The 288358-nt window shown below is 32.1% G+C and overlaps 24 protein-coding genes, 4 long non-coding RNA genes, 1 other non-coding gene and 2 pseudogenes across 39 annotated transcripts; 14 read left to right on the forward strand and 17 right to left on the reverse strand.

Moving 5' to 3' along the window:
- Positions 1 to 9041: 9041 nt before the first annotated feature.
- LOC127266250 (uncharacterized) lies at positions 9042 to 10367 on the reverse strand. The gene has a single exon (XM_051296436.1). It carries the CDS (start codon positions 10365 to 10367, stop codon positions 9126 to 9128), a length of 1242 nt encoding a protein of 413 aa, XP_051152393.1. The 3' UTR covers positions 9042 to 9125.
- Positions 10368 to 25246: 14879 nt separating this feature from the next.
- On the reverse strand, positions 25247 to 26357 carry LOC127266371 (uncharacterized). Its single transcript, XM_051296591.1, has one exon. The coding sequence runs from the start codon at positions 26354 to 26356 to the stop codon at positions 25295 to 25297; it is 1062 nt and encodes a 353-aa protein (XP_051152548.1). The 5' UTR covers position 26357; the 3' UTR covers positions 25247 to 25294.
- An 8754-nt stretch (positions 26358 to 35111) lies between these two features.
- On the forward strand, positions 35112 to 36363 carry LOC127266316 (ribosomal RNA-processing protein 14-C-like). Its single transcript, XM_051296528.1, has one exon. The coding sequence runs from the start codon at positions 35160 to 35162 to the stop codon at positions 36183 to 36185; it is 1026 nt and encodes a 341-aa protein (XP_051152485.1). The 5' UTR covers positions 35112 to 35159; the 3' UTR covers positions 36186 to 36363.
- A 3979-nt stretch (positions 36364 to 40342) lies between these two features.
- LOC127266317 (uncharacterized) lies at positions 40343 to 42086 on the forward strand. Its single transcript, XR_007842124.1, has 4 exons — positions 40343 to 40501; positions 40594 to 40767; positions 40853 to 41040; positions 41121 to 42086. It is a non-coding gene; the product is annotated as an uncharacterized LOC127266317 (long non-coding RNA).
- Positions 42087 to 52841: 10755 nt separating this feature from the next.
- Positions 52842 to 53354, reverse strand: LOC127266251 (agamous-like MADS-box protein AGL80). Its single transcript, XM_051296437.1, has one exon. It carries the CDS (start codon positions 53352 to 53354, stop codon positions 52842 to 52844), a length of 513 nt encoding a protein of 170 aa, XP_051152394.1.
- An 11246-nt stretch (positions 53355 to 64600) lies between these two features.
- Positions 64601 to 65278, reverse strand: LOC127266252 (agamous-like MADS-box protein AGL80). The gene has a single exon (XM_051296438.1). It carries the CDS (start codon positions 65276 to 65278, stop codon positions 64601 to 64603), a length of 678 nt encoding a protein of 225 aa, XP_051152395.1.
- A 13986-nt stretch (positions 65279 to 79264) lies between these two features.
- On the forward strand, positions 79265 to 80326 carry LOC127266253 (glycine-rich cell wall structural protein 1-like). Its single transcript, XM_051296439.1, has one exon. The coding sequence runs from the start codon at positions 79265 to 79267 to the stop codon at positions 80324 to 80326; it is 1062 nt and encodes a 353-aa protein (XP_051152396.1).
- A 3747-nt stretch (positions 80327 to 84073) lies between these two features.
- On the reverse strand, positions 84074 to 85514 carry LOC127266350 (zinc finger BED domain-containing protein RICESLEEPER 1-like). The gene is made up of 4 exons (XM_051296568.1): positions 84827 to 85514; positions 84674 to 84737; positions 84335 to 84408; positions 84074 to 84209 (listed from the first exon to the last, which is right to left on the reverse strand). Exons 1-2 carry the CDS (start codon positions 85475 to 85477, stop codon positions 84705 to 84707), a joined length of 684 nt encoding a protein of 227 aa, XP_051152525.1. The 5' UTR covers positions 85478 to 85514; the 3' UTR covers positions 84074 to 84209; positions 84335 to 84408; positions 84674 to 84704.
- Positions 85515 to 85525: 11 nt separating this feature from the next.
- On the reverse strand, positions 85526 to 86542 carry LOC127266254 (zinc finger BED domain-containing protein RICESLEEPER 2-like). The gene has a single exon (XM_051296440.1). The coding sequence runs from the start codon at positions 86540 to 86542 to the stop codon at positions 85526 to 85528; it is 1017 nt and encodes a 338-aa protein (XP_051152397.1).
- A 1507-nt stretch (positions 86543 to 88049) lies between these two features.
- On the reverse strand, positions 88050 to 91963 carry LOC127266223 (uncharacterized; annotated as a pseudogene).
- A 3030-nt stretch (positions 91964 to 94993) lies between these two features.
- Positions 94994 to 98853, forward strand: LOC127266289 (uncharacterized). Of its 2 annotated transcripts, none has more exons than XM_051296481.1 (6): positions 94994 to 95380; positions 95570 to 95833; positions 96181 to 96284; positions 96375 to 96551; positions 96740 to 98370; positions 98485 to 98853. In XM_051296481.1, the coding sequence occupies exons 2-6, from the start codon at positions 95658 to 95660 to the stop codon at positions 98611 to 98613; spliced, it is 2217 nt and encodes a 738-aa protein (XP_051152438.1). In that variant the 5' UTR covers positions 94994 to 95380; positions 95570 to 95657; the 3' UTR covers positions 98614 to 98853. The 2 variants fall into 2 exon arrangements, with proteins under 2 accessions (XP_051152438.1, XP_051152437.1); XM_051296480.1 differs by having other exon boundaries at positions 94994 to 95337.
- Positions 98854 to 99536: 683 nt separating this feature from the next.
- On the forward strand, positions 99537 to 101997 carry LOC127266291 (uncharacterized). The gene is made up of 3 exons (XR_007842122.1): positions 99537 to 99657; positions 99846 to 101636; positions 101734 to 101997. It is a non-coding gene; the product is annotated as an uncharacterized LOC127266291 (long non-coding RNA).
- LOC127266290 (putative clathrin assembly protein At5g57200) lies at positions 99556 to 103027 on the reverse strand. The gene is made up of 15 exons (XM_051296482.1): positions 102804 to 103027; positions 102559 to 102628; positions 102336 to 102433; positions 101991 to 102132; positions 101786 to 101907; positions 101596 to 101688; positions 101465 to 101515; positions 101313 to 101378; positions 101152 to 101217; positions 100983 to 101063; positions 100797 to 100859; positions 100508 to 100693; positions 100291 to 100369; positions 100090 to 100220; positions 99556 to 99987 (listed from the first exon to the last, which is right to left on the reverse strand). The coding sequence occupies exons 1-15, from the start codon at positions 102900 to 102902 to the stop codon at positions 99556 to 99558; spliced, it is 1779 nt and encodes a 592-aa protein (XP_051152439.1). The 5' UTR covers positions 102903 to 103027.
- A 797-nt stretch (positions 103028 to 103824) lies between these two features.
- On the reverse strand, positions 103825 to 114167 carry LOC127266384 (uncharacterized). Of its 2 annotated transcripts, none has more exons than XM_051296610.1 (7): positions 113987 to 114167; positions 109829 to 110887; positions 108285 to 108345; positions 108091 to 108197; positions 104702 to 104792; positions 104318 to 104365; positions 103825 to 104216 (listed from the first exon to the last, which is right to left on the reverse strand). In XM_051296610.1, exons 2-7 carry the CDS (start codon positions 110842 to 110844, stop codon positions 104148 to 104150), a joined length of 1392 nt encoding a protein of 463 aa, XP_051152567.1. In that variant the 5' UTR covers positions 110845 to 110887; positions 113987 to 114167; the 3' UTR covers positions 103825 to 104147. The 2 variants fall into 2 exon arrangements, with proteins under 2 accessions (XP_051152567.1, XP_051152568.1); XM_051296611.1 differs by lacking the exon at positions 113987 to 114167 and adding an exon at positions 111801 to 113885.
- Positions 114168 to 114953: 786 nt separating this feature from the next.
- On the reverse strand, positions 114954 to 123377 carry LOC127266239 (uncharacterized). The gene is made up of 3 exons (XR_007842118.1): positions 123117 to 123377; positions 115424 to 115539; positions 114954 to 115304 (listed from the first exon to the last, which is right to left on the reverse strand). It is a non-coding gene; the product is annotated as an uncharacterized LOC127266239 (long non-coding RNA).
- Positions 123378 to 123817: 440 nt separating this feature from the next.
- LOC127266240 (uncharacterized membrane protein At1g16860-like) lies at positions 123818 to 128235 on the reverse strand. 5 transcript variants are annotated; one of them, XM_051296422.1, is made up of 6 exons: positions 128032 to 128235; positions 127019 to 127034; positions 125991 to 126914; positions 125417 to 125572; positions 124748 to 124959; positions 123818 to 124547 (listed from the first exon to the last, which is right to left on the reverse strand). In XM_051296422.1, the coding sequence occupies exons 3-6, from the start codon at positions 126831 to 126833 to the stop codon at positions 124355 to 124357; spliced, it is 1404 nt and encodes a 467-aa protein (XP_051152379.1). In that variant the 5' UTR covers positions 126834 to 126914; positions 127019 to 127034; positions 128032 to 128235; the 3' UTR covers positions 123818 to 124354. The 5 variants fall into 5 exon arrangements, with proteins under 5 accessions (XP_051152379.1, XP_051152378.1, XP_051152377.1 ...); XM_051296421.1 differs by having other exon boundaries at positions 127002 to 127034; XM_051296420.1 differs by lacking the exon at positions 127019 to 127034 and having other exon boundaries at positions 125991 to 126961.
- A 15878-nt stretch (positions 128236 to 144113) lies between these two features.
- Positions 144114 to 146655, forward strand: LOC127266363 (protein CHLOROPLAST IMPORT APPARATUS 2-like). 2 transcript variants are annotated; one of them, XR_007842129.1, is made up of 4 exons: positions 144114 to 145819; positions 145905 to 146075; positions 146221 to 146328; positions 146415 to 146655. XR_007842129.1 is itself a non-coding variant. In XM_051296581.1 (3 exons), exons 1-3 carry the CDS (start codon positions 144917 to 144919, stop codon positions 146260 to 146262), a joined length of 1116 nt encoding a protein of 371 aa, XP_051152538.1. In that variant the 5' UTR covers positions 144114 to 144916; the 3' UTR covers positions 146263 to 146655. The 2 variants fall into 2 exon arrangements, 1 of the variants encoding a protein (XP_051152538.1); XM_051296581.1 differs by having other exon boundaries at positions 146221 to 146655.
- Positions 146656 to 158071: 11416 nt separating this feature from the next.
- Positions 158072 to 159558, forward strand: LOC127266336 (uncharacterized). The gene is made up of 2 exons (XR_007842126.1): positions 158072 to 158573; positions 159412 to 159558. It is a non-coding gene; the product is annotated as an uncharacterized LOC127266336 (long non-coding RNA).
- A 3445-nt stretch (positions 159559 to 163003) lies between these two features.
- LOC127266312 (protein MANNAN SYNTHESIS-RELATED 2-like) lies at positions 163004 to 169481 on the reverse strand. 2 transcript variants are annotated; one of them, XM_051296520.1, is made up of 7 exons: positions 169342 to 169481; positions 165681 to 165944; positions 164564 to 164708; positions 164404 to 164474; positions 164238 to 164323; positions 163562 to 164147; positions 163004 to 163482 (listed from the first exon to the last, which is right to left on the reverse strand). In XM_051296520.1, exons 2-7 carry the CDS (start codon positions 165780 to 165782, stop codon positions 163210 to 163212), a joined length of 1263 nt encoding a protein of 420 aa, XP_051152477.1. In that variant the 5' UTR covers positions 165783 to 165944; positions 169342 to 169481; the 3' UTR covers positions 163004 to 163209. The 2 variants fall into 2 exon arrangements, with proteins under 2 accessions (XP_051152477.1, XP_051152478.1); XM_051296521.1 differs by lacking the exon at positions 165681 to 165944.
- A 1402-nt stretch (positions 169482 to 170883) lies between these two features.
- Positions 170884 to 173193, reverse strand: LOC127266313 (membrin-11). Its single transcript, XM_051296522.1, has 4 exons — positions 172825 to 173193; positions 171654 to 171774; positions 171401 to 171547; positions 170884 to 171253 (listed from the first exon to the last, which is right to left on the reverse strand). Exons 1-4 carry the CDS (start codon positions 173103 to 173105, stop codon positions 171089 to 171091), a joined length of 714 nt encoding a protein of 237 aa, XP_051152479.1. The 5' UTR covers positions 173106 to 173193; the 3' UTR covers positions 170884 to 171088.
- A 2518-nt stretch (positions 173194 to 175711) lies between these two features.
- On the forward strand, positions 175712 to 178498 carry LOC127266330 (co-chaperone protein p23-2). Its single transcript, XM_051296542.1, has 6 exons — positions 175712 to 175817; positions 175903 to 176086; positions 176726 to 176885; positions 177561 to 177589; positions 177678 to 177723; positions 178309 to 178498. Exons 1-6 carry the CDS (start codon positions 175813 to 175815, stop codon positions 178341 to 178343), a joined length of 459 nt encoding a protein of 152 aa, XP_051152499.1. The 5' UTR covers positions 175712 to 175812; the 3' UTR covers positions 178344 to 178498.
- Positions 178499 to 179544: 1046 nt separating this feature from the next.
- On the forward strand, positions 179545 to 185473 carry LOC127266295 (FH protein interacting protein FIP2). Of its 3 annotated transcripts, none has more exons than XM_051296488.1 (11): positions 179546 to 179754; positions 180823 to 180932; positions 181420 to 181554; positions 182324 to 182431; positions 182974 to 183057; positions 183805 to 183851; positions 183932 to 184005; positions 184503 to 184561; positions 184744 to 184803; positions 185020 to 185100; positions 185245 to 185473. In XM_051296488.1, exons 1-11 carry the CDS (start codon positions 179571 to 179573, stop codon positions 185296 to 185298), a joined length of 996 nt encoding a protein of 331 aa, XP_051152445.1. In that variant the 5' UTR covers positions 179546 to 179570; the 3' UTR covers positions 185299 to 185473. The 3 variants fall into 3 exon arrangements, with proteins under 3 accessions (XP_051152446.1, XP_051152445.1, XP_051152444.1); XM_051296487.1 differs by having other exon boundaries at positions 179552 to 179754; positions 182324 to 182479; XM_051296489.1 differs by lacking the exon at positions 181420 to 181554 and having other exon boundaries at positions 179545 to 179754; positions 182324 to 182479.
- A 3727-nt stretch (positions 185474 to 189200) lies between these two features.
- On the forward strand, positions 189201 to 193500 carry LOC127266292 (5-methyltetrahydropteroyltriglutamate--homocysteine methyltransferase). The gene is made up of 11 exons (XM_051296483.1): positions 189201 to 189284; positions 189971 to 190323; positions 190420 to 190507; positions 190636 to 190763; positions 190829 to 191220; positions 191300 to 191463; positions 191576 to 191656; positions 191745 to 191911; positions 192009 to 192114; positions 192197 to 192447; positions 192534 to 193500. Exons 2-11 carry the CDS (start codon positions 189974 to 189976, stop codon positions 193102 to 193104), a joined length of 2298 nt encoding a protein of 765 aa, XP_051152440.1. The 5' UTR covers positions 189201 to 189284; positions 189971 to 189973; the 3' UTR covers positions 193105 to 193500.
- A 36599-nt stretch (positions 193501 to 230099) lies between these two features.
- LOC127266293 (uncharacterized) lies at positions 230100 to 233278 on the forward strand. The gene is made up of 10 exons (XM_051296484.1): positions 230100 to 230155; positions 230513 to 230757; positions 230846 to 231050; positions 231141 to 231231; positions 231310 to 231452; positions 231552 to 231795; positions 231872 to 231976; positions 232058 to 232240; positions 232313 to 232514; positions 232595 to 233278. Exons 2-10 carry the CDS (start codon positions 230538 to 230540, stop codon positions 233080 to 233082), a joined length of 1881 nt encoding a protein of 626 aa, XP_051152441.1. The 5' UTR covers positions 230100 to 230155; positions 230513 to 230537; the 3' UTR covers positions 233083 to 233278.
- A 1841-nt stretch (positions 233279 to 235119) lies between these two features.
- LOC127266296 (syntaxin-132-like) lies at positions 235120 to 239634 on the forward strand (annotated as a pseudogene).
- A 337-nt stretch (positions 239635 to 239971) lies between these two features.
- LOC127266255 (probable glycosyltransferase At5g03795) lies at positions 239972 to 241715 on the reverse strand. Its single transcript, XM_051296442.1, has 3 exons — positions 241370 to 241715; positions 240711 to 241281; positions 239972 to 240464 (listed from the first exon to the last, which is right to left on the reverse strand). Exons 1-3 carry the CDS (start codon positions 241713 to 241715, stop codon positions 239972 to 239974), a joined length of 1410 nt encoding a protein of 469 aa, XP_051152399.1.
- A 2396-nt stretch (positions 241716 to 244111) lies between these two features.
- Positions 244112 to 248774, reverse strand: LOC127266294 (uncharacterized). The gene is made up of 7 exons (XM_051296486.1): positions 248498 to 248774; positions 246349 to 246465; positions 246136 to 246267; positions 245675 to 245836; positions 245154 to 245270; positions 244869 to 245057; positions 244112 to 244754 (listed from the first exon to the last, which is right to left on the reverse strand). Exons 1-7 carry the CDS (start codon positions 248510 to 248512, stop codon positions 244287 to 244289), a joined length of 1200 nt encoding a protein of 399 aa, XP_051152443.1. The 5' UTR covers positions 248513 to 248774; the 3' UTR covers positions 244112 to 244286.
- Positions 248775 to 251833: 3059 nt separating this feature from the next.
- TRNAR-CCU (transfer RNA arginine (anticodon CCU)) lies at positions 251834 to 251906 on the forward strand. The gene has a single exon. It is a non-coding gene; the product is annotated as a tRNA-Arg (tRNA).
- Positions 251907 to 252019: 113 nt separating this feature from the next.
- On the reverse strand, positions 252020 to 255957 carry LOC127266399 (probable glutamate carboxypeptidase AMP1). The gene is made up of 10 exons (XM_051296636.1): positions 255001 to 255957; positions 254530 to 254772; positions 254200 to 254352; positions 254058 to 254123; positions 253817 to 253907; positions 253627 to 253710; positions 253381 to 253469; positions 252676 to 252789; positions 252458 to 252592; positions 252020 to 252385 (listed from the first exon to the last, which is right to left on the reverse strand). The coding sequence occupies exons 1-10, from the start codon at positions 255889 to 255891 to the stop codon at positions 252206 to 252208; spliced, it is 2046 nt and encodes a 681-aa protein (XP_051152593.1). The 5' UTR covers positions 255892 to 255957; the 3' UTR covers positions 252020 to 252205.
- Positions 255958 to 262689: 6732 nt separating this feature from the next.
- Positions 262690 to 266599, forward strand: LOC127266338 (probable E3 ubiquitin-protein ligase BAH1-like). Its single transcript, XM_051296551.1, has 8 exons — positions 262690 to 262787; positions 262910 to 263131; positions 264798 to 265042; positions 265131 to 265376; positions 265495 to 265632; positions 265768 to 265826; positions 265907 to 266040; positions 266398 to 266599. Exons 2-7 carry the CDS (start codon positions 262933 to 262935, stop codon positions 266010 to 266012), a joined length of 993 nt encoding a protein of 330 aa, XP_051152508.1. The 5' UTR covers positions 262690 to 262787; positions 262910 to 262932; the 3' UTR covers positions 266013 to 266040; positions 266398 to 266599.
- A 708-nt stretch (positions 266600 to 267307) lies between these two features.
- Positions 267308 to 270879, reverse strand: LOC127266229 (uncharacterized). The gene is made up of 4 exons (XM_051296402.1): positions 270045 to 270879; positions 269250 to 269405; positions 268506 to 269156; positions 267308 to 268409 (listed from the first exon to the last, which is right to left on the reverse strand). The coding sequence occupies exons 1-4, from the start codon at positions 270375 to 270377 to the stop codon at positions 267432 to 267434; spliced, it is 2118 nt and encodes a 705-aa protein (XP_051152359.1). The 5' UTR covers positions 270378 to 270879; the 3' UTR covers positions 267308 to 267431.
- Positions 270880 to 288358: the final 17479 nt, after the last annotated feature.

The raw sequence follows: 288358 nt of genomic DNA on the forward strand, positions 1-288358 counted from the left end.
CCGCCATCTTGGGCACAAAGCGGAGGCTTGTTTACGCAGATCTTCTTCGCAGCCGGTACCAGCAACCGTATCAGCTGCGCAGGATCCTCCTGCTGCGCCTTCTGGTCGCCATGACTCCGTGCATGGCCCTTCTGAGATCTCTGCAGCCCCTGCCTCTGGTGATATCATGGAATCCCGGCCACCCACTGCTCGACGCCGTCGTCGGCGCCGCAATCGAAATCGGGGTACGCCTTCTACTGGTATTACTAATGATTCTGGCTCCTTGCAGGCTCCTTCTCAGCTCCTCCGACGGGACCCCCAGCCTTCTACCCGGCGACCTTCTGATGACATCCCGGAGTTGAATGGCTCCAGACGTCTTCGCTCTGGTGTGCGGGTGACCTTTGGGGCGACACAGGTGGCCCCAACTCCATCACAGACGGCCGAGAAGTCACTGCAGCTCACACCGGCGCATCTCAGCGGCCCTGCGGAGGCTCATCGCCCCCACGCTCCTCCTCGGGTGACCTTTGCCCACTCACGGGGGGATGCCTCTGCGATGCTGCTTACTTCTGGTGTTCGAGTTACCTTTGGGGACTTTCTGACGCCTTCGGAAACCTCTCCGGCCCGCCCTCTGGCCGGTCAGACTACAGCTGCGCCTCTGATTGACAGTCCTGCCTCCCCTCTGGATGACAGTCGGCTGAGTCCCACTCCAGCGACTCCTGCCACCGCCTCAGCCCTTGGTCTCCTTCCGCAGCCCATATTGGCCACTCAGGTACCCTCGTCGCCTTTGCCACTGCTTGCTGATGATATGCAGGTGCCTCCGGAGCCTGTGTCGCTTCCTCCTGCTCAATCTTTGGCAATTTGGGGACTCCCCTCTGGTCATGGCCTGGATAAGGGGAAGGCAGTGCTGCTCTCTGAACCTCCTGCATCCCCTATCCGCGATCGACGTGATCTTTCAGTGGACACATGCCTATCGGCTACTGGTTCTCCTTCCTCGGACACCCAGCGGGAGGAGGACTCTGCACTACAAGCCACTTTCGCCGAGGACTCGGATGGTGACTCGCCCCTCATTAAGGATGGCCAACCGCCCCTCCTCGATTCACTATCTCTTTCCCCGAGAGGTACCACTGATTTTCACTCTGGTGATCTACCTGCTGATGCAACTACAGGGACAGAGCTCCTCCCTGAATCTGGTCCGAACCCACCCCTCCTGCGGACTTCATCGGAACCGCTCCCTGTTGTCGCTCTGTCGACGGAGTCGCATCCGAGCAGGGGGGTGTGCGTTTTGAATCAGGCTGCTGAACCTCCGTCTCTCAGCGGATCTTTGGAGACAGTGTCAGATGACCGGCCACAGACTCTGCCGCCGACCTTCTCTAGACCGATTACCCGCAGCATCTCTCGTCAGCAAGTAAGTTCCTCTCGTCGCCCTTCTGCCAGTTCCCGATGACAGACACCTCCCTCTTGGTTTGGAATGTGCGCGGAGTTGGCAACCCCCGAGCTCAACGAGAGGTACATTGGCTCTGCAAGCAGCACCGTATCCGCATTCTTATTCTTCTGGAGCCTATGGTTTTTGCGGATGTTGCTTTCTTTTGCCGGCGTTTTGGCTTCTCCCAGATGCTTACCAACGCGGTCAATTCTATCTGGATTCTTGCTGATGACTCCTATAAACTGGAGCCTATTTCGGAGATCGATCAGTGTCTTCATGTGCAGGTTTCGTCTCCGCAGCACCGCCGGCCCTTTTTCCTATCTGGGATCTATGCGCGATGTTCTGTCACCCAGCGCCGTGCCCTCTGGTCTTTCCTACAGGACACAGCGGCCTCGTCATTGGGGTCTCCTTGGCTTATCGGTGGCGACTTTAATGCCATCGCCGACATATCTGAACGGAAGGGCCCAGGTCGCCCTAAGTTGCGCTCTATTCAGGATTTCTCAGCGGCTATCCTTGATGCGAATCTTATTGATGCCGGTTTTGAAGGCTCCCCCCATACATGGACAAATCGACGAGTTTGGGAGCGCCTGGACCGCATTCTCTACAACACTGCCTGGGAGGATTTCGCTGAGACGACTCGTGTCAGACACCTCCCGCGGATGCATTCGGACCACGCCCCGCTTTTGGTCCGATTCTCGCATGAAAGACACCGCCTTGCCTCTGCATTCCGGTTTCAGAACATGTGGACCAGACACCACACTTTTCAGGACCACGTCCGCCAGAGTTGGGTTGTCCCGACGGGCACCACCGGTCTCCTCAACCTGCGACTGAAACTTGGACGACTCAAACAGGCTCTGAAGTGGTGGAACAAACAGGTATTTGGGAATGTTTTTCAGGTATTGGCAGCAGCAGAAAAAGACGCAGAGGAGTGTGAAGCGGAGTTCGATCGGGATCCCTCTGACGCCAACCTCCTCCGCCGTCAGCGTAGCGCTGCGGCTTTGACGCATGCGATTGCACTAGAGGAGGCTTACTGGAAACAGAAAGCAGCCTGTCGGTGGGCGGTCGAGGGAGAACGGAACTCCCGTATGTTCCATTCCATGGTGAAGGAACGACGCCGGCGGGCGACAATCTTCTCGATGGCTGACGGTGCTCGTACCCTCACTGATCACTCAGATATTAAGCAGTCAGCCATTACCTATTTCTCTGGGATGTTGGGACAGCCTGATGATGCCGACACATCGGAAATGGATGCCTTGGCAGACCCACCGCCCCAGGTTCCGCCGGCCGAGTGCACTCGGTTGCTTGAACCGCCTACACTTGCGGAGATTCGTGCTGTGGTCTTCTCGATTGATCAAGATAGTGCGGCTGGCCCCGATGGCTTCTCTGCCGCCTTCTACCAGAAATGTTGGGAGATCATCCGGGAGGATGTGTTTGCTGCTGTTCTGGATTTCTTTTCGGGAGCCCCCCTCCTGAAGTTTTATACAGCGACGACTCTTGTACTTATCCCCAAGAAGGAGGGGCCACTTGCATGGGCTGATTATCGGCCTATCAGCCTCTGTAATGTCAGCAGTAAGATCTTCACAAAGCTACTCACCACGCGCCTTAGCCCTCTACTGCCGCAGCTTCTATCGCCGCATCAGAGCGGCTTTGTCAAAGGCCGCGCGATTGCGGACAATATCCTGTTAGCGTCAGAGATGGTCCATGATCTTAATCTGAGAGGAGACTCGCACAATTTATTGCTGAAACTGGACCTTAACAAGGCGTACGATCGGGTGTCATGGCGGTTCTTACGGCACGCCCTTTCCAGGTTCGGTTTCCCGGCTCACTTCATCACTTTGATTATGCACTGTGTTGAGCATGCGTGGTACTCGATCCTTGTGAATGGGGACTTGGGTGGCTTCTTCCCCTCCTCGCGGGGCCTTAGGCAGGGAGACCCCTTGTCCCCGACCCTTTTTGTCTTGGCTGCAGATCTCTTATCACGCGGCTTGGAGCGCCTCTACAGCCGTTTTCCGGATCTGTACTATCGGTGTCGTGGTCGGTTCCGGCTGACGCACCTTGCTTATGCGGATGATGTCCTCATATTCGCTAATACCTGTGGCAATCGCATCAGCCGTCTGACCGACTTTCTGACGACTTACGCACGGATTACTGGCCAGAAGGTGAACTGTCAGAAAAGCCAGCTTGTTTTCAGCCGCCAGTGCCCGGAGAATGTTCAACGACAGCTCCAATCGGTGACTGGTTTTGGCGCAGCTGAACTCCCTCTCACATATCTTGGCGCACCCCTCTATGTGGGCAATCGGCGCAATATTCTTTATGAGGAACTCCTTGGAAAACTCCGTCGTTATCTGCAGCGCTGGGATCGCTCGGTTCTATCTCACGGGGGTCGATTACAGTTAATCAGGAGCACTTTGTTCTCGCTCCCCCTATATCTGCTGCAGGTACTTTGCCCCCCCCAGGCGGTACTTCACTCTGTGGAGCAACTTTTTGCTCGTTTTTTCTGGGGTTCTTATCACGGGCACCGACGCCGCCATTGGATCTCCTGGGCGGATATTGCACGGCCACAGGAGGAGGGTGGGCTTGGCATTCGACGCCTGGCCGATACGGTTCGGGCCTTCTCGTTTAAACTGTGGTGGCGACTCAGAGATGGCTCCTCCCTTTGGGCTCGCGCGCTTCAACAGAAATATTTTCGGAATTCCTTTCCAGGATTTGCACCCTGCAGGAGCTACGACAGCCCGGTTTGGAAGCGCCTCTGCCAGGTTCGAGATGAGGCACAGACTCAGATCACTTGGAATTTGGGGCGTGGGGACTGCTTCTTCTGGTATGATAATTGGTGTGGAGATCGTCCGCTATGCGCTGACCGCCAGGACCGCCCTCCGCCGATACGGGTGAAAGAGATGTGGGTTAACGGGACGTGGGACTTGCCGCGCCTCCGAGCTTATCTCCCTGGAACCCTTGTTCAGCAGGTCTCGGCGATTCCTTCTGATCTCCAGATTGCGGATCAGCCGATCTGGAAGGCCTCGACCACAGGTACTTTCTCTACATCCTCAGCATGGGAGATGAGCCGAACTGCTGGAGCACGGAGCTGGCTCTCTTGCAGCTTGTGGTCGCCGCTTCTTACTCCTACCATGTCGGTTTTCCTATGGCGTTTATTTCGCCGTCGGATACCCGTCGATGAGGCCTTACGGAAGATGGGCCTCCCTATTGTCTCTTGCTGCCAGTGCTGCCGGGAGTCTGAGACGATCGAGCACTTATTCTTCTCGTCGGCGGTTGCCCAGCGCGTGTGGCGCCATCTTGCTGATCTATTTCATATCCAAATCCCGCGGACACATGCGCCCCACCTGATGGTTTCCGCTTGGCGTCTGTCCTCCCCACACGCGCGGAGTATCCGTACTTATATACCGCTCCTGGCCTTCTGGTTTCTTTGGACGGCACGGAATGACGCCAAACACCGAGGTATCCAGATTTCATCTGACCGGATTATTTGGCGTATTCACTGTCATTTGCAGGTCTTAGGCCGTGCTGGCCTCCTTCAGCGTCAGCACTGGCCTGGGGAGGTGCACCTAGCCTCTAGTCTCGGTCTTCGACTCCCACCTCCGGTTCTTCGGCCGCCGGTCATGGTACGCTGGGAAGCCCCGTCTCCAGGCTGGTTCAAACTCAACACTGATGGGGCATCGCTCGGGAATCCAGGCGCCGCTGGAGCCGCGGGCGTCATTCGGGATGCCACCGGCGCCCCAATTGTGGCATTCCAAGTTCCCCTTTTGAATACGACGAACACTTTGGCCGAACTGCAGGCGATTCGATCTGGAGTGGACCTGGCGGTTGCCCGCGGCCTCCTCCCTCTCTGGATCGAGACGGACTCGGCCAGCAGTATCTCTCTCATCTCCTCCTCGACGGGACACTGGACTCTCCAGCCTTGTCTCCACCACCTGCGCCTACAGCTTCGCAGCATCGAGTGGAGGATCTCTCATATTTTCCGCGAGGGCAATAAAGTGGCGGACAACCTGGCGAACATCTCTGTTGCCCTTCCTCACACGCGGATCCTTGAGCCGGCGGACATCCCTGCGAGGACCCGTGGCCTCATCCATGCTGACGCGGCGGGCCTCCCGTGCTTTCGCTTCCGTTAGCTTTTAGTTGCTTACAATCTTTATTTACATTTACAGCACTTGTACCGAACTTTGCAGAACTACGTATGGCTTGATCCCGTTGGGGTACGTAGGCAGCTCTTTGAGCCCAGCCAAAAAAAAAAAAAAAAAAAAAAAAAAAACCCTAAACCCTAAACCCTAAACCCTAAAACCCTAAACCCTAAACCCTAAACCCCAAACCCCAAACCCCAAACCCTAAACCCTGAAACTCACCAAGGTAAACTCAAGACTCTCATTAATGCAAAGTTTGTGCATGATCTTTGATATAACTTGTTGAGCTTTAGACAACTAATGGATAGTAGGCATTTTATCTTGGTTGATAACTGTATTTGTAAGGTCAAAGATTAATAAATATGTCAAAACTGTAGCGAAAGTCAATATGACCCAATGAAAATGTTACAATTTAAAGTACTCTTTCCATGCCAAATTTTTTCTCATTCTTTTTGTAATTTACAAAGAGAATGGAAACGTAATTGGACGACGGAGTTAGTAACAAATATGGGAAATTTTGTCCTTACCTTACTGTTGTAGAAAAAAATGACTTGAAGCTATGGCATTTCCATTGTTAAATAAGAGAAGTATGATTCTTGGAATACTAAAAACTTGTGTCATTGATTTGTGTGAATGGCGTAATTATGGAAACAAATCCAAAAGTCTTTTTCCTATTGAGAAGGCTTTGAAAGTCTCTAATAAGAATCTTTAGTTAGTTCACACTTATTTGTGCAGACCAATGCAAACAAAGTATTTTTTTGGGAGTCATTGTTTCTTACTTTTTATTGACAATTATAACGGCCAATATGATTAGGGTCGATACCCCTAGGGTGTGTTTGTTTGGGGGATTAGATTTTAAATATATTATTCTTTCTATTTTTTTTTTCAATAACATTAAATCAAACACCTATTTTTTATTTTTTATATTATATTAAAAATCAATTTTACATTCAAAACATCACATCAATACCTATTTATATCACATCATACAACTATTCAAATTCAAAATTTTTACTATTCAAATTCTAACTCAAAATCCAAACCCCCAAACAAACACACCCTAGAAAGAAAGTTGGAGACTTTTGAGAGTTTAGGCACTTTCAAATGATGGCAAGAAGCCTTATGTAAGATAAAGAGCTTCCGAATTAGTTCTAGGTAGAGGCATGTTAGTGATTTTAGTGTAATCGGATTTATTTGAGACCAATGAATGTTAGGATTAAATGAATTCTGGGATGGAATGCGTAAAGTGCGCATTCAAAGAAGTTAGTTTTGACATGATTTTTACAAGTAATACAAATTGACAAACTGTTAATACAATGTTAGTCATAAGCGTGACTAAGTCCACCGTATATAAGTTTGAAAATTCTGTAATTGAATTTATGGAACAAAATATAATGGCCAACTTAGTTATGGGCATGACTAAGTGGTATGGGTTGTTCTAGAATTTTTTCTAGAATTTTAATTTCATAAATCAAAGACATGGTACAAACAACTTCACCTTCTTCTTTCTTTCTTTTGCCAGAAAGCTCCATTAGGTAGTGATGGCGTCTTCTCTAACGTCTTCAGTTTTCATCCATGGAATCAATCGTCAACCATGAATAGAAAATCCGGACAATGGCTGCTCTGCAAAAGAAGAAGATGAAACAAAGAATAAATAAACAAAAAAGAAAAGAAATGAAGAAGAAGAGGCCAAGAAAGAAGAAGAAAACAAGAAAAGGAGGAAGAGGAGAAAGAATAAAAGATTGGAAAAGAAGAAGAAAAAAGAGAAAGAAAAAGAGGAAAAAGAAAAGTATGGGAGGAAGAAAGAAATTGACCGGCGGTGTTAAAGTTTGGTTTTTAAATTATGTTTGATTTTATTTTTATTTTAAATTTAAAATAATATTAATTAGAAAAAATTGAAGATATTTTAATTATTTTTACCAATTAATTCATAATTAACAATGAAATTATAAAAATAATAAATAAAATATTTTTAGTCTGTAATATTCAAATTTTGTAATTAAATGATAAATTTAAAATAATTGTATACAATTTTTTTTATTTATGATTATAATAAATTTTTTGTTACGACGGATTCAATTTGCAACACATACAAATATATATGACTGACATTTCGTGATATACATAATTGTTACAAATAAATTATCGAAACAAATTTGTTTATATTTTTAAAAATAATTATATATAATCTATAAATATATATATTGAAAATTTTAATCTTGACTTATTTGTTATAACTTGAATTAAGTAACAAATTAATATTTATATATACAGAGGATGGCATCCGTCCGAAATGTAATTGTTACGGATAAATTGTCAAAATAAATATATTTTTATTTTAAAATAATTTTATATAGATTTTCTTAAATATACAAGAAAATTTAATATTTACCTATTTGTTACGGTTTGAATTGTGTAACAAATATATATATATATGAAGACATCCCGTCCAAAATATAATTGTTACGGATAAATTACCGAAACGAAATAAAAAATAAAAAATAAAAAAATAATTTTATATATATATTTTTAAATATTTTAAAAAAAAAATTAATACTTACCTATTTTTTACGATTTTGTTCAAAATGTAGTTATTACGGATAAATTATCGAAACACAAAAAAAAAGAGCTGACCAACCATTAAAATTTTTGTCTCGACAAATTTCGTAACAAAAGCAACTTTTTGTAATAGACTTATTTTCTACAGATAACATACTTTTGTAGTGGTCTGATGAAATTAACTATTGTTTGTGTTGTTAGTTCATCTGTTGTATTTGTATTATATGAATTCGGTGTGTTATTTATAGTAATACGGTGTATTGTCCAACCGCCGCGATATATATATATATAAAAGACACTATGTGTTTGAAATTTGTATGAATAAATTCAACATTTATAATTTGCAGTACTATTGGCCCTTATATATATTTTTTAATCCTTGATTCTACGGTTACGTTTAACCTATTTGTATATTTATGCATTGAATTAAATTCCATAATCCGTGTGCTTATAGAAGGAAGGTGCAAAGTTTAAATAGGTGTAACTTTTGCAAAACTTTTAAACGACTTGAAATATGTTCGCATACGATTTAATATACATTATTTTTTATTCTTATATTTTCTGTTCTTTTAATATCATTAGAATCAAAATAATTGTTGAATACTGCTTTGTCTAAAAATACAAAAGTATGATGTGTTTAGTGATGTAACAACAAATTGAATAATAATAATAATAATTTAAAAACTCAAGAGACTACAATCTCATTTGTAATTTTGAAATGTGTGTAATTTTTATAATATAAAACTCAAATGATAAGTTTCGAATATGATATTCTAAACTTAATAATGTAGATATATAGTATTATATGAAATATTTTATTTTTTTGACATAATATATTAAATATAAAACACTGACAATAAATTACTCCGAAGAACATTTTGTGACAGTAATGAATGATTGAGTATTATTCTTTCATAAAAAAGATGATTGTTTAACTTATCACATATAACTGTAAAAATCAATACTGGTAAAATAATAACAATCATATATATTACTGCCAACCAATCATATATGCTGCAACCCAATACCTATTAAATATTTCCACCGGAAGATCCGCCAACGCCACCGGAGAAGCCACCATCGACACCAGAGAAACCTCCAAAACCACTGGAGGAAGCGCCGGAGGCATCATCGGCATCGCCATCAAAAAACCTTTCCAAATCACTGGAAGACTCGAAATCATCAGCATTGATACTGGAAAATCCTCCAAAACCACCGGAGGAACCCCCAGCAGCAGCGGCATTGGAAAATCCTCCAAAACCAGAAGAACTACCACCACCACCAGTGGTGCCACCAGAAAACCCTCCAAATCCAGAAGAACTACCTCCAACAACGGCGCCACCAGAGAACCCCGCAAATCTAGAAGAAGAACTGCCAGCAAAAGCATCACCGGAAAATCCTGCATAAACAGAAGAAGAACCTCCAGCAGCACCAGCACTGAAAAATCCCCCAAAACCAGTAGATGAACCACCAACGGCAGCAATGCCAGTACAAAACCTTGCAAAACTAGAAGAAGATCCGGCAGCAACAGTGGCACCAGAAAATCCTCCAACACCAGAAGAGGAACCACCAATAGCAGTGGCGCCACCAGGAAACCCTACAAAACTAGAAGAAGAACCGCTGGCAGCAGTGGCACTTGAGAAACCTCCAAACCCAAGAGAAGAACCACCGGTGCCATCACTGCTGCCTCCAGGGCTGTTAGAGAACCACTTATCGGCCCCCACCGCGACAATCGCCCTCATCAGGCCCTGATCTTCAGCCTCCGTTGCTGGCGCTGCCCCTGTCCTGGCCCTAGAATCTGCCGGCGTCGGCAGCCCAACTTCTGCAGCCCTCACTTTCAGATTCTTAAGCATCTCCGCCACCATCTCCTCCACCAAATCCAGCTCCAGCATCTGCATCATGTCCACCGGCTTTTTGGCCAGCAAGTGATGGCCCTCCTTCACTTCCGTGGCCCTCTTTAACTTAGCCATGTTCTCCCTTTCACTGTTGACATTTTGCTCGACATACTTTTCATGAGTTACCATTTTTTTATTTCTTTCAATTGTCGGAAACTCCATGAATTTATTCACCCGCTCAGCCACAGCCTCTGGTGATGGCCAAAGAATGGCATTGCTTTCGCCCGTCTGCCGGTGGCCAATGATGGCAATGTCAACGCCACAAAGAATCTGCAATTGCTCAGCCTTCTTGACCAGCCCTTCGGCTCTTTTGGAGAGGATAGAGTTTCGCTTATTTTCATTAGGGAGTTGCTCATGTTTTATTCTCTTCCGAGTCATTTTGCTTGTATGTGATGTTTTTTTAGAGACAAAAATAGCGTGTGTATATACACAAGAGGATTGGATTTTTAAGGAAAATTGCAATAAATATAAATTTATCTCAATTTCTCTATGTTTTGGTATGATAATTATTTTCTCAAATGAATTGAGAAAATAAATGGTTACTGTATGATTCATTAAGATAATTACAGTCAAAGTTAATTAATGCTTATTTATAATTCTTTTAATACCTTTAGATTTTTGTTGTAATTGTTGGATGTATTTGAATGTTTGAAACAAAAATATAATACTATTAAGTTTATATCTTACTTTATAGAAATATATTATTTTTTTCACAAAATATTATCTTAAAATATCATATAAATCAAATGAGCTTATTGTATTCCAATGGGTGAATTGAGGATTAAAATGCAATATTTTATGTATAATTTTGATAGTGGAATTATTTGTCAATTTTCATAGGTATAAAATATTATTTTTTTTACCATTATATTATACCACAAATTCAAGATATATATTTGTTTGTCAATACATTATTTACTTTTATCATATATAAATTATTTTAGAACATGGAATCTAATTATTTATATCTAATAGAAAAATATTTTTTTTGTCGTAACACGCACAAATACACCAATATAACGATTTATATAAAGTATGGATCTAGTTATTTGTATTTAATAGAGATGAAGTGTATGTACACTTGATTACAAAAGTATAAACTTATTTCCCGTACAAAATTTAATGTTTACATTTAGTATAAATATTTATTTGTCTCGATCGTAATTCACTTACAAAAATTGAGATTTCTTGTTAAATATAAATAACGTATATAGTGAAAATAAATGTGTAGCATAACATGTGTCCTAATAATATAAATTTGTATTTAATATAAAAAAATATATATCACAACACATATACTTACAAAATTATAATTCTTAATGTATAAAATTATATATATTTACTAAATACAAGTATTTGATGGTCGTCATAGTGTACTTAAAAACACAGAATTATTTAACAAACTTACTGTATAGATTTTTATTCATTACTCGTATACTTATTTGACTCTTTAAAAATTTATAAAATCTAATAATTTATATTTCATAATGAATGTATGACAACACTAGAATATATACTTAAGTATATATACATATATATTATTTTTCTTTAATATACACATTTAGTAAGATAAATATTTCACAATCAAAATTCATGTACTTAGAAACATGTAGAATTATATAATAATCTTATCAATTTTCCTTCATTTCTTGCTTATTCGTGAAACCTTTAAATATAAACTTTTGGAGTGTGTAAGAAAGATCTTGAAATTTATATTTAACAACGATATATTACATGTGTTTGTTGTTATGCATATACTCAATACTTTGTATTAGTGAAAATAAATATTTGTTGTAAGTTCTAACAGTGTTTTTAAAAACACATAATTATCGAGCAACATTGTTATTTCGATCTTCATCAATTTCTATCCACTTGTCAATCTTGTAAATTATTGTCTATATATACACTTCCATCATAAGTATAAATCATCTTCTTCTTCTTCTAAATGTTCTTTTATATATATATATATATATATATCTTAATTCTAGCTTAAATAATAGTTTGATGCAATATTTATACTAAAAAAAAATTACCTCCTCGGTCCCAACTGAAAGTATTCTATTTATTATTTTCTTTTTTCTACTCAAAAGTAGTTATTTTTACTATAATAAAAATAATTACACACTAATATCAAGTATCTTTAACATTTCTTATAAATTATAAACATATTATTGCATATATACATAAAGTAAGAAGGCAAAAACATCAAAATCATTTTACACACTTCTACTACTAATAAAATATTACTCCCTCTGTCCCAATACAAAGTCTTGTTTACTATTTTTGTCCGTTCCAAAACAATAGTCTTATTTTTATAAATAATTATATCACTGTAAAATTACCTTTACTTTTTCATTATTATTACACAATTGCTTCTACTTTTTACACTAATACACTAACAAGGGCAAAAAAGTCTTTTACCCGTACCTTTTATCTACTACCAATATAATATCAATATTCCTTAAATCCCACGCCAAATACAACCCAGACTATAGTTTTTAGACGGAGGGAGTATTATTTTTTAATTTACTAGTATAAAGAATTATAACAATTGTATTGTGTGTATATATATATGGTCTACTTTATCAAAATTTAAGTCCGAAATATAATTAATTAAAATGGACATAGATAAATTATACTTCTTTCGTACAACTAAAAAATATACATATTTCTATTTTGAGACGTTCAATTATAAAGTAACTATTTTATTAAATACTCCATTTTTTTCCACAAATCTCCTACTTTATATCAAATCATTGTTTTTATACCAAAAAGTAAGGACAAAAATATCATTACAGTACTATTACCAATCCATTATAATTAAAATAATATTATTTTTTAAACTCCACGCCAAGAGTAAATATATATTTTTTACTTGGACGGTGGATAAAAAATCATTACATTTTTTTTATATTGTACAATGTAACTAATTTTCATGGAATGACTATTTCATTATGAAATACATTATTAAAAAACATTCAAAGTTAACAGAATGACTTGTATCAATTTTAAATTTTCAATTAGTTCATCACTTTTATCACTGAATTAATTTTGTACTTATAAACGGTGAAAAGTAATGTCTTCACTTCCATTCCAATTTTTTTATTATTCAATCACTATAAATTTTTTTATATATAAAGTACAATATTCAACCTCATAAAATACCATATCAAAATATTATATAACTTAAATATGAAATTCAAAATTTAAAATAAAACACAAAAAGAACCCATATAATATCCGGAGTTCGGGTTTGTTTGGATTTGCACCCAAACTCAAGTTTTTTAATATGCAGTTTTAACGATTATCATTAAAAATAATTATTTATTTATATGAAATATTATACAAGTAAATTCAAATAAAAAAAATTAATTCTAAATACAAGATTTGTTATATTTAATTTTGAATTACTGATAATTTCTTGATAAGTTTATTATATACTTGTGCAGGGAGGGTCAATTATATATTACTGATTTAAAAATATATGTTAGTAGGAGGGGTTATTAAAAACAAATTAAAATTTTTTTACTCGTGTGATTTTATCATGGCTTTATTTTATTTATTTATTTTTCAAAAATATCAATTCAAATGCCTATTTTTTTATTTATTATATTTCATTAAAATTGATTTTTATATTAAAAAATAACATCAATACATATTTATATCGCATTAAATAAATATTTTCAATTCAAAACGAAAACCAAAAATCAAAATTTCATAAATAAATACACTCTTTTGTAAAACTAATTATTTTCTGTAGTAACAATAAATTCAGCATGCATGAATAAAAGGATGGTATAATAAATTTGTAAATAATTATCCGGACATTTACTAAATTATATTAGAATTAAATAAACATGAAAAATACATGGTAACTAATTAATTTAATTTTCAATACTATTTGTTTGTTAATACCATTATTTTTTTCAATTTTTAGGTAACTTTTGGTTTTTGATTGTGGGATTCAAATTTGAAAATTAGAAGTTTTGTTCCCCGGACATTTTTTTTTTGTATTGTTAATTTAAATTTTAGTATTGCCATTTTGTTTGAAAAACACCATTAAAATACTAATTTTCTTTAAAAACATATCTTTAGTTAGCAAGTTTAAAATAATTATTCAATTCTCATAAATGTTTTTTCATAAAAATAGATTATTTTATTAAAAAAATCACATCCATATATTTTTCACAGCATATACCAAAATTAAAATAAAAAATATCAACTAAATACATTTAATCTCGAAACATCAAATATATATAATAAAGATTTTAAATAACTACAATGGAAGGGAATCGAACTCGAGACCTAAGATTCTAATAGCATCTTAGATAATGTAATGACGATATCACTAACAAATATGCATCATTTATTTATTTATTTATTTACCGTCCACAAACAAACAAACCAAAACAATAAATAAAAAACTTATAAGTTACAAATGATTTATTAATATATTTTTATTATCCAAACTACTCCCTCCGTCCTAGTTAATTAGTATGTAATTAAGGAGTTTATTAATAAAAATAATTATGATTTAATAAAAATAATTATAGATTAAAATTAAAAATGTGATTAAAGTGTATAATTATATTTTCAAAAAAAGAAATGACAAATTATGTGGAACAAACGGAAATAGAAAGAAATGACAAATTAAGTGGGACAAAAGGCATACTATTTTTCTTAAAAATATATATATATACACTACAAAAATAATGTTTATTTCTAGCGGAATTAAATCCGTTACAAATGCTTATTTTTCATGAAAAAACTATTTGTGACGATTTTGTTGCGGATTTTGGTTTGTATGTCTACTCGAGTAACAAAACGTTGGTGTCGCAACAAATGTTGTAACAAAAGAGTAATGGTAAACGCTAGTGGGAGGACTTTTTGTTACACTTTTTTGTATGCGACAAAAAGTAGAATCGTTTTTTTAACAATTCATTGTCGTAACAAATGATGTGGTATAAAGGTTTTATGACAGTTGCAACATCTTTTCGTATCAATTTTTGTTACGGGTACTTGTTCGTGACAAAAATTAAAAGTCTATTTGTAACAAAGCTAGTCGAATATTTTTCTGATATGCACAACATCTTTTCGCGATAAAAAATTGATCACATGTCCGTTAAAATAATATTTTGTTACAACCTGACGAGACAATTATAACAATTTTGTAACATCTATTTCGTGACAATTAACATACAACCTTTTGTTTCATATTCTCTACAAAATCCATCACAAATTAAAACCTAATATAAATATCCCACAATCAGTTACACTGACAATCGGGCCAACTATGCACGGCAGGACTACATAAAGAGACAAACTAAAATTACAAACTTATGAGCAAAATGATCATCTAGGAAGCCCAAGATAAATCATAATTATACCCAAAATGTTCAATCCATTATAGTAAAATATATAAGGCATCAATCCATGTTCAACACCTAAGCATGGTGTGTGGATGCTCATGCAATGACAAAAGTACAACGGAGGAACTCAGATGTGGCGAACCAACTGCAATTAATAAGTAGGTTTGTACATCCACTTAATGGGATCGATATTGACCACCTCACCGCGGGTACATACTCCAACAATTGTTGGCAGAATAAGTGGGGTCTCCAGAACCGTGACAGCTATTACAAAGACCTTTAACTATTGCTAATATATCACTTATATACATATAATATATATATATATGTAATCATATAAGTAACTATCATTTCAACAACTGTAGATAGTATTTCACACGTAACAAAGATGGTGGGTTATGTTCACAAATGGCGGAAAAGGGGAAGAATTTCCCTATACTTAACAAGTACTACAAGTCAATAATATGAAAGCATATACAATAATAAGCTATACCAAATTTATGTCCATATCATCTACAAGTATGCATATAATTGACAATGTAACAAAACCAAAACAAAACATTCCACAGTAATCAATCCTAAACTTTTCTAATAATAAAATATCTAGTAATAGTCCAAGACTAACCTAAATCTCAACTCTTTAGAATAATAATATTGAAATCATGACACATTTGTGTAATATATATAATTTAAATAAACATGCATTCACAAACACATGCATATGCTTTATTAATATTTTTTTACCATTAAAACTACTATTTTTTTATTTTAAAAAAAAAAATAGGTAAAATTGCTCATAACTCTCTTGTAGTTTCGAATTTCGGCTTAACATTTTCCTATACTTTAAAAATCACATGACGTCCCCTTATACTTTAAAAAATGTTGGATGAAACTTCACCGCTATAAAACCTCCCTTGTGTGATGAGAAGATGACTATCTATATTTTTTGTACGGCGGAGGGGTTCATGTAAAAAATTTTAAAGTATAAAGGGGCGTCATGCAATTTTTGAAATAAAGTGGGGATTTACGTTAACTTTCGAAACCACAGAGGAGTTTCATGCAATATTTTTTAAAATATACGGGAGCGCCATGTAATTTAAAACCAAATATGACAAACTAATCAAAAGTATCAAAATTTAAAGTATTTAAACATGACTCAAATTTCGCAACAGACAGGGACTTGGATCCTATATCAGCCGTATTAAAGTTAGAACGAATTTTCTCCAACTTTACAAGACCTTTAGCAAATACATCATGAATAAAATGAAACCTAACATCTATATGTTTAGTTCGATCTTGAAAAATAAGATTCTTACAAAGTTGAATACCATATTGACTATCCGAATACATTAAACATCACCCGATAACACACCAATTTCATATAACAACCTCTTTAACCACAACGCATCTTTCAAGGCTTTAATAATATCAATATATTAATATTCAATTGTAGATAATGCAATAATGTATTATAATTGCAATTTCCATCTAATAACATATCCACACAATCTATACACACAGGATTTAGAGTATTTCAAACTCAAATTCATTGTACCACAAAAATATTTCAAAAGCCACTTTAAAGCACACGAATGGTCCACACCGAGATTTGATATAAATCGACTTAAACAGCTCATAGGATATGCAATATCAGCTTACTGCTTACCATAAAGTACATAACCGAACCTATTTCATTAGAACATGAGTACATGACACATTTTTCATATATTCAAAATCAGTTTGCGTTTTAGGTGATTGATTTTTACTTAAAGAAATATGTGATGTTAATGGTACTCTAACAACTTTGGAATCAACCATATTAAACCACTTAATCACATTTTTTCACATAAAATTATTGATTTAAAAACAAAACAATTTTTTTCCTATTTCTCTCTATATGCATGTCTAAAATAACTTTTACATCACCTAAAAATTTCATATCAAATTGATCACTCAAACATTTATTAATCTGATTAATTATACTTAAATCAGAACTAATTAACAACATATCATCTACATAAATCAGAAAGAAAACAAGCTTATCACTTACTGATTTAAAGTACAAACAATGATCAAATTGACTTCTATTAAAATTTAACGATTTCATACAATTATCAAACTTTAAATTCCATTGCCTAGGTGATTGTTTTAGGCCATAAAGAGACTTCTTCAACAAACACACAAAAACATGTGTTTTTTTATCAATAAAACTATTGGGTTATTTCATATAAATCATTTCATCCAAGTCACCACGCAAAAAATATAGTTTTAACATCTGACTGTTTTAGATTTCAATTAAAATGAGCAACCAAATCTAGCATGACTCGAATGGTAGAAAATTTCACAACCGAAGGAAAATTTTCATTATAATTGATACCCTCTTTTTGGATAAAAATCCTTAGCTACTAGTCTAGCTTTAAATCTAATATTATTTTCCTCATTTTTCACTTCGAAAATTCACTTACAATCCACCAAAGAACAACTTTCAGATTTGGTAACTAAAACCCAAGTGTTATTATCATTTAAGGACTTTATTTCACCATTCATCGTTTTAATCCACTCATTTTTATATTTTGAATTGATTGTTTATTCATATAACTTGGTTCATTACCATCATGTGTATCAAAAAACACTAAAAGCATATTAAATCAAATCAAAATCATTAAATCTAACAAGCTATTTAATAGTTCTTTTGGGTATCTTCGAAATATTTTGATTTAAATTATCACTTAAAGGATCATACGCATTTTCTTATTGAAAATCAGCACATTAGTTATTAAATACAGCAAAATCAGAACTGGAACTCATATTCTCATATTGTAAAAATGTTTCAGGTTGGTTAAAATTTGTTTGAAAATTCTCAAAATTTTCTAAACCACCTTTTTCATCATTTTTCAATAAATAACCATCAAACTCCACCTTATTTTGAATACTACCAATTTCAAAAGTTCAAACAGATAACACATTATTCAAACAAGGCATCTCAAGTTCATTAAATATAACATTACCACTTACATTTATTTTGGAACCTGGATTATTTTTAATCCATAATCTATAGTCTTTAACACATTCGGGATAACAAAAAAAACACATTTTTCTACCCTAAGTTCTAATTTATCAGTTATAATATGAGCAAACGCAACACAATAAAAAAACCCTTAAATTTGAAAATTCTATAGGTTTCATAACTACACGGATTCGGGACAATTCCCATTCAAGGGAACTGATGGAGACCTATTCACTAAATATGCTACTGTTATAACAACCTCTCCCCAAAACATCTTAGGCAAACACAAAGAAGCCAACATGCTTCTAACTCTTTCTAAAATAGTTCGATTCATCCTTTCAACTACCCCATTTTGTTAGGGTGTATAAAGGATTGTTGTGTGCCTAATAATACCATGCTCAACACACAAAAATCTAACCATTGATTATAAAATTCAAGACCGTTATCAGTCATTAGAAACTTATTTTTCTGTCCGGTTTGATTTTCAATCAAAACTTTCAATTTTTTGAATATTTTAAAAAAAAACATATTTGTTTTCCATAAAAATACCCAAATTTTTCTTGAAAAGTTATCAATTATGAAAAGAAAATACCAAATTTTTCTTGAAAATTCACATTGCAATAATCAGTTTGCCGGGCCTAAAATGCTAGGCCCGAGCACAACCCGTTTTGAAATCGGGCTGACCCAATAATGAAAGTGAGAATCAAATCCACAACCAAATATAAATAAGATAACAACTTTACCATCAAGTCATAGTTCAATTTTTGTCATAAATTTAGTAGTTAATAGATATATAAATATATTAATGTTAATAAGCCCGAGCACAGCCCGGTTCATTAGTATTCCGGGCCAAGCTCGGCCCAAAAATTTTTGGGCCTATTTTTTTAGGCCCAAGCATAGTTTTCTGTGCCGGTTTTGGATTGAATTTTTGGGCCGTGTCTATTTATGTCAGCTCATCTACATAATGTCCAACTTTTCCACAACCAATAAACTTCCTTTCGGGGTTTCTAGACTTAAATATAGACTTACCCCTAGAATTCTTCTTCCATATATTATTATTATTGTTGTTGTTATTTTGAGAATTCTTATTGTTATCTTTTTTTATTTGCATTACTTTTCTTATGAGGTGACCTACCTCTCTGTACATTACTTCACTGGATGAAGACTTTTGTATTTTATTAATATCTAAATCTAATTCTTTATTTTTCAAATTATTTGTAACAATATCCAAAGTTATATTATCTCTACCATATGTTATAGAAAATTTTACATCTGAATAAGAATTAGGTATAACATTTAACAAGACAATAGTATCCCCCGTCAACTTTATGTCTTGTAAAAAATTCTGAAAAATTTCTAAGTTTTAATCAATACTCTTTTTCAAATCAAGTTTATAACTAAAATATCTTTCCAACAAATGTAATTTACTTGCAAAAGAATTTTCGGTATACAGTCTAATCTATCCCACAAGTCTTTTGCACTTTTATCCATTCTAATTTTTCTAATCACATAATTAGCAAGATTCATGATTATAAAGGAATGTACTTGCACATCTATTTCTGTTTTTACGTTCATCTGAAACACTTGCAGCATAATATTCACCAATTGCCTTTAAAAAAAAATTTGAGTAACAAAAGAACCATTCATCTTTTGTTTCCATATAGAAAAATATGTTTTCCCATCAAAACGAATCAAACTTAAAAGATGATTTTTAGCCATTTTGAAAAAAAAAAAAAAAAAAAAACATATTTTAAAAAATATTCAGATTTTTGGAAAAACACTTAGAAAAATAAAAGCAAACAAGCAAGTTTTTGCACTCAAGAATTGTTTACGTAACAATCAAACTGAAAATCAAGAAGGATTACACACAAATAATCACTGCACAAATAAAAGAGACCAACTATTTTTCCCAAAAAAAATTGAAATCACAACAAACAAATCACAATAGGAATATTCACACAAGAATCAACCTATGGCTACAATCAACGGCCCACTATAGCAGTAAACTAAATCACATGAATCACATTTATCACACAATCAAGATTTCTATAACTGCAATTAGCAATGACTAAACCACACCGGGTTTCAAAATTCACTTAAAGGCACAAATATCAAATAAGAATATAAGGTTTAGGCTTTTACCGGAAGGTTTTTCAATTTTATGAAAAGCTTTGTGTGAAATTCCGATTAGTTCACCATCCAATTCAATTCTTGGAGTCCTATCTAATGTGTGCACAATAAAACCACAAATGTTAGTTAAAAAAAAAAAAAAAAACCAAGTCTTATAAAACAAAAAAACCTTTATGTAAAAAATATGTTTCTCAAAGAAAACTACTACATTGCTTATTTTAAAAAAGAAAATTGGATCAGATCCTTTTTTTACTTTCTATTATTATAAAAAAGAATCTGCTTCAGAGATATCTTAAAAAATAATATGTTCCCAAAACTAAGAGATACGAATAGAGAAGAACTTTAATCTAAGCCTTGAACACCCAATTCTTTTAAAAACATATTATAAAAATAAATTGGAACTGAAAAATCAGATTTAAATTTGAGCCTGGAAACATATTATAAAAATAAATTGGAACTATAAAATCATATTTAAATTGAGCCTGAACACAGAACCAAAACCAAAGAACACACTAAGGGTGTGTTTGTTTGGGGGTTTGAATTTTGAGTTGGGATTTGAATAGTAAAAATTTTGAATTTGAATAGTTGTATGATGTGATATAAATAGGTGATGATGTGATGTTTTGAATGTAAAATTGATTTTTAGTATAATATAAAAAATGAAAAATAGGTGTTTGATTTGATGTTTTTGGGGGGGAAATTTTGGATGAATAGTGAAATTTAATCCAAATCCATCAAACGAACACACCCTAAATAGAAAACTCATTTTTGATTCAAAACCAAATGCTCTTATACCACTTTTATGTTTAGGATTGAAAAACTAAACCGAGAACTATATTAAAGAAACTAAATAACGATTTTATTTATTGTAAAATAAAAACACATAACAGTAAACAAGAAACTAACAAATACAGATTTGTGGCTTAGATTTTAGGGATCAACTCTTATAGAAGAAGAGAGATCAAAAATAGCAACAAGCAAACGATGACGGCCAACAACACCCGCTGGCAACCTAGTCTACTACCCCAAGAAGAAACCTCAACACTCTATATGGGAATCACTCAATTTTAGAGAAATCGAACCGTAGGAACCTTACCAAAACCTTCCTAGATCACACAGTAGAAATGATCTCTCAAATTCACAGGGGAAATCTCCAGAAAAATCTCATCGTCGAACGCACAGCAACTTGGCGAATGAAGGAACACAAGAGAGAATTCTGGTAGTGTGAGAAAAACACAGGTGGCACACACCCTATCTGTCTGATTTAGGAGAGGCATATATATATATATATAGATGGAATGTCACAATTTAGACTGAGGGAGACACAGGTCACCATGGCGGGTCGGGCCATCCATCAAAACCGGTTCGGAAACGGATATGGGCTGGACTCATCGAAAATAATCCAACACATTTCAAAATTGAAGTGGTGTATCAAGAAACAATTTAAGATTGCCAAGAGAGATTGGATGTGACATAGCCAGAATCGTCCACTGAGTCCATAAGGTAAATATTTAAAAGATTTCAATATCCCATTCAAGTTCAAGTGGTGTAGAAAGAAATAATTTGAATTAGCCAAGAGAGATTGGATGTGAAAAGGCTAGAATCGTCCATTGAGTCATAATTGGAAATATGGTTCTCAATGCGGTTAAAATTAGAAGAAGCGCTCTCAACTCTATAGTCAAAGTATGAAACCGGCAACTTAATGCAGTTAGAGTCGGAAGCAAGGCGGAATCAAAACAGACAATTGAATGTTGTATATAAGGCTTTATTAAAATCATAAACAAATTTGACAGGAAATATGCAGCGGTAATAATTTCAAATTGAGGAAGCCTCCAATTTATTCTGGGTTAAGTATACCAGAGAAAAGGTTACTCTTTATATTTTGCAAAATTTAAAAATTTCACAGTAATAATAATAATAAATGAAAGCCTATAATCTAATATATGATAATAAAAATCTAATTTAAACCATAAAACAAATATTTCAATATTTATGTTGATACAACTAATATTTCTACTTGAAAGTATCCAAAATAGAAGTGTATACAACTTTTCCATAACTTTTAATTTGCTTGATATGTATTTGTTTACGCTGGAACTATGTATTTATAATTAAAAGTATTTGATTTTTCGTTAGGAGCAACATTTTGTGAACTTTGATATGGCTTGATATTTATTTTGATTGCAACTTAAAATTGTAAAAAATCATTATGTTGCAACAACTTTTGTGAAGTTTTGAACACTATCAATGTTTATGTTGATACAAATATTAAATTATTCAAAAGTGTTCAAAATTGAAGTATGGACAACTTTTGCACAACATTTAAATTATGTGATATTTATTTATTTATTTGTATCTTTTTCGGAAATTCACTCTTTTAAATATCAATGTGTTGTAAATTTTGTAAATATTGAAATTTTTTTTTTTAATATATGTTAGCAAAATCCTAGTTTAAATTTTACACAGAGCGTATCTATAAGAAATCGTATTTTGTTACTGTAGATAAAAATTGCGTTATTTTTAATAAACATAAAAATTTGTACAAATTATATTTAATTTGGATTTAAAGCGAGTCTTATTCTCTAAATTGGTCATTTGATTTTCTTTCCGGGTCGATTCATTTTCCAACTTGGTTTTGAATAGCTTCTTTGATACAAAGAGATTTGATCTTCGGTTTTGCTTTGCTGGACGTGGAGGGATTAGGTCTCCGTGCGGGCGATTTGATCGTCGACTTTGAATTTGATGTCCTTTTGGTCGATCCGAAGGAATTTGGTCTTCAGTTTGACTTTGTCGGACTTTGGAGGGCTTTGGTCTCCGTGCGAGCAATTTGATCATCGACTTTGGATTTGATCCGATGTTTTGATCTTTTATTTGACTTTGCCAGATTTTTTAGGGCTTTGGTATCCGTGCGGACAAATTGATCATCGGCTTTGGATTTGATGTCTTCTTTGTACGATCCAAGGCTTTGATCTTTTATTTGACTTTGCCGGATTTTGGAGGGCTTTGGTCTCCGAGTGGGCTATTTGATCGTCGGCTTTGAATTTGATGTCTTCTTTGAACGATCCGAGGTTTTGATCTTAGGTTTAGTCTTGCCAGGTTTTGGGGGCCTTTGATCTCTGAGTTGGCGATTTGATCGTCGGCTTTGGATTTGAAGCCTTCGTTGGACGATCCGAGGCTTTGATCTTTGGTTTGGCTTTGTTGACTTTTGGAGGACTTTGGTCTCCGTGCGTGCAGTTTGATCGTCGGCTTTGGATTTGATATCTTTTTTGATCGATCCGAGGCTTTGATCTTTGAGGAGGTGAATTTGATATTCGATAACGCTTTTGCCAGCGTATCCCTTTGACGTTTGGATCGAAGAGGGACAGGTTGATGCTTTTAATAAAGAACGCGATGAACGCCTTTAAGCTTTGAGATGGATAGTGGAGGCTCTTCCTTGGCTTTGATGAATTCTTCAACGGCTTTGAAACCTTTGATCCTTCCTCTAGTTCGGGCATACGACGAAGAAAGCTAACTTCATCAATTTGTCAACCAATATTGGATCGTTTATCCAAATCGGTGACTTTTCGACGAAGAACGCTTTTAAGGACACGAAAAAATGAAAAACATTACAAAGAGAATAAAAAAACTTACCATTTACATGAATCATCGATATATAATTTAGATATTTCATAGGAATTGGCCCATCAAACATAAATGTATTTTCTTTAAATTACTGACGTATATTTGAAATCCAAAATAAGTATTTGGAAAATAAGGCAAAATTATAGATAATTCATTTGTGGTTTGAAAAGTCTGCATCATTTTTAATGTGATTTAGCAACTACATGACGCACTATTATATTTTAGAAAATATTGCATAAAATTTCTTAAAAATTGTACGAAACTCTTTTGTGTTTTGAAAAATATTATACAAAAACTCCTAAAAATGAAAGTTTGTGCAATATATATATATATATATATTTTTAACACGAGAGAGTTTCAAGCAATTTCTAAATTATAAGGCAGAATAGTACAAACTTTTTAAAATTTCGGTAGATTATGAATAATTTTGACGAAAAATAATATACGGGTATAATTCGACGTTTTATGTTGATAAAATTATATATAATTAAAAAATCAAACTCCGAAGAAATTATAATAATCCAAGGAAATGCAAGTTTCTGCATAACTTATAATTACTTGGAATATATATGCTTCCAATTTTTGGATACAAAATATGCATTGTTGAGTATTCTTATTTTTATTTATTTCGTTGAAATAAAAAATAATTGCTAAATGTAAAAAAACTAATGTGTGATGTGATGTGTTTCGCAGAGTTAATAAATAAAGTGGATAATTAAGAAAATTAAAAATGAAAATAAAAAATAATACACTTTGATTTGTAATTTTGTAACCCTGTGTAGTATTTATAATAGCAAATTCAAATAATAAGTTTTGAATATGGTATTTAAAATTTAATGTAAATATCTAGTATTATGTATGAAATATGTGCAATTTTGATTTTGATTTTACTATTTTAATATTTTTTTTAAAAAAAAATCAAATCAAACACTTAATTTTATTATTTATCTGATGTCACTTCGAACAAATATTTTAATTCAAAACAAAAATTCAAAATCAAAATATCACAGTATAATTAAACATATCCAAAGACATGTTATGCCTGTAATTAATTATTGAGTATTATTAATTCCATCATAAGAAGTTCATTACAGACAATGGTAAAAATCAAACACAGGTAAAATCTCAACAATCATTCATCACTTCCACTGCCAGCCACGCACGCACGCTGCAAACGCCTAGTTATTTCCACCAGAAAATCCACCAACGCCGCCACCGGAGGAACCGGCGCCGCCAGCCTCAGAAAGCCCTCCGAAACCACTGGAGGAACCATCGCCAAAAAGCCTCCCAATCTCGAGACCAGAACCGGAGGACACAAAGTCGTCGACGTCGGTGCCGGAGAATCCTCCAAAACTAGAAGAACTACCGCCAGCAGCAGCGCCGTCACCTGCAAAGCTAGAAGAAGAACCGCCCATGGAAGCAGGACCGGAAAATCCTCTGAAACTAGGAGAAGAACGACCAACAGCAGCCGCACCACTAGAAAAACCTGCAAAACCAGAAGAGGAACCGCCAGCAGCAGAAAATCCTCCAGATCCAGAAGCAGAGCCGCCGCCAGCCGCAAAGGCATAACCCATGAAGCCACCAATCCCAAGAGAACCGTCACCGCTGCCTTTAGGGACATTGGAAAACCATTTATCAGCCCCCACTGCAGCAATCCCCCGCATCAGGCCTTGATCTTCAGCCACCGTCGCCGCCGCCGCTCCAAGAGGAGCTGCCCCAACCAGCTGGTCCAATAAAATCTCTCCATCGCCCTCCGCCGGGCCAGCCCCCTGCGCCGGCAACCCGACTTCTGCTCCCCTCGCGCTCAGCTTCTTGAGCATCTCCGCCGCCATAACCTTCACCATTTGCAGCTCCGTCGTCTCCATCATGTCCAACGGCTTCTTCGCCAGCAATTGATTTCCCTCCTTCACTGCCATCGCCTTCTGCATCTTAGCCAAGCTCTCCCTCTCACTATTCACATTCTGTTCAATATAGCTTTCATGAGTTACCATTTTTTTGTTCCTTTCAATCACCGGAAACTCCATGAATTTGTTCACCCGGTCTTCCACCGCCTCCGGCGACGGCCAAAGAATGGCATTGTTTTCGCCGTCCTGCTGGTGGCCGATGATGGCGATCTCGGCACCGCAAAGAATCTGCAATTGCTCAGCCTTCTTCACCAGCCCTTCAGTTCTATTGGCAAAGATAGAGTTTCGCCTATTTTCATTAGCGAGTTGCTCATGTCTAATCCTCTTTCTAGTCATTTTGCTTGCTTGCTTGCATGTGATGTTTTTTCAAAGAAAAAAATATGCCTGTATTTATATTAGAAGATTGGGCCTTTTAAGGAAAATTGTAATAAACTTGAGCTTATCACATTTGGTTAAAAAAATTGGTGTAATTATTATTTTTTAAATGATTTGGGTAAATAAATGGTTAGTGGTTGATTTATTATGATAATTACAGGTAATGTTAATTAATGCATACGTATAATTCTTTTAATTCTTTTAGATTTTGTTATTTGTTATAATTATTACTATTATTTTTTTATCGGATTGTTGTAATTATTATTATTATTATTACTATTATTATTATTATTATTTTTTATGAAAGGATTGTTTTAATTTTTTTTTTATATTATTATTATTGTATTGGTGGTTGGTGGGTTGAGGATTAAAATACAATATTGTGTGTATAATTTTTTAGGGTTTTGGTGCATATTGTAAGTACATTTTGAGGTTGCATATGTAAAATATAAAAATTGTAGTGGAATTATTTGTAAAATTTTAAAGAAGTAATCTCATTTTTTTTTAATATAATTATGCAAAAATCTATATATGTATATATATATTTCCGTAGCAACATCTTACTTTTGCAGCAAATAAACTTTGTTAATGTATGGAATCTATTGATTTCTATTTAATATAAAAAGTGTTGTTTTGTCGTTAAGTACGTAAATGTACTAATATATTGACATAGTTAATGTAAGAGATCTAATTAATAGTATTTAATAGAGATGGAGTGTAGTATGTCACATATTTTGTCGTTAAGTACCTAAATGTACTAATATATGGGATCAAGTGTGATAGTTAGAAATCGCATGCGTTTTATATTCATATCATATGCGATAATTGGGTGATTTTGATTGGATTCTACCTAATTTATATGCGAATTGTTTATTTGCTGTGTGCAGAGGGCAAATATTAAATTTGGCATAATTGACAAAAAAAAATAAAATAAAATAAAATTAATTAAAGACCCAAAAGCCCATCTACAAAATAATTAGGGCAAACATTAAATAAAATGAAGGATCACACGTTTCAAAAGTGGGGAGGACGGCTAGGGCAGAAACGCACAGGAGAAGGAGACTGACAGATTCCTAGATCGCGCAGGAGCAAATCGACAGAGAAGATTTCCCCCTCCCACTATGACTTCATCTTTCTCTTTTGTTCTTTGTTATTTAATTATGGAGTAGATACTTTTCTGGTTTGAGGGGTGATAATGTTTTGGCTCTTTTGTTTTGGTGGAGATTCTTGATTTTCTTTATAAAAGTTCTTTTTGATTATCAATATTCGTCTAATTCTGATAATAGCGTTTGTGATTGTTAGATTGATTGAATATTTTGGTACCGATATTTAAATTAGTCTGATAATCTAAAGTCAATTCAAGTAGGATATCCGTAATTGTATTCGCACTTGAATAGGTGACAACCGGGTTGAATAGTTCCTTCCTGGGGTTAGACAATCAAATCTAATTGCTCCTCTTAGGTAGTAATTATTTTGAATTGGGTTTTTCTAGATTGGAATGCGGTTAGGCAATATTTTTATGGGCACACCTAGGTTTATTTGCTTAATTAGGGGTAGTTAACGGTCGTACCTTAATTACCTACACCGTAAGAAAAAATTGGTTGTCAGAGCTTGTTGATAATTATAACCAATTTATTGATACTTTAATAAGAATTAATTTAATTGAATTAATGATAGAACACAAGTGCCATAACTGCATCATCCCTTGAGCCAGACATCCCCTTGATAGTCAGTTCCCCTTTAATTTAATTGCTTTGTTATTTTATTTTAATTAGATAATAAAAGAAAATTTCCCCTTTATTTACTGCATTAGAACACGAAAGAGTGAATCACACAATTCCGAGACGATCCCTTCCCCTATATTACATTAAACTGTGATCACGGAGTAGGTGAAATATTTGATTGACCGCGCGACAGGTCAAAGTGTTCTATGTAGTAATACATTTACTTACAAAAATATAAATTTCTTTACCGAATAAAATTCAATGTTTCATATTTAGTAGATATAAGTGTTTGTTTGTGATATTCAATTACGAAAATTATTATTATTATTATTTTGCAAAATCTAATTACTCGTGTTTAGTAAAAATAAATGTAGCATAACATGAGAGCTAATAATTTGTATTTCATAGTAAAAGTGAATTTTTCGAGGTACAATATAATTTTCGAATATATAATTTGTAAGAATCTATATTTACTAAACCTAAGTATTTGACAATGGTATCATGTATAATTAAAAACATGGAGAATTATCTAAGAAATTTATTATATAACTTTTTATCCGTTGCTAGCTCGCTTATGTTATGTACTTTGTTTATTTTTTAAAAATTTCTTAAACATGTAAAATCTAACAATGTATATTTAATGACGATAGCGTTTAATTGTCTATAGTATGTATAGATATATATTGTATAAGTATATATATATATATATATTATTTAACAATATTAATTGGGAGACACCCTACACATCTTCTTTTATTCCCTGAAATATTAGAAATAATAAAAAATTAACTATTCTTAATAAACATACATTCCTTGTGACACAGACTCCTAATTTAATAATTAAGACAAAAAAAGGATTTAGCCGGTGCATATGGTGAAGATGATCGTTCGGTGAGTTGAGACAGAGAAAGAGAAGGATACCGATACCGTGGTCAACACTGGCGGATGTACTTGGGTGCAAGGGTTCAGCCGGGTTTTAGGTTTATGTTAGATTGTTTGTTAATTATAAATTTATTAATCTATTTTGTCCCTATGTATTTTATTTTTCACTCGTTTACTCATGGGTTTTGTCCTTTTTGCACTGTCGGAGGGACGTGGCGTCAACCCCGAACCGGTGGAATGGTGGCAGCGAGCGGTGGCAATCCCATTATAAGAAGAAAATACAGAAAAAAAAAATAATGATTATAAGAAGTAAACGAACATAGAAAAATAACAATGACAAACATATGCAATTTGATTATAGTAAATTTTGTTTTTTAATATCATTTTTCTTTTATTTGTGAATATATATATATATATATTTTTATAGTTCTTAGTATTCTTTCCAAGGGATTGAGTTTTTTTATTTCTATATATAGTAAATTTTAATAATAAATTTTTTTGATTAATTTTTAAAATTTTAAATTTGATTATAACATGAGTTAACTATAGTATTATATTGTTGCGTATTATTTTTAGTTTCTACTAATCATTTCTAATATTCGTATTGTGGTGCAGAAAAAATAATTGAAATAAAATCAGAAAGAAACAAAGAAATAATACAATATATGTATTTTTAATGATTTATTGTAGTATTTTTTTACTAATTAAGTTTTTCATTTTTATTATATACTTATTTTTGTAAATTGATATGGTTTTTAATATAATATTTTAATAAAATTTTTAATTTTATAGATTATGTTTAAATTTTGAGTTTTTTTTTTATTTGAAAGAATATTTCGAAAATTCATACAAAAAATTATTATGAATTTAAAATTATAAAAATTTTATTTTAAGTATAGTAATTTCATTCTTATTTATATATATATTTTAATTATCTATCTCATTATGTTATTTTTTTTATAAATTATTTTTTTTATTTTTATTGTGTTTGTTAATTTTTAAACTGATTTGATTTGAATAATATATTATATATATAAACTATAAATATTATTTATTAAAAATATTAAATTAAAATTATAAAAATAGATCGTGCACAACATTGGTTACACGTTAGTGTATATATATTTATATGCAATTATATTGAATTAATTTTTTAAAAAACTTGTCAAAATTCTTTATTATTTATAAAATTGTCTCGCTGTAATATTTTAAATACACACCTTTTTTAATGTTATAGATAAATTATCAAATTTAAATGATATTTCATTATTAATTTATGTCCAATCTTTTAAACATGCGATTATGTCGGCAGTCCATAACCAATTTAAATAAGTAACAATTTTCACTTTATACAACAATATATGTTGTGTTATTATAGCCTATTATTTTATATAATTATATGTACTTAAGAATTAATGGTTTTATTATTATTATTACTAGATGGGGAGATTGTACCACTATCTATTCAACAACATCACCCACAGGAAAATGCAAATTATGCTATCATAAATAAGATAATAATATATCAAATTAATTTATCATATAAGATGCAGTTTCAATTAATACTATAAACTTTTGTATATTTATTTTCGCATTGTTAGAATCAATCATATATACATATTAACGGAATTATCCATAGAACTTATCATTAACATATAAATAAGGTTCTTAATATTTTATTTTATTTATTCATTTTTTTGTCATATTGTTATATACAATTTTAGTTAAACTTCAATATTATAATTCTTTCAGTTATATCTGAGTAATGTCAATCCTACAACAACGTCAACTTTAACCGAAAGAAATAGGGTTTTGTGGCCCATTTATGTGGTCGGAAGAAAAAACTCTTCGTAATTATAAAGAATCCTAAGTTTAGTTTGTGTTGCCAAAGTAGAAAAATTTATTTGCCTTTACTATCAAATCCTTTTGAGTATCTAGATGGGTTACTAAAGGATTGTACTTTTATGAAAAATATTATATCATTTATTTTGATCTTTAGTTTCACATCTATGGGTGAAATTTTTTTTACTTGATTGGTTCATTGATTCCCTAAAGAGGAGAGCATAATAAATTTGTTCAAATGTATATTTGTGACACTAAAAATGAAGTGCATCATCTCGGATATTTATCTTAGGAAAAGATAGGTGTACTTTCGAAATTTTTTCTATAGTCGAGCGTTTGAAAGCCATGCTAAATAATGTGAACCTTTATGTCCAAATTTTTTGTTCAGCAAAAGATGCATTAAAGCATCATAGTGGCATGAATTTACATATAAGGATATTGAACCGGAGAAGTAATTGACAATACACACTGCCTTTTACATCTGAGATTGCTGCTTTGATTATTGGTCAAGATAGAACCATTGAATAGAGTCGCGACATCATAGTTTGTAAAACATATGAATGTCTAAAGCATATTAATGAGATGCATCTTTCATATACCCCACTATAATATTCTTTACTTTTTCCACACGGTAGTGATGGATGGAGAGTTAAAATTCTTTACAATATGAAGTTAGGACATATAGAAAAAAAATATTTTAATGAGAGAATTCTGAGTGTTTCATTTTCAGAACATATCAGAGAAAAACACAACTCCTCTACAAGGAGAACGTTTGTTTCAACAATTTGCAGTTGATCGTTATGTTGCCATTGAACAACAACATTTGAATTACATAAAAACATATCAAGTTGCTTGCGTGTAGATTTATTTCAAGGTCTCGTTAACATTGTTATTGTTGGGGACACGGATGCCAATACAGTGGAAATGAAGATAATTCTATCATTTTCATTTAATGAAAGTTCAAAAAATATGTTTCAACATTATCATTATGCGTTGGCAATCTATAGGGCAATTAGACCTCCATATTTTTTTATTACATTCACATGCAACCTGAAATGGGTAGAAATCTCTATAGAATTATCAAAGCTTCCAAATCAACATATAGAAGATTGTCATTATCTACTAGCAAGAGTATTTAGGATGAAACAAAAAAAAAATATTGCGTCTGTTAAAAAATAAAAAGTTCTTTAGACAAGTAATTGTAGGTATACTATAATTTAACTTATAATTTTAAAATCATTCCAATATCTATATAAAAGTTACTTATTAATGTTTATATACAACAAATGTTCGTGCTAATGAGTTTCAAAAACTAGGATTGCCCCACTTGCATATTACGTTAACTCTTCAAGAGGGATTTAAACCAATTACTCTCGAAGAAATTGATAGATATATATATGTTGTTAAATTTCTGATAAGAATGTTGATCCAGTTGCCTATAATATTGTTATAAGACAAATGATTCATGGACCATACGGAGTATATCATCTCAATACTCCATTTAAGGTGGATGGAAAGTGTAGTAAACATAATTCAAAGAAGTTTTACTAACATACTATGATAGATGAAAATGAATACCGTTGTTGCACCTTAATTAAACATTTCAAAAATCAATATTTTTTTGGAATATATGGGTATTGCGAGAATAAACGTGAAATTGAGTCGAGGATGAATCCTCTTTCCGAAAATTAGATACGCCCCGGTAGTCCCTTCGGTGGCTGACGTTCTAACCCAAAGATAAAACGGTTTCCGTCTCTAATGAGAGTGACACCTCTAATTGTTGGAGCTCCGACGAACAAAAAACGAGAAAGGAACTGAGCTGAGGAGGTTGACGGAAAGTTGGGAAAGAGGAGAGAAGAGGAGAGAGTTGTTGGTGTTAGTATTTAAAATGAAGGGGGGAGACCCTTTATATAAGCGTCTTCACTCGGCCAAAATAGCAGAGGATCAATTACGATCATAATTACGACCTTAATTATCGATGTAATTTATTCTAAATTCAAACCTTCCGTTTGAAGCAGTCGTAATTGATTCTAATAACAAACTTTCCGTTTGTGACGATCAGAATTTATTCTAATTTCAAACATTCTGTTTGAAATAATTGTAATTTATTCTAATTTCAACCCTTCTGTTTGAGATTATAATAAATTTATCAAACGGATAATATTTTATCCAAATAATACTGCAACTTAGGCTATATACCCGTGTTTAATTTGGGTTGCACAATTTGGTTTGTCTCGAGACAGACAAAATAGCCAAATATTAACCAAACGTCATACATAATAAATAAATAATATTTATTTATTTATTTCAAATTAATCTAATTAATTTGGTACATCGGCCCGTCGCATTTTCACTTACAAAATAATCGATTAAAAAATAGCCCAATTATCCAACATATTTTACAACCAGGCTTATAAGATTTGAAGTTGTTCTATATTTACTTAGTACAATGTTACTCAAAATTGTCTGTTTTGTTATTAGATACATCTTTTATTGAATTGTTTGCAATTATTTTGTTGCAACTTCTACTGCAACTATAACTTGTCCAAAATCAATGTTTTGTAAAAATTTGTATATATTTTTTTTATATAATTTTTCAACGTTTATATTGATACAACTATTGTTTTTATTTGGGTGTGTTTGGTTGACGGATTTAAAAAAAAAAAAAAATTACTGTTAAATTACTGTATTGAAATACACTATTCAAAATCTACCGTATATGATAGATCTTCAATTAATCAGCTATTATGTCACCATCATACTACCAAAGTACTATTGCAGTGAACAAATTACACACACGTTGAATAGGACTTTTATTCCTCTCTCTTTCTAAACTTCTTGCATGTATAAATTTTTATTTTTTATATTTTTAAAAAGTAATAATAATAATGTTAATAATTATAAAAATAGTTATAAGTGATAGGAAAAAATGAATGATAATATTATTTTATTTTTATATATTTATATTTATTTTTTAAAAAATAATTTTAAATTATATTTAAAATAATTGTATAATGTGATATAAATAGATATTGACGTCGTCAATGACATGATATTTTAAATATAAAATTAATTTTTAGTATATTATTAAAGTAAAAAATATGTATTTGATTTGATATTTTTAGCAAAAAAAATATGAATAATAATTTGAAATTTTTTATAAAAGAACATAATAAATAAAAGAACAAAAAAATAAATTTTTAAAATTTAAATATATTATTTTCTTCAATAAAATATTATTTAAATATCATCTCTTTTAAATTATCACATCAGTATATCATTTTTTTTAATAAAATAATAATTTTATTTTACATAATCATTACAAAATTTAAACTTCCAAACAAACACAACTTTTTAAAAAATTCATAATTCAAAATTCTCCAAAATCCAAATCCAAAATTCAATCCTCTAACCTAACACACCCTTCGTATATTTTGTAAAAATATACAAAATACAAAATATACAAAATACTATATATTTTATTTATTGACTTAAATTTCACTGTGTTAATATTTGCACAAACATCATCATCATGGCACTTATGTTTGATTCTACCTACACACTTGAATTTTTTTTTTTTTCAAAAAAATCAATTAATCAATTATTTATTTATTTATTTTGTTACTAATTTTGTCCGGCTCTAAAGTCTATTTACTTTTCGCTTGTTGAAAAATATAAATGTACAAAAATATAATGACATTTGTAAAAAATATAAAGATATTTTTAATGTTAAATAAATGACGTAAAATATAAATGTGACCCTTAGAGACGAACGGAGAGAATAAAAAAATTATTTAATATATTTTACATTTTCTATTGGTATAAAACCGATGCAATTTAGATATTTATTTAAAACCAAACACCACTTTTGAACTAGGAGCTATTTCATACAAATTTTACATTAAAACAACGAAATTTCAAGCAATAAATAAATATTTTGAGCATTTTTTTTATGACATGGAAATTCCCCGCAAACCTAATATTTTGAGAATTTTGATTAATAATATATAAACCAATTTTCAAAATTTCATTCTAATAATCTAATTCAAAAGAGAATTTTTAGGTTCCGATTTAGATAATAAGATTTTGAAAATGTTTAGAATTTTAAAAATAATTTAAAATTAATATATGCCAAAAAAGTAAATTTAATTAAATTTTTATTCTTAATAAATAAACAATAATTATATTATACAAATTATAATTAAGTAAATAACCGAAAACGACGTCGTTGAAGCAATCGCCGCTGTGTTAAAAAAGCAAATTCATCTCCCTCAAAACCCTAGTTGTTTCTGAACACGAACAGAGAAGCCGCCGACATGAAGAAGAAGAAGCAAAAGCAAACCAACAACGTCTCCACCGCCGCTGCGGCTGATAACGACATTGGTGGTGACCTGGGATCGTCAATCCAGTTACATAGTGATTTTTTCGATCACTTGGTAGAACTAATACCGTCGAGATTCTACCTAACGAACGAGGATGATTCGAAAACATGGTTCGCAGGACTTTCCAAAGCTGCGCAAGGGTACGCCAAGCACGAGACTCGTAAGCATCGTAAGCTCGCCCGCCGCAAGCGCTTCGATCCCGATAATGATCCCTCCACCCTTCACCTCCTCGAGCAACAACAGTCTAGCAAAGCGCCAGACCCCGAGGAGGGCGAGCTCTTCAATCTCGAGGACGATGCCAAGCACGAGGCTAAGGAGAAATCGGTGACTTACGAAGAGCTGAGAGAGAAATTGCATAAAAAAATTGAATTGCTGCGAGCAAATCGCATTGAGAAGACCCCTGGTGGAAGGAGGGCGAGGAGGAAGGATAGGTTTAAGAGGAAAAGGGACAGTGAGAGCGATGGCGGCGGCCAGAGTGAGAAGGAGGAGCGCGGGGACGATGACGGGGAGGAGATTATTGAATATGGGAAGGTGAATTTGGGAGATGAAGATGAAGGGAAGCAACGGAAGAAGAACAAGAAGCGAAAATTGTCCAAGGCCAAGGAGTTGGAAAGAGCAAAGACATTCCAGGAGGTGAAGAAGCAGAATCCATATGTTGCCGAGAGGGCGTCGTGGAAGGCTGCAACAAGCAGGGCGATGGGGGAGAAGGTGCATGATGATCCACGGTTGATTAAGGAGAGCATGAAGAGGGAGAAAAGGAAGAAGATGAAGAATGCTGAAAAGTGGAAGGAGAGGGTGGAGTCGCAGGAGAAGATGAAGGAGGAGAGGCAGCGCAAGAGGAAGGAAAATATTGATGGTAGGATCCATGAGAAAAAGATGAGGAAGATTGCCAAGCGCGAGAAGAAGTTAATGAGGCCTGGTTTCGAGGGTCGGAAGCAAGGGTTCATAACAGACGAGTGAAGGGTTAATATGATATCCAACTATATTGTTTAATCTGTCTTGTTTTTTTAATTGAATACTGCTTGTCTCAGTTGGGTTATTTATCAGGGAATTTTGTTCTAATATGCACCTACAAACTGTGCTTGTTGCTACTTATATGTTGCATTATGATCAAGAAATCAATGGTTTCCTTGCGGCATCACGGCGTTGCAATCCAGCCTGAAGTATCTGGCTGGATTGATTGGTGTTGCAGATTGAGAGTTTATTTAATTATGTTCTGTTTTACAAATTTATAAATATGTACTTATCATTAATTAATGAGAATATGATTTTTTTTTTCATGTTATCTATTTTCGATGCAGCTATAACATTCTGTATTTCGTCTTTGAAAAGAAGTCTAGTTTGTGAGTGCAAGGTTATACTTTAGAACTGCACAGGCTCTTGTAGCAATCTCACATATTGGTGGTGGTGTTTTTCTTGTTTTTTCTGGGCTGATTAAGCACGCAAAAGTTGCCTACTACTAAATATTGGGCAATTGTCTAGCTGAGATGCCTCAGATTCTCGTAATATGTATTTGGTTTTACGTTAGTATTTTATTGCAGAGAGGTTTCCAGAATCTCTGTAGTTTGCAATCTGTGTAAAGTATTGGTGCATCGGATCTGATTCGGGCTTTTGATGATTGTTTTGTCGGTATTACATTTATATATAGGTTTCATTATGAATTTCTGTTATGCAGATGTGCTGACAACAATGCAATAAATCTGATCATGTCATTTTTGTGTATTTGTCTGTTGACTCTGTTGTGCGGAGAAGTTGTTCTTATGTTCGATGCACATCCAGTTCTTGTAGACTTTTATTTGAGATAGTTCACCCTTGGGTAGTATGTCACATAATCTTGTTTCTTCTTTGCAGGGTGGCTTTCACTTATATATCAAAAAGCTCTGCTGCCTCTCTTCTAGGTCCATGGTCTGGCCCTAAGTTTCAATATTATTGAAACTTAGAAATATAGCTATTGTGCTGAATTACTCATTCGTTGGCTGTGTTTTGGAATATTATGTTTTGTTTGTGATGTTATTTATTTTAGGATCAATGTCTGGACCAGCAATGCCAGGGTAACACATCAGAGTTATTTCTCACAGGTAAAACATTGTTTTATTTCATCTAGCTGATGCCATGAAACTAAAATAAACATCTTTACGAGTCTGTTATTGGTTCTCATAGATAAAAGTAAAATGTGTGATTTTTATCAAAATCTTTATACTATTTCTTTGTAGCCCTCTTTTGTACTACTAATTTATCACTAGCCAACTGTATGGCTTTCTTTTCATCCACTGCAATTCAAATGCTAATCTTCTACTTTCAATGATGTGGAGATATATGTTTTGTTTATTAACACTTTTTTTTTTTTTTTATGTTAATTCATCAATTCCTTTCAGAGCATCCCAGCACAATATGTTGATTGATTTTAATTGCCCATAATGTTATTGAGACTTGTAATCGTATTTTACCATCATCCTTGAAAATTAAACATAATTGTGTGATAATTACCATTCATGACAGAGAGCACTTCTACAAACTACCGAATAGATGATTTAAATCCTCGGACCAATCAGCACCAGAATCAGAATCCTATACAAATCAAGTAACTAATTAATGTTTTGAAAATGTTGATCACATTTTTCTTCTCTGTCCTTGGGGTCACACACACACACAACTTTCTTAGATTGTAAGAGATCTCTTGGGTTTAGTCATCCTCGAGTCTTGAACTTTACTCCTACTGAAAATCACCCCCATAACGTTCTAAAAATCTCTAAATTTGGTAGATACTGAGCAAGGCTATATTGTGTGGGATTTGGAAGCTGCGCAATGGTGTTGTTCTTAACAATGAAGAATGTGAAGGCTTGAGTCATTGTCTCTGCTTGTCTATTTGTTGGTGAATGTTACAGAGCTGATTTTCACATTGGCAAAATTCTTCTTGCTTTCTTGACTCTCCCATAGTCTACAGAAAACTGCAAAGCCCAAACCCATGATTGCCTCCGGACCTGTCTTTGTGAAAAATAAACACAGATGGCTCAACTTTAAGGTAAACGAGCACTGATTGGACTAGGAGCAGTCATCAGGGATCATCACGGCTAGTGCCTCTTCATCCTTCACATTTTTATCGGCACTAAAAATTTAAGGTAGAAATTCTACTAGCCATTGTTTACACGCTGGGTTTTGTGGAGCCAGCAGGCACCCTCTCCAAAATAGTGGTTTACTGCTCTTGGATGCAACTTCGTCTTTCTATTTAAGAAGTTCCTTTTCATTTTTAAAGTATCCCTTGTAGTGAAGACAAAACATATCATTTTTCTATGTGTGGTATAGAGGAAGCTAAGATATCTACTTTGTTGTACTTACTACTTCCTTAACAACAACAATAATAATGGCAGTCAAGATATTATATGCTAATTTACTGATGAACATCATGCTACTTGGAGCTTTAGCACAATTTGAGCAGTTTCTACACAGGCCTTTTTCAAGCTGCTCGACTTGCTTCTCATGTTTATCTAACTATACACTAGTGGACTTTCTTTATATAGCATTCCTGTTTTTTTTTTTTTTTTTTTTTGGCACTGTGGGTAATATAACAACTTCCATTAGGAATTGGACATTGTCGAAAACAAGGATAGCTACGAAAACCAAATATGGTAGATTCTTGTGCCACATACTGAACTTGTATTATAATTTCCAACCTTAGTTGATGCCTAGTATGATCCCACGCTACTAGATTAGAGCTTTGGAGCGTAGAATCATTAGAACCACCAAACCTTCTTTGATGTCTAAAGGTTCACAAAAGGAATTCAGAGAGCCCAATTCAGTAACAGGGAAGAGGATACATTGATTAAATTTCTACTGGTTGGAAGAGACATCGTCTGCAAGTCATCCTTAGCTGCAATGCACTGATAAATATGTGGAAGCTCTTGGTTGCAAAGGCCTGCATTACTTTCCAAGGTATGTTTTCTAAATAATCCAGTACACTAAGAGCATATAGCTTTCGAGTGTAGGATCCTTCTAACTACCCAACCATGTTTGAGGCCCAAAGGCTCACAGAAGGAATTCATAGAAGTCCAGTGCAGCAAAGGCATTATGGCAGAGGTTATTCATTGGTTAAATTTCTAAGTTGTATATTGGTTGGAAGAGATGCTGCCAGCAAATCATCCTTAGCTGCAAAATCCACTTGATAAATCCATGTATAAACTCTCGGATGCAAAGCCTGCAAAACTTTCCAAGGTATGTATTCTAAACGATCCAGTTTATATGCAACTTGGATAAATGGGTATTATATGACATCATGTATGTTCGATCCTAGTTGTGATAATTGAGATGAAGAAAATTTGATAGTGTTTTCAACAAGGCAAATAAAAATAAGAAAATTTTGAACTAACTGAAAAGTGAGCTAACTTCTTGAGTGTGGCATGAGATGAAGGGACCAAACTGTAGCCAAGAACAACTTGCCGGACCAATAATAAATATCCTTCCGACGATGTGCATTGTCAAGAGCGCCCTGTTTCCGGCAAGTCATCCTTGGCTGCAACCTACTCCCTTCTCCTTCATGCAAAACCTCAAGAAGGATCAATTGCAAAACCTACATCTGTCTGGACAATGTGCTGAACATATGGTGTGTTTCGACGTATAAATAATGGAGGAAAGGTGTGAGGATGAGAGATGATACGACGGTGAGTATGGCCTGTAAAGATTCTGTCAGGCCAGCTTTCCAAAACCGGCACCACTTTCTAAATCCACCCTTCTGGAACATGCACCTCTCAAAACTTGCCAATTATGGACAACCTAGCTGAATTAATGGTGGGCTGTCCCCCTTTGGATCCCAAGTGCTGTGTAGCTTCATTGGCTAGTGTTAGTAAAATTAATGATTGCTCCTTCTCTTTTGGTGAAAGATATATATTATTAGTTATAGGATTCCCTGAATGCTTATTCATACTGTTGGATTGATGTGGAATAGTGGGCATAGAATAAATTATCTACTTCTGACATGCATAAATATGCAGATCTATAATTGAAAGGAAGCTGGAGTGGAATGGTCATTACATGAAAATGATGGGTAGAGAGAAGGTATTTTTCTGAGATATTTTATAAAATAAAATGGGCTCTCGAGGAGTTGAGAGGCCAAGGATGTTAAAATATGAATCAGTAGCCAGTGAGCTGGGATCTGGCCACACAGTAGGGCTATTATAGTAAATTTGTATTAGGTGGACTAACATTGAACTATTTTTCTCCAAGATGAGCTTTGAGATATGGAAAAAGGAAGTTTAATGTCCTGTTAAGTTTATACAATTGCAGTTATGGATAAATGCATTACAATTTCTTGATGACCAAAGCATTAGTTGGCGATGATTTCTGATAGGCTTGTTGCGATTTGATTTGGTTGCAGCAGCAGCAGGTTTCGTTCTCTAGTTGTCATCCTTGTGTAATGGCGGCAGCTCATTGAAGTTCGATTCTAGTGAAGAATGTAGTATGCTCGTGTTGCTGGCAGCATTTCGTTGTACAACAGTTGCTATGAAGTCGAGTTTTCTCACTACATGATTGCATTGTTTGAGCAGCCATGGTTGTGTGCCCCCTCTGTTTCTGAATTCTGATCAATTTTGTGACAGCATTTGTGGTTGCTCACTGTGGACTTGTTGCGTTGACAGGAAGCGAGGTAGGTTTTCTTTGCCAGATCCCGGGCATTTCAAACGAGACGATTCATGGCAGTTGTTCTGAGATTCGGTGTCAGAACAAGATGACTTCTGCATCGGTTTGCAGCATGTTTCTCCCTCGTTTACTCGTTCCTTGCAGTAGCAGCATGCTGTTCAAGATCACCGGCAAGATTGGCCACACGGTATGCTTCTTCTATTCTCTGAATTGAATGTCGTTAGACATGAGAGCGAGCGATGACCCCTGATTCTTTTGCAAGTGCAGAGCCTGAGATATATATATGGCCATTGAGATCATCGCAAACATCCTTGGTGTGCCTTGCTCCCTCGTTGGATGCAATGCAGACATGCATATATCGGTCAGAGGAGAGGAAGAAGATAATCAATCGCCCCGAATGTTATGTTTTCAATCAGGTGTCGTAGCGCATCCTGCCTGCTAAGTAAGCCAATCTCCAATGTCATAAATCTGTATCGTCGCTTATTAAATTTACTTGGGGTTCAGCTACCGAATAACAGTTGTAGTGATGTAGAAGATACCAGGAGGAATCATACCTTACTACTAAACATCAAGATTGATCCATCTTGATCTTGCTCGCCCACTGGGGGTGTTGTGTAACTTCCTATATCCTACATTGGAAGTGTGATAAAAATATAGGGGCATTGGCTCCTATAAATTAACCTATTTGGGTCATATTTTAAAGCATAACAATAGATCTTTTTTCTTTAATAACCAGAGAGAGTGAAATTGAGATTTGGTGAGTTGTTGTGACGAGGGTCTTACAATTTTGTCCGTGCAAAAGTTGTAATATATATTTTAGTAGATTATCATGTTTTGGAATTGTGGATGTAGGTCTGTTGTGCGAGCGAACCATGTTAAATTTTCGTGTCTTGCTATTTGTTTTTCTCTCTCTTCTCTTGTGTGTTTCCAACAAGTGGTATCAGAGCGATGTCAGTTTTTAGCGAGGTATTGGCAAAGGGAGGAGAGAAGGAGCAAGAGGTGTTTCGAGAGAAGTTGACGTGGCACGCCAACAGTCTAGGTTGCAATTCCGCAGCGGGTTTCAGAAACACACTATATTTATGTAAGAAAGGTCGGCTCTGCCTGATTTGAGTTCCTAGTTTTATTTTTGAGCTTCAGTTTATTTGGTTATTGGAAATACTTGTTTATTGGAGAGTTATTAAAAACTATGTCCACTATTTTGAAATATGAAGTTCAGCTCTTTAATGAAAATAGTGATTTTACTATGTGGCAAAGCACAATTAAAGACTAATTAATGCAACAATGTCTTGATGTTGCCTTAGAAGATGTAAAGCCAGAAGGTATGAAAAAAGGTGATTGGAGTATGATTCGAAAAAAAGGTTGTTAGCACGATTCGATTGGCACTCACCCCGCATATAAAGGTTACCGTGTTGACGAAAACATTGCCGAAGAGGTTGTGGGATACTTTGGAGAGTAAATTTGCCACGAAGACATTGACTAACCACCTGATTATGAAGATAGATCTATATTCTTTGACGATGGAGGAAGGAGGTAATATAATTGACCGTACTAACAAGTTTAATGAACTACTATGTCGACTGTTGAATGCAAGAGAGGAAATTAAAGAGGAAGAGCAAACGTTGCTCTTGTTAGCTTTATTGGCCAAATCCTACAAGCCGTTGGTGCAATCAATGTTAGTTGGAAAATCTACATTGAAATTGAACGAGACGATAACAGTTTTAAAGGAGAATGACAAGATAATGGGAAATGAAGGCGCTTTAAAGGAGAGTCCACTACTAGTTGTGGGGAGTTCTGAAAGAGGGAGGAAAATGAAGAGTGACCGTGTTGGAAGATCGAAGTCTCGGCCGAGAGATTACAGCTCTGTTGATTGTCATTATTGTGGAGAGCTTGGTCACATTCAAAATCACTGTCGACTTTTTAAGAACACTTGAGAAGTAGAGAAATTTGAAGGGTAAGTCGAAAGTTGAGAACTCCGCGAATGTGGTCAGTTATGAAGGTGATTTATTTCTTTTAAATACAAATCATGTTGAGAATTCTAATTGGGTGATGGATTCTGCTGCCGCCGATGTCCATATATGTAAAGATCAAGCTTTATTTGATACTTTGCATACAAATGAAGATTTTGGCTATATCAATGTGGAGAATAAGATGAAACAACGAACTGAAGGTATTGGAAGAGTTCGCTTGAAGCTCCACAATGGTAATGTCAAAACAATTTTTAATGTGAGTTATGTGTCTATTGTTGGAGCTAATGTTATTTCAATGGGCGAGTTGGCTTCACATGGACATAGATATGTTAATACTAAAAATCTATTGTGTACAAGGGTGACAACTTGATTTTGCAAGGGAGGAAGAAACAAAACAACATCTATCAAAAATTTTTTTTTCCAAAATATAAATATAAATATATTATTTGGATGGGACTGATATATTATATTTTATGTATAAAAATATAAATTTAAATAAATATTTTAAGATTTTGTAAAAGTATGTTCATTTTATTATTTTTAGTTTGTTTACTAAAAGTGTAAACTATATTTAGTAAAAGAAAATATAGTTCTTTAAAATTTTACCTATATATATATTATATATATATATATATTTACATATTTTCAACCATATTTCTTACATCCATTATTTTAATTTAAAAATTATATTATTAATTTTATAAAAATTTCAATTATATCATTATGAAAAAGAATATTCCCTCCGTCCCAAAATTATAATCCTATTTGTATTGGACACGAGATTTAAAGAATAATGATATTATATTGATAATTGATACAAAAATATAAGTAAAAATTTTTTTTACCTTTGTGAGTGTATTAGTATAAAAAATAGTTGTATCACGATGAGTTCTCAGCTCGTAAATCTACACCGGGAGTTCTATTAATAGTATTAGGTATTTAGCAAATCATTCTCTTTGACACACACCACTCACGCACTCGACGGATATTTGCCCCAACTCAAGCACACAAGTATCCACCCTGTATAAAAGTCGGACCTAGCCCTTAAACAAGGGATGTTTACCACTTACTCTACATGAGCTTGACTATATTATAACTCGAGTTAAGTACTAAGGGCTGCTCTCACATCACCTTTTAGTCAACCTACTAAAGCTGCCATTTCTAATATATCTAACTATATTTGCGTATTCAACTTATATTTTATATTTCAAAGCTCTCACGATGCATTATGTAAAACAATTATATTATATAAACATCAAGCATGAGTGATCACAATAAAAATAATGATATTTTATTAATTTCTAAGAAAGTGAATTCAAAACTCTATCAACAAAGTAGTAAATTTGTCTAAGTGCATAATGCAGAGCAATGGATAACGAGGCATATGACTCATATCACAAATGGTCCCAACCAACTAGACAAACTATTTAGAACCCTTACATCTTGAGCTCCTAGAGAGAAGAAAATTACAAAATAAAAAAAATATGAAATTGTTAATGGTAGAATAGTACAAATGAAAAATAGATGCCAATAAAGTTTTTAAAAGGTTAACAATTAACCAACTCGTAGGTAAATCGTAGTTATCCATTCTAGAACATGCAAATAATTAAAGGTTGATCTTCCTCCCATACCAAATTGAATTCTTGTGGCCATGAAGGGTGAGTCAAGCTAGAGTTTTAGTTGATTTCTTCATATTAGTAGCTTTCTCTAATTGATTATGAAAATTATGAACACTAAGACTACGAACAAACTTTGTGACTCACAAACATAAAATTTTGCACTCCTTATTTCTTTGCAAATGCGGTGGATTCATGTACTTTGCGACTGAAAAATTCTTAAAAATACCAAGGAATATTAAATCATAGAAAAAGAGTAAACACATCATTTCTAGGAATTTTGGCACAATTTAGCACAAATTCATTCTAGAATCGCGACATACTATCCGAAAAATTTATAGGAAAATATGCTCAAATTCTTTGTTATCGCTACTATTTTGCATGAAGCAAAATTTACATTACCCTTTAACCTAGATTCGATCAATATCGGAATAAAACATGACTCTTCTTCACCTCTTATAACTCATTCAACAAGTGTTTAAGCTCACATATGTGGTTGTTTGCACTCGTATCTAGATACCAAGTTAAATCAATATCATTATTTGTACTATTTTGTACCATTAAGATAAGTTTCTCATATTTCCTATATTCTATTATAAGATTTATATTTTATTTCACTTTTTTCTTACTCCAACAACCCTTCATATACTGCCCATTACTTTCAAAATTATGATATTTGTTCGGATTGCTTTTCATTTCAAAAAGGCTATTCTTTCTGCATTTGCAGCATTCAACAAACTTGTATTCTCTATCATCCCTAGGATTTTTCCAATTTTGTTGATTGGGTTGTCCTTTTTCTTCTTAGAATCTATCTCATCCAAACCTCTTGCACGATGACCACCATGACCATATATTTGTCCATGAGATTAACCAGTTTAAAATACTTTAACTTCTTTGATTAATGCCTTAGATTTGAGCAGGGGCTGAGCCAAAAATATCAGAATGAAGGGTTCAATTCAGTTTGCTAAGACATATTATCTTCGTCTACCTTTAGTTGCTCTATAAATATAGTATTTTAGGATAGGAGATTTGGGGAAACCACCATTAAAAATGAAGTTCAAGGTAAAACATATAAAATATTTGTGGGAAGGGGTGGCGGCACAGACCCTCATGGTCTTTTTTTTATAGAATTTTCCTGGTATTTGAGAGCTTTTCTACGCGTGAGTGACGACAGAAGTGCGCTAAAAGAACTCATCTTTACCTGTGGGGCCAGTCTATGATCCTGACATGCTCGGCTTTGTGTGGGTTGCGAGCCGGGGTGTCACAGTTGGTATTAGAGGTTGAATATAGGTTAAATGGATTAAATAACCTACTCATTCAACAATGTGCACATTCATTTTAGAGAGCCCTACTGAAAGAATTCTAAGTTAAGCGTGCTTGCCCTAGAGTAATTTGAGGATGTGTGATCGTCTGAGAAGTTTTCCAAGGTGCGTGAGTGAGGACAAAAGCGCGCTGGAAAGACTCGTGTTGACCTGTGGGGCCAGTCTACAATTCTGACACCCCCGGCTTTGCGTGTCTTAAAGGTCGGAGTGTCATAGGTTTTTACATTTTTCATGTTGTCCAAATCGTTGTGGAGTGCTAAAAAGCGGGCTTGTTTTAATTTTTCATCCTCTTTAAAATTACTTTTTGATTTTCCCCACACATCTTTGGAGGTATTTTATCAACTATCGTCTTGAAATCATATTCATCGAGTGCTTGAAAATATGAGATAGAGTGTTGTCATGTGTTGGAAAAAAATAATAGTAATATTTTTATATGATATATTAAATTAAATGCAATAAGTAAAACAATAAAGTAATCAACAACTAGGTAAAGTGATATAGACTGAAAATGAAATTGAGTCAATGATACCCTCTGCCCGCATGATAAATTACATTCCAGTAGTGCCTCTGGTGATGACGTTGTCCCCAAAGGTAAAAATTTTTTTTTCTTCGATTTAAGTGGCACCTCAATAAGTCAGAGTTCCGACGATCAAAACTGAGGAAGGAACCGAGGTTTGCCCGAAGGCTAGGAAGGCTTTTCGGAAACTTGACTGGGGAAAAGATGAGAGACATGAGAGATCTCAAATATTCGATTGGTATATTTGAGAATGAAGGGCGGCCTTTACATAAGCATCTCCACTCTGATCAAAATGATAGAGAACTAATCAACGACCATAATTACGACCTCAATAATCGACGTAATTAAAAGTCGTATATTACGCTGATTTCAAACCCTCAATTTGATAATTTCAAAGTTCCATTTGAAGTTATAATGAATATATCCACCATACATGATTTTATTTGGACAATTCTGCAGCTTAGGCCATACATTTGGGTTTAACTTTGGGCTTCATTATTTGGCCCATCTCGAGACATAAAAAATTAGTCAAACATTAACCAAACTCTATAGTCAATATATATATTTTTAATTTAAATCAATCCAATTAATTTAGTTCATCAAATTTTTGTATTTTCATTCACTGATTAATCGGTTCTATAAATTTTGAATTTAATTGATTAAATAATTAATCGATTATTCAACAATCCCCCATATGAGTGTAAGTGTCCACAATAGGATACCTACAGATCTTAGTTCCAAATATAAACTGATACATTAGGACATTACAAAGTGTACGGATGACCCAATTGACATGATGCATTGAACTGTTCAACGTACAATGAATCACTAACATTGATGTATTTTTACCTCAGCCTCATTTTGTTCTTACGCTTTGATCCGTTTCAGCCATGGATTATATCTTTGGATTCATAGGTATTTATTTTGAAGCAGTACACACTTCACATATATATATAATCCTATCTTAAAGTACCAAATTCCACCCTTAGGATTATTAAGAGTTAGCGACTCAACCTCACTAGTTTTGTATATCACAACACTCGTTGCTTTTCAGAGAATGTTGATCGAGTGTTCTCGCTAGATTATTACAACCTAGTTTTTCTATTGAACCAAAACTTGAGATCTCTAAGTGATTTAGTTTGGTTACAATTGTAATTATTTTTTAATTTGTGGATTTCAAGTCTATTTTCTTTAAAAATCCGTACATTTGATCCATCTGTAATCATTTGGTTAGTGGATCCACTAGGTTTTCTATTGATTTCATCTAGTCAATGGTCAAAACCCCACTCGTAGTCAAATGTTTCACAATGTTATATTTGTGTTGGATATGTTTGGATTTACCATTGTAATTTCACTCTTAGCTTTTGCTATTATGGTTTGGCTATCACAGTAAATCATCACTAAAGGTACTAGTTTAATTTAATATAAAATACCATCCAAATGTTCCGAAGCCATGAGGCCTCTCTTCACCAGATTTATCTTAAGTGATGAACTTCGATTCCATAACGGATCATGAAATACAAGTCTGTTTAGTGGATTTTTACAAAAATTCCACTTCTGATAATTAATACATATCTATTTGCAGACTTCGAGTATTTTGTATCAGATATCCAATTACCATCACTGTACCCTTTAAGTATTGGAGGATATCTCGTATAGTGTATGCTAAAGTCAAGTCTAAATTTCAAATAACTCAATACTCTCACCAGATATTTCTAATGTTTGTCATTAAGATTGCTAGTGTATCGACTTAGCTTATTTATAATAAAAATCTAAGTCAAGCCTTATACAATTTCTTAAGTATATTAGGCTTTCAATGATTTTGACATACTCTTCTTAAGCTTCAAGGTCTCTTATATTTTTGCTCAAATGCATATTGTGGTCCATTGGAATTTTTGCTAGAGTATTGTAAAAAACATTGAATTTCCTTAGTATTTTCTCCGCATAGCGGGGTTGAGTTGAAATAAGGCCTTCACCTTCTTTTAGAATTTTTATTCCGAAGATAAATCAGTTAACCTCAAATCGTTCATCAAATTTTTGACTCAACACACCTTTGACCTCATCAATCAAGCTTACACCTTTAGCCATGGTCAGTAAATTGTTTACATATAAACCGACTACTAAAAATTCCATAAGGTATTTCTTTAATATTCAAACACATCTCACATTCATTGATTTAAAAACTAGTTGATAACATAAAATTATTAATTTCAAATGCCATTTCAAATATTCTTGTTTTCATTCATAAAAGACTTTATCAATTTATACAGAGTCTTTTCTTGCTCTTGAACAACACATCGTTCCTTTTGTTTCATATACACTCTTTCTTCTAATTCATCATTCAAGAATGCAGTATTTATATCTTTTTGGTGAATTTTAAAATTTTTCAAAGATGAAATTGAGAGAAACACTTGAATTAGTCATTGGTGAATAGGTAACAAAAATAAAACCCTTCGGATTTTCTTATGCCTGTCACTCACGAGACGGACTTTATATTTATCAATTGACTTGTCAATTTTGAATTTCCTCTTGAAGACCCATTTACATCCTAAAGGCTTACGACCTTTAGGTGGATTAGAATATTGCTCAAGTGTTATTCTACATAATTGAGTCTATTTCACTATCTATTACTTCATTCCAGAAAAAAATGGTAACTTAGCCATTTTATTTTCGACAAAAACTCTCACTTGCTCTAAGTATTCAATTATGTGATATTTAGTAATTTTATATTTACTAATCTTTTTATAGGATTTAAGTTTATATGACCTAACCTACAACACCATAATTAGCACTCAATTAAATACATATTGTTATAATTCACAATAGGTGCTCGGTGCACAACCATTACATCTAGTTTGAATAAGTCATTATTAAGATAACCTCTAGCTAATAACATCTCAATTTTTGATAAAATTTATCAGCTACAGAGACTAGTTTAAAACAATGTCTTATAAGTAGCGAACTAGATACAATTTTTTTTTCGGATGTTAGGCACATGCAAAACATCCTTCAATGTCAACTCTTTTTCGGAGGTCATCTTTAGCACTATGTTCTCCACATATTTGAAATTGGAAGTCACATGTTTTCCCGTTCATAAATTTCTTCATTCGGTCTCATAATATGTTGAGAAACTTGTCTTGTCGGAATATATATGGCATATGGTTCCGGTATCAATGAACCATGCATTTAGACTCTTAATGTGATTAGTCTCGTATATGAAGAAAATCATGTAATCATTTTTAAGGTCACAATCAATTATGTGGTACATCTCGACGAAATAGGAACTTTAATTTGTCTTCTCCTTATTAGATAACAAACAGTTCTTTTCCAGGTGTCTTATTTTTCCACAATCAAGGCACTTACCCATCAATTTGGACTGTTAATCACACTTTTTTGAAGGCTCTCAAACCAAATTAGACTTGTCAATTTTTATGCATTTAGCCTTGTGCTTATTTTTGTTATCTATCTTGATAGGGATTCGAAAAAACAAATCATCTGGTAAAGACGATAGCAACTCACTGCAACTTTTGAGTTTTTTTTTCAACTTTCCTCAAAAAATTTAATTAAAATTAATTAGAAAGACAAACTACTAGTGCCACCACCACTGCTACCGGCATCACCACCGCTGCTACTGAAACCACTACCATTGCAATCGGTGCCACCTTGTCCGCAAAAAAAGCACTTATCAGCCCCCATCGCCATGATCGCCTGTATGAGTCCCTGATCTTCAGCTGACCCAAACTCCCCAAAGCGATGGTCCTAGAGAAGCTCTCCACCATCCTCAACTGGGCTGGACCTTGCCCCCATCAGTGGCCAATTTCGTCGGCCATCTTCTTCAGTTTTTTAATCATGTCCATTTCCATGTCTTCCACCATACATAGCTTTATTATTTGCATCATGTCCAATGGCTTTTGGGCTAGTAATTGATGGCCCTTCTTCACTGCTATAGCCTTTTGGAGCTTAGCAATGTTATCCCTTTCAGTGTTCAGAGTTTGCTAGAGATGACTCTCACGAGTCACCATTTTCTCTTTTCTTTCAAACTTTGGAAACTCCATAAATTTGTTCACTCTCTTCTCAACTGCCTCTGGGGATGGCCAAAGAATGACATTGCCTCACCACCTTGTCGATGGGCAATGATGGCGTCGACCCCCGCAAAGAATCTGTAATTGCTCGACTTTCTTCGCAAGCCCTTCAGATCTTTTGGAGAGGAAAAAGTTTCACTTATTTTCATTCAAGAGTTTCTTATGTCTTATCCTCTTATGAATCATCTTTCTTGTATTTGACGTGTTTTTATGAAAAAAACTGCACATCTATTTATACAAGAGGATTGGATTTTTAAGGAAAATTCTAATAAATTTGAGTTTATTATATTTAGTAAAAGGATTGGTGAAATTACTACCTTTTTAAATGAATCGAGAAAATAAATGGTTAGTTTATGATTTTTTACGATAATTATAGTCATTTTTCATAAATGCTCTTTTTTATTTTTTTAATCCCGTTAGATTTTGTTGTAATTATTGTATTGGTGGTAAGTGGATTGAGGATTAAAAACACAATATTTTATATGTAATTTTGGTAGATTTTTGTGTAATTTTTTAATATATTTTGAGGATGTATATGTAAACATTAAAAAGTAGTTAAGGTATTTTTAAATTTCTAAGGGTATAATTCGATTAGTTTTTAGATAATTCTATGATAAATTCAATATATATATATTTTGAAATTGTAAAGGTTTTAAGAAGATCTACAATACAAATAAAGTTGAAAATGAATAAAAAAAAAATCTTTACGAGGTTTCGAAAATTGCGTATGTCCTCGATGTTGTGTGTTGTTCTTATTCCTTCTCGGAATGCTTGACGGCCGTATTTGAGTTACAATTAACAATATAAAAGAACCCTAGCAATAAAAAACTCAAGAACCCTAGCATTTTACAACACAAGTTTAGGTCACTCGACCCGATCCATACCCTAAGGACGCCACCCACACCCCTAGATGTGTCAGGCTTCACTAGACCTAATTTCTATCCTGAGAAGACTTAGATTGACTCATTAGGTTGTGGCTTTATTAGTTTACTCCGCTCACTTTGTTTGAGCCATAAACCTTTGATGATATTGATCCATTTACAACAAATCTTCATCTTGGCGAAGTATCAACCCTATAAAAGATATACATGACCTTATCTAGAATGGGAATTGTAGTACCTTCTATTATCATTCCATGAAAATAAAATCCAAGCAATACAAATCAGCACCTGGTAGTGCCTCTGATGATGATGTTTTGTCTCCAAGGTAAAATGACTTTCGCCTTCAGCTTAAGTGGCATCTCAATAAGTGGAAGCTCCAACGAACAAAAATAAGAAAAATACCGAGCTTTGTTGGAAGACTAGGAAGGCTTGTTGGAAACGTGACCGGAGAAGAGAGAAGAGCAAATGAGAGAGCTCGTATTTGGACTGCTGTGTTTGAGAATGAACGGGGGCCTCAATCAAAATGATAGAAGATTAATCAACGACCTTAATTGTCAACATAATTAAAGATAATAATTTATGTTAATTTGATTCTTTCCGTTTGACTTGGCCATAATTTACGATAATTCCAAACCTTCTATTTGAAGTTATAATGGATATATCCACCAAATAGGATTTTATTCGGATAATCCAGCGACTTGGGTCATATATCCGAGTTTTATTTTGGACTTCATAATTTGGTTAAACTCAAGGTAGAAAAAATTAGTCAAACATTAACCAAACCCTATATTCAATATATAATATATATTTATTTCAAATTCATCCAATTAAATTAGTTTATCAGCCCATTGTATTTTCACTGGTAAATCAATTCCATAAATTCTAAATTTAGTTTTTCAAAATTAAAATTCAACAATTGAATAATTAACCAATTATCTAATATCATGTCCTTCAAGCACACCTTTCTTAGCACCTTCATCTGATTCACTGACAACGTATTTGGTTTTTGTGATTCCTCATTACATCTTAGTACTCTAGTTTTTATAATTTTTTTTTCATTCATGGCACCATCATATTTGTTATATTCTTGGGATTCATATTAAGTTTGATACCAATTTGATATTGCGAGTTGCTTTTTCACCTTTGTTTCGAGCCATACAAAAGTGGAACAAATGAATTTTTCATATTAAAAAAAATTTAAAGCTCGATGAAAGATTAAATATATGGAAAAAAGAATGTAGAAAACCTTTCAATATTATTTCAATCAAAACAAACATGTTTTGCATAAAGTAAAAGCATGAAAACCATAACAACAAGCATTAAACTAAAAATAAAGTGCTGGTAAAGACGGTAGCAACTCATTGCAAATTTTGATTTTTTTTTTCAACTTTCCTCAAAGAAATTTAAATAAAATTAATCAGAAAGACGAACCACTAGTGCCGCCACCACTGCTACCCGCATCACCACCGCTGCTTTTGGCACCACCATCACTGCAACTGGCACCACCATGTCCACCAAGAAACCACTTATCAGCCCCCATCGCCATGATCGCCTGCATGAGTCCCTGATCTTCAGCTGCCCCAATCTCCCTAAAGCGATGGTCCTAGAGAAGCTCTCCACCACCCTCAACTAGGCCGGACGTGGTCCCCATCGGATGGCCAATTTCGTCGGCCCTCTTCTTCAATTTTTTAATCATGTCCATTGCCATGTCTTCCACCATACTTAGCTCTGTTATTTGCATCATGTCCAATGGCTTTTGGGCTAGCAATTGATGGCCCTCCTTCACTGCCATAACCTTTTGGAGCTTAGCAATGTTATCCCTTTCAGTGTTCAAAGTTTGCTCGAGATAACTCTCATGAGTCACCATTTTCTTTTTTCTTTCAAGCTCTGGAAACTCCATGAATTTGTTCACCCTCTCCTCAACTGCTTCTGGAGATGGCCAAAGAATGACATTGCCTTCACCACCTTGCCGATGGCCAATGATGGCGATGTCGACCCCGCAAAGGATCTGTAATTGCTCGGCTTTCTTCGCAAGCCCTTCAGATCTTTTGGAGAGGACAGAGTTTCGCTTATTTTCATTCAACAATTTCTCATGTCTTATCCTCTTTCGAGTCATTTTTATTCTATTTGATGTGTTTTTAAGAAAAAAACTGCATATATATTTATACAAGAGGATTCGGTTTTTAAGGAAAGTTCTAATAAATTTGAGATTGTCATATTTAGTCAAAGGATTGGCATAATTATTACCTTTTGAAATGAATCGAGAAAATAATTGGTTAGTTTATGATTTGTTACGATAATTATAGTCAATTTCTATAAATACTATTTATTATTCTTTTAATCCCATTAGATTTTGTTGTAATTCTTGTATTGGTGGTAAGTAGATTGAGATTTAAAAAACACGATATTGTATATGTAATTTTGGTAGAGTTTTGGTGTAATTTTTTAATATATCTTGAGGATGTATATGTAAACATTTAAAAGTAGTGAAGGTATTTGTAAATTTCTAGGTATGTAATTTGATTAATTTTTAGATAATTATACAATAAATTCAATATATATTTTGCAAATGTAAAGGTTTGAGAAAATCTACAATACAAATAAAGTTGAAAATGAATACAAAATTTCTTTACGAGGTTTGGAAAATTGTTACCTCCGTAACAGAAACTATGATTGAGGGCTTTGAGCCGCATCATTTGGGAGTAGCAACAAACTGATCTGCATCATCCGGAGGGCTGAATCGTCACCAAGATTGATTTCTTCGACAGGATCCTGAGCCTCAAACGATGGGTTAGCCCTCCGGATGAGAAAGCAAAGCTATTTTATATTATGATCATCCGGGGAAGGCGACGGACATGAGGAATGTGTCTGCCTCTCAAGAGTATGTACCGGGACAAATTTGGGTCCTCCGGTGGCACCACATGTCTCGTAAATCCGTCCCTCAAGGTCCCATATCACTTCCCAATCCTTATTCATTGCGAATAAATTGGCAAGGAGGTCGTACATTGGCCTCCGTGAAGGATTTCAAATCCTTTCATTTCATTCCATCCAAGTCTCAAAGAACTCTTTGGGCAAAAAGCTGATGGTATTCATATGAAAATCCTTTTTGTAGCGTAACGCCTGTTCCAAGTTCCGATCATTCGCGATGATATCCAAACTTGCAAGTGATGTCTTATCGTCTTCCAATGCTTCAATGACCGACTTGACTTCCAAAATAGGTGCTACTGGTACCTCCGGGGGAGCCTGTTGTTTCAAATCGCTTTTGTTCTCCGGGACAGCCTATTTCGGCCCCCATTCCTATTGTCTTCTCTTTCGGGGGAGTAATTCTTCCGCTTTTGGCGCATCTCCATTATCAACAGTCTGCACATGACCTTTATGAGGTTTTCTGTCTTGCTTCTTTTGTTCCTCCCGGATAAGGCGGGTTGTCCGGAGCTGCCGCTGCTGCCTCTTCCGTTGAGTCCTAATAAGGGGCGGATTCCTCACTTTTTGGTTTTTTGACCAGCTCCCATCCTTCGGGGGATTTTCAGGTCGTTGCATAAGGTAAGAAGTTATCACCACCTGGTCAACCAAAGTTACTCGCCAAATCTTGCCTTTTGTTTTTTTTTAAACTAGCTTATGGGATGGTGTTATTGGGTGAAAGACGATCCCATGCCGAGTTTCTTCATGGAGGTTTGATGGATCTCCTAAGCCGCTCGAGCACATTCCTCTTCGGGGTAGGTCGTCTAGGACTACACTTAACACCCAGGCCTGACTGTTTCCCCCGAGCCGGTCAGACACCAATCGGAGCCGGGAATGGCTCTATTTTGATTTTCATCTCCGACTTGTCCGGGCAGTTTAGATTCTTCTCTTGAGCCTGGACCATGTGTGCTCCATTTTCAAATTTATGATGTCCGAAAGCATGGGTGTCTCGGATGAGGTGTTCTGCCTTCACTGCTTTCCCGGTGAGCTATCGGAGGTCGTTATACTTTTTGAGGGCTTCTCTCGGAGCTGATGTGTCATGTTATCAATGGCCATATTCACTTGATTTTCAGGTACCGAACCTGATACCACCCTTCTTCCTTGTTGAATCTTTCCAAAAACTGCTTAACAGGTTCATCATGTTTTTTCCTTAGGTTGGTTAGATTCGACGCCATCAACTCCGGATCGGGGTTATAAAAGCGCTCAGGAATATCCTTTCAAGATCCACCCAAGTGTTGCACGAGTTTGGCGGAAAAAATGCATACCACGTAAATGCCGGCCCTGTGAGAGACAAAAAAAATAATTGGAGTTTAAACCATTGGTTTGTCCCGAACTCTCTTCCGCATTGTGCCGTGAACCGGCTGATATGCTCGAGATAGTAGATCATGAATCTTCTTCTAAGAACAACGTGAAGTCCGGAACCTGTGCCTTCCGGGGTAACGGATGGTCGATGGAAGCTTGATCCAAAAATGGCCGTTGATAATGGGGCATAGTGGGTAGCCGAATAGGGTCAACATCAGCCTCCAAATTGCTTCCTCGATGGTCTGCGGATTAATACTTGGTCATGACAGAGGAGCAATCTCAGTATATCCTCCGGGCTGTCCCAGGCCTGGCTGAACACGGTGAAGAGTTGCTGATACATTTGTGGAGGGTGTGTCGGGGGTGGACGAATTTGGTTCCCATCGACTGGCACTCTCGGATGTGCTGCCGGTGATGGAAAAAAGTTACTGAACTGGATCAAGGGCCCCTATTGTGGAGGTCCGTACCCTTGCTATGTGGCTAGTCCAGCAAGGGATGCTTTTTGGTACATTGCCCGGAGGTTGCGGGGCTGCCCCCAGGATGTGTTTGGAGATGGAGCGGATGCTCCACAAGCAACTCCAAGGGTCATGCCCCCAAGGGTCAGCTGCTTTCTCCGGCCGGGAAGTTCCCATGAGTGTTTACATACGTGGTTGATGTAGGGGCGCACAGTCTGCTGAATAAAGGGTTGGTACACCATTGAGACGTGAGTTGTGCACATCTGATACCTCATAGATGTCCCTGTTTTTAAGGCGGTCCTGATATGGTTGGCCCTGGTCCTTCAATCACAGGCTCGTCCGGGAGGCCCCTGCCTCCGTTTCCTTAGCCTAGTATGGTCACATTGCCATACTGGAGTGACACCGAAGGTGATCCAACTGTGCCCCCTGCGTTGCGTTTGCTAGAGGGTCATTTATAGCAATTTCGGGGCTGTCCGCCGGTGCCTTGTCCTTGCGCATTTTCTCGTCCCTCATCTGTGAGAATTCATCACAGATGGTGAACTTTAAGACATCCATAATATACCGGGAAAGTTTCAGTGCCGACCCATGAAGTGTCGCTTGGATCTCCTTCCGGATCTGGTCCTATAGAATGCTGGCCGGAATCGTCACCATTCTTTACACACCTTCCGGAGCCCTAGGGTACTCATCGTCTGTGATCTCTCCAGAAACATGTGGCGCCGGATTTTTTTTGGCGACTCCTTTTTATTTCGATATGGCGGTGCTGTCCAAATATGGTAGTTTGTGATTCCTTAGTTGTATGAGATGCGAGACTCGTCGGAGTCCCACTGGGTGTGCCAATCTGTTATCGCTGAAAAATTCATCGATGACAGCCCAATGGATTAGGCTAGTCAAGATCGACGTGAATTGGGTTCCCCAGTCTCCTCAAGAAAGGATTCGGGCTAATCTCACAGCCGGATATTGAATTGCAACACCTCCAAGCAAAAATATTCGTAGAACGATAGCCCGACAATGGACCGAATATGGTGGGGATCGGATTGAAAAATATTGCAATATGGGAAGCAAAGTAGATGAAATGCAAAGTAAATGGAAAACAAGAAGCTGAATTGAAAATATGATTGACAATAACTTGGATTTAATCGTTTAGAAAAATAAAACATGAATTTAAGCTTATAAGCATAAATAAAATTAAAATAAAATAAAATAAAATAAAATTATTTGGGTGTTGGATGGCTGGGTGTTTTTTCTTCCTCTCCTCCTAGGTGATATATATATATATATTAATATATAAATTAAGATAATCCCCACTTCATCCACTCCTCCATTATTTCCTTGTCCGCAATTCTATCCCCCTTCATTTTCAACTTCTCACTTGTTTAGAAAACTTTGACTCACTTAATATCTTCATCATCCATATTAAGCTTGCCCTTATCCGTACACAAATTTGGGCTGGATTGTGGCTGTTTGGGTCGGCCCATCTACTCCTCCGAGCTGGGCCACTAGCCACCTCCGGAGGCCCAAGACTATTTAGGAGTAACATGTGTATTAAACACCATAAATCAATTTTGCTAAGGGTTTTGGTTTGATTTTAGGAGAGACTGGGGCCGTTTGTGTTTAATTGCATGCATTGTTTCTAGCCTATTATGTGGTTTCCGGGTTGGTTTGTTTGTGTTTGGGTGAAACTAGGGGCTGAACCTCAAAACATTGATGTTTTCGATTATTTTATATTGTATATGCATTGTTTTTCTTTCGATCCGTGATTTGTGTTTGTTGTGTGCTGTTTGTGTATATCGTGAGGTATATTCAAAGTTTATCAAAATTTTTCCTAAGAAAACACAAGTTCTCAATCATAATAAAACCTTACACTACCGATATAGTTGAGAATCTTGAATAATATTTATAAAAATCTCCTTCCAATTGGGGTGCTTTTTAAATATATATCGAGGTCGCATAGGTAAAATATAAGAAAACATGAAGCTATTTTATATTTTCAAGGGTTTAAATATAATCCCTATCGAAACACAAAATATCAAACGTGTTTGTTTAGTAGTTTTTAGCTTCACGATCTTCTAAAAATATTGCTAAAAAATACAATATATAATGCACTCGCTCCATTCAGGATGTTTATGCAATTTTGCTTGGATACGGAGACAAATAAAAGTTAAAATATTATGAAAAATATATTAAGGAGTTAAGATAAAAAAGAAATAGTAATCGCATAAGTGAAAAAAAAACAGTGACAAAATGGTTATTATTTGTTAAAGTATGAGTAAATGAGTAGATATATATATATATATATTTACTACAATTAGACCATGCATAAGTTTAGCCGAAAAAAAAAAAAAAAAACTCTAACGCAATTATCAAGACCGTAGGAATAATATAAACACTCAAAGCACTATTCCTTACAATATTTTCACAATTCCTCTTACATCAAAACAAAAATACCTAAAACTATAAAAATGAAACAAGCGCACTCCAAATATGTTATATTCACTATTAGGAAAAAAAAAAAGGCTAGATTGTCACTAAAAATTTGGCTGAATGGTGAGATGATGCCCAATAACATAATTCGTTTCAATATTAATAATATATTTTTTGGTGCAGGTATTTGTCCCTCAATAATTAATTAATAAGTAAAATTATAATCAAAATATAATTTTTCACAAGTTACTATTTATTTATATATTATCAATTAATAATTTTTAAAGAAATATTTGAGGTGCAAAAAACATGCCTCTTTACTTATTTATCTTTGAAAACTAATCACAAAATGTAAAGCAATGGAAAACAAGGCATTAGACTCATATTACAAATGGTACCAACCACCTAGACGAACTACTTGGAGCTCTTACAACTTGAGCTCCAAGAGAGAAGAAAATTACAAAATAATAATAATAATAAAAGTTTTGAATGGTACGAATGACAAACATTGATTCTCTATTTATAGATGCCAATAGGGTTTCTAAAAAGTTGACAGTTAACATCCGACTCGTAGGTCCCAGTTGTCCATTCTAGAACTTGCGAGTAATTAAAAGTTGATCTTTCTCCCACACCAAATTGAATTCTCTTGGCTTTGAAGGGTGACTCAAACTAGAGTTTTAGTTGATTTCTTCATATCAGTAGCTTTCTATATTTGATTATGAAAATCACGAGCACTAAGACTATGTGAACAAACTTTGTGACTCACGAACATATATTTTTGCATTCCTTTATTTCTTTGCAAATGCGGTGGATTCATGTACTTTGTGACTAAAAAATGCTTTAAAATACCAAGGAATAAATGATCAACAAAAGAGTAAACACATACTATTCCTAGGAATTTTGGCACAATTTAGCACAAAATCAGTCTAGAATCGCAACATACTCTCGCAAAAAATTCTAAGAAAACATTCTCAAATTCTGCGTTATCACTACTATTTTGCATGAATCAAGACTTACCTTATCCTTTAACCTAGATTTGATCCATCTCGGAATAAAACATGACTCTTCTTCACCCCTTGTAGCTTCTTGAACAAGTGCTTAAGCCCACATATGTGGTTGCTTGCACTCGTGTCCAGATACCAAGTTAAATCAATATCTTTATTTTTACTATTATGTACCATCAAGAAAAGTTCATAATGTTCCCTATCTTCTATGATAAGATTTATATTTTATTCCACTTTTTTCTTGCTCCACCAGCCCTTCGTATAGTGTCCAATATTTTCAGAATTATGATATTTGTTCGAATTGCAATTCTTTTCAAAATCATCATTCTTTGAGCACTTGTAGCATTCAAAAACCTTGTATTCTCTATCATCCTCAGGATTTTTCCTATTTTCTTGATTGGATTGTCCTTTTTCTTTTTAGAATATGCCTCATCCATGACCCTTTGTACCATGACGACCATGGCCATATCTTATGTCCATAAGAGTGACCATCCCACAATACTTTATCTTCTTTGATTAATGTTTTTTATTTGAGCAGTGGCTGAGATGAAATGTCGGAATAGAAGGGCTTCAATTCAGCCTGCTAAGACATATTACATTTTTCTACCTTTAGTTTCTATGTACATATAGGATTTTAGGATAGGAGACTGGGACAACCACCATTAAAAATGCAGTTCAAGGGTAAAACATAAAAAAAAAATTGTGGTTTGGGGGGCACAGACCCTCATGGTCCTTTTATAGCTTTTTCCATGTATTTAAGAGCTTTCTCTACCGTCTCATCGCTCTTTCTACTACTCATGACCTTCGAGTGATCCGAAAAGCTTGTCTAGTATTAAAGTCGTGATTTATTTAGACTCTTGGATGACACATACAGTGTTGAAACAAACTATATGTTAGAGAGTGTAGGATCTCCTTCATCTATTGATTTTAGGTCAACTCTTTGTCATTTTCCTTGAGCTAATTTACAATGGTTTTGACATATTCATGCTGTCCAAATAGTTGTGAATGGCTAAGAAATGGACTTGTTTCAATTTGTCATCATCTCTAAAATATTGTTTTTGATTTTCCCCACACATATTTGGAGGATTTTTCATCGGCTATCGTCTTGAAATCATATTCATTGAGACCTTGAAAAATAAGAGATAGAGTGTTGTCATATGTTGGAAAAATAATAGAAATATTGTTATGCGAGATAATAAATTAAATAACAATAAGTAAACAACAATTGGGTAGAGTGGTACAGATTGAGACTGAAGCCGAGTCGATGATACCCTCTGCCCGCAAGTTAAATTACTACCTAGTAGTGCTTCTGGTGATGACATTTTGTCTATAAAGGTCAAATGAATTTTTTCTCCGGTTTAATTGGCATCTCAATAATCACAGCTCTAGAAAAAACATTGAGGAAGTAATCGAGCTTTGTTGGAAGGCTATGATGGTTTACCAGAAACTTAAGCGGAGAAGAGGAGAGGAGAGAGCTCAAGTATTCGGATTGGTGTGTTTGAGAATGAAGGGGAGCCTTTATATAGGCATCTCCACTCGATCCAAATGGAATTAAGGTGAGTAATCAACAACCATAATTACGACCTTAATTATCAATATTATTAAAAATTGTAATTTATGTTAATTTAAAATCTTTCGTTTGATTTGGCTGTAATTTATGATAATTTCAGACATTCTATTTGAAGTTATAATTGATATATCAACCAGATAGGTTTTTATGTGGATAATCTTGTGACTTAGACCATATATCCGGGTTTAACTTTGAGCTTCACTATTTGGTTCGTCTCGAGATAGACAAAATTAGTCAAATATTAATCAAGTCTCATATTTAATATATATTTAATTCAAATTAATCCAATTAATTTAGTTCATAGGCCTATTGTATTTTCATTCACCGATTAATCAGTTCCATATTTAATTTTTCAAAATTAAATTCCATCAGTTAAACAATTAACCGATTATCCAACAACCTTCCACATTAGTGGAAATCCTCATAATAGGGATAGATGCATAACTTAGTTCTAAAGAGGAATTGACACATCAGAACATATAATTTTTGGTTTTGAACCTTCCATAATCAACATTATATAGTGTATTGATGGCCTAATTGACATGGTTCATTGAACTATTCCTCCTTAGCGTACAATGAATCAATAACATTGATGTGTGTTTATTTCAGCCTAATGTGTTCTCATATTTTTATCCGTTTTGGACATGGATCATATCTTTAGATTCGTAAGTGTTCGTGATTAGGATATATCGACTTAGCTTGTTTAGAGGACAAACTAGGTTAGGCATAATACAATTTCTTAGGTACATTAGGATTTCAATGATTATGACATACTCTTTTTGAGCTACATGGTCCTTTCATAGCTTTTCCTCATGGTTTGAGAGTTTTTTCTATTATCTCATCACTATTTCTCTTTTTTCTACTACTCATAAGCTTCGAGTGACCTGAGAAGCTTGTCCATTATTAGAGTCATGATTTCTCTCGATTCTTGGATGGCATATACAATGTTGGAAAACTATAACTTAGAGTGAATGATCTCCTTCATCGAGTGAGTTTAGGTTAGCTTCTTGTCATTTCTCTTAATCTAATTTACAACAGTTATTACATCATTATGCTTTCCAACTCACCGTGAAGGGCTAAGAAGCAAACTTATTTACTTTTTCATCCTCTTTATAATAATATTTTAATTTCACCACATATCTTTGGAGGATTTTGTGTTAACTATCTTCTTGAAATCTCATTTATTGAGAGCTTGAAAATAAAAGATAAAGAATTGTCATGTCCTTCAAGCAAACTTCTCTTGGCACCTGATAACCAAAATTAGTTATTGTAATTTGCATAAAAATTCACAGGGAATTTTATTCGAAAATTAATGAGTAGGATTTTATAGGAAAATGATCAGATATAGCAATTGTGTGGTTGTAGACCCTGAGTAGTTATCACAATTATTTATACTCTTTTTACTGGTGAGTTTCCAGGTCGAATACAAGGATTTTAAGTCATGAAATTCAACGGTGAAAATCTTGAAGAAAGCGACGAAGAATACAAGAAAGGGTCCGCTTGCAGCAGGTCCGAAATTTACCTACTGAAAGCGGTAAATAAAACAATAAAGATGAGGTGAGCGGAAACGAGCGAAGCGAAAGCGAGAGGTGGAGCGCCAGTGGTAACCAAATGATCGGGACATGAGCGGAAGTGGGGACCAGATGATCGGGGCATGGATGAATCACGGTTACCAGAGGATCGGGGCATGAGTGAGCGGCACATTATATATATATATGTAAATGGGCGAATTAGAGTGAAGGAGAGGTGTTGTGTCTGATCTGTGCGTTACTAAATGGATAGATTTTCCTGGATGTAGTGAGCGAATGATGTAAGTGTGTTATCGGAAGAGTATATGTATATTATGGAAATGATGGGAGGAAGGTGTTGTAATTATATAAACTAAATTGTAAAGAACTCATCACACTGGTATTTTTGGCCTGGGGGGATTTACAACAAGACTTCAATGACACCCAGAATTAAGACATTATAAGAAAGAAACCCTACTGTCACTAGGAATTTCTGCGACCTAATAGACCCCCGTCTATGTCCCGTTAATTTTTCCAATTTCTGCCTCATTAGTGGCTTTACCCCCTGATGTTACTATTATTTAATCAAAATCGAATTTAGCACAGCAGTTAAGCAGGTCGACAAGGCTCCCGCGTACTTAACTACTTTGAACTACCTTGAGACAGCTTTTGGCGCATAACAAGGCTTAGATAATCAATTCTTCTCTCGCTCTATACCAGTGAAATGAAATTCTCTAAACTTGATTTATATAAGTGTGGAAAAGTGTGAAAGAATTTAGTTTGAAGAAGTGAATGATATTTCTTTATATACTATGAAAGCGTGAAAGATTAGAGCTACAAAGCTGTAAATGAAAGTAGTAATCTAATCTAAGAAAACAGTAAAGACGTGACCAAGGGAAAGGGAAGACCCCTACTCCCTTGGCCATTCCTGTGGAGAACTCCCTTACAGGGTTGGAGCTCTCGGAAACAGGAAGACGACGAATACTAAAGTATGCAGAAATCACCAAAAATTCGAATCTTTTTACATAAAGATATCTGGCCCTATTTATAGCAAGTGTAAAGAGACGGTTGCAAGTAGTTGTTGGGCAGTTCCAACCGCTGGGCAATTAGGCGGTTGCTGGTAGTTATTCTGTTGAAGCAGTTGCTGGCCATAACTCCCAGGGTGCCCGCTTTGCTTGCGTTGAAGGTTAAGGGCACAGATCTTCCTCGCTTGCTGGAGAGCTGGAGGGCATCAGCGCGGCTCGGCTCGCTTGTGCTGGCTGGAATTTGAATGGCTGTACCGTTGCTGTTGAAGTACTTAGTTGAAATCTGGTGATAGTCTGCAGCGGTGGGTATCTGGACTGTCGCTTGCAAGTGAGGGAGGCTATCGCTTACGGGCTGTGAAGGTGGCCGCTTGCCTCTCATGCCTTAGTATTTTCAAGGTGTGCTCTGGGCGCTTGCGAGCGAAGGCGGCTGTCGCTTGCGGCGTCTGCCTTAGCTTTTCTGATTCCAGAATACCGCTTAAGAGGGCAAAAATCGTTAATAATCTCAACAACGAACTCCGGATCATGCGTAGTGATATAAATCAATATTGTATGCCGATTACGAATTATTTTGATGGTTCTTATGCAGAAATTCGAGTAATACACATTTTTGTCAAGCTAAGAATATGCTCATATTTGGAGTCATCAGCACCTTCATTTGATTCAATGATAACACAATAGGCGTTTGTGGTTCATTATAACTATTTCGATCACTCCCACAGTCGTTTCACCAAGCAATACTTGCGTTAGAATACTACAGTTTTTAGAATTTGTTTTCTTTAGTTCTAAGACCAACAAATTTGTTGTACTCTTGGGATTCGTATTGACTTTGATACCAATTTGACGTTGCAAGTTTATTTTTCACGTTTGTTTCTAGCCATAAAAGAGTGGAACAAATGAATTTTTCAATTTCTTAAAATAAAGCTTGCTGAATAATTATAGAGAATGGAAACAAGACTGTAGTATATTCCAATCAAAACAAACATGTATAATATAAAGTAAAAACATGAAAACCATAACAACAAGCATTAAATTCAAAATTTAGTGCTAGTAAGGATGGTAGCACCTCTGTTACTTTTAATTATTTCAATTCTACTTTCATCAATGATATTTAATTAAAATTACTCAGAAAGAAGAACCATTAGTGCCACCACTACTGCTACCGGCACCACCACCACTGCTTTTGTTGCCACCATGTCCACTAGGAAACCACTTATCTACTCCCACCGCCATGATCGCCTCCATGAGTCCTTGATCTTTGTCTGCCCTAATCTCACCAAATCCGTGGTCCCAAAGAAGCACTCCACCACCCTCAACTGGGCTGGACCTTGCCCCCACTGACTGGTTGATTTCTTCAGCCCTTTTTTTCAGTATTTTAATCATGTCAACTGCCATGTCTCCCACCATCTCTAGCTCCGTCATCTCCATCATGTCCAAAGGCTTTTGGGCCAGCAGTTGATGGCCCTCTTTTACCGCCACCGCCTTCTTGAGCTTAGCAATGTTTTCCCTTTCAGTATTCAGAGTTTGCTCGAGATAACTCTCTTGAGTCACCATCTTCTTATTTCTTTCAAGTGCTGGAAACTCCATGAATTTGTTAACCCGCTCCTCCACTACCTCTGGAGACGGCCAAAGAATGGCATTGCTTTCACCGCCTTGCCGGTGGCCAATGATGGCGATGTCGACCCCACAAAGGATCTGCAATTGCTCAGCCTTCTTTGCAAGCCCTTTAGATCGTTTGAAGAGGATAGAGTTTTGCTTATTTTCATTGGCAAGTTGCTTATTTCTTATCCTCCTCCGAGTCATCTTGCTTGTATTTGATGTTTTTTTAGCAAAATATTCGCCTCTATTTATACAAGAAAAATTGCTTTTTAAGGAAAATTGTAATAAATTTGAGTTTATCACATGTCTTCGATGGATTGGTGTAATTGTTACCTTTTTAAATGAATCCAAAAAATAAATGGATAGTTCATAATTCGTTACGATAATTATAGCTACTGTCTGTCAATGCTATTTATTATTCTTTTAATCCCGTTAGATTTTGTTGTAATTATTGTATTGGTGGTAGGTGGATTGAGGATTAATACTCAATATTGTATGTGTAATTCTGATAGTGTATGGTGTAATTTTTAAATATATTTTGAGGATTGATATGTAAAAATAAAAAAATAGCGGAGTTATTTGTAAAAATTTAAGGATGTAATTTGATTAACTTTTAGATAATTATAGAAATAATTCAAGATATATATGTTACAAATGTAATGGTTTGAGAAAGATCTAAACTAAAAACAAAGTTGAAATGAATATGATGATCGAAAAATTGCCTATGTCCTCGATGTATTGTGTTTTTCTCAGGGATCAACATAAGAGAAACTCAACAAAATTATCTGGTCACCTCTACTTCATATCCTCTTTCCTCTATCTCAATATAAAAATACATAGATATTCATATTTAGATCAATATTATTCCTTTTAATATTAAATTTAAATAAAAATATATCAGAATATATATCATTTTATAAAAAATAAAATTTACTATAAAAAAGTATATATATATATAAAATAAATACAACTATTATTAAAAGATACAAAAAGAAAAAAAATAAGTTTCCAGAGAAACAAATTCTATTTCTTTTATTATTTTTTTTGGTGTCGTGGCCATTGTGGGTGGTCTTAATAATTCTCTCTGATTGATTGATGACCGTATTTGGATTACAACTAACAAAAAAAGTAATAAAAAACATAATTTTGGGTCATTTGACCCAATCCATACCCTAAGGACTCCACCCGCATCCCTAGATTCATTAGGTTTAACTCGATCCAATTCCTATCTCCCCGTAGACTTAGATTGGCTCATCAAGTTTTGGCTCTATCAGTTTGCTCAGCTCACTCTACTTGAGTATAACCAATCCATTTACAACAAATCTTCATCTTGGCTAACTACAACCCCATAAAAAATCTACACTTCATTTCGTCATTGCACCACCTTCAATTATCATGCCATAAAAATAAAGTCCAGCAATGCTTGAACTTATGAACTCTGACTAGTTTATAATATAGTTACTTTACATTCTCGTATGAACTTTTTCCAAACAGATTTGCCTTGATTCAACAATTTTTTTTTTTTATATAACATGAAAATCCGAAACCGCTACTCGACGAGCGTATTTTGAATAAACTTCCACACCACCAGACCATCTCTTACCGGACAACAAGTTCAGTTTTATGAAATCGAATTTTCATGTGTTTGCCCCTTGCACAACATATTTGGTTCTTCACAAAAATAAAAATAAAAATGGTAATCTGACCATCACATTGCAATGACACTCCACCTTGTATGCTCAATTCATCAATTACTTTAACCCTCAAGCTACATTTCCAGCCTCTAAAATAGCAATATATTCAACCTCATTTCTTGTTATATTGACTATCGAATGAATGATAGACTTCCAAGATACCAATCTTATAAAAAAAATGAATGACTAAATAATTTACACTACAAGAAAAAATTATTTTTGTAACAAAACTTTTTTGTTTCTAAATCTACTTTTTCCGTTACTAATGACATTAAAGACAGAATTAGTAATGGAATTATGTTAGCTACGTGAACTTTAGGGACGAAATTCCCTTACAAATATATTATTTTTTTGTAGTGTTATTTGAATATCAATTATTCAAGTCTCTAGCATAATCAGACATACCCAACCAATTTCTTCAAATTATTTTACTTTCTAAACTCAAGACAATAGCCTGATGTACTTCGTAGATACTTGAATATCTATTTCATGGCTTTTCAATGCTCCATTGCAAGGTTTGACATATATTTTCTGACTTGGCCAATCGGATAAGCTGAATTGGAGCACCGGCATGCCATATAATACATCAATCACCTAATCACATTTGCAAAAGAAACTGAATTCATTATGTAACACTCACGTATTTACGCTAAATGGGATCATAAAGTTCTATTCAATTCCAGTCTTTTTTTTTTTTTACAATTTCTTTACTATAGCTTCATAGTTCTCAGTAGATATATATTAATATTTTGTACTAACATGATATGTAACAACTATTTTATCCAATAATACAAATTGCAAATTGAAATCAAATTCCAAACAAACAACAATTTCATTCATTGTCTAACGATCTTGAATGATTGGGAAAATTGCAAAAAAATATCATGTCTATATGATCAATAGTCATTTAAAACTGTTGGACATGGGTCCAAAAACACCCGAATATGAAAAAGGCTCGAAGGCAAAAGCAGAGCCGGAGCTCTCAGGCTACGGAGCTGTCAAACAACAATGGAGCTTCATGCCACGGAGCCAAAGACTGTTGTATCCACAGAGCCGAAAAAAACAAACTCCATTGGACTGTGATGCCTCCACAAAGCAAATGATTGTTGCCTCCACAGGGCCAAAAGCAGCAGCCTCCACAGACCCTGGGGCAGCAACCTCCATTAATCTTAAGGTAGCAACTCCTTGGACTATGATGCCTCCATCTCGGAACAATGCTTCCAAAAAGTCAGAAATTGCTGCCTCCATTGGGTTGAAAACAGCTGCCTCCATATGATTGCGGTGCTTCCACAAAGCAAAGGAATGTTGTCTCCACAAGACAAAAACCAACAACTTCCACAGATCATGGGATAACCACCTCAATTGGCCCTGAGTTAATAATTTTGTTCTGAACATCAGTGGAAGGCCTATGCACTTTCATATTTTATTCAGAAAGCTCCATGTAACAAGCCAACAAGAGAAAAATCGAAAACTCCACGCGACTCAAGGCTGTTGGGAGTAAAATCCCATAGACCGACTAGAGATGTAATGTAGGCAATTCGGGGTAAGCTGAAGATCGATTCAAGAGTAGTGGGGGGGATTCATAATGAGTTGGGAGCCGGTTCAGATGTAATGAAGGTGGTTCAAAGCAAATCCAACGGTTGGAAGCTGATGGAGAGAGGTTACCAGACGGTTGGAGGTAGTGGAAGGAATATTTGAAACTACCTTTTTAGTATAAGAGATATTTATTCGATATTATGATACATATAGTGAAAAGAACACACACACGAGAAGAACACACATATCCTCTACAAGTCTTTATCATTTTATTAGTTTATCCATAGGTTTTAGGAGATTATCTTAATTTTTTGGTAATTTATGTTTCCAGCATATTTTTATCCGCATTTCAATAGATTTATCTAATTTTTAGTAGATTTTAGTTTAAATCCATCGAAGCCTTGATAGTTAAAAATCGCATGCGTTAAATGTTCATATTATATGCGATATTTGATTGATTTTGATTGGATTCTACCTAATTTATATGCGTATTGTTATTTGCTACGTGCAGAGGACAAATATCAAATTTGGCGTAATTGGCAGAAAAAGTAAAGAAAAATTTAGATTTGCACCACCTAGTTAGTCATGGCCATGACTAACTATACCATCCTGATATGAGAATTTAATTAAAGGCCCAAAACCCAACTACAAAATAATTAGGGCAAAAATTAAATAAAAGGAGGAGGGATCACAAGTTTGAAGTGGAGAGAACAGCCAGAGCAGATACGTACAAGAGCAGAAGACTAGCAGACTTATAGATCGCGCATGAGCAAATCGACAGAGAAGATTTCCCCTCCCACTATGACTTTATCTTTCTCTTTTGTTCTTTGTTATTTGATTATGGAGTAGATACTTTTCTGGTTTGAGGGGTGATAATATTTTGGTTCTTTTGTTTTGGAGATTCTTAAATTACTTTATAAAAGTTCTTTTTAATTATCAATATTTGTCTAATTCTGATAATAACGTTTGTGATTGTTAGATTGATTGAATATTTTGGTACCGATATTTGAATTAGTCTGATTATCTAAAGTCAATTCAGGTAGGATATCCGTAATTGTATTCGCACTTGAATAGGTGACAACCAGGTTGAATAGTTCATTCCCGGGGGTTAGACAATCAAATCTAATTGCTCCTCTTAGGTAGTAATTGTTTTGAATTGGGTTTTTCTAAATTAGAATGCGATTAAGCAATATTTCTTATGGGCACACCTATGTTTATTTTCTTAATTAGGGGTAGTTAACGGTTGTACGTTAATTACCTATGTTGTAAGAAAAAATTGGTTGTCAGAGCTTGTTGATAACTATAACCAATTTATTGATACTTTAATAAGAACTAACTTCATTGAATCAATGATAAAACACAAGTGCCATAAATGCATCATCCGTTGAGCCAGACATCCCCTTAATAGCTAGTTCTCCGTTAATTTAATTGCTTTCTTGTTTTATTTTCATTAGATAATAAAAGCAAATTCCCCCCAATTATTTACTACATTATAACACGAAAGAGTGAATCACACAATCCCTGTGGAGACGATCTCTTCCTCTGTATTACATTAAATTGTGATCACGGAATAGGTGAAATATTTGATTGACCGCACGACAGGTCAAGCCTCGTTTAGGCTCGAAGCCGTGCACGCTCCACCAAATGAGCCGTCCCCAATCCGATGATGGACAGACTCTATAGAGTACTTCCGGAACCCACACCGACGGAATTGATGAACGGTTTTAGATCCTCTGAATTTTAGGTTCCAACAATTGGCACGCCCAATGGGACCAAAGTTGGATTTTTTTAAGAGTGATGTCGAGGTTTACATGGGGTTCATTTGTACCGCTTGAAGAAAGCTACAGAATTGTCACTAAACATCCAATGCTTCAGGCTTTAGGGACGAGGCAGACAGGATTGGGCTGGAACCTCCAAACTGCAGAAGGATGGTGCCACCTGGTCGCTGAACAATGGAGCCAACAACCTGCAGAAGGCTGAAACCAACAGCCTGTAGGAGGCTTGAGCCAACAGCCTGTGGAGGGCTGGAACCAACTAGCCTACGGAGCGTTGGAGCCAACAGGTTGCGGAGGGCTGGAACCCCTTCGCCGTTGGAGTTTTGGAGAGCAATGTTGAGCCATCACGAGGAGCAGACAAATTTCCAGCATTTGACATGATCCTGCCAAGGTGATTCAGCGGACAAACTATATGGAATGCACAAACACCGTCATGGGGATGGCACGGTCCGTACGTGGCTAATCTCCAATGGAAGAGGACCGTCGAAACACAGGGCAAGGAGGGCAGGCCGCAGAGATTAGCCGTCAACCTTCCATCAATATGCAACTGGAGTGCAGCCGCTGATACCAAATCAACAGGAGGCCAAGCCTCTGATGGATGTTGATGTCATCGCAGATTGCATAAGGAGAGCATTTTCAAAATAAGGTTTGAAAAGAAGCCTAGTGCCATTGAGCGCAGAAAATTCACCTCAATATCAAAAAGAAGCTGTAAGGGCAGAGACTCCAAAGGCTGTGGAGGCTCTAATCGAAAAGAAGTTTGCGGAGGCAGAGGCTCCAGAAGCCATGGAAACTCCAGAGTTTGCAGAGGCAGAGACTCCAGAGACCATGGAGGCTCCAAACGAAAAGGAGGCTGCAAGGGCAGAGGCTCCGTATGAAAAAGAGTCTGCAGGGACAAAGACTCTAGAGGCTATGAAGGCTCCATATGAAAATGAACCTACAGGGGTAGAAGCCTTTGCAATTTCAGACGAAAAGAACTTTGCAGAGGTAGAAGCTTTGGCCACAAAATTAGCAAAGGAAAAGAATTATTTGTGTCCGGCATTGAAGCTGACCAAAGGGTTTACTCCGTATACTAATACCATGTCGGCTATAGGGCCTATGAAAGATGGGCTTAGCACTCAGCCGTCAAAACCTTCGGTTCAAGACTGTCTGGGACCGAAAGCACCCGCTAAAAAAGCTGCCTTCACAAGAGTGACACTTGATAAAGTCTCAAGTTCGAACAAGGAGAAGGTAAGACAAAGGACGATCAAGAGGGAGCCTAATGCCAGTGTCACCATCCCTAGTCCAAAAGCCTCAGAATTGGAGAAGAGGAAAGTATACAAATGACCCAAGCTAAAGGCCATCGTAGCAGAGGTGAAGGTTGCGAATGTGAAACGGGTTTGGACTGTTACCAAGGCCAACCAGATCACCATCATTCCTAAGGTGACACGGAAGCCTCCTATAGAGAATGAAAAATAGATTATGAAAGAGCCGAAGCCTTCCACTAAGGGGCAATAAGAGGACTTAACAAGACTCAAAAGAGGCGAGCTCAAAGAAGAAAGTTGCAGGCTCATATGGAAGAGAAAAGGTTACATGAGTCGTTTCCGAAAGAAAAGCATATTGAGAAGTTTCCTAAGAAAAAAAGCAGGCTATGGAGCTGCTTTAAAAAACAAAGAAGGCTGGGGAGCTACTTTCAGAGAGAAAACAGGTTGTGGAACTGCTAAGGAAGCAAGTTGTGGAGCCACTTTCAGAAATGAAGCAGGTATTTGAGCCGATTTCAGAAAGAAAATAGACTGTGGAGACGCTAAGAAAGCATGTTGTGGAGCTGTTTTAAGAAAAATAGGCTATGGAGCCGATTCCATAAAGCAAACAGGCTGTGGAGCAGCTTCCAAAAAAAGAGCAGATGGGGGAGCTTTTTCTAACAGAAAAGCAGATGATGAGCCCCTTCTAAGAGGAAAACAGTTGAAGGATTTTTTTTTCCAAAAAGGAGGCAAATGGAGGAGCCTCCAGAAGAATAAAAGCTCAGGAAGAATTTCAAGAGTTAAAGGAAGTTGTCATTGACGAGGAGTCTATCTTCGAATGGAATGATGTGGCAACTATGATAGAATTTAAGAGGCTCGGGCCTGACCAAAACCAACACGTCAAGCCTTTGCGCATTCGGGCCTCGATGAATGGCCATCTGCTTGACCAAGTTCTGGTGGACAGTGAAGCTTCTTTGAATGTGTTGCCAATTGAGACCCTACGGAAGTTCGAAAGGACTAGGGATGATTTAATTTCTACATTTGTACGGCTTACCGATTTTATGGAAAATTCTTACAAACTAGCAGGTATGATCACTTTGAATGTGCAGGTGGGGACAAATAAAATATCGTCAACTTTCATGGCAATTGATAGTAGGCCATTCTATACGGCTCTTTTGAGACGAAATTGGATTCAAGCATGCGAGTGTGTGCGTTCCACACTCCATCAAAAGTTGATGTTTTGGGATGGAAATGAAGTACAAGAATTGAAGGCCGAGAAGGATCCATGGCCGACGTAAGTTATCAAAGTTGATGCAAGCAGATGACTCGAAGCAAAAGGACATAGGATCAAGGAAGCAATCGCCTAACCCTTTTGAAGAGGGCATTGCTAGACATGGGTCCATAAGCACCCGAATATGATGGAGGCTTGAAGACAAAAGCAGATCCAGAGCTCCCAGGCTATGGAGTTGTCCAACAACAATTGAGCTTCATGCCATAGAGCCAAAGATTGTTGCCTCCACAGAGCCGAGGTAACAATCTCTATTGGATTATGATGCCTCCACAAAGAAAATGATTGTTGCCTCCACGGGACCGAAAGCAACAGCCTCCATGGACCCTGGGGCAGCAACCCCCATTAACATTGGGGCAGCAACTCCTTGGACTATGATGCCTTCATCTCGGAACAATGCTTCCATAAATTCAGAAATTGTTGTCCCAATTGGGTTGAAAATAACTTTCTCCATTGAACTGCGGTACTTCCACAAAGTAGAGGAATGTTGCCTCCACAAGACAGAAAACAACAGCTTCCACAGATCATGGGATAACCACCTCCATTGGCCCTGAGTTAATAATTTCGTTCTGAACATCAGTGGAAGACCTATGCACTTTCATATTTTATTTAGAAAGCTCAATGAAATAAGCCAACAAGAGGAAAACCGAAGACTCCAGCGACTCAAGGCTGTTGGGAACAAAACCCCGTAGACCGGCTAGAGATGTAATGGAGGCTATTCGGGGTAAGCTGCAGATCGATTCAATAGTACTGGAGGCGGTTCAGATTGAGTGGGGAGCCGTTTCAGATGTAATGGAGGAGGTTCAAAGAAAATCTAGCGGTTGAAAGCTAATGGAGGGAGGTTACCAGACAGTTGGAGGTAGTGGAAGGAATAACTGAATCTACATTTTTAGTATAAGAGATAGTTATTTGATATTATGATAAATATAATAAAAGAACACACACGAGAAGAACACACTTATCCTCTACAAGTCTTTATCATTTTATTAGTTTATCGTAGGTTTTAGGAGATTATCTTAATTTTTTGGTAATTTATGTTTCCAACATATTTTTATCCGCTTTACAATAGATTTATTTGAATTTTAGTAGATTTTAGTTTAAATTCATCGAAGCCTCGTTTAGGCTCGAAGCCGTGTAGGCTCCACCGAAGGAGCCGTCTCCAATCCGACGAAGGATAGACTCTTTGGAGTATTTTCGAACCCACACCGACGAAATTGATGCGGAATTGATGAATGTCTTGGAGCCTCTGAATTTTAGGTTCCAATAATAATGTAAGTATGTGTTTGATGTGATACAAATAGATTTTTACTATGATATTATAAATATAAATTAATTTTGATATAATATAAAAAAAATATAAATATTTAATTTAATTTGTATACATAAATAATAATGAATAGTTAGAGTCCGGTCTCAAATCCCAATGCTACATCCAAACATATGCACTCTATAGGTGCTGAAAAAAAAATTATATATTTGAAAGAAAATTACAACGTTGAACAAATATCTATATATATATATATGTTTATTGTATTTGTAGAATATTACTCCCTCCGTCTCAGATACCATGTCCATGTTATCGTTTATGTCCGTCCCATATACCATGTCACTTTTCTTTTTTGGAAAATGATTACACACTTTAATCTCATTTTAAATTTTTTAATTTTTTTTTTTTAATTTTAATTAAACTAATTAGTTATCTTAATCTTAATTTATAATTATTTATATTATAGAATAATTATTTTCACTAATACATTCTTAATTATCTACTAATTACACCTCTCCTAAAATACCGTGTCTATAGTGTAGCAGACACAATATCTGGGACGGAGGGAGTACATGTTTGATGAGCAAATAACTATATTTTTTTGTATTTATAAAATTTTTAAAAATGAAATGATAATTTAATATAATTGAATGTCATAGTTTTATAAGAAAATTGTAGTATTAAATAAAATTTAGAAAAAACATCTCGATTGAACAAAACTTTGGTCTTAAATTTTGAAGGCCAAAACCAAAATCAAACTAATGTGACAAAATGCAAATTATAATGAATGATTATTAACAAACAATTAAAAGTATGAAAATTAAATTCATTTAGTTACCATGTATTTTTTGGTCTATTTAATATTAAAATAATTCATTAAATGTCAATATATTTATTTACACATTTATTATACGACCCTTTCATTCATACATCCTAATTATATTATTATTATTATTATTAAAAGATTTTGGTCTATGATTTGAGATCAATATTGTATCCATACACCATACACACAATATTATTTATGTGGCCCAGTGAATATTTGGCGTTGCCCTATTTTTATGCACCCATTACCTTGATCCGAGCCAACCCATGTCTGCCCGATCCGACTGCGCCAGACGACCCACGTCTCTTCTGAGACTTAATGCCGATTGTTCGATCTAAGGTTTCAATCCTATTCTTCCATCCATTTCTAACCTACATATATATATATATAGTTAGAGGAGAGAGAGCTAGCCGACATTCCACTTCACAATATTTCACTTTCTACAACTTCTCTCTTTCATGAAGTCTCATTCTTTGATGGTACTCTCGGGTGCGATATTCCTTTTGTGGTGCCGAATCTTTTAAATATTGTAGAGTTCTCTAGCGTATTCACCATTTTTGTGACGATTCAAGTTGCAAGGGGCTTGTTTCGTTGGTATGGCTTCTCGGTTATTTATGTGGTGTTCCTTTGTCCACTATTGGTACCATAAATTTTATTTCCTTCTTATTTTGGGTCTTGTGAAGTGGTATTTGGGCCTATTCACTTTGTCGCGTCTTGATATTGCATGGTATGTGTCGATTTGGATGATATTGGTAGCTAAACTTAAAAATTAAGCCCTAGTTCAAAATTTTATTGTACTTTGTTGATTTTTTGTTAATAAAATCTTCGATCTTTATCTCATTATTATTATTATTATTATTATTATTATTATTATTAGTATAACCGAAATTTGGTTTAAAAACCTTGTCTTTTTTATTCTTATTCTTTTTATAACCCCTTATTAACATAAAATTTTAAATTAATCCAATAATTCACAGTTCAAATATATTATCTTTTCTAGATATTATCAATCAAATTAGAATTATATATAAAATTGTAATTTTTAATTATATAATGTTAACCTTTTATACGGATACAAATAATAGACTTTAATTGAGTGCACAAATATACAGATAAGTTACCACAACAAATATCACATTATTTTTTGGTGTTGTTGGTGTTGCAGTGTAGCAACGTAAAAAATTTGCATTGTCTTTTATTTTTTAAATTTTTGAATATGAATTTTAATTTTAGTTTTTGATTTTTTAATTTTTTAAAAAAATTAATATAAATTATAAAAATAAAAAAAAAATTGTGTAAAATAATATATAAAATAAAATATTTGAATAATATTAGTGAATAGAGTTATGATTGAAGTAAAATACTGTAAAAAAAACATTATAAATGGAATTTATGAGTTGTAGATGACCTTATGTCATAGAAACAAGAGATTAGAAAATAAAAATATATACACTATAAATTATGAATGTTCAACTTAATCATACTAATTTAAATTATTCCTAATGATTCATTAAACACATAATTAAAGTATATTCGAAGATTAGCCGTTGCAGTTCTCACATCATAATAAAAAATTAATCGACATTAGACTTTCAATCACATGCTTAATTGAATCAATCTTCAACACTTCCTCTTATCCAAATTTTCTAATGCTCCACATATTCTAATGCAGCAGAAGATCTCATTGCCCAAGGCTTTGTAACTATATCTTCTCACGGCTCATGTGCACTACAAGAAGTAAGAGTAATTTCCTCATTCACAACCATATCGCAAATAAGATGAAAATGAGTATGAATGTGGTTTTTCCTACTATGAAAAAAATTGTGTTGACTTGTGAAGCTAGTCTACTATTCTAACAGGCCCACAGGGCTATGTGACCTATAGTGCCAGTCTAAGATTCCAACAAGCCCAATTTGCAGGTTGAGGGGTGTTACATTGCTACCTCTTGCTCTTGTTGAAGTTGAACTAGCATTCTTTGCAGTCAAATTGCTTGACATGGTGTTGAAGTTATTGCGACGACATATTCTGCTTTTGAAGATGATAGATACCATTGCTTGTTTATTTGAGCTTCAATTGGTAACTCCTATTTTGAGAGTGAATAAATTTGCTAAAGCACTTCGTCTATCATCCAAATAACTTTCCAAGTCGTTGTTAGTTAACCAACTTTGCTTGAAGTAAGAAACTTTAGAGCACCAAATACCATACTTTATAGTTCTTGCAATGTAGTGCATAACCCACTTTATTGCTCCAAAATAGTCCCTCAAAGAGGCATTGCATAAACATAAAAATTACTGCAAAATAATATGTGATATCGAGTCAGTGTGTGTAAGATAAATCAGGCCTCCAACAAGGCTCCAACAATGTAGTGCATAACCCGCTTTATTGCTCCAAAATAGCCCTCTCGAAGGGCATTGCATAAACATAAAATTATTGCGAAAAAATATGTAATGTCACGTTGGTGTGTGTAAGATAAATCAAAGCCTCCAACAAGGCTCCTGAATCATTGCGCATAAGCCATCTGTGCACTATTGTCTTGCTGTAATTTCTCATTCAAATACATCACTATAGTCATTGACTTGTAATTAAGGATAAAGATCCATGACATACTTCCTTAATTTGTGAGATAAAGATCTCCACCAATAAGTTGACGAAATCAAGGCCCAGAAAGATATAGAAGATATATATCATCAACAACAAACAATGATGAAATTATTTTTACCTCAAAATTTCACATATAAAGTAGGCTCATTTGCACTCATTGTGAATCCATTTTAATGAACATATCAATCAATCTTGCTATATCACGTCCGATAAGCTTGCTTCACCTGTATAATAGACTTTGTCAACATATATACCTTTTCTGGCCTTTTTTTACGAAACCTTCAGGCTGCTTAACATAGACCTCTTATTGTAATTTTTCATCGAGGAAGGTTGGCTTGACATCGAATTGATTAAGCAACCACTGCATTTGTGCCACTAGTGCTAGAACAAGTCTTATAGTTTCAAAATCAATTACCACAAAAAATGTCTCTTCAAAATCAATGCTGTGTTTTTGCACGTATCCTTTGACTATGAGCTGAGATTTTTAATTTTCTTTTGTTGAATCCCATATGCTTCAAATTTACTTTTCCAATTGATGCTAGTTCCTCCTTCATTGATGGTTGCTATGCTTTGTTGCTCAATGCCTCATCGTAATAATTTTGGTGTTGATGTAGCGCTTGTAAAGGCGATGAGGTAGGTGACCTTACATCATAATTTTCTTTCATTGTTTGTGCACCCTCATTCGCTAATTCACCATTCACCAAAAGGAACATGCTGTTCATTACATTGCGAAACCCAACTTGCTTTCTCATCAAATGGTACATCACTTCTTATGAGAATCTTACCATTAAGAGGGTTGTATAATCTATATGATTTAAATGGAGTATAATAAGCAAGAAAAATATAATTTTCAGATTTTTTCATCAAGTTTAATTTAGACAATCTTGAGAAAGTACCAAAGCATATATAAGAAATACAATAGAAAACTCTTAAAAGACAATCTTGAGAATGTACAAAAGCATAAGAAATACAATCGGAAAGAAGTTTATACTTTTGTAAGTATATGTATTAATACATACAACACTTGATCCATCTCTATTAAACACGAACAATTAGATTCCATACATTAACTATGCCTATATATTAGTACATTTACGTACTTAACGACAAAATATGTGACATACTACACTCCATCTCTATTAAATGCTATTAATTAGATCCCGTACATTAACTATGTCAATATATTAGTACATTTATGTATTTAACGACAAAAATTACGACACACTAGACTCATCTCTATTGAATACGAATGCCTAGATCTTGTACATCAATTATGCCCATATATTAGTACATTTACATACTTAACGACAAAACATCACTTTTTATATTAAATAGAAATCAATAGATTCCATACGTTAACAAAGTTTATTTGCTGCGAAATCAAGATGTTGATACGAAAATATATATAGAGATAGATTTTTGCATAATTATATTAAAAAAAAAAAAATCAGATTATTTCTTTAAAATTTTACAAATAACTCCACTACACTTTTATATTTTACATATGCAACCTCAATATGTACTTACAATATGCACCAAAACCCTAAAAAATTATACACACAATATTGTATTTTAATCCTCAACCCACCAACCACCAATACAATAATAATAATATAAAAAAAAAAATTAAAACAATCCTTTCATAAAAAATAATAATAATAATAATAATAGTAATAATAATAATAATAATTACAACAATCCGATAAAAAAATAATAGTAATAATTATAACAAATAACAAAATCTAAAAGAATTAAAAGAATTATACGTATGCATTAATTAACATTACCTGTAATTATCATAATAAATCAACCACTAACCATTTATTTACCCAAATCATTTAAAAAATAATAATTACACCAATTTTTTTAACCAAATGTGATAAGCTCAAGTTTATTACAATTTTCCTTAAAAGGCCCAATCTTCTAATATAAATACAGGCATATTTTTTTCTTTGAAAAAACATCACATGCAAGCAAGCAAGCAAAATGACTAGAAAGAGGATTAGACATGAGCAACTCGCTAATGAAAATAGGCGAAACTCTATCTTTGCCAATAGAACTGAAGGGCTGGTGAAGAAGGCTGAGCAATTGCAGATTCTTTGCGGTGCCGAGATCGCCATCATCGGCCACCAGCAGGACGGCGAAAACAATGCCATTCTTTGGCCGTCGCCGGAGGCGGTGGAAGACCGGGTGAACAAATTCATGGAGTTTCCGGTGATTGAAAGGAACAAAAAAATGGTAACTCATGAAAGCTATATTGAACAGAATGTGAATAGTGAGAGGGAGAGCTTGGCTAAGATGCAGAAGGCGATGGCAGTGAAGGAGGGAAATCAATTGCTGGCGAAGAAGCCGTTGGACATGATGGAGACGACGGAGCTGCAAATGGTGAAGGCTATGGCGGCGGAGATGCTCAAGAAGCTGAGCGCGAGGGGAGCAGAAGTCGGGTTGCCGGCGCAGGGGGCTGGCCCGGCGGAGGGCGATGGAGAGATTTTATTGGACCAGCTGGTTGGGGCAGCTCCTCTTGGAGCGGCGGCGGCGACGGTGGCTGAAGATCAAGGCCTGATGCGGGGGATTGCTGCAGTGGGGGCTGATAAATGGTTTTCCAATGTCCCTAAAGGCAGCGGTGACGGTTCTCTTGGGATTGGTGGCTTCATGGGTTATGCCTTTGCGGCTGGCGGCGGCTCTGCTTCTGGATCTGGAGGATTTTCTGCTGCTGGCGGTTCCTCTTCTGGTTTTGCAGGTTTTTCTAGTGGTGCGGCTGCTGTTGGTCGTTCTTCTCCTAGTTTCAGAGGATTTTCCGGTCCTGTTTCCATGGGCGGTTCTTCTTCTAGCTTTGCAGGTGACGGCGCTGCTGCTGGCGGTAGTTCTTCTAGTTTTGGAGGATTCTCCGGCACCGACGTCGACGACTTTGTGTCCTCCGGTTCTGGTCTCGAGATTGGGAGGCTTTTTGGCGATGGTTCCTCCAGTGGTTTCGGAGGGCTTTCTGGGGCTGGCGGCGCCGGTTCCTCCGGTGGCGGCGTTGGTGGATTTTCTGGTGGAAATAACTAGGCGTTTGCAGCGTGCGTGCGTGGCTGGCAGTGGAAGTGATGAATGATTGTTGAGATTTTACCTGTGTTTGATTTTTACCATTGTCTGTAATGAACTTCTTATGATGGAATTAATAATACTCAATAATTAATTACAGGCATAACATCGTCTTTGGATATGTTTAATTATAAGTGAGATTTTGATTTTAAATTTTTGTTTTGAATTAAAATATTTGTTCGAAGTGACATCAGATAAATAATAAAATTAAGTGTTTGATTTAATTTTTTTTTAAAAAAAAAATATTAAAATAGTAAAATCAAAATCAAAATTGCACATATTTCATACATAATACTAGATATTTACATTAAATTTTAAATACCATATTCAAAACTTATTATTTGAATTTGCTATTATAAATACTACACAGGGTTACAAAATTACAAATCAAAGTGTATTATCTTTTATTTTCATTTTTAATTTTCTTAATTATCCACTTTATTAATTAACTCTGCGAAACACATCACATCACACATTAGTTTTTTTACATTTAGCAATTATTTTTTATTTCAACGAAATAAATAAAAATAAGAATACTCAACAATGCATATTTTGTATCCAAAAATTGGAAGCATATATATTCCAAGTAATTATAAGTTATGCAGAAACTTGCATTTTCTTGGATTATTATAATTTCTTCGGAGTTTGATTTTTTAATTATATATAATTTTATCAACATAAAACGTCGAATTATATCCGTATATTATTTTTCGTCAAAATTATTCATAATCTACAGGAATTTTAGAAAGTTTGTACTATTCTACCTTATAATTTAGAAATTGCTTGAAACTCTCTCGTGTTAAATATATATATATTGCACAAACTTTCATTTTTAGGAGTTTCTGTACAATATTTTTCAAAATACAAAAAAGTTTCGTACAATTTTTAAGAAATTTTGTGCAATATTTTCTAAAATATGATAGTGCGTCATGCAGTTGCTAAATCACATTGAAAATCATGCAGAATTTTCAAATTACAAATGAATTATCTATAATTTTGTCTTATTTTCCAAATATTTATTTTGGATTTCAAATATACGTCAGTAATTCAAAGAAAATACATTTATGTTTGATGGGCTAATTCATATGAAATATCTAAATTATACATTATTTTGTATTATTATTATTATTATTTGTTTGGTATGTTATGTTATATGATGTATAATATGTTTTGAAAATCACGTTAAATATGTAACTTCTATCTAGCAATAATAAGTTTGTAGATTATTTACGATATAAAATTATTTTTTCATTATAAAATCACTTTTCAATGATAAATCTTACTTTGTATTGAGCCAAGTTATTTTGTATCACGCCACCATTGTAAATTAATTATTGTGAAAATTTTCAATTTCTTATTTGTATTATTGATGGAATAAAAATAGTAAAGGTATATACATACATACAGAAGTTCAAGAGGGCAATGACGGTTAAGAAAGCCTAGCACATGTTGGTTGAAAAGCTAGCTAGTGGAAAACATACACGCGACGAAGCTAGATATGGTGGAGAATATATATATATATTGACAGAGATTATTAAGAAAGCTGAAGAAGGTCGGAGCAATTGGCAGCCCATGGCCCCGGAGAAATTAAGGGTGTGTTTGGTTGGAGGATTGGATTTTGGATTTGGATTTGGATTTTGGAGAATTTTGAATTATGAATTTTTTAAAAAGTTATGTTTGTTTGGAAGTTTAAATTTTGTAATGATTATGTAGGATAAAATTATTATTTCATTAAAAAAAATGATATATTGATGTGATAGTTTGAAAGAGATGATATTTAAATAATATTTTATTGAAGAAAATAATATATTTAAATTTTAAAAAAAAAAATTCTTTTATTTATTGTGTTCTTTTATAAAAAAATTTCAAATTATTATTCATATTTTTTTTTTGCTAAAAATATCAAATCAAATACATAATTTTTACTTTAATAATATACTAAAAATTAATTTTATATTTAAAATATCATGTCATTGACGACGTCAATATCTATTTATATCATATTATACAATTATTTTAAATATAATTTAAAATTATTTTTTTTAAAAAATAAATATAAATATATAAAAATAAAATAATATTATCATTCATTTTTTTCCTATCACTTATAAATATTTTTATAATTATTAATATTATTATTATTATTACTTTTTAAAAATATAAAAAAATTTACACACGTTTCACAATGTTGTAAATGCAAGAAGATTAGAAAGAGAGAGGAGTAAAAGTCCTATTCAACGGGTGTGTAATTTGTTCACTGCAATATTACTTTGATAGTATGATGGTGACAGAATAACTGATTAATTAAAGATCTATCATATATGATAGATTTTGAATAGTGTATTTCAATACAGTAATTTAATAATAATTTTTTTTTAAATCCGTCACCCGAACACACCCGAAGGGTGTTAAATCCTTTGAAATTTTTAAAAATACAAAAGGAAACATTCTTGTTGAAACTAGTTCATTTTGTTTTGAGTATAGAAATATTGATTTAAATATTTGATTCATTTACTTAATTTATACAATATTTATGATGCATTATTATTATTATTTTAATTATTTTTTATTTAATAAAATATTAAAATAAAAAAAAAAATTGAATACTGAATATTTATATATCTTAAAATTGTTTTAAAAATTATTTTTCAAATCAATGTATTTTTTTTATTATTTTTGCCCGTTAATTTTCTATTTTTAGTAAAAATAATAGTATATTTTAACTTTTACTTAAATAAAAAATATATTATTTTACATACAATTACACACCTATACTATATTTTAGCACAATATAATATATATCCAGCATAGAAAGAGATCGTAACTGCTATTCAGACAAACACCATTTCGTACTTGGTGCAAGTGAAGCCCAGTTCAGTTCAGGCTATGCATTTTCTTTCCTCTGTCTCCTTCGTCTTCCTTTTTTTCTATCTCCATATTCTTACTTTCTTCTCTTCCCTTTTTACTTTCTCTCTCCTCGATATATCTCTCTTCTTTTTTTTTTTCTCTCGAGCTGTTGCTCATTTTTCTCTCTTTACCTATAAAAATATAGAATATTACTTGGCTATACCATTACAGTTGTTCAATAATCCTTTGCGTCTGTCTGACTCATAATATTCTTTAAAAAATTCCAGATGAACGATCCAATTAGTTAGCGACGCTTCATGTCAGACTGGAGATGGCATCTAGGGGTGGAAATAGGCCAGGCCAGGCCAGGCTTTGGTTAAATAGGCTTGGCCTGTCTTAAAAAGATATGGCCTGAGCCTGGCCTACCAGCCTGAAAAAAAATATTTTTAAAGCCTGAGCCTGGCCTTTTTAAAAGTCTGGCCTGGCCTACGAGCCTGTTTAAAAGGCTACATAATAATTTATTATTATTATTTTTTTTTTTTTTTTGTAAATTTCGTACTATAAATAAAAAATAAAACAGATACAATTATTTATATTATATATAAAAAAATAAAAAATTCTGTTTTTTAATGACAAAAATAATCATTTTTATTGCCATATAAAAATACAATATATTATACTAATAATTTGCAAAAAAACGTATATTACAATTCATTCAAATATATATATAATTATTGGGAATAAATCTTGCAAACTCCAGACAAAAGCTTATAGAAATTACTGCATAATGACATTAAAAAAAAAAACAGTTTACATCAATCTATTGTCATTAAGCTGATTATTCTAACAAAGAAATAAGCAACGCTAACTCAGAAGCAATATTAAAAAAGTCGACAAAAATATTTAGAAATTAATAACATAGTTTTTCAAGTTCACGTCACCCACAGGCCACAAGCCACAAGAATTGCAAATTCCCCCAAAGTTTCTGAAACCATTAAATCTGTTCAAGTACAAAAGTTGATCAAATTAGTATTATATCTGAAATTTCTTCCTTCTATATATAAATTACGCAAAGCATCAAAAAATTATATTAGAACAAAAAGAAAAAAGGAATATCTTACTTACCAATACAATAAAAGTTTCAAGAGAAAAATAGCAAATAGATCAATAATATCTTCTGGACATTAGCATTTCCACTCCTGAAATCAAAATTTAAAATTTCAGCACCTGCAAACCTATCCAAATATTTTAAAAAAATAAATAAATAATTGTAATATCAAAACAACCACCTGCAAACCTATCTAAATATTTCAAACAATACATCCTGCAACAAATTTCAGAAAATCAAAGTTGAATCCTCCCAAAATACATCATGCAACAACAATATCTTACTAAAAAAATCAGATTTTCAAACAATTAATCTGTATAAAAAATTTCAGAAAATATTATAAATTTAAAACGTACCGCAACCAAAGTATTAAAGAACTTCTTTAATCTATAAGCTTATCTCCTTCAAAGACTCATTCACCTTCAAATGAGAGAAATATTTTTATTAGAAAAAAATATATTGTGGGTGATGAATAAGATAAAGAAAAGACAATTAATAATAAAATTTACCTTCTTTTTTTTCAAGTTGTATTTATGTCGAAGCCAATCTCCTCCACAAATTAGTGTCTCAATAGATTCTTCATTCAATCTTGAACGATATTCATCTATAACTCTACCTCCAGCACTAAATGTAGACTCTGAAGCTACCGTTGATATTGGAATCGCAAGTACATCAGCAGCCATCTTCGATAAAACTTTATATTTCATGCTGTTGTTCCTCCACCACTCCAAGGCACAAAATGAAGACATATTTCCATCAGGAATATAAACACTGTCCTCGAGATAGGCATCCAATTCAGATTTTGATACAGGAATTGCTTCTTTTGCTCTTACAAGACTCATAATTTGATCAAACCCAGTAACTATCGCAGATTCAGATTGGGTGGTGGCAGAGGAGATGTTAGCCATATTGCACTGACTTGAGGATAATTCTTCAACACTTAAGGCCACATAATCATTATATAGTTGTTGCAGTGAAGCACGCACTTTGTTCACATACTCGGCAGCAACTTCTTCAGACTTGTATATCATTGGAAAACATATTTCAACACCATGAAATTTAACTCTCGGATCCAATACATTTGCAACAGCCATCAATAGATTGCACTCACCCCAATATTTATCAAACTTTTCTTTCATTTGCGTTGCCATTTGTATCATAAAAAGATCATCATCCTTTGTCGCATCATCAATTACTTGCTTCACTTTTCAGACCTCTGAAAGATACAAGTTGGCAGTAGGATATTCACTTCCAGATATTAAATTGGTAGCTAAGTTGAAAACCTCTAAAAGTTTACAAACTTTCTCGACTTTCTCCCAATCTTCATTTGAAGGTGCAAATGTATAATGAGGTTCTCTTTCTTGGTATTCTGAGAAGACAATCTTGAATTTTAAAGCAGCGGCTAACATGTGATATGTAGAATTCCACTTTGTTGGACAATCAATTATCAACTTCCTTTCTTTTAGATGCTTTTGTTCAACTACTTCACCAAAACTCTTCAATCTTGAATCATTGAAGTTTACATACTTCACACTTTCACGAACATTATGGATGATATCTTTGATTCGACTAAGCCCATCTTGCACCAAAAGATTCAATATGTGTGCACAACATCTAACATGAAATAGAGCTCCATCGAGGACAAGCTTGGTGCTGCGTGATATGTAGTCTTTTAGATACCTCAAGCACGAGTCATTATATGAAGCATTGTCAACTGATACTGAGAACACTTTATCTTCGATCCCCCAAGCCTTCAAACATTTGAAAATGGCATTGGCTACATCAATTCCTCGCCTTGGAGCAGGCACCTTGACAAAGCTTAAAATCCTTTTCTGAAGCTTCCACCCAGAATCTATAAAATGACCAGTGATTACCATATATTCAATCACTTGATGACTGGATTTCCACATATCTGTTGTCAAGCTAATCTTGCTCACACTCTTTAATAATTCCTTCAATGCTTTTCTTTCTGCTTCATATATTGCTATGCAATCACTTCGTATCGTCTTACGAGAAACTTTCTGAAATTCAGGGTTCGCATACTGAAATGACCATATAAAAGCATCGTCTTCTACAATGCTAAAAGGATACTCATGTACCATAATAGAAGTGGCAATGACTTCCCTCATCTTTTCATTAGAAAATCTAAACCCCGGACTTATAAACGGATAACTTGAATTGGATGGCTTAAAAGGAATGACACATTGTTTCCTTTGTGAAGCCATTTGTACTGACCTCTGCAAACATCCTTCTGAATGTCTCTTTAGATGGCTTGTGCTCGCACCTCTTCCCCCAGTAGCAAATGCATTTTTACAGTATTTGCAAATAGCTTTCTTAACACCTTCAGCAACTTGAATTTCATCAAAGTCATTCCACACAATTGAAGTTTTTTTCCTTTTTTTCCTATTGGCACCTTCATTTGCTTGATTTGAATTCCTTTCGTCTTCATTTCTGTTATCATCCACAGGTTGGCTTGAAAGGGAATCCACTGATATACTATTGTGTGTATCAGATGGAAGATCAAAAATATTTGTTTCATCCATCGAAGCCATATCCTGCTTCAAAATAAATAAAAAAATTTATTTAATTAATGATATACATTATAAACGAAAATATCATAAACTGTTCATTCTTGTAAATATATATCTTATATTTTTCTACAAAAATATAAAATTTTCATTTTAATCTAAATAATATAAAACACAAAAATAAAAATAACAAAACTATTTAAAAAAATGACGTTATAAAAAAACAAAAAAAACGTCATAAAAAATATATAAGATAAATAAAATATAACAAAAAAACAAAAAATATATATATTGAAATTCATATCTAAATAAAAATAACGAAAAAAAACATATAAAAATGATATTTACCTTATTTTTCCAAATTCCACCGGTAGCAATAAAAAAGAAGAGGCGATGAAGACAGAAGAAGGAAAAAGAAAAGTAGTGGATCTCTGTGAAGAAGATTGCAAAACCCTGGACGGCGTGGAGGTCTGACAGCAGTTGCAGGCTTGCAGCGGTGGAAAAGGAATATGGACAGTTGTTGTGGGATAATATTTGAATTATAATAAAAGAAAAAAAAAAAAAGGAACATGTGTGCAGTAGTTGTTCATATTTGAAATTTTTTATTGGGATAAAAATTATTTTTATTTTTGTTTTTTTTTAATAAATTTATAATTAAAATTTTTTTTATATATATCATTATTATATATAAAACTATTCTTATTTTATAATAATAAAAAATAATTTTATATAATAATAATATTATAATTAAACAGGCCGGCCTGTTTAGTAAATAGATTTTTTCATAAACCTAAGCCTATTCTGTATATATGAACAGGCTTTAACAAAAATCTGAACCTGGCCTTTCTAATAAATAGAACAGGCCAGGCCAGGCTTGATGTAGGCCAGGTCATAGACCCTGACAGGCCGCCTGGCCTATTTCCACCCCTAAATGGCATCCCATCCCATCCCAAGTCATACACAACCCACTTGATCGTTGGGGGTGTTTTCTTCAGATTTTTTGGTTGATTCTGCCTGCTTAAGCTCCCTTCTTCATCTCCGATTCTTTTCTTTGTCACACTGTAAGTGTAAAGAGAACCACAAGCTGGTTGAGAGACAAGGTCAATATCCCTTAGAAGCTAAAGCTGCATCGCCAGGTACACTGATTTTCGATACTTTAATTTCCCCTTGATCTATATATATGATGCAAAGTTTTCCCCTGGGACAAAAAAAACAGCAAAAACTATTTGCGGGAGCAGTGCAGCATTGTAAGTCTGTCCTTTGTATAACATTAATTTACAAAGATGAAAATATTGACATTTCGATAGCTTGGGAACTTAAAATTCACTTAAACACTACTCTCGTATGTAGACCTTATTACATTATCATCTATATTTTACCAAGAAACATGTGTAACTATTTAGTAGTAACAATTTACTCGACATATTTCCCGGGATAAGACAGCCTATTAAAAACTTGACAAAGCTAAGTGCATTTGGTCGTGCTTGTGTCTTCAAGGTGGGGTCGATGATTTTATTGTTTAGTATCACCGAAACTGCATACCTTTGCGTTGTACGTACCCTTGATGCTCACTTTGGCTCGGATGACTGAATCCTGTGGCGCTTGAAAATTCTCGGAATCCATAAGCACTAATGTCATAGTTGAACTGTAAGAATTGAGGAAAGAAACAGAATCATGCCAAGTTCATTGGTAACAAAATTAGTCGAGTGAAAGTATCAAACAGCAAAGTCTGTGTGAAAGAACCTCCCGAATGAGATTACAATGTCTAGGACTTCGAAGTTACAGGCTACGATAAATACTCAAGCTTTAAATTGCTCTTAGAAAGACAATATGTAAAATTCCAAAAAGCGAAAAGATACACAGCCCTTATATATTCTTTTCCTATAAAAGATGTTCAGATGTTCAAGGCCTCCTTCAAGAAAATGACTACCTTATGTAAAAGTGAAAGGGGAAGAATACCATCTTGTAACATCGAAAGTTTGAGAACCACATTATATTGTGGCGAGAAACCATAAACCTTAAATCATGACCATTATGGTTTAGTGTGTATAAATCATTCTAAGTCGACATTATATCCAAATATTACACGAGCAGATAAAAAAGTTCATGCATATTGATTGCATATACTACCTACTGTAAATGTGAAAGGGGATGAACATCTATTTTGGAGCCTTGAAAGTTTGAGAACAGAATTGAATTGTGGCGAGAATTCATAAACCGGGAATATCGTGAGTGAGTGTGTATAAATTATTCTGAGTCGACATTATATCCAAGTATCATACGAGCAGATTAAAATTTGCAAATTGACTCGCATATATGATAGATAAGTGAATGTAGGAGTCCGAAGGTTTCAGGAACTTACAGGTAAAACCTTTACGGAGTACTTTGTGATATTTGGATCGAAAGTCTTTCCTGAATTTGAAGCCTGCATTTTCACCATCGATATAAAAACTGGCAAGATACATAGACAACAAAAGGAAGCGACAAATACAAATCATGTAGGAGAAGAAACTAAAATTATTAATATTGGAGCTTGTTAAGCATTCTATTTACATATACGATTTTAGAAGTTTTAGCACTATTCCTCAACAGTTTTTTTTAAAGAAAAACATCACATCAAATATCCTGCTTTTTATTATTCATAAAATTTTCTTTCATCAAGATCAAGAAAGATTTTTAACTTAGCTTATCTGTAATTTAAATTAGTTTCATATTTAAAGTGAAGAATAACTTACAATGGACATTTGGGCTTTGTTTATTTTGCGTTATTATTTTTTTATTCTTCTTTTACGCTGTAACCTTGAAGATTCCCTATAAAAATATAACATTTTCTCTTATAAAACATCATATCCAATTACTATTTATATACAAAGGACAAACAAGAAGCCAAAGTAATAAAGCCAAATTCTCCTCAAAATTAGATTTTGCACCGCCTTACGGCTAGCTATCTTGTTATAAATTATGATGAGAACATAAAATATCGATCCCCCAATTCAATGAGAAACTAAAAATGCAAAACCATTTCGAGATTCTGATAGAGTTGTAATTATTGATGAAATACCTGTTCTGGTGTGTGAAACATTTCTATAAATGGATATTCCTGCTTCTGGCGTGAAATGCAGAATCCAGGATACTTTGGGCATTCAACCTAAGACACAAGAGCCACAGACAGACAATGAATGTGAAATTCCACCAAACGAGCCTAAGACACTATTATGAAATAGATAATTCTCAGTCTTAGTGTCTTATTTCATCAATTATCAACAATTGGAATAACTGATAATCTTCAATGTAAGCATAAAGAAAATGCGTACTAATGATAACTGCGATAAGTATAAGCTAATTATATAACCACTTTTAGATCACGGGTAAAAAATATAAAGCCATAACTTACACGCATAAACTTAACATGTGGATCAAACTCAGCAGCAGCTTCCTCCAGTACGCTGTCGAGGCGCTTGGTCAGATTGCACCTACATCAATCAAAGGCTTTATAATTCAATAATAAAAGAATATTATAAGATTCATATTGCATCACAACATCAAGACAAAAGTTTCAAATGTTACTTTATAGTAAATGCAACCACCACAGGGTAGCCCTGATGAAGGAGCTGCACAAACTCACGCTCTGATGTAAAATGAATAACCCTTGACGGCCCAAGATCTTTTGGATACCCAGTATAGTACCTTCGAATAACTCAGAAGTGGATGCAAAGATGGTGTGAGTGATTAATAAAAGAGCATACAAGAGACTTGTGGATATAAAAAAACTATAGCACAATGCATCACTTGGATTTCTTCACTGAAATGGTGCTAAAATGAAACATGAATCATGCGAAAAGAATTTAATTCTCATTGTCAACTAATGTACACAATCCATTTATCTGATCAATAAGATGGGAGAAAATTCATAATGAATAATCCCTTTTGTTTACTTGGTGAGTTATTATTATTTTGGTTAAATAGTGGGTAGGATGCGATGTTTTTGAGGTGAGGGAAAATAGCATACTTTTATATGAGATCGTGGTGATTGCAAAGTAAAGAAATCGAAAATAATCACCAAATAAACAAAGGTAATCACCAAGGGAACAAAGGCTTAGTCTCCCTATCAAAAGAAAACATTTAGAAGACAAAATAATTGCCAGAATAACAAAGTAAGAAAGAATGAAACATCAGTTTCTCCCTCCCCCTGAATCCTTCCCTGTGAACAAATCATAAATCTTTTGTGCAAACAATAGCTCAACATTCATAATCGGATTATTGCTATAGTAGAAACCGTTTGCAGTAGAGAACAGAAATTCTCAACAAACAACCAATTCAGAACATAAAAGTTTAACAGGAAACATTGAAAAAAAAAAATGTAAATTGCAAGTGAAATTGATGAACATATGTAAACTTAGCGTGTATTTAGCGGAGAGTTCGATCTCGTACCTACAGGATGCACGAAGATTAAGCATTATCTTGCTAAGCAATGATGAATCCTCCATTCTGCAGCACTTTATTGACAATATAAAAAATAAAAAATCAACAAACCGCATTAAGCAGAAATAGTAAGGCCTTGTTAGTTTGTAAGATTTTGCCCAGGTTTTACTGTGCAATTACTGTTCAAATTCCACCCTAAAATCCCTACTTACCGACCTACCTAAACACTCATTACTAGGTTTGTACCGTTTCAATCATCCCAAGTGAATTTTTTTGCCATTATTTTTTGCAATCGGAAAATAAAGAGAACAATGTTCGGACCGGTGAAGTGCGACGGAGACGGCGAAGGCTACTACCGGATAAGCATCTGGGCGGAAGAAAAAAAGAAAATGATAATGAGAAAATAGAGCAAAAAGAAGAAATAAAAATGTTAGAACAAACTCCTATTTCCTACCAGTGGTGTAAGCAAGGGAGAATAAGGAGGAGAAAGAAAACGAAATTTACCGGAGTTTCGACCAGACAATGGCGGCGGATCTTCATCTCAATGAGAAAGCCGACGACGAAAGGTGGAAGAAGGAGATGAAAGAGGGGAATGAAAGGAAGGAAAGAACAAGAAGAAAAAGAAAATAACGATGAAAAAAAAAAAAAAGAGGAGGATATACGAAGCAGGGGGAAGACGGGGGAGGAGAAAGTTTGGGGAAGGGGCGGGATCCTCAGTCGAATATGTACCGCTCTACTCAGTCGAGCCTAAAAAACCGCGACGCGTGTCCGGTGTTTATTATTATTATTATTATTATTATTATTATTTGTTTTGAATCAAAATTTTATTTAACATAAATTGCAATTTAACTTCTCGTTGTAATGGGTGTGTTTGTTCGGATGTTTGGATTTTGGATTTGAATTTTTTAAGATTTGTAAGTATGGATTTTTAAGTTGTGTTTGTTTAAATGTTTGAATTTTGTAATGATTATATTGAAAGAAATTATTATTATATTGAAAAAGGTTATGTATTGATATGATATTTTGAAATGAATGATATTTAAATATTGTTAAAATAAATAAAAGTAAAAAAGTAAAGTGATGTTGGAATTGATATTTTAAAAATAATTTTTTAAAAATTTTTTTGGAAGATACTTCCTCCGTGTCCCACGTTGTCGTTTATGTCACTTTTCTTTTTTTTAAAAAATAATTATACATTTTAATCTCATTTTAAACTTTTTAATTTATTTGTTTTAATTTTAATTAAATTAATTAATTATTTTAATTTTAATTTATAATTATTTATATTATAACATAATTATTTTCACTAATATATTTTTAATTATCTATTAATTATATCCCTCTTAAAATACCGTGTTGTAGAGCTTGTTTGTTTGAAGGGTTGGTTTGTTTGAAGGGTCTACCAACCCGACCGTCCGTCCTTCAATCAAACCAGAGAAGAGGTAGATAAGAGGTGGAGCTCACAGGTGATTCTCGCTGCAACTCCTGCGCGAAAGGAAGGGGAAGGGAAGCCAGTATGTCTAGCGTGCGTAGGATATAGGGATAGGATTTTTAATTTGAATTTTATACAGTATTTATACAGTAAAATCTGGCACATTTTCGTCAAACGAACACAGCCCTTTTCTCCCTTTCTAAACCCAAATCCCCCTCCCCCACTTGAGTGCGACGTTCTACCCGCTGACGCCACCGCCAACGCGTCCGCCCGCCCAGCCGCTCCCGCTGCCGGCGCCACCGCCTGATCCTGCCCCTTCCGCCCCGGCACCTCCAGCTATTCGGAGACCCACCATTTTATTGGGGGATTTATGTTTGTTTCTTTTGAGGCTTTCAGTGGAAATAAATTTTGAATTTTTATTGATGTATTTTTGTAATGATGTTAGTTGTAAATTTTGGGAGTATGAAAAAGAATAGTAGAAGAAAAATATGAGTGTTAACTCTCGATTTTTGGAAATTTGATTGAATGCAGTCATTTTTCCTACCAAATTTTTTTTATGTATGTTTATGTTGATGTGGAATTAAGTTTTTTTAACAATTAGTCGTGTGAAAAATTTTACCAAGATTTTTTTCTGTATGTTTGTGTTGATGTGGAATTGAGTTTTTTAACAATTAGATATGTGAAAAACTTTAGGATCTTAAAGCTTCATTGTTTTGTATACATTTCAAGAAGTATGCAAAATTATATACAAGTGGATTTATGTTTGTTTCTTTTGGCGATGTTATGCACGGAGCCGAACGAATAAGGTAACAAATCAATATGGGGGATTTTCTGTAATAAAAGTGAACACGATGGGACCAACGAAACAACACAAACCTTCAAATGTTGCCTCTTTTTTTGTCCAGGACTAGTCCTCTGATCATGTATGTCCAATCAAATGACCACTCCAGCTACCAAGATTTGCAGAAATCACAAACAAACATTTTGAATTCAACTTAGCATTTCCAGAGTGACGAAATCAATAGTGACAAATAACCCTTCTTTGAATTGATCGACATACATATCTTTGTTTCAGTTACTCAACATACAACTAAAACAATCTTGAGAAGATGATTTCCTGGTGGGAAAGATAGACTGAACGAATTTCTAACAATCAAACTTCTAAAAATTAAGAATAACTCAACTCTTCGTATTTTTCTTCTACTAATCTTTTTCATTCTCAAAATTTGCAACCAATACTAATACAAATAAATATACATTAACAAAAATTCAAATTTCAATTTTTAATATCACTTTTCACACTTCCACTGAAAAGCCTCAAAAGAAAAATTATAAACTCCCCAAAAAGGGATGGGTCTCCGAATAGGCGGTGGCGTTGGGAGCGGAGGGGTTGGGACGGGCGGTGTCGGTCTGCGGTGGCATCGGAGGCTCGAGGGGTTGGGTCGGTGGTGGCGTCGGCAGCGGAGCGGCTGTACGGGCAGACGCATCGGCGGTGGCGTTAGCGGCGGAAACAACTGGGCAGAACGTTTGGTCAAAATGGGGAAGGGCATTTAGGTTCACGAAAGGAAAAGATTCAAAACAAGAAGGGGACTAAATTGTAAATTCTATTATAATATTAAATTTTTAATTTAAAACAAAAAATAAAAATAAATATTATTTCACTTCCTTAGAGATTCGACCGAATAGTCTGAATATATTTTGGACCGATGATCCATGTCGGCGGACGTGGGATTAGTTGGGCCCTCATATATTTTTGACCGATGATCCATGCCGGCGGATGTGGGATTAGTTGGGGTTGGGGATAGGCGGAGGTGTGGTGGGTTTATTTATTTATTTTCATATCTATAATTAATTCTTCCTCCTATTATTTTAATTTGATAATTTTATTATACAGTAATTAAATATATTTAATAAATATAAAATAATTTTATTAAAAAATTAAAAGTTTTATATATAAATAAAAAATATATATATTAAAAATTAAAAATTTAATTAAATAAATTAAAAATATATATTATATTTTTTAATAAATTTATATGTACGTCAAATATTAAAAATTTAATTATATTATTTGTATTTATTAAATATAATTTATATTAATAAATTTATTAAAAATAAAAATATATAAATTGTTATGAGATAAATTTTAAAAATTAAAAAAAAAATGTTAAAGTAAAACAAAATATATATTTAAAATACTAATAGTATTTTTTTAAAAATTACACAGCTAAAAATCCCACCAACAAACGCATACATAGGCTATGAAATATATATATATAAAATCTGTGTCGGGTCTGACTGCATCCACAAAGAGAGAGAAACACAAATTGGCATAAATGGGGAAAGAAGGGTTTCAATGGAACTTCCATCATCGGATTCGGTGGAGGGCAGATTTGAATTTGATGATACCGATACCAATTTCACGATGATGATGATCATCGTCATATTCCATCGCATATGCTCCCTCTCTGTTACTATTACTATTACTAGTAATAGTAATATTCCTTTCCCCTCTCTTTCTCCCCCAAATTCTCCTTTGCCTGATTCCTCCCTCCCTCCCTCCCTCCTTCGCTCTCCCTTTCCCTCCAGACTTTTTGCTTTTACTTGCTGAAAATTTCTGTGTTTCGGGGGGGATTGGGTAATCGATCGATCTTCTCCTGCTCTTGATTACTGTTAATTAAGTAATTGTATTTGTTATTTTATTTTATTTATTTATTTTTATCGATTCCCAATTCAAAAGGGATTTCAGGAAAAGCTGATCAATGATTGGTTTTAGGGCGATTGATTTCTCGCGTGATCTTAATTGTTGAATGCGGAATTATTCTCTGTTTCTGAATTCGCTCTCTGTTGTTTTTCCGTTGCACTTGAAGGCGCTGAGGAAATCCGGTTAATCTCGCCGGCGTCGGAGGGCGTAAGAATTTCCGGCGTCGATTGGAGGAGGGGAAGGCGGGGGAGAAAATGCCTCCGGTGGGTCTAGAACGAACAACGCCCGAGATGGCGTCGTCTTCTGTTGGCTCCCGGCGGTTCGGCGACCTCAGGGGCATTCGATGGCGCATAGATTTGGGGATTCTGCCTTCGTCGCCTTCAGCCTCCATCGACGATCTCCGCCGCGTCACCGCCAATTCCCGCCGGAGGTAGTATTTATAATGCTGCCGGAATTTTATTTCAGAAATGATTCTCAATTTCCATTTCCATTTGCATTTGTGCGTGTGATGAAACTCAAGTGTGTTCGAATTCATTCTAATTGTCTGAGATATTTTAGATATATTTATGATAGAAAATCATATGTGTTCGAAGCGTTGAGATATTTTAAACATATTTTTAGATCGAAAACGAATGGCAGCTATGCCCTTGATTTTGAGACAACACGAAAAACCATTTGTTCTGTCTCAAATCAGTTATAGGCCTTTGATTTCGTCATTAATAACATACATAAAACTCTGAAATTCTGTAAAATGTAACACGGACCACTTCTCCGCAGCTATGCTGCATTGAGGAAACAGCTTCTAGTCGATCCGCATTTGCCTAAAGATGGAAGTAATTCGCCAGATCTCGTCATGGACAATCCCCTGTCTCAAAATCCAGGTTAACAAATTCGCTTTCTTGTCCTTTTCGGACAACCTCAATTTGCTGCTGCACACCTCTGATGCCGGAAATTTTGTTTGTGTCTTGCAGACAGCATGTGGAGCCGTTTCTTCCGGAATGCAGAGCTCGAACGAATGGTGGATCAGGATTTGACGCGGCTATACCCTGAAAGAGGTGGATATTTCCGGACCAACGGTTGCCAAGTTATGTTGCGCCGAATTTTATTGCTTTGGTGCCTTAAACATCCTGAGTACGGCTATCGACAAGGTAGATAATGTGGATTTCTTACCGTTTTTTAGTTCCATTGATTCATATGTCTGCAGCGCCGAGCTGAGTAATTTTGATGAATCCAATGCAGCTTTAAATGTTGAAGTCCGTATGGTTATTATTACTACGATTGTCTGTCCGAGTGTTGTTGCTTGTCTGTTTGTTACGTAAATTCTCTCCATATGCAGGAATGCACGAAGTCTTGGCGCCGTTGTTGTATGTCCTCCATGTAGACGTCGAGCGTCTTTCGGAAGTGAGAAAAGCTTACGAGGACCACTTTGCGGACAAATTCGACGGGTTCTCCTACCAAGAAAATGACCTCATGTACAAATTTGACTTCGAAAAATTCCCGGAATGTGCCGGAGATGGGACAGGACCCCAAAATAGTTCCAGAAAGTCCAGTGCCGCCACCGAGCTCGATCCCACTACGCAAACCATTGTCTTGCTCAGCGACGCCTACGGAGCTGAAGGTGAGCTAGGTGTTGTCCTGTCCGAGAAATTCATGGAACACGATGCCTATGTGATGTTCGATGTCCTGATGAAAGGTGCCGGCGGTGCGGTTGCTATGGCCGAGTTTTTCTCCACTTCGCCGTACAGTGTTTCGCATTCCGGTTTCGCCCCTGTGATCGAAGCCTCTGCAGTTATATACCATTTGCTGGCTATCGTCGATTCTCCCCTCCACACGCACCTTGTGGAGCTCGGGGTCGAGCCGCAATACTTTTCGATGCGGTGGCTGAGGGTATTGTTTGGCCGTGAGTTCTCTCTCGAAGATCTTCTGCTAATCTGGGACGAGATTTTTGCGTGCGACAATGCGAGGATTGTCAGGGACAGCGACAAAAACGGTGATTTCGGAGCCCTCAATTCTGCACGAGGGGCGTTCGTGTCTGCCTTTGCCGTTTCAATGATACTTCAGCTGCGATCGTCGCTTCTCGCCTCGGATAATGCCACTGCCTGTTTGCAAAAGCTGCTGAACTTTCCGGAAGATGCGGAGCTCGGGAAGATGGTGGCGAAGGCAAAGTCGCTGCAAGCACTGGCCGTCGACGTGAACCACTTACGGGACCCTTCGTCGCCGAGAACTCCTCTGAAAATCTTTCCGGAGAGCTATTGGGAAGAGAAATGGAGAGTTATGCACGAGGAGGAATCGCACCGTCGAGGAGGAGGATCGTTGGAGAAACGGTTTTCCGGTTGGGCGGAGCGGGTGAGGCTGCTCGGCCTATTGAAGAAGGACGGAAAGGACGAGAATTCAAAGACGGCCGCAGTTCGGAGGAATTTGTTGGATGATTTGTTGCAGCGGCTTGGACCGACGCATGAAAGTGACGGGAACTCGGGACGGGACGATGCCGCCGGTAGGAAATTCAGCTGCAGTGGAAACGAGGGAAACTCTCCCGATCGGGGGAATTGCGATGGCGAGAATGGATTGGAAACTAGCAGCGTTGCATCTAACTCGACGGTTGATGATGAGAACGACTTCGAATTTTGGGGGGCTCAGCCGGGTTGGCCTTCTCTTCCCGTCTCTGACTTTCCCGACGGAGGCGGAGATGACGAGTCTTTCAAGTGCGGCCAAAGTAGTGAGTTGGGGAGGGAGGGTAAAAGGAGTAGAACTCTATCGGGTAAACTTCAATGGCTGTGGAAGTTTGGGACGAGCAACGGCGAGGGAATGTCGGGAGCATCGTGCGACAATAAAGGCGACGGGAATGGCGGTGGTGATTCTGTGGCTGAAGAAATCGCTCCGGGGTCGAGCGAGGAGGGGGAGACGATCGACCAGAATCTGATCATCAGCTTGCGGCGGCTCGGCCGGTCGATGCTCGAGAACATTGAGGTGATAAATGATGAAGTCGAGTAGAATCGAGTGATAGTCTATTGTCGAAAACATGTTTAAATCTTTGGATTTCAGATCATCCGAGTTTCTAACCTCAGCTCGGTGTCGTCGCAGGTGATCGAGACGGCGCTCGAGCAGCAGCGGCGGCCAGAGATGAAGGGAGTGGTGGGAAACGGGCACGTGACAGCTGCGTGCGCGCTGAAGGAGCTTCGGAAGATGAGCAGCCTTCTGTCCCAGATGTAGTAAAGAAGGTGTTGGGTGTTTGTTGTTTCTGTTTTGTCCTTTCTCGCCATTTTGGTTTGCAGATTGATTGCTTACATATACATGTAGAGGAACTAAACTAACAAACAGATTATGATGTCATCATGTAATTAGTGATCTTTTCCCCTGTGTGTGTGTGTCTGTCTGTCTGTCTGTCTGTCTGTACCATAGATTTGGTTTGGGCTATTATGTATGCAGCAATAGTGATGCATTTTTTGGACATGAGACTTGTTCGTTAAGAAGGTCTCCCGAGGTCGCGGAAGGGATAGTGATAATCTGTTGTTGGCGGTGGGGATGGGGATGGGATGGCTTCCAATGTGTTTCAGATTTCACCGGCTTATTTAGATTATAAAATTTAATCTACTCAAGGAGGAGTATCCGACACTAGATCTACATCTACATCTACATCTACAGGGGCTGAAGATAAGAGCTATCAACACCGCTTACACTCTGTTTGTTCATATAAATATTTTTAGACACTGTTATTTTTCTAAATTTTTATTTATATGGAGCCTTAGTTATTTAGGCGTAACTGCCGCAAATATTGCCATCAGAATATTCCTGAATTCATCATAATAATAATAATACAACAGCTAGTTACTCTGAGATTTATTATATATCTTTTTTTAACATAATATTTTAAATAAATAATAAAAAAACAAATAAATCTTTGTTGAAATAAACGTCCAACGTCTGTTCCCAATGCAATGCAAGTCAAAACAATTTTACAACCAACACCAGCAGAGCAGGGGATATATATGGATGTATCTTTACAGTTAAGTCAAGTCAAGTCAAGTCATGTGATGTGTCAAATGAATCAATAAATCAAATCAAATGAAATGGTAGTGATTTATTGTTGTTAATAATAACAAACAATAAATACTGATCACTCACTCACTTACAGTTACAGAGAGAGACTGTTGTTCAAAGCAAGGTGTGGTTTCCATTTGCATTTGTCGGAAAATATCCAAAAGGGTCCCCAAATGGATTCGTAGACCACATTGGCTGCTGCTGCTGCTGCTGCTGGTGAGGATAATAATAGCGTTGCTGATGAATGTTACCATAAGGATTATTGTTGATGTTGTTGTAGGGTGCTGCTGTCATCACCATCATCATATTATTATTATTATTATTATCATTATGCATCTGCTGCTGCTGCATATACATCTGCTGCTGTGGATGATGATGATGAGGCACCATTGCCATGTCTGCAGTGTTCCCGGCGAATACGTCGAATGGATTTCCCTGGGGGTAGCCGCCGCTGCTGTATCCACCGGCCCTCTGCATCTGCAGCTGCCTGCGCGAAGCCTCGTCGTCGTACAGGCTGTCCAGCAACAGCTTGTCGAAGCCGCCACCCTGCATGCCACTCGACAATAATTAGGGTTAGGGTTAGGGTTAATCAATATTGTCAATTATCAGAAAGAAGACATGTAGATCTAGTAGACAGAGGAGACGGACCATCTTGGTTTCGGCTACTTGAGGAGGTCTGGTCATGTTGCTGGGCTGCGTCACCAGCGCCAGCTCCCATCCCGTGCTCTCGGCCAGAGGAGCCTTGTTGTCGGAGGAGGAGGAGGACAGCAAATCGTTGCCTGCGGGGAGGAAAGGAATTGTATATATATTGTGATCATCTTCTTTGATTGATTGATTAGTGTTACCGACCGGGTTGGATGATAGCGAGCGCCAGGGCGTTGCTTTCTTCGATCTTCTTGGCTTCCGGGCTCAGTTCTCGCAGCAGTCCCTTCATTAATTAGGCCAAACATAGAATAGAGATGAGATTGAGATTGTGATGAGTAAAGCCAAGAAAGAAAGCAAGAAGGAAAGAAAAAAAGGTGGTGTAGAGATGTTAGAACATGTGCCAACAACAACTACAACTTACGAGCAGGTCATCCTCTTCATGGACTACTGCTGATGGAGGAGGATCCACCACTTTAGCATCGGTGGAGGACACATGTACAATCTCCTCCTGTGAATCCACACCTGCTCCTGGAGTCTCGGTCTCTACTTCTTTCACTTCCTCTTCAGGTTCCTCCGCTGTTTCGGGCTCTTCATTTGTGTTCTGTTGCTGTTAAGGAAAGGAAAGGAACATTGCCGACCGAATATGATCAAATTTCATCATCGCTTCTGTTATATAAAAATCAACTAGGAAAATTATATGATCCTCTCACCATCTTCTCTCGGGGTGCTTCCTTGATATATTCCTCCATGGTTGCAAGGAATGAGGGAGGAGGCTGGCGAGTTCAACAGCATAGAATCATCAGGAAACAACAACATCAACAAGCCCAACATCGGATTTTCTCTTTTTCTTTTCTTTTCTTTTCTTTTCTTTTCAAGTTAGAAATGAAATGATGAACCTGTCTTAATGTGGGGAAGTGAAATGTGTGAGCAAGATCCAGAGTTTTGCAGAAGCTGTAGAAATCGGCTAGTTGGTCTGCCTATAGAAAGAACATAAAGATCAGTTCGCATGCATTCAACGATTCCATAAGAGAGGTATAGCCTATAGGTAGAGAACAAACAAACGACCTGTCTCCCAGCTCTTTTGTAGATGTCCAGAGCTTTAATGGCTTCATGCTTAGGCATCTCAAAATACTGCAAAACGAGAGAGAGAGAGAGAACGTTATGAACAATGCTTGGTTAAGATGCCGGCAAGGCCACCGAGGGGAACACGAAACATTCATGCTTACCATATCCACAAGATTAACGATCCCATCATTGATGGAACAGTACACTTTGAAGCTCTCCTTGACAACCTGTTTCATTGGGCAGCAAATGCAGTTAGTCCGAACAAACGAGCCAGCTAGGCATCCGATCGGCTTTCAACGAATTCAGTGTTTACCAGAGCAAAGGCGTATTGGATGAGAAAGTTGCGGCAGGCAAGTCCTTCAGGCTGCAAGAGATGAGGTTGGTTGGTTATAAGCCATAACCGTAAAACAAAAGATGATTGGAACTATGGCATCCGAGCATTACTTGGCAACAGAGTAGGCGGTACAGAAGCTGCTGCAGTGAAGGTAGGTGTTCTAGTATCTGTTGAGCGTTCGACATGTCGATTTTACACTTCACCTAACACAGCAGTTAAACATTCCACGGTGATTTTCACTTCTGAAGGATGTCGAGGAACAGACAGCGCAATTGCTGAAGAAGAAGAAGCATTACTTACTTTGGGCGCCCCTGGTTTCGACACTCTGTCAGCCTCAATATCGAAGTGCAGTGCTCTTAAGCACTCGAGTCTTTCCTCTAGAAAGAGCGCGTATGCACGGACCCAGGCAGAGCAATCCCAAGCTGCATCAGAAGAAGATATGTTTAATCCATTCAAAAACATGTTGTTGTGATTATGGAAAATGATTCACTGGCTGGGTCTTCACCTAGACTATTCGAATCGTCTTTGAAATTAGATATTCGGAATACATTCCCCTTCCTGGAGACCAGGTGTATCAACTGTTCTTTGAAGCTCGGATCGCCTTCTCTTAGCATCCTATGAAAAACGATCAAAGCTTTCACAGCTACCTGGAAAGGAGAACCACTACACCAGATTATCCACGAAGGATTGAACGGCGAATCACAAAGAACACATGCTAAACATTTATCGATGGAAGGGGAGAAATTGGTTCACAAGGAACCAGGAAAACAGAATTGAGTTTGAAGGTCGATTTATCTGGAAAATACGAATTGAAGGAACCAGGAAAACAGAATTGGGAGGTAGGAATTACGATCCAGCTGCGTGTCTTTGCCAATCTCCTCGAAAGTGCGTAGATGCAGTAACCAACGTCAGCTCGCGGGCACGAAATCATAACCGCTGAAAATATCTCTGCCGAACACACAGAGCACGAGAATCGCCATTTTTTTATGGAGAAATTCAATCGCGTTATCAAAATTCCTCCAACGGAATGTAATTTCGATCGATATAATAAATATGCAGAAATTATAGCTCACTTCTAACGTGACGTTCCTTTGGGGGAGAATCTACATGATTGGTGGCCTTGACGATCGCAATATCCAAATCCTTGCAACAAATTACCAAACGAATTCAAACTCAGACCGCCAGAAAACAACCGATCGACATTTCCAAACAGAAAAATCACAACACAGAACAATGGATCAAAATCTCCCCAAATTTTGCAATTAAATCAATCCAATCCAATCCAATCGAATCAATCAATCAGGCTAGGCGCACGCACCTTGAACTGGCCATTATTGACCTTTGCAAGGCCCACCGTGGTGGAGTCCTTGAGAGCTCCATAAGCCTTGCGAAAGCTTTCCATTACTGGTGACGCCATGCAACGCCAATATCAATCAATCAATCAATCAATCAGAAGGAGAAGAGAACGTATCCGAATCCGAGAGAGAGAAGAGGGCGGGCTTGCTTTATGCGCTCTCTCTCTCTCTCTCTCTCTCTCCCTCTCTCTCGTTGGCAATCTCTGCATGCAATGAAAATGCTTCCTCTCATTTCTCCATATTTCATTTTCCTCTCTAGCGACGTGTTTGGATTGTGAATATTTGAAATCAGACCGGCGGTTGCATGCCAAATGACGTTTTTGCCCCTGACAGTTGGGGGTGTTGTCTCATTTTTGGTTCCGCTTTTGCTTCGCGCATCGTATCGAGGTTTCGATTTAGTTTTTTTTTTTTTAATAAAATGAATACAAATCTAACACGCCTATCATAAAATGGCAAATAATGTTTTCAATTGATGCAGCACGTCATGAATGATCATTGTAATTTTGTGATGAAAAGAATAAAATATACTAGGAAGATTAATTAATATCCATGATATCTATCTATGATAATCAAATTTGTAAAATGAACGTTTAATTGAATTATAAAAAGTTATAGACAATGAATCTGCTACAAAAGCAATAAATTATTATTGCTTCTCTACAAATCTTTATTACATAAATTTCTTTTCATGCTTACAAGGGATGACATATTAATTTTTTGGTACAAATTGACAATAGCACGCTACTTGAGCAAATCACTCCGCCAAAGCTAGAAAAGATTACTTCAATTTGCCATGAACAACAGATAGTATGATACAGAATGATACACCGGAAATTTTATGCCATCAAATTCTCAGTATGCTAAATTCTATATTAATATCATACAAACCTTCAATACACCGATACTTTAATATAACAAACTTTTCAGCATGTCAAAAAAATTTCATATCGATGCATTGGAAATTTTAATAAATTCAGTACTTCATTGAAATTTCAATACATTCAGTACTTTCTATCTTCATCTCTAATAATGAGAAAAGATTTGAAATTAAGGAGAAATATATATGGAGGTGCCGGCCAATTAAGATGACATTTATACACCAAAACACGTCTTTTCTGTGCACAAAGTCCCTTTTTGATGTGTATATATATATATATATATATATGCATACAAACAATGCCAGATTCTCAGATAGATATATATGGCTATTACAAAATTGCCAAACATTTTTGCATATTCTTAGAAGACCACGGCGCGCGCAGCGGTTGAGGGAGCACCGGGCGGGTCGCCAACCAACACTCTAGCATTCAGATCCTCCCCCCGTTTTTTCTAGAAGTAACCAATTTGCGCCTTTTGGCAGCCAGTTGGGGCCGCAGCTGCATGAATTCGTCGTTGGTCATTTTAGTTGGGAGTGGAAAGAGAATAGAAAGTAGTATGCGCAGCGAAAATGAGAGTATCAAAGAATTGTCAAACGTACCAAATCTATGTACTTCAATTGCCTCATAACTTCTTCCGTGTCGACCTCCTGAGACAGAAATAGACAGCAAAGTTATTATAGAGAAATAGCTGGCGAAAAGTATAAGCTTTGATGGAAACAGGAGCTGGTTGTGGGGCAAAAAAATGGCTTTTATTTGTTAAGAAATCTTGATCAGGAAGAATTCGATATAAACTTCTTTACCTGTCCATATTGCATAGTTTCATGGACCGAATAAAATTAAGAAATGGCGAACAAAAGAAATGACACAAGAATATTCAAAACTAGAGGAATTTGGGCAGGACTATGCTTTGGAGTAAAATTGGAAACTACTGAGAAATTTAATATCACCGTGCGAAGAAGAAAAAAATTGTAGCATATAAATACCTGGGGCACAGCGCAATCGCTGTGGACTGGATCCCAAAGAACACATCGGAAGCATTCCCAGTTGTCAGTTTGAGCTTCAAAAAGGGGTGCCCTGGCATATGTTCAGTTCCGAAGTTTACAAACATGAATTGAAGTAATCGCAACATGTTCATCAAAATTTGCTATATCATGAGAAAAATAGTAAGGGATGCACAGACACATGTTAATGGTAGCAGTCATAGTTCCAAGGATCGAACTTTGAGATTCAGATTAGCTGGTGATAATTCACAATTTTCGGGTCAAAGTTCAAATAATGATGAAATTCTGTTATGGAGCAGTTGGCTCCTTTAAAGACTTCTTTGGTTGTCGACTACAAATGTTGATTCTTCAGATTCAAGAAAACAAGAGAAATACTAGATATACATATAGAGCATTTTACAAACTTTCTAATGCATCTGAAAACTAACATTTTTGGAAACACTGAACCTCGGTGCAAAAATTTTTAACTAGCAAACATAGTTTGGTAAGTTAGCTAAATGTGGTTTTGTAGGAGTGAAAACTGCCAGGAAAGTAATATTAGTTTTAAAATGCCATCATGAGCAATCCAGATGATTGATCTCTTTGTGAATAAGCCGTTTCAAGCAAATCTTCATTTTAGAAACTCTGGATACTGGAAGACTCAATTTGGAGGCGAAAATCTAAAATTCCTTGGGCTGTGGACAACAACTTGATTCCAAATTCTTCATTAATCAGTGGCAGCAATATAAGCCTTTAACAAGATCCATCTCCTACGTTCCAATGGTCAAGATCTAAAACCCATCCAAGAAATTAAATTGGGAATCTTGTCCAGTTGTCCCAATTCCCCAGACTCTTTTGAAGATCCCGAGGACTGTTTCTTTAAGGCCTGGTTTTGATCTCGCACTATTTTAAAATAAATATATATATTTGAAAATCACCGAATCAAACACACTTATTTTTCCATTTAATACATTACATTTTCATTCAAAATATCACATCAAACACTATTTCAATTCCAATTTTACTAATCCCAAATCCAAACCTTAAAGAAACACACCTAGACAGTCCTCTTTCGATACCAGATTCAGTGCCATTTGACTTCATCCCCGAGGATAATGCCAGACTTTATCCTGCACCTTTTAGAAGTATTTTTGGTATTCTCAGCTAAAGATGGGAACAAAGCCGTTCAGATGGCTTTAACCTTCTTCAGCTATCTAATATTACAATCTAGAATTTTATTCTCTAAGAATAGGGCCTTTTTCTCAATTTCAACTAGAATTTTTTGTCTAACAAGGAGCAATCGCCAGAGATGCACTCTTTTTCCGAAGAAAAAGTTGTCATCGAATCCAGCTTTTCCTAGAAATCCTATCAGGGTTGCTAAACTTGTTCACATTGTTTTCTTCTATAACAGGAATGTGCATTGCTTATCCATGTTCATGATGTAAACCATCTGATCTTTTATTTTTTTATTTTTTTCATTTTGGAAAAGAAAGGATTTTATAAATTCCAAGATAGGAGGACTACAGCCTGTTGGAGAGTTCGGAAACAGATAGAGAGATAGGTATAGCAGCTGAATCTAGGGCCAAATAGTTTTGGAAATCTGAATAGCAGGACGGAATAAAAGTTACAACCAAATTGAGAGATTTTTCTCTTGTTCCATGTTTTTCCAAAAAATCTGACATTCTGTTTGCACCACGAGAGATGCGTTGGAAGATAATGAAGGGGGATCTAGAAATGTAGCAGCGGAGCTTATTGATGTCTGGATAAATTTCAAAGAAGGTTCAGCGCCTTGGCCTCATCGAACAGCATTCTTTGAATCACACTCAACAATAATTCGAAACAATGGTCCAGACTAAGCCGGAACAAGATATTCAAGGACTTGAGTGAGGCCAAGAATTTCCAACATTGAGTTTCGATAGGATAAATATAATATGCCCAAGATGATCCCAGATGACTGCACCAATACCACCCGATCCCCTCTTTCAAAAGTGGACCTATCCGAGGATAATTTTCCACCAGACTTTAAGAGGGAATTCCCATGATACCCCAGAGGATACGCTTTCGATTTCTTTTTCTACACATTGGAGATGTGAGGAAGTTTATTTAGTAAAGAAGCAAAAGGGATATCCATGTTGGGAAAGTACTCTCGATACCAATCTCTCAACATATAGACGAGTCTAGAATATGACCCAATCGGATGAAATTCCTTATTGTTGAAAATAACTCCATTAACCGCGACCTTGAGAACTCTATTCCAAATTTTAAGAATTAAGAGGACTTATTGGCAAGGGCATGACACTGAACTATATTTCTAAGTGTTCTGAACTAACATTCAAACTAAGACCACCATGGCATATTCAACTCTCTCTGAAAGAAGTATTCTCAAGGTGATTGTGATTTAGACTAGAACTATATAACACCAGGTTTTAATTAGAGTCCAATATGCTGCCGAGTAACACACTCAAAGGCTTGAATGGTGACCATGCATTCTGAAAGATTCGAGGCTGCCAAACCAATGTGTTTCTATAGGATGAAAAACAATACAATCAAGGTAATCCGATCACAGCTTGAATACCTGCTGCTCCGGTTCTCCAAAAGTTGATCCGTCCATATTGATTTTTCACGAATTGGAAGGGAGGGCTGTCCACGGCACAGAGCAACACACTATAGGCTTCTTTTTATGCACAAAGGAGACGTCTTGAAGATTATTAACCATAGAACTGAGGTTGGAAGGGGAGTGCGTGCACTACCAATCTCCAACCAAGAGACAAAACCTAAGGATAATCTAGTTAATGAGAATATCTCATTGTTGAAGATAACTTCATTTTGACATTTCCAAATTTCCTAAAGAATAGCCTATTGCAATCTTTGCCAAATTTCAATGTCGGGGGATTTATTGGATGCAAGAAGATGGCCAAACTTAAGAGATGCTTCAGAAATTGAGGAAGTGGCTATAAATGGTGTTCACATAGTGACAATCCAGAAACAAATGAGGAGTCATATGAAGATACCATAGAGGGCATCAATAGTAACTCAAAGTTAATGAGGCCTAAGAAGTTATAGAATGAAGCACAATACACAAAAATTCTCTAAAAGGGATGATCTTAGATATTACTAGAAGAACTAGTTCTCTACTCAATCTCATGGAATATCCCCAAGTATCTCAAGAAATCACGGTTACCCCTTACTTATCTTTGACTTCATCTCCAGTCTACAATATCTCATTGATAGGAAGGACAATCCTGTTTGCCTATTCCCATCATATGAAACTTGCTGCCTAAAATCAACTCCTCAATCTATAGCTTGTTTGTTAATATAAACTCCTAATTTATTTCCATGTCAAAGTTGAAATATAAAGATTATGCTTATTGAAATGAAGAATTCATATTCACCTGCGCCATTTTCCACATATAGTGCCATCAACACTGTCGATGACTTCTTGGCACTGAATCCAATTACCAATGGAACTCAGCTTTACAGTTTTGGTAGCATCCCTTCTCTGCAGAGAATCATACAATGAGATCCTTCAACAGGAAAACATGGTCTTTTCTAGGTACGATGAACAATAATCATCAAAAGTTTTTACCTCCAAGTTTATGGCAGTTGGAGGATCCACTTCTAATGTTTGACCCATAAGGTGACTTGCCCTACAGCAGCAGTAAAGAGGGAATTATAGAAGCATATAATTTATTAAGGAGATGAATTACAAAATAAAAAGCATCAAAGCACGAACTTAAAAAGAAATAACACCACTAATCATAGCAAAACTGAAGTTTTTTTTTTTTTTATTTTTTCATATCTCACAGAACAAAGCTAACATTAGCAAAAGTGAGGACAATGGATCCTTTGAGATAGTATATCATTTCCCGAAATAATTTCCCAATTTCTTCTAGACACAAGCAGAAAGAAACAAGATACGAAAAATGACGTGTTTGCATATTGGTTCTGCTTGGGTGTGCACACCAGAGACCATATTGATGTACCATTGAGATATCTTTTCATAATATATAGGTTGGATTAATAATAGGTGCAACAGAGACCGTACTCAGTACAAAAATATTATTCTCCGTTTGCCCAGAACCAAAACTTAAATTAATCGTACTAAGATCACCAAAGCTAGCCCATTACTGAAAGATATTTCTTTCTAATGGTTTTTATAGTCTTTTTCCTTATAAAGCTAGGCCAAAGGAAGAACGCACACACATAAAAAAAAAAAGGGGGTAGGGGGGGGCACAATTACCATTTTTATTGTCTTTTGGTTGGGAAACAGAATTCCAACAAAATCTAATGAGACTGCAGGAACATTCGGAACTTCAGGACAATGTATACTCCAAAAAAAAAACTCGCAGATAATTCAATGGTGGAAAGTTGAAAAGGTATATATATATACACACTCACACATATTTATAGTACACTAATACTCAATGTATATAGCCAAGGATTTGAAGTATAAGAACTATAGACAAAAGATGTTTACAACAGAAGTAAATTCAAGATAATGTTAGAAAGATAAAGTTTCCACTTGGACAATTCAGACAGAATGAAGGTGCAAACTATGTTAGCAGGTAATCATCACCATCTCTATAATGGAGCGCATCATGAACTCCAGAAGTCGTTCAGACAACAAAATAATCACTAGCTACAGCAAGTAGCAACTACTAAATACTATGCAAATTCACCAAGAATGCAAACAAACACAAAAGTGGAGAGGCAACAATTTTAGCAAGGGGCATGCCTTACACTTCCATGCCGAGAGTTCATGAAAAGAAATCAGGTTAATAAAAGGACACACAATGGAGAACAAGATAGACCAAGGAGTGTCCATAAGAATGGAAGGCATTGTAGTTGCAAAGGAGAGGCTAAAGCATCAAAACATTAAAAACGATTGCAAGAATATGCAGATTGTATACAACACACAAGATCACGCTACAGTCTTTGCATAAGAAAAATGGAGTCAGATCCTAAAATTTAAGACAGAAATGTATCTCTGATGAAAAGCAGTGAGGGAGAGGAGAGAAAAAAAAAAAAAAAAGAAAAAGAAAAGTTGTTTTGCTCAAACAACCATCACGAAAATTAACTAAAACAAACTTTCATGAGTCACATTAATGTATAAGAGTAGAAGAAACTTACTCATCGTCGAGGCCTAGCAAATCAGGAATATCAGCTTGAAAATCACTGCCAATTCGTACCCTGGATTGATATGGCTCAGTGTCTCTGAACATAAACCTTAAGGACCCTAATTTGTCAACCTCAGTGCTGTTATCGCCTGAACTATTGGATGGCTGATTGCTTAATCTTTTGTTCTTCTTTTTCAGACATAAATTGCAATGCCACTCACCAATAGGTAATATTGATATATGCGGACTGTAGCATGATAAATGAAATCCTTCCTCACAGTTGTCGCATATTAGCATTCTTAATGTTTTCTCCAGGCGCTTGCAAACTTTGCACGGCTTTATACAGTAGTGATTGTCACTAATGCCAGAATTTCCTTGATGCTGTCTTGTCTGAAATGTATCAAGCAATCCCTGGGTTCTGAGAATTGAAATGCATCTCTCTCTTTCTGATAACTCTTCGGACGTCTCATTTGCAAGCAATCCACCAGAAGAGGAGCACTCGCCTGCATCATCCGAGTCATGTTTCAATGAGGCTGAACTCAGTTCCACATTTGATTTTGAAGATGAATAATTATCATTGGCACTGCAGGTGTTCAAATTTCCCCGATCATCTGTCATCAAAGTCACTCCAGAACCTGCTTTCACCTCAGTACGGCATCCATTCGAGAGTGTATCAGCAACTGCATCCCAACCAACCGAACCCATAACTGAAGACCTTACACCATTTTTCGCACCCTCAGAACCAGAAATGGTGTTCTCTTGAGTGGCCGACGAAGGGGTCTCAAAACTCATGGCGGAGCGACAATCATTACTTGGCTTACTGCTACAAGATATCTGAACACCAGAAATGGAAGAACTCTTTCTCTTTCGTTGGTATACTAATGTTGATGGGGAACTTTTCAAAACTGTACAATATTTCCTTTCGTGGATTGAGGAAAATAAATTACCATCGTATCTCCTCCCCTTTGGACAAGGCTCTTCAAAGCTGTCCATATTGCGGCAACGGGTTCTGGAATACTTTTGTTCCATACAAACTATAGTTTCAGGAAGATTGAAGTCCAGTAACGACCATCTACAACATATATGGAAACTACGTCAGCATTCTCAACTGCTATAATAAGCCATCGCATGTGGTTAATAAAATCTATTTAACGAATCACCAGAAAACTACATACCAAAGAAACTATAATACAGCAGCAATAATCTAATCAGAGATATACATTTTTTAGCACATATAATACAGTATTGGGTTTTGATCTACATGCCTGAAAGCAAATCTACACAGTTTTGCCAATACATTGTGATAGTGTATCAAATTTAAATTTTCTGTCTGAGGAGTGATCAAGCGACAAACTCATGACATCACAGCATAAGTTGTTCCTTTTGAAACAGTAGGTTTGTCTCTAACTTAATACTTTTTTTTTTATCGGAAAGTTTACGACTTTCTTTGAACAAAACATGGAGAAACTCATCCATTAAACATCATATGGAACTGCATGTCATTCTTGGATAATTCATGAAACAATAATGTTCAAATAAGATATAGAAATGATTTGATATGAAGTGGGAGGAACAACAATACCAACACCAAAATTAAATAAGACTAGGATGGCACTAAATGAATAAGACTAGGATGGCACTAATGAAAAGCAATTTCAGTCACTTACACAAGGCACTACACAAAAATAGGCAACTCATTTGGGTATCATAAATGTACCATATAACACAAATATAAATGATCCACATGCCAAAAGAGATACATGTTCGTACCATATTGGACACAGAAGCAAACACTAACAGAAAATGCAAATGGCAATAATACTGCGTCTAACACATCCAAATTATTAGAAAAAAAAAAGGATGGGTGAAAAATCAAGTTTCGGCACCCATATAAAACAGTATTTGCAAAGTAGAGAGACAATGCACAACAATGAACAACAGAAATTTGTTCGCACATCTATACAGACAAGAATGACCCGGCTCACCAGCTCTCCCACACAAATTAGCAAATACTGCAATGCACAATCAGGCAGCCTACGTTATTTTTGTCTTCGAGTTCAGCTTAACTGGCAACAAGAGGTGAGCACATAGCCAAGGCCATAGCATAGCAGCTTTTCGTAATATGCAGCACGAGCATAGAATAGGCTATTGAAGGGCAGGTCAATGCAGGCTAATGATGAATGGGGGAAATAAGAGCTTATAGGTGACAAGTATCATAGCACGCTGTGACTTGGACTAGAAAGAAGGAACCACAGCCAAAAGAGAGAAAACTGTGTTCTTAAAGCAAGAAGAAACCTGCAGCCACCAGTCAAGATTCTAAACTCAGTAGCTGCATTGCGTGGTTGTATAAACATCACATAGTGCAGAGAAAGTTTGGCGCAAGTTCACGTTGTGTGTTCAAAGAAAGGAGATGGCAGTGCCATTATGCCGTTCCCAGAGATTTAGATCTTTGTGGGGTGGCATAAGGACACTGCAGTTAGGTTTTCTATCGATGTGTCTTCTCTATATTATATATTTATGCAAAAGAAAGCCAGATCCATAATCATCTCTAATGTCAAACCCCAAAAGGACTAACTATATTTTGGTTGTAAGATGATCCGGGAACAATGAGAATCAAAAAATGTGTCAAACAGATTCAGGGTTGGGTCAGTAACAAATATATAAGAGCCCCTAAACTTATAAAACCTAAAACAAAACTAAACAAGAGCACTGCATCTACCTAACTTCAAGGTATCAAAATGCCTCTACAGTTGACAATCAGGAAGAAATGTATTTTTAGGAAAGGTCAAATCTATCTACATCGTTTCCCATTGCATTTTTAACATGATCCCCACAAAACCCCATGTATGCTAATTCAGCTCAATGTTTTACACCTAAGCACAGCATTGTGTAGATAATTGTACGGGAAGAAAGAAAAAAACAAAAGTGCACATAGGAGCTTTCAGTCTCCCCCTTCCCGATGATATCTTGATATAGAGCTTATCAGGTAATAAGAGCCAAAGGTAGTACGAGCAAAGAAGTACGGGCTATGGATCATCCCAACAAAAGCGTTTGACAAACTTCTGTTCCCAGAACCATAACAGGAATTTATCTTAACACTAATCTATGTTATCATGAATGTATCTTTAGCATAAGTAACAGCCAAATCATTTGTGGAGACTATAATTTTATGTGAACACAACCCTTGTTCTCACAAAAACATCACCACTTACAAAGATAAGCATAGAACAACCAATTGAGAAGCATCTATGAAAATAATTTCTTGATTTGCCTTTACTGCTACAGAGCACAAAATGGTCGTACAAATAACTAAAAGGTTCAATATAGTGAATTTTCGAATACTTCCTAAACATAAATCTGTTCAACATATATCAACGTTTAGAAAAAGTCTAATCATCAATCATAGCAGCAATAAGCTTTCTTTGTGAAACTGTCAGCAGTATATATTGTTCGAAAATAGCTTTAGTAAAAAAAACTGTAAAGAAAATCAACAAATAAGTCAGATTATAAGAACATGATAAACCCTACACCATTCATAGTCAGATTAACCAACGAAACCAGATTCTATTATCAATGAACCTAATCAATCCTGAAAATAATAATCTACAAACGTCTCATAGAAACACCATCAATCAGCATCAGTCCTCTCATATATAATCATGTATTACAATCGAATTCTTGACTTTCGACAAGCCATCACTCCATACATACACAAATCCATCACTTCTATAGGGCAAGCCTTCAAACTCACAACTACCCATTCCATTCCATGAATCTCTCTCACACTAAACTACCCAAGTTCCAAAAATTAACACACGCATCTCATCCCAATGTTCTTCCACAGCCACATCCTTCTAACTCTAAGGGCTTCCCACACACCATCAACAATCCAACCAGACTGCCAACAAATCAAAAAGTGGCATCAAACCGTTCTCACAGACGAACTCACACGGACTATAAAAATATAAATGATTAGGATGGCCAACGGAGTGAATTTCTATCTGTCCTCAACCTATCAAGAACAAAATCTTGTAGAAACGTAGTAACTGCTCAGACTATTCCCATCAGAATTTCAAGAAAAGCGAAAATTTGAGATTTTTAAAAAAGAATCACGAAAGCAGCCTAATAAACAAAAGATATTGACAGGAAAAAACTTGAATTCCTTTCATACCTTCAGGCTGCCATTGCAACAAGTGTTGCATAAAAGCCTGCCTGGCAATTTGTTGCAGGGGTTTGGGGGTGGGATGGGTTGGGTTGGGTTTGGTTTGGTTTGGTTTTTCTCAAGAGAGAAGGCGGAATAATTCGGTGCTGTACACAATGTGCAATGATGTTGGGATTTGGAACGCTTTGGCAATTGACACCCTCTCTTTTATATATATATATATATATATATATATATATATATATAGAGGCAAATTGGGAAAAGGGTTGGAGGATTGATTCAACTTCTTGATTCAAAATTATAGACGTCAGAAATAATTTGCAATATAATAATTATTATTATTATTAATGTATACTTATTATTATCGTTCATATCCTTACAACATGGGAACATGCGGCATTCTTGTCTTACATAGTTTCTTGGAAACGTTTTTACATTCCTGGTTTTAGTTTGAATTTGACCAAATTTGATTGTTGTACGTGTGAGTGTGTGAAGTTTTAGTAGATCAGATTGATTGTAGTGATTGTTGCATGATCCAAGTTTGGTTTGGTTTAGTACATATTTGACCATATTCTATTGAGGGATTTGGAGATGACATCACAAGAGAATGGCTTTAGAACAAGATAGACAGCTGCAAGAAGCTTGAATTCGATTGCTGAATCAACATCTAGTTTCAGAATGTGGTTTTTTTTTCTTCAAGGTGTCGTAATACACGGTTGATCGATTCGAGTGACATTCCAGGTAGCAAGTTCCAAACTGAATTTTCAGTGGAACCTAAAGATTGAGGACACATCAAGATTAGTTGGATAACATATGCTATTTCAACAGCATTCGTGCAGATGGGATTCGGGTGCTCTATATCAGTTTTGAATGCAAAATGTGAGCATCCCATTGCTCGCTGGCATTTTCCATTACACTGCCACTCGAGCATTCATGTGCTTGGCTATTTCACCAAGCTTAATTAAGAGCAAAAATATGTGATATCGTTTAAAGGTAGATCCATACACAAGGATTAGTTACAAGCATGAAATTTCTGTTTGTTATGCACATATGCTAGTTTATGTAACTGTAGGATTTTGATTTTGGTTTTGAACACACCCAAAACGTTATGAAGTATTCGCAGGCGGATCAACAACTAAAGAGAAGCACCTTACCTATTTTCTTAGAAACATAACTACCAGGCCATTGTCAAGAATCCATGAGTTCATATGAATTTATTTTAAAATAAAAATTAAACCTTGTAAGCTACTTGGGACAACCTCTGTACAGAAATATTGCTCCATAGCCTCCAAACTTGTCATTTGCATGGCAAGATTATAAACTGCCCCTGCACAAGAAACATAAAATGTGACTTAAAGTTTATACATGAATTAAATCTTCCAACGAAACAGCATATATTTTGTCTGGTCATGCCAAATAGTGATAAATCTGCATCACAAATCATACATGGTTCCAATGCAACATGAAGACTGCATATCGAATTTCACCGTAATTTCTTCCATTGTAATACCATTTTTCTGCTACTCAAGCAGCACACTGATTGCTTCCATGTCTGCAAGAGCCTGCCGATATATAGTTTTTAAATAAACAAAAGATCAATGAGATGAAGAAATGCCAAATCATAACAAAATTTAGAAATGGTTCAATTCTTGAAAATGCTTCAGGAAAATTTGACCAGAGAAATAAAGACATTATTAAAGTCGATGGTCATTCTTTAAAATAAGTGGCTCCAGTCCTAAAGCAACCTCAAAGTGAAGTAGATTATACAATTCAAGGCACTAGGGCTGCTCTATGATCAATAATAGAAGAGTCTAGAAGATGATATGGTAAAATCTCATTATATATTGCCTATAATGAACAAACTGTCCACATAGAAATCACATAACAGTGCCTATAAATAAACTATGTTTTGCATCTTGGTGTAACAGAGTATTCTAAAGACTGAAAGTGACGCCAACTTCATCCTCTGTGGCTTCTTTGACACCATTTTTACCTCTTTGCCTTTGTTGCTCTCTATCTCCACCACCAGGTCTTGTTTTCAACATCTTTATGATGTGGAAAAGACACGAGCCAAAGAGAGCATTGCAGATGAAATGGCTGACTATTAATTTGGGAAGAATGAGAATGTTATTATAATTTCACGGCAAATCATATCAAAAAATGACTCCTCCATGGAACAGTAAGATATAAAGACCTGATTAGATATTTCAAAATAATTCAAATTTTCCATTAGCGCACACCAAACATCTTTGTTTTCAACATCTTATTATAATGTTGGACGATGTAAATGATCGTTTCATCTAAAAATTTAAGCTTGCAGGGATATGAATTAATTATTTATTTAAATTTTTACCGGAGTCAACCAACATCCACTATTTTTCCCTCCAAAAAATTCAAATTTAAAACAAACAACAAAAAACATCCCAAAACACAAGTAAACACAGCTAAGTTTCTGCTCAGAGGAAATTATATTTTCATTCTCACATGTAGCAGCATGTTCCCTTCCAAAAAATATCATATTACAGAATCTCAATCATCCATAAAATATGTAGCATACAATTGTGCTTTCTCTCCCACATAGCATAATCAAATTCCTTCTAAAGAGATTATCATGTTTTTGTGTGTATATATCTCGTCATACATGATTAAAATAAAATTAAGGAATAAGAATGTTCCCTGTCAAAGGTATTTTCTAAGTAGCACAAGTATATTTTGTTTTTTTTTTTTTTTTTTTGAAAGTGAATATGTTTTATTAATAGAAAGCTTGATAGAGGAAAATGCTACATCCAAATAGATAACTCATCATTTCCCATGGCACCGTGCGTAGCAAAGAAGCCAACGACGCCATTAGCACTCTTGGGAATATGTTGAAAAATGATGAGGGTAAACTTATCATTGTAAAAGTGAAGCTTGTTAATATTCATAATCTAACTTCCAAAGGGTTGAAGAGCCAAAGGTCCAACCAAGATTCGTGGAATCATTTAATACTTTGACAATTTCTCCTTCCAAGGATCCCTGTTAGGCCAAATTCTTGTAATGAAGAAATAAAATCCTCAATTTCTAGAGATTTATTAAGATGGTGAAGAATAAAAATGCTAGAGGTGGCTTGTTGAATAACAGGGTTGAATGCTAGATTTATTTGTTGCAATGTTTGGATTTTGATTTCATGTGGGTATCCTTTCATTTATTTATTTTATTTCATATTGATTTTATTTGGGCTTTTGATAACATTTTAAGTATTGTAGATTCATTACTGTTTTCATCTTTGTGAACTTATAAGACATAGAAATTAATATGTAATTTAAATTAATGAGTACTTCATTAATCAACAACTCGATAATTTTTTATATAATCATGGTGTGTTCTTTTGTATTTCTCCTTCCCGCACCCCATTTCTACATTTTAACTATTAAAACTATTACTTTACCTCCAAACATATCCAAACAAACAACATAAAACACACACACGAAAAAACACACAATTGCTTTATAATTTTCTTAATAACTTTTTTATGTGTATTTAATACAATATTGATTTTTTGTTGTAGAGAATATGATTCTTCTTATAAACATGTTACATGCATATATATAAATATAGAATCTATCAAACCAAATAAACTCTAATAAGCCTATCATAATCTAACTATCTAAACTATATAGTCAACACTCCCCTCAAGTTAGTGTGTATATATATGTATATATCATGCCTAGCTTGTTACAAATATGGTTTATTTGTACTGCACTTAGTGGCTTCGTGAATACATCTCCAAACTGGTCTTTAGACTTGACATATTATGTAGAGATAATCCTTCTTGAACCTTGTCATGGACAAAGTGGTAATAGAATTCAATGTGTTTCATGCATCATGGAAATTGGATAAGATGAAATATACAGGGTAACTTAGTTGTCACATAATAGGATTATGTAGTTAATCATTAAGTTTAAGAAATGAAGTAATCCTATCAAACAAGGCATTGGCCTCCTCTTGTAACTTGGCTATAGAAGGCACTCTCCCATTATTTTGTAAACATCTCAAGTGCAAGAGAGCAAGAGATGAAATATGAAAGATTTTCAAAGTCCTAAACAAATTCTTAAGATAGTGTTGTATACAGCAGGATAGGCTTGGTTATTTATTTACTAACCTCTTTTGCTTTTCCTTTTCCGAAAGTTTGAGGGTAGAAAAACAACCCTTTTCTTTGTCCAATTAAATCCCCACCTCATTGAGTATCTTATCTCCATGTCATATGTTGTAGTTGGTTTCCTATTTCATCATCACAAGATCCTTTGCATGTTTTATTTTGTTACTCAACGTATTCATAAATGCCAGTTGTATATGGCCTAAATCACCATATTCAAACTCCACAACATGTGTATATTTCTCTTGCATAGCTTTTGACAATAGCTTTAATTGCAGTGAAGCACAGACGTGATTCTACATTGTAGTGATTATTCCTATACTGAAAGAGGCTCTATAACACCCTCGGCCTACAAGCCACGCAAGTCAAGCGTCTTGGGATCGTAGACTGGCCCTATAGGTCAAAAAGAGTCACTTCATCCATCCTGAAATTTTCCTAGAGCATATGCACATTATTGATATACATAATCTAATCAACCCTTTTAAATTCAACTTAACTCTACTCAACTCCGGGTATCACAGACTCGTTTTTATGTTCTAATTTGATTGTACCTTCTACTTTTGTCATTGTGCATACAAGATATTTGTCAAAAATAATGCAACATATATATATATATATTCACCTTGTTGTTCTTCAAGCACATTTCTCAGATACAATTTCAATACCTACCCTTTATAATAGTTGTTGCCAAAATAGTTTCACTTATATTTTTTAATGGAGCGACTTAAAGTATCAAACTTTAGCGGGGAGCTTTCTTGGATACTATTTCAAATTAAAGCCACTTCAGCAATAAATGAACATTTTCGAATCTACTTGCTTTTTGGGAAACTCCTCACCAATCTTGAACACCTTGTCCCTCTTTGAACTTATTGTGAAAGATGATTCACTATCTTTCATATGTAAATGTACAAACATTATTTTGATTTATACCCTTGTGTACTTGGTAAGTCAAGAACAATCAAACGGAGAATTCGGTTTGCCCAGACAACATTCCGGCAACTTTTATTCCATTAAAAGGCAAATGTCCTTCAAAATCCTAATTAACACTTTACATATCCTAAAGACATAACAAAAGCCCAAACAAAGAATAATAAAAGTTCATAATACATCCGCGGCTTCCTTTTCTATCCGAGAGGACCCGACCCCTTCGACGCTTCTTTCGCTCTAAAAGCTAAGCAAAGCAAAAAAAGAAGTGATAATTAAAAGTCCAAGCCTCCAAAAGCAAGCCTAAGTTTGTCCCCACCTCCAGTACACGAGCAAGGGCTTTGCCCCCTCCTCATTCCAGAGCTCATATACCTGCTCCTTATCAATCTTGTCTGCAAACATAACCTCTCATCATCACCCAATCTAGTTACTGCCCAAGTTCCAGCCTTTAGGCCCTAAACCTTCTAGTTTTTTAACCATTGGTTCGAGAATCCCAACTTTAGGCCTTCAATATTGAATCTTATAATGAAGCTGAATGACAAAATCCAGGATTTCTTGGATAGCGGATAGTTATGTGAACTCAAAATTCTTCCACAAATTCATATCATCTAGGCAAGCTACCAACAAAATTCTCACATTGAGTGTCAATGGGTAGACCACCTTAAACTCTTTGAATGACATCAAATTGGGAGTCTACCATCGTTTCTCCAACATATTTTCCAACTCAGGCCAATCTCTCCTAGTCCTTAATCAAATTGCCTTTGACATCCGTTCACTGGATAGTGGGAAGAACTTCTCTTCACCTTTGACGGGTGACGAAATCTTAGTACACTAAGTAAAATCATTTCCAACTGACCATGCATAAATGATAAAATTACTATTTATGCATGGGAAAGCTCCAATCCACCCTGCAGTTGGGAAGTGCTATACTATTCCACAGATTGTTTTAGACCATTTTTATTATTATTAATATTATTTATAAAATAATTTTTTTATATTTTAATTGATATTTGTAGTAAAATATGTATTTGTTGATATATTATTTATTGATATTTATAGTTAATTAGTTGTATATAATTATGGTAAGATTGACATAAATTATTTAATGACAAAATTTAAAATATTATAATAGTCATCAAATAAAAATAAATAAATAGACAAAATATGGTATTTAATTGAATGCTATTTATAACTTTATTAAGTTATATAAAATTGAATAGGAAAAAATATTATTTGACCCTTCAAAAAAATTGAAGATTTGGTTGGAGATTATTATAGTTGGTCAACAAAAACAGAGAAATATATTGCCACTATTGCCAAAATAGATGGTATGGTTAAGATGGCCTAGCAAAGCTCAAGCCCAAACTGTTTCAATCTAAACATTTCAAAGCCTCTTAGGACCTTCTTCAGCTCAACACTATGCAGCTCTTTTAAGGCCTTCTATATGGCAGCTTCATTCTTCACAGGGCCGGAGATTCCTTCATCAATTGATAAAAAAGAGAAATAATTCTTTTCATTGTACTACATGCCTCTTTCCACAATATCATATTGTATGACATTTTTCCACACTCCCCCTCAAGCAAGAGAGTATAGGTTTTTTCATTCACAGCTGGGATACATTACGCTCAAATGCTAAACCACTTAATTCTTTAGTAAGCACACTTGACCTTGATACCACACATGCGCTTCTTACTCCCTCAAGACATCTTTAATGTAATAAAAGAAGGTCTATTATGCGTCTCTCTATCACTTGGTCCCTCACTTGGTCCTCCCCTATCCATGGTTGGTGGAAAAATCAACTCATACGGTTCAGCATTTGGTAAGTTGGACCCTAGCCGTATTGGAGTACTCATAAGAGAACCATTAGAACACATCAGCTTCATTCTTCCAATCCATACTGTGATAGCAGGCTGCAGACTCTAACATAGCTGAGTTACTGCCATCACCTACATCCTCTAACATGCGGCTTGATCAGCTTAGGCCGTTGCCCTAGATTTTACATCGAGTGTGATTCTAAAAATGCTTTAGGTTGGATTCACGATGCTACCCCTCCTTGGAAGAATAATGCAAACATCGATAAGCTCTATCTCTACATCTCTAGATGTCCCAGTATCACTTTTCGCCACATCTCTCACTCAGCATATGAAATGGTTTATTTATTTGCAAAACATAGAGCTAGGGGCCTGGAAATCTTATAGTTTGGCTATAACCTCAGTCCTTCTATGTTCTCGCTCAGGTACTCTAAGGGCGGTTCTCTTCTTAGTCTTAAACTCTTAGGTTGTGTTCTTTTGTGAGTTTTGTACTGATTTTTACTATTCAAATTTTTTTTTCTCTTCAAAAATATCAAATCAAACAATTAATTTTCTTATTTTATATTATACTACAAATTTATTTTACATTTAAAATATCACATCAACATCTATTTATATCACATTAAACAATTATTCAAATTCAAATTTTTACTATTCAAAAATCCAAACTCAAAAATGAAAACCCACGAACAAACACACCCTTAGTTCTTAATTTTCTATTGAATTCTCTGCCTATGTTTCTATCTTTGGATTTCCAGAGCACACCACTGTGGAATCCCAGCTTCAAAATAAACTAGATCGGAAATATAATTTGCAGGCACCCAGACATAGTCGTCCAACACATTCCAAGAAGTGGAAATAATCTGAGGGTGTGTTCTTATATCAAAGTTCACCCAAACTATACTATATATCAAATTTTTTCTTCCAAAAAAATCAACTCAAACACCTATTTTTTATTTTTTATATTCTACTAAAAATCAACTTTACATTCAAAACATCTACCTATTTATATCACATCTTAGAACTATTCAAATTCAAAGCCCCAAACAAACACACCCTGAGTGTCTTCCTTGCAACATCGAGACCCGATTGGAGTGGAACTTATTGCTTGGCTCTAAGAATCCCGAAGTGATCAAGGGTTTTAACCTTTCTAAGCTCTTGGTGTCTATTAGTTTCATCCATGTCATATCTAATGTTTTGGTTACGTGTTCTCACTCTTCATCCTAATGTAACACTTGTTTGGTTTCTATTAATATAAAATCTTCTACTTTAACAAAGGGAAAAAAAAAAGGATGTATGAGTATAAGATGAGAGAAGAATAGTTGAGCTTAGTTTCAGTTCAAGAACAAATGCAGAAATGTTTTTGTTCCCGTATATACTAGTGAATCATAAGAGAAGGATTTACAGCATTGATAACCAATGACAACCATGAAAAATGCAAAGCAGAAGCCGCACCCCCCTTCCCCCCTCTTTGATCTGTCTGATCATGCATCTTTCCAGTTATAGGACACACAAAGGATCAAATGAAAGTAATCCATGGAATTATTGTAACATCACTTGATTTATGTAGACAAGTTCACCTTTCACATGAAAGGTTCCTATGAACTTTTGTGCAATGAAATTTGGAATTAGAGAAGATGCCTACATGTGAGATTGAAAGTGATTAACTAATCCATAAGGAACTTTTCATAGCTTTGCCTTTAAGAAGAGGTTTTTCTAATGTATGCAACTGGAGTTCAAGATTATCTGTAGCATATATATTCACATAAAAAGTATCTATTTTTCAAAAAATATATTGCACATCATACCACTGTAAGTCTAACATTCTCATTACATAAATCTTGAGAGCATAACCTTATTCCCAGATACAGCTAAAGTGCTCGGCATCTTTCTCAGTAGAGTGCATTCCAAGAACCTACATCATCCCTTTATGCTCATTTTATTTTCTTACAGGAAAACATATTTATATCTATCTATATATTCTCAGAACTTCCATGAATTGTGCGGGATCCAAAGAATGTCAACTACCTAAAACTTGTGGTGTGAAGAAAGTAACTCTAAGAAGCATAGCATCACCTAAAAATAGAATTTCTATTAAAATTGTATTCAAATCAGTAATGAAGTGGATTCATGCGATTATTGCAATTACAAACTCACAAAATGTCCTCCTGATAGCCATGATCCAATCAATTAGATGAATTAGGGTGCGATATTACAAGAATAATGCGCAGAGGTACACATAAGCATTTTGAAATGATAAAACCTTAACCTTCTTGCGAAACATAAGATCCTTGGAATTTGTTTGCCAGAATGACTGCTCCAGCTTGAGCCTAAACTACATGCTCCAATAGGAAGTATTAAAAGCAGAAAAGACCAAAGAGTTCAAAGACAAGACCGTCGGCGCCTCGCCGGAGAAAGAAGAAGTGAAGATCGAACAGAGCAAGCCAGCGGCTACCCGTAGGACGACATAAAATTGACTGGAAAAATTATGGACGTGTTTGTTGTGTTCAGTTAGGCTTTCGCCATTAAATAAATCATGTTTATTTAAAACATGTGTTCATCCAACATTTCATTTTTGTGACTAGTGACTACTCCCATGAATATTTTAAAATATATATTTCGTCTTCCAAAAACATAAGTAATTTGTTTTATATATTCGTTAAGCAAATCACGTGTGACCAGTGGACTTGATGGCTTAGCTCGGATGCCGCACACAATGATCTTTCTACGATTCGTTTTCTCCATATTTCAAAAAAATAATGCAGTAATACTTATCTCACAAAATAATAAAAATTAAACAAACAAACTCCAATACTAGTTAAATTGTCACTAAATACTATTACAAAATTTGAACATGAGCAATTTTTACTAAAATTCTATTATTTATTTCTTCTATCCTAAAATATTACTACTACATTAAAATTACTATTAAAACAAATAAATAAAGAGCACATAACAACGAACCCAAAATAGCTAATAGTATCTCAAAGTCAGCCACTCAGTCGGTCAATTAAATTTATGTCATTCAACGGAGTGAAAGAAAGCAGCACAAACATGTTTACAAAAGAAGCTAAAGAGCAAAAAAGAATAATACTGTTTCAAGGCATGCATAAACATATGGCATGGCTGTTTGTTTCCTCAACAACACAAGAAGAATTATCAGCAGTTTGACCATCCATCCATCAAATTTCAAAGATTAAAAAACCCCAACAAAATAAGAATAAAAAAATCCTCAAGTCCATAGAGGCCCTCCATTGCACAGAAAATGTAATTCACTCCAAGGCGACTGGGAATAAACACACACTGGGATCAAAATCAGACACTTTGAAATCGAAGAAAAAACGCCGGAATCTATACAAACTATTCGACAATAGACAAAGAAGAAGAAGAAGAAGAGGGCTTTCTACCATTTCTGTAAGAAGGGAGAGTCTGAATTTTCCAATCTTTCTGTGTGCTTAACATTAAGATGCGCGCAGGGGATCGAGTGCATCCGCCTGCCTGCGCCTGTTAAACTGGTATGACATCCATCTTCGAAGAGTCCTCACATCTCAGCACGATGCCTTCGAGGCTGGCGGGGAGAATGAACTTGCTCCATTGGCATCCTGTTGAAAAGGGTTCGGGCGGTGGAACAATCATCAAGACACTTTCATTCCGTTGAACGACTCCCATGACGCTAACAGAGCTGCCTTCTTTGATGTACCTAAGATAGATAGATGATAGAAGACGTAAAACCCATGAGCAACGATCCAATTTTACCACTTACCAGTGTATAATTAGGTTCAGATTCATCATCATGATATCTTCATTTAGTATGTGTGTGTGTGTATATATATATATTGTTCGCCCAAATGTGACAATCCAACAGCAAATTTTATTGAAGGTTTGTAGAAAGAATCTAACCCTTCTTTGAGTCGCATTAATCGATCATCACTTGAAAGCTTTCGATCTCCTAACCACCGGACGAATTCAGGGGACATATCCCTGTTCGATGGATTGATGTCGACCACAACTGATTCATCAACGTAGGGAGTTACTTTTGCACCATAGCCAGCCTTAACCAAAGCCCTCAAACCAGATTGGTAATCAGAGATATAGAAGTCAACAACATGCCTCTGCAATCAAACAAAATGAATGAGCAAATATACAAGTAATTACATTTATTTTATTTAACTTTTATTCTTTGCTCTCAAGAGTCTAATCAAATATATCCTCAATCAATTTAATATTTCAAAAACCTAACAAATTCAGTAAACCACGGACTGAATAGCAGGGTATAAGATCCATATTCTCAATAAATGGCGTGGGATTTCCTCAGGGATGGAAATTGCAAATTCTAGAAACATGCGACTACGATTTTTATCATAAACACTGGAGACTCAAAGATTAATTGATTTATGCATTTAATGTTGTCAAGATGGAGACATGATTTGCAAACAATTTCCCAACTGATCAGGAGAATAATGATCGGTTTCTCAGAGGATAAAAAGAAAAAAGAAGATGATGGAGCTGGGTGAAAAGATCATGTGATCCCATAACTAACTACTTTATAAACCAACATTCTGTTCTCACCTCAGATGTTCGAAGGCCCCAGGTAAAGCGACGATGAGTGGGGTTTGCTGCTTTTGAATCCCAACCCCGATACTCATACAAGCTTGTGGATGTATACACACATCGAGGAACTTTCTGAAATGATGATTCAAGAGGAACATTTCCACAGGTAACAACCTTCAAAAGTAGAGGTATATTAACTTCAGATAGCATACTGCAACATAACACGGGATGACTTTGCAAAAAGGAAAAAACAACAAAACTTCAGCGAGAGTCCAGACACATCTTTTTGTTTACTTCAGATGACAGTTTTATCTTTATGTTGTAATTATCAGCTAAGGTAATGCCCACCCTGTAATCGAATATACATATTTCTTTTTCTGGATGGGCATTAAAGATGCATATTACAGAACTTTTTAATGATCAAGACACATAGAATTTAGAATTCAAAAGGTATGCTCAAAAGTGTCAAGATTTAGAAGCTTCACAAAGTTGCAAGACAGCAATGACCTATGTTCGGAGTGCAGTGAAGGGGTGTGACTTATTAATTAGAAAAGGGAATCTTAAGATTATAAAAGATAAAAATATTGCATACCCCAGAAACTTTGACAAATTGACCATCTTTTGCATATCGTAACTCAACATCTGGATGGCTAGCTATAAAGCCAGTGATAGCTCTCCTTCCCCAGCAAGTATTCCATGTAAACACGGCAGCCACTGCAGCAAAAAGTACAACAACAACAACAAGGAGGATCGGGTTGTGAACAGCTCCAAGGATGAAACCACCAGCAATAAATCCCATGATGAAAAGAAGAATGATAGCCCAAAGGATTGGCTTGGGGAAGCTCTTCCTGAATGAATACTCATCATCCTGGCTGAGATTCGTAACAGCCGGATTATTAACAACTGGAGGATGGTGCGACTTCATCGACATGGTAGACTCCAACGGACCAGATGCCTTACGGGGAGCCCCAGATGAGTTCAGAGGTCCAGATGTAATAAGGCCAGTAGTTGGGAGGACTGGAGGAAGAGGACCAGAATTGTGGCGAGACCCTCCTTGAGGACCTGATGACTTTTTAATAGGCTCACCGTGTTTATTGAGTGGACCGGAATTTGTCTTCTTCATTGAACCAGACCCAGCACCCCCAGCTGAAACGGAGCCCCGACTCACAGAATTTAATTGGCCTGAGTGGGAAGATGCACCAGCAAATGAACCTGTTCTGGAGGGAGCATTGTTCAAGGGACCTGATTTCCGAGACCTGGATCCATCGGTAGGGATATCAAACATTTTACCAAGTTCCCCAGACTTTTTGATATCACCCCCAGTGTAAGGCATGGCAACTGAACTCATTGTTGGAGTTTTCTCTTTTGGCTGCTCTGGCCGACCCGACACATAGAGGCCATTGCTTAACTGATGAGAAGGAAATCGAGAGCCCATGGCCGCTGGCTTGCTTATCGATGCCAAGAGACCCAAGTAGTATTACGAATATACACAGCCGCCGCCACAAATTGGTGCAATCTAAACGACAGGTAGTTTAAATATCAACCAATCAAATCCAGAATATTCTGACAAGAAAGCAATGGAATCAGGAACCAATATGCATACAGTATTGCTCTCAAAACCTGAATCTTACGGCATCTGCGTAAAAATAATTTCCTTTTAGAATAGATGAATATTAGCTGGAAAAGTGACCCACCCTCCCAAAACACCTCAGTGTAAAAACAAACTCCACGCTGTTGCCAACTCATACAACAGTGTATCCTATCGAATGGGCATTAATTGCACGTATAAACGATTAACTCGTGATCATCAGGATAAAAAATGGACATCTGGATACCCATCTGGCAATACAACTTTACAGAGCAAAACCGGGGATAGGTAATATAGAATTTATCGATATGAATTACATGAATTCACAATTTAATCAATCCTAAAATTTGGCACTCAAGATGCGTTAGAACTGTCTACTGGCAGAGCATACAAAAAATAGTTAGCCACTGTAACAAATTATTTTCTTTCCATATCAACCATACAACAAACTATTCTGCAGTAATTCTTCACATGGTTGGTTGAAATTACATAAAACTAAAACCTCAAGAAAGAAATAAGTACCGCATAGAAACCAGATCTGAGAACAGCTGAACTAATTCCAATCACAAATACAGTGAACAGATACAAATAATACTGAAATGATGAAAAAAAAAAAGAAACTAGTCAGTGCTCTCCATTTACAGCATCAACAGAAAAGGAAATCCTGCCGACAACACTTAATGCGCACGAAAAAATAGCACCTCTCCTTACAAACTAAATAACAGAACTTCACAGATCCAATAGAATGAAATTGACGCAGCAAACACCAAATTACCAGACGCCAAACAACAACCGCTCAAAACCCCAGCGGTGACCTTAATTTTCCAAACAAAAGGAAAAGATCCCTTCCATAAAAATCAAGACGATCCAAAATCACAAGCTCACAAATCCGGACCAAATCCATCCAGCGAATCAATGAATTCCAACAGCACACATTTCCAGTTGCACCAATATTCAGTAAAACGAACAGCAGCACCAAATCAATAAACTAAACGTGTAGAAAAAGGGGAATGCGTGGGAGGGGTAAACAGCCATAAACCCATACCTGAACAGCAAATTGAACGGGTGCGCCGACCAATCAAGGGGCCAGGGGTCAGAGATTGTGGAGGCAGCGGCCGGAAAACTCCATGGGAAGAAGATATTGAGGGGATGGAGATGAGATGAGATATTTGGGCAGAAAGAACCAAAAGGACAAAGGAAAGGAAGAACGAGTGAAACTGAAAACACACCCTTCACCTTCCTCCCTGCTTTCTGCTATTCTATCAGTTTTCTCTACTGCCTAGTGTCAAATGACTATTTTGCCCTCCCCGGTGCCCTGTATTTTCATCTCCTGCCGGATTCTTCAATCCTACGTATTTTTATAGTATTAATTTTTATAGTGTGTTCACTCAATAGAAATTATTTCTTTATTGTATGTTCTTGAATTTTTCCTATTATTATTAAGATTGTCAACTTAAAATTTTTAACATTTAATTATTATTTTTTGTTCCAGTTTAAAAATCCTAAATAAACTATTTTTACAGATCGGAGAAAATATATATACTATTATTATCATAAGTACAATATTTTACCAAAAGTAATAAAAATAATTTTTTATGACGCAAAAAAAAAAGGTATGAATTTAATGTAAAAAAAAAAATAACTCAATTAAAAAAACATAAACACACTCTATGTTTAATTGGTAATTTTTTTAAAGTAATTTGAATGTTGTATTTTTTATAAAAATAAATAAATGGTATATTTTATTCTATAATAGTGAATAATAAATATAATTATTATGTAAATAAAACCACAATAGAATTAGGCTACAAAATTAAAATATACATTGTATATGAAATAATTATAAAAGTACATACTACTTTCTTATTCAAACCTATTTTGCTTTTGTGGTTTTGTCTATAGAGTTTATATTTTGAAAACTAAAATTTTAAATTAAAGTAATTATCTAATTTCATGGTATAAATAGACATTCTTATAATATTTTGAATATAAACTAATTTTAATTTTATATAAGAAATAAAAATTAATAATTTAAATAATGGTTTGATTTAATATTTTACCCAATTTGTTTTTTTCTTTTTTTACGATTTTAAATTTAAATTAATATTATTAATTATGTACCATTTTAATAAAAATATATTATTTTTTTCACAAAGTGCGAAATTAAAGTAATATTTAAATAAAAATTCAAATGAATATTTTATTTTAAATCAATTTTAAGCCATAATAAAAAAAAGATAATCTATATTTTTTTCTATGGGTGGCACAATAGATAAATTAAATATATATATATATTAAAATATTAATAAAAAATTTATTATTATAATATAGAAAAAATGATAATGTAATATTTCATCTGTCCGCCTCTGAAGATTACATTTACTTTTTGCGTCATTATACTTAAACTTAAAAATATATTTATATTTATATAATTTTTTTTACAAATGTCTTTCTATTAGTATTATAGAACATTAATAAAAGTATTTTGTAAGTTTTTCTTAATTTGTATTACATTTCAATATAATAATTAATATTCAAATATCAACACGAAAAAAATAAATCGAACCTTTAAAGCCAGACGGATGTAGCATTACTTTTGTATGTTTATATTTTAAAATATAAATTAATTATTTGAATACCGATGAAATTTTAGATTTTAAATAGTTCGCTGGAAAGAAATTTGAATATCAGTGGCATTTCAAATTTTAAGTGAAATACTAAATATTTTTAGTTGTGTTACAACTATTAAATCATTAAAAAAAATAAAATAAAATAAAAATTGATAAAATAAAATCTTTAATGGGACATGCCACCACTTAGGGCGTGTTTGGCAATTAGCGGATAGTTGTTAGCTGATTCAATTAGCTGATAGTTGTTAGCTGATTCAATTAGTTGATTTGACTAGCTGATTCGATTAGCTGTTTGTATTAAAATGTTTGGTAAAACAACTGTTTGATATTAGTTGTTTATACGTAAAATGATAATTGAAGACATTTCTATTTTATTTTTTTTTCTAATATATTTAATTATGTTCTTTTGAGTTTAGAATGTTTAAAATTTTTTATTATTAGTTATTGAAAATTGTAAAAGTGTTATAAAAGTATTTATTTTTATTAAAATATATAAATAGTTTTTTTTATTAAAAATTATGTAAAATATAAAATAATAAATTTTTCATGTATATATTTATTATGTTAGTTATCGATTAGTTCATTATATTTATAATTTTCAATAAATTTAATTTATTTTAATTTATTTTTAGTATAAAATTTATATAATGTAATTTTAATATAAATATAAATTATTTTAAATTTATAAAAGTAAAGCTATAATATAATAAAATGTTCTAATATAGTTAATAAATAATCAAAATATATTTATTTGTGTAAAATGCATAATAAATTTTTAAGGGTATATAATGAATAAAAAAATTTTACAAAAAAAAACTATTTCAAAACGTTGGGTAAGTTAACTTTTCAGAAATTAGCTTTTTTTTTCCAAAAAGCTATTCCAAAAAGCTAATTTACCAAACGCCTAAATTAGTTTTTTGATTGATCAAACAGCTAAAAGCTGTTCAATAAGCTAAAAGCTCTTCAAAAAGTTGTTTGTCAAACAACCCCTTAATTACATATGAATTCCCCAGTAATGATTTAAATTTGAAATAGAAAAGGAACGTCTGCGAAAGCAAACACAACTAGAGATTTGTTTGTAATATGTTTCTAATTGGAAATTATTTGAATGAAGGAAAACTCGCAGATATTACTCAACAAGTACATTTTGGGTAAACTCTCGACAAAACCTAATAGTGGCAAACTTATTTTATTTTATTTTATGATGTGGGAATCCACTATCGCACCCGAAAATGTGCACTGAGTAAACTCCGACAGAGCCTAATATACTGCAAACTATTCCTGACAAACAAATCACATTAGACGAACCATTTAAAGCAATCTTATACTATTTTATTTATATCAATATCATCAAATCAAATTAAAACATAAAAATAAAAGTCTTTACATTATCAACTATCATTTTAATATTATAATTTATAAAAAAATTTGCGTAAAAAGCAAATATATATATATAGGTTTGTCTATCCAATAATTTTTTTACTAATATGATTCTCTATAAATATTACCGAAAATACAATATATATATAGTAAATGTACTTTATCTGCACATAAAAGTTAGTAATTCGACAAAGTGTATAAGAAAACTACAGTTAATACCATATTTAATACTCCCTTCGTTCCATAACAAAGTATCTATTTTTCTATTTTAGTTCGTTTCATAACAAAGTATCCATTTCCTTTACTATCTACCTAACATTACAAACACCCTTACAACTTTACAATATAATATATTACACAAATATCATTACATTTATATTACACGTACTAACAAGATTATTTTATTCATTTATACTTTATTCCTATTATATCCCAATATAATATTAATATTTATAAAATTACGTGCAAAAAGCAAATAGATACTTCTCTTTGGGACGGAGGGACTATTTATCATCAAACATATTTTTCTCACAAAAATATATTTTAAATACTCAAAATGTGTTTTTTATTCACTCACATGATTCCAATAAAAATATAATTCTTTCGTATATAAATATTAAGTATTATATTAAAATATAGTATAAATAAAGAAAAAAAATATTTTTTTTACTATCTTATAGTATAAATATAATGATAATTGTATAATAAATTATACAAATATAAAGATATTTTTAATATTAAGTACAATGACGAAAAAATAACTATATATTTTCTGATGAGACGAAAAAAATATTATTTTATTTTATAAAAATATTATATCAAAATACTATTTAAATAAAAATTCAAACTAATAATTTATTTCAAATAAATTTTAAACCACAATCAGAGAAACACCATTGCATAAAATATGTGTTGTATTCAATGCAAATTTTTTACTCAAACCTACCCTTATTTATGTATTTTTAAAAAATGTGAACAAATTTGCAATTCATATAAAAAAAATGACCCCACAGAATATCTTATTTATTGGATAAAATTACTCATGTTAAATTAAAGTATATATAAAATATCTTTTTATCCAAATATATATTTGGGTGTAAACACACCTTTAATTATGTAAATTTGATACGATAAAATAATACTATCTTAAATACTCCATCCGTCCCATGTAATATGGGTGTATTATTGTAGACACGGGAATTTAAGTAAAGTATAATTAGTAAGTAATTAAAAAATATATTAGTAAAAATAATTATAATTTAGTAAAAATAATTATAGATTAAGATTAACATAACTAAAAGTTTAATTAAGATTAAAAAAATTAAATTTTAAATTTTAAAATATGATTAAAATATATAATTAATTTTCCAAAAAATGAAAGGACAAATTACGTGGACGGACGAAAATAGAAAATAGGACAGATTATGTGGGAGAGGGAGTAGTATTCTTTCTGAATGAATTAAATAAATATGTCATCATCAATTTATTTAATACTTCCTCTCCTTATAACAATTGACTATTTTTTTTTGTTTGTTTGTCTGTATGACAATTAACATATTTTTATTTTGGATAATATTTACTTAATAAATATAAATTAAATTTAATTAACTACATAACTTATAATATTATAAATTATATAGAATCCACTCAAAATTATTTTATTTCTATCTTTTTAATAAAAAAATATAAATATTTATATTTAAAACTCTATCTCTTTTGTAAAATTAGTTTATATTAATTATAAATATATACAAATATTTTTTTATTTACTTGTATTATAAATTTTTTTATTATGATATTCATATTACATATAGTTTTATTGCAATATAATTTTAAAAATATTTAAATACATATTCTAATTTTTTTAATCATATATATTAAATTTATTTTAAAATTATCGATATTGTTAATCATATAAAAAATAAAAAATAATATCATAATAGATCATTATTAACTAATTAAACATTATATTTAAAAACGAACAATATACAATAACAAATAAAAATAAAATCCAAAAAATCTCCATACTGTTGTCCATCTCCATTTTGTCAATGCTTTTGAAAAACTTAGCACACAAATTAATTATATTATTTGGATATTTTGCACCTTCTCATTAAATTATTAAGACGCGGCATGAGAGTTTCATTAAATTGTTAATTAAAATAATCCATGAAAGAGAGTCACTTCTCTTGAAAAATCTCCCATTCTTATGTTAATAATAATAAGGCAAAAATGCTTATAAAGTCTATAATATTCTCTTATAATAACAAGAGCATCATTTATTTTTTGCACCTAAATTTTTTAATATTAGTATTATATTAATTTATAATAGAAAAATAATAAAAAATATTCTATTATTATGGTGTAATATAAAAAATATTATTATATAATTGCAAAAAAATTCAAATTAATTTCAAACCACAATCAAATAAATTAAGTTCATTGATTGTAAATAATGATTTTATATTTAATTAACAAATTGAGTTGAATATAGATTCAAAACCAACAATTTATGTGCTGCTATCTTAGTTGAATTTCAAACAAAAATTGCATGCGAAATAAAATTCTATCAAACAAAATTTAATGATTTTGTAGAGCAAACGAGTGTAAATTGAGTTCAAGTTATAATTAAGTTGATAGAATTTATTTGTGTAAAGATATTTATGTACTTATAAAAAAAATAATGATATGTAATAATATGATTGTAAATAAATAATAAAATTCAGGGTATTATAATTTATTGTATAATTGATAGTTACTAAAAATATATATATATATATATGAGTTGAATCGATAAAAAAAATATATTTATATTTTAAAAGTGGATGGATGAAATACTTTTTATATTATTAATACGTCACATTCTAGTTAAAAAAAAACACTTTGCTGAGTTATATAGGGTCTCATTGCCCGGTCATCGAGTGAAGTTGTGATACTCGACCAGCAAGTCACGTAAAACTGGATGTGTCAGGATTGTAGACCGGTCCTACAGATTAATACGAGTCATTTAAACGCGCTTTTGCCCTCATTCACGGGCACCCTAGGTCTTTCATGTCACTCATGTTCAAATTACTCTATAACAAGCACATTTAACCATAGAATTCTTTTAGTATAGTTTTTAAAGATAAATATGCGCCATTGTTGACATTAATAATCTATTAAATACACTTAATCTCTATTCATTGTTAGATGATCTAACATTAGTTTATTCATATATGAGAGTTAGCCTAACACCGATCTATGGGGATATTAAAGTTTAGGGACAATGCCCGTCTTAGGGTATGGGGGCACAATGTGACCAGTTTACTCAATTAGATTTGATTTGAATTATTATACTAATTTTCTCTCAAAACTATAGTTTGAGTTGTGTTTGACACGAGATTTAATGAAAATTGATATTATATTGGTAAAAAGTACATGTAAAAGACTTTTTTGCCCTTGTGAGTGTATTAGTGTAAAAAGTAGTGGCAATTGTGTAATAATAATTTAAAAATAAGGGTAGTTTTATAGTGATATAATTATTTATAAAAATTGAACTATTGTTTTGACACAGACAAAAATAATATCCAAGATTATTGTAGTGGGACAAATACTTTCTCTTCTCTTCTTCTTTCATGAACGTAGCTAATTATTATGTTTGTCAATTTTCATTTTTATTTTCTTATTATATTTATTGCATTTCTCAAATTTATAAATAATATAATATTAAAATATACAAAAAATACAAACAATTACATTATTATTATTATTATTATTATTCGATCTTGTATAAATATAATCGTTTACTTTATGCTCATATATTTTTAATATAGTATACATTTATATGTAGAAAATACAATTTTACTTTTATTTATTTTGTAATATAATTAAATAAATACAATGATATTTTTATAATATATTGTAAATTTATAATTTTTTATTATTATATTAGTAATTATAATTACTAAAAAAATATATAATGTATTTTTTTGAATTTAATTTGAAAAAATCTGCTTTAAATTGATATTAAAATAATATTTGAATATTTTGTAAATAAAATATATAATTATATTTTTAAAATATAGAATTCATAAATTATAAAATTAACACATTAATGTAAAATAAATAAATAAAAAAAATTAATAGGAGACAAAAAGAGTATTATTAATATTAATAGTATTATTGTTATTAGTGCAGTAGGGGCATTACAATAAATAAAATAAAATAGGAGGAGTAAAACTAAAAGCCACCTGCCAAGCACTAACTTAACTTAGTCAACTCAACAAACATTCCACAGCCAATTTGCAGCTCACAATCCTTTCTTTATGCTTAGATCTCACACTACCTTACACGAATTGACATAAATGCCCTTCAAATACAATCAAAATCTCCTCCTAACCCCTAACTTAAAATAATAATAATAATAAAATACCATGATGATGTGATGTATGTATGTAGTTGGAGAGTATTGTCAAATGTTGTTGGAAGGAACACATATCATATGTGGTAATATTGAGATTTTTTTAATTTGTTTTTTTACTATTTAGATTATATATTGTTGAATAAAAATATATCATTTTTAATACAAAATATTATATTAAATTATCATTTAATTAAAATTCTAATATAAAATAAAAAATAATACAAAAGGAACATATCCTACTTTTGTATAGTCTTGAAAATAGTAAGTTACATAAAAAAAAAAAAAAAAAAGAAAAAATAGGGTGTGTTTGTTTTGTGTCATATAAAAATAATGAGTTTGAATTGTATATTAATTTTTTTAGAAAAATGTATAAAATAATTTTTACAACAAAATCAAACCCTAAAACTCCGTTGGATGGAAGTTTTATAATTTTGGAAAAATTATTAAACAAATAAATATTTGAATATTTGCTATAATATTTTATATAATATCTTATTAAAGGGATACAATTTATAAATAATACTTCATCCGTCTGCAAAATCTACTCTCACTTTATTTTAGTCTGTCCGTAAAATTTACTTTAATTTTGACAAAGTCAATAAATCAAAATTTAATTTATTATCCACCATTCAACATTTATTTATGACAAAAGTCATTACCTTTATTACATTCTCTTTCCCAATTTTTTTTTAATTTCTAATTTACTTTTCAAAAAATAAAATCCACTTGTCCGCTAGGAGTCACGCGGGCGTTTCCAGCGTTGAAGGACTAAAACAACATAAATTTTCCACTTATGGGACTAGTTTGCGACATGCTCCACTTACGGGACTAAAATGACAAGAGAATCCAGTTACGGGACTAAAAAGCAGTTTACCCTTTTACTATTATCATTTTTTTAATAATATATTCATTTATCTTAATCTCTATATAGGATCCAAATATTATAATTTTTGCGGACCAAAGAAGTATCAAAATTACAAAAAATACATATGTATACAAAACTTCAAAGATTGACGTAATTTATATAGATGTTAGATACAACAATTTATATAGAAAAAAGAATTTTTTCATCAATATATATGTTATTTCAAAGATTGACATAATTTATATAGATGTTAGATGCAGCAATTTATATAGAAAAAAAAATGTCTTTTTTATCAATATATATTAACATACTAAATATAAAAACAAGCATATATATATATTCTTTTTTTTACAATTTTTTATATATCTTTTTGCCATATTTTTTTTTGCTTTTTTCAAGAAAAAATTACAATTAATTAAATAAAATATTAAATTAAACCAGTGTACAAATACAGGGTTTGTTTATTATTATTATTATTATTATTATTTTGAATTATTAATTTTTTTTTTAAATATATAAAATATCTATTATGTTAGCGTGTATATGCTATTATTTTTATAATAATATTTATGGTGAATCATTCAATCTAAAATACTAAATAAACAAATTCACAATATTGAACTTATTTATGTGATTTTTTTTATTATTATGAAAAATATTAGTATTATAGAATAGTAACAAAATGATTTGAAAGCAAACTTTAATTCAAGTGTAGTAACTAGTTTTGTTTGATTTTTGATTACAAAACAGGTTTCACTATTAAATTATAGTAATTTTTTTGTTTCTTTTAAAAATATTACATTAAATTCCTATATTTGAATTTTTACATTATATTGATATTATTTTTTACATCAATCACTTACTTATTTATATCCAATAATTATTTCAATATAAATTTTAACTATTATAAAAATCGCCAAACTAACTGACCAGTTTTGTTTTCACCATTTTTATTTAACACTCACCCACTCATTTCACTCCTCACTATGCCTACTTTTGATTTGATGCCCCACCAACTTTTTTCTCACTGTATTAATGATTTATTTGCATTTTATTTTAAATACAAATCAAGATTATTTAGTTTATGTATATTGAAATATAAAATTAAAATTCTTTTTTTCTTTCATTTACAAGAATCCATAGATATTTATAATAACGCATAGATTGTTTAAATAAATTAAAAATCTAACAAATATTTTAAATTAAAAAATAATCATAAATACAATATATATTTTCTACATATATATAGCATTATAAAAACTAAATTGAATCTGTCTTAGCATAATCTGAATTGGAATGAAAATCTAATAGTGAAAGGAGTGTCAATCTGTAATGAGCAAAAATGTAAAAAATGAGGGAATTTTTACTGGGAATAAATCAAAACTCTAAACAAAAGTAAAATCAGAGGCATAATGACTAGCAACAATGGATCTCAAAATCGGAAGGCATCCGGATACGAGTTAGTTGGTTGTGTTTACTTCGAAAAAAAATTAAAAAAATAGACTCTATATCATATCATATTAGAATATAAATTTAAATTACAATTTTCAATTTATAAATATTTTATATTTACTTCCAAATCATCTAGATACGCCAAAAATCCTACAAATATCTTAAATAAAACAATCATCATAAAATACAGCAGTATACAGTTTTTAAAATATATCTTAACAATGTAGTTCTTCATAAAAAAAAATAATAATAATAATAGTATTTTTAATTTTACAAAAAATCATATTAAAGGAAGTATTATTTATATTAAATTTTAAATAAAAATTAATTTCAAATTAAAACAAAAAAATCCTCTTTTATATTGCGGTGTGCTTATATATACATATATTAATATGAATTAAATTTAATATTTTGTACAAAATGTAATATAAAAAATTAAAAAAATTACATATATAGAAAAGAATAATATATGTTTTAAAAATATTTTGATATTTTGTATTGTTTTAATTTTTTCTAGAATAATAAAACAATAGTGGCTGTGTTCATTTTGTGTTTTTGTTATGAATATATTTTTACATTAAGTATAAAAAATTGTGTCGATAATATTAAAATAATATTTGAAATTGAATTGTTATTTTTTCAAGTAAATAAAATATATATAATATACAATCCAATGTGGTTTTATAATATTTATAAAAAATTATGATACCAAAATTTAAATTTAATGAAAAAACCTAATATGTATTAGATATAATCGAAATGGGAGCAGTTATTAATATTTAATTGAGAATATAAATATAATTTTACTAAAAAATAAATGCATACCATATATAGATAGAACATTATTAATATATATCCAAATATATAGTCACAGTCCTGACTTGGGCCAGGGCGAAGAAAAGGCCCTTAGGGTGCAAAATTGAAGGGTGCCAATTCATATAATATATATACTCACTTCTAGGATCGTTTCGAACTATTTTGGAGTTCGAAACAAAAATAAATTATAGGCCTTATAAATACATTATTAAAATATATTTGTAAAATAAATCACTAATTAGACAAGAGATTGGACATTCTGGGCAATATCGATTAAAAACAATAAATAAAAATGAAAGACTGACTATTCAAAAGTTCGAAAAACAAAAAGGACTAAAAATTGTGATTATTTGATTGTCTTTTTGGAGAAAAAATTATATATTTTAGTATATATTTTAGTTTTATTTAGTCATAGTCTCATAAGTGAAAAATTTTTGCACTTTAATTCTCTAGCGCTGAAGATCCTACATGGCACCCGCTTGGCTCGCAAGAGAACACATGTCCACCAAGTCAGCGATACATAGCGGACTCGTAGATTTTTTAAATTTTAATTTATTTATTTTGTAATTTTTGTAAAAATTTAAAGTTTTTTTTTTTAAAAAAAATATATATATTTTTAAAAAATAATAAATATCTACGTGTCCGCCAAGTGTTACTGAGTTGGTGGACACGTGTCCTCCGGCGAGCCAGACAGGTGCCATGGAGGCATCTCTGGCACCGAATGACTAAAAATACAAAAATTTTGCACTTACGAAACTAAAATGATAAAAAAATCCAATCCCAAGACAAAAAAAATCAATTTACCATATTTTTAATTATGTATATCATATATATTTTTAAATATTACTATTATTTTAGATTAATTAAATAAAATTAATTTTAAAAAGTAATATTATTTAAAAAAATATATAACTAATATGAATAAACTAAAATTACAAAATAATATATTAACATATTTTATATCGATTGTAAAGTGATATATTCAATTAAAAAAATGTTAATATTACAATTTAATGTTATATAAATAAATATACAAATATAATTTTTAAAAATAATAAATTCAAAACATGTAACTGTTTATAACTGTCGTTTGGATTGACTTAAGAAAATAAATAGAAATAAAAAAGTATTTTAATTTTGTATTTGAATAAATTATTATATATTGATGCTTTTAAGCTGTTAAAATTATTCAAAATGACATATTTTTAATTGAATTGTATTTTTCTATACGATTTATTTTTAAAATTTATTAATTATATTTAAAGATTTTAAATTAAAGTATAAAAAATAGTTTTAAATTTTTGTTATTTATACTTCAAAATTTTAATTTAAGAATAATATATAATTAAAAAATAAATTACAAATTAATATTAAATTATTCGTATTTTGTAATTTATTTTAAAATTTTTATAAAGTATATTTAGTAATTTTAGTAAAATTTTTATATACTCATATTTCAATTATAATTATAAAATTTAACTCAAATATAACATATAAATTTAAAATAATAATATAATTATATTTTTTTATTAATATATAATATATAAATTAATTATTATGTATATTATATTATATTAATTCTCCTAAAATCCTCAATTTCTAAATCATTTTTCTTATCAATTCCTATTTATATAATTTTTCTATTTAGCTCCCTATTTATACTACATCACTCCCTATTTGTAATTATTACACAATTTATATCACCTTCTAAATAATTTTTTATTCATAGTTTTATCCATCAAATATAACCCAAAACCCTTGGGTAAATAATATTTAATTATATTATTTGTTTATCTATAGAACAAATTTATTTATTTTATATAAATAATTTTTTATATATATATAGAATCAATTTATTTATGACTTAATAATATTTGCTATAATACATTAATTTTTATAATAGAAAAATATTTTTTCAAATAAAAAATTATTATTTTCACTTTGTTTATTATATTACTCATACTTATATTATTATTTTCTTGTCAATTATATATTTTTTTTTTGTTGTAATCTTTTATTTTATATTTAAATGAATAAAAAGTATAAATAAAATTTAAAAAGTAGTACTTTGTAGTGTAGGTAAAAAAAAATATATATAAAGAAATTAAATAATGGTACTATAAAGTTTTTACTCGAATAGAGAGTAAAAAAGAATAGATCTGTGAAAATAGAGAGTAAAGAAGATAAAATTAATGTATATGGAGTAAATAAGAATATAAACATAGAATCAGAGAGTTACGTGAAAGTTGCCCTTTCAAATAAACACTTTTAGCCCCAAAAACTGTTTTTGCTTTTGAATAGAAATCAATGTAAACAAGTAAAAAAAATAATTTCTTAGAAGTAAAAGTAAAAAACTCATGCCAAAAGTAAATCTAAACTAGATCTAAATTGTTAAATTCTAACCAATTCTACGTAGAAACTAGGGTTTTTTTTTTTTTTTTTTTTTCCGAACCAATTTTATATTATCTATACAATATTTTAAGTTCACATTAAAAAAAAAAAACCTCTTCGAACCATTTTACAAAACAATCACACCCTAGAAATCCCAATTAGCCAATTTTAAACATCTCATTTTGCCGCTATTTCAATGTATACATAGACTTCTTCGGCTAGATCATCATCAGGTACAACATCTTATTTTGAAATCACTTGAAAATGTACTTGCAAAAGAAATTTTATAATGAAAAACAAAAGACTTTGCAACTCCAACCTGTTCAATCCAACATTAAAATAAATCAATTGTCAGATGCTAGATATGATTTGCCAATTGGATTTTGATGAATGAACGACTATTTAACATTGTGGAAAACTACAATTTTACTTACATGCTAAATATTAATCAACCACAATTTCAAAAAAATTATAATACGATGACAAAAAAATATATTATTAATGTTTATGAAATAGAGATTAAAATGTTGCATTTGATGTTGAAAATTGTCAATAAAATTTCACTAATGATGGATCATCTACTAGCTTCCGAATTCCTTGCTATAAACATTTAGAAGTAAAAAATACGAAAGATTTATTACATGTGTATTACCGACTATTTTCTCAATTTATATTGACAACTCCAAAATAACTTTTTAGTTTTTTGTCTCTCCTTTCTCCACGTACAGTTAATATAATAATTACTTAATTATATATATATATATATATTATCATAGATACTAACAATACTGTATGTTTATATATGTTTATTGACATTTTTAAGATGTTGATATCTATAATGGACTTATAAAGAATACGGATGACTGAATAATAAAACATAAAATATTTACTATCTCTATGGATAATATTTCCAAGTGATGTGGCAATTCGAAATGCTAAAGATTTTATGCCATGAATAGTTGTTATGGAATTGTAGAATAATAGATTTATAAATTTATTCTTTTAATTATGCATTATGCCAATATTTAATATTAAAGTTCTAATATTAAAAATATTATAATATATTAAACAATTTAATAAAAATTTGATTCTCGTGTAGGGTACATTTATTTTATTTCTATCTTTATTCAATTTCATTTAAAATTTTTTATTTATATTTTTCTCATCAATAAACAAATATTTTTATTTATGTTTATAATTCTCTATTTTTTTTAAAACAAATAATTTATATTAATCATAAATACATAAAATATTTTTTATATATAATTATATTTATAAAATTTTATTTCCTATCAAATAATATTTATACTGTATTTATTTTATTAAGATATAATATTTAAAATATTTAAATATATATTTTAAAATATTTATCATATATATTAATTTTTATTTTAAAATATAAAAATCACCACTCAACTAAAAATAATAAAATAATATAATTAACTTATTAAATTATATTTTTCTTAAATACAACGCATTAATCAAGTCAATTGTGTCGGGACGGAAGGAGTATATTATATTAATATTTACATATATTGTATTTTTTATGGTATTTATAGAAAATTGTGACAGGAATTGGATGGACAACCATATATATAAATTGTCATTTTCGTATATCTCATATAAATTCATATATTTTTTTATTATTATATTCTCCTTCCGTCCCATTAAAAAAGTGACGTTTACCTTTTGTACGTAGATATTTTAATATTAGTATTATATTGGATTGTAATAAAAAAATAAAAAATACCCCTATTAATATTGTGTAATATAAAAGTAATGATTTGTGTAATATATTGTAAAGAGTATTTATTATGTTATGTAGAAAGTACAATTACTAAATTAAGAATATTGTCGGGGACAGACGAAAATAGAAAATGACAACATTTCAAAGGGACGAATAAAGTAATTAATTTCTATATCAATATTAAAATATTTTTAATTTTACATAAATTACAAATATACTGTAAAAAGTACTTCATCTTTTCCAACAATTTGTTCATATTTTCTATTTTCGTCCGTCCCACATAATTTGTCATTTTTTTTGGAAATATAATTATACATTTTAATTACATTTTAAATTTTAAAATTTAGAATTTTTTAAATTTTAATTAAACTATTTAGTTATTTTAATCTTAATATATAATTATTTTTATTAATACATTTCTTAATTACCTATTATACTTTATGTAAGTTCTCACATTTATAATTATACATCCATATTATATAGGACGGGGGGAAAAATATTTTGATTTCGGCACAGGATTTCTAATTTGTTTGTTTAGTGTAATATGGTAAAATATTACAGTAATATTTAATATGAAAGAAAAAATATACTTCATTCGTTATGCAAATGTGTGCTCTTTGACTGGACATGAATTTTAATAAAAGTAAGTAATAATTGTTAATTTTTCTTTTTATAGTAAAAAAACAGTACAAAAATGGAATGATTAAATGAGAATATTTTTTGATGACAATCAAAAAAGAAAAATAAGCATAAATTTGAATGATAGAGGGAGTATTTGATATGATACTTTTAAAAAATATTATAGATGAATGTGCTAAAAATTTTTAAAAAAACCTGTATAAAGAAATCTAAAGAATTTATTTTGTTTTAAAACAATTTTTTTTTTTTTATTTATATTTAACTCAACATCTTTTATAAAATTTATTTATATTAATTATAAAAAAAACAAAAGTATTTTATTATTAATATATATTATAAAAAATTTTATTTATTATGAAATAATATTCATATTGCATATATTTTTTATTATTCTATACTTTTAAAATATTTAAATATATATTCTAAATTTTTTTAATTATATATATATTAAATTTATTTTAAAATTACTAATATTATTAACTACATAAAAGAATAAAAGAATATCGTATTATTATTAACTAATTATACATCGTTATCTTATAGAGATTGTATAATTAGTAAAAATAGTCTATTAAACCGGGATGAATGAAATATTTTTTTCTTTAATTTATTAAAAAAAATAAAAATATATTGAATTTGATATTTATTATACAAAATTAGTATTAATAAATATGCCAAATTTTCAAAAGTGTGTATAGCTTTCAAAACTCTGAAGTGAAATAGCAGCCACGAGTAGAAGGTTAACCATACATTTAACGCTTTAAGTTCTAAATTCTTTTTCTGCACATACAAATAAATTAATAATATATGCGCGGAGGTGGGCTGCCATTTGTCTCTTGCCCTGTCGTCGTCGTCGTCTTCTCAATTCTTTGTTACAGAGAGAAGCTCGGCCAGAGCTAAGAGACAAAAATGGGGCATTTCAATACGCGTGTGGCCGTATCTGCGCCACTCGCCAGGTGAGGCTCATCCTCCTTCCCTCCCCCGCTCCCGTGACTACTTGCTTCATCCTCTGGTCGCCCCCGCCGACTCCCACTTCCATTTCCATTTCCGATTCTGTTTCTTCCCAGGGCTCCTGCCTCCTCAGTTATATATATAATTTCTGTCCCTTTCGATGTGATAGATACAATATTCTATAAGAATTCTGGTTTTGGATTTTATTTCATAGCCTTATGTGATTTAGATTGAAGTTTATTGGGAGTTTCTTGCCAGTTGGAGACTCTGTGGTGTGGTTTGTGCGGCGATGGTTTCAATTTAGGGTTTAATCATTCATTCCATCTGGGGACTTCTTTGCGTTTGGTGTTTTTATTCTATTATTGTAGAATTTGGATTTGGATTTCGCAATTGTTTTGTATCGCCCCAAGTATTTAGATAGTTCGTACAGAACTTTCTAGGGTTTAGGGTTCTTCTACCTCTCGCCTCCTTTTCATCTCAAATTCCCTGTTATTGCTATTTGCTGTTTGTTTTCCAATCCAGCAATCTCTAACTATCAGATTATCTGAGTTTTGTGTGTCAACTCGAAATTGAGCTGAAATTTTCTGTCCTGAAATTGTGTGTGCCTCTGTTTGTTTCGATTTAGCTCTGTAGTTTATTGGTTTATAGCTGCTGAGGATGTCTTCTTGCTTGAGTGGAAGTGGAAGAGCATTCGGATTAGACCTTGAGATCATCAAATCCCCCACAGCTTCATGGACTTCAACAAACTCATCTTCTCTGTCAGAATCCCGAAATTCCCCTATTTCAATCTCCACAAGAAAGGCAAGAACCCCTCGGAAAAGGCCGAATCAAGTCTATGATGAAGCTGCAGCAATTCTTTCCACAGCTTATCCCAAATTGTTCCCCACCAAACACCTCTCCAAACCTTGCAAATTCCCCAACCTCCCAACCCCCTACTTGTTGGAACCCCTGGATTTACTCATGCCTTTCCTTGATGGCTCGGGATGTTCGCGAGAAAGATCAAATGTCCCTGCCAAAAGGAAAGGGTTGAGTCATTTGGAGAAGACATGCCAAAGTCCCGGGAACAGGGAGATTAGTTCTGATGTTTACAATTTGTTGGAGGCTTGTGATGACTATAGGGAAGATTTCAATGCAGAGTCTATACTGGACGACGAAATTGGGGAAGGAATCGACAGCATCATGGGGAAATTGAGCATGGAAATCAGCCCCACCCATCCGAGCATTTGCGCTAGCAGTTCTCATACGAACAGTCTATACAGCTATCCGGTTGGGGTCGGTTTAGGAATTGATTTTGGCTGTGGAATTAGAAGAGAAATGAGGGCAATAAGAAATGTCGATGAGGGAGATTGGTGGAGGTATCCTACTGTCGTCAATGTGGCTGATACAACCAAAAGGATCACCCGAAAAGCTGCGGAAAATAACAACTCTGTAACGGTGAAGGAGCCGACTACTCATTCAAAAGCAGGGCTGCTGTTGAAACTCAACCACAACAATGTTTTAAGCCAATGGGCTGGGAAAGGCTCTCCATTCGTCGATGGTTTTCCAGGGAGTGATGTCCATGTATGGAGTCTTATATTCGACTGAAAAATCTTTCTAAATTAAGATTCGGAATCTCATGTTATAGAATGTGATTGTTTTTGTACAGGCGAGGTTAGCGCAGATAGATTTGTTCCCCGAGCAAGAATCCGGAGGCAGAGGCAGAGGCAGAGGCAGAGGCGTTACAGTCAATAAGGAAAGAGGCTGCAAGCGAGCCTCGTCCAAGAAAATCAGTTGCCAAGTAAGAAAAGCCAAACCTGATCAACGATCCAGCGCGAGGGTATTGTTCCTTCCTCCTCATCTCCTTTCTTTTCGAAATTGTGTTCTTACTTGAATTACGGCATCTCGCGAGTGTGCATTGATGAAGTGGTACGGCTACTAGCATTGGATTAATGATGCACAGAAATGGAACATGTTTCTTACAGGGAAGATGTGTGAGAAAGCCAAACTGTGCAAATGATGGATGATGTTCATTTGAAGATCAAAGATTACTTTATGCCTCTGCTCTGTGTAGTAGTCTTGCACAAATCCAGGTTCAGCTTATTATTTTGCTTTTGCCTAAATATTTCAATTCTTAATAGTAATAATAATAATATTATTTTTTTAAATATGTAATTAGGGAGTAGGGGGATGTAAGAATTTCCCCTTTTTGCTGGTGCTGCTACTGCTTTGAACCCTTTCTTGATGATATTTAATCTCAAATTTGTATATCCAATAAAACAAACCAAATATACTTGGCAGGATTTCAGATTTCGCTCATGTAGGAATTGTAGTAATAATAATAACAACGAAGTTATTGTAATATGGATTAATTGTTGCTTATGTTACTTGGCATGATGAGAGACAACATTAGTTCATTTTCATTTAGGGCATTTCTATCTTCATCTTGTTGGGAAAGGCATGCATATAATTAGTTAGAATAGTGCTCATAACACATAGAACGTATGGCAGAGTTAAGATATTTTTATTTTTATTTTTTTTTTTTATGACGTGAGAACCCAAAGGTGTGCACCGGTAAATCTCCCACAAAAGAGTTAAAGATTCTTTTGCCAAGAGGGTTGAAGGATTCGTAGAAGTTGACAATTCAAACATTCTTATAGTTTTGAGCATATTGATAGTAAAAAGAATATACGAGCATTTAAATAAATCAACAACTAAAAATATATATTTGTATAAGATAAATACAGTACATTAACAAATATTATATATACATATCACAATTAATTCATATATTCACTATTTTTATATGCTCATTAGGATTATATCGATAGGGTGCTAATTAATTCTAATGAGCGTTCTAACCATTTCCAATAGAATAACACAACTAGAAAACAAAATGTACGTTCTTTTAATATTTGGTTCTAGAAAACAAAATGTATGTTCTTTTAATAATTGGTTGTTCTTTTAATAATTGGTTATGAGTTTTTATTTAAAAAAAAAGCTAAATTGCACAAAATCCACCCGTGGTTTTATGAAATTGCACCAAATCTCCCATACTTCTAAAACTGCGTCAAACTTTCTCGTGGTTTCATAAACTTTGCGTCTAACCCCTTCAGTGATTCTTATTTAACGGTATTTGACCTAAATGCGTTCAAACTGCAAATAAATTTTAGAATCTCAATTTAAAAACCCCTAAAATTACAAATATATTTATTTTTTTATACTTACTCTAAAAAAAATAGTAAATATACTAAAAAATAGTTATTTTTCTCATGTTTTAAGAGTTTATTTTTATTATTTTTTTAGACTAAATATATAAAAAATAAATATATTTATAATTTTAGGGGTTTAAAATTAAGATTCTAAAATTTAATCGCAGTTTGAGCGCATTTAGGTCAAATACCGTTAGATAAGGACCGCTAAGGGGGTTGGATGTAAAGTTTATAAAACCATGAGGGAGTTTGGCGCAGTTTTAGAAGTATGGGGATTTGGTGCAATTTTATAAAATCACATGTGGATTTTATGCAATTTAACCTTAAAAAAAAAAAAAAAAAAAAAAACTTGGAGAAAAAGAGAAAATAACATAATCGATTTAAACAAAATTATAAAATAATCCTAAAATGAAGTAATTATAAATTTAAATGATAAACATAGTGTATTTTTAGTAGTATTTTAAAAATTGTATGAATTTAAATTGAAATACTTCTTATAGTATAACTTGAATACATTTTAGTAGTATGTTAGAAATTATATAAATTTAAATTGAAATACTTCTCAGTGTGTTTGTTTGGTTGTTAGGTTTGAAATTGATTTAAAATTATTGATTTAAATTTTTGTTTTAATAATATTTTAACGTAATATCTTATATATTTTTTTAAAAAGTTGTACATAGTAAATAATGTCACAAAAAGAACAACCTCAATCAATTTTCCCACATATTTTCATTATTGATTGAGTAGGCAATTCAGCAAACCTTTATTTATTGAATCGGATTTGGACATGACATTATTCTAATAAAAAATCAGCAAATGTTATAATTTGTTCACTGAAATTCGAATCTATGATGAGTAATCCCTCCCCCGGAAGAATTTATATATAAAATACTGCTATAATTAATATATACGTTCAATTATTAATCATCATGAAAACTTGAAGACAATGACCCTAGCTAATTAAAACTGGAAAACGACTGCGTTTCTTTATTTTATTTTATACTTCCCCTTTGGATACATATAATCAAATTGACCATTTTTTATATAAATTTTTTACCATAGATTTTTTTTACATTTTTTATTTTTTTTCTTTAAAAAAATTAAATCAAACAATTATTTTTATATTATGCTACAAATTTCTTTTAAAAATCTATCATTCAAATTCAATTTTTTAGAATTAAAAAATCTAAACCCACAGACAAGCACGCTTTCGTTTTATAAAGAAGGGTTCCCTAACTCTTAACTTAAAACTAATAAATGATAAGTAGAATTATCTTTCAAAGTTTAACAAAAAAGAAAGCTCTCAACAACTAAGCAATGTGGGACACTTACACACATTTATTTATATTAATATCCGAACATCAAATTAAATAGTACTGTCTCTTTCATCCAAATTTATTTTTATTTTTTTTTGTTATCATTTAAATTTATTTTCGTTTTATTTTTTTAGTAAAAAAATACAACTGTTACTTTTGCTTTACCCATAAAAATAAAAGTTTATATTTTTATCTATTTTTTAAAAATTTGTGTCCGATTAAATGAGCACACAATTAGGCGATGGAGGGAGTATAAAACAAATGTATACCTATTAATAGAATGAAAGGTGTATTTTATTTCAAACTATTATTCTTACTTTTAAACTTTAGTCTTTTTACATATATATTTACAGTTTTAATATTATTTATTAATAATATTTGTTTTTTCTTTAAAAAATAATCATGTTATATATCCTACGTACTTTTATTAAATATTTTTTCCCTCCAATTTATATGTAAATATTTATTTTTGGGCAATATTTAAAAAATTAATAATATTTTAATAGTAATAGGTAGTTAAAATTAATATAAAGATAACTTTAAAATAAAATATTTTTTTAAATGATTACTTTATAATTAAAAAACTAGAATATATATACTCTTTGAATATATATACTAGTATTCAACTTTTTAGAAAATTTTGGAAATAATTTTAAAAAAGGGATTGAGTATTTAATGATATTATTTTGTAAGAGAAAATAAGAATTTAATGCAATATTTTTTAAATATTAATATTTATAAAGTAATATTTATTCCATCCAAAATCAATGGATTTATTTTGTCATTTGGTTTATTTAAAATCAACCTATCAAATTTTATTTTTAATAATTGTATTTCTTACATATTTATTTATTGAAAATTTTTAAAATTTACATATTATTGTAAAAATATCATTATTAGTATTATTTAACTAATTTGTATTTTTTCTAAAAATTTTAAAAGTATATATGTAAACAAAAGCATTTAATTTTCAAACAAACACGCCCTAGTGTGCTAGGACAAGCATGTCATTATTCACTACTATGTCTCCACGTGTAACGTCACTGTACGGTCCCACAAACACGATCTTATAATCCAATATAGCTGGCTGGACCCGGGCCTGGCTCACAGCTCCCGAATAATCAAACCTCTCCGACAATAGGCCCCACACAATCAACGGTTTAGATCCGTCAGGCGCAAAGGTCACGGGATCTTCAACAGAAACCCATCCCCTCCCTTTTATATACCTTTACAAACACATCTCGCCGGAGAATCCAAAGACTGCAATAAACACATCGGAAATGAACCGAAATCCTGCCGGAAGTTTTCTGCAGAAATCGACGAGGTGAAGAGAGATCAGAAAGAAATTGAATCGATTATATAGTATATATATATATATGTATTTATATATGATCGAGAATGGTTGTATCGGGATGCATTATTGGGGCGGAGGAGGCGGAGGCAGGGCGGAAGGCGGCGCCGGGGGCGTGCCCGTACTGCGGCGGCAAGGTGGAGGCGGTGGACGTGGTGCGGCGGCGGACGTTCTGCTTCCTCCGCGTTTGCTGGAAATTGGAGCGGAAGTATGTCTGCGTGCTCTGCTCCCGCCGCCTGCTGCTTCTCTATGATCGTTGCTGAGTCGCCGGACGGAGAAGATGCACGACGGCGGAGCAGAGGGGCCTATACGGCGTCGTTTAAGGAATTTGGGATGGAGGTTTTGGTTTAGGTCGGGGATGCGAGAGGGAGGTGAGGTCCCGGATTTGGAAGGGTAGGGTGGAGGGTGAGTCGAGGTCCGGGGAGTGGAATGGTATGATCCCGTCCGAACTAATATTTAATTTTTATATTTGTAAATTGTCTTCGTATCTGTGAATGAATAAAGGTTATTTTGGCTCAATTTATATACATTTTACAGATTTTGTTATTATTTATCAATAATATATATATATATTTAAATATATCAAATATTAAATATTTATTGATTTCATAAAATATCATGATATCAATTACCAATCTTTTTTATTCTTAAAATTCAAACTCTCAAAACGTATGTTTAAACATACCCTAAAATCTCTGAATTTTTTACAATACAATTTCATGTTATATAATATATATACAATTTCAAAAAACGAAAAAAACAACCAAGTTAACAAGCACCAGATTGATATCAATATTCAAATTCAAATTTTAATATTAAAAATAAAAACTTCCAAACAAATACTCCCTCCGTCCCACTGCAAGGTTGTCATTCGCTTTTTGCATATTGATATTTGAATATTAATTATTATATCAAGACCTAGTCCAAATCAAGAAAAAAAAAAGACAAAATATGTTTATTAGTCCCTTGTAATACCAATACAATGATATTTGTAAAATAAATTATTCAAATATAAAGATAATTTTAATGTCAAGTACAATGACGCAAAAATCAAATGACAACCTTGCAGCGAGACGGAGGGAGTACAACTTATGTTTACTCATTTTCATTTGGTCTTGCATGATGTTTTATTTGGTTGCAATTTTAAACTTAAATTATCGTATTTATTTTTTATAATTTTCAATAAAAATATATTATTTATTTTTTTTATAAAATATTACATTAAAATACTATTTAAAAAAAAAATCTAAATCAACATCTCATTTTAAATCAATTTCAAACTACAATTAAATAAACGAGTACTTAGTAATTTTTTATATAAAATTTTAAATTAATTTAATAATATTAATATATATAAATATATAAATTGAAGAATATTCATAATATATTATCACATAAAAAGATAAATAAATACTTTAAATTTGAACACCAAAAATGACTAAAATACTATTACATAATATTTAATTTTATTGTCCATAAAATTCATATGTTATTTTATAATGTGTGAATTATTGATTTTTTAATGAGTTTTGAAATAATAATCTTTATGAGCACCAACAAGACAGGAGACATTGGGGTCGGAAATTTGAACTTATGAACTCACAATTAAGAGTTCACGTCACATCATCAAACTATCATTTACGGGACTACTCTATTTATTTATTTGTTGAGGAGTTACTCAGTTAGTATTTTTAGATGAAGCAATTTCCAATAAATATTATTAAAAATATAATATAAATATATTAACATAATATATATATAATATATGTTTTATATTCATACAAAATCATATAATTCAACACAAAATAATATTACTTTTTCAATATTATCAATACAATTATATCTATTTACATAAAAAAAAATACTTCAATCTAAAAACACAAGTAAACAAATCCTGAGTTGAATAATAGTTTTCTAAACTAATAATGCAATGGATAAAACTTATGCCGAAATGGGTTCCACTCCTTCAATTTTTATTGCGTGTTCGTTTGAATTTCAGATGTTGATTTCTTATTATATACCATAATTTATAATAAATATTTAGTGTTTTTTTTTTTCTTTTGAAAAATTAATATAAATTTCTCTCAAGAAATTAATATATTACATATATTTATTTTATTTTTTTTAATATTATCTAAACATTTTTCTATATTTCACATAAAATATATATATATATTTCGAAATTATTTCACAAAACAAACACACCCAAGCATTTTTATATGAGTGTTTATATTGAATTTGAGTTTTAAATATTAAAAATTTAATCTTGAACAATTATGATATACTATAAATAAATATTAATATGATATTTTGAATATAAATTAATTTTTAATATAATATAAAAATAAATATTTAATTTTCCATTTTTCTAAAAAGATTTTTTGACAAAATAATAAAAATCATCTGAAACTCAAAATGAATACGCTCCACATTTTTTTCATTTCAGAAAAAAATGCTCAAAACAATTATTCCTTTTCCAAATTAAATTTATTTTTCATTAAAAGAATCATATGAAAACTCAAAATATTAAAGGATGTTTTTGTATATGAGATTTGATTTTGATTATACTATTTTAAACTTTTTTTTTTCTTGTAAAATATTAAATTAAATACTTATTTATTTATTTATTATATATATTAAAATAAATTTTATATTTAAGATATCATATTAATATATATTAATATCATATTAAATAATTATTTAAATTTAAAATTAAAATTCAAAATCAAAATCCAACAAATAAAGACACAATTCTAAAAACACATTAGCATCTTCGGTCTTTTACTTTAAGGAGTTATTTAATACTTTCTCTGTCATAATTCAAAAATATCATTTTTATTATTTTCGATTGTTCCACTTCAAAGTATCCATTTGATATTTAAAAATTTTTTTATATTAATATCAAAATATTCTTAATTTTTCATAAATTACAAACATATCATTACAGATGCAATTACTTACAAAAATATAAAAAAAATCTTATATATTTTTGACTAACTAATAAAATAATATTATATTTTATTAATTTACTACAAAACTTAAAAAAGTCTCTTTGATTAAGGAGAGAGAGTAACATTTTAGAAGTATTTGTATACTCCTTCAACTCCATTGTGCTTTTTTATTATTATTATTATTATTATTATTATAATTAATTAAAAAATAATAATATTCTATTAGTTAATAAAATATGTAGGATAAATTTTTATTATTTTAACATTGCAAGTATGAATATAAATATAAAAGTTATGAGTATTTTGATATTTATAGTTGAATTACTTCTACTTCAATAGAAAATTGATACTTTTAAATATGATAGATAAAAAAAAAAAAACAAAAAAATAATACATTGAATAGAACTGAAAGAAAAGTATTTTTATTATTTTAACACTATTTAAAATTTCAATAAAATAGATATTTAAATAATATTTTAAATCGGAAAAAATATAGTAGAATGATTCAAATAAAACTAATATAAAATTTATTAGATATATTGAATTAAAGATTAATCTAACAATTATTATAAATTCAAATTCATACCGAATAGTGATTGAATTTTGATTTTTTGATTTATGCACACTAAATATTGTGACAGAGTAAGTAGAATATTTATCTTATAATAATGAGATTGAAATAAATATATATGGTATATTTGCTCAACTCAGATAGCATATTTATCTATTTAATAATACTTATGTTGAACTCAGACCCAAGGTATACAAGTCAAGGACTAAATTTACATGATCAAAAGGCCTTCGTATACAACTGATAGATAAAATGAAGAATAAAGAGGACAATGACTTGCATAATTCGTATGACAAAATTCAAGAAAAGTGCAAATGGCCGTGTTAGCAAGACCAGAAGACTTCAGAAGCGATGCCAGACAGAGAATACTGAACTGTATTATTTGTTAGTGAAGTGAGGCTTATTGCATTTATTCATTGGTGATTACATAATGGGCTGGGCCCACAGAAGTTTGTCAATAATATGGACTTGGATTCATTAAATAATTAATTGTGAGTACAAACATGTGGTGTGGAGCTGCCTCCTGTTCTCACTACATTCGGCCCACGTTTGTTTCAAGGCATTTTAAATAATAATAATAATAATAATTATTTAATTTTAAAATATTCAATTAAATATTTATTTATTTATTAATATTATACGGAAATTTTATTACTCAAAATGTTCAAACAAATATGATTCATTCTGTCATTCTCAAGTCTAATTGGACCAGTGCTGATCCAACATAATTTTGAAATCAGCTCGGCCCGATTTAAAATTGGGCCTCAAACTCTAGGCTCAAACGCAGCTGATTTGAAATTGGTCAGGCTTAGTCGGCTCAATAAACTTTTAAAACCTTTTTATCATTTATTTTTATTCAAAAAGATTAAATTATTGAAACGATGATAATGAAGTTACGACTCCGTTTCGCATACATAATCAAATTTCACTAATTGGCATTATTTATTTTTTAAAAATATCACATCAAATACATTTTTTTCGATTCTTCACAAAACACCAAATCAAATACTACTATTTTTTTTTTCTTTAACTTTCAAAAGTCTTCAAAAACCTCTGTTTACCGATAAATTTCCAATAGTGTGGATTTGGAGAGTAATAAATTGGATGCTTGAATATTAAAATTAGAGATTTTAAAATTTATGATATTGGTTGTATATTTATTAATATATTTCAAAAATATGTATAATTATTTTTAGGAGATGGATCAAGTGCTTAATTTAAAAATTTGTTGTGATTCAATAATTAATTAATCATGTTATTAAATTATTGGACGATATATGGTTCTCTCCAAGTGGATCTCATTTAGCAGTGATGATCGTACGTACGTACGTACGTCACGTCACGTCGGGTGCTTAGGATTATGACAGTCAACTTACAGACGATACAAGTGGATGATGATGGACTTTCATTTACTATGATCATCATGGAGCACCCAATGTTTGTTTGTTGTTATATTTATTTAGATTTGTAATTTACATATTACTTGGTTATATTTTGGGTTAGTGATATTTGTTATATACGGTAATTATTAATTACTAGCCATGATATTTACTAGTTCCAGACTATATTTTATTTTTATTTTTATATTATATTAAAAATTAATTTTATATTCAAAACACCACTTCAATATAATATCAATTTATATCATCACATCAAACTACTTAAATTTAAAAGTTCTACTATTCAAATTTCAATGAAAAAAATAAAAAATTCAAACACCCAAATTAAACAAACACACCCATAGAGTTCCACAATAAGCCTACTCAAAGTTGGACTACTACTTTCGGAGGCGTTCCACAGGAACCTCACAATGACAAGTTCACCCAAGGGTCAAACGACCAAATTTTCTGCATTTTTTATTTCTTCTTTTCCTTAATTTCTTTTATTTTTTTTATATATTTATCTCTAATTTATGAGAGTTGCATTGTTGCTGCTGTTCTTTTCCAATTTCCTTCCTTCCTTCCTTCCGTTTCGTTTATGGTTTTCAGTGTTTAATTAATTCCAACTTTCCATTTGTGTAATTTTGGTTGTGATTTTCTTGAATCAGTCGAAAAATCCAAATTTGTAGCCAGCTTCCAATAGGTCCTATTTATCACGCTGGTCCTCCATAAGTCAAATATTTATTAACAAGAAAATTAAAAAAATAAAAATAAAATTATTATTATTAAGTTTGTGTTCAAACACGAATTTTAATAAATAAATTTATTTTTGTAAAATAAGAAAATTACAAAATATTATATAATTTTTTAGTAGAATTTCTTATTTTAACAACTTAAAAAAATAAGTAAACATATATTTGGATAATAGAAGAACTATATATACCGTGCATTCTTACACAGATCTACGTATCTTACTTACGAGCAAAGCATATATATATATATATATTCTGATAGAATGTCTTATTATTATAATTATTATTATTATTATGTAAAGTGCATTGAAATTAAAAATAAAAATAAAAATAAAGAATTGAGTACAAGTTTGGACATACTACTATTTTTATTAATGAATGCAGCAGCACACATTTATTTGATATGAGGACCAATTTTTGTGCATGTATCAGAAACAATTATTACAATTGGACCACCCTTGGTTGGGAGAGTTTTTTCGTGTGAATTTTGTCTGCATGCATTGCATGCTAAGCACGTGCCGCCACTCACCAATATTCTTTACTCTTTTTTTTTTTATTATTATTATTTTTAATTTAATAAGTAGTACTGTAGCATTTAAATATAATCTCTTGTGAGATAAAGATAATAGACTTTTGTATATGATAACATTAACATGGGTTATATATCAAACACCATACTATATATGTATTGCACTTTGAAAACGTTATGAGCTAGCTAGGGTTCAAAAAAAGGTTACAAATTTCATTTTCATTCCCATGGTTCAATACAAGTGAATTTAGATACAAATTCATCTTTGTTGGACATCCGAGACATAGGTCAAATGTCTTCGAGTTTTATCACAAAAAAAACTTAAAGTCGACATTTTCAGTACCTATAGTAATTTCCATCGAAGAGTTTGTTATTTTTTTGACTGTCCTGTCAGGCTAAATATAAGAGGAACGAATATATTTGTAATTTTAGAAATTTTGGAATAGGGATTTTAAAATTCATTCGCAGTTTGGACGCATGTAGGTCAAGCATTGTTAGATGAAGACAGCTGAGAGGTTAGACGTTTATAAAACCACAAAAAGTTTTGACGCAATTTTGTGAAACTACGGATGAGTTTTGTGCAATTTAACCAAAAAATAATAATAATAATTAATATATTACATACTTATTATTTTCTATACTTTATATAAAAAAATAAAATATCTTTTCAAACAATTTCACTAAACAAACATACTATTATTATTCATCATTTTTTTTTTAAAAAAAATCAAATTTAAATTATTTTTTATTTCTTATATTATAAAAATAATACTTTCTCCGTTCGCCTCTAAAAATTATATTTATATTTTGCTTCATTGTATTTAATATTAAAAATATTCTTATATTTGTATAATTTTTTGTACAAATATCATTATATTAATATTATAACACACTAATAAAAATGTTTTTGTCATTTTTCGTTGAATTATATTATGTTGTGATATAACAATTAATATCCAAAGATATACAAAAAGTAAATATGACCCTGAGAGCTGAAATGAGGTAGTATTATATTTAAAATATTATGTTAATATGTATTTATATTAAATTATTTAAATATTTCAATTCAAAATTTTAATATTAGTTTTTTTTAACTCAAATCTTGTATACATAAGCACTTTAATAATTTGTTCTTTTATCCAAAATTTTAACATATTTTTCAAAAAAAAAAATTAATTAATATATTACATATTTGTTATATTTATATTATCTTCGCAATTTTTTATAATTTCTAAAAAAGAAAAAATTTCAAATGAAAAGAGAAAAGAAAAGCTTCTGAAATCTAGCCTTATATATTATGGTATTTTTGTTTTTGGCAGCAGCTCAGCTCCGATGCACATGTAATAATGTAGAATTCACCATCTGATTTGATTTGGGAGGATGCTATTGTTCCGCCCAATTGTTTTTTGTTTTAGTTACAAAGTAATTTAAATTTGTCTTTTGTTCCGTCTATTTTATTTTTTGCAAATCTAGTTTTTAATTATTTATAAAAATACTTTATTTTTGTGAATTTATATTTATATTTTGATATAGGTGTTGCTCAGTGATATTAAAATGTTAAAATTGACAAACTATTTGTTTAGTATTCAAAAAAATTAATATATTATATAGTCTAAACATTTGTTTTTTACTTGTGTTTGGATTTGAATTTATTTATTTTTAAAATTTAAATGCAATTTAATGTAATAGTATTTTATTAAAAAATAATATATTTTTACTAAGATTATATATTATGGAAGTAGAGATCAAACAAACACTAAAAACCAAATAGCACCAAAAGCGAAAATTAAAACACAGTGCACACAGTCGATATATTACTTGAAAGCACAACGCTACCAAAAACGTTACCAAAAAACAGACAAACACATCTTTACTACTTTCCGTACACGCTTCCAAATTAGGGCAGCTCTGAAACAATTCAATGTGCTCCCGGCGCCTGGTGCAAGCAAACACAGGCGAGCCCGGGCCCATGGGTCCAGCCCCGGGGACAGTACTATTTAAGCACCGCACCGCCATGGATCCGAATCATAAAAAATTAGGAGCTGAAGAGGTGAGCGGTTACCAGAATTTTACACATGGGCGACAAGGAGAGGGTGTTGGCGCGGCACGAAGCGAGCGGAACCTGTCCCCATTGCGGCGGAAAAGTGGCGGCGGTGGACGTCCGCCGTCCTTGGCGCCTCTGCTTCGTCCCCGTCGGCTTTGTGGTGAAGCGGAGGTACGCCTGCACGCAGTGCTCCCGGCGATTGGTCGTCGCCTATTCGTAGCATTTCGTGACTTGTGAGTGCTGTGTTTTTTTCTTTTAGTGTGCGATTAATTGAATTGATCGATGCTGCTGCTGCTGATGCTGAATTTACTGATGAATAATTGGAATTAAGCTTTTAGTTCTAGTGCAGATTGATTCATTTCTTTTGCTTTGTTTTTTTTTTGGTAATTTTGAGTTAGTTTTGTGTTTTTGGCGTTGATGATGATCAGATTGATTGAATGAATTTGGAGCTTAGATTTGAGTGCTGTGTTGTTTTGCTGCATATATGCATTTGCATTTTGTGAGCTGTTTTTTAGCGTTCAATTGATTGAATTGATCGATGCTGCTGCTTCCGAATTGACTGATGAATAATTGGAATTAAGTTTCTAGTTCTATTGCAGATTGATTAACTTTTTTGTTTTGGTAATCGAGTTAGTTTTGTGTTTTTTTTTTTTTTTTTTGGCGTTGATGATGATGAGATTGAATGAATTTGGAGGTTAATTAAGGGTGTGTTTGTTTGGAAAATTGGATTTCCAATCCACTATTCATCAAATTTTTTTTCTTAAAAAACATCAAATCAAACACCTGTTTTTCATTTTTTTTATATTATACTAAAAATCAATTTTACATTCAAAATATCATATCAACATCTATTTATATCACATCATACAACTATTCAAATTCAAAATTTTTACTATTCAAATCCCAATTCAAAATCCAAACCCCGGCCAAACACAACCTAAGAGTGCTGTGCTGTGTTGTTTTACTGCATATGCATTTGGTTATTGTTTTGTTTCTGTTTTATTTTAGACTTTAGTAATGATTTTTGCTATTTTTGGGTGGTCCCCGGACTGCGGGTCCCGATGAATCCAGACCGCTTGCACTGAGAACGGAGGGGATTCGAGGGAGTTTGAGGGCCTGGTACCACTGGCAGCATTGTTCTTATATTTTCTCGGTTGCAAATGAATGTATGCTTTTAATTTTTTTTAATAAATTAAAAAAATAGTAGTATTTTATCAACGAGTAATGAGTGGAAATTGAAGGATGATTTTAAAATTTTTGTTCTTAATATTCGTATATTACTTTTAAAATAAATACTTTAGATAGACAAACAAAAATATTAAAATATAATACATTGAATTATGATAGAAGTAATAAATGTACAATTATTTGGACTAATTTTTTTATATTAAACTCCATTCGATATTGAACTTTATGTCCGTTTGGTTTAATACAAATTTTAATAAGAGTGAACTTTATGTTATTGAACACAAATTTTAATAAAAGAGAGATAATTGTTATTTTTATAATAAAAAATAAAAGAGTATCTGGTTTTTACTTAAAAAAAATCAACTAATGTTTTTTTATGACAATTCTCGTAAAAATAAAGTGAATATAAATTTGTACGAGGAATAAAATACGTGCGTGTGTTTATTTGTAAAATTTTAGTTTTGAATAGTAAAATTTTAAATTAAAATAATTATTTGATGTTATATAAATATGTATTAATGTGATCTTTTGAATGTAAAAGTTAATTTTGGTATAATATAATAAATAAAAAATAAGTGATTGATTAGATATTTTTAGATGGATAAAAAAATTGGAATAGTAAAACCCAAAATTAAATATCGCAAGTAAACACACTAACAATTTTTTCGAATAATAGTAAAAATAGTAAAAAGTTAAATAAAAAATAAAGATTGTGGTTTTGATTCGAATAATTGTAAAAATAGTAAAAAATTAAATAAAAAATAAAAATTGTGGTTTTCATTCGAATAATTGTTAAAATAGTAAAAAATTAAATAAAAAATAAAGATTGTGGTTTTGATTCGAAATTGAAGTTTTGATAAGATTCAATTTATATAATACTTTGACATTATAATTTATATATATATATATATAAAGAATTAGTATTATATTTTTACTAATAATACTACATAATGGATGATGTCAAGGTAGTTTGAAATTTTTTTTAAAAAAATAATCTCTAAGTTTGTTTGACTAAATTTTGTATCATCTCACAAAAATTAAAAATTAATACTCTCTGTATTCCGGGCTCTTTTGGATTTGTAGTAAATTAAAAAATAATATTATTTTATTAGTTAATGAAAATTAATAAAAGTTTTGATATTTTTGTCCTTTGACTTTATATAAAAGTAATTGTATGTGTAATATTATGCTTTTAATTTGGGTAAAAGTCAATGATATTTTGGTATTGATGCATAATTACTTTTACTAAAATAAAAAATAGATATTTTGAAGTTGAACAAACGAAAATGATAAAAAAAAATACTTTGAATTGAGACGGAAGAAGTATAAATATTATTTTTATATTATTGAAATAATTTTCTATGTTTCATATAAAAAAAATTAAATAAAAACACTAGACAAATAAACAAACTATTAGTATTTGATATAATATGAATAATATAATATGTTATATAGAAACATACAATTAATTTAATGTTGAAAACATAAATAATAATTTGATTCTATATATTTTATAGAAATAATGTTGATGGATAATACGAAAATTTATTTTAAAATATATACGAATAGAGTATTATCATACCTTAATTAAATATATTCTTTTTACTATTTTTATCTATATCTATTTTATTTAAAAGTATATATATATATATATTTTGTTAACGTGTACATTATTGTCTCGTTAACATTTGAGGGGATGTTCTTTTTAGTTTTGAGCTTAGATTTCTTAGAAATGTCGATAGCATATTTTGATATACTCGTATCAGTGACCATCTCGATGCTCCCCCTCACGCCCAACCTAAACCTAATATAATGTAATGTTACACAAAATATCTACTTCGTATTCCTAAATTTATTCTCATTTTTTCTTTTAATTTGTCCGCTAAATTTATCACATTATTAATTTTAATAAAATTAAAAAATTAATATTTAATTATTACCTTTCATTTAACAATTATTTATTACAATACCACTGACTTTATTATATTTTCTATCAATTTATTTTTATTTCCAACTAAATTTTAAAAAAAAATACCCCCAACTATATTATCACTTTATTTTATTTATTTTAATGGACGAACCCTCCGTTCCACGTAATTTATCTTATTTTCTATTTTCATGTATTCCACATGATTTATCTTTTTTTTAGAAATATAATTATCCACTTTAATAACATTTTAAATTTTATAATTTTTTTAATCTTAATTAAACTAGTTATGTATCTTAATTTGAATTTATAATTATTTTTACTAAATACTAAGACACTTTTTAATTACCTATTATTAATTATAGTTTATGTAGATTCTTGTATCGACATGGATTGTAGAATTAGTGTAGTGTGTATATGTATATGGGAGAGAGGGAGGGAGTATATTGTAAACTTGTAATTCAGTTCTTCAAATAAACATAATTTATATACTAAGTTAATTAAGTGTGTGTATTGAGGATAGGATAGGCATTATTTGTTTCACAATTGAATTTGTGCATACAGTAACAGCTTAGTTTATTTTAGAGATGATAATTAATGGAGAAGAGAAGAATCGGTGTGGTGAACAGCTCGGGAATAAGCCAAAACTTCATCTGCTCTATCTATTATATAGGTTGCAGTTGCAGTTGCAGGTGCAGAGTCGTTTTCGTTGTTGCTACTGCTAACGCTAGGGTTTTGAGATTCCACCTCAGCCTTACCGACTACCGCTTCTCTAATCGCTTTCGCCATCGGATCTGTAGCCTTCTCCTGCTTCGCCTCTTTCATTTGCAATTGTTTTTGCTGCTGCTCCTTCCTCTCCTTCGTCGCTTCCATTTCTTCTTCTTCTTCCCTGTCTGTCTATGTCTATGTCTATGTCTATAGCTGAGAAATTAATTTTGATAAGAACGACTCGTGTATATATGTGATATGATATGGATTGAGTGAATACTGAAAATCACAAGAATATGCATACAATAGCTTTTCAGTATTTATTAACAACTGCCTCTGCCTGCCCTATTTTATTTATTATTATAATTATTTTGTGATATTGAGAAACACGTGTCGTGATATTGCAACTGGAGACTGCTTTGCTTTCATGGAATTGCTCTTTGCTGTGTTTCTTTTTCTAAAATACTAGTAAATTTATACACTTCAATCCTGATTTGGCAAAACCTAAACATGACACCTACCATTTCAAAAACATGTGTCGTAACAATTTTTTATTTTTTATTTTTTATTTTCATAACCTGAGAATTCTTAATTTGCAAATTAGATCATCATATACGATCACAAGTTACTAGATCATCATATAAAAAATGATCTTGCAAACAGCAGGGGTTTATGTTTATGTAAAGCATCAATCATCAGTACAACAAAAATCATCCTAGCCATGCCAGACCTCAAATTTTATGGCAAGTTTGGATCAATTTCGTACACAATTTATTTTATTATATAATATAAATAATAAATAATAAATATTTATCTGATGTTTTTTTGAGAGAAAAGAAATCGATAAATAATCCTAGTAAAAAATCTCAAAAAATGTACAAACAAACAAACCAACACAACCTACACTTCCGCACCACCAAAGGCCAAAAACAAACTTACAGATGCTTCTTCCCAAAGCATCTATCTTATTGATAAATGGATAACAAACAGAGAGAGTATGATCATCGGCGGCGACAACGACAGGAAAATGCAACACAACAACAGCTTCAGCAGAAGCACGAATACGCCGGGTGCCGTTTCTTTGCGACGTAAGGGGACACATAATTGGTCGCCAGACCCGAACCACTCGCAGCCGGAACGAATACCTGTGTATTCCCGCGCCCAATTCTGTCGCCCACCACGCTCTCGTAGAACCTGCTCGGATACGCTGCGACGAACACATCCCCCTGCGCGCACATGTAGTGGTCGATCAGTCGCTCGTAGCCCACACCATTTGCATCCAAGAACCGCGCCTTCTCGACAATTGGCATTATCGCATCCTGCCAGCATCACAATCACAAAATGCTTTAAAAAAAGGCGTTGATAGATATCGTTGTAGCAGACGAGTGTTTATTATACCTTTGTGAAAGTGTTGGGGAAGATGTCTCGCAATGAGTCGAGGCTGCTGTGCCATCCCGTCTGCGTTATATACACAGTCGTGTCTTTATCGAACCCAATTCGCTTCAGAAACTCTCCGGTTTCCGCTGCATTGTAGCACCGTTTGTTCGCCGCGTCGTCATTTTCTAATTGGCAGCTCTTCTTCGCCAGCATCTCGGCCTGTAAGTCCAATGCGATAAAACGGCCACGCATCTTCTGGCTCAAGCTTCGAAGAGTCCCGACCATGGTGTCGACTAGCTCCTGCAGCTCTCCCTGCAGCTTGAGGGATTCAAACATTGCCTGGCACCGATATGCATTCGATAATTTGTCCATGTTGTTCCCATTGGTAATCATCGACGCGTTGAAGTAGGTGACGAGCTTCAAGTTTCTTTTGCTCCGGAAAATGGGCTCGATGTTTGATGCGACGAAATCTTTGGAAACTCTGTTGGGGACTCTTACGACAGGGAGGTTCTCGGTCGATATTCCCAATGGCGGATTCTTGTCGATGTCGACTGCTCCGCTGAGACTCGTCGTGAATTTTTCCACATCATAAAAGTCCGCAAATTGCCTGAAAACAATACGAATAAAACAAACACAGGCTGTCATGTGGTGAATAAAGCGAACGCAATATGATTCCGGCCATGTTCGTAGCGATCACCTTATTTCCCCCGGATTGATTCCTCTTATATCGGGTAGTGCAAGGGTTGCTCCGAGATGCCTGGCTACGACCACAGCATTTGCTATCTGAGATCCCACAAAAAATGAATCCACATTAGAATCGGAATATGGATTCCACGAGTAGCTCAAAAGATCAAAGGATGAACCTGAGAAGCATGAAACTCGGGGCTATGGCTCAACGAAAAAAAAATGTATCCATTGGATTTATACCCCCTCCCTGCAAACAAGAAACAGTGAAGGGCGAGAAATCGTAGATTATATATACCACAAACGAACATGTAAGAAATGATGTTGGAAGATAATTACTTAATGATTTCTCGTCCCAGCAGTGTCTTGGAGGTGAATTGCTTTCCTTCCAGGGGCCATAATTGATTTCAGTGAGCTTAACCATGCCTGGTTTTGTAAGTTTAAGGGCGCCATATTGGACGATAGGCGACACCGGTAAGGGATCCTACAGAAAGAAAGGGAATACATTGATGGATGAACTGGTATTTGACGGTACATATCATATTCTACATGCTACGCAAGTAAATTTCCACGTCTAGGCAATGTTGCTCGTCAAACTTTGAAGGTAAATGCATGTGAATACATATGTAAGTATAACGAATGGAAAATATGAATTTGATGTTACCTTCATTCTGTTCATTAGTAACACTAAGATATTTCTTCCATCTAAATAAGTCGCGGTAATTACAGAAATACCGAAATACTATTATAAGAAGTCTTGATTTATATTAGTACCCAGTTCTTCAGAAGATTTAACATTTGGTCACTTTTTACAATTCTTACCATCTAAGAATTGATGGAAAAACATATTTCTGCAAAAGAGAAAAGAAATGTGTACTCCGTGTGTAATACATGGTAACTACATATTGGCAAAATAAATAATACTCCGGAAAAGATGAATTTAACCAAAATATTAAACCGCAAAAAAAGAAAAGAAAATATAAAGTTTTACACCCATCTGTGCTTCTTAATTGAAAGTTGAACAGCCCAATTCACAGAACTTTTATTTTTATATTTTAAAGGAGAGACTTATCCAGTTTCCAGAGAAACACAAGTTGGTATCTTGAAATTCAAAGATCTATTTTAGGCACGGTAAACAGCATAGAATCCAGATCAGAATCAATCAGATTCTGGAATTAATACAAGTAAATCTGTAACAGGTACATAAAAGAAAAAGGGAGAAAATGCTTTCCCTTTTTTAACGTATCACTTAATAAAAATGAGAAATCATCATAAACGGTGCTGATCGTATCCCTATTATGTTTCCCCTTTACTCTTTCTAAGTATCATTTCTATTTTCTAGAATCAATAGAGCGACTATCTTAAGAGAGGCAGGGCATAAATATAATCGATCACAATGTAAATCACACACTCAAAAACAATATAAAAATAAAAACAATAGGATAAGAAAACTTACCAGAAGTGGATCGATGTGATCTCTCTTTATCATGTTTCCAAGCATTATAAACATGGAAAATGTAAGAAAAGCAGCCATTACTTGCCTCACGTCAACAGCCATTGTTTGAGAGACCCTCCCTTTCCCCCTTTCACCTAATTATGAGTCTCTATATATAACAAAATTCTTCTCAAACCCTCCATAAATACACAACAAGAAGTCGGATTTCTATTCTCAAATTTGTTTCCACATCATCCAATGCTAGTCTCACATTGCAACGCCGACCTAGAGGGGGAGGATTCAGAAGCCACCAGAAAAGGGCTTAAATTTGAGCAAAGTTACTGCCAAAGACAGCAATGAAGCTGTATGTATGATGATGCACTAAAGCTTTTAGTTTTCTGCCGCATTTTATTTAGGTGCTTAATTCTTGCACGTAACGACGAGCGGTTTGGCTTTGTTCAATGGCTTTCATATGGGAAATGCTAGTCTCACTCTTGTGATTCAAGGAACAAACTTTGACAGTGTCCTTTTCCATTGACTAATAATGGGACTACATGTAAACACTGTATTATTTCTAATTTATTAGATTCTGATGAGGAAACTTTTTTGTAAATTATACAACTAATTTATAGGTAAGCTGTTTATTCTTGTTAATACAGTAAACTTGACATGATTATTGTCATATAAGCCCTTTAAAAGAGATCCAAACGATTATTAGATATAAGCCTTTGTTTAAGATCCTCAATTATTCCTTGCATTCCCTCCTACACTCTCTCAGCCTTCTAAACAATAATTAAAATGGGCTAATGCGAAAAAAAATTGTTAACATGATGGTTTGTCACAGTCGCAGCTCACCGTCAGTGTATTTAGCAAGCTAGTCCATAGTTATACATTTTCGAACGGCACTGTCGCTTGAGTGACGCATGTCAATCATATTTTATATTTTCTTTGTGAACACTACACCTCATTTTCTGCATCTTTTCGAATTTTATGAAATGATAAAAGGTAATATATATCATCAAAATAAATGTAGCGACCAACAAACAATCTTATTTATTGAAGTAGTTGAGATATAAACTAGAATCGACACTTCTTTCTAGATATCCAAAGTTCTGAATAGCGAGAATTCTTGGAATTATTTTAATTTGAGTTTAATTTGTGATTACCATATAATAGTTTAATTGTCACCAAAAGAAGTGAAGGAAAAAGAGATACATAGAAAGTAACAAAAAAAAGCATCCAATTTTACTCAAGTTAACATTTTACTTATCTCTGAATCATTCTAACCTGTAGTATCAGAGACACGCTAGCATTAGTTCAATACCAGCATTTAATTTCCATTCTCAATTTTATTATGTTGCTTTATATTATATAAGAATAACATGATATGTTGTCCTTTACTAGTGATAAAATCTTGCAAAACGAAATAGCATATAAGCTATGAAACATTGAATTTGAGTAACCCTTATACCATTATACTCCAATTCCACGTAATTATCTTATGTGAAGAAGCTCGATCTCAAAACCAATTGATACTGAGAGGAGTTATCCTTCACCCTATAAAGGGGGAGCTTCAACATTTTATCCATGTGGAATATTTAACACTCCCGCTCTGATCCACGCGAAGGTTAATAAGATAGGTTTATTTCACTTCTTGCATTTGAGGAGACATAATAGTGTCCTGCTCTACCTTTGTTTCTCAGAATCGAAGTTTAGAAATGTATAGCATCTAGAAGCAAGAACCATAGACAAAACCTCCAAACTCCAAAGAAAATCCAATTACTTATGAGACCTCCCACTAGATTAGGTTGGGTGAGAAAATTGCAATATGATCATACTACACTTGCAAAGGAGGCAAAATGAGTCCATAACCATGATATGTTCGAATTCCATTCTCTAACAGTAATCAATCATTTTATGGAAATAATTTTAGCACAACTAAAGAATTGCTTCTGAAGGGCACCAACTCTGAAGTTTCACTATATTTTGCATGACATCATTGCAGTTTAAGAAAATGCTGTGACACTGTATATATATTTGTATTATTCCCTTTTTCTCCACTAATGTTTGGTTTGATCTCTATATTGACTAAACTAAATTCCAGTTCCCAAAGATTCAAAAGGGTATCTAGCTCCCTAATATCTCTTATGTTGCTATAGGCAGAGCTTAGCTTCTGGTTTCAGTTGTGTAATTTCACATAAATAATATTATATAAGAAGAAGAATATCGATATTGTGCATATGATATTCCCATGAGATGACCAAAAGAAATTATATAATTTTTTTATTCTTTCTGTCTAAGCTTTGGCTGAGTAGCTGTTAGCCGAGCCTTTTAATACTTATTCCTTAGCTAACAGCGAGTACGTTGAAAATCCTTGAGCCACTAGCACAAACTGAATCAAGAATTCCAGGGACGGCCAACGTGTTTCAGTCAGTTCCTACCTATGATGTTACTATAATTTTCATCTTAAAATGAGATACCATGCAATTACAAAGCAAATATTTGAATAGATGTAACCTATTTGTCAATTGGCCAAACAGGGGTAAAATTCTTTATTTAGGAGTTAGGACTTAACAAAAAGTTCTATAAAATTTAATTTTTATTTACATCATCTATTAAACTGAGGATTCCTGAAATTTTTACATCAAAGCTCAGAAATGTATATATATGTATTAGGCATTCACTCAAATCTGCTCAAGTTCCTCAGAAATGCAACAGGGTGGCTGTCGAAGCTCAAGCTTTTGGATATATTAACAGATAATTTTCATGAACTTTCTCAAAAATCAAGACTGTGGTATGGCTAAAATCACCGGAAGTAGTTGAGCTTAGTGAGGCTTAGCCCAACTTTAAACTCTTGAATAACTTATGTATGCAGCTTTACCTCAAATATAAATATATATGTATATGTATATATAACAAAATGTCGCTATTTCGCCCATCTGAATAAATACCTATTTCGCACATAGTCAATTTTATAACTTGAGTTTGACTAACAATCACTCTTAGAAGTTGTGACATTATTCATCAACAATAACTTTATCCAAAAAAACATCGTATCAAATAATTATTTACTCTCACACATCCGTCCTATCAAATATTCAAGGTTTTACTATCCTCAAAACTTTCCAAAACTCCAAAAACCTCAATGTAAATGGAACTAGTTGAGTAGCTCAATGAACCATCATTGCCACAAAGTTTCCATGGCCAATTTTGTGATCACATGTTAAGTCTATAAGTTTATTATTACTAGAGCGCGATCAGTTCTTCTTATTGTATTGTAAATGGCAAAAATATAGCATATTGTCAAACCTTTACCTCTATGCTGTGGGAAGAAAGCAATATCACAAGATCACCATTTTGCATTCCATATTTACTGCCAAGTGAATCTAACCATAACAAGCATTACCTTCTTTTTGTATTGCCATACGAATCAGAGAAATGAACCTACTGATTCACAGAACTATTGATTCAGCAATCAGAATTACAGTGATGATTCACACCATGTTCCATCACCAGTACACACCCCTTTTCATATTACAGGCAGGGTTCATAAATTCCAAAGAAAATTCAATATTATATATACACGATCTTTGAAAGGAAAATTTGTAGTTTGGGAATGTAAAAAACTAGGGCGAAATTGAATTAAGACTTAAGAGTTACAATGTTTTAATGATAAACTTACGTATGCGCAATCTCCGTCATCACGAAGCTAACGCGAACCCATCGAGAGTCGCTCCACCATTTGCTCCGGCCGCCGCGTCTCGGCCGGCCCTGCTCAACGTTCGTCTCCGGCGTCATATTACGACGTCGTTGGCGAGAGCCCTAATAGACTAAGAATGTTACAAAACAATATTTCAATTAAAATTTGATCCATTACCACAAAAGTAATGTATCACATTAAAATAAACTGTATTTATGTGTGGGATTTTGATTTAGAGTATGAATTTGAATAATTAAAACTAAACTTATAATAATATTTGATATGATATATAAAATATATGTGTTAGATTTGAAATTAAATTAAATTCTTTTATTATAATAAAAATTACAAATAAATATTTAATTTAATAATTAAAAAAAAATGAATAGTAAAAAGCTAGCCAAAATCTTATAAACAATACTTCATTCGTCTCTATTGTATTGTAGCAATGTCCTACTATCATAAGATTAATTTTGTAATTTTTTTTTTAATTTATATATTTTGATATAATAATTAATATTCAAATATTATAAACGATACTTTAGAGCCGAACGGATAGTACTTTATTTTATTTTGACATAATTTTTACTTTATATCGCTCCACAAGTTTGCTGGCAAACACAACCAAATAAATGGATGTTTTTTCTTTTGTTTTTTTATATATTTTGTATATTGATATTTTAAAATAAAATAATTGTTACTTTTTGATCCGCTAAAATATGTTGCTACTTTTTAATTCTCCATTAAATTTATATTTATTACATTTATAATAAATAATTTTATTTATTTATTTTATTATCTCTATTTATTTTAAATAAATAATAATTGGTTTATCCTTACTTTTTATATTTATTCTGTCACGTTTTTATTATTTTTTAAACAAATTATTTATTATATTCTTATTTTACTTTTTATTTATTTTATTTTAATATTAAAATATTACTATTATTAATTTTTATCTCCAAATAAATTTACATAAATTTGTTTGAAAAAAGTAAAATAGAAGTTATATATTTTTAAATTATTTATCTAATATTTATTTTTATTTCAATTTAAAGTATCTTTTGATTTGTCTACTCAAAATTATTTTATATACAAATATAAAAATATTATTATTTTATTATACTTTTTAAAAATAAAAATGTCAAATTATTAATTAATTGATAAAAAAAACAAATAATCCCTTTGGACCGGAGAGAATATATTTTAAATTCCATTCCAGGACACCAGCCAAGGCCGGGTGCAGCTTGAATTCATATAAAATTAAACTTGTCCTGGTCCAAAGTAAACATATACTAACTCGGCCCAAATGATGGTAATTTATTATGATGATAAAAACAGGTGGATCGATTTCCCGGAAACAATTCTAGGCCAATTTTCAATTAACAGAGTCTAGATCAAGGCCCAAGATTGAGTCACTGCGTGTTTGATGCCAAGCCCAATCATAATAATAAATAGTAAAAAAATTGAAAAAAAAAATTAAAAACTATCTCTTATTTAATTTTTTTATTATTCTAAAAAAAAAAAAAAAAATTCAAAAGTTGAAAAACAATTCCTCAAAACAGCTCGGATAAAGGAAAAGATAAATGGAGTTACTGAGATGAGCTTCTGTTTAACCTGTAGTAATACTTAAGGAAAATAAATAGTAACCGAAAAGATTATAACAGACAACAATATATAATAATCAACTAAACTTGATGATGGGTAGAATAGAAATACCTTAAAGATCCTATGATCGTGTCCACCTCAAGAACACAAGCAGGATGACAATTGTTGACACCATACCTGCATACTTGATCCATTTATCCACTCGATTCCGCCTCTCAATCAGCCGTAGCAGAGAGTTCGACAGCCCCAACGCATTCACCACGTCCAGGGCTTTCCTTTGAGCTCTCTGCACCAAACCAATTCACAGATGTTGGTATTTTCTATGTAGAGTTGAGATCAATCAACAGTAGTAATGTGTGATGATACTGTCCCCCTCGTGCAAAACATGATGTGTTTCCGAGCATTTCAGAGAAATGTATCATTGGGCTTGTACCTTTAAGTGATCCCTTTGCTCGCTGTACTTGGAAAGGATTGCAACTCCCGTAGCCAAGGATTCCTCCAGTAATCTTGAAGATCTGTGAGCTGATTCCCTTGCTTGTGCCTCGTTGTCAAAGATTCTCAATACGTGCGAGTCACCACTCTGAAATATATGGGATTTATCGACACAGGGAACAGCTTGACTGGAACAAATAAAACAAATACACCTATTGTTCTTGAATTATTAAGAAGAAAAAAAGAGGCCATACAGCTCTCCCAAGCAATTCGGCTCTCTCTCGAGCTTCTTGCATTCGCTTGTGTTGCCTCGTTTGGTATTTATCCAGGCTAGCTCTAAATGATTCAGCCTCCTCGATGACTTGCTCCACTTTTCTGCGGAACAAAAAGACACAAAGATCATCAAGTGAAAAACGAAAGAAATTTTAAAAAGTACAGAAAATTCAGATGCACATAGGAAATTCATATCCCAATTCTTACAAAACTATGATCATACAACATAATCTATAAATAAAACAAATTAGCACACAGTTTCAATTAACACAGCTGATTGGGAAAATTAGCACTATATTGATTTCACCAATGGACACAGTAACCTCTTCCGAGCAAATAACTGTTGTCATTCAAGAAATTACAACAAAGAAGAACTTGTGAAAGAAAAGAATTACTACTTTGACGAGATTATTGACGACATGAAGTTTAGACAAATTATAAGTAAACCTAATCATACAGGTAGAGTATACATCACCAATGAATATATGCATGTGTCTAATACAATGCTTGAGCAATGCCAGTTAAGACGACTCAAATCCTATCGCTGATCCAACAGTTCTGCTCAGAAAGGCTTTTGAATCAACACATACAACTCACGAGCCATGTTTTTGATCCAAAAGACTAGCCCCAAAGAAGAAGAAACCTTCCTCACAATTGTTGCTGCCAATGGATTTAGCAATCATGCTGAAAAGAACTTTCACCTTCCTCACAAAGTCATCTAATTAGAAGAACAGAACAGAACAGAACAGCTAATTTGTCCAGCAGCTCCACTATCAATGTAGAACAATGAATATATAGAGAGGAAGATGCAATCGTGTGCGTTACTATAACAAAACCATTTGATCTTCGCAATCAGCTTGCAGACCTTGAAATGGAGCAAGATCAGGGCAATAGAACACAATTTTAGCAAATGTCCTCCAGCAGTTTCAGAGAAATGTCAAGGAATGTGTATCTTCTTCATCCTAGATCTACTTTCACCGATATTAATTGCACAAAAACAACTAACATGTAATTAGCTCTTTACTCTTTTCGTCAAATTCACCGGAATTAGCATCGGTCGGTAATGCCAGAGAGATTAAACGTCACCACCACCACATTTATTTCAATTTTCTTATCACGCAAACTAAAACCAGTCGAAAAAGAAGAAGAAACCTTTTCCACAGATCGCGCTGAGGCTTGGACGGTACGGAGCGCCAGAGGCGATCCATGTCGGCACACAAGGACTGGATCTGGTTTATATCTCTTCGAATTGCCGGCGCTTGATCGTTGGAGGACCCAACGACGGCGACATCCGAGGATGAAAGTGAAGACGATGACGACGACGTGTACTCGAGACGCTCCAGCCTCTCCAAGGCATCCCTGACCTTCAGAGACAACCGCTTAGAAGAAGAGTAAAACTCCGACAAGCTTCCTCCCCCACCTTCCAGCGCCATCACCGGTCCGTCGGAATGATTGGATGAGCGTCTGGCCGTCTGTATGTCTTCTTCTCCGCCGTCGAATCACGATGGGGCTGTTTTGCAATATCGGAATAATATAGGAACGAACCTTTAATTTTGTGGGTGGTAAAAGTAAATGGAGAAAATAACAGAAAAACCTTGCAATGTTTGCTAATTTACCTTGTTACTTCCAAATTTAAAATGGGGAAAACAATAATATTAGTCCCAATGTAATTAAAAAATTATTATTTTTAATTTCTATGTAAACAATTTTTTCATTTTAATTCATTACAAACAATTTTAATTCATTTTAGATATATGATTTTATGTTACGCTGACATAATGAAATATGATTTTGCCGTAATAATCCAAAAACAATTGTATTCAATTTGAAAAATATTATTCCATTGGTAGTGAAAAATATATTGATTGAGCATAAATTTTAATAAAAATAAACAATAATGGTAATAATAAAAATAAAAAGATTATTTTATATTAAAAAGGAAGTACATCGTATTTTTTCATTAAAAATATAAAATATTTTTTTATGATAATTTGAAAAGAAATGTAAATATAAAATTGAATCAGAGAAGTTGTAAAAAATTTCGAAAATTTTATATATAATTCAATTTTTAATTTATTTTGAATTAAAAAAATTGATAATTGCTATTTGGCGAAGATTAAAGTACTGATTACTTCAAGACAAAAGATCAAAATTGATAGTTCATATTTTATATAGGACAGCTCATATTGTTATATAAAAATTGTATGTGTTGTATAATTATATATATATGTTTAGTATGTTGGAAATCTATAATATATTGGATTATTCCACCTGAATTTCAGAATTGATGACAATTAGGGATGTCAATGGGTCGAGTTCGAGACGGATTTTGCAGGCTTCGAGACCCGTCTCGTTAGAAAATATTAAAACTCAAGACCCGCCCTACCCCGTTTCAACCCGACTCCAAGACCCGTTCGGCTCTGAACTCTTTGGATTCGAGGTCAACCTGACAAACCCGTCTTTTTAAGAAAATAATTAAATACAATTGTTTTAAATAATTTAATATTAAAAAAATGCTTGAAAGTATTCAAAAAATTATAAATATAAGAACAATTGACAATAGTCAGTAATTATAGCTGTCAATCATAGTTCCGATTATAAAAAAATTGCAGAAGAAGCAAATGCAAAGACATTAAGGTTCTATTTTATTTTTAAATTTTTTAAATAAATAAATAATATAATTTATATTATATTATATAAAAATATAAGTAAATTATAATAATTATTAAAATATTCGGATCCGGAAAGATGCGAGTTTTTAATTAAACCTGTAACCCGCCCCAAACCCAGTCAAGTCTAAAACACAAAATCTACAGTCGACTCCGAACCAATTTTTTAGTGCTAAGGATCATGTGCTAATATTATATTTTAATTCAACATTGCTGAATCTCATTATTAAATAAATAAAATTATATTTTTAGCCTTCTACTAAGTAATACTAAATGAGATTAACGGCCGTGATTAATTTCAGCTGTACTGATTTTTACAATTTCAGTATGATATCCGTGTTAATTTTTTAGACCCAACCATGCCCTATTAAGCAGCATCCAGGCCAACCTGGCCTATTTGATATCCCTTCATAACACATTTGTTGATTGATATTTTAAGAATATGTATTAATATATATTATCAAAAAAATAATAATAATAAAATATATATTTGAATATTTTTAGTATTATTTTATATACTAATTATAATTAACTTAAACTAGCAACTAGTTTTATAAATAAATAAATAAAAATTAATAGCTCTAAATATAGATAAAAATAATTATTTATGTAAAAAATATAAAAATTTAATTAAATTTATTTATATTTATTAAAACAAGACTATAAAATAAAATTGTTGTCTAGGACAAAGGTAGAAATATAAAATAAAACTACTGTCTCGGGAAAAATGTAGTAATATAAATATATATATATATTTTTAGTAAAGAAATTATATTTTATTATCATGTATTAGTTATTTATATATTGACTGATTTATATATATATATATATATGCTTTTAAAGGGCTATGCAAAAGCAAGGTTTTTTATTATTATTTTTATTTATCTTATTCAAAATTTTAGAAAAAATATTATATATTAATATTAAAATAATTTTGTAATTTTTATTTAAATTATAAATATATTATTATATATATACATAATTATTTTAAAATATAAAATTAAAAGACAAAAATATCTTACATATTTTTACCAACTTAATATTTTAATTTATTACTAACCTAGAAAAGGCTCTTTACCAAGAGAGTATATTTTATAGTAATTTTTATCTTTTATTGGAATTTTGTTTTATATTTTTTATTATTTACTATATTTTATTGTGTGATATTTTTACTTACTTTTATTATATTTAAAGTGAATTTGTTTAGTCGTTTATTTATATAAAAATTTACATAATTTAAAATATCTCATTATTTTTTGGGTAAGAATTATTAATTAAATAAATCTTCATTGATTTTATGAATTTTATTTTACTTTCCATCAATGATTAATCTGACATTTATTTCTATATATATTTTGCTGTAAATATATCAAATATTCTAGAGAGTACGGAAAGAATCAAACCACCATTGCTGATTATTGCCATTGGGGTTTCTTTCAAAATTTGAACTTCAAATCCTTCGCACCAACCAATGAGGTGAGGAAAAGTTACTCCGATGGAAGAATGGGCGGTGGTTTTGATATGTGGCCTGACAACGACGTCGTTTTTTCGTTTGTTGCAGTCGGCAACCGGAGGTGCTGTGGGCGCAGCGCTCGGACAAGGTCTACCTCACCGTCTCGCTGCCGGATGCCAAGGACATATCTGTCAAGTGCGAACCTGAAGGTCACTTCACTTTCTCCGCCGTTGGTGCCAATGGCGAATCCTTTAACTTCGCGCTCCAACTGTACGGCAACATTTCCCCTCAGGTATCTTCCGCGGCATCTCTTTTTCTGAAATTTCATCTCAGGCATTTTCCCGTCGCGACGCCGTTGGGGAAATTGGATTAGAAGTTGAAACATTTGTATGAAATCGAAATTACTCCGACGAATCGCTGGTTGGTTTCAAAATTATGAGCAATTAGTACTGCTTCCCGATAAGTGAGATGTGAAATTGAATTTGAATGGTGGTTCTCGTGAACAGTGGTTAATTGATTTAGTTCTAAATGAACTATAGTCAAATCGATTGTTGCAAAAGCTGCGCAGTTCATCTGCGAGGATTTGATTAGTTGTTTTGTTCTGTATCGACTCGCTGTTGCCCTGTAAAGTAATCACAGTTTCTAGAATCTTCGCCTGTATTGGAACAAGTATCTTGATAATTTGTTGATTAGTTCTTCAATTGTTAGTAATCCTGGCTTTTGCAAAGATTTAGAATAGTGGTCCTGATAAAAATAAAAAAATCTGCTTGTATTATGTTTAGAGACGATATGCAGGTCCTTAACATAAGATTTATGCTAAAATCTAATGTAGAAATCCGTCAAACAAATGCCTCTATAAATCTTCAAGTCAATCCAGATGTTTCTCCTCGAATTTCTGTTATTCTGAGTTTCTGTGCTATACCTAATGCAGGGATGTAAAACAAAGACTGGGCTACGGAATATTCTGTGCTCCATCCAAAAGGAGCAGAAGGGCTGGTGGAGAAGGCTTCTGAAATCTGAGGAGAAGCCTGCTCCTTACATTAAGGTTGATTGGAATAAATGGTGCGACGAGGATGATGAAGATTCGGAGGGTGAGTTTTCCCACGCCTCATATACATCATATTGATATATTGTGGTTATTGTTTTTTAATAATATTTCTTATTGAACTATGAAGATCATTTTAGGTTGTGTTTACTTGTGTTTTTGGTGTCGTGGGTACATTTTGGATTTGAATTGTTTGGAGTGAAAATTAGCTATTCCATGTGATAGATATTTTGAATTGAGTTTAGGTATTGAAAATTATGTTTTTGGGTATTGCATACTGTGAAAACGAAGTTGAAAAAAATTATAGAGCAAAGCCTAGTAATGCTGGTCTGACAATTCAAGATTGCATCGATGCTATATAGTTATATTTTGATCTGTTTGAATTTTAGCACTTATGCGCAAAGAGTGGTTTTGTTGATGCAATTGAATATATTCATGTGTATAGTTTTGTTTTGTCGATTCGGATATGTGGTTATCAAATAAACAATTTAACAATCGTACATTTTCAATGTATCTCTGCTATTTGTACTAGCCTTATGTATTTGGATGACAAGGGCTGAACTGACTGTAGACGAGCATGATTAAGATCTATTTTAGACAACAACCTTCGTAGATTTCTTTTGTATGTGACATTCTTTATTATTTTATCCTTCCTTCAGGCGTAAGAACGCCCTCATCATTAGGTTTCTTTGTATCTGACATTTAGTTTGTGTGCTTGCAGCAAATCTGGCTTCAGACGATGATGTTGTGGTAATCGACACGAACTCCTTGTAGTGATTGGATACTATGTTCGATGTTGTTGCTTTGATATACTGACATGAGGTTTTGTGCATTACAGTATACTGGGGAGAACGAAGAGAGCAGCGACGATGAAGGGATGCTCTGTGAGTTCAAATTTCTGTTATCGATGCACTACATACTAGAAAATTATGTGTGTTTACTTGTGATTTTGGAGGAAAATATAGTGATTTGATATGATTTCATATCCTTTTGGTGTGTTTGTTCATGGGTTTTCGGAGCCATAAATTTTGGATTTTGAATAGTAAAATTTTGAATTGTAATAATTATTTGATGTGATTAAAATGGATCTTAACGCGATTTTTTTAATGTACAATTGATTTCTAATGTAATATATATATATAAAAAAAAAAAAGTATTTCATTTGGGGTGTATTTGTTTTGTATTTTTAGTTTAAAAGTTTTTTTTTTTTTTTTTTTTTTTGTTAGGTATGAGATATGAAAAATAATATTGTGTTGATTTTTTGTGAGTGTGTAGAGTGTATATATATTATTGGTGGGCTTGTTTTTGGTTTTGGATTTTAATTTTGATTTTGATTTTGATTTGAATAATAAAATTTAGAATTGAAATCTATAAATAAGTGTTTACGTGGTATTTTAAATTGAAATATATAATGGAATTATAATGTGAATTCAATCTTACAAGAATGGATATGCTTAATGTGGTTGCAGATCTTCCCGATCTTGAGAAAGCCAGACGTAACTAGCGAAGACGGGATGCTACTATTTCGGAAGTCATTTAGAGATCCCTTTTGACGACAGAGTTAGCCTATGTGGTACCTTAGGATGGACAGATCTAGGCTGTAAGAATTTGATTTCGGGTTTATATTTTTATGCTTTGATCTTAAATGGTTAGAGATCACATATGGATGTAGAATATCACAAATCATTGGTGCGGATCAATCCAAGGTAAGGTAAGACTAGAAAAACAACTGATATAAACTTACTTGTGGTTTTGTGTAGATGAGATTTTTCAAGAAAAAAACAAAATGGTAGTTGATGTGATGCTCTACGAGATTAAACATGTAGAAGTTGATATGTTTTTAAAAAACATCATAATCGATGACTAAGCTTTCTTCTTTTAACCAAAATTTTCTAACATACTTTTTTTTAAAAATATTAATATATTGCACATATTTATATATATATATATATTATTTATACAATTTTTCATACCTTACTTAAAAAAATATAAAAAACACAAAACAGATAAAACTTTAAAAATTGGTAAGTAAATTTATATAACATTATTATTGAAAATTGTATTTGTAAAAAAACTTGAAATAAAAAAGATAGAATGGTGTCAAAATTCTATAGATATTTGTGTTATCATGTCCAGATTAATTTTCTTCATTTTATCTATATGTATATAATGATATTGTGATATTTTAAAAATATAAATTAATATATATAATTCAAAAAATTAAAATATATATTTAATTATTTTTTAATATTATATTTTAATAAAAATATATATAATTATTGTTGTTTTAGCTAATATTTTATATAAAATATATATGGGTTGTCGTAAGAAAATTGCCACTTTCGGTTTAGTCGGAAGAATTTGTCGGAATTGACTAATTCGAAGGGTTCCCGGCCTCCCAAAAAATGATTTGCGATGATTTTGTAAATAATGCAACGAGAAGGCAAAAAATCAAATTGAAAATGTGAAAGAAAATGCTGAAAGTTGAGCTGGGCTAATTTTGAGCCTCTATCTACTTGGGTCGATTTTGAATTTGGCGGCAAGAAATAAGTCTTTGCTTTTTCATGGATTACATTATTAAAAGTCATAAAAATTATCTCAATTATACAAAATAAAAAATAAAAATGAAAATGATTAACGAGCAAAAGTTTTTGGACATGATAGAAAATTTGGGATCAAATACTATTATCAGATAATTGAGGGACTTTGTCTGAAAATCGAGAAGAAATAGATGCCAAACTGCCATATGACATTAACCGACGTTGTAAGTAAACGAATTCCTTCGCCGTTTTGGTCACCAATATCTCCGTCGGAGCCTCCGCCCAAAGCCGCGGCGTCGGCGTTGCTGATATCTGCAAAGATTGAGATGACTTTGAACTCCGACGCTGCTTCGTCGCTGGTCCGGCTAAACATCGGTATATCTCTATCTCGGTGTCGGTGCGTATGCTATTAGATGGGTTACTGTGCAAATTGGAGCGCGAGAAAGCTTAATTTGGATATTGTAGTGTGAATCGTGTGCTAATTTCTAATGCAGCTGCGCTATCTAGTGTTGGTGTTTGTTTTGATTCGAGACATCACTGACTTGTTTGTGTTGCGAAAAAATTTTGTAATGTCAAAGAGGAATAAGCAGGATAGAGATTTTAGATGTTGATTTTGAAATCCTAACCGCCTTTCTGATTTAGGAAGTAAGGGAAGGGTTTGGTAAATGTCTGTTTTGATTATGATTAATTGATTATATCCCTCTTTTTGGAGCTATCATCGTACCAATATGGTCCCTCCTAACATAAGCCTAGGAAATGGTGGGTCTATTTTTCGAAAGTCATTTTAAAGAAAATTTCCTGTGTAAACTGGAGGTTTGTTGAATAAAAAGGAAAAGTTGTATTTGAGTTCTGCTTAGAATTTGTCTAACTTTTAGGTTGAATCGAACACCTTTCTGGTTTAGTTTCTCTAAGTTTGAATTTGAAAGTTATAATATGTGTCCTTGATCCTGCAATGTGTTAACTTTCTGGTGAGCTTGAGCTGATTTGATCGAGGAAATTTAATTATCAATGCATGAAGCCATGTGCTGAAGCTCGATCTTGCTATAATTTTGGAACTAGTTATAGCGGAAGAGTGATCATGTACAATGTGTTAAAATTGTGTGTAAAACAATATTGAGATTGAAAAGACAAATGGTTGTGTTACTAGAGAAGTTCAGAACAAATATTTGGGTGTCACAACAATGAGACAGAAGTTGGTGCCTTCTTCTGTAGTGTATTTCTGTAATTCCCAGACGTGGACAAGTGGAGACAGGCCTGCCATTCTAGTTAATTGATTGTTGGAGCATCCTAATTTCTTGACCTGTTGATCTGTATGAGAGTGCTGATGAACACAAGGATGATAACATGGTGGTTTTGTGGTGCTCGAGATTTTCTGTGTTTAGGAGTTAATTTTGGAGTCTTTATCTACTAGAAAACTGAGGTTTCTATGTTATTATTGTATAGGAGGGAAAAAGTTTTGCACAACAGTTGATACCTTGACTCAGCGTGAGCCTGATTCGATGCTTGCAGCAATGTTCAGTGGACGCCATGCTCTGTATCAAGACTCTGAAAAGGTATTTACATAAAAGGGTCTTCATCAATATGAAAGCATTTTAATCTCTACTTCATTCCCATCAAGACATTTATCTAGAATAGATGCTCACATAGGGCTAGAGAAGGAGGTGATAAAGTTAAATTATTCAATTGATGAACAAAGGATGGCTTGTCTTTGGTAATCAAGAAGAGGGAATAATTAATAAGTTTAGTTGATAAGTTTAAACGATGAATCAAGCATGACCCACACATTACCTTTTGTTTTGTTCATGTACTCACATAATTTACGAAGTATAACTCTTGTAAAAGATGATCTTTTTTTCCATGAAATAGTAAGGTTTGTACATTACAGACATGAGAAAAGAAGGTTGGTGGGTGCATGCAAATTTGAGTAGGCATGATGTGAGTGAGTGTTTATAGGATTAGAAATCCTCAAGATATCAATTATAGTGGTTATTAAGTCTTGAAATGCAAATAGTTTAACTGTTCAAACTGATATTGCTGCAGGGATATGTTTTTGTTGATAGAGATGGGAAACATTTTCGTCACATTTTGAATTGGTTGAGGGACGGTGTAGTCCCTATTATGAAGGATTCTGAATACTTGGAACTTCTAAAAGAGGCTGAATATTTCCAGCTTCTAGTAAGGCAGTTCCTATGCTTTGACAATTATATACTTTATGTTATCATTATTTACCCATTTACTTTTAATTGTCCTGACTTTCTGGGACACAATATTCTTTTTTTGAACCATGCAGCTTGCCTTGAATGGATAAGAAATAGTATGGCATTCTTTCCCTTTAATATATATATATCGGTAGGACCGAGTAATATATTTCCAAAGTTGATTAGCCTCTTTTTTGTGTTCCAAAAATTATTTCTTTGTTGTGTGTGGTTTAGTTTGTAGTATTATTGTGGATGTGATATCTCAAGTTGGGAGTGTATTTCTATGATATAAGGCACAAACTGGAAATTTGATTTCAGACCTGTAATTAGCTTGCGTTGATAAATCAGGCATGATAATTTAGTTCAAACACATTAATTTCAGACTAAGTCTTATTACTGACTGATTGCCTGCATGTACTTTCTTAGTTTGAAGATATATATATATATATTTCTCATCCATAAGTTGGATATCAAAACCAATTTTACTGAAATGCCATTGTATGGAAATAGATTAACAGTACCACATTTCTAGAATGCTTATAAAAATGAGCAGCTATAAGTTTGACAACATTTTACTATCTAAATCTTGATTTAAAAAAAAAAGGAAAAGAAAAAAGATAGGGCTGGAGAAGTTGCGATGATCTTTTGCAACTCTGGTTAGTTGGACTTAGTTTAATTTTACATGATGATAAAACTAGATGCCTCCATCATTCAATGTATATGAACAGAGCTACATTTAATTTCAGGGGTTGATTGATGGTATTAAAACATCTTTGAATAAGAGGAAGGAGGAAGAGGAAATATGCACAGAACTGACACGGATTGACATCATTAAGTGTATACAGTCTGAGAAGGTCAGATTTCGAGGAGTCAATCTATCAGGCCTTGATCTTTCAAAACTGGTAAATGATTCAGTATGTACTTAACGACATAGTAATGTGTATGCATTATTGCATAAGTTATGAGATGCCTGGACCAAAGTGTTTGTTTGAGTTTTACTCCAATGGTAATATAGGGGAAAAGTATGAAATAGATGATAAGTTGTGATTTGGCATGGAGAAACTAGAAAGAACTCTGAAGTTCAACATGATCTTAGGATTCTGACGAATACATATGGTGTTTTGGCTTCTAATGTTTATCTGATTTTATGTTTACTTCTATATAGCACCTTATTTTTTTCTTGTACAGTTCTTAGTTCTTACAAATACTTTGATTATCCAAAACGGCTGCAACTTATGCTTTATAGTGGCTACCAGGAAGGAGTGCAGATTTTTGTTCATCTGTCAGAATCTTAATATATTTGTCTTTAGTTTCTCTTCTCTTTCTACCTTCCTAAAGCTTCTTAAATGGTGGACCCTTGTGATCTGTCTTGGCTAATTTTGTTCATACAATGCAGGACCTATCGTATGTTGACTTTAGCTATGCATGCCTGAAAAATGTATTCTTTTCCCGTGCAGATCTTCATTGTGCCAAATTTAAAGTGAGTTTTCTTCCTTGTCTGCCATATCTCGTGGGAGAGAAAAAAAATTTTTCCCTTCATAACAACATTGTCTAAGTGCCCCTAGAAATACACTCCCTTTGTCATAAAAAAATACTACTTACTTTCCTTATTTGTCATTCATTAAAAAATAGGCCTGTTTTCTTTTATTAGTAAAAATCATACCACTTTTTTTACTTTTCTTATTATAAAAGGCAAAAAGTGCGCACCACATTAAAACTGATGTCCAAAAACCAAATGAGCTTATTTTTACATGATGGAGGGAGTATAAATTATTTAACATTCTTAGGTTCATTGCTTGTTACATGAAAGCATAATATCAACTTCACCCCAATAACTTCGGAACAGTGTTCACTTACCTGGATGGGGTCAATGGGCAATGAACAAGGTCTGTGGCGTAGATTTGCGACCTCCATTTCATGCCCGGTGGCACTTGCATAGCCTACATCATAATTTGCTGTAGAGGGTCTTGCGTTTGAAATAATAATAACAATAATAATAATAACATTGTTGCAAGGAAATTTATCGTTAACTATTGGTTTTAGTCACTGATGACCTGAGTTCTGTAAAAGGACTGAGTTTGGTTCAGTAGAAAAGTTTCAAATTCAAATCCTTATCTTAATTGATGAGAGGGATTATTTTCACTACTGTAACTGAAATCTTGATAGGGCTCTTCTTTATTATTTTCTTTGAATATTGCTCACACTGGAAAATTTTGAATTGATACAGGATGTAGATGCGGAGACTTCTATATTTCATAATGCGACTTTGAGAGAGTAAGGTTATCCATATATGCGCATTGAAATATTTTTGTAAGCTTCTTTGTCATCGCTAAACTGTCTTTCCACCATTGAAGATGTGAATTCACAGGAGCTAATCTTCGTGGAGCTCTTTTAGCTGGGGCCAACCTTCAGAGTGCTAATCTGCAGGGTAACCTCTCGTACGATTAGAAGGTTTTGGAGGAAGCGTAGGGGATGCCATTTTAGTTAGTGTGGTATTTGTAGTAGGTCGTTAAAATATAATAAAACAACTGATATTGTTAAAATGGTTGCTTTAAAATGACCTCACTTCTCTTTTCTACTGTTTAGCTGGCATTAACGAGATTAAATTGATCATTCCTCATGTTTACAATTTCCACGGAAATTGAATAAGTGGAAATTGGTGTATTTGGTAAGATGACTTCATTTTCTAAAACCCATTGAGGTAAAGTCCTTTTTTTTTTTTTTTTTATCTTGAATGCTTCTGTTGCCTATTTGAAACCATTAAATCGTGTAAGATGTTTTCTATTTCTCTTTTTAAAACCATTGAATCTTGTAAGATGTTTTCTATTTCTGTTTCTATAAGATGATTCTTTGAATTTCGAAGCTAAGTTAATAAGCTTTTTTTTTTTTTTATCTGCTTGAATTTTTCTTTTGTTTCCATTGCAGATGCTTGTTTGATAGACTGTAGCTTCTGTGGCGCAGATCTGCGATCTGCACACCTACAGGTCGAGCATGCGTAAATTTGGATTATGTCTTTAATAATTTACCCTTCATTTCTCTAGTAATTTCTCTTTGTTCTTTCACCAGCCACAAGAACTGTAACTTTCTCATCTATTTTCAGAGTTCTCCTTTAATCCTGAAATGAATCTTCGCATACATTGCTAAATATAAGTTAAATATCTTTCAGACGGCCGATCTTACGAGTGCCAACTTAGAAGGAGCTAATCTCGAGGGAGCCAATCTTAAGGTAACACTTCTTCTTTGGTTTGTGTAACTATTTACATTTGGCATCGTAGTTCATCAATAGATGCGCAGACCGCATTCGTACTCTAGTTGATTCATACACTTACATGTATAGTTTTGATCAGAGTGGAACATTTACATTGTAAAATGTTACCGGCTTCTATGAAATGGAAATAAAGCTTTTACGTGTTCATCTACAACGATTTCCTTTCCTTTCCAGGGTGCAAAATTAACCAATGCAAATCTCAAAGGTGCAAATTTGCAAAGGGCTTATCTACGTGATGTCAATCTCCGCGATGCAGTGAGTAATCAAGGCATTTGTGTGTTTGCATTGTTGAATTCGAAACTTTTTAATTAAATATAAATTTTGAATACGATATCTTTAAGGAATTATAGATGTTGTACATAAATAAAATCTTGAATCTCATTGAGATCTTTCCGACAGGCTTTGGAAGGTGCAAAACTCGACGGTGCCAATCTGCTCGGAGCAATCAGGTGACGCACAATCGGAAAAAGAAACAACCTTTAGATTCTCCAAAGGTTCGTTGCTTTTAGTTTTATCTATATATTCCGTACTTGTCTCGACGATCGAGTTATTTGAATATCTTGTGATATTTTTTGAAAAAATTACTGAATCAAATATCTGAGTTTGAAGTTTAACTTGTTTGATATAATTGGCGAGCAGAGGTATTGGACTAACCGTTTTTGAGTAGGCAGCTATAATCTACATTGATATTTAGTCAACTTAATTTCACAGACATCTTTATAGTTTGAAAATCGGTTAGCTCCCTCCCTCCCTCCCTCCCTAAGATCTCATCCAACGGTACGCAGCCATGATTATCATTTTAGTTATTCATTATTATTATTATTATTATTGATTTGTGAATAATTAGAGGCTATTGTTAATGCACATGCAAAATATGTTATAATTTTATATGTTAATTATGATAGAACATGATAATAATTGATTTCAAATGTTAATACAACATAATATTTCCTTCGCCTATACAAAATAGTTCATAAATTATTTAGTTATTTTTTTATTTGTAGAAAATTTATATAATTAGGTGTGGGTTACCTCAAAACGTCAGGTTTTGGATAAAAAGATATGTTCTGCATATTTTGATTTAATTTCACAACATTTGGGCTTCTTTGTACATTTTTACTAATTTAACCAAAATTCCAAACAAACACGCGTATGTGTTGGTGCTTTGGCAATACAGCGGGTTCCACGGACTCACCAACCAATCCCAATAAACTAATACGACGACGTAATAATATCATGCACTGCTAAGGGTATTCTAGGTATTTCACAAAGATGGGCTCGTATCCCACCAACTACAGCCACCTACCGCTTTCAGCCATTTTACCTTCATTCACTGGGCGCGTTGTGCACACGTGCTAAGCGTTTAATTTTACTATTTTCAAATATTAGTTTTTTTTTTTTTAATTAGTGTTTCTATGTAATGAGTATTAATTACGATGGAATATATATTTACTAAATAAGAAATTATATTTATTATTTTCCATTTTTAATAATTTATTTCAATAATGTAAATTTTAGAATTTGTTCATTTTTTTTTATGATTTTTCCCAAAATAATAAAAATAAACAAACACTCCTTTTTTTCTCTCTTTTTTTTTTTTAATTTTTTCATTTTTTTAAAAAATCTCTAGGTCAAAATCAGCTTACCTCCAATTATTTTGCACCACATCTGCAAGTTTATTTGGCGGCTAAATTTGTAGAAAATATTTTTTGAATAATTTTGTTGATATAGTCATTACATTATTCTATTTTGGGTAAATTATATAACATTCTTTGTATTTTATTTATTTATTTTATTAAAAAAATTATTGAACATATTTTACATTTTCTATTTATATAAAATTTGCGTAATTTAGGTATTTAGTTAGAAACGAACATCAATTTTGAACAAATGGGTGTTTCGTGCAAATTTTACATTAACATAAGAGAATTTCACGCAATAAATAAAACAAAAAGTGCTTTGTGCATTTTAACTGAAACAGTGTTATATAATTTACCCTTCTGTTCTTTGTAAATACTTTTTAAAGGTGCGTTGGTATGAGATTAAAATTTGAATTTGCTACATAGTTGTCTATATAATTTTTAATAAAAATGTAATAGTATTATTTTTTTTACAGACGTAATGTTGTTTAAACTAAAACCCATATCAAAATCAATATTATTAGATTCAAATTAAAACTAAACAAATTTTTAAGTTTTGAAATTTTAAAAGTAAAATAAAAAGTTAAGTATTCAATATGATATTTTGTGTAAAGTTTTTTAAAATTTTACAAATTTAAAATTTTTATTTTAAAATAGAGTCAAAGGTTATGTTTATATATATAGTCTTTAGTGTTTTGATACTATTCATTAATAACAATATATTTGTTTACGAAATTTAATAAATATAATATTATATAAATTAAGCATATATAAAATATAAATTTGAAAAATATACGAGTGAATGAATGAAATTAAATAATATTTTATTTATATTCTTTTGTAAATTGACTTATAAGTAGCGATGATGTTGAAAAATATAAATTAATGAGTATTAATGTTATTTGTTATAAATAAAAAAAATGTATATGTTTTGTAGATAAAAAAAAATACTTAAGTTTGATTGATAGAAGAAATAATATTTTTAAAAAACTATCCTATCAAATATATATATATATAGTATAAAATTAGAAATTCATGTAATATTTTATAATACTAAAAAAAAATACTCATTCCGTCCCACGACATAAAATAAAATGAAAGTGTGCTGTTACGCCGCGTGCATTTTTTGTATATTTCCTTTCATTGTTTTTATTTGAGCCATGAATCGTTTTCTTGAGATGGACCTGCCCAACTTGTCAATTTCTTATTGCTTCATTATTTATTATTTTTATTTCTAATTTTAAATTTATATTAATCAAACATAACACGTGTATTTTACGATTGCTATATTTTTGTTTGTTTTTAAGTGTTGTTGTTGTTGATAGAAAGAAATTGACTTCGAGGTGACCATATATACTGATTATATATGGCCAGTCGAAAGACTATAGATTTGTGAATTTTCTTTTCGACTCAATAAAATTTCGAGATTAATTTTCATACTGACAGAAGAAATTGATAAAAATAAATGAATAAATAAAAACAAAATCGATGAAAATGACATAAAGAAGATAGAGTAAACACCAAAGAAGACAAATAAAAACAAATTACATCAACTTAAAACAATAAGAGAAATACAAAATAAGATTACTACGATAAATAACAGTTAGAAAAATAAAAATAAAAGATAAAGGTATTTTGAATATAAATTTAATTTTTAATATAATATACTAAATATATATTTGTTATGTGATTTTATTAATAATAATAATAACAAATAATAAAATTTGAATTGAAAATAAAAACAAATGGAGTCTTACAAGCTAATCCGCAGGCTAAGTGCAACAATTAGCCCGGTAATATGCACTTAGACAAGTTTTATGTGAAATGCTCGAAAGAGTTTGGGAAACAACACATTACTATTTAATTCATATAACTTTTAATAATATATTAGTTTTCTTATAAAATTATTTAATTAAATCTCTAATATTATATTTGTCTTAATTTCTATTATTTCTTGCAAATATTTGTAGCTGACTTTAAAAAATTTGCTTTTTTTTTAATAAAATTAAATCTATTTAATTATAAAAAAATAAAATAAAATAATTAATTTGTATTATATAAAATTTTATTCTTAAAAAAAAATGATAATTTTATTTAGTCCCTTAGTCCATCAACTTTATGTCTATTTTTTTTATATAATTTACAAAGAAATTAACATAAAATTGAAGGATAGAAAAACTATATTTTTATTGATATATTAATATTTAAAATATTTAAATATATATATCCTATTTTTAAATTATATATTAACATTATTTAAAAATATAAAATAACATTATTTTATGAAAAATAAATAAAATAATAGTATTATAACTTAAAAATTTATAATCTTAAATACTGTTTGGCTAATAAATGCGTCAATTTTTTCGAAATCATATATATATATGTATATATATTTAAAATATACTGAAAAAAATATTTAAAAAAATTCTATAAGCATACTTATCATATGAGATTCTGTGGTTGGTAATTGCACCAACTAAGTGCGTCTCTTCACGCGTCTTCAGCGCGCGTCGCCTGTGATTTAACCTCCCAACAGAAATATTAAAAATACAGAAAACAATTGCTATTTACATTGAGGAAAATAAAATAAAATAAAATAAAATAAAATTCCATTTTTCTGACGGTCCACGAAATATGATCCCCGGTCCCGGGTGCACCTGGACCACCAACTTCCTCTATAAATACAACCCACCCACATTTCCCGCAATTCGCGTCTGGCCATTCCGTTCTCTCTTCTGCTTTGTTTGCCTTCGAAGGAAGCAATTCCGTATCTGCTCCGACCGTTATTCTCACAAGGTACGGTTTCCACACCCTTAGAAGTGTCCATCGCCGTTTGGTTTGTGTTTGTAACTCGCCTTTTGGTTTCCTCAATCTTATAATTGCTGCATTTGCTTGCTGTTTCTGTTATTGAATGTCGCTGGTTGCTCGATCTGTTCTGATACTGGGCAGTGTGTTGATAGTTGTGTTGGAATCGATCAATTGAAGTTTCTGCACTAGATCGATTTAGACCGCTGGTCGGAGTGTGCTTGGAAGTTTGATTGTGTGTTTTAGTTGCTTACTTGCCTGCTTTTGTAGCTGATAAACAGAGTGTGTGGTGTGAGTGTGCTGAAAAGCGTGGGAAATAAATGGCTTGTGATTTGGTGCCGGAGATTGGTTTGGCTTAAGTTTCATATGCTAAGGTTTTAGATCTGGATTCAGAACATTGTGCTTACTGTTTAGTAGATCTTAAATTAGAGTTTATTAGTTCGGTTATACTTATATCTGTATGTGGTGTATGTTTTTGTGTTACGAACAAGTACAGTGCTTGCATTTGGATCTGACTTTCTTTGTTTAGGAAGATGTGGATCTGAGCGTTTGGGTAATTTATGCTTTATTTATACTATTTACTTTTTTGTTTTTGTGCTTAACATGGCCTTTAAAATATGTTGTACATGGTGGCTTTTTAGTTCTTGGATGTTAATTGATTGAATTTGTTATATCAGAAAATGGCATCTCACATTGTTGGGTATCCCCGGATGGGCCCCAAAAGAGAGCTGAAATTTGCTCTGGAATCCTTCTGGGATGGCAAAAGCAGTGCTGAGGATTTGGAAAAGGTTGCTGCTGACCTCAGGGCATCCATTTGGAAGCAGATGTCCGGCGCCGGTATCAAGTACATTCCCAGCAACACATTCTCATACTACGATCAGGTGCTTGATACAGCTGCAATGCTTGGTGCTGTTCCCCCGAGATATGATTGGACTGGTGGTGAGATTGGTTTTTCCACGTACTTTTCCATGGCTAGAGGAAATGCTTCTGTTCCTGCCATGGAAATGACCAAGTGGTTTGACACCAACTAGTAAGTGATGGAACAATTTTTCTTCACATACAAATTTATTGTGCCCTCATCCTGTTGCTGTATGCTTATCTAATTTTGTTTTCGTTATCATTGCAGCCACTTCATCGTCCCAGAATTGGGACCTGATGTTAGATTTTCATATTCATCCCACAAAGCAGTTAATGAATACAAAGAGGCTAAAGCGGTAAACAGAACTTTGATATTGTTTACATATCGCTTTTACTGTACAGAATCATAGCAAAATTTTAGTTATTTGGTTCTTTACATGACCTTATTGGTGCAAATAAGTGACCTTCATGTTTGCGTATGCAGCTTGGCATTGATACCGTTCCAGTGCTTGTTGGCCCCGTTACATTTTTGTTGCTATCGAAACCTGCCAAGGGTGTTGAGAAAACTTTTCCCCTTCTCTCTCTCCTTGACAAGATTCTTCCAATCTACAAGTAAGAGAGAGATTAATTTCTACTTTTAGAAGGTGTTATTCTCACCATTTAAATTGCGTTGGCAGGGAAGTTATTGCTGACCTTAAGGCAGCTGGTGCCTCATGGATCCAGTTTGACGAGCCCTCGCTGGTTTTGGATCTCGAGTCTTACCAGTTGGAAGCATTCACCAAGGCTTATGCAAGCCTGGAATCATCTGTTTCCGGCCTTAATGTCCTAATCGAGACTTACTTTGCTGATGTACCAGCAGGTGCATACAAAACACTCACCTCGCTGAGTGGAGTTTCTGGTTTTGGTTTTGATTTGGTTCGTGGAACCAAGACCGTCGATTTAATCAAGGGTGGATTCCCTTCTGGGAAATACCTCTTCGCTGGACTTGTCGACGGAAGGAACATTTGGGCAAATGATCTTGACGCATCTCTTGCTACACTGAAGTCTCTCGAAGGCATCGTTGGAAAGGGTATGCCACCAAACATATAAGTACCGTGCTTTTTTGTTTGTCATTTTACACTGGCTAATGTTTTTGTTTACATGTTCAGACAAGCTTGTCGTGTCTACCTCATGCTCGCTTCTCCACACTGCTGTTGATCTGGTTAACGAGCCTAAGCTGGACCAAGAAATCAAATCCTGGCTTGCATTTGCAGCACAAAAGGTCGTCGAAGTAAATGCTCTCGCAAAAGCATTGAGTGGACAGAAGGATGAGGTATATACATGAAGAAGGCACATTTTAGTTTGTCAGCAACATCCACACTTCATTTTGATTTCAATTACCTAATGATTCATTCTTGTGTTGGCGCCGTTGTTTTTCCCTCCAGGCATTCTTCTCTGCCAATGCTGCCGCTCAGGCTTCTAGGAGATCGTCGCCGAGAGTAACTAACGAAGCTGTTCAAAAGGCTGTAAGTCATTTATTATTAATCTTCTCCACACACTCAAATTAGAACTTGCATTTGCTGCGATGCTTACCGCTCACTTTCGATCAATCAGGCTTCCGCTTTGAAGGGCTCGGATCATCGCCGGGCTACGAATGTTAGTGCTAGGCTTGATGCCCAACAAAAGAAGCTTAACCTTCCCATCCTCCCTACCACCACCATTGGCTCTTTCCCGCAGACCATAGAACTCAGACGAGTGCGCCGCGAATACAAGGCCAACAAGTGCGCGTGCTTCTTGCTTGTACCTTCTTCATCTCCTCTAAAACGCATCAAACTCTGCAGTTTCATAGCTTATGTTCCTTTTCTTCTTACTTTGCAGGATCTCCGAGGAGGAGTACATCAAATCCATCAAAGAGGAGATCAACAAAGTCGTCAAGCTTCAGGAAGATCTCGACATCGATGTTCTTGTTCATGGAGAGCCCGAGGTCAGCCATAATACAATTAGTAACAAAACTAGTAACATTTGCAATGTTCTCGTTTTTATCTTTGGGGTGTTTTAAATTACAGAGAAACGACATGGTGGAGTACTTTGGAGAGCAATTGTCCGGTTTCGCCTTCACCTCGAACGGATGGGTGCAGTCCTATGGATCCCGTTGTGTGAAGCCGCCAATCATTTACGGCGATGTGAGCCGCCCCAAGCCAATGACTGTCTTCTGGTCCACTGCGGCCCAGAGCATGACCAAGCGCCCCATGAAAGGAATGCTCACCGGCCCCGTCACTATTCTCAACTGGTCTTTCGTGCGCAACGACCAGCCTAGGTACTAGGCTGCGTCGCATGTCCTCGTTTGGACTCCAAACTGATTATATATATATATATCCGTGACATCGACTTCTTGATCCACAGATTTGAAACCTGCTACCAGATCGCATTGGCCATTAAGGATGAGGTCGAGGACCTGGAAAAGGCGGGCATCACTGTGATCCAAATCGACGAGGCTGCTCTGCGTGAAGGACTGCCTCTGAGGAAAGCCGAGCACGCGTTCTACCTGGACTGGGCTGTCCACTCCTTCAGAATCACCAACTGCGGCGTGCAAGACAGCACTCAGATCCACACGCACATGTGCTACTCGAACTTCAACGACATAATCCAGTCGATCATCAACATGGACGCGGACGTGATCACGATCGAGAACTCGCGGTCGGACGAGAAGCTGCTGTCGGTGTTCCGGGAGGGGGTGAAGTACGGGGCGGGGATCGGGCCGGGGGTGTACGACATCCACTCGCCGCGGATCCCGTCGACGGAGGAGATTGCGGAGAGGATCAACAAGATGTTGGCGGTGCTGGAGTGGAACGTGGTGTGGGTGAACCCGGACTGCGGCCTCAAGACCCGCAAGTACGCCGAGGTCAACCCCGCCCTCCAGAACATGGTCGCTGCCGCCAAGCACATCAGGACCAAGCTCGCCAGCGCCAAGTGAAGTGAATGATCGACTTAGTGAAGTAAGTCACAACTCTCTCTCTCTCTCTCTCTGTGCTCTCCATCTATCTATCTATATCATATATCTATAATATATATATATATATGTATGTGGTTTTTTTTTTTTTTTTTTATGATTGAAATTATAGTAAAATAATTTGGGGAATGGGTGGGGAGCCAATTTCATTTCATACCCAAGTTATGGAGGATTCATGTGTGTTTTCATTCTGTTTTTGTCCCTCCCCTCCCCTCCTTCCCTCGCTCTACTTTATTACTATTATTTAGATATAAGCTGAAATAAGAAAAAAATTACTTCTAACATATAATGACGCATATAATAGAAAAAAAAAGATTGTAGCATATAAATTATGTAAATACAATTAGAGCTGTTAAACAAGTTCAGCAGTGCGTGAATTCGGTTTGGTTAAGGTTCGTTTTCAAACGTTAACGAAGCGAGCTAAACAGTATAAAAAGACTTGTTTGGTTAACGAACCGAGCTAAACAGTATAAAAAGACTTGTTTGGTTAACGAACAAGTCAAATTTTGTTCGCTAAGATAATATATTTATTATAAATATTATATATACATATAAAATTATAATTAAATAAATAAAATATCAATTTAAAAAAAAAATAAAATAATTTATTTTTTAAAAAAATTTATATATAAATAAAAAAAAGTAAAACAAATGAGTTCGAATGAATTTAATCAAACCTAAAGAACTTGAACACTATGAACGAACTGGAAAACTTAATGTACGAGAACAAACACAAATACTTAAAATTAATAATAAAATCAAAACTAAAATTTGATTTGATATTTTTTAAGGAAAAGTAAATTTGTAATAATAAAACCAAAACCAAAATCGTACATAATCAATCGTAGAAGTAAACAAACCCTATGTAATGTTATAAAGAAAAATATAAGACAGCATACCATAGAAAGAAAAAACGATTCTAGGATTTGTTTGATATGAATTTATACAAGTTACAACAAAACTTTTTACTTGTATGGACTGGCCCAGCCCGGTTTCGATCAGGTTTGGGTCGGTATCAATTGCTTTGCACTGGATCGGGTCTAAATCAATATGGGCCGGGCTAGGCGAGCTTCACCTAGTTTGAATAACTTTGCTTGAATTACTCGAGTTTTGTATAGATAAAGAAGTTACATAGAAATGATGGTAAAAAAACAAAGGATAAATTATATAACACCTATAAAAATACACAAAACACATTTTGTTTTATTTATTGCGTGAAACCTTAATGTGTTTGCACGAAATACTCTTCTTATCTAAAACTGATTGTTACGTACGAAATTTAGAATTAGGTTAAAAGCCCAAGGTAAAAAGAAGAATGGGCCTGGCAATAGGGTTGATTGAACTGGCTGAAGGACACCGTGAGGAAATCAAGGAAAATACAGGTCGGAAGGTTCTTAGGTCGGTAGGTCCTCAGGACGGAAGGTTCTCAGGTCGGTAGGTCCTCAGGACGGAAGGACCTCAGGTCGGTAGGTCCTCAGGACGGAAAGACCTCAGGTCGGAAGGTCTTCAGGTCGGGAGGCCCTCAAGATGGAAAGACCTCAAGTCGGAAGGTCTTCAGGTCGGGAGGTCCGCAAGACGGAAAGACCTCAAGTCGGAAGGTCTTCAGGTCGGGAGGTCCGCAAGACGGAAAGACCTCAAGTCGGAAGGTCTTCAGGTCGGGAGGTCCGCAAGACGGAAAGACGATGAGTCGGAAGGTTTTCAAGTCGGGAGGTCCTCGAGACGGAAAGTCGTCGAGATGGGATATCCGCAGGTCGGGTAAACTGTAGGTTGGATAGAAGGCGGAGTCGGACAAACGCGGAGGCCTTTGATCAAAGTCAGGGGGCGGTTGATATGGAGGTCGGCCTAAGTGGGGTCGGGCGAAGAAGTAGGTCGGACGAAGGACGAAGTCGGGCCAAAAGAGCGGAAGGTTTGTGGTCGGCTCAAGGAGTGAAATATAGGGAATTTTGGTCTGCTGGGGACACGTGTCAGCATGAGAAAGGTTGGAAGACGGTTGAGAAGGAGACGTTGTAACCGTTCGGGTGACGGTTTTCAGTACGTTTTCTTCAAAGAATATTTAAGGATTTGGCTCATCATTTGGCAAGGTATCTTCAATCAACTTCAACAAAGCAAAGTCAGATTTGGGGATCACCACTTTAAATTTCAGTCTTTTATTTTCCAGTTTATTTTCTGTACGTTACAGTGTTTAGAGATTCCTAATCTCAGGCACTAATTAATCAAGTTTAAGGATATTTTTCATATCTTTGAATTTTACTTTATTTTTGTTGAAAAATTACATCAACAAATTGGCGACCACAGTGGGAGCAAGACAAAATTGCTCATTCCAATTCCGGCGATAATTTCATACGTCTTAGATCCGGCCGAATCATCGGAAGGGTTATGGCAGGTTCACAACCGCAAGCATCTTCGACACCGGTGGGAGAATCCGTTCCACCACCCATTGTGCCAAATGCCGGGGAAATCCCACAACCACCAACTGATTGGTGGTCTTATGTTCAACAAATGAACAACCAGCATACCTTGGTTATGCAGAATATGTTGCGTGAGCAACAAACGAACATGTTGCGTGAGCAACAGAGTCAGTTGCAGAACATGATAGATCAAGCACTGTCAAGGATTAGTCTTCAACCCACTCAAACGCCACCAGGAATGTCACCGTCCAGACCACAGGCAAATTTCGCAGGGCCATCATTCGTGGATAGTACATTCCCAAGTGCCACAAATCCCAACCGAATGGATCGGGGAAAAACTCCTTTGACTTTTCCCAACAATGTTCCACTGGGACCAAGGGTTACCAATTCGCAGCCGAACAATACAAGGGAGGACAGGCCTGAAGGATATATACATGATCCGATTCATATTCCTGTGCAGGATCCGTTCCAGGTTCCTGATCATCAACGCTTTCATGTAGATCCTGATGAGATTGCACATATATTAAGGGATCAGTATGGATTAACTCCTCAGATGGCTAACCGCCCTGCATATCAAAGACCTTTCCCAGAAAGGATCATTCATGAACACCCTCTCCCAAGGAATTTTCGACCACCCGACTTTCATGCATTCTCAGGGGAGGACGGATCTTCCACCATAGAACATGTTGGTCGGTTCACAGCACAATTAGGAGAAGTTGGCAATAACCCTTTTTATAAGTTACAGCTGTTTGGTTTATCTCTTACTAGAACGGCGTTTTCGTGGTTTGTAAGTTTGCCTCCAGGACAAATTCAGACATGGGAAGGACTGGAGATGGCATTTCACGCTAGATTTTTTAATCCTTTACCAGTTGTTTCTTTAACTGATTTACTTGAATTGAGACAGTATCCAGAAGAAACTGCTTCACAGTTTATAGAAAGGGTGCGATTGATGAAGGGACGATGTCCTACGGTAATCAGTGAGAAAGAGATGACCAATTTAGTGGTCCGGAATATGCATACTCGTTTAAGGAAGGCACTCACTGCCCTGGATGTTGAGGATTTGGCAAGTCTTGCATCCAAGGCAGGACGTCTAGAATCTTTGTTCAGAGAGGAAGATCAGCATAACAGGCGTAATAGAGGCCAACATATGGCGAGTATGGGAACAGAAACATGCGACTTTGATTTTAATCAGTCAGAAGAGATGGCAGCCGAAATCCTTTCTGGAAAACCGTATGTATGTCCTAAATTGAAGCCAGTACCAGGATCTGAAGGAAAGGAGCAACCGACCTTTGATAATTCGAAAGCTGATGAAATCTTTGATATCCTACTGACTGATGGGCAGATCCGTATTCCAAAGGGCCAAAGACTTGCCACTAAAGAAGAAATCAAAGGGAGACCATATTGTAAGTGGCATAATTCTTTCACACACACTACAAGTCAGTGTACTCATTTTAGGAAGGAAATTCAAAAGGCCATCAAGACAGGTCGGCTCAAATACATCACTCTAGGTGTAGACCAGCAACCGTTTCCGAATGTAACAACGGCAATGGTTGACATCCAACCAAGTTCGGAAACAAGGAAAAGTTCGGCCAACGATGGACAAAAAGGGGAACGAAACCAGCCAAGCCCCGAAACAAAAAAAGGAAGTCGGCCAAACAGCAGCCGACCGGAAGAACGACTCAAAATTTGTGAGAAGCCAGTTGCTGAAAAATGGGACCATCCAGATGGTTCTTTTAATGTGGAGGTGAAAGAAAAGGTTTTGATACGTGATCACCCGACCAGAAAAACAGGGTCGGTCGGGAGCAATTGGGCTCGAAATAAAAAGCCTTTACCAGTTGATATAGACCCTCGTTTCCCGGGTATGAATCGTACACAGATTCGCAATGCCAAACGCAGGTATGCTGCAAAGTATGGGAAAAGAGGTCCTTCAGCAAACCAACTAACCGACGAACAAAAAGCAGCCGACCACTTGGCAGGAGATCAGTCCATTCGGATCTTTACAGAACAAACGACCAACGAGCAGGGAGTAACCATTCAGTCTCCAGTTGGTCGGTCCAGTCGGGTCTGGTCAGGAAAGCAACCGAATGACGGATTAGGCGCTTCCGACCATACCAAAAGAAGTTCGTCGGGACTGGGGAAAGGTAAAGGTGTGGCAGATGAAATAATTAAAGGTTTTAGATGCCAACATTGTGAACGAATCAACATCAATCCATCTCTTGAAGACTTCCGTATAGAATCTTTGACGCTTCAACCTCAGAACAAGACGAAGGAAGAAGTTATAACTACAGAGGAAAGTTCAAGATCTGTTAAATCTCGTCTGGGACCACGAATCCCTTGTCGAATGACAGAGATTAATCAGATGAGTGATGAACCGACGTGGGCGAGTCTGGTAGATGAAACTATGGACGAACCTTTATGGGCTTTCTTGGCAGATGGTGAATTAGAGGAGACAGAGGGGGCAAAGACCTCAGACTCTGAGCCTCAACCGGAGCCACCTTCGATTGTGTTTCCTCCTATTCCAGAGGGTGCGATCTCCCATTTGAAGCCTCTGTATGTTAATGCTCATATTTGTGGGAAACCAATCACAAAGGTTTTCGTGGATAATGGAGCAGTTTTTAATGTTATGCCATTGAAGACTCTCAAGAAGTTAGGAAAAGGAATACATGATCTATCTCCTGTGGAATTCGAAATGACAAGTTTTACAGGGCAGCCGACCAAGCCTGAAGGCATGATGGTTGCAACAATTGAAGTCGGACCAAAGAAGATCTCCACTGTTTTCTTTATTGTGGACGCAGATACTACATATTCTCTCTTGCTGGGAAGAGACTGGATTCATGCCTCTCGATGTGTGCCATCAACCTTGCACCAACAATTAATGTTCTGGGAAGGAGATCAGGTCTTCAAAATGGAAGCGAATGACAACCCATTCGATGTATCAGAACAAGTTGAAGAGTCAGTGTTTTATGCCAGTCCTTTGGCTCCGATGTCTCAATTGTATATGGCCAGGGAATACCCAAACAAGGGTTATAAAGTCACTGGCCAGAACTCGATGTTCTATTAAAAGAACACCTTTATTGTATGGCTCATGATAAAGCCACACCCATTCCCGTATAATTTGTTTGTAATGGAAGATACAAGCTTAGAAGTATGTAGTTCTCTTATTAATAAGTTCTATTTAAAGCAGTTATTACATAAAGCAGAAAATAGTAAAGAGATTCTGGATGTTCACCTCCAAGAAGATGAACAATTTCGTTGGCCCGACTTATTAGAAAAAACAGAACCAACAGCTTCATCACAAGACCCATTATTGGAGTTTAATTTAGGAACCGAATTGGTTCCAAAAGTGATCAGGTTAAGTGGTTATTTGTCTAAAGAGCAACAAACAATGATGCTCGAAGTTATTAGAAACAACATTGATTGTTTAGCATGGGATTATTCAGAGATGCCTGGTTTGACAAGAAGTCTAATAGAGCATCGATTGCCCATCAAAGAAGGTTGTAAACCTTACAAACAACCTCCAAGGCGAATGAGTCCAGATCTGATGCCTCAAATCAAGGAAGAAATCCAAAAACTTCTCAAAGTGGGTTTCATTCAACCTTGCCGTTATGCGGAGTGGCTGGCTAATATTGTGCCAGTGGTCAAGAAAAATGGTAAGATAAGGATATGCATCGACTTCAGGGATTTGAATCTAGCTACCCCTAAGGACGAATATGTGATGCCTATGGCCGACATGCTGATAGATGCAGCAGCAGGGCATAAAATCCTTAGTCTGATGGATGGTTATGCAGGTTATAACCAAATATTCTTGGCAGAAGAAGACATTCCTAAGACAGCATTCAGATGCCCAGGGGCTTTGGGTATTTATGAATGGACAGTCATGCCATTCGGGTTAAAGAATGCAGGGGCAACTTACCAAAGAGCCATGAATTCAATCTTTCATGATTTAATTGGCAGATCTATGGAAGTGTATATTGATGATGTTATTGTTAAATCTGCCAGTTTTGACGAACATTTGAGAGATCTTGAAGAGGCATTTGAAAGAATGAAGAAGTACAAGTTGAAGATGAATCCAACCAAATGTGCTTTTGGAATATCAGCCGGGAGCTTTCTAGGATTTTTAGTTCATGAGAGAGGAATTGAAATTGATGCCAATAAGGCTAAAGCCATTCTTGATAGTCGGCCACCCAAGACGGTTAAAGAAATCCAAAGTCTGTTGGGTAAGGTGAATTATTTGAGGCGTTTCATTTCTAATGCTGCTGGCAAGGTCAGACCCATTACTAAATTGTTGAAAGCTGGAAAAATTGCCTTTGAATGGGGTCCCGACCAACAAACGGCTTTAGATGCTATCAAGCAGGCATTGGTTCACCCTCCAGTCTTGATGCCTCCTAAACAAGGTCGGCCACTCAAACTTTATTTGGCTAATACATATGAAGTGGTTAGTTGTTTATTGGCGCAGGATGGTGATGACGGGAAGGAAAGGGCAATTTACTATCTCAGTAAAACCCTTACAGGACCAGAACTGAATTACACTATGCCAGAAAAAATGTGTTATTCATTGGTCTTCGCTTGCACTAAACTCGAGCATTATTTGCTGCCCAGAAGAGTTGAGGTCATATCAAAGGTGGATCTCATCAAATTGATTTTACAGAGACCTACTATGAAGGGCAGACTCATGAAATGGGCCATCAAATTGGCTCCTTTCGATCTTCAACATTCCCCGCTGAGGGCAATTAAGGGACAAGCAGTAGCCGACTTCTTGGCAGAATTCTCACAAGTCGGGTATTCTCTTTGTGATAGTGTCCGACCATTTAGTTGTTCATCATATCTGGATAATCTACAGGTCGGATGTGTGCCATATATAAGTACCAGAACATGGTTGATGTTCTTTGATGGTTCTACCTCTGGAAACAAATCAGGGGCAGGGGTCTTTTTGCAAGGACCTGATGGTCAAAAGATCAACTTACAACTACGATTGGAAGCCATGACCCATAATTCGGCAGAATATGAAGCTTTAATTTTGGGTCTGGAGGCTTTAATAGCCAGGAAGGTCCAGTCTGTAATCATAAGAGGGGATTCTCAACTAGTAATCAACCAGGTAAACAACCAATATGTTTGTAATTACCCTCATCTTCGTAGATACAGGGACATTGTGGGTCGGTTACTGACGAAAATCTCAGAAGTAATAATTGAGTTCATTCCGAGGAAAGAAAACCAACGTGCCGATGAGTTGGCTCAAAGGGCCTGTAAAGGAATTCTGGAGGATATGTGGTCGGAGATCAAGTCGGGCATAGAAGAAAAGACAGACCCAATATGTGACCGAATGGTCGGGCAAGAAACGGTCGGTCAGGAGCCCGACTGCAAAGTTACGGTCGGGCAAGAGGCTATTGGACAGGAGCCCGACTGCAAAGTTACGGTCGGGCAAGAGGCTATCGGACAGAACCCCGACTGCGAAGTTATGGTCGGGCATGAGACTATCGGACAGGACCCCGACTGCGAAGTTCTGGTCGAGCAGGAGACTGTCGGACAGGAGCCCGACTGCGAAACAGTGCCCGATTGGAGAACAGAGCTTATCCTGTATTTACAGAATCCTGGTGCGAGTGTTTCAATTGCGACACGATTGAAGGCTTTACGTTTTCAATTGATAAATGGAATTTTGTACAAGAGATCATTTGAAGGTTTACTTTTGAAATGCTTGGGATCTAAAGAAGCTCTAGAAGTGATGACAGAAGTACATGGTGGGATATGTGGAGCTCATCGGGCAGGTCTCAATATGAGATGGGCCATTCATCGCTTGGGTTTTTTCTGGCCAAAGATTTTTGAAGACTGCATACAATTTGCCAAAGGCTGCCAGGAATGTCAAAGACATGGAAACTTAAACCATTTGCCAGTAACCGAATTGCAATTTTGGCAAAACCATGGCCTTTTAAATCATGGGCTATGGATATTATTGGTAAGATACATCCTGCTTCATCGAAACATCATTGTTTCATATTGGTCGCGACTGATTACTTTACCAAATGGGTAGAAGCAGTTGCTTTGAAAAATGTGGATCAGAAAGAAGTGATAGACTTCGTTTTGAACCAAATTATTTACAGATATGGTATTCCTCAGTCTATAACAACCGACCAAGGCTTGGTCTTTACAGGGGAAAAGTTCTCTAATTTCTTGGCAGAATTCGGTGTTCGGTTACATCATTCTTCACCTTATTATCCCCAAGCCAATGGACAGGCGGAAGCAGCAAATAAGATTATCATTGGGATTATAAAGAAGATGATTGAAGGGAACCCAAGAAAGTGGCATTTGTTATTGTCTCAGGCTTTATGGGCACATAGAAATACCAGAAATACGGCCACAGGGTTCTCACCTTACCAACTTACGTTTGGCCAAGATGCTGTTTTACCAGCCGAAATTCGAGTATCATCTGGCCGAACAGAATTTACTGATAGTGATCTTACAAAGGAATACCAACAACTTATGTTGCAGCAGTTAGAAGATTTGGATGTTAACCGTCTCCATGCAATAGATCGAAGTGTGAAACAGAGTGAAATCAGAGCAAGGAGTTACGGAAAGAAAGTTCTTCACAGGACATTCCAAAAAGGAGACCTAGTCTGGAAGACCATTCTTCCTACATATAAGAAAACTGACCAATTGGGAAAGTGGTCACCGAATTGGGAAGGACCTTACATTGTTCAAAAAGATATTGGGAATGGCGCTTTCATTATTGTAAATCATGAAGGGAGAAGAGTACATGATTGTATTAATGCTAAATATCTGAAGAGGTATTATCCTGCCTTTTCAGATAACAAAACTGCCTGAAACAAAATATTATTCAGAACCCATTTATGGGGTTCGAACCTATTTAAAGGTTCATTTCTGTTAGTCATCGTGTATTTGTGGGAAGTTTTCTGCCTCTGAATCAGACTTTTCATCCCAGTGAGTGGATATTAGCTCTGGTTCTTCTTCAATAAGATCTTCCAAATCTGGTCGGTACCTTTCCCATTGGCTTTGCATTTCATCTAAATCTTGATGGGTACGTGCTTGCATGTCTGTTAGGGCTTGATGTTCACGATCAACGATGGTCCGCAATCTTGAAAAGACTTTTCGTTGATTGGAAAATATGTTATCCCAACCAAGATCTGGAAGTATGTTTGCTGCGTGATTTTCGATCATTTCCATGTGATGATGAAGATCAGGAATGCGGCTAAGGATGTCACGAAGAGGTTCATACCCCTCAATGACTTTTTCCATCAGGCGGATGACGCGATGAATGGTTCTTCTTCCTCGTTGGGAGAATCGGAATTTGAAGTCTAGTTGCTTGAGTATATGTAACAAGTCTTCTGCATGGCCTCCAATAGGGTGATTACCTACAAAGAAGGGTTGAAGAACACCCTCCCAGTTGCTTGATGGAACATGAGGTCGGTCATTCGCCATGTTTGTTAACACTTTCAGTGTTTTAATTTTAAAATATGCCTGGGAATGTGTTTCTTAAAATGTGAGAAACAATGTTCTTTTAAAGAAGGAGTTTGTTTCTATTCCTACAAAGTTGGAAAGTGAAAGGTGATCCTTGTTTTGTGAGAAGAAGAAAAAATGGATTACTAAGTCAAGTATTGTTACAAAGGGGGAAATATTACAACAGTGCCCCTAGGGCAGTTTTTATCTGTGTCCATTTGTTTTCATCCCTGGATAGCCTTCTGGTATTGGCAGCCGTCTGATATCTTCTGATGAATTGGGATCGGGCTTGGGTTTTCAACTCTTGATCCAATTCAGCCTCATTTTTGGTATACTTCTCAAGCAGATGCTGTTCATTGGTAATTTGCTTATCCAGGGTAGACTGTTCTTTCCTCAGCTCCCGCAATTCTGCCTCCTTTTTCTGAATGGCATCATCAACCAGAGCTTTCGTGCTAAGGAGACCACCCAGCCTTCCAGTAGTCTGCTGAAGGGATTCTCGGGTCTTAGCCAAAGAATTCTCCAGCGTTGTTTGATCGAAGTCGGGCTGGGGGGTTTCGGCTGACAGAAGGCCAATGACTAATACTTCAGTCTTGAGCTCTGTAAGTCTTTCCATCAGCCGATGCAGAATGGGGACGGCTGGTGATTCCGTTGGAGTGTAAAAAAGAAGGCCACCAACCGTCTGAATGAGCTTGTCCAATAAATCGGACCTTAATTCGGACAGGGGACGGTTAATGGCCTCAGTGAACACAGTCTGGGCCTCCGCTGGAACTGGAACAGTTGATAGGACAGCTAAGTCCGAAGGCCCCTGCAAGTCCTACAATGTCAATAAATATTCCAAGGGAGTTGCAAATTTGTTCGGAGAAAATATGTGGTACCTCTGGGCGGACTGCTGTCAGTGAGGGGGGCAGCAATGAGGTCGGTCGAGTTGGGCAGACAGCTGGTATAACAGCAGCCGACTCGTCGGCTGCTGCTAATGGACGCTGAGGTGCCGACCTGGGTCCCTATGGAAAGTAGTATTTGAAACAGTTAGTGTTTTTCGAAAGAAAAGTTATGGCATGGATTGGTTTAATCTTACCAAATTCACAGAAGTCTCCGAATCGGATGAAGACATTTCTTCCATTTCTGGAGGTTGGGCTGCCACAGGTGGTTCTTCTGCCTGCCATTCGATAGCTAGAGGGAGCGCCGCTGCTGGTAGGGCGGCTGCAGGTTGGACGGCTACATCTAGAGCCACTGCAGCCAGGATCTCTGGGGCACCTTCGATTTCGGGATCAGCAGCATCAGGGATGTCGTTTTGAGGGTCAGCTTCGGCGAGGGCGGCTGGTTCTTCCTTTGACATAGATGAGTCTGATGCCATGTATGGCGGCCGACCCATCTGGGAAGTAGTCCCCTCGCTGTCAGAAGAGACCCCTGCTGCTGATGGGATGGGTGAAGGTGTCTGTGGAAAATCATGAAAATGTTTGTTGTTAACTATATCAAGGTTGATCATTAGAATACTAAGGAGTGCTGGTGAGAGAACTTACTGGTTCTGTAGGCACTGCTGGTAAAGATTGTCTCCTGGTCGGGGGCCTGGCCCGACCACTCCTCGGTGCGGGAGGAAGAGTTTGCCTCCGCGTCGGGTCCTCCGCCCGACTGCTCATTGGCAAATTGGTCTGGACCAAAGGCCCGATTGAATGGTCGGTTGGTGCTGGCGTCGGTTGCATGGTCGGTGTCACCAAGGTCGGTTCTGGGGAATGAAATGAGTAAAATCAAAGTTACGATTTAGTGAATTGGTTCACGGTGTTAAGAAACATTACCAATTCGGGGTCGGGTCCTTGCTGACGTCCTATTTATTCCAAGGTCTGCTAGTGTTTGCTGGTCGGTCTCCGAGGTCGGGGGTGTTTGCAGCTGGGAAGTTTTTCTTTTGCGCGTGGGACCACCAGATCCGATTCCCGGGGCGGCTGTTTGTTGTTGGGTGCTAGTATGTCTCGCCGTCCCTAGAACCAATCCTTGGGGGGGGGAGGAGTATGTTCAGCAACCGACCCTCATCAGGGGATATCAGGGACCATACAACCGACCACCATTCATTGAAAGTATCTACAATCTCAGGGTTGGAGCGGAAAGGAATATAAGAATTGGAAATTATATACGTGGTGAGCTGGGAGATATAAGAAGGGATTGAATTAGGAAGGACTCGTCGGTCGGGACTTTGAAAAATTATTTGGGGACACGCGACGGGTCCAGGGATACCTTGGCAACAGCCGAACTGGCGCGCCATGAATTGAGGTTCATAGTTAAAGGTGTAAAAAGTTTTCTGTCCTTTTTTATCAAGTTTCTTGCTACTAAAAAGAGACCTGGGTTTGAGGGCGACGTCCCAGGCGAAAGGATAGGTGGGATGAGGACAAGGCTCAGGAGTCGGAAGCGGGTTTGGTACTGGAAAGGGCCAAAAATGGTCGGGAGCATAACCCGCATACTTTTTATACATAGAAAATCGAGAGTTACTGCGGGTATCTGTTAAAATGGCGGTTATTATTGGATCGGAAGATTGGAGTTTATTGCGTCCTGAGCAGAGTCGGTTGAGGACTAATCCTAAATGTTTTTCAGATGTTGGCATAGTGGGCGGAGATCCTAAGTTAAACGCGTTGGGGAAGTAAAGACGGAACCAAAGTTCTAAAAACCAAAACGGACCCGACGCGGCAGTGTCTAATTTCCTATTATCGTTATCTGTTAAACGAAGGCTAACCCTGGTGAGTCCTTCGAACAGATTGGCTAAAAATAGAGTACCAAGGGAGAAGAACCGACCTGACGCAATATGAATGGCCAGGTCGAGGTGAGAAGGAAGAACACTTTTGGAAGGGGAAACAATGACGTACCTACAAAGCCAGAACAAGATAAAGGCAGTATGCTCCCGGTCGGTTACAGGGGTCCCTGGAGCCCCTTGCTGGTCGGTTGCGAACTTTGTCCAACCCCATTCCTTCACACCTTGTAAAGACCATCCCGGATGGTCTTCTGATGGCTCCTGCCCATCTAGGGCTCCCATTACAGGGTCTTCACCCACGACTGGGAGATGTGCGATCATGGCCACGTCCATAAGAGTTGGGCCAAAGGGGCCTGATGGGAAGAGGAAAGTCCCATTTTCCGCATTCCAGAAGGCAGACATGGCCAACAACACCTTCTCATGCAGGTTGATAGGCATGGTGGACAGTAATATTGCTTGGTCGATCTTTTGGGAACGCCATTGGGTCTGGAAGTGTTCTGCTACCCGTCGATACCAAGCGCGATACAGATCTTTTGGGTCTGTGAGATGGGTCTTGATGCTGTCTCGGATGCGAACTGCTTGGTAGTTGGGATTGTTGATAGCCAAGGCGTTGCGAGATTCCAAAACTTCCCTCATCCGATTTGAATCTTCAGGAGTGGTGCAATATGGACGGATCGTCGGAGTTAGTACTTTCGAGGCTGAAAATGGACCTTCTGGAAGGGTTCCGTCGAAAGGAAGGGCAGGAATGTATTGATTCGCCATAGTTAGAATGTTTTGGGATTGTGATTCACACAGGCTTGTATTGCGAAGAAGGAAGTTTATCAGGAGTGTTGCAGTAACTGGTGCAGTTGCTAAGGGAGTTTTTCAAGAGGGTAGTGATTTATGAACTTCCAAACATTGATTGTTAAATGGCGTTTGAAAGTCCCTTGGCGGCGGGCAAGTTGTTACGTACGAAATTTAGAATTAGGTTAAAAGCCCAAGGTAAAAAGAAGAATGGGCCTGGCAATAGGGTTGATTGAACTGGCTGAAGGACACCGTGAGGAAATCAAGGAAAATACAGGTCGGAAGGTTCTTAGGTCGGTAGGTCCTCAGGACGGAAGGTTCTCAGGTCGGTAGGTCCTCAGGACGGAAGGACCTCAGGTCGGTAGGTCCTCAGGACGGAAAGACCTCAGGTCGGAAGGTCTTCAGGTCGGGAGGCCCTCAAGATGGAAAGACCTCAAGTCGGAAGGTCTTCAGGTCGGGAGGTCCGCAAGACGGAAAGACCTCAAGTCGGAAGGTCTTCAGGTCGGGAGGTCCGCGAGACGGAAAGACCTCAAGTCGGAAGGTCTTCAGGTCGGGAGGTCCGCAAGACGGAAAGACGATGAGTCGGAAGGTTTTCAAGTCGGGAGGTCCTCGAGACGGAAAGTCGTCGAGATGGGATATCCGCAGGTCGGGTAAACTGTAGGTTGGATAGAAGGCGGAGTCGGACAAACGCGGAGGCCTTTGATCAAAGTCAGGGGGCGGTTGATATGGAGGTCGGCCTAAGTGGGGTCGGGCGAAGAAGTAGGTCGGACGAAGGACGAAGTCGGGCCAAAAGAGCGGAAGGTTTGTGGTCGGCTCAAGGAGTGAAATATAGGGAATTTTGGTCTGCTGGGGACACGTGTCAGCATGAGAAAGGTTGGAAGACGGTTGAGAAGGAGACGTTGTAACCGTTCGGGTGACGGTTTTCAGTACGTTTTCTTCAAAGAATATTTAAGGATTTGGCTCATCATTTGGCAAGATATCTTCAATCAACTTCAACAAAGCAAAGTCAGATTTGGGGATCACCACTTTAAATTTCAGTCTTTTATTTTCCAGTTTATTTTCTGTACGTTACAGTGTTTAGAGATTCCTAATCTCAGGCACTAATTAATCAAGTTTAAGGATATTTTTCATATCTTTGAATTTTACTTTAATTTTGTTGAAAAATTACATCAACACTGATATTTAGTTCTAAATAAATACCTAAATTATGCAAGTTTTATACAAATAAAAGCAAAATATCTTAAATAATTTTTTTGCATTAAATAAATAAATAATTTATTAATCCTTCATTTTATAATTTTTTAAGATAAATTGTTGTATGATTTTTATAAAAATTATAAAAATAAATGATTGATCAATTATTTATTTATTTATTTTATTTTAAAAATTATTTAAAATATTTTACGTTTTTTATTTGTATAAAACTTACGTAATTTGAATCTTTATTTCAAATTAAACATCAGTTTTAGACAATGAGGGTGTTTCAGGTTTCAAGTAATAAATAGAACACTGTGCATTTTTAGTAAAACACAATGATGTGTTATATAATTTACCCAAAAATAAAATTATTTTTTTTCATTTTCAATAAAATATTTAATTCAATTGAAAAATATTAAAATATACAATAATTTATTGAGGAGGGAAAAAGAAGAATGATTAATAGAAAATTATGAATTTGATAAGAGAGTTTTAGGGACGTGAAAATCCGTAAAAAGAAAAAAATAAAAATGGTCGTATATAATTGGTGATTTATTTTAATAATAATTTTAATGAGAATATTTTAAAATCCGAATGGTGTACTTGTAAAAAAAATAAAAAAAATTGTGAAAGTTAAATACTACAAATAAAATTGACAAATAAACACTGTTGCGTTTTTCAATTTTAATTTATTTTTCTCTATATATAGAAAACGAAAAAAACAAGAAAAAAAAAAGAAGTAAATTTTCAAAATTGGATTTCCTTGGTCAAACACGCCCATAGGCTGGTTGGAGTGATTTATCTTTAAAAAATATTTTAAGTAATTATATACTAATTTTATTATTTTTGTTTGGAATAAGGTGGAATTTAAATATTCAAAATTGACTGTAGATTTATTTATTTCAAGAAGTGCATAGAATATTTGAAATAGCAGTATTGAAATGACAAAGTATAAATAATATTTATTTTTTTTCTTAATAAATTATTTATTTTGGTATGTCTTATAACAAAATCTTTCATTTAATTTTTTGAGTAACTGTACTATCCAGCTAATATTAAAAATACCCTATAATTTACAATATATTACACTTATGTTATTATTTATTATCACACGATACTAATAAGATTATTTTAGTCATTTTACTTTGTTTCTACTACATATTAATATAATACTAATACATCTTAAACTCGGTGCAAAAAGCAAAACGGATACCTATTTAGGACATCTCAAACCGCGAATTCTATTTATGCAATTCAACCCACAACTCTATTTTTTACTCCAAAAAAATTATTCTTAAAATATTCTTTTTTATATATTATTTTAAACTATTTTTTAATATACAATTAATATTATCTTTTTTAAAAATATTTAAAAATTCAAAATAAATAAAAGAATTAATATAAAAAATTCAAAAAAAAAAATAAAAATAGAACACAACACTACAAATGCCGTTGCTACAGTACAACATCATTTTTTTGGTATTACACCGTAGCATTTTCACCAAATATGAAGGAATTTGTCTCCATTTTGTGCACCAAAACTCCATATTTGTTGTATGGTTGAAGTTGCTCACATAAATTAATAATAATAATAATGATTGGGAGGGAGATGGCAGATGAGCGATGAGTGCGAAAACAGTCAAAGTACTAAATGTGTCATTTAGGAGTATCAAACAATTACTTTATATATTAAATATATTTTTCAAAAGAGTATAACATTTGTTCTTAATTTTTTATCAAGTATACAACATTTAATAAATTACATTAGTTATTAACAAAATATTTTAATAATAATTAAAAGTAAATATTTTATTAATATTTTTTACAGTTTCAGTAATTAAAAAATCTAAAAATTCTTAATTACTAAAAACAAAAAAAAGAAATTATATATATATATATAGTTTAACAAATTCAAAAAAATATCGCATCAAATATCTTTATATAACATCAATTCTATTTCAATTAATTATTTTAGCATTCTCAAACTCAAAACCGATTGAGACAGAAAATTTTGGAATTCTGAAAAAATTTTAAAAAGGTTAGAACTATATTTGATATGATTTAAAAAAAAAAATTATAAATAAATAATATGAAAATTTAAAAAAATATTTATGTAAATAAGCCACTGAACACACTAATAATTGGCTTTAATAATTGAAATAGTAGTGTTGCAATTACTTGTGGGTCATTCTTGTCTCCATTATTTCTTACATATCATTGAATTGAATGGTATGCTTATTTTGATTGAATTATTAACCAATTATTTGTTAAGTTATGAATGATCAAATTAATAGAGAAAGAAAGACAAATGAAGTTCGAAAAAAAGTGGGATTGAAAAATCTTTGTAGTAGGGACCATTTTAGGTAACTCCAATTCCAATAAATAAAAAGTTAAAGGAGATGACAATTTTCGGAGCCTCGATTCGATCTTCAATCGACCGAGTTACGTAGGCCCCGAAACCACCGACATCCCGACCGCTGTCAAGTTTCCTCTCGAACTATTTCGAAACACTAAAAAATAATATCGTTATGATATTTAATACTAATATTTATCAATAATATTTTTATTAGAAGAATATTATATATTAAATGTACATTTTCTCTTGTAAATTATTTGATCAAACATCCATCTTTTTTTTTTTTTTTTTTTTTTTAATAATTCTGAAATCTAAAAAATATTTATCTAAACATGGAACCCTAACTGTAATTCAGTTTTAATTATTTTAAAATATTCAAAACTTTAAAATACTTTTCAAATACATCTAAACACAACTTTATTTTCTTTTGTGTAAAAAAAATCTTTAAAATACCTTAATAATATATATACATATATATATATAAACATCCGTACTAATAATTAATTTTATAATTTTATTTTGTTCAATTTTAACTATATATTTATATATATATAACATGGACAAATCGGTTACCGATCAATCTCCACACTTAGAGCTGTCAAAACGGAAGGACAGATTAATCCACAATCCACCATAACCTGCAAATAAGCAAATAAGATGACTAATATTTAGACGACTCAACCCGCGGCGGGCGGGCTAAGATTTAGACAGCCCAATCCAACTAACATTCGGATGGTGAGCCAAGTGGGCAACCTACGGGTTTGAAAAAATATTAAAAATATTATATTTGTATTTATTTAATATAAAAAATAGTTATATACTATATGAGTTTAAATAATAAATACTTCAAAACAAATTTATGATATAAATTGATTCAAAATTTTAAATATCATTTGGTCGTTATGTTTTTTAAAAAATAAATTGCTAATTGAAAATATTTAAATAATAAGTAGGTATTATTTTTGTAGATCTTTCAATAAATTTTAGAAGAAAAAAAAAAGACAATGAAAGATGAATAAAATAAACATAAAAATTGAAATAAGAAAACAATTCGTCAATACAGTTATAATAGAAAATAACATCGCAAATAATATATATATTGGTTAATTAGTTTAGTATAATATGAAAGCTTTTAATAAATTCATTATTTGATTTAACTTAATATAATCAATCTCATATCTATATATCCGTTTATCTTTTCATTAAAAATTGTGAATAATATGTTAGGTGTGTGAATGTAAAAGAGGAGGAAGAAGAAGAATGTGAGGAGTTTATCCGACGATGAAAAAAACAAAAAGACTGTAAATGTAATGTGATATGTTTATGGGTTAAAGACAGGACAGATTAATCATATGGACTCAATCCATTTTTGACAGTTTTACCTACTCTACAATTAGTCTAATTTTAATTATTGGATATATAGGAATTTTCATTTTTTTATTTTTTTTATTTTTTATTTATAGTTAGAGTAGCAGTAGTACACAAATAGTTTCCAATATATTAAGCCTATTTGATAGTATTTTATGTAAGTGTGCACTGAGTTCCACTCAAAGAAAGTAGTATGGCTCAAATTATAAATTAATACGAATATTAACTTATTTCTTTTTAATATTTCACAATTCCTAATAAACAAACATTATATTATTTTTTAAATAAAACATCATATTCAATCCTTATTTCATTTAAAAAATAAACAAAAACTAAAATCTACATAATACAATCCAAACGCACGCTAGAGTTGAGTCCGTTATTAAGAAGAGTTTGTTTGGTTTGTACTAAAGGCTCTTTTTTCTTTTTAATTATTTATGTTTTAATTTAGATGTTATTTTAAAATTATAGTAATTTAGAAAACTATAAGAAATAGAACATAATAATAAAATAATTGATTTAAATTACACATCAAACAAGTTCACTCGGATTAACTTTCCCTTGAGAGTGATGCCCCAACTTCTCCATTAATAATTAATTAATTAATCAATTAATTATAAAGACCATAACCATTGTCCTTTTTTTTTTTTTTTTTCTCATAAAATTAAATAATTATAAATAATTGAATCAATTAAGAAGAAGAAGACGGAAGAAAAGAAACAGTAGGGCAGCAGAGCAGTGCAGTGCAGTGTAGTGCAGAAATGCCCATTTCCTTTTATTCTTATTTTTTTCAGCGCACAATTCCAAATCCAATTCCAATTTCAATTAATTCCCTTCCTTTATTGCAACAACAAAATTCAATAAAGTTCTGAATAAGACAGGACACACCAATAAATAAATTAATTATAACATTCACCAATTACATTTTTTTATTTAATAAAATAATCATAAAAGTGAAATTAATTAATTAAATAGGCACACCAGCTTTTTATTTATTTATTTATTTTTCATTTCATTTTTATTTAAATATTAAAATGGCCTGTCCAGCATGTGCCCCCTCTTTATGCTGCTGCGAGACATGCTTGTACATTATTTATTTATTTAAGAATATACTTCTTCCGTTTCATCTCATCTCATGTCTAAGAACATATTTTCATTTTTTAGGTTTCATATATTAAATTATATTTTTTTAAAAACATTTATGTATTTTACTTAAATTTTAAATTTTATAATTTATTATTTTTTAAAAGTTTTAGTAAATTAATTAATTATCTTAATTTTAATTTATAATTATTTATATTATACTATAATTAATTTTATTAATATTTTTTTATTATTTATTAATTGTACTGTTCCTAAATTTCTAGGTATGAAGTATCAATAATTCAAGCTATCTTAAAAATTTTTAAATTAATACTTTCTCCGTTTCAAATATTTTACAATATTTTTTTTTGGTATATCTCAAACACCATATTACATTTCTAAAATAATAAATAATTAATTATATATTTTTATCTTATCATATTATTCAGATAAAAAAATAAAATATACATTTTTTTCTTTATCATATTATCTAATTTATTAATTAATACTTTTCATTTAAAAATCTCGTGCAAAAATCAAATATTATTTTTTGTTTGAAACACTATGAAATTAAGTATTAGATTTAATATTTTATGAAAAAAAATAAAATTTTTTATATATATCTTTGAAAAATAAAATGTTGTAAATTAATATTGTAAAAAGTTCCAAAATATTTATATAAATATAACCTCAATTTAAAAAGAAATTTTTTAAATGAATTTACTTTTTAAACCCTTCCCATGGACCCTTTTTCCTACCTCACCCACTATAGCAAGTCCTTTCTTTTGAATCTTATCAGATCCCGGGACTCCAACACCCAAAGTATCCACACCTCTAGTCACGCCGATCCATGGCTAGGCAGCGTGGACCTATGTGGTCCCTGGACTTCTTCCATAATTTTCCACTTTTGATTCTCATTCCCTATATATACACATACATACACATATACTGATATAGTGATAATTCATCATCTCTCTACAAGTGAGTGTGTAATATATATATATATATATATATATATAATGGTGTGTTGATTGCTCAATCATGGCGATGAAGAAACCGAAAGAAATCGAAAAGTGGAGCGCGTTTGGAATGAAGGCTGTTCCAAGATCCCTAATCAATACCCATGCACCGCCCGAATTCTTCATCAGAATCGATCGATCTATCATATATCTTCGATTATTGATCTCGGACCAGGCTTCATTCCTCACGCCCTTTCATTTCCATCACAACGATCGATGATCCATGCTGTGAGCTTCGCAGAAGGTAAAAATCCTCGCATCTAATTGAAACCTAGGGTTCTTCGCTTCTCGATTTTTTTTCCTATGGCCTTTATTTGGGGATTTTTTTCGCGCACGCAAACCCTAGAATTTTCGCCTCTTTCGTCTAATCCCCATCTGCTATGATTTTATCTGTTAATTATTATTATTGCTTCTTTTTTTTTTTAATTATTTATTCTTATTTTTTGAAATTTTGATTTATTTCCTGAACTGTTATTAATTTTCGTTACCACACACATAGAGCACTTTTTTCTCTATTCTTTTTTAAACTGTAGTGTCTGTGTGTGGTTGAATTTTTGCAGTTATAATAGAGATATATACATACATAAATATTTATTTGAAAGTAATCTTAGATCTGATAAATTCAATAAATATTGCTGCCATTTTCAATTCATTTCAGTGCCTTTTAAATGAAAAACACCCCCCCCCACACACACAACTATATATATAGTGCTTGTACGTATTGGAACAGAGTTGTCTGTTGACGATCAGAATGTTTAATTGCATTGTACTAGAGCTTAATTTATTTCAAGGTTTTTTATTTTTTAAATGCTTTGTAATTAAGTTTTTAATAAAACATCTGTTTATGATGAGCTTAATATCTATAGGAATAGTTAGTGTTGATTAATTAGGCTGCTCTTATTAGGGTTATGATCTTGAAAAAAAAACACATGATTTGCTTTGAAACTATGTGCAAAAATAAGATGAAAAACATGAATACGCACATTTGTGGCAGGCGGTCACAAGTCCAACCCCCTACATCACCGGGCCATCCCTTAAAGCAATAGTTTTGAACTATATATACATATATATATATATACACAGTGTGTGTGATGTTTTTCTTCAATTATGGTTATTCTTATTCTATAGATGAAATTATATCTTGTTAAATTGTTATTTTGAGAAATAATTTTTATACTTTCTATCCAATTAAACTTAATTTTCATATAAGTTAGATTGGTAGTACCCTTATGAAGGAACTTTTAAGTGTTTTTGAATGGGGATTTTAAATTTTTATGTTTTTGAAGAGAAACTATACATCTAGAATTGGTTGAATGTCATGTTTTAAGAGAAAATTAGTTTTAAAGAGAATAAACCCTAAGGTAATAAGGTGTTTATATTTTACTGGCTTTTATTTCAAATTAAAAAATACTATATATTATTGCTATTAAACCTCATCAACTTTAATAAAAATGTATTAATTTTTTTTATAAATATTATTTAAATTAAAGAATACAAATAATATATGAGTCCCACTTTTTTTTGCTATGTTGATTCTGTCCTAGTGTACTTTTTTTTTGGGTTACTCTAAATTGGTTATAGGTTTAGTTAATTGTAAACTTGATCTGAACTTCTTATATGAATGTATCTATATATGATAGACCAAGAAGCTATATAGGTATATAAGGCATGTTTACTCTGAATTATGATTATAATGCATAATAGTATGATAAGATTAATAATAAATTAAATATTAATAAAAACCAAAATAGTCTTTTAATATTATTTAAATTGGCATATAAGAGAGGAATTAATAATCTTTAATTATAGTACATTCTAAGGAGTTTTATTTTATCCTAAGCTATAATAATACATAATAAATATATGATTAGAATGAATAAAATAATATTAATTATTTACTCTAATCATCTAAAGTAAATACATTATTATTATTATTATTATTTGTATTTTTGCATTTGGACAGCATGAATGTACGTTTGTGATATTACTGGACAACAACTCAGAAGATGCATATGCATGCAGCCAATTAAATAAATCCATAAAATAGTATGTATTTATTTGTTTGTTTGTTTGTGTTACGTATCTCTTGTGTTATTTCTCATAATATTATAGTACTCTATACTTAAAACAATAACATTTAGGATCTGTTTCTTTATAATTTTAAATACATATTAGTAAGATTTCAATAAAAATATATTATTTTTTTAAAAAAAATCAAATTAAAATAATATTTAAATAAAAATTAAATCAACACTTAATTTCAAATTAATTCTAAACAGTAACGAACAAACCCTAAACTCTTATATTAAATATGTATATACATAAAAAAAAAACAAAAACAAAAGAAGCTTAGATCAAATACTACACTTCAAACACATACTTTACGTAATTAGGTCAAAAACTTATTTTAATTTTATATCTTATTATTTTTTAATCCCCAAACTATATAATAATAATAATAATAATAATAATAATAATAATAATAATAATAATAATAATAATAATAATACATCTTAGACTTAGACATGCATCTACGAATACGATGATAGATTATTTAATATTTTTTATACAAAATATTTATGTTAAATATATTTGCTTTGGCTATTTTACACTTGATTATAATATTTATTTGCATGCATATTGTTTGCTCTCTCTATATATGTCAATAATTGGTTTTTTTTAATAATGTAAAAATTCGAAGGTGTTATTCTTCAAGTGCATTATGAATAAATTTTCGGTCAAATTTAACTGTGTCCAAACTAAATTCGACGAGACAATTCACATTATTGTTTTACATATATATATATATATATATAGCATATGGCCAGCCAGGCCGGCCCTAAGCCTGGACGGGAGAGACGCCCGCTCAGAATCTACAATAAACAAGAGACTCATTATATATTTATGTTATATATACATGTATAACTTTTATATATATATATATATGAAGGACTGTAGTTTGGTGGTAGTATTGGAATCAATTTTTAATATTTAGATCTTAAGTTTAAGTCCTATATGTCTCACACATTTAAAAATATTTTTTCATCTAAATATAATATTTATATATATATTTAGGAGTTCATATTTTTATTTTTATTTTTGCTCCGACCTTCGATAGCCCTGGTGGCCAGGACAGATGCACTTGGGGTGCAAAGGTGGGCTGCGTTACCCCATTTTTATTATTTTTTTAATATAAAAAATATATGATTTTTTATGGTTATGTTAAATTATCTGTTAATTATAAATTTTATTATCATATTTTATTTTATTTTCTTCACATGCTACTCATGATGTGTCACAAAGAATCGAAAAAGACAGCATTGGATCGATTGTAATATATAGGTAATATAAAAAATTAATATTTTATAATATTGAATATTAATTTTTATTAGAAAATAAAATATATATTAAAAATCGTGCCAAAATAACTTTTTATGGGCAAATAAACCCATTATATTTCAAATTATAGTAAATATTAATTGATGCATTCTTTTAAAGAGAGATCATATGCTCAATATTTTCAAACTTTTCGGTGTTGTTCAAATTTTTAACTTCAATAGCAGATGAGATTCGGCCGGTCGGAAAAGTAACTATGATGGATTCTTCCATTTTCTCAAAAAAGATTCGAAATCGTGTTGAAAAAAATCAAAACAATTATCAAATTAATGATTATGGGAATTAATGAATCTAATATTGCGGAAATTGAATAAATAGTATTATTCATCGATGAATTGAAAGCAACGAAACGGGAATTCATAAAATTGATGAAAGAAAAATTATACGAAGAGAAAAATAATTAATTAATTAGATTTGATTCTGTTGTGCTTATAGCTCAACACTAGTCCGATGCTGCTCGTTCGATGTTGTTAGACCTTCGAATAATGTAAATATATACATTGCTAAAAATATATACTCTCTGATCAATAGGTGTGGACAAAAGAATCGAATCGAACCGTCGAACTGCTGAACCGAATTGAACCAAATCGAATTTTCGGTTAACCGAGCAAATTCGGTTTGAATAAAAATACCGTATAATTGATATTTGTTCAGTTCGTTTTGGTTTCGGTTTTTGATATTTTTTAATATTTATATATTTATATTATTATTTTTTAAAATTTATATATTAATAATTATATTCGGTTCGGATATTTAAAATATTTGCAAATATTTTTATTTAATTAGATTTTAATTATTTTTAATACATATATATTTTTAATTTTGGTTCAGTTCGAATTTTTTGCAAATATTTTTGGTTAACTGAAATTTACAGTTCGAGATTTCGGGTATTTATTCGATTCGATTCAGATATCAAATACCTGTATATTTGCAAATACCCAAACCGTGCCCACCCCTATCCCTCAATCATTTCACAAGGTATACATTTGTCTTTTGCGTCATTATATTTAACACAAAAAAAATTTTTATATTTGTATTATTTTATACAAATATTACTACATTTGTATTATAGAGCACTAATAAAGGTATTTTTATTTTTATTTTTGGTCTTAATTTGTACTATAATATTAATAGTTAAAGTTCAACATTCAGAAAGTAAATGAATACATAGTTATCGGGATAGATAGAATTTATTACAATAATTTTGGTAATTTATCCTTAAAAAAATGTAAAGGAAATGAAATTTTAATATATAATTATTTTTACTAACATATATTTTATATATTTGATTTATTTTATATATTTATTAATCATCATGACACTTCTAATAAATCAAATGGACAAGAGGAGTAAAAATTTTTTAGTAGGATAATGGCTAGATTATATATAACTCATTTTTTGTTTGAAAAATCTACATCATTTTTTCTTATGATTTCGAAATTGCATAGACTCCTTCATATTTTATTAAATATTGCACAAAATACCTAAAATTTGCGCAAGATTTTTTGTATTTTTAAAATTATTGTAAAAAAACTCCTAAAAAGAGATTTAATGTTTTTTTTTTTTAATGAAAGAATTTTACACAATTTTTAAATAACATATGTGCATATTTTACAAAATACATGTGGGTTATAAATTATTTTGTCTAAAGATAATATTATATATATATATATAGATTGAATCTTTTGGGCTCCATGATACAACAAATAACGGTCTCAATTATTTAGCAAAAAAATAGGCCAAATAGTTACAAATTTGCTTGACTTCACACTTCTGTCCATCAATGTAAGTATGAAATAAAAATATTATAATTAAAATACAACTTCTAATTACATGTATGAAAAACATACATTTTTCTTTTTTAAAAATTATTATTTTATTAATCTTTATATGGAATATATATATATATATATTTTTTAAAGTGATCATTTAATGTGTGTGCGTGTGTAAATTTTGACTTTAGTCTAATCTTAAATTAGTTCATGAGTTTGAATAATCTCCCTATCAATTGGACGGCAATTAAAATAAATAATACATATATATATATATAGGCAAAATGATTTAAATTTAATGTCTACCTTTCTGTAGGATACAAATTGTATAAATTTTTGAATTGTTTGCATGTGTCTTATGGTTTAGTTTTAAATTTTGGTCTTAATATAAATTTAATTATGATGTATCAAATAAAATAGTTTATTTTCTTAATATATCACCATAATTGTATAATTTAAAAATAAATAAAAATCAAATTCAAACATCAACTCTTAAAATACAACATTCCTACACAATTCAGATGTTCACAAAAAAAACTTAAAGGTTTTGTTCACCCTAATATATTTTTCAATTGCGATTTCTTAAAAATAATAATAAATAATACAAAATACATTAAAAATTAAAAAATCAAATATTTATTACAAAAAGTCAAAACACACCGCGTTGAGCTAGATCAAGCCGAAGCCGAAGCCACTCTAACCCACTCATGGTCCCAATCCAATATCCCATTAATCCATTTACGATAAGTTTCACAACAAATACAAGATTGAGTTATTTTGTATTTCCAATATATGACAAAGTCCCTTCTTCATCTACACAATTTGTCCCAAATTCTTGTATATATATCAATGAACAATCCAAAACATAAATAAATCACAATTATACATTGGAATGACAATGTACAAAGACTTGTTGCTTGTAAGTTAATTAGATGAATTACACAAAATAGAATAAAGCATGCAAAAAAATCGACAATCAAATTGTTAGTGTTAATAATCTCGTTGATGTTTGCACGGTTTGGTTTCGAACAATTAGTTATTGTTTGTGATGCTAAATAATTTTGGGTATTAAGATAGAGTTTATTAAAGGGTGTGTTTATTTGAGAGATTGGATTTTAAATTTTTCATTCAATTTTTCTTCCCTAAAAATATCAAATCAAACACCTATTTTTTATTTTTTATATTATACTAAAAATCAATTTTACATTCAAAATATCACATCTTTATATCACATCATACAACTATTTAAATTCAAAACTTTTATTATTCAAATCTCAACTCAAAATCCAAACCCCAAATAAGGTTGTTGGGTATGAAAAATATAATCAAGGGTTGTTGCTTTTCAGAACATATTGTTGGGGACTCCCGTTTGCGGGATATGTAACTAATGGCTTAGTTTCCTTAACAAGTTTGAGCTTTTAGGTGAGACGGTCGTTAGCATCCGACGCATATTTTTTTAAGGATATGTATATATATATAAATTATAAAACATCTCTTTGTATTTTAGTAAAAATGTACAAAATACCCTATATTTTATTTATTGCGTAAAACTCCTTTTATGTTAATGTAAAATTTGCACGAAACACCATATATTTTATTTATTGCGTAAAACTCCTTTTATGTTAATGTAAAATTTGCACGGAACACATTCCTTGTCCAAAATTGATATTTGATTCTAAATAAAAATTTAAATTACGCAAGTTTTATACAAGTAAAAAATACAAAAATATCTTGAATAATTTTTTCACATAAACTAAATAAATAAATAATTGATTAATCCTTCATTTTTATAGTTCATGGAGAAAATTTGTTATCTGATTTTTATAAAAACTATAAAAATAAATGATTGATCAATTATTTATATATTTATTTTATTCAGAAAAAATTATTTAAGATATTTTACGTTTTTTATTCATATAAAACTTGCGTAATTTAAGTATTTATTTAGAACCAAATATTAGTTTTGGACAAGAAGGATGTTTCATCCAAACTTTACATTAACATAAAGGGGTTTCACATCATAAATAAAATACATAATTTTTGTGCATTTTACCAAATCACAATGAAATGTTATATAATTTGATATGTCATTTTACTCTTATTTGTATTATATACAAATATAATACTACATATATTTCAAAAGAAGAGCATTATTTATTTTTTTTCTTATATAAATTTTTTAATATTAATTATTATATTAATAAAAAATATAAATTAATAAAAAAGTAACAAAAATATCTTCATTGGTAGTCATATTTGTGAAAAAAAAAAAGTTATAAATATAATAAAATAAAAAATAAATGATAATTTTCTTATTATAAAAAATTCAGTCCGAGAGTACATAAATTTTTTTTATTGGACGGAGAAAATATTATTATTTAAATAAAAATTGAAAGCTAAAATATAAAACAACCGACAACCAAATTATCACCCATGACTTAACAAAGACCATTTTTATTTTATCAATGTACACGCACAAGTGGATGCAAACTAACGTGTGCATAAATCCCATAAAATCTTATCCATATTTTTAAAATAATTAAATTCAATATATCGTTAGAATATTTCTAAGAATAGAAAAAACGCTAGTGGCCAATTATTTTTGCTACATCGCGCATCGCACGTTTAACAGTATCAGTTCGAGCTCCTGACACTATAGCATCAGATTAGTAGAAACCGTTGGATTGAAGTGGGTCCAAATTAATTAACGGCCATGATCTATCTGGTGCTGTGCAGTCAGGATTCAGAGACTGAGTTGCATTTTCTAAATGCCGGCTGCTGAAACTCGTGCTCAATATTTTCAAATTCGATGAGATTCGAATTTATTTATTTATTTTTAGTTTGAAAGTAATAAAAAATTGAATATAATATAAAATGTATGTTTAATATTTTTAAAAAATAAATTATTAAATATTATAAAATCGAATGAAAAAAATTACTACTATAAATGATGGTAAAATACACTATTGTTGATTGAAATTAAATTATTAGTATATGTATTTTTATTAAATTATTTTTTTAATTAAGGTAATTTTTCATTAATCTTATCATTTTAAATAACTATTAATAATTTTTCCTTTTCTTTTATTTTTATAAAATAAGAAGTTTTACAAATAAAATAATTGATATATAAAAAGAATAATAATTTCAATTATTTTAAATTTATAAGTAATTACAAGGAAATATATTCAATAGTAATAAACAGTGTAATAAAAAAATATATTAATATGTGTGAATTAATTAATTAATTTTTAAGGACAAATAAAAAAAAGGTAAAAAAATAAAAGTTAATATGAAATGTTTGGGATATATAATTTTTCAAAAATTAATCTTTTGGGTCTAATAAATTATTTTAAATACTAATTTAACAAAAACTAAAATTAACTGATTTAGGATTTACTGGTCAAATAATTAAAAAAAATTAAAAATCGTTTATCAAACACCCTATAAATACAAAATTTTTAAAAAGTGAAAAAAAAAATCTCTTATAGAAATGAAAAGGTAAAAAATGGTAAATTTTACTTAAAAATGAGAATTTTTTTTTCTTTTTTATGTCAACTAAAAATTGAAATATATATATTTGAATAATAGAAAAAAAATATTATTATTGAAAATTACGTAAAATAAATAGTGTTAAATTTCAATTTAAATTCATAAAGTACAAACCCTAATATTTGATCTTTATTTTGTTTAAATAGTAGTTTTAACATGTAATATTATACATATATAAAGTATATTGTGTATTTTATGAAAAATCTTGCATGATAAAAATTGAAAAGACGACATTATTTGTACTTTGTATTTAAATTTTCGTTTTAATAAAATGATCGATTTGAACATAATATGTTAAATATGAATTTGATTGAATATATTTTTTTTTAATAAAAACTTTGTTGGTTTTATTTGTCATTTTTTGCTTTATGTATTTATTTATTTATTTATTTTGGGTTAAATAATGGCTTTTGTTAAAAATAAAAATAAAAATACTGATATATATTTCCAAGATATATACGATATATTTTATTTTTTCATAAAAAAATACTCCCTCCGTTCCACCTCATATCCATTTTACCGTAGACACGATAATCTAAAAAATATATAATTAGTAAATAATTAAAAATATATTAGTAAAAATAATTATCATATAATAAAATAATTATAAATTAAGATTAAAATAACTTATTGGTCTAATTAAAATTTAAAAACAAATAAAGTGTATAATTCTTTTAAACAAAAGAAAGTGAAAAAATATGTAGGACAGACGGAAATAGAAATGTGAACATGGTAAATGAGACGGAGAAAGTAATATTCAATACAAATTATTATTATTTTTTTATTTTAGACATAATTATTTACATCTCATATAAAAAAAATATTACTAAAACATTAAAGTTTGTTTGGTTGTGTTTTGAAATTGAATTGAAATGGGGTATTGATTAGTTTGTGTTTAAATAATATTTTAATATGATATTTGTGATAGAAATAATACTCCCTCCGTCCACAGAAAAAGTATACAATTACTTTTGGCGCGGTGTTTAAGAAATAATAGTATTTTAATTATAGTGGGTAGTTAAAAGAAGTGTAATAACATTTTTGCCCTTGCTTTTTGGTGTAAAAGTAATAATATGATGTAAAGTAGGGGTATTTGTGGAAAAAAATAAGGTATTTAATGAAATGTTTACTTTGTAATTGGACGTCCCAAAATAAAAACATGTATACTTTCTAGCTGGACAGAGGAAGTATATTATTGTTGAAACTGTGCATAATAAATAATATTAATTTTAATTTCAAAATGTTAAAAGAACAAAGCTAAGTAAACACACCAAATAATGTAACATGATTTTTATAAGATAAAGTAATATCTTTTTAATAAATAACATGTAAAAATGATAGCAAGAAGATATAAAATAATTAAAAAAAATCCCCTAAAATTAGAATATAATAATAGTTTAAATGAAAATACACAACTATTTTTAACATATAATTTTAGTTTCAAATTAAAACTATTATTGTTCACCACATGCAAATTACTAATAAAATATATTATTTTTTTATAAAATATAAAATTAAATTGTGTGAATTAAAATTTAAACTAAAAATATAGATTCAAACCATAATACAATAAATTCATATATTTTTAATTTGAAAAAAGACAAACAAATACAACCATATAACCTTTCAAGATTGAATATTAAATTAAACAAATTATTAAAATAAATAAGGTACGAATTATTTATTATTTTCTTCCAACGGTATAATTTTCAAAAAAAATAATAATAATAAATATTAATATAGTATGCGATCGAGATCTGCAACTGAATTTCATAATAGAAATAATTTTGAAAATCGAAAAACTTGTGAATGGAGGAAAGTCAAACTTGACTTTGTTCTTATTATTATTACTCCCTCTGTCCATGTAACATGGGTGTATTACTATAGACATGAAAATTTAGGTAAAGTATAATTAATAAATAATTAAGAAATGTATTAGTAAAAATAATTACATATTAAGATTAAGATAACTAAATAGTTTAATTAAGATTAAAAAAATTATATTTTAAATTTTAAAATATGATTAAAGTGTATAATTAATTTTCCAAAAAAAATGATAAATTACGTGGGACGGACGAAAATAAAAAATATGAATAAATTATGTGGGACGGATGAAGTATATTATAGCTTTGGTTTCTTATCAAAATAAAATAATTTAATTTAATTACATGTAATTTGAACCTATTCTCAGTTGATTGGACTTACTATATATTGGTAAGTTTTTATCCATATGTGTATTATTTATATAAAATAAAATAGCTAAAAAATTTAAAATTAAAACTTATTTTATTACTCTCTCCGTCGCATATACCGTGTCTGCTACACTGTAGACACAGTATTTTAGGACGGATGTAATTAGTAGATAATTAAGAATGTATTAGTAAAAGTAAATATTCTATAATATAAATAATTATAAATTAAAATTAAGATAACTAATTAGTTTAATTAAAATTAAAAAATAAATAAATAAAAAAGTTTAACATTAGATTAAAGTGTCTAATCATTTTTAAAAAATGAAAGTGACATGGATTGTGGAACGAACAGAAACGGCAACGTGGACATGGTATGTGGGACGGAGGGAGTATTTTTTTATAATACACTAAAAGTAATTATATATATAATATTATATCAATATTTATTTATATAACATCAAATAACAATGAATGTGTTTGTTTAATATTTCCTCCGTCCAAAAACTATGGTCTTATTTGAGTTTGACACGAAATTTAAGGAATATTGATATTATATTGATAGTTGGTAAAAAGTATAAATGAAATATTTTTTTTGCCCTTGTGAGTGTACTAGTATAAAAAATAGTGGCATTTGTGTAATAATAATAAAAAAGTAAGGATAATTTTATGGTGATATGAGTATTTATGGAAATGAGATTATTGTTTTGCGACCGAAAAAAATAGTAAACAAGACTATTGTATTGAGACGGAGAGAGTATTTTAATTTTTGAGGCATTTTTTTTATATGGAGTATAAAAAATTGTGTCGATAATATAAAAATAATATTTTTTTATTTATATTTACTTTTTGTGAAAAAAATAAAATAAATACTTCATCTGTTCCAGTAAAGATGACCTATTTTGTATTATTATTTTATATGAATAGTGATATTGATATTTTAAATATTTTTTAAATTATATCTCAATAAATTAAATATAATATAAATGAAATAATTTATATTTATTAAATATGTTTAAAATAAATAAATTTATTAAAAATAAAAAGAATCATTTTTTCTTTTGGATCCACGAAAATGGAAGCGGATAGAGTATTATATATATTGAAAATAATATCAATACAAAAAAATGTGTAAATGAACAAAGCCGATTTTAATTCAAACTTTTATTGTTATAAACTTAAATCCCTTATAACCGAATGAGCCTAAAATGTTTATTGAGTTTTGAAAAAAAAAAAAAAATTGAATTTAAATGTGTTTGAATGTTTTTTTTTTTTTTTTTTTTTTTTATGACTTTTGGATAGTAATGATTATGTAATAATTGATTTTGTGAAAATAAGACTATTTACAAATATATTTTAAAAAATTTTGACATTATTTTTAAAAAATAATTTGTAAAAAATATGTTATATATTTTCTATCATAACATAATATTACCTCTGTCCGGTTCTAAGGGTTCCATTTATTTTTTTATATTTATTTTTAATATTAATTATTATATGAAAGCGTAGTACAAATTAAAGAAAAACAGCAAAAATACTTTTATTAGTATCTTATAATACTATTAAAATGACATTTGTGCAAATTTTTTTATAAATATAATGATATTTTTAATGTTAAATACAATGACGCCAAATGTAAATAAGACTTTTAGAGCCAGACGGAGAGAGTACTATATAAAACATTTATTTATTTTTATACTCCCTCCGTCCCATAACAAAGTATCTATTTTTTCATTTTAGTCCGTCCCATAACAAAATATTCATTTTCTTTTTTAGTAACCGTAATGTTTACCTAATACTACAAATACCCTTACAACTTATAATATATTACACAAATGTAATTACCTTTATGTCACATGTACTAATAAGATTATTTTAGTCATTTCTACTTTATTCCTACTATATCCCAATATAATACTAATATTTCTAAAACTACGTGCAAAAAACAAATGGATATTTAGTTCTGGGATGGAGGAAGTATTATTTTCGAGTTTTCAAGATTTTAGAACTTCCTATTTAGATGATGCCTAAAACAACGATTCAATGTATTTACTGAAAATTAAATTTAAATTAATTTTTGTTAAATATAAAAATAATATATTATATATTCATTATATTTATATATATTTATACAATTTTTGCAAACAAAATTCTTTCAAACTGTTTTACAAAACAAACAAAAATATTTAGCACGGGATAGACAACACATTTAATATAGGCCTATAACAAAATTGATATTTCTTTATTAAACTTATTAAATCGAAATATTAAATAAATATAAATTAATTTAATTAACTATATATTATATAATTATACATTACACATTACGTAGGACCATCAAACTTATTTACTTCTATCACTCTTTTAAAAAAAATAAAAAATTATCTATATTAAAACTCAACATATTTATAAAATTAGTTCATGTTATTTTTTTATTTATTTGCAATATTAAAAATAAATTTTTTTATAGAATAATATTCATATTATATATTTATTTTTTTATTACGATATAAATTTTAAAATATTGAAATATATATTTATCTTTTTAATTATATATATTAAATTTATTTTAAAATATCGATACTATTTATTATATAAAAATAAATAAATAATAATCATAGTTTATTGTTATTAATTAATACTAATATATCATTAATAAAATAGATCTGTTATAAATGTTGAGAGCACTAAACTATAATTAAAATATATATTTTAAAATATTGAATATATTAATATTGTCCCTCGTATAAATATCACCTCATTTAAGTAGGACTCACGTTATTGATGAAGACATGCGGGTCTTTGCCCACCCACTTGACTCGAGTTTTGGACGACTCCTATTTTCACAACTTCCAAAACTAAAGACTACCACATTTACTCGATAGAATGTATAAAAAATAATATTTTATATTGAACGATTGATTTTTTTTTATAAGTGGATAATATATATATATATATACTCATTAGAAGTTTTTTAAGTTTTAAAGATAATAAAAAAAATAGTATGTAATATGATTTTTTTTAAAAAAAAATAAATAAATATTTTTATAAACAAATTAAATAGTACCAAAATTTTGAAAATATTCTGTCTGTTCACCGTTTTTAGACAAATTAATTTTTTATTTGTGGTATGAAAAATAATGTTATTAATATAAAAAAATAATATTTTATATTGAACGATTGATTTTTTTATAAGTGGATAATATATATATACTCATTATGTGACACATAATTTGTCTATATTTTTTATTTTTGTTAGTTCAATATAATTTGTCATTTATTTATTTTTTAAATATGATTATCCACTTTAATCTTTTTTTAGATTTTAAATTTTATAATTTTTGTAATATTAATTGAACTATTTAGTTATCTTAATCTTAATTTCTAATTACTTTTACTGTACAATCATTATTTTTATTAATATATTTTCTTAATTATTTACTAATTATACTTTATTATCTACCATAATATGTCTATATTACATAGGACAAAAAGAGTATTATATTAATGTGTATGTATATTTGTATTTTTTTAATAATATTTACGGAGAATTGTTATATCGAGAAATATTATATAAACAAACTGATTATATAAGCAAAATATATAAATTTGTTTGATTGCAATTTGAAATTAAGTATTAATTTGAGTTTTTTTTTTTAAATAGTTTTTCGATATGATATTTTATAAAAAAATAATAATAATTGTTGATGCGATTTTTCAACAATAAAAAGTACAATTCGAAAGTAGGGAAATATCTTCGAATTTGATATAATTAGTGCATGAGATTAAGAATATCTAAACACTGTAGAATACATAAGTAAAATAAGAAAAATAAAATAAAAGATTGGAAAATAAAGTGGTGATCTCTAAAAACAATTCTCTTGAATTTGATGTCGATTGAAGATGGTTTCTTCCTTTTGACTCAGCTACCATACCGTCTTACCTTGGCCCGTCCGTGGGCCAACCAACCAATTTACTTTGGTCGGACTGCAGATCAACCGACCAACTTCCTTTGGTCAGACTGCAAACCAACTGACCTGCTTATCCGACTGCGTACCATCTGATCTCCTTCTTCGCCCGACCTCACTCTTTCAACCGACATCTGGATCGTTTGGCTTATATTCAGACACATCCAGAATCCTACTGCCATTATTAATTATTATTATTTTTTTTGTGTTCAACAATAATATATTATTATCAAAAATAGTAAAAATTAAATAATGTTAATTTTAAATGTTAAAAGTACATTAAAAAATAAAACGAGGTTTTAAGACACCCTTAGGGTGGAAGAGGGTGTGTTCTTCCACCATTTTTTTTTTGATGTGATTTTTAATATATATTTTCTCCGTCCCATATACCATGTCCACGTTGCCGTTTCTGTCCGTTCCACGTTTCATGTCACTTTCCTTTTTTGGAAAATGATTACACACTTTAATTTCATTTTAAATTTTTTAATTTATATATTTTTAAATTTTAATTAAACTAATTAGTTATCTTAATCTTAATTTATAATTATTTATGTTATAAGATAATTATTTTCACTAATATATTCTTAATTATCTACTAATTATATAATACTATATCTTATCATTTCACACAATATCAACATTCAATATAAAATATTATTTTTATACAAATTACACAATTTTTTATATATCATATAAAAAATTATACTTAGAACCAAAACATTAAACAAAAATAATTTCAAATGATTTATAAGGTTGTATTATTTTTACCTTTTTCTCCTCCCAAATTTTGACCCACATATTATTAATAGATGATTTTGAATTTGTTCTTATGGTATTTTTAACGAAGTAGTTTAATATGATATTTTATAAAATAAAATTAAACAATTTTATAAAAAAAGTGTGAGATTACATATTAAAAATTGGAAAAATAAAATAAAAGAGAACAAAGCGTATAGTCTAATGTTATGTTATACTAATGTATATTAATGTTTTATTAAAATCCACAAGGGTGCTGTTAAAATGCTAATTAGCAATTAATCAGTATCATATAGCACAAATAAATAGAATAAGAATTGACAGTACATAAAAATGTTTAGTATATTCTATAGGTACGTCTATATGTTTGTGATATTTTGGTTTTAATAGTAAAATTTTAAATTAAATTAATTATTTGATATGATATAAATATATATTGATAAATATAAAATTAAATTTTAATATAGTATAATAAATAAAAAAATAAATATTTAATTTGATATTGTTTATGAAAAAAAAGTTTTAAAAGATAAAATAAAAGATAAAATCTCACAAATAAATACACTCTAATTTTTTTTATTCCCAACTTTTAGGGAATAAATTTTTATTCACACAACTTTTTTAATTATATATAATTAAACTAATTTATAAAATATTTAAATAAAACAAAAATTTTATAAAATATTCTAAATTTGACAAAATAATTATCTAAATTTGACATAAGTACAACATAAATGTCCCAATTAACGCCACTTATTTGTCCTTTTCTAAGTAATCACGTGCTTATCGAAATCAAAATATTTTACGATTACGTGCAGCTAAAAATGGTCACTGCAGTAAACGACGAAAAAATATTCTACTTTACCGGGTTTTCGGTGGGCCCCGCAGATTTCTGGAATCAGACCTTCTATAAATGTCACCCGATTTCTTCTCCCTACAAATCCTCTGGTCCTCCATACCCTTTTCTCTCGTGCTCTGGATACAGGTAATGGGGATGTGATCGTGCGTTCGTGTTTGTATGCTTTTTGAGCTGTTGTGATGGTGGGGAGGAGTGCGGAATTCGGTTGATTTTTTTTTTGTTTTGTTTTGCGTGTTGTGTGGAGTGTTTCTTTGTATGTTGCTGTTGTTTGCATTTTTAATTGTATCTCTAATTAGTTTTTGTTTTTGTGGTGTGGTTATTCGAATGCGGTTTGTGTTAGTGAGTGAGTGAGGTTTGGAGCTGCTGTTTAGTGTTTATCGATTTGAATGGCTGCTTTAGTTGAATGCGATTTTAACGTGTTGGTGTTCTGGTGTTTGTTGTGGTAAATTTGAGAACTAATTGAGGAATTTGTGTGTTATTCAGTCCAATTCTGGTTTCGCGGCGGAAAATGGGGAAAGCTTCGGTGTATGCGATTGGCGTGGTGTTGTTGATTTGCTCGATTGCTGTAGGAAATGCTGAGTACGTACTGTACAAAGATCCGAAACGGTCGATACCTAGCAGAATCAAGGACTTAATGAGCAGGATGACTTTAGAGGAGAAGATAGGTCAGATGACGCAGATAGATCGAACAGTTGCGTCACGCGAAGTTATGAAGAAATACGGCATAGGTACTTACCACCATTGAATTTCTAGAAATCTTCCTTATCCTAAGATTTGATTCATGGATTCTTCGGTGTATTTACTAATTTTGTGCAGGAAGCGTGTTGAGTGGTGGAGGAAGCGTCCCAGCACCGCAGGCATCCCCCGAGGCATGGATCAACATGGTGAATGATTTCCAGAGGGGATCACTGTCCACGCGGCTTGGGATACCAATGGTGTATGGCATTGATGCAGTTCATGGAAACAACAACGTATATAAGGCAACGATCTTCCCCCACAATGTCGGTCTAGGTGCAACGAGGCAAGTCATTAAACTGCGTTTTCTCGTCTATTCCCCTTTCGATTTTGTATAGGCAAGTAATGATTGAAATCATCGTTTCATTTTGGGCAGAGATCCTGATCTGGTGAAGAGAATTGGAGCTGCAACAGCTCGTGAAACCAGAGCTACCGGCATCAATTATGCTTTTGCTCCTTGCATCGCGGTAATGTGATTGGAGTCAACAATGCATCAACCTCTGTAGAAATCCAAGTTCCTTCATAAAATCTGGTTCCATTAACAGGTTTGCAGAGATCCGAGATGGGGCAGGTGCTATGAGAGCTATAGCGAAGATCCAAACGTCGTTCGTGAGATGACTGAGATTATTTCAGGTCTACAAGGAGAAGTACCGGCTAAATACAAGGGCGTCCCCTACCTCGCTGGGCAGTAAGTTCCTCAACCTTTCATCGTTTAGAACATCGCTATTTTGCTACTTGAGTTTGGCCTTTCTTGTATCTTCTTCTGAAACTAGGTTATGTTCTTCAGACAAAACGTGGCTGCTTGTGCCAAGCACTATGTCGGCGACGGCGGAACGACGAAAGGAATAAACGAGAACAACACCGCGGTTAGCAGGCACGATTTGCTTGCTATCCACATGGCCGGCTACTCCCCTTCGATCATCAAAGGTGTGTCCACCGTCATGGTCTCTTATTCAAGCTGGAATGGGATTAAGATGCACGCAAATCGTGATCTCATCACCGGCGTTCTCAAAGGCTATCTTCGTTTCAGAGTAATTTCGCTAAAAATCCTTTTGCTCATAAATAAATTAACAACCAAGCTTTCTAAAACAAAATCAATTTCTGCAGGGCTTTGTCATCTCCGATTGGGAAGGAATTGACAGAATCACTTCCCCACCTAAAGCAAACTACACGTTTTCAATCATGGCTGGAATCACTGCAGGAATCGACATGGTAACTGAATTATTATAATATGAACTGCATTTGGTAATTGGTTTTGGTATTGGTATTGCAGTAATATATGCTTTTACGCAGATTATGGTTCCGTACAACTACACAGACTTCATCAACGGCCTACACACCCTGGTGAAGAACAAATTCATTCCCATGAGCCGAATCGACGACGCCGTGCAGAGAATTCTTCGAGTTAAATTCTCGATGGGTCTGTTCGAACACCCCCTTGCAGACAACTCCATGGCTAAGTACTTAGGACATCCGGTAATTCACTTTCCAAACTCTCTCCCCTCCCCTGTTATCCTCTGCTTACAAATTCCCGGAAACATTCGACAGGAACACCGCGAACTGGCGAGGGAAGCCGTAAGAAAATCGCTCGTACTCCTCAAGAACGGCAAGTACGCCGACAAACCATTATTACCGCTTCCTAAGACGGCCACAAAGATCCTCGTCGCCGGAACTCATGCAAACAACATCGGCAACCAATGTGGCGGCTGGACAATCGAATGGCAAGGAAAAACTGGCAACATCACCACCGGTAAAATCACAGTCTCCTTCTCCTAATTATATATATATGTATATATACTTACAACTACCTACATTGTGTTCTTGAATCAGGAACAACTATCCTTACCGCCATCAAGAACACCGTCGATAAAAAAACCGATGTCGTATTCAACGAGTCGCCGGACTCATCCTTCGTCAAGTCGAACAAGTTCTCGTACGCGATCGTCGTGGTGGGAGAGCCTCCTTATGCCGAGACGTTCGGAGACAGCTTGAACTTGACGCTCCCCGCCGAAGGACTAAAAACCATCTCGATGGTATGCGCGTCGGTGAAATGCGCGGTGGTTCTCGTGACGGGTCGACCAGTGGTGATCGAGCCGCACCTTCCGGTGATGGATGCTCTGGTGGCTGCATGGCTGCCAGGCACCGAAGGACAGGGTGTTGCCGATGTTTTGTTCGGTGATTACGGCTTCTCCGGCAAGCTTCCAAGGACTTGGTTTAAGACCGTCGATCAGCTTCCGATGAACGTCGGCGACCGGCATTATGACCCGCTTTTCCCTTTCGAGTTCGGGCTCACAACGAAAGCTGTTAAGGCTAACTAAGGTTACTTACTTTGTGTCTCTTTTCGGGGTTGTTTGATGTTTTTGTGGGTGTAATTGTGGTTTTTGTTTTGTTTGGGGGTGAAGTGCAATTGTACCAATTTTCTTTATTGAAATAAATTGACGGTCAAGTGAGAATTAAATACGAGGATTATTTGAAGTGGATATCTCGTAGAATCTCGCTGACTACACAAACACAGCCGTGAATTTATAAAATGGATAAATTTGTTTATAATGGAATTAAAAATAATAAATTTTTATATTGAGATCTCTGTATTTCAACGGAATATTTTTTATTTTTTCCGTTTATTTTATGATATATTAAATCATTAATCAAACGTCCCTCTCTCTACGTCCCGCGTACAAAGAATATATATATAGAAGAAAGAAACGAAGACACAGGAAGGAAGAGAAGAAGAAGAAGAAGAACAGGGTGAAGAATCGAGAAGAGAGACGGAGACGAAGGAATCCTTTGATTGTTCTTCAGGAGAAAGGAGATCTTTCGTTGAATCAATTCTTCTCTCTTCTCTCGAAAACCACCGCCTTCCAAAATGAATGATCTGTTGACGGTGAGATACTGTTTTGTTTCCGTTTTTATAATTCAAAGAATTTTATTTTTGTTTTTCTTTTGCGCTCATTTGTTGAGAATAATGTGCTTTGTTATTTGAAATTTTTAGGTTTTGAAAACCTTGAGAATGCATGCGGCAGCTTTTAGCAGCTGAAATTAGGATGAAAAAGGAGAGATTGTGTTGCCACTGTCATATTATGAATTGCATGAATGAATTGATTCCATAGACGTGCACATACTTTTGTATTTACGATTGAATAGATTTTGTATACACACAGAGTTGATTGTAATCGTAAATCTGTTTAGCGTTTTTGAGTGGAGGTTATCTTTAATGTTGGCAAATTCATGTCGCATTGTTTAAGAAGATTTTGTATTTTATGCTTCAATGCAAAATGAGTTCATTCCTTTGTATAGAGTTTTTGATAAAATAAGTTTCAAGTGTTTAATATATAGCTCCAATGATTAGAGTGTTTGTTTTCCTGCTCTTTTGGGCAAAGATAACCCAAAATTTGCCTTCTCTAGTCATTTCCAGAGACCTGAAATTTGCAATAGCTCTTAACTAATAGCTGGATATTTACAATAGGCATGCATAAAGATGAAATCAAAGAATCCTGTTTTGAGTTGATGAAATTCAAACATTGTGATACCTGACTAAACTAGGTAGTTTGGTGATCCTCAATGATTTCTGAGTTGGTGTCTATAATCATCTTTTTTATGGAATGATTTTCATGTGGTAACTTTTAATACTCCTCCGTCCGAGTTTTTATGCCGCATTGCCCGGACAGGGAGACTAAAAAATACTCATAGTATTTTAATGTAAAAGTGGGGTAGGTAAATTGTAAAGTAGAGTATTATGAAAAATAAGTTACAAAAAAATAGTTGGGGTAAGTAAAATAATAGTACTAATAAATTGGTTACCATATTTATTGAAGTAGGAGTAATAAATTTTGGGCGGCTAAAATTGTTTACTCTAAATAAATTGTGCATAAGTTTATCAAATAAACAAACAAGAAAAGGTGGCATAATCCCGGACGGAAGGAGTATATATTATCCACATGCATGGGGACCCACACAGCATGGATTCTGGTGACATTTTAGAGCTATAAAATTTTACTAATTCATGTGTCTCCATTGTGTAGATTGTAGAGTATTTATGGAAATAGATGCATATGTGAAGATTGTATGGAGATACAGGAAGCCGAAAAGAACTTAATGTTCATCATTGTTAGATTTGGTTGGTGTTTGTGACACAAGAGAAGTGAAGAGGATTTTCATTTTAGAAAAGACATTATAAGAGATAACAACTGATGTTACATGGACGCTCTGCTTTGTGATAATATTTGCAATCCTACCATCCATGTTGGAAATTTCTCTGTTTGTTCAACATATGAAAAGACAAGAAAGACGACAGAGCTCTGAAAGAATGCTTGTTATGCCTTGCTGGACCACTAATCTAAAGCCAGCCAAAATCATTCCTTGTGATTGTTGACCAAGATTTTTCACTTGGTTGAGGAATTTCGAACACCCCACAAATTAGCTGGGGTTATCTAAAATATTCATTAATTTCCCATTCTAGCATCTGAAAAAGTCAGGTGTAGAATATGAAATGCTTTATGGATTACTACAAGTATTGATTAATGAAGTTCTCCTCTTTCATGTATCTTTCTGAATATGCTTCAAATCAACATAATTCCTGCTACATTTATTTATTTTTCTATGGCGCATTTTTATATATATTTATTTTTTGCAGGATTCCTCTGCGATCCCACAGCAGCGCTCTAACAGATATAGCGATGTTGAAATGGGAATGGATACAAATTCAGGAGATTTAGGCTTGCAGAATTTCTTTAAGCAGGTGGCCATAGCTTGAAACAGTATTGCTTCATGATGATCATGTACAACAGTTTTTACATCAGCTTTTATTTATTAATCCATAGGATATAGATTGCTATATTTAAATTAATGTCTTCATGATTTTTTGTTTTCCTAAATTTTTAATTCCCAATTTGACTTGTGTCTTATTCATGCTTTCAGGTTCAGGAGATTGATAAACAATGTGGAAAACTTGATACTCAGCTGCGAAAGCTTCAGGTTTGTGCTTGGATTTCTATTGTTACTTTTGTGAAGTTTTTTAAATTTCATTCTGAGGTTGAAAAATGGATGTGAGTATTTTCTTGTTTCTATTTTTCATTTTCTCTGTTGAAGGGAGAAGGATACCTGATGAATAAACATTAAGAACTATCATTTTCGAACCCTGAATTCCAATGTCATTGAATTATGTAGTTACAGTGTGTTGTTTTCCTAATGTATGTTTTGGTTCTCTACTTTATAGTTGGTACATTCTGATTTTACTTGACCATTTAAATAAAATTGTAGTGTTTGGCAAACAATTTTTATTTTCTTTTCTGGCCTGTTGCTAGCTATAATGGTAAAGTTCACCATATCAGCCGTCACGATTTTGTTGCCACATAGTCTTAGTCCATCCTGTTGTATGACTGTGAACGTCTTGTATGAATCACTTAAGTGAGAGTATTCATGAAGTTTACTTCAATTCGTAATTTTGTCTGATGAAATCATTTTAATTCCATCCTTCAACTGTAGGATGCTCATGAAGAATCAAAGTCAGTGACCAAGGCTGCTTCTATGAAAGGTAGGCTGTTTCATTCGGCTAAGAGAACTATTACAAGTTAAACAACAAATGTATATTCTACTGTGTATTGGAGCCTTTAATATTGCTGTTTGTAAATAATAAGGGACTGTTTTATCCATCACAAAGAAAACTTAACCTTAAAGTAAATGTTATACCTTCCAAAGATATGATTTACCATTGATGCAGCTTATATCTTGTGTTGGCTAAGTTTGGGAATTGCGTAACTGCATTTTATATATTCACTATGTTTTCCTCCCTTGTGTGTATGTCCATCTTAGTCATTTTTTATGATTAATAATTTAACTGTACAGAAATCAAGAAGCGGATGGAAAAGGATGTAGATGAAGTTGGAAAAATTGCACGCTATGTTAAATCAAGAATTGAAGAACTTGACAAAGAGGTGAAGAATCTGTTGCATTTCCTAATGAGTTTTTCTCATATTGATTGGTAATTGTATCAAGATTCTCCTTTTCCCTACTTCATAGAACTTAGCCAATAGACAAAAGCCTGGATGCGGAAAAGGGTCGGGCGTTGACAGATCAAGAACAGTGACAACAGTGTAATTTACGCTTCCTGTTGCATGACTTGGTTACAACTTCAACTAGGAACTGGTGTGATTTTCTTACGATTTTTATATTGCTTTTGCATGGCTGTTTCCCTTGATAATCCATATCTTCTTGTCAATGTAAGATCAAATGATTAACTGGCTGCAGACTCCTTGTCTTAAACATATTAGTTTGGGTGAAATGTCATTCCTCCTAAAAGTTTCAAACGCAGGAGATTGCATTCCATCAACAATTTCATACGTTTTCTTACTATATCTCGTTGCGAAATTGTAAGCTTCTGGATGGAGGTAATCAGCTCATCTAGTTGGGGAAATCTAATTGAACTATTTTGATCTCATATGTGTGATGGCACTTAAAAGTAATTGATTCATTATCATTATTCACGTGTTCTTTTTCTTTTTCTTTTTATAATGTGAAGTTGACATTACTATAACATTTCAATAGATAAATTCCTTTAGGGCTTGAGTATTGTTTATATCCAAAATATATATATATTTTCAGTCATTGCTTATTTATTTTCATGGGCTACTTTAAAGCCTCTCTATAAAATTGACAGCTCTTACTTAATAGTCATGGATGTATAGATCAGTAATATATATATATATACATACATACTAAATACTAAAAGAGTAATTAAAGTCTTCACTGTTTATGTTCTGATGCAGGGCTTTGAAGAAGAAATTCAAAGATAAGATGTCTGAATTTCAGGTAATTAGCTACTGTTACATCAGGTGTAGTTCACTATTACTCTTTATCTTATTTTGCAATTTTCCTTGAAAATTACACCTGCAGACTCTTAGAGGGAACATACAACAAGAGTATCGGGAAGTTGTTGAAAGCCGTGCTTTTACAGGTATTAATACTTATCTAGGAAAGGGATCCATTTTACATTCATTTCAAAGTCTACAAACAATCTGACATTTTTAGTTTGACATGATTTACAGTGACAGGAACTCGACCTGATGAAGAAGTGAAGCTAGAAGTCCTTAATTTTCATTAAATACTTGTTAACATATTTTCATTTACTGAAAGAATTCATCTTCAGACAGTTGATAGATTGATAGAGACTGGGGACAGTGAGCAAATTTTTCAGAATGCAATCTGCCAGCAAGGCTGAGGACAGGTGTCTGAAAACTCCTATTTGTTTGCGTGCCCATCCTCTTCCATTTTCCAATCCTTCTTCTTTGTTGTATTTTATGCAAAATTGTTGGCATATAGAAGAAACATGACAAGAGAAATTTAATTGGAGAGCCACATATTTTTGTGTCAGCTACACAAAACACTAGACTAAATATGTGCAAACACTAGGTAGCACATAGTATATTAGTATCTGTGTAAATGACGCCATTTCAATTTCAGATAATGGACACCGTGGCAGAAATTCAAGAGCGACATGAAGCAGTGAGAGATTTAGAGAAGAGGCTTCTGGATTTGCAGCAGGTATATTAGGTTTTCCCATCTTGATTGGTGATCATATTCATAAGATTTAGAAGTTAAGCTCCTGTTTATCAGAAAGTATAATATGTTTCCCAAGGTTGAGATGAAATAATCCCATATCTTTCATGTGTTTTCTTTGATAATAATATCGTTCATGTGACCTTCAATGTAAGGTTCTGAACTGATAAGCTCGTTAGCAAATACAGATTATAATTAGTTTTCTGATACCCCAAATACCCAACCATTTTACTGAATATTTGTGAGATTATACACCTAATACAAAATTTTAGATGAGATTTGCATTGCATGCCTGACTTTTTCATATGAAGCTTAGCAGGGAAAATGTGCCCTAGAAACAAATTGGAAACTTCAATGAAATCTTATAATAATCATCTCAATCAAGATTTCATGGGCTGTGCACAATATGACATAGAAGAATTTTACTCCATTTTCATATCCCCTGAGAAACAATTACATCTTCAATGTACAGTGGAAGGAAAGAATACAAATAACAAAGAGAATAGTTTTAAATGATTTACCCAAATGCACTGATTACCCTACTAATAAATTATCGATTTACTATTCAATCATACTAAATAAGATATGACATGGAAATACAAACTTTCTAATAGTTCTATTTCACGCCCTTTTATCTGCCGTTTTCTTTTTCTTCTTTGTTTTGCTAACTCTGTATCATTTATTTTGTTCCCTTGATAAAACTGGACTGAAATTTTGAGTGTGTTTGTTTAGTGTTCTTAGTTTCAAATGTTTTTGTTGTAAGGTATGAGGAATTATCAAAGTATTATAGGAAATGAATGATGTTTTGTTGACTTTTATTATTATATGTATGTATTGTATATTATATATTGTAGTAGTATTCTTTTGTTAATAGTTTTGGGGAATCGTATCACTCTAAAACACTAAACACACTCTTTGGTGGTGCATGCGGTGCATGCCACAAAGAGTACTTATGTCTCTATTGTATCATCTCATGCAGATCTTTCTCGACTTAGCTGTGCTGGTGGAGACACAAGGCGACATGATAAACAACATAGAGTCACAGGTACGTTAATGATCACAACCATATCACTAGAATCAAATAACTCTTTTGCCAACTTCCCTCTGTACACTATCCAGGTTTATTCAGCTGTAGACCATGTACAGTCTGCCAACGAAGCTCTTCAGAGGGCCAAAAGTTTGCAAAAGAACTCCCGGAAATGGATGTGTATAGCTATTCTCATCCTTCTCATTGTCATTGCGATTGTCCTCGTGGGTGTCCTAAATCCATGGCAGCAGAAGAATGGTGCCTAGTTCAACATCTATACACAATACAAGGTTGCTTTCTTTTCTGTAAAGTTTCATCATGTTAAATTCTGTTGATTGATTCATTCATTCTGATCTGAGTTTTTAACAACAGTATGTAATCTATGCTTCTGTACAAACAATGCTTATACACTTAAGATGAGCTATAAGTTATTACCCTCTGTGTATTATACTATATATATATATAGTTATATCAGATATCTTTTAGCAATATATATGAACATACTGGCTTTTATTCCCTATACATTAACAAAAATTACCGTCTGTGTCTTCAAAAATAAGGAAATATATGATTGGAAAGGAAGAATTTCAATAAAGTAAATGAATGTAATCAGGAGAAATATATGCCTAGAGAGAATTCAGTGATATTCTTACATGATTTCTTCTGATCCATAACTCATACATAACCATATAGAAAGCATCAAAGTCTAGTGGAAATTGATGCCACTGAAAATGTTTCTGCACTCTCATCACATTCCTCTGTAATTTCAAGTAATCTCCGTAACTGATTCCTTGAAGAATTTTCTTGAGCATAGGGATATCCTCTGTTGAGACAACAACAGAGAAGCTGTCCCAATTCAAAATGTCTGTGTAAGGGAGATCATAGTGATCTGCTAAAACCACAGGCACACAACCATAGTACAGAGCATCTGCTATACGTGCTGTGTTTACTTCAAAGCCTTTGGCATGTATGCAGTACTTGCTCCCCAAAAGGGCTTCTGAATATGGTGTTTTAAGACGCCTCTGATGAACGGATACATCGTTGTCGTTCTTCCAAACCCTTACTAGGAATTCACGAACTCGTGAGTTCATTGCTCCTGCATAGAAAACGAGCTTCTTTCTGCAGTTTGTTTGACGGGATAATTGTTAGTTCTTTGGAGTTATAATTGCATGAATGAAATAAAATGATATATCCTTCTATCATTCTTAACTTTCTTGCAAATTTGAATGTCTGCATTAGATATGCACATCTGTCATACTAACTTAACCATTTAAATTAAATAGTCGTTGAACTAATTCATCGAGCTAATGCTAAAAATCCCCAAGAAAAGTTATTTTAGTACTACTAACTATATAGATTGGTTACCTCTCTGATGGCAATCGCATCGGACGTTTCCCATTCCTAGGCCAAATCTGCGGGATAGATGCATCCTTGTGAGCAACATAGGTGGACACAAAATAGCTTGAAGAACATACTACTTGGATTGCATTTAGTCTAACTTCTATTGCTTTCTCCATTGCCGATCTTCCAACAGAATGACAAGCAACATAGAAGTGATCAGCTCCACCAGTCCTATTCCAGTAAGGGTAGTTCTGACTGACGTGTCGAATGTAGCTCTTGATGAAATCCTGAATCCTTCCGACCCCGACTCTCTTGTCATTCCTCAAGCCAGCAATGGAAAAGGGCAGATAGAAAAGGTCTGCTTCCAAGGCGTTGTTTGTAAGAAAATGACTCCTGAAGAGGGATTTCTTGAAGTAGCTCTCGCTCGCATAGTTTCCCTGTGGCTCAGCGTCTACCGGCAGCAATATGTTAGCAAATGTGTCATTTGTCTCGTGGGGATACACATATATCTTTAAGCTTCTGTTCATGCCGTCATACTCGTTTCTAAAGAGATCCCTGTCGTGGAAAACATCTTTGAACTTGTTGTTGTCGTAGCCTGTAACCAAATAGAGACAACAGACACACGATGTGTGATTCTAACCATTTGCCTGATCCAGGATCACAGGAATGAAATATATTCTTACCAGTCGAGCCCGTTTCAGCCTTTTCCTTAGGCTTATGCTGTCTGCCGAGACTGCCATTCAAGGAGGAAGAGGTTTCGCCTTCTTCTATCGACTCATGAAGGTTAATAATTCTTTTCTCTTTTCCATTGTTTGGTTCTTGTGAAATGAAAAGCTTGCTGTCATGATACTGCTGTATTGCTGTTCTCACATTTGTTTGAGGATCTGTATTTTTAGCATGCTGGTTTTGAAGCTTTGATATGTAGATAAAAAATAACACTGAGCTAGTAAATGCTAGGAATATTGGCTGGGAGAAAAAGCTTCTGCATAGCCGATTCGATCCTCGAGAGACAAACCAACCTGCTGCCATGTCTTTGGAGCAAAACTTCTCTGTGGTAAGCAAATTTCATAAACTTGCACTTTCGATTTTTCTACCTTTCTGTGGCTTTAACAGATTGGGTTTTGGCAATTATGCTTTTGAACCAAAATTGTGTTAATAATTTGCATCTTCCCTAACTCTGCAAGTCTTCTTGAAAGCTACATTTCTAGTTGAAATTGATGTCTCAACCGAAGATGACTGAGTTTTTTCAGTATACATAAATAGAATAGTATAATCATGCTATAATCTTTAGTTTTACTATTATATTGTGATATTATGCTTCATTGGTTACTCATATGTATGTATCTGTGTCTGAAATTGGTTGAATTTTGGGAGTATTGAAATAGGGTAATGTGGACAGCTAAGTTAACAAACTAATAATTTAGATATCAAAGAATGAGTCAATGATTATGGGAAGGAATTAGTTTATTCTTTATTTGATGTGAGATGTAACCATATGGTATAATATTATATTTCTTGTTAGTTTGAAGTGGCTTTTTAAGGTTAAGAGTATTTAAGAACTTTTAGAGAAATAGAAGAGGACAAAATGACCTAACAGCTGGAAGATGAATATTTTAAGTTTACAGGAAATAGAAAGTTAAGAGGTTGTGGTAGAATTATGTTAACAATGGATTCGGATTCCAATTTAAAACTAATTAGTGTTAAGTCGACTAATCCTTCATTTCTATAAATTAAAGTTCTAACATTCTTTCCAACGAGAGTTGATATCATCTCGATATTCTAAGTATACGGACTCTGACCGTAATATATAGCATAGAATATAATAAATGAGTTGTACATTAGTATGTTTGAGTGATAATTCATCATGAATGTGACTATATATAGTATTTTTTGAATAATAATTTTGAAAATTTTAAGTTTAGGCGAGACTATTCTTTTTATGTAATATTTTAAATAAAAAAAAAAACATTTTAATGCAATATCTTAATGAAAATATGTGTTTTTAGGGAAAAAAAAAAAAGAACATTATTAGTTGCTCAATTGCTTAGAAAATTAACAATATTATCTAGAATATGTCCTTTATAATCTACATTTATTTGTTAGTTTGTGTTTGTTGTATGGCTTTTAAATATTTTTGTTTATTTAAAAATAAAAATAAAAAAATAAAAAATAAAAAAAAATTTCTCTCCGGTTTCTTCCTGGTCCTCTAGGGTTCAGTATACAGTTTGAATATTTCATATCGAACACATTTCTGAATCAAATTAAAAATAGTAGTCTATTCTAATTTGATATATAGAACTAATAAAACAATATTTTAATTAATATTAATATATTTATTGAATACTTCTACTTGAAGTTTTTTATTATTATTATTATTATATGGGAACTAGCAGTCGCGCGACCAATGCGCTCTCAGGATTAAATTGAAGTTCTTTTATAAATATTTTATAAATATATAGAGTTTAGAATTTATGAACATGTTTAATTTAATGGAGTAATAAATAAGCTTTTTTATTGACTTCAACACAATAACACATCCCCTCATCAACATTCATTGATAAAGAAGGGCGAATTCTATAATGGTATGTTTGGTTCCATGGAAGCGAGAGGATGTGATGTTATGTTACGTGAGGGATTTAATAAATAGTAGGAGGGGAGATGTAAATATAAGAAAGCCCTTGCATGCATGTGTTACTTTTGCCAAAATTTTTCAAATTCTACTATTAAAATTCTGCAATTTTGTTTACAGAAAATACATTTTTTTTTTTCATAAAATATCTTATTAAACATTATTTTTATACTAAATTCAAATAAAAATTTTTTCAGAATCACCCTAAAGAGACAAACTTGCTTGCATCTGCCCTTTTGTGTGTTTGATCGTGATTTAAAACAAAATAATTACTTATTTAATTTTTAATAGTAGATTAATTTTTAAAAATATTATATCAAAATATTATTTAAATAATAATAAAAACCAATACTTTATATTAAATCAATTTCAAACTAGAATAGAATATAATTTTCCCTCTTCGTTGCTCTCAGACAATAACAAAATTAGTGTGCATTTTTAAAATTATTTGTGCATTATAAAATATACAAAGCAATTTTTTTTTCCTCCCAACATTCTATTTTAAATTCAATACAGTATATATCTTCTATGTAAATCTTAGATTCACAACTTATTTACATTAAATAACTATATAATAATAAATCCAAAACACTAAAAATAACAAATTAACAAGTTGACAGCTATCAAAATGCAAATAAGAAGAAGAGCCTGCCTTAAAGACGATGCATAGATAGTGAAACAGATAGATGATAGGAAGTCAGTCATAATCCTCAATCACCAAGTGTTGTAGATACAACTGTTACAATTAAAGCCAAACATTGAATTTAAGGGAATATATACATACTACACATATCCATAATTTATGTCAAATCTAAATATCAAAGTGAGAATCCAACAACCTGATTTGTTCATTTCATATATATATTCTTATGTTGTGCTGATCAGTACATAATCTCAAATGTATAAACAAATTAAACACAAAAATTCTGTTAGAAATAGTTACCTGTTGGCTGTTGCACAAATACAATAAATCAATTCCAACTCCTCCAATTTGGGTATACCGGAGGAAGATGGTTCTGTGTTGGCAGAAGAGGAGGACCCATTATTTGATGAGGAAGAACTCCTCCGGCGGGATAACGAATTTGACCTGTAGTTCCGGGGAAGAACGTTGCACGCCGATTGCTAAGACTACCATTCTCATATGGTTGAGGGTAAGGGTGTTGAGGAGTCATCATTCGATGGATCGGGCCACCATTTTGAGGATAATAAAGGGGAGCCGGAGGATACGACGGAATAAGACCTGCATGAGGATGTCTTGCAGCTTCACCATGATTATATGGGCCGGCGACGACAATTGGTGGCCCCCACCGGCTGTTTACTCGAGAACGACCAAGATTAGTTCCAGAAGCAGGCATAAATTCGTTCCTGTTAGGATCTCTGCACAACATCTCCATCTTCTTAGGTTTAGCTCCAACTTCGTCTTTATCTATGGATATTGCCTATGAGAAAACATTACAAAAAAAAAAAAAAAAAAAGAGCAGCATCAGTTGCATAGCTTTGTGATTACACTAGATGGCATTGAAGAAAAATCCGATCGACTGAAGTTCAAGAACCTCTACGCATAGCTGTTGAGAACAAGCGCTCACTTCAATCTTCGGGCGCAATGGATTATTGACAAAACCATTCACTTTTGGTTGATGGAAACGATCACTCACTCTAATTGACGATTTATTGATAAAACCGTTCACTTTAATCTTCGGGCGCAGCGAATTATTGGAAACATCTTTCACTTGTGGGCAGTTCTACTCAGAAATGCAAAGAATTGAATTCATCAAAAGTGTAAGTTCTGCTGCTGCATATATTTTTTTTTAATGCACAAACCAGTGTTAGATTCTTACCCAACCAAAATGGCCGGGCTGTCCGCATCCGTAACAAGTGGCTTTTATTAGCCGTTCGGTTTTGTTGTCAATGCAACAAAGATGACCGGCTTTTCCGCAAACGTAGCATTCAATAGCCTGCGGCAAAATAAACTTTATGAAAATAAGAAACAGATTCATTATGTTATAAACCTTTCACATCATATAGCCCTTAATTTTCAAAAGTGTTTTCGTCACTACTCAAACGGTCTAAAACATATTGCATTCAATATCTATTTTCTATACAAAGCATCACATTAAATACTTATTCTTTATTCAATCTTTTTATTATTACCGAAACTTTTCAAAATTCCAAAAGTATCTAATCACACTATAAAGTATGAGTACAATAAATAAGATTTGTACGTTTTTTATTAAATATAGTATGAATACACTTTTGATAAATTAAATAAAATGGTCGAATAGATAATACTTCTATAAAGCAGAGGGAGTATAGCTTGCAAAACTAATAGACTATTGGAGATGAGATTCTGTACGGGTACCTCGAGATCTTTGGAATCATAATCATTGGTACAAGAGAACATGTTGTGGCCAGAACCTCCACATACTAAACAAAATTGCAAAGCACGGCCTGTTCCGGCATTTCTGTACGGACAATCTATGGCCAAGTGTCCCTTTTTATTACATATGAAGCAACCGTTCACCTGCCGAGTGTCAGCGAAGAGAGAATGAAGGAAAAGTGGCAAGAATCATAGTTGCAAGGACAACTTTTTAGTTATAAAAACCTTCTACAACAGATAGAGAATCAATTAATTGACAGTTTCCATTTCAAGGACAACTTATATCATCGATGGAAACTTATTTTGTCTATCAAAAGACTTTCCTTCATGTATGAGCAGTATATTTCTATCAAACCCAAGCATTTACAGCATGTGACGATTAAATGAAATAATATGATTATAGGAAACTACAAAAACCAAAAAGTTTGAAGCATCGGACACACCTGTTTGCATTGATTTCCTTTGTGTCCAATACGACCACAAATGTAGCATGCTCTTTGCTTCTTAGATTTACGTTTCTTGCGTTTGTTGATCTTCCCATCACATGCTTGGCATTGAAAATACCTTGGAGGACGCTAAATCATTACAAGGTAGATACGTAAGTAAGAAGCTACATCAAGCACCACACACTTTCGAATTAATCGCAAACCACTCACTTTAAATTTCTGCCGCATCTGATTTCCCTTTCTGGTATTAGACTCTGTTTGCATTGGCAGTCTTGCTTCCTCACCAACATTTGGTTTCTCTGCATTGATTCCTTCTTTATTATGAATCTACAGCGTGACAATTGAAATACAACGTCAATATAAGAGAAATCCAAATTGAGTTTTCATCAAATGCTAAAATGTCATTGGCCAGCACAGTGAATAATGGTCACTAGATAATATAGAAGCATAACAGTGATTCCTCAGGAGGTCAGTGGTTGAGTTGTTAATTGCTAACCCAAATTTATATGGGGTCAGAGTGATTGATTTGTAGGGTCATTAAGGGATATTTTTACTGATTCCAAAATTTCAAATATTATTTGTAAGACCTTAGAAAATTAAAACCACAAAAACATTTGATTTTCTCTAGAATTCTCGTAATAATTTGTTCATAGATTTAATGGTATTGAATCATTGCATTAGCATTCGATTTGTATACCTAAATTTGTCTGCTTGTCAAAGATTCTTCGTTGACCATGTATTATTTGTGTTTATTCAAGTCACAGTTATCTCATTTTCAATTAATTCAAACCTTCGCACCAAATTAGAGGTACAAAATTTCTAAATTACTTCTAATGCTCAGTAGACACATATTGTTAGCAAGAGGAATGATATAACTTTGAGACATGAAGCCTTGCTTCAACATCAACTTAGCTTGAATTTAATTATTTCTATCCTATAACATTTCCACATATGTACAAAAAGTCCAGTTAAGAGAATATTTAGTTTATATGATATAATAACTATATTCCAAATAAAGACTTATCTCATTAACTCATAAGTGTAGTAAACTGAATCGAGCTAGGGTGGACTTACCGGATCCCAAAACAAAATTATATGTAATCTTACAAAGTAATTATATAATCCAATAAAGTACACGCACCCCACGCACCCTAAGAGCAGGCTTAGAATGGTTGATTAATTAGTCTTCATGTAGAAAGTTATCGATGAAAAATAATTAATTGTAAATTATGTTATACTTATCTTAGTATTATGTAATCCTACAAAGTAATTCTATAATCCAATAACATAGGCTACCCTAAGAGCATGTTTACTACGGTTGATTAATCATTCTTCATATTGTAATTTAGACACGAAGTTTAATTAATCATCTATAAGTAAACATGTTGTAAGAGTATTAACCTAAAGATTACCTAAATAGCAATTGTTCCTTTTCATCGATGCGAGTTATATCCCACACGTTGACTCCACGTGTACATTTTTGCAGCAACTATCAATTAAGGATAACATGGTTGACTAAACGATGCCCTGATTATTGCTGGTATCTAAAGAGTGGCGTGGTGTGGATATATGATGCGGGAGAATTTACTAGTTCACCTTTAGTGGCAGAAAATTTAATTAACTCCAACAAGCTATGATCATATCTTTTTATGAATACTTGTACCCTAATATTAAAAATAAGTATTGAATGACTGTCTCATTCCAATACACTTATGTGCAAGGTGGATTTATGAAAGACAAGCCTTTTATGGTGACAATTTTTCACGAGGGAGGGCGATGGGACTAGAACAACAACATCCCGATATGATACCATGTTAAATGACCATAAATACTTAATTCAGGATACATTTCCTTGCTAGTTTAAGTTTTTAGTTTTTAAGTTTTTAGATGATATGGTCTTGAAACCATTGTTCTAGAATTCTAATAAGCTATGACAAATACTTTATCTAATGGTAATAGGAAAAGAAACAATTACAAGTAATAAAACGGAAAATAAAGATGCATAAATGTCTCTATCTTGAAACAACACTAATCATTTCAGAAGCAAAGTCAAACGAAATCAAATAGTGAATTTGATTGTCTCCTCGATTGACTAATTTCAAACTTTGATGAATTCGTATACACGACAATAGATTAGCTAAGTAACATCAAACGAGACTGCGAAATGCATTATAATTTCCTGATAGATTCTATGTCGTGAAGCAAAAACTGGAATCCAATCAAGAAAAGGAAAACCTATATATATTTTTTCCAGTTCCAAAACTTCCCCGATTCTCCTCATGGAGGAATCTATGTGCATCGAAATCGTATCTAATTGTAAGCGCCAAACACAAAAAAATATAACAACGCGAGTAACTACCTGAAGTTTCTGCATCTTAAAATCCCAAATTTAATCGACAATCCAGCGGTGTCGATTCTCGAAATTGAATTAATCACCGCCAACAGCTCCGCCTTCTCCTGCCGCCGCTGAGTTTTCTACGCGAAAACGAGCGGCAACTGAGCAAGAGAACTCCGGCTACTGATTTATCCTTCTGGCGGAAGCATTTTTAGGCGGTGAATATGAAAAAGACTGAAAAATGCAGAGAGAAAAGAAGAGAAGTTACAGAGACGCATTTATTACTCAAAACCCGCTGAATCATTTCGTTTCAACAGCCTTTATTAAAAAGTTTAAATTTAAAACAGTGAATTAAATGAAATATCCCTGTTTTTGTTTTGGATAATACTCTCTCCATCTCCGAACATTAATTCTGAAATAATTTTTTATAATATATATATATATATACACATATGAATATAAAGGAAAGAAAGATGCAAAAGTTTTAAATTATTGCAATTGAAATATAGAACCAACCATAAAAGTTTAAAACTAAAGAATATAACTTAAAAGATATTTGTATTCATTTCGCATTTATGCACATTAAGATTACAATTATTTAATTTACATAATTAGATTTTTTTTAAATATATTTTTTCTTTTAACGAAACACTATATTAAAATATTATTAAATTGAAAGTAAAATTAAAATCTCAATCTCAATTTCAATTTCAAACTATTACATTAAAAAATACTATATAAAAGAGAGAGTAAAAATCAAATTTGGTCTCAATTAAATTTATTTTTTTATTTTTGGTCTCATTAAAAAATAATTAAAATTTCAACAGAATAAGCTAACGTGATCATAAAGAAAGTTTATATGGCAAGTAATACTGAAACAAATATGGTCATGTTATAGTTAACACGACAGTGTTGTTTCAATTAAATAATATATTACTATATTTCTACCAACATGGACGTGTTCCAAACTGAGCACGCCCGCGTTCAAATTGAAACAATCATTGGAAATTCAAGCGCTGAAGAGGCTACTTTATAATTATGAGTGTGGCCCCACATTTATTAGAATTATACTCCCTTCGTCCTATCATAATTGATATTATTTTTATTTTTGTCTATCTCGTAACAATTGACATCTTTTTATTTTTGGTAAAAATTATTAAATCAAAACATATTTAACAAATATAAATCAACTTAATTAACTACATGATATACAATATCATAAATGACGTAGAACCCACTCAAAATCCCTTTATTTTTACATTTCTTCTAAAAAGTAAATATTTTTATGTATATTTAAAATTACACATCTTTTATAAAATTAATTTATGTCAATTATAAATAAACAAAAATATTTTTTTATTTACTTGTATTATAGAAGATTTTATTATCTACAAATAATATTCATGTTGCATATATTTTTCAATTGCTATATTATTTTTAAATATTTAAACATATATTTTAGTTTTTAATCATATAAATTAAATTTACTTTAAAATTATAAATATTATTAATTATACAAAAAATAATATATTAATATCATAATTAATTATTATTAACTAATTAAACATCTTTACCTTAAATATTGTGTCCCTAATCAAAGTGTTCAATTCCGGTGGAACTGAGGGAGTATTTAATAATTTATTTATAAGATTTGTTTTTTAATTTAATATACATTAATTTGGGTGTGTTTGCTTGGGGTTTGGATTTTGAGTTGAAATTTGAATTGTAAAAAATTTGAATTTGAATTATAAAAAATTTGAATTTGAATAGTTGTATGATGTGATATAAATAGGTGTTGATGTGATATTTTGAATGTAAAATTGATTTTTAGTATAATATACAAAATAAAAAATAAATGTTTGATTTGATTTTTTTACGGTAAAAAATGGGATGAATAGTGTATTTAAAATCCAATCCCCAAACAAACACTCAATAATATTTAAAATTAAATTTTATTTTTTTATGCGCCAAAATTATACTTCATTTGTCCAAATTAATTTGTTCACATTGCTTGGACCACAAAGTTTTAGATACTATGTAATTAGTAAATAATTAAGAAGTGTATTGATAAAAATAATTATGATATAATAAAAATAATTATAGATTAAAATTAAAATAATTAAATAGTTATAATTAAAATAAAAAAATTATGAATTATAAATTTTAAAATATGATTAAAATGTATAATTATATTTTTTTAAAAAAAATAGTTTATGTGAGACGGACGAATATGAAAAGAATTGACGAATTAAGGGAGACATATGTAATATTATTTTTATTTTTTTTCTGAAAATATTATACTCTCATAAGATTTTTTTTTTTTTTTTTTTTGACTCATATTTAATAAATATAGATTAATTTAACTAGATTTTGACACCTTACACCTAGGACATAATCAAAATTTTATATAATACAAAAAAATAATATATATTCATTTATTTATCATTATTATAAATCAATTTTATAAACAAATGTAGACATAAATTTTATTAATTAGAGAGATAGATAGAAATAAAAAAGAAATAAGAGGTTGTAAAATTAATAAATTAATAATAATAATAATAATAAATCATCCGATAGTATAATATTTTTATACACAAAATAAAAATAAAAGTTAAATAATTTTGGCTCATAAAAAATAATATTTAATTTTAAATATTACTAAATACATCAAATTAATGTATATATAACTAAATATATTAAATTGTTTTCACAATTTTTTTACATGATTTTCAATATAATTTTATCAATTAAATATTAATTTTTTATATTATTAATACAATTTCATATATTTCACATGAAAATTAAAATTTTAAATTAAAACATTAAATAAACAAATCCTACAAAATAAATATTATAAGTAAATTATTTAATATAATCATAATAAATGTGGGGTCACATTCTTTATTATGCAGCAACAGCCTCTTCCAGGTACCTGAGTTTGCAACGATTGTTTCAATCCAAACACGAGCGTGTTCAGTTTGAAAAACGCCGGTGTTTGTAGAAATATGGTGATATAATATTTAATTGAAACAACACGGTCGTGGTAACTATAACATAGTCATATTTGTTTCAGATCACTTGTAGCTTCCGTTATTGCCACAACTTATTTTGTTAAAATTTTAACGATATGGATCAAAACTGATAATTTATTTTTTTTTTGTATGAAATTAATTTTGATAATTATTTGTTAATGAGACCAAAAATAAAAAAAAAAAAAAAAAAAAAAAAAAAAAAGTTTGATCGGCTCTAAATTTGATTTTTACTCTAAAAGAGTTATATTTTCTATAAAAATAATTATAATAGAAAATTGTGAAAAATTTAAGAATATTAAAATTTAACCTATAAAAATATTCAAATGCGCTTGTAGCTCAGTGGATAGAGCGTCTGTTTCCTAAGCAGAAAGTCGTAGGTTCGACCCCTACCTGGCGCGAGAATTTTAGAAAATTAAAATTTTCATTTTTTTATTACATATACCTTATCCTACAGATTTATATTTTATATACAATTTTTTTTGACCAAGCCGCACAAGAAATAAAATTACACTACTAAAATCTTTGTTGTTCATTGTCATGTTAGCAAAATATCAGCATCGGCACAGCTACTTGCAGATTCCTGTACATATGTATACACATACATATATACATATTATATATATAGATATACAGATATGTGTACGTATATTAGCAGAGTGTGTCATTGATTGCCCAGCAAGAGGAAGAAGAAGAAGTTCTAACGGCAGGAGAAGTCACCTCTCAAACCACAGGCTGCTCTTTCAATACCCCTCGCCACCCTCCATATCTCATGCTCGATCGCCGCCACTGCGTCGTCCTTCCCTTGTCCGATCATTGCATTCGCTACTCCGGGGAAGAAATCGATCTTGTTGTCCGAATTCCCAACCGGTCCATATATCTGCACACATTGTCTGAATCTCAATCATCGGTACTAACAGTCGAAAAAAATGTCTGTCGAGAACGTCCTTACGAGATGCTTGAACCATTGCCGAGTCGGGAGCCCCTCGGGATCCAAGAAGCCCCGTTCAGCCACCATTAGTCGATCGTTCAGCATTCGTTTCTTTAGTACCGTTATTTCGTCGGTGCCCGGATCTGCCCTCAGTTTCTACAGTTACGAATTTATGTCAGGTTACCTGTTCGATTAGTCGATTTGAAAATGTCCAATTTTCAGACAGGATTTCTTCTAACCTTTGCTTCTTCCTCGGTTTCGTGCGCTGCAGCGGTGAATTCTTGAATAGCAGCGGAAATCGGGTTCAATGAGACGGTACCTTTCAGCATGGTTTCGAGGATCCTATTATACTCCTGTATCGAACACATATTTAAACAGCGAATGTCAGACGGACAAAAACCATTAGGACATGAATCATCCCTTAGGTTTATACTAAAATAGGTATCTCATCCAACCAGAATATGATCATGCAAAATTACCGGCGTCGGTTACTCTAGTAATATATGTTATATTTGTATTATTGACATAAACAAAAATTACAATCTTTACTATTATCGAACCAACCCAAATTACAAAACACTTCCAAAATACACCCAAACAGTCAAAATTTTCTAACCAACCATAAAACAAGCTTAGCCAATACTACCTTAGATGTCCTAACAATGTACTAACCAATGTTTGTTCAATAGATTCGAGCTTAATGACTTTCAAATTACGGCGTGAAAATCTAGTGAAAATCTACCGTTAACATTCAAATTCTAACATTATGTTACTTCAAATGCTCCATAATATCCTACGAATCAAACGATAATTCAAATCTATTCATTTAAAAAAATTTACTACCAAATCCAAATTCATCCAACCAAACACAACCCGACATATTTCTCGACAATTGCCCCGCCATTACCGAATCGAGTTCATGGAAATAGAAATAAACATATTACCTGCAACTCGACAGCATAAGAGACATAGTTAAAAGGAAGAACCGGTTCATCAGATAGGCGAAGTGCAACGAGGCCCCATATTCCCGCAACTGAACCCCCCGTAATATCGAAAGAAAAAATAAATTCAGGTTAGGGAAGAAATATTTAAATACATAACATATAAAGAGGCTCGAGAAAGTTATAAGTCTACAAAATAAGATCAGATCTCTGGAGTTTCTGTTCAGGCTTCCGAGTAGAATCTCGAACCTGTTACATGTCGCTGAAACGAGGGATCCCCGAACTTAACCATCCATTCGTAGGAATCGAAAGCAGTGTGATAAACTGGAAATTCTGCATCAAACATATTACATGGAAACTTATTACAACTTTACCTAGTCGAAATCAAAACTCGTCAAGAATTGAGTAAGCTTCAGAATTTAGTAAAGAGGAGAGGTACCACTTCCGTAGTATAAATCGATAGAAGGAACTCCCGCGTGATGTAAAAATGGAGCAAAATCGGAATCGACCCGGCTGAGCCTCCCAATATCCTGCATTACAATGCAAATCAACAATCGAAAACTGATTTCAATTCAAAAATATCGTCACATTAAATTCTTTATTTTAAATATTACATTTTTTTAAAAAAAAAATCAATTTATTGCATCGAAAACTTGTTAACATATCTGCGACAAACTTGCCTTGACACCATTATTGGCAGCTGTCCATTGTTCATATAATATGTTTCCGGAATCAGGATCTCTAACCTGAATCGAAAAAAATAAACACATCATTATCTTGATTTTAAAGCCGTAAACAAAATCTTAAAGCCACTTCCATTACCTGCTTTGTTACCTCGACAAAAACATCGTCTAGTTGAGGAGTTGTACTAACAAACAATCCCGGCCCTTGAACCGCACAATCCACATTAAAGTAAACCGTCGCTTTAGAGCCAAGATTTACAATGTTTTGCTCAACCCATTCAGTCGAACCAATCTGAAACCACAAAACATAATTTAGTACAAGAACTTTAGCATCCAATCGAGAGGGGCATGTAAGAATACAACAAACATATCATAAATCAGCTGTGTTGAATAATGTAAGGAACAATTTACACAAAATTCTTGAAACATCGATAAACATTCACGAGTTCGAGAGAATATTATTACCTACCATACCAAACTCCTCGGCGTCCCAGCTGCATAGGACAATCGTTCTTCGGGGCATCCAACCTAAGCTGAGAAGATGAGAAAATCGACGGCCGAGATCAAGTAGAGCGGCAGTTCCACTATTAGGATCGACGGCGCCGTACGTCCAGGCATCTCTATGGTTCCCTAGAAGAACATATCGATCGGGTTCTTCAGATCCTTCTATCACTGCAAAAACACTGTGTATAGGTTTCATCTTCAGCTCACCCTGCAATTGTAACAAAACTGTAGTTTCAAATACATTGCTACATTACAGGAGTTGTTAAGACAATAGCCTTCTTCCTCCTATTGCAGATACCATGGCGTCAATTAATCTTGCCTACCCTAAAGTGGATTTGTTTGTTGTTTCTATAAGCAATTAGGTCGAAAAATGTAATCAATGAAGACAAAGGAAGTTTAATCATCAAATTGCAGACGAACAGTGCTGGAAAACTACCTCGTATGTAAAATTGATGAAGATCGGGCCGGGCCCAACCCGCCCAATTCTTCTCCACTCATTGGGTGAACTCGCCCCTTCCAGAGATGAAAGTATGGTCGCCGCCCCCGCCTTCGACAGCGGCAGCGACGGCACGCCGGGGAATTTCCCGGTCACCCGGGGGTCGTCGGAGCGGAGCTTCTCGCCGCCGTCGATGCCGGCCCAGCCGGGGGTGAGCGGATCTCCTAAACCCTCCATAACCGTTCCCCGTTCGAAACCTTCTTCGTACGCATCCTCGGTGTACATTAGCACGGCGGCGACGCCGTGCGCCGCCGCATTCGCCGCCGCGTCGTGCCTGGACATCCCCGCCCCCCGCCGGACGATCCCCACGCAGCCGGTGACCTCCGCCCCCGCCGCGGCCAGCGCGGTGTAGTCCTCCTCCCGGCCGTAGTTCAGAAACACCGCCGCGCCGTACGCCGCGCCGGAGGGGGAGTACGCGTGGTACGGCGCGACGACGCCGTTTCGAAGAGCGCTCGGCTCCGCGAGCCGGATGGGCAAAACGGTGCCGTTTCGGAAGCGCGCCGCGACAGATGCGTGTTTAGGGTAAGACAGGAGGGCGGAGAAATTGGACATACGAGTGGTCAGCCCCTGGGCTCGGAATTGCGATTGGACATAGACGGCGGCGGAGAGGGAGAGCGGCGTGCCGGCGAGGTGGGGGCGGCGGGTCAGCGCCCGAAGGTAGGCGGCAACGGTGGCGTTGCTCGCCGTCGATAGGAACGCGCTCCGGTAGTAGGCGGCGTTCCGGTGATTTGGCGGCGGAAGCCGGTGGCGGCGGACGACGGCGTATAGAACGAAGAGGGAAAGGGTTAGGAGTAAGAGAAGAGTGCGCGTGGATTTCCACGACGGCGGCATTTCGGCCGTGGGTTTTTCCGTACAGAACAGTCGCCGGAGGGCTGTCTGTTTGTCGATTAAGCTCTCTACTCTACTGAGTACCTAAATCAAATTACATAAATATACAGCCTTTAGACTATTGGAGTCGAAATTTGGAAAATTTTCGGAATTATTTTGAAATTTTAAACAATACTGTATTTATTTTTTTTCAAATTTTGCCCAAAAATTGCAAAGTTCTCAAAAAATGTAGATTTTTTTTAGAAATTATTTTGAAATTTTAAACAATTGTTTTGTTCTCATAAAATATTTCTATAGTAGATAGATACAAGAATGAGAATTTAAAAATTTAGATAAAATATAATTAATAAATAATAAAAAATATAACAGTAAAAATAATTGTGATATTAATACAAATAATTATAATTTATATATTAAAATTAAAATAACTAAAAAGTTTAATTAAGTTAAGAAAATTATAAATTACTAAATTTAAAATATGATGAAAATGTATAATTATATTTATTTAAAAAAAAAAAAACTAATTATATGAAACTAATGAAAATAAAAGTATTTTTAAGTGGGATAGACTAAACTAATACTTTGAATTATCTCAGAAGGAGTACAATAGATATCAAACTTTTTCTATCCTCTAATAATTATTTTAGGATTTTTTTATTATCTAATAAAGTTATGCGTAATTTACTTATAATTAAAAATTTTATTTTTTTAATTAGTATTTGTTTTAATACAATAATCAATTATTATATTTTATTTATTAAATTTTTAATAAAAAAGCTATTTGTATTTCTATTTTATTTTTTGTTTACTTAATTTTCATAGTATTAAATATTATTTTCTCCGTCTCAAACACATTGCAATATTTTTTTTATCTCCCAAATACCCTACAATATTTTATAATTAATTATACTTAATCTCTACCCTACACTTTATCCTCCGTATCATCCAAATAAAAAAATAAAATATATATTTCTCTCTCTATCACGTCACCTAATTTTTAAATTATTATACTTAATACCACTCACTTAAAAATACATGCAAAAAACAAATATTGCACATTGTTTAAGACAAAGAGAAGAATATTTTGAGGATTCGTATCCGGCCAAACAAACATACGGAAATACTTTAATAAATAAAAATAAGAATTGAACCAGAGATAAAGATAAATAGTAATAGGAATGAATGATACATAGAGATAAAGAATTTCAAATAAATTTGAAATTGATTGATTGATTTTAATTTTTGTTGAAATAATATATTGATATGATATTTTATCATAAAAGTAATATACTTCCATCCGGTTTTAAATGTTTCATTTTATTTTTTACATGTTGATATTTGAATATTAATTATTATTATATAAAAACGTAATACAAATTAAGGAAAAATGACGAAAATATTTTTGTTAGTATCTTATTACTATTATAATAACATTTGTGCAAAAAAATTATACAAATATAAAAATATTTTTAATGTTAAATATAATGACACAAAATGTAAATGAGACCGAGTACATTTTTATTAGAAAAATATGAGATGTGAATAATATTTGCGTAAAAAAAAATGTACTCCTCGGCCCGACTTTAAGGATCTCATTTACATTTTGCGACATTAAAGAAGAAGGTAGTTATGGTAATAAATTAAATAAACCAGCACAATACTAACAATACATTGTAAAAAAAATAAAAATTTACTTTTATTTTTTTTGTGTAAAAGTATCAATATAATAGTAAAGTATAAATATTTATGGAAAAAAAAATAGAGTATTAAAATGATTACTTATACTCTATGTCATCCACAATTTTTTAAATTTCTTACACATAAAACTCATTCAAAACTCTTTTATTTTTATCTCTCCTCATTAAATGAATATTTTATTAATATGTAAAACTCTTTATTTTTCTAAAGAAAATTAGCTATAAATTAACACATATTTATATCATATCAAACAACTATTTTAATTCAAAATTTTACTATTTAAAATCAAAATCACAAACCAATAAGTAAACGCGCCCTTATTAATTTGATAACCACATAGATTATCAATAATAATAATTAAAAGAAAAAGTAAATACTCCCTTAAGGAATGACCTGATAGTGTGAGATTAGGCATGTGACCGTGAGGTTATGAATTCAAAACTCCTAATGTGTACTTTCGGATAACGATTGGGTATAAATAAAAAGAATAGAGTCTACAATAAACACTCACTCCTATTGGAGTTCACGGAAATTAATAAATATAAGTACTTTTAAAAAAAAAAAATTAATTAAAAATATATTTAAAATTTAATTAGTAATTAAAGCGAATGAAACAAAAAATATATATATAATAAAAATAAGTGACAATTATAGTAAGGGTGTGTTTGTTTGGAGCTTTGGATTTTGAGTTGGGATTTGAATAGTAAAAAATTTTGAATTTGAATAGTTGTATGATGTGATATAAATAGGTGCTGATGCGATGTTTTAAATGTAAAATTGATTTTTAATATAATATAAAAAATGAAAAATAGGTGTTTGATTTGATGTTTTTGGGAGAAAAATTTTGGATGAATAATAGAATCTTGTCTAAACCCTACAAATGAACATACCCTAAATAAATATTAAATGAATGATAATATTTAAATATAAAAAATTTTATTTTGTCAAAATTAATGGTAAGGTAAATTTACGGGACAAATAAAAAATAAAAATATAAGTAAATTTGGGTAACGAATGAAGTATTTAATATTCCATATGTCCCAACTAAGTGCATTTTTACTATTTTTATTTATTCCACTAAAAAGTATTTTTCCAGTCCATTTAATAAGTTTATATTTATTTTTTACTTCATTGTACTTAATATTAAAAATATCCTTATATTTATAACTTTTTTATACAAATGTCATTATATTTGTATTATAAGACACTAATAGAAGTTTTTTTATCATTTATTATTTATTTGTACTACCTTTTAAGATATAATAATTAATATTCAAATATCAACATGCAAAAATTAAATATATAACATTGTAAGTGGACGAATATAGTATTTATTTTTATTATAATGAAAATAATTATATATTAATAGTACAAAAAAATTAATTTTTACATACATTACAAACATATCATAAATAGAAAGTAAAATATATATATTAAAATTAATATTTTTATTAACTAATAAAATATTATTATTTTTTAATATATTATAAAAATTTAAATAGATACTCTCGAAAAATAAGATAATATGACATAATTTATTTATAATAATGGGTGGGTTGATTTGAATAGTAATAAATAATTGCAGAAGATAGAGAGAAAAAGGCATTTGTATGTGATTGTGGATGGAAAAGATTGTAAGAAAGCTTTTAGCGGAAAGGGAAATGAAAGACAAAGTTCCAAAGATGGCAAAGTGTATGGCTGCAAATGGATTTTAAATATACACTCCACTTTTTATTTAACTTTTTTTGGAATAAAAAATTATATAAATAAATAAAATTTGAACACTTTTTGTACACAAATGGAGACAGTTACAATATTGAATGAATTAATAAATTATCCAAATACTATATATTAATATAATATAAATACTATTTCATATGTGCTTAAGTATTGAATGAAATTATTCAAATATATGCTTAAATATTTGAACATTAATTTTAATAAAAATAAATAATAAAAGTATATATATATATACTTTTATTGATTGCCTTTAGCATATGAATAAGAATCTTATTTATGTGTTGGTGGTGGCGGCTTCTCTTTATATTTTTTATGTTGTTTTTATACTAGTAGTATTTTGTTTTCAAAATTTACATTATGTATAAAATAGTATATTTAGTTCTATTTGTTTAATTAAAAATAATAAATTCAAAACTACATATAAAATGACTATTAAAATAAAAATTAAATATTTATAATGGAATAGTAAGATTAGATGCAAATGTGAGTGGGAAGAGCATGTTGTCTTATGAGAACACTCATCAAAGATTCTTAATATGCAATAATGATTAACAAAAAAGGTTTTTATCAGTTTTTAATATTTTTATGTTTGTCATATTAAATACAAACCTAAAAAAAAAAAGCCCATAATTATTTGGTGATTTATTATTTGCTATAATTAAAATTTATATATCTTTTTTTAAAAAAATATATATATATAAGTTTGATAGACCGAAGCAGTGTAATTTTATAAATAAAATGATAAAAATTGAAGGTTCAATAAATAAAAAATAATATCAAAGTGAACAAAACAAAAATAAACTACAAAATGACATAATTATCCCGAAGAAATGAAGTATATTTTTTATATGAAATATTATATTAATTAATAAATTTTGAATATTTTTTTTTAATAACAAGTTGAATATAATTGAATATATTTAATTTATACATTAAAAAAATATATAATATATAAAGTTCGACCTAAACTTGAGCTCAAACTTGAATTGGAGCTTAACTAACTAAGTTTAATTCACCGATTTAACTTGAATCCTAGAAAAATTGAAAAAAAAAATTGTAATAATAATATATTCGAATACAACTTCACATAACTAAAATAAAATTAATATGTATAACTAAATTTGTGTATTTATTTTTTAAAAAATAAATCTTATAATATACTGTATTATTTTTCTAAAATAACACATTCATCATTTTTTTAAAAAATGTTGTATTTAATAATTATTTGAATAAATATATATGTATATATAAATCTAGAAAGGAAAAAAAAAAAAACTATAAGTGACACATCGCATAATAGATTTGATTTTTAGATTTGAATTTTAAATAATAAAATATTTAATTTAATTAATTATTTAATATGATATAAATAAATATTGATATATTTTTTAATATAATATTAAAAAAAATTAGATCTTTTTTGTTTGACCATCTCTAAGAAAAAAATTTATGAATAATAAGAATATAATGAAAATCTTATATAATATTTAATAACATATAAAAATAATATACATTAATATTATTTTTTATAAAATATTATATTAAAATATTACTTAAAAATTTAAATTAATTTCAAACAACAACCAAATAAATAATATACATTAATATTAGGAAATTATTTTTAAACATTTCTATATATTATCTCAATCAATTTGATTATATTATGGAAATATAGGAGAATATAATTTATGTAATATTTTAAAAATTATACGTATATATATTTTTATCTCACAATACTTTACATCAAATATTTGATTTTTTTTTTATCACTTTTAATAAGTTCAAAAACTCAAAAAAATAAAAAAAAATAATAAAAAAAAGAAAAGCATAGCCTTAGTTTAATTTCATTAAAATTGATCTTATAATTCAATATAAGTGGGTGTGTTTGGTTTTGAACTTTTGATTTGAGTTTAAGAATTTAACTTGATATTTGGTTTAAATATTATTTTTATAAAAAAAATAGTATATTTTTATTGAAAATCATACAAAATAATTTGTCTCAATATTAATTTATAATCATAAACAAACAAATCAACTTTGTTTTAGTAATTTTATTCTGTTTTTTAAATAGTAATTTGTATATGAAATATTTTACTTTTATAAAAAATTGTAAGAGATTGTATAATGAAAAAAGTAAAATGATTTTCAAAAGAAATTTCCTCTATCCCATTCAAATATTACAATTTTTCATTTTCGTCTATCCCCAAAACAAAGTTACTTTAGTACTTGTACTACCTATTTAACATAATAAATATCCTTTCAACTTACAATATATTTCACAAATGTCATTACTTTTATATTACACCATACTAATATAAGTATTTTTGTCTTTTTTACTACAATCCAATATAATACTAATATTAAAAAATTTACGTACAAAAAATAAACGCCACCTTTCCAAGGACGGAGGGAGTAGTAGTTATTATTATTACTTTTTGGGTTTATTTAATTGATATATATATTTTTTTAACTTGTATTTTAAAAATAGTTTTAATGTAAAACTGGTTTGTTTCTGTAATGATTTTAGATTGGGCCGATATTGATTCGACTAAATACAATTAAAAGTATACTAACAATATTATATACTATCTTTGTCTAATTTGAAAATATATATTTATTTTTTGGCATGAAATTTAATATTTTTTTCGACTCTAAAAATTATATTTATCTTTTATTTTATTTTATTTAATATTAAAAATATTTTTATATATATATAATTTTTTTTATAGATATTATATTAGTATTATAAGACACCAATGAAAATATTTTTGTAATTTTTTTTTAATTTATATTATATTTTGATATAAAAATTAATATTAAAAAATAAATCGAAAAAATAAATAAAATCTTTAAAATTGAATAAAAATAATAAATAATAATATATTAACTATAATAAATAATAAAAAATAATATAAAATAATTTTACTCTTGTTTTTTTTAATATGAAAAGTAAGATGTGATAATAAAGTAAAAATAATTGTAAAAATATATAATATATTTCTGAAATAATTATTTTGTAATTAGATAATTTAAAATAAAAATATATATAAATAGAAAAAGTATAATAAAATATATTTATAACGCAATATATATGTTATAATATGTAAAAATATATACTAAATTGGTTTAGAAATACAAACATAAGTTTAGACCAAATCTATTTTATCATATTAAATATGGCATTTAATTACATTAATATCCACTTTATTAAATACTACTTATAAAAGTTTCCCAATGATAATTTAAGACAAATATTATTATATAATGATTAAATATTTATTTTAATTTAAATTCACGTTTTGGATAAATATCTTTTTGGTTAAAATAAGAAATTTTCAATCCGTTAAAAGAAAACAGAAGATAGAAAAGACGGGAAAGAGAAGAGATTTCTTGTACAAAGCGCGTTGCATGCAGTCGGTTAATATTGAATTTGTAGCTGCCGCCGCCGTAATTCTTCTCCGGTAAAATCTCGCCATTGCCGATCGGAATCAAGGAAAACCGAACTCAGAGCCCTCGGCAAGACCGTTTCTATTTCTAAGTTTTAGGTTTTACAAACGAGGTTACAGTAAATTGTGAATTTTAGGGGTTCGGGAGGGACGATCAAGAATGAAGTTTGGGGAAACTTTTACGGAGTATCTGGAGACGAATCAAGGGAAGCTAATGGAGAAATTGTGCAATGTGGAGTACAAACGTCTCAAGAAAGTGCTGAAAAGTTGCCGATGCAGGGCTACTGATGATCCTTCCAAGGATGATGGTAGAGAAGAGGAAGATTTCTCTCTGTGTTGCCGATGTGAAACCTGTCCTTGTGAGCAACATATACCTTCCTTTAAGTTCTAAATTTCTCTGGTTTCTGATGGATTTTGAAGCTTTATTTGTTTATCTTTTAGTCTTTAATTTATCATATGGTGATGTTAAGTTTAAGGAATGTTGCACTTATTTGATTACAGATTCATATTTGCTGCTACATAGTTGAGGACAATCTGGCAGGATATTGTATGCGTTTACTTGTGTTTTGACATGTCTTCTATGTTTTGGACTTGAATTTTTTGGGCTGAAAATAGTTGTTTGATCGAATGATTTGTATAGAGTTTCGGCAGTGCATCTTTTGTTTTCTTCTGTAGATTGATACAATAAGGATGTTGAAACAAAAGCCTATATTAGGCAATATGTGGATTTTTCGAGAAATAGATGTGTATCTAACCAGAGCATTGGTGAGAATAATTGCAGGGAAGGAAAGAATATGACAAGTATGGTTCCGTTTGGAAGAGTTTTGGAGTTTTGAAAAAATTTAGGAATAGTAAAAAATTGGTATTTAATGTGATGTTTTGTGAGAGAGAAGGTGTATTTGATGCGATGATTTTTGAAAAAATTACTATAGATGAATAGGGTCAAAAGTTCTAAAATAATCTTTGAAAATGATAAATCACTGCAGAACGCTAGTGTACAATACTACTTTGAGATTATACCGAACTGTCAGAATACATTTGTTGGATACTTAAAGGGGCACGAGCTACATTCTGAAGGATTTACACGCTTACACTATATTAGAAGTAAGCAAGAAAAGAATGTAGCAATAGATTGACTTATTTTAGTAATTAGTTAAATCTTCCCTGAACTCCTTCGAATAAATTGCTTTTCGGAAACTGGAAGTGCTTTTCATCGGATGCTTTTGCCTGTAGATAGAAAGAATGGACGGGGCTCATAATCTGTCAAATGTTTTGGTGTTACATTGTGGTAAAAGTTTTCTTCGTCTGTACCGTATGAAACACACTATTGTATTATTGACATTATTTGCATAGATAGTTTACCTATTGAGCGATATTTGCTCAATCAGTTCGAATAATGTCATTGCAGATGAAACTGACTGAAACAATGAATCACGATTTTGTGGTTGGTAAAGTCTTTAGGCGACAGTAGATATTAAACTCATGTTTATTACTTCTCCTATAGTTTATTTGAGAAATGTGTTGCTGCATTTTTTATTTTTGTATTTGTAGCAGATAATGAAAATGAAGCTATGTTTTGCAATGATCAATTATAAATATTATTCTTTGCACACAGATTTCGCGTGGCTATTTTGAAATCTTGCTATGCTGCTACGTCACATTGTGGAAATGGGCTTGACACAGAAAGTATTTTAGAGAAGTGTTTCTGAAATTTGAAATAACTTTTTAGGATAATACTTAATCAAGATGAAGAAGTCTAAATATTAGGTCATTTCATTGGCATTTGTTGTCTCACTAGTTAGAGTCAAACAACTTATTGAGATTTTGAACTCCTTACGACTAGCTTGCGATGCATAGATTTAAAATAATTGCATGTGTTTAGATGGACATCAACATTTCTAGCGATATCTGAACTTGACAAACCTTATTAACTCAATGATACCTTCTTAATTTCATGTATTTTCCTCACAGCATTGGCATGTGCTTAGCAGATTTTTACGTCTTTTTTTATCTTACACCTTGTAGCATGTGACGAAACATTCTTCACCGAGCTGATGAAGGAGGCTTCTGATATTACTGGGTGTTTTAGTGCCAGAGTAAGGCACCTTCTGCAGCTTCATGTCCAGAGCAAAGTTCGAAGACACTTCATATTGATGCGCTGCTGTTTTGCAAGCGCCCAACAACCAAGGACTCAAGACTGTAAGTTGTTAATTGAATATGCTATGATGAATGCTGTGGCCATGCGGAAAATCCTCAAGAAGTATGATAAAGTAAGAAATAGCTGATCCTTTTAATTAGTATCCTTACTAGACGTTCGATACAGGTTATTTTTCATATTCTGAGGTGTGATTGATGTAGGTACACAGTTCCGTCAATGGCATGAAATTTAAATCTAGAATGCTATCAGAACACATGGAGATTCTTCATACGCCTTGGCTAATCGAACTCGGGGCTTTTGCGATGAATTCCAAGGAACAGAATGGTGAAAATTCAGACGAAATGCTCAATCCATTCTCTTTCGATCTAACTACAGATCCCAAGATGACTCTGATTCTTCCCGATTCTATGAAACTTGAATACAGTCTTACATGTGCAATATGCTTGGTAAGTTTGTATATATTTTAAATTTTTTCAGAGAAGATTTGTATTAAATTTTCCATTTTACCTACCCGTCCCCCAACCCCTTCTCGTTGATGCTGTAACTTTTGCTTATTATTTTCAGGAGTTGGTTTTCAATCCATACGCTTTGGGCTGTGGACATCTCTTCTGCAAAGGCTGTGCTTGCTCGGCTGCTTCTGTAATGATTTTCGAAGGCATTAAGGCTGCAAGTCCAGAATCAAAATGTCCCGTCTGCAGAGAGGTCATACATTCATGATTACATATACATTTATCATAATACTTACATATGTATTTTGCATCTAATTATCGTGTGAAAAGAAGAAGATGAAGTTCCTTAAATCTAGAAGCTTTATAAATAAAACATTTGATTTTGCAGGCGGGCGTTTATAATAATGCAGTGCACATGATGGAATTGGACTTGCTCCTGAAGAAGGAGTAAGTCAAGAATTTCCTATCCGATCGTTCTCTTTTCTAATTGAACTAATAAATAATCCGTAAGTTGTTTAACTTTTTAGGTGCAAGGAATACTGGAAAGAGAGGCTGGTTGCAGACCGTGCCGAGACATTAAAGCAATCGAAAATCTATTGGAATATGCAAGCCCAGTACATGATCGGATATTGAAGCTGCGATCCCAAATATTCTAATCCCGGTATTCATCCATTAACACTAAATTACTTTGAAGGTTTTTTACGACCCGAGATATATTTTTTGTCGAATGAATATGTGATGGTTAGTTCTTTTCACCTAATCCTTAAAAATATGCATTGATACATAGCACTAAGATTAAGATTCACATTTCATCTATTTTCATTTTCCTTGATGATGTCAATATATTTCCCATCAGTTTTCGACAGTATATCTATAGTCGAATAATTGTTCTATGTTCGAATTCAATTACTCTGGTTATAAATCAAACTTGATCATACGAACTTCCATTGTAGCCTTCGATTTTACTTGAGCTTTACGTAATTATTCGACTGTACTGAATGGAGATTTATCATTGCAGTTGAAGTCCCGAGATGGGTGAACTCTAGGATTTTTGTCCGAAAGCTGATACTACATGGGAATTGCTATCTCTGCAAATTATTTCGAGCTTTACAAATTCATTCATTCTCTATTTTGTTCAATTGCACATATGAGTTTTGAAATTTGAAAGAATCATTACTTATGTGGGTGCTTGTACAGTTTTTTTCGTATTAAAAACTATGATTTGCATCTTGTATATTAATCATTTCCCCTCTTTTTACTATATTTGCAAGTTAGGTAATACTTCAATCTACCAAAAAACAAAAAACAAAAAATGTGTAACTTCTATAAAAAATTATGATGGGTTGGAGATGGTGGAATGGTAATTTTATAAAATATTATTTAAAATAAAATAAAATCATGCAATTCAAGTTAAAACTTTGAACTATATCCCAATTATAATTTATAAGGAATGACACTGTATACTACATTTTAAATGTTCTTTCAAAATTTGTTATACGATGGTTTTTTTTTTTTTTTTTTTGGAGTGGTTACTTATGTACATTTAAAATTTCTTATATGTATATATATATATATATATAGGAGTATTCTTCATAAAGATGATGCACTTTGTTAGTGTGTGCACTGAAGGCCCATTACTCCTTTGACGTGCCCAAACAAAAGTTGCAAAAAATTCTAATTCATAGGCTTTTTCTTCAAAATAAAATAAAATCCTAAAAGAATACAAAAGTATCTACTGTGACAAGTGACATGAAATTGGGCCTTTTTTTTTCTTTTCAATAAAATTATCCTATTAAATATTTATTTTTTATTTTTAAACAATCATAAAAATTTAATTTCCCTTGAAACGATAGAAAAAAATATATATATATTAAACCATCTAGCAAAAGAAAAAAAAAAAAAAAAAAAAAAAAAAAAAGAAGCTTGAAATGAAACGGAAGAGGCAATTTTGGCCTCGCCTCTACCCGTTCGTCCATCCCGATGATATCTACATTGTCTCGATTAAATTAAGCTATGCTCGCATTGTTCGAATATACACTTTTTTACCTATCTCTATGCATCATCGGGTATTGTTTTCTCGACCAATTGTGACGTTGTTGCGACCGGGCTTTGTAGCATTGTATAATGAAACTCTATCTGTAGACGATGGTGAAGCAGCGTCAACATTGGCCGCCCTTTCTTGATGTCGTTTTGCAGCTCGCGAATAGGTATCGCCGCTAAGAAACTCTTTATGTACTCTTTGCACGATTCTTTCCCCCGACAAAGGACCATTTCCTCTCCTTCGATTTTTTTCATCACTTTCTCCTTAGATCTTCTCGCCGTTTTCTCTTCGGATGATGGGCTGCCGGTTTTCGCCGTTTTATGGATTGTTGTGTTCTTATCGAATTTCAATATATACGCCTGATTGCATCCCTCGTGCAGCCGTTCCCCTAATGTGTCGATAATGTAATAAGCCTCCGGTTCGACTTTTAGGACAAAGAAATGATCATTCCAGCTTACGATGAAAACAGGCGCAGTTTTGAAGCTCTCCGGGCAGCTGATCTCGTCCCAAATATTGTCGAACGACATCGCTCCGTGCAAGAATTCAAAGTTCCCTTCGCCCATTTCCTCCGGGTGAAAAAACCCGATAAACGATTTGTCAGGAACAACGCAGAGGTCCCGGATTCGGGCTTCTAGAACTGTCTCGAGATCAAAATGCTTGTCGGGAAAGCGCTCCATGTAATCTTCGTTGTCGCAGAGGGTTCTCCATTCCATCGAGCCATCTCTGATCAAACTGTCGAACTGTGACTTTATAGGCATGAGGTTCAGATTGTTCTGTAGCCAATCGGCAATCACGGCGACGAGAGCTGTGCACGCACTCTCCCCTGCAGCCTTCTCGTTTCGCTGATCGATCGATGCGAAAAAGACGTCCATTTCGATTTTCATTAGCCCGTCCCGGCTCGTTATTTCCTTCCGCTCCCAACTGCCGACGGCGAAGCTGTCGTCACCAAATTCAGAAACCAATCCGTCCAAGCCTATAGCTTTACGCCACTGAAAAAACAAACGAACGAAGTATCGCACGCTAAATTCTCGAGAAATTATCATAAGAAATAAATTCGTCGACTCAATTCGAAACCTTTTTCTTACCGCAGCGTCACAGCTGAGCTGCCGGCGATCAAAATCGATGTCGTCTCCACCTTCTTCGCCATAAGCCTCTTTTTTGAGCAAAGGCTCGCCTTTATCTTTAGGGGATCGAAAGCTCTGTTTCCTCTTCCTCCACGGCAAAATGCTTCGTTTAGAACTAGAAATCGATGGCTCTTCGGAGACAACCTCAACACGAAAGGGACAAACATCCGACGTACGGCGGTTGCTGTAGTAAATCCAATCCTCGCAGTCGTTACCACCTGCATTAGAATAAGACGACACACCTGCGAAATTGGCAAAAGCTAACGTCCCATAACTAAACGACGCTCTAACATCGGATTCCCTCTTCACTTCATCGGTTTCTCCATTGTCGAATTCCTCGGCGGAGTCTGAACCAACTGAATAAGAATATTCACCCTCCTCGCTCTTAACAGGACTTATTCCTTCAGTACTCCCTCTTTCCCGACAGGTCTTTTTAGATCTTCGATTCGTGACGTATTCACTGAATATCTTCACCTTACTGAGACGGGTTTTGAGAGCAGAGATCTCTTCTTTTGCAGATGAAGCAAGAGGTGACGTCGAAGTTGGAGTAGGAATTGGACTTTGTATCGCCTCATTCGATTCTTGGCCAATTTCCGTAAAGTTGAGCGATATCTGAAATACAAGACGACAAAATTGTGATTATATTATAAAAAAGATCGCCAAATTGTTCAGGTCACGCGGTAAAGCTAAAAAGAACGTCCTTACATTAAGCACGGGGCAACTCTTGTCAACGACGTTAGGTACCATTAAAGGAAGTTTGATTTCGATGTCCTGTTCGTCTGTCTTGACAGCATATTTAGCGAGATCCAATTGCGCTACGCCAATAACAGAAGCCTTATTCTTCGTTCCTTGATTAAGGATCTGAAAAGAAACATTCGGAAATTAGTTCTTTCTTTCACACGAATCGAGTTTTACTTGCATAGGAAAGGCAGACATTGCGGAGATCTAAACGATCAGTTAACTAAGGCGCAATCTACATGTAATAAACAAATGATCATTAGTTTCCTTACGTGTGGCGGCGCCGACACCTGAAAACAGCAGATTCCGTGTGAAACATTTAATGCGGCACTTGATCCGACAATGCGACAAAGCTAACGAATCTTTGGAAACAAAACGTGTGCCAAACTCGAAGTATCTTAAGACACCGCGATTCCCGGGATACGATCATACTTTAATCAAACTAATTTAACGATCTAGACTTTATACAGATCAAAAGAACATAACAGGGCATTGATTCGACAAAGATTTCAAAATAACAAACTTCGATTATCATCCGCATAACCAAACCAGCCAAAGTTACATACTGTTTCTAGCACCATATCTAATCGAACTCTTACAAACTATAAAGATTAACATATTTCATAACCAGCTACGAAATTCATCATCAACAACGGGTCGGAGCATTCTACAGATTCTAACCACTGAATTGAAACAAAATCATACTGATTAATATAGGATTAATTCAAGAAATAGAAAAATTCAGAGAAGAGAATGACTCACATTCGAAACACTGAATTGAATCTCCCATGGATCAAAGGCATTCTCTTTGTATCCAGAGAGTCGGAGCTCGTTTTGAAATTCCTCGTTCCACTCCACAGTCACTATGTTCGAATCATTATCCTTCTTCCAAACCTCCTCTCTGGTACAGTTCGTCTTTGAATTCCTCTTGAATGCAGTTTTTGGACCTTTCCACTTGATCTCCACAATAAGAGCATATTTCTCTGCCTCTTTTACCTGATCACCACCTTCAAGGCTCTGCACCCTCAAATTAACCCTAAATTTCTTTGAAATTGGGGGCGGCCATGGCCTCCAACTCCTCATCGTCACACCCATCCCCAATTTGAAGAACTCCACGTTAATTTAATTTGATACAAAACAAATGTACATATCAAAATCTCTACATGAATGATCTCTTCAAATTCACAGAAAAACTACTGCAGATAATCAAAACCGAATGCGCATTTATACAACCACCACAAGAGGAGTTCAATTTCTAAATAAAAAATTGAATTGATGGACCGATTTCGTGCCCCAAAAACCTCAAAAAAGTGAGTGATTTTTGAGGAAAAAGCTGGAGGAGAATACGGTGCCGTTACTTCCCATCCTTCCCCAAGACAATCAATACTAACATCAGCAAAAACAATCCCCTTCAGCGGTTCAAAATGCGCACCAGAAAACAAAAATTAAAGCAAAAAAACAAAGAAAAATTCAAAAAAGGCCAAATTACATTAAATACGTCATATATCAAAAACAGGTGGGCGATTCCCACAGTGAATTGATGTTGTGTGTTGTTCGTCGTTTTGGTGATGAGTGAGAGTGAATTTGAATGTGAATGCAGGCGTTAAAAGTGAAGAGAGAGGGATTTGGGATAAGAAATTTATCTTTCTTGCAGAAAATGGGGGCTGGTTTTGTTGCGAGGCGGACGGCGTAAAAATTCAAGAGGTTGACTTTTTGGGGGTCAATTTGAAAATTAGGGTTTTTTAATTTTGCAGTTCGGTCCATATTGGTTAAATAATTAGTGAATATTAGGTAATCATTGGGAAGTTTTGGGTAGATTCATGATGTCAATACCGCGTTAATAATGATGTCATAAATATAAATTAGTTAAATTTATTTTAAAATTTTGTTTGAATTTATTGTAAATATCGAATCTCAATTGAAAAATTCATATACAGTAATAAAAGATTATAATTAAATTAAATAGTTTTTAGAGGAAATCATATAGATTAGACTTCTTCAAAGTATAGATTAAATTAGATTTTAATAAAAAATTAATATAATTTTATAATATTTTAATATAAGTTTTTATATTTATGTTGTCAAATTAATATATAAATTATTTATAAATGAAAATAATATATAAAATTATACAATAATATATTTTAAAATAAATGGGATGTTAAATTTAAATTTTTATTTAAATAATATTTTGAAATGATATTTTGTAAAATATTAGAAATTGTATATGATGAATATTAGTATTTCTTTTGTTTGAATAAAAAAACAAACGCGATTTTTATTTAAATTTTAATTTAAATGGTATTTTAATTTTATATTTTGTAAAATAAAATAATACTGCAAGTCAATAATAAAAATTTTGATTTGAAATAAAAAATAAACGCACCCTAATTGTTCCTATATTGTATTACATATGAGAATTATGAAAGATACTTATAATTATTATTGTAGCAAATAAAAACATAAAATTAATCTAACGGTTTCAAGATTTCTTTAGTATAATTTTCTAAAATATTTTAATGATATATTGATTATCTAATATTATAGAATAAGAGTAATATTTCAATGATGTTCAAAATATTTTGGCGATGATCTATTTTCTTCTAAAGAATTCTTATAAATATTAAATTTTTAATAAAAACATTATATTTTTAACATTTAAAATATATGTTGAATTTTATTGTTTTTAATAAATATAATTTATATTATAGCATATAGTGTGTTTTTGTTAATTTTAAAATAGTTGTAAGTGATGCATTTTGTAAAAAATAAATATATTTTTATCATAAGATTTTTTTATAAGAATTGCCTAATCAAATAATTATTTAAACACAAAATTTTACTATTAGAAAAATTCAAGCCTAAAACAAATAAATACATAATTTAATATTTCAGCACGCTTTTTTGGGAATAAATTTAAGAATAATAATTATGTGCACTCAATGATTTTTGCCGTGATACAACTTTTAATACATATTATTAAAAAATAAATATATAATATATATTGTCATCTCAGTAAAATTAATATTTTTTTATAGTAGTATTATTAATATAATTTTTCATACTAAACTTGTGTGTTAATATTATTTATTTATTTATATATTATTTGAGTTTGTAAAATAATATAATGTATTTTTTAGAATGAAATGTAAGTTGCATAGTTGAAAAAAATATACCATCTTCGTCCCATAATTAGATATTTATTTGTTTTTTGCACGTAGTTTTAAAAATATTAATTTTATATTTGAATGTAGTAAGAATAAAGTAAAAATGATTAAAATAACCTTATTAGTATGTGTGATATAAATGTAACGACATTTGTATAATATATTGTAAATCGTAAGGGTATTTGTAATGTTAGGTAGATAGTACAATTATTAAAAAAAAATGGACACTTTGTTATAGGACGGACTAAAATGAAAAAATAGATACTTTGTTATAGGACGGAGGAAGTATATATATTAGTCAAGTGAATAAATCCCAAACTTTCAACTTCAGTCACAAATTATCAAACAAACACACGTGAAATTATGTTCATATATTACACAATATTTAGAGAAATATTAAGATAATATTACATTTGGTGACTAAAAAAATACTTTTAGAAGGATATAGAAAATTTAACAACTTTCAATCAAACAAGTTTTCCTAAAAATAAATTATTCATATACAGAATAAATTGTTTACATCAACATAAGTCAATTGATAAATTAAGCATATTCACACGTGATACAATTATTATATATATATATATATATTGTTATAGTAATTGTTATTTTATTTAAGTTATACTAAAAATATGGGGTTGTGTTTGTTTGGAAATTTTTACAGATTTTATTTTATTTTAATTTTGCTATTCATCAATTTATTTTTTATAAAAAAGTATTAAATCATTTTTTATTTTTTATAATATCTAAACTTAAATTTTATATTAAAAATATTATACTCCATCCGTCCCATTGGAAGGGTGACATTTTTTTTTGTACGTAAATTTTTTAAAATATTAGTATTATATTGAATTGCAGTAAAAAAGATAAAAATACCCCTATTACTATAATGTAATGTAAAAGTAATGACATTTGTGTAATATATTGTAAGTTGAACGGATATTTATTATGTTAGATAAGTAGTACAATTACTAAATTAGAAAATGGTAACCTTGTTTTGGGACAGACAAAAATAGAAAATGGTAACCTTTCAATGAGACCGGGGGAGTATTAATATATATTTATATTACCCACAAAATTATCTAATTTTAAATTCAAAACACAAACTACAATTATTGTGTGTGTTTGGTATTTGGTTTTTTTATTGGTAAATTTTTTGAATATTCATTAATATTAATATATTATTTTCTATTTAGTATTTTAAAATAAAAACAAATATTTAATTTGATTTTTTTTAATAAAATTTTTATAACTAATAAACATGTAAGTAAAAAGCCCCAAACAACTCCAATCATAATAAGTGGAGTAATATCTACAAATGTAAGGTGTGTTTAATTAGTAATTATTTTGTAACTTTTTACTATTCAATTGTCACAATGTTTTATAAAAAAATATATTATTTTATTTTATAAAATTTACATCAAAATTATTTAAAAATTAAAATAATAAAATCACTAGATAGCAGTTGCAATAATGTGATAGGAATGGGTCCCACATCATTTTAATTATTATATATATATATTGCTATTTTTAAAAAGGAGATGACATCGTTTATTTTGGTTGGTGACAGTGTATTATTTTTAATAATTTAATTTATAATTTTTGAAAATAGGAATATACTTTTGCTTATATAAAAAGGTGTCAGATATTCTATATTTAGACTTCACACGAAACAAAGGGGCCCACAGGTTGTTTTCTTTTCCAATATTTTTATTGTTATGTTTGTTAAAAAGGATATTACTCTCCTTCTGCCAGAGTTGCATTGAAATATTGAATTTTATATCAAAATATAGTGTTATTTTTATCGATTTTATTTATTTTTACATGTTAATTTTTTTTAATATTAATTATCATATTTAAAGCTGATTATAAATTTTAAAAAAATTAAAAAGATATTTTAATTAATATCTTATAATACTAATAAAAGAATATTTGTATAAAAAAATTTACAAATATAAAAATATTTTTAATATTAAGTACAATGACGCAAAAGGTAAATGTGACCCTTATAGTCGAACGGAGAGAATATAAATTAAGAAAAAAAAGAAAAAGAAAAAATCTATTACTATTTTATAATATTAATATAATGATATTTATATAAAACTAATATAAATATATATTTTTTTTAATATTAGATCTAATGACATAAAAAATAAAATACAATTTTTTCCGGTGGACGAAAAAAATATTAAATAAATAATTAAAATAATGATATCTTCAATAAATATGAATAAATTTTGATATAGCAAAATTTTATATTCATTATTATAAATTTGATGAAAAATACAGTAAACTTTTTTATTCTTTAATTTTTAATTAAAAACATATTAATTCTGTGTATTTTTTACAACAAGAATATATCTATATATATATAAACTGTAAGGGTGTTTTTGGTATAGAGAATTGACGGGAGAAATGCAAATATTTTCATTTATGTTATTTATTTGAGTTAGATAAATGGACTTGAGAAATATATTATTTTTATTTCTGTTTTTATTTTTCTCACATATTCAGATAAATGAAAAGAAATGAATGTTACCGTGTGTGTATATATATATACATATATATTTATCCTTTTTTAACTATTTAATTTTTATAAGTTTTTAACATTACATTAGTTCAATTTTACAAAAATCACATTTAATCTATTGTTCAAGTATTTATTTTTTACGATTTTTTTTTTAAAAAATTGTATTGAAATATAATATTACAAAATATCGTATATAATTTATAATTTTTTTTTCAAAAAAAATTATCAAAAATATTTCTTCATGAATTCTCACTTATTAAAACTTTTTTGTCCGATTATTCTTATTCGATTCATTAACCTGCATTTTTTATATATATATTTTTCAATTGAATTCTCTATTTTATCCAACAATACAATTAATTCTCATTCTCTATCAAATTTATGTTCTCTACAATTTCATTATCTACTTTCATTTCACTGCAAACGTCCCTAAAAAAAAAAAACAAATGTAACTATTTTAAATTTTTGAAAGAGTACCAAAACCCCAATATACTTGAATGTTAAATAAGTGTTTGGTGGGAATTATGAAAATTATATCTTTTCACTCAATAGATTATATAAAATAAAAATAAATTTTCAACCAATTTTATAGGAAAATAATAAGTAGAAATTTTGAAGACATAAGGATGTGCTTCGATCTAGGTTTGTGTTTTATTTTCCCCTATTTATTCAATTTTTTGGAAAACAATATATATATTAAAATTTTATGAGAAAGTGTATAATAAAAAAATTAAAAAAAATAAAAAAATTGAAGAAGAATTTCAAATGTAATATTGTAAAAATTGAAGCATGACTCAGTCCACTTTTGAAAATTCTTTTTTCATTTCAAAAGTCATTTTCTAAAAATCGCATCCAGAAAAAGCTCAACCGTTACATTTGACTGAATATTAAAAAAATGTGTGTATAACATTATAATATTTTAATTGCTGTATCAGACAAATATATATATATATATATAATATATACAAATGAAAAGAGTATCATCAAAATATTATATATATAAATAGAATAGAATATAAGAATTATGTTTGGTTGCGTTTTTATTATTTAATAAAAAATAAATTACATACAATTTTTAATCGAATACAATTAAATTTTATTTTTTTTATAAAAAAAAAAAATAAAATATCACATCAAATTAGTACTTGCACAAACTCAAATAATATTTTAATATAAAATACAAATTTATACTGGAGTCTTTTGCTAAATTTATTTGATAATGTATTTAATTGATAAATTAATGATATTGGTTTCTTCTTTTAATAATTTTTTTTACACAATTATCAATATAGATATAATATATATATTTTTTATCATCTTATAAAAATTAAATTCAATAAATATTTTTTTTATATTATAAACCATTATTTATATTTTACATAAAAATTTCACAATCCAAATAACTAAACAAATAAAGCCAAAATTTTATTATATATTTAAAGTATGAATAAAAGTAAAAATTGTGCGTTGAAAGTGCGCACTGGATAATCCCCCGGTCGAACCTAATATCCTGCAAATCAGGCCCGACGGGCAAGTCACACTAATCAATAAAATATTAAATTGTGTAATTAAATGTTTGAATACGAATTTTAATAAAAATATGTAATTATTATTACTTTTTATTATTTATAAGTTTAAAAAAATACAAAAAAAAAGTTATATATATAAATTCAAAGTACTATTTTTATCATTTTTGTATATAAAATATTTATTTTCTATTTTAGTAAAAATAATCATATGAATACTCAAATATTTTTAAATTTTTATTTAAATTATAAGCATATTATTATATATATAATTAATTTATTATAAAATTAAAGGATAAAAATATTAAAACCTCTTACACACTTCTACTAACCAATACAATACTATTATTTATTAATCTTAAACAAAATCTCAAAAAACTCATTTGGAGTAGAACTGAGGAAAAAAAATTTTATTAAAAAAAAAAACAGAATATTTTTTATGATAATAAAAAAAATAAATTTAAATTTAAATGATAGAAAAAATATTATTTTATAATCTACTAAAAATAAATACTCTCTCTCTCTTCCTCATGAAGTGTTTATTTTTTTTTATTTTCATCAGTTCCACATATTTTATTATTTTTTTTAAAAAAATATGATTATACACTTTAATCATATTTTAAATTTTATAATTTATACTTTTTTTTAATCTTAATTAAATTATTTAGTTATCTTTATCTTAATATTAATTTATAATTATTTTTATTATATAATAATTATTTTTACTACTACACTTATTAATTTTACTTTATCTAAATTTTCGTATTTACAGTAACGTTAATACTTTAACCAGAACTGAAGGAATAATACATTAAATAAAGACGAAAAAAGTATTTTAACCGAAATTTAAACGAAAAAAATTCAAATTTTAACGCAACTTGTTTATTTTGATTTGTTTGAAATCTTTTTTTATTTAAATTTAATATTAAAATAACGTACTTCATTATAAAATATTTTGTAAGAAAACATAAATATGTATTTTTTTAAGAAATGCAAAATTCAAATAATATTTTTTTAAGGTTTGGGAAAAAAAATACACACACAATAATTATTTTAAGGGTGTGTTTGTTTGGGGATTGAATTTTAAATACACTATTCATCCAATTTTTTTTTTCAAAAATATCAAATCAAACATCTATTTTTTACTTTTTATATTATACTCCCTCCGTCCGCTTACAAAGTTTATATATTTCTATTTTGGGACGTCCAATTACAAAGTTTACATTTCATTAAATACCCTACTTTTTTCCACAAATACCCTTATTTTACATCACATCATTACTTTTATACAAAAAAAAGTAAGGGCAAAAAGATCATTACACTACTTTTAACTACTCACTGTAATTAAAATATTATTATTTCTTAAACACCGCGCCAAAAGTAAATGTAACGGATGGAGTATTAAAAATCAATTTTACATTCAAAAGATCACATCAACACCTATTTATATCACATCATATAACTATTTGAATTCAAAATTTTTACTATTCAAAATCCAAAACCCCAAACAAAGACAACCGGGGGCAAAAAAACACACACAATAAAACTCCACTTCGTGTATGTATATGAATATATATTTCTTGGCTCACTGTCTGTCTTTATGCACATTTTGAATAGAATATATATTCTTTGTTGGGAATATAAGTAAAGGCATTGAAAACAACACCATAAAATAATTAATAAATTAGCAAATTGGTGTTACGTGTTTAATTTAATATTAGTATTAATAAATTTATAATTAATTTAATAGAGGGATTTGATGAGAGGGACAAGTTCATATTATTTATTATTAGAACAGCTAATGACAAAATTGTCGTGAAAGTCTTTGGGCCCCACTCTTTTGGCCCGTTACGCCGCATCCCCTGTATCATACCTACTATTACTCCTAAGTCCCTTTTCTTTTGCATATTTTACTTTTACCCCAACTTTTGAAAAATAGTTGTTGGTTTGTTCAGTTTTATTTGTTTTTGTAAATATATATGGGTTAAATATTTTTTTATTATACTGTTTTTTTTTATATTAATTCTTTTATATTTTATAGAGAATTGTAAATTGGATAATAACAATAATAATAATAATAATAATAATACTTTAGAAAATAATTTATAATTTAAATAATTCTAGAACTATTTCCCTTTGTTTTTTTTTAATTTAAAAATAGTTAATAGTTTATATATAAAATAAGATAATTAATGTATAATTACTAATATTAATGTAAAAAAAAATAATAATAAAATACCATACATATTATTGCATCCTATGTGAAGTGCAATATTAAAATTAAAAGGATGCATCCTTTTGTGTTTTTATTTTTTGCATTTATATTTATATTATTATTTAATATGATATTTTATGTGAAAATAATTAAATATGTGTAAGATAATTTTTTGAAAAGATATGTATATGTTTTTTCTTTTTACAAAAAGTGAAACTTTTCTTTCTTTTTTTTTCCAAAAAATATTTGTTAATTTTATTACTATTCACATTGAGGCTCAATTTCCACATACTGTAATTGTTTTAAGTTTTAGTAATATTTAACAATAATTTTTGAATATAAAATCAATTAATTATTTTTTTAATAAAACATTATGTTAAATATGTCTTTTTTTTTTTTTTTTACTATTTTCTATATATTTTTAAAAACTCAAATTCTAAAAGTATCCGTTTAAACGAGAAAATTTAAATTAACTATTTTTAATACAATATAAATACATATTTAATTTATATTTTGAATATAAAATAATTTTATATAATATTTTAATATAATATGTATAGATATTTCTATAATCAATATTATGAAAAAAAAGAAAAGAGAGAAATTAAACAAATTTCTTGTTTAGTTTTTTATTTGTATTTGAGTTCAAAGCTATCAGTAAAGTACTAAAACGTTGCCTAATTGGGCCATTTGAGCTTATTTAATTGGGCCGTCAAAATACAACAGAGCCCATTAATTTCCTGTCTCTAATGATTTTTAAATATGAGCCTATCATTAGAGCCAATTTGTTTGTTTGTTTTTTTTTTAAAAAATATTATTCCCTCCATCTCAGTTATGTGTCTCTTTTACTGTAGACATAAAAATTTAAGAAATGTATAATTAATAAATAATTAAAAATATATTAGTAAAAATAATTATAATTTAATAAAAATAAATTTAAATTTAAATTAAGATAACTAATTAGTCTAATTAAAATGAAAATATTATAAATAAAAAAAATATAAATTAACTTTTTTAATAAATTTTGAAATAATATTTTAACACTTTAAAAAACTTTATAATTATGTGAATAGTTTCTTTCTCTAAATTTTAGATTTATTAATATCTTGTCATATTTTAATATGATTGATCTGTTGTTTAGTTCTATTTTAAATATATGATAGCTGTTGGAAAATATATTTTAAATAATAAAATGCATTTATATATAATATTTAAAATAGAAAATTTTCTAATTTTCTATGATTTTTTAAGGACAATTCATTACTAATGAAATCATTTTTTCTTGTCTATCTATATATTTTAATTTTATAGTAAACAAAAAGATTTTTAAAAATCATTGTAGTGACATGCATTCTATAATTGTGTTATATTAACACATCTAATATATTAAGATCGATGACAATATATATTTTATAAATTATTATCATATTTATTCATTCATTTATTGTATTTATAATATATTATTATTAAGCAGTATATGCCGATGACTTATGATATATGTGCTATCTGAACATGTGTACTATTTTACAATACTGAATATAAATACTGAGCATTATAACAACAATCCCAAGCCAACTACTAATATTTTCAATGTAATCCAAATTTATGCCATAATTAATTTTTTTTTTCATATTAATATAATGTTATATTCTTTTCGTCTTAATTTAAAGTATTTTTTTTAATTATTTTTGTTTTGTCTTATTTCAAAATATTTATTTTTAATTTGTAGAAAAAGTAATCGTACATTAATACCAAAATAGTCTTAGTTTTTCCTTAAATTACAAACATACAATTACTTTAAACAAAAAGTCAAATCATAAAAATGTCAAAATCTCTTACACATTTTCACTAGTCAATAAAATGCTATCAGTTTTTTAAAAAAGACAGAGAGAGTATTATCTAATCCGTATTCATTTTTTAGGAATGACGGCAGTTACGATGCTAATTAAATAAAATCAGCATCGTACTAATAACTCACAATAATATTTATCATACCACACATTAAATATAAATCTACATCGTACATATAAAATAAAATCGACAATAAATACATGCTAATACTTTATACAGTATATATTAAATTTTTATATATTATTTATAGTATTTTAATGTGCTGGTTGAGATATTCAATACCATAACTGAAGTACTTTATGAACATATAGAGAGTACTATATTATTTAAGATAAATACTACTATGATTTAAAACCCAACCGGACTCATTAAACCCGGCCCAATACGAAACGGGTTGGTTCATCGAACACATCAAACCCGGCCCAAGGTGAAGCGGGTTAGTCCATATCAAGTGGGCTAAGCCTAAGTTTTTATATTTTTCTTTATTGTATTTTAACTTAAATATTTACATATAAATTCCATGTATTTATACATACATATATATATATATATTTATACTTTTCCCCCATAGTTCAATATTATATATTAGATAAAATGCATAGTTAATTAAAATGATGTGGGTATGATTTTAATTTTCAAATTATATAGTTTATACAATTCATCGGTCCGCCTCTAATGTCACATTTACTTTTTGCTTTATTGTACTTAATATTAAAAATTTATCTATATTTTTATAATTCCTTTTTTCACAAATGTCCTTCTACGAGTATTATAAGACACTAATGAAAATATTTTTGTAATTTTTTCTTAATTTGTACTATATTTTGATATAATAATTAATATTCAAATATAAACACACAAATAAATAAATAAAACTCTTAGAGCCGAACAAAGTTTAAATATCTTAATTATTTTTTCTTGGACTGGGCAATAGATAGATCTAGGCCCACAATAGTTTGTTAGCATTTTACTAACGCTATATATTATTAAGTTTAATAATTAATTTTATTTATTTATTTGATAAGAAAAAGAATAATATATAAATGTGAATAAATTCTTTTTTTCTTTTTTTTTTTTTCATTAGGGGAATTTACTCCCACTTCTTTTAAAATACGGGAATATAATTTAAGAATAATCAAATATAGTAATAAAATAAAATAATTTATTCATTAAGTTATTTTCGTTGATAAAATAGGATTTAGTAGAGGTTTATTTTATTTGATTATCAACATGAATGCTTCCCCAGTCCCCCCTCCCTCTTTTATTTAAATTACAGAATCTAAAAAATATTATATATATATATAAAATTGTGTGTTTTTTTTTTGAAAAAATGTTTAACATATTTTTTTCAAAAAATTAATATATTACACATTTATTACTTTTATAATAGCCTTTTAATTTCATGTACTTTATATAATATATATATATTTTGAACCAAAATAAGAAAGAAACAAACCCACATTTAATATTTATTTACGTCATATTAAATAATTATTTTTTATTTATATATTTACTTGTGTTTTTCAGTTTACCAAAAACTGCACTTTGGAAGCTACGGTTGATTGGACGTTTTATGCACAGTTTCAGTTTCTCCAATTTTTATAATCTTTTGTTATTTTTGCTATGTTCTATATATATATATTTAATACATAATTTGTATGATTTTTTATAAGAATAAATAGTTTATTAGTAAAATACTGCATCAAATAATTATTTAAATACAGAGTAATACAAATACAAATCAAATGTACTGCTATTATATTTTACTTTATTTTCATATTTTTATATACAATTAAAAGTAATGTAAAAAAATTATTAACTTACAGTAATAATTTTAAAAATTTGTAAAATTCAAAACAAGAATAACTTTTGAAATTTGGGACTGAATAATATTCAAAACAGAGTCCAAGTACGTAAGTGTGTGCTGTCTGTAGAAGGACATACAAAGCAGGGTTGACCTGCGGCATAAGAGGTCAGCGCATGTGTTTTTTTGGGTGGTCCCTGGACTCGAAAACCAGAACAGCGCGGCAGCCGTAGAGACCGCCTACAACGGGGTCAACTAATTTAAAATTCCCTAAAATATATCCAAACCATCACACTCGGGCTCAGCATCCTACTATGGATGGCATACAGTAGAGTACCGCACCGAAAAATATATCGGTCGATACCGATACCGTATCGAATTTTTTAATATGACTAAAATACATACTGGTACCGTATCGAAAGTTTCAACATATTGAATTTCGGTATACCGAAATTTTCGGTACGGTACCGGTATATACGGTTTATACCGAAATTTCAATTTCGATATGATACCGGTATATACCGCTGTTGGAATATAAAGCCTGATTATATCCTAAAATCTAGGGATATAATTCGGATATTATATTTTAGATTTTAGAGATATAATTTGGATATTATTATCAAAAGCTTAGGCTATAAATATCTATGTATTCTCACTTTAACATGTGTCTGCGTACTTTATAGTAAAATTTCTGGCTTGGCAGCACCCCCAGACGTAGATCTGATCGAACTGGTTTACCAAATTCTTGTGTTCTTTTGTCATTATTATCTCATCTTGATTTCCTGGAATTTCCCTAACAAGTGGTACCAGAGCCTAGTTCGTTGATAGGGTGGATTGAGAGGAATCGGACGTTGGATCGTTGTGGGAATCCCTTGTGACCTGCGGAGGTGCCTTGTGTCGAAAGTCTCCTGGCGGTGTTGGGTCGGTCCCGACTGGTAGGTCAGGCAGCGAGTCCCTTTGTGATAGGCGGTGCAAGGTTGGTAGGGAAGGATAAGGGTTTCGGCAAACGCAGCGGAATATCCGATGTGCTCTCGTATTAAGTGAACCTTAGGTTTATTTGTGGGAGTCAAGATGGGTAATCGTCATGTTGTCAAGACATTCGATGGTATGAACTTCGGTTTCTAAAATATGCATATAGAAGATTACATGAATGGTAAAGATCTAGATGCAGTATTGAAGGAGAAATCCGAAGACATGGATGAAGCCGAATACAAGAAGATCAACAGGAAGACGATGAGTACGGTTCGACTAACCCTTTGGGAGAATGTCTCGACTGAATTTAGATTTGAGGCAAAAGGAAAGTGTGAAGATCAAGTCAAAGTTGAAGCCGAAGAATAAGGACAAAGAAGATGCAAGTCAGGTGGTATGTTGGAACTGCAAGCAAGGAGCACTTGAAACGAGGGCGTCGGAGAAGGATCAGGGTTCAGCAAACGCAACGGAGGAGATATCCGATGCGCTGATTCTGAGCGTCAGCAGTCCAATGAAGTCATGGATTTTGGTCTCAGGAGCGTAATTCCACTCATGCAGTGATTAGGGAATCATGGAATCCTATACCATAGGTAATTTTGGTGTTGTCTATCTTGCAGATGATGAGACACTGAAAATTGTAGGTAAAGGAATGATTCGAATCAGAATACCGAATGGTGGGGTGTGGAGATTGGATGAGGTATGTCGAAGTGGAAGATGAAATCAGTCTTCAAGTGGGAGATTGTTGGGATATGAAGCCTGATTATATCCTAAAATCTAGGGATATGATTTAGATATTATATTTTAGATTTTAGAGATATGATTTGGATATTATTATAAAAAACTTAGGTTATAAATATCTATGTATTCTCACTTTAACATGTGTCTGCGTACTTTATGGTAAAATTCCTGGCTTGGCAGCGCCCCCAAACGTAGATCATCGTGATCGAACTGGGTTAACAAATTCTTGTTTTCTTTTGTCATTATTATCTCATCTTGATTTCCTGGAATTTTCGTAACAACCGCTTATACCGAAAATTTTGATTTCGGTAGATATTGGTATATACCTATTATACCGAAAATATAATTTTAAATTTCAAAATAATTAACAAAAATTAATAAATATCACTATTCTCTACCACAAAAATATTATGAAAAAACCAATAAATTTTCAATAGTTTACATATTTTTTTGTTATAATTTAAAAACATATTAATAATTAAATTATTTAATAAAAATAATATTGGTACGGTATCATACCGAAATACTGAACTTTCCGAAAATTCATATCGATACCGTACCAAAAACTTCGGTACGATATCCATACCGTACAAAAATTTTAAATTTTCGATATACCGAAATTTTCGATATTTTCAACACGATACGGTACGATAAGTCGATCTTAATTTTAAAATAAAATAATTGGAAGAAATTAATATGGAAGAAATTAATACCCTCTCCGTCAAAATAATAGTATTTTAATTATAGTGGGTAGGTAAAAGTAGTGTAACGACATTTTTGCCCTTATTTTTTTTGGTATAAAAGTAATGATGTGATGTAAAATAAGAGTATTTGTGGAAAAATGAGGGTATTTAATGAAATGGTTACTTTGTAACTGGACGTTCCAAAATAGAAATATGTATACTTTGTAGCTGAACAGAGGAAATATTAGTTTCAAAAAATTTAAAATTAATCAATTTTGGTGCTAATATAAAAAATTTATTGATTTTGGTCATATTATAAAAAATTTTAATAAATTTTAATCACATCATTAAAAAATCAACAAAAAATTACTAATGTAAATATAAAATAAGCAATGTTGCAGCTGATTTGGACAAAACAGGATCGAAATGAGTGGTCAATTAATTGGGAGGGCGAACCGTGAATGTTATATTTATACTAGGGGTGTGTTTCTTTGGCAATTTTTTTTTAGAATTTTTACTATTTATTAAATTTTTTTCACAACAAATAGCAAAATTAAATACTTATTTTTTATTTTTTATATTGGATTAAAAATTAATTTTATATTTAAAATATCACATTAATACGTAATTATATCACATTATACAACTATTTAAATTTAAAACTTTTACTATTAAAATTTCAATTCAAAATCCAAATTCTCGAAGAAACACAACCTAAAAGGTTTTTCAGATCGCTTACGACAGAACGTGCATCACCTCGTACTTCTGCTACGTGGCACAAATCTAAGAAGTCATCCAACGGCGGAGAAAATTTTGACAAAACGCGTGATAAACAGAAGGAAGAGATTTTGGGCTAAATCCTTAGCAGTACTAAGAAATTGCAGCGCAATTCACTATTTAGTAATAATTTTATTTCTAAACATTTTTTTATTTTTATTTTTTAAAGAAAGAACGAGTAGAACTTTAATTGATAATCATACATGATAAATAAGTGTGATGTTTTAATTTAAAATACAAATAAAAAACACCAAAAATTATATTATAATTTCAATAGCAGTATTTCTTTCTTTCTTTTTCTTTTTTTTTTTCCCCCATATTATCCTCACAATTTAATTTCAAATATTTTATAAATTAATGAAAATTTTTAATAGGAGGGTAAAATAGTAAAGTAGGGCCAAATGTAATTTGCAAAAAAATAAGGACCTATGTAGAATTATACTGAATTTATTTGATTTTGGGTGAATTTTGATTGAAATAATATTTCAATAGAATATTTTTATAAAAAAAAAAATTTAATTTTTTTATTTAAAATTATTCACATTAAATAGTAATGATTTTAATTTTCAATAATACCAAACATATTTACAAATATATTATTATACACGCAATTAATTTATATAAAATATAAAAAAATAGTCAAATAATCTTCCATATTTCTGTTAATCAATAAAATATCGCTATTATTGTTTAATTTATCACAAAACCCAAAAGGATACAATAAACTAGACAGAAAAATATTTAATTAAAATAAATAACAATATATATTTAAATATACTTTCTTCGTCCACCTCTAATGTTTACATTTACTTTTTCCGTCACTGTACTTAATATTAAAAATATTTATATATTTGTATAATTTATTACACAAATGTTATTATATTAATTTTTTTGTTTTTTCTTTTGATTTCTATTATATTTTGATATAATAATTAATATTTAAAGACTAATACGAAAAAAAAGTAATATAAACCTTAAAAGTGGATGAAATGAGTATTAAATATGAATATCACTGCAAAAAGAATAAAATTATTACTATTTCGTTCCAATTCAATGTAATTTTTTATTACTTTTGTTTATTTCATTAAAAAAATTTCTATTCTATCATAGTAAAAATAATTTATATTATATAAATACAAAAATACTTATACTTTTTTACAAAACTATCTATTTTTTTTTGTACTTGTAAAATAAAAAATATTAAAAATATTTTATACATTTCAACTAATTAATAAAATAATAATAATTTTTTTTAATTCATTATAAAAAAATAAAAAGATACATTCGATAGGACAAAGAGAGTATATAATAGAAATAAATAATATATATCTATATTAATATAAATCAATTTTATAAAAATTCAAAATTTAAATAAAAATCTATATTTTCATTTAAAAATCTAAAGATAATTAGAAGTAGGTTCCATCTTCAAAATTAAAAATATATACTATATTTAAAATGGAAAAAAATATGAAAATATGGTGTTGAGTTAAAGATTAGGGATGATAATTGAAGCTTATCTTGCCCCAAATTCATTATAAACTCGGTGTTAATGGGACGAATTCGAGTTCAAAATGTTATAATAGAACGAGTTATGGTTTTGAGATTTTAAATCCGATCCAGTCCAGAACGAATAACGACTTTGGTTAACAATTCGTCTTAAATCCGTTTAAATTAATAACTATAAAAGATAATATTATGTATTTATTTAATTATTTATATTATCTAAATTTATTAATTTATAATTTTTTATTTTCCTTTTTTTCACATTTTTTTAATTGTATTGCATCTTTCAATTTGGTTTTTTTTTTTTTTTTTTCAACTTATCATTATTATGTTACTTTTATGTTATATCGATGTAGTTTCGATTGAAAATATATTATTGTTTTTATTACGTAAAATTTTAAATATTTAATACCATAATTTTTACTTATATATTATTATATAATCTATAAATAAAAAATAATTAATATATAAATATATTTTATAAAATAAAAACTGATTCTGAATTAGGCAATTTTGTTGTGAATTCTAATTGGAAAAAATAAAATAAAATTAAAATTTCAACCCACCCCACCTGACGTGTGCTGTTCGATTACGGACATTCCAGATATGGGGTTTGACCTAATTTTACAAGTCAACCTTGTTTCTTTGGTAGGTCCGGGACCCCAAATCCAACAGAGCAGAGATCGACCACTCGCGAGTGGCGGGTGGGGTTAGACGAATCAAAACCATATAATTAGCTTCTTATTGTTACTTTTATTTATCTATTATAATTATGTCAATTTTTTTTTAATGTTAATTAAATTATACATAATTTATTTATTATAAATAATTTTATTTTCTCATAATTTTATTATTTATAATTTAATAAATACTAATTAATTTATTAGTATTATTTTTTTTATTTATTGCATTATATTTTTATTAATTATTTAATAAATTTTATAATAATTTTTTTTATTTTTATATTAATTTATTATTATTTTTTAATTTATGTGCTCAAACAAAATGTATAATTAATTAGGATGGATAAAGTATTATTTATTTATTTATATTATATATAAAAGTATATTCTTGATATAATAATATTAATATTATACACATTTTATTTCAACTATACGGTATGTTTATTTAGTATTTTAGTCAGAGGTGCTTTTACGTGAGATTAGAAGAATCACGTCAGTAATATTTTTGTCGAATTATTATTGTGTTTGATTATTAATTTATATGAAAAATATAATATAAATATTATATGTATTGATAATCATATTAGTAAAAAATATTTAAATGATCACACGCTACTAAATATTAAT

This window comes from Andrographis paniculata, unplaced genomic scaffold (genome assembly GCF_009805555.1).
Source record: "Andrographis paniculata isolate CXL003 unplaced genomic scaffold, ASM980555v1 Contig75END, whole genome shotgun sequence".
Lineage (NCBI taxonomy): Eukaryota > Viridiplantae > Streptophyta > Magnoliopsida > Lamiales > Acanthaceae > Andrographis > Andrographis paniculata.

Coding starts and splice junctions, on each gene's coding strand:
- LOC127266371 (XM_051296591.1), bottom strand. CDS start 26,356: ATGACTAGAAAGAGGATTAGACATGAGCAACTCGCTAATGAAAATAGG.
- LOC127266316 (XM_051296528.1), top strand. CDS start 35,160: ATGAAGAAGAAGAAGCAAAAGCAAACCAACAACGTCTCCACCGCCGCT.
- LOC127266295 (XM_051296487.1), top strand. CDS start 179,571: ATGCCAAACTGCCATATGACATTAACCGACGTTGTAAGTAAACGAATT. Junction 183,058..183,804: donor TTCATTGTGCCAAATTTAAA/GTGAGTTTTCTT, acceptor GAATTGATACAG/GATGTAGATGCGGAGACTTC. Junction 184,804..185,019: donor TCGAGGGAGCCAATCTTAAG/GTAACACTTCTT, acceptor TTTCCTTTCCAG/GGTGCAAAATTAACCAATGC.
- LOC127266250 (XM_051296436.1), bottom strand. CDS start 10,367: ATGACTCGGAAGAGAATAAAACATGAGCAACTCCCTAATGAAAATAAG.
- LOC127266293 (XM_051296484.1), top strand. CDS start 230,538: ATGGGGAAAGCTTCGGTGTATGCGATTGGCGTGGTGTTGTTGATTTGC. Junction 231,453..231,551: donor GTCCCCTACCTCGCTGGGCA/GTAAGTTCCTCA, acceptor TATGTTCTTCAG/ACAAAACGTGGCTGCTTGTG. Junction 231,796..231,871: donor AAGGCTATCTTCGTTTCAGA/GTAATTTCGCTA, acceptor CAATTTCTGCAG/GGCTTTGTCATCTCCGATTG.
- LOC127266312 (XM_051296520.1), bottom strand. CDS start 165,782: ATGGCTGTTGACGTGAGGCAAGTAATGGCTGCTTTTCTTACATTTTCC. Junction 164,324..164,403: donor CCGAGTTTCATGCTTCTCAG/GTTCATCCTTTG, acceptor GTGGGATCTCAG/ATAGCAAATGCTGTGGTCGT. Junction 163,483..163,561: donor TCCCCAACACTTTCACAAAG/GTATAATAAACA, acceptor TGATGCTGGCAG/GATGCGATAATGCCAATTGT.
- LOC127266253 (XM_051296439.1), top strand. CDS start 79,265: ATGACTAGAAAGAGGATTAGACATGAGCAACTCGCTAATGAAAATAGG.
- LOC127266338 (XM_051296551.1), top strand. CDS start 262,933: ATGAAGTTTGGGGAAACTTTTACGGAGTATCTGGAGACGAATCAAGGG. Junction 265,043..265,130: donor TCCTCAAGAAGTATGATAAA/GTAAGAAATAGC, acceptor TGATTGATGTAG/GTACACAGTTCCGTCAATGG. Junction 265,633..265,767: donor AATGTCCCGTCTGCAGAGAG/GTCATACATTCA, acceptor TTGATTTTGCAG/GCGGGCGTTTATAATAATGC.
- LOC127266252 (XM_051296438.1), bottom strand. CDS start 65,278: ATGACTCGGAGGAGGATAAGAAATAAGCAACTTGCCAATGAAAATAAG.
- LOC127266294 (XM_051296486.1), bottom strand. Junction 245,837..246,135: donor AAGGAAATCAATGCAAACAG/GTGTGTCCGATG, acceptor GACACTCGGCAG/GTGAACGGTTGCTTCATATG. Junction 244,755..244,868: donor CTCAACAGCTATGCGTAGAG/GTTCTTGAACTT, acceptor GTTTTCTCATAG/GCAATATCCATAGATAAAGA.
- LOC127266384 (XM_051296610.1), bottom strand. CDS start 110,844: ATGGAACAAAAGTATTCCAGAACCCGTTGCCGCAATATGGACAGCTTT. Junction 104,366..104,701: donor GCGATTGCGCTGTGCCCCAG/GTATTTATATGC, acceptor TTTCTGTCTCAG/GAGGTCGACACGGAAGAAGT. Junction 104,217..104,317: donor AATTGAAGTACATAGATTTG/GTACGTTTGACA, acceptor GAATTCATGCAG/CTGCGGCCCCAACTGGCTGC.
- LOC127266363 (XM_051296581.1), top strand. CDS start 144,917: ATGTCTTCTTGCTTGAGTGGAAGTGGAAGAGCATTCGGATTAGACCTT. Junction 145,820..145,904: donor TTCCAGGGAGTGATGTCCAT/GTATGGAGTCTT, acceptor GTTTTTGTACAG/GCGAGGTTAGCGCAGATAGA. Junction 146,076..146,220: donor ATCAACGATCCAGCGCGAGG/GTATTGTTCCTT, acceptor TGTTTCTTACAG/GGAAGATGTGTGAGAAAGCC.
- LOC127266290 (XM_051296482.1), bottom strand. CDS start 102,902: ATGGCGTCACCAGTAATGGAAAGCTTTCGCAAGGCTTATGGAGCTCTC. Junction 102,133..102,335: donor CAAAGACACGCAGCTGGATC/GTAATTCCTACC, acceptor TCTCCTTTCCAG/GTAGCTGTGAAAGCTTTGAT. Junction 100,694..100,796: donor AAGCACCCCGAGAGAAGATG/GTGAGAGGATCA, acceptor TTTCCTTAACAG/CAACAGAACACAAATGAAGA.
- LOC127266350 (XM_051296568.1), bottom strand. CDS start 85,477: ATGATACAAATGGCAACGCAAATGAAAGAAAAGTTTGATAAATATTGG. Junction 84,738..84,826: donor ACAACTTGAAAAAAAAGAAG/GTAAATTTTATT, acceptor TCTCATTTGAAG/GTGAATGAGTCTTTGAAGGA.
- LOC127266292 (XM_051296483.1), top strand. CDS start 189,974: ATGGCATCTCACATTGTTGGGTATCCCCGGATGGGCCCCAAAAGAGAG. Junction 190,764..190,828: donor AAGATTCTTCCAATCTACAA/GTAAGAGAGAGA, acceptor TTGCGTTGGCAG/GGAAGTTATTGCTGACCTTA. Junction 192,115..192,196: donor TTGTTCATGGAGAGCCCGAG/GTCAGCCATAAT, acceptor TTTAAATTACAG/AGAAACGACATGGTGGAGTA.
- LOC127266254 (XM_051296440.1), bottom strand. CDS start 86,542: ATGGCTTCACAAAGGAAACAATGTGTCATTCCTTTTAAGCCATCCAAT.
- LOC127266255 (XM_051296442.1), bottom strand. CDS start 241,715: ATGGCAGCAGGTTGGTTTGTCTCTCGAGGATCGAATCGGCTATGCAGA. Junction 241,282..241,369: donor GGCTGAAACGGGCTCGACTG/GTAAGAATATAT, acceptor ATTTGGTTACAG/GCTACGACAACAACAAGTTC. Junction 240,465..240,710: donor ATGCGATTGCCATCAGAGAG/GTAACCAATCTA, acceptor AACAAACTGCAG/AAAGAAGCTCGTTTTCTATG.
- LOC127266330 (XM_051296542.1), top strand. Junction 176,087..176,725: donor ACGGCAACATTTCCCCTCAG/GTATCTTCCGCG, acceptor TACCTAATGCAG/GGATGTAAAACAAAGACTGG. Junction 177,590..177,677: donor CTTCAGACGATGATGTTGTG/GTAATCGACACG, acceptor TGTGCATTACAG/TATACTGGGGAGAACGAAGA.
- LOC127266251 (XM_051296437.1), bottom strand. CDS start 53,354: ATGACTCGAAAGAGGATAAGACATGAGAAATTGTTGAATGAAAATAAG.
- LOC127266289 (XM_051296481.1), top strand. CDS start 95,658: ATGCCTCCGGTGGGTCTAGAACGAACAACGCCCGAGATGGCGTCGTCT. Junction 95,834..96,180: donor ACCGCCAATTCCCGCCGGAG/GTAGTATTTATA, acceptor ACTTCTCCGCAG/CTATGCTGCATTGAGGAAAC. Junction 96,552..96,739: donor TGAGTACGGCTATCGACAAG/GTAGATAATGTG, acceptor CTCCATATGCAG/GAATGCACGAAGTCTTGGCG.
- LOC127266399 (XM_051296636.1), bottom strand. CDS start 255,891: ATGCCGCCGTCGTGGAAATCCACGCGCACTCTTCTCTTACTCCTAACC. Junction 254,353..254,529: donor ACGCCGAGGAGTTTGGTATG/GTAGGTAATAAT, acceptor TTGTGGTTTCAG/ATTGGTTCGACTGAATGGGT. Junction 253,908..254,057: donor CTGCCAATAATGGTGTCAAG/GCAAGTTTGTCG, acceptor ATTGTAATGCAG/GATATTGGGAGGCTCAGCCG.
- LOC127266229 (XM_051296402.1), bottom strand. CDS start 270,377: ATGGGTGTGACGATGAGGAGTTGGAGGCCATGGCCGCCCCCAATTTCA. Junction 269,406..270,044: donor TTCAATTCAGTGTTTCGAAT/GTGAGTCATTCT, acceptor GTTTCTTTTCAG/ATCCTTAATCAAGGAACGAA. Junction 269,157..269,249: donor AGAGTTGCCCCGTGCTTAAT/GTAAGGACGTTC, acceptor CTTGTATTTCAG/ATATCGCTCAACTTTACGGA.
- LOC127266313 (XM_051296522.1), bottom strand. CDS start 173,105: ATGGCGCTGGAAGGTGGGGGAGGAAGCTTGTCGGAGTTTTACTCTTCT. Junction 171,775..172,824: donor CAGCGCGATCTGTGGAAAAG/GTTTCTTCTTCT, acceptor TTTGTTCCGCAG/AAAAGTGGAGCAAGTCATCG. Junction 171,254..171,400: donor AGCAAAGGGATCACTTAAAG/GTACAAGCCCAA, acceptor GGTTTGGTGCAG/AGAGCTCAAAGGAAAGCCCT.
- LOC127266240 (XM_051296420.1), bottom strand. CDS start 126,833: ATGGGCTCTCGATTTCCTTCTCATCAGTTAAGCAATGGCCTCTATGTG. Junction 124,960..125,416: donor GGGGCCTTCGAACATCTGAG/GTGAGAACAGAA, acceptor GTTTGATTGCAG/AGGCATGTTGTTGACTTCTA. Junction 124,548..124,747: donor TTAATGCGACTCAAAGAAGG/GTTAGATTCTTT, acceptor TATCTATCTTAG/GTACATCAAAGAAGGCAGCT.